General features: G+C 49.8%; 6 protein-coding genes and 2 pseudogenes across 12 annotated transcripts; 5 read left to right on the forward strand and 3 right to left on the reverse strand.

Moving 5' to 3' along the window:
- Positions 1–52,649: 52,649 nt before the first annotated feature.
- CAPZB (capping actin protein of muscle Z-line subunit beta) lies at positions 52,650–189,013 on the forward strand. 2 transcript variants are annotated; one of them, XM_030876473.3, is made up of 10 exons: positions 52,650–53,032; positions 114,211–114,300; positions 147,309–147,430; positions 153,876–153,989; positions 169,863–170,004; positions 170,375–170,491; positions 183,021–183,086; positions 183,753–183,829; positions 185,238–185,350; positions 188,160–189,013. In XM_030876473.3, exons 1-9 carry the CDS (start codon positions 53,030–53,032, stop codon positions 185,338–185,340), a joined length of 834 nt encoding a protein of 277 aa, XP_030732333.1. In that variant the 5' UTR covers positions 52,650–53,029; the 3' UTR covers positions 185,341–185,350; positions 188,160–189,013. The 2 variants fall into 2 exon arrangements, with proteins under 2 accessions (XP_030732333.1, XP_030732341.1); XM_030876481.2 differs by lacking the exon at positions 185,238–185,350 and having other exon boundaries at positions 52,824–53,032.
- LOC115863571 (small ribosomal subunit protein eS24-like) lies at positions 136,871–141,199 on the forward strand. Its single transcript, XM_060289795.1, has 2 exons — positions 136,871–136,984; positions 140,699–141,199. The coding sequence occupies exons 1-2, from the start codon at positions 136,871–136,873 to the stop codon at positions 141,197–141,199; spliced, it is 615 nt and encodes a 204-aa protein (XP_060145778.1).
- Positions 189,014–193,634: 4,621 nt separating the features above from the next.
- Positions 193,635–208,804, reverse strand: SLC66A1 (solute carrier family 66 member 1). 3 transcript variants are annotated; one of them, XM_060310301.1, is made up of 8 exons: positions 208,732–208,804; positions 203,675–203,886; positions 198,897–199,026; positions 198,151–198,238; positions 197,188–197,330; positions 196,925–197,017; positions 196,154–196,339; positions 193,635–194,608 (listed from the first exon to the last, which is right to left on the reverse strand). In XM_060310301.1, the coding sequence occupies exons 2-8, from the start codon at positions 203,836–203,838 to the stop codon at positions 194,549–194,551; spliced, it is 864 nt and encodes a 287-aa protein (XP_060166284.1). In that variant the 5' UTR covers positions 203,839–203,886; positions 208,732–208,804; the 3' UTR covers positions 193,635–194,548. The 3 variants fall into 3 exon arrangements, with proteins under 3 accessions (XP_060166284.1, XP_030732369.1, XP_060166292.1); XM_030876509.2 differs by having other exon boundaries at positions 193,635–194,620; XM_060310309.1 differs by lacking the exon at positions 208,732–208,804 and having other exon boundaries at positions 193,635–194,620; positions 198,897–199,066; positions 203,675–203,814.
- An 85-nt stretch (positions 208,805–208,889) lies between these two features.
- LOC115863592 (aflatoxin B1 aldehyde reductase member 2) lies at positions 208,890–215,886 on the forward strand. Its single transcript, XM_030876541.2, has 7 exons — positions 208,890–209,317; positions 212,259–212,446; positions 212,623–212,727; positions 213,458–213,554; positions 213,802–213,901; positions 214,490–214,619; positions 215,457–215,886. The coding sequence occupies exons 1-7, from the start codon at positions 208,990–208,992 to the stop codon at positions 215,616–215,618; spliced, it is 1,110 nt and encodes a 369-aa protein (XP_030732401.2). The 5' UTR covers positions 208,890–208,989; the 3' UTR covers positions 215,619–215,886.
- A 10,195-nt stretch (positions 215,887–226,081) lies between these two features.
- LOC115867082 (aflatoxin B1 aldehyde reductase member 4-like) lies at positions 226,082–237,649 on the forward strand (annotated as a pseudogene).
- Positions 237,650–238,127: 478 nt separating this feature from the next.
- MRTO4 (MRT4 homolog, ribosome maturation factor) lies at positions 238,128–244,026 on the reverse strand. 3 transcript variants are annotated; one of them, XM_030876549.3, is made up of 8 exons: positions 243,734–244,026; positions 241,789–241,847; positions 240,791–240,894; positions 240,232–240,313; positions 239,891–239,958; positions 239,502–239,653; positions 239,049–239,125; positions 238,128–238,942 (listed from the first exon to the last, which is right to left on the reverse strand). In XM_030876549.3, the coding sequence occupies exons 1-8, from the start codon at positions 243,759–243,761 to the stop codon at positions 238,793–238,795; spliced, it is 720 nt and encodes a 239-aa protein (XP_030732409.1). In that variant the 5' UTR covers positions 243,762–244,026; the 3' UTR covers positions 238,128–238,792. The 3 variants fall into 3 exon arrangements, with proteins under 3 accessions (XP_030732409.1, XP_030732419.1, XP_060166333.1); XM_030876559.3 differs by having other exon boundaries at positions 238,129–238,942; positions 240,791–240,916; positions 243,734–244,024; XM_060310350.2 differs by having other exon boundaries at positions 238,129–238,942; positions 243,676–243,746.
- A 39-nt stretch (positions 244,027–244,065) lies between these two features.
- On the forward strand, positions 244,066–268,315 carry EMC1 (ER membrane protein complex subunit 1). 2 transcript variants are annotated; one of them, XM_060310338.1, is made up of 24 exons: positions 244,066–244,174; positions 246,714–246,838; positions 247,527–247,592; positions 247,831–247,924; positions 248,786–248,914; positions 249,891–250,017; positions 250,569–250,718; positions 251,016–251,183; positions 251,691–251,762; positions 252,125–252,187; positions 252,833–252,955; positions 253,650–253,746; positions 254,060–254,182; positions 254,811–254,819; positions 255,860–256,059; positions 256,208–256,357; positions 257,680–257,841; positions 258,179–258,298; positions 261,377–261,514; positions 263,377–263,550; positions 264,063–264,273; positions 265,180–265,264; positions 266,613–266,742; positions 266,924–268,315. In XM_060310338.1, the coding sequence occupies exons 1-24, from the start codon at positions 244,083–244,085 to the stop codon at positions 267,101–267,103; spliced, it is 2,988 nt and encodes a 995-aa protein (XP_060166321.1). In that variant the 5' UTR covers positions 244,066–244,082; the 3' UTR covers positions 267,104–268,315. The 2 variants fall into 2 exon arrangements, with proteins under 2 accessions (XP_060166321.1, XP_030732392.2); XM_030876532.2 differs by lacking the exon at positions 254,811–254,819.
- Positions 261,082–261,199, reverse strand: LOC115867275 (small nucleolar RNA SNORA70; annotated as a pseudogene).
- Positions 268,316–274,410: the final 6,095 nt, after the last annotated feature.

Genomic DNA, 274,410 nt, shown 5'->3' on the forward strand with positions numbered 1-274,410 from the left:
GGCCAGGAGCCCAAGGAGTGTGGGGCTGGCAGACAACAGAGATGCAGAGGGGTTCCAGGCAGTTCCGGAAAGCACCCCTGCTCTCCATCCCAGGTGAAGAAAATGCCACACTTACACGACACCTCACTTCTCGCCCTTGCTGCGTGCCAGGCTCTGTGCTGGATGGTGATGGAAAGTCTTGGTCCCTGGTCATTATGGGGGCTCGTCTTTTAGATGAAGAGATTGATGGTTGCAACATATTTATGATAGGAGCTTGATGGGGGAAGATACAAGGTTCGAGGTGGCGCTGCTAAACCTAGCCCAGAAGGATCCAGAGAGACTCCAACTATGAAACCTGAAGAATGAGTGGGAGTTAGCAAAGCCCAGCCAGAGAGGACTATGGGTAAGAGAGGGGTGTGGTGGGGTGGGGACAAGAAGACAGAGGCTTTGAAGACAGACAGATTGGACTTCTAGTTCTCTTCCTCCCCTGACAAGCTATGCCATTTAAGCAAATGCGCCTCTGCCTTCTCTGTACTTCATTCTCCTCATCTGTAAAACTGGGGATAATCTGAATCCTTTACTTAGAAAAGCTAACATTTACTAAGCCTGTACTGGGTGCCAGGCACTCTTCGAAGCATCTTACATATATTAACTCATGATAATTTTGAAAAAAAATAAAAATTTGACTCTCATATGGGTATGAAATGAACCCATAGCAAAGATTTTATGGAATCTGTTAAGTAATGAGGGAACCAGAAAGACGTTATGAATAGTTCAAAGGAGAAATCAAAGTACCCCGACAATTATAGTGAGATAAGGAACAATGAAATTAATTTATAAATAGTTACAAAACTGGCAAAGTTGGTCAATATCCACTAGAGAATAAATAATAAATTGCATTCCACTGGACACAACTGCATTTCTATAGACAAGAATCATTCACATTACTGCCAGTTTCCTATAACTTACAGAGCTATAAAGTAGTTCAAAGGTAATGAAAGGGAGAGATAACCTTTCACTGACAGCCAGTCAGGACACCCAATATATTTCAGGGTCTTTCCGATTCATCCGTATGGTCTCCCCAAACCCCTTATTGTCGTAATAATCTCAAAAATTATTCTTGATCACAAAATAAAGCTGGTCTCATTAAATTTGTACTAATTGTTTACACAAGTGCAGTGAAAGTATTAATTTGTCATACAAGTCTGGTAAATTTGCTTTGCAAAATTGAAAGCCATACAGTTTGGGTTTTTTTTAGATTATTAGCGGTTCTTTATTTTTTTTAACATCTTTGTTGGAGTATAATTGCTTTACAATGATGTGTTAGTTTCTGCTGTATCACGAAGTGAATCAGCTATACATATACATATGTTCCCATATCTCCTCCCTCTTGCGTCTCCCTCCCACCCTCCCTATCCCACCCCTCTAGGTGGTCACAAAGCACCAAGCTGATCTCCCTGTGCTATGCGGCTGCTTCCCACTAGCTGTCTATTTTACATTTGGTAGTGTATATATGTCCATGCCACTCTCTCACTTCGTCCCAGCTTACCCATCCCCCTCCCCGTGTCCTCAAGTCCATTCTCTACATCTGCATCTTTACTCCTATCCTGCCCCTAGGTTCTTCAGAACCAATTTTTTTTTTTTTTTAGATTCCATATATATGTGTTAGCATACGGTATTTGTTTTTCTCTTTCTGACTTACTTCACTCTGTATGACAGACTCTAGGTCCATCCAGCTCACTACAAATAACTCAATTTCATTTCTTTTTATGGCTGAGTAATATTCCATTGTATATATGTGCCACATCTTCTTTATCCATTCATCGATGATGGACACTTAGGTTACTTCCATGTCCTGGCTATTGTAAATAGAGCTGCAATGAACATTGTGGTACATGACTCTTTTTGAATTATGGTTCTCTCAGGGTATATGCCCAGTAGTGGGATTGCTGGGTCGTATGGTAGTTCTATTTTTTAGTTTTTTAAGGAACCTCCATACTGTTCTCCATAGTGGCTGTATCAATTTACATTCCCACCAACAGTGCAAGAGGATTCCCTTTTCTCCACACCCTCTCCAGCATTTATTGTTTGTAGATTTTTTGATGATGGCCATTCTGACCGGTGTGAGGTGATACCTCATTGTAGTTTTGATTTGCATTTCTCTAATTATTAATGATGTTGAGCATCCTTTCATGTGTTCGTTGGCGATCTGTATATCTTCTTTGGAGAAATGCCTATTTAGGTCTTTTGCCCATTTTTGGATTGGGTTGTTTGTTTTTTTGATATTGAGCTGCATGAGCTGCTTGTATATTTTGGAGATTAATCCTTTGTCAGTTGCTTCATTTACAAATATTTTCTCCCATTCTGAGGGTTGTCTTTTCGTCTTGTTTATGGTTTCCTTTGCTGTGCAAAAGCTTTTAAGTCTCATTAGGTCCCATTTGTTTATTTTTATTTCCATTTCTCTAGGAGGTGGGTCAAAAAGGATCTTGCTGAGATTTATGTCATAGAGAGTTCTGCCTATGTTTTCCTCTAAGAGTTTTATAGTGTCTGGCCTTACATTTAGGTCTTTAATCCATTTTGAGTTTATTTTTGTGTATAGTTTTAGGGAGTGTTCTAATTTCATTCTTTTACATGTAGCTGTCCTGTATTCCCAGCACCACTTATTGAAGAGACTGTCTTTTCTCCATTGTATATTCTTGCCTCCTTTACCAAAGATAAGGTGACCACATGTGTGTGGGTGACCATATGTGTGTGGGTTTATCTCTGGGCTTTCTATACTGTTCCATTGATCTATATTTCTGTTTTTGTGCCAGTACCATACTGACTTGATTACTGTAGTTTTGTAGTATAGTCTGAAGTCCAGGAGCCTGATTCCTCCAGTTCTGTTTTTCTTTCTCAAGATTGCTTTGGCTATTTGTGGTCTTTTGTGTTTCCATACAAATTGTGAAATATTTTGTTCTAGTTCTCTGAAAAATGCCACTGGTAGTTTGATAGGGATTGCATTGAATCTGTAAATTGCTTTGGGTAGTATAGTCATTTTCACAATGTTGATTCTTCCAGTCCAAGAACATGGTATATCTCTCCATCTGTTTGTATCATCTTTAATTTCTTTCATCAGTGTCTTATAGTTTTCTGTATACAGGTCTTTTGTCTCCTTACGTAGGTTTATTCCTAGGTATTTTATTCTTTTTGTTGCTGTGGTAAATGGGAGTGTTTCCTTAATTTCAGCCATACAGTTTTAAACAATTACAAATTAACTTTTGTCTGGAGATTTTTATAAGGGATCTCCACTTGGAATTTTTAAAGGCTCTATTATATGTTATTCATAGGTTAAGAAACCCAGTCCAAGAAACTTTTTTCACCAGATTTCTCTCATCTGTTGTACCTATAAATTTGGTTGAATTCCTCCTTTTGAGGTCTCCCAAATATCCCAAATATCATTCCTTAGTACCTGTAAACCAGGTGCCGGACCAGTTTTCTTGGAGAGCTCTGTAGGGATTAATTCTGTAAATACAGCCAAATTTGAAAGCAAGTCCCCTAAAACCAAGTTACCCAGCAGAGTTTATGATTAACCTCTCTACCCAAAACTTTATTCCCTTTCTTGTCCAGCCCTTGCTCTCCTCAGGATTGAGGAGTATCAAAGAAAAGGGGGTATTGAAAAGAAGCGGGACTCTGCAGGGCCCTCCCAGGTACAAAAGGCCCTCCATGTCTACTGGTTCTTGTTTGTAGAAAAAAGGCTGCAGTCTCCTAGGCCTTCCAAAGAGCAGACTCAAGCAGTTACTAATTAGAGACGTGATGGGATGCAGAAACAAAAGAAAAGCAAGAAAAATAATAATCCCTTAAACAATAGTTCAGTGATAAAACAGAGTGCCAGTTCCTCCTCAAGGGAGAGACATAACGATCTGACACATACCTTTGAGTTGTTCTGCAGAAACTAAGACCCCCCACCCAGGTGGAGGATGGTGACTAAATGCTGACCACAAGCATGTAGACCTCAGATTGATTGGAACCAGAAGGTTGATGATTAAGATTCCTGAAACATCACCCTGCTACCTCACCACCAACCAATCAGAAAAAAGTCCATGAGCTGATCACACACCCTGCAACCCTCACCCCTAATTTTTCCTTTAAAATTCCTTCCCTGAAAGTCTTCAGGGAGTTTGGTCTTTTGGGCATGAGCTGCCCATTCTCCTTGCCTGGCCCATCAATAAATGCCATACGTTCTTTCACCACAGCACAGTGTCACTAGATTGGCTTTGCTGCCCATGGGCAAGCAGACACAAGTTCAGTTCAGTGTCAAATTTTATTCCCTAAAATGTCTTATTATACCTGATTTGAGGAGCATCATTCTCAAATATGACACTCCTTGGTGTACAATCAATTTATCCTGGCAAGGAGGAGGGAATATTCTTATTAAAACTATGCAGATAATTCTTGCCATGAAAAGTAGGGGTACATTAAGAGTGTCTAAATTCTGCAAGGTCAGTGAATGTTTAGTTCCACTTACAAAAGCAGAATCTACTAAGTTGTTATGGGTTACAGATGGCTTAAGAAGAAAGACAAAGAGCTTCCTTGTAAATCTAGAAAATAGAACACTAAAACAATATCAACAATATTCCAAACAAATAACTACAATAAACTTTCCCTTGTCAGTCGATTCAGTCCTATGTAATTAATTCTAGTTCTGCTGACTCTTGAGGTAGTGTCTTAGGAAGCCTTCTGCTTGACTATAGCGTCCTGGAAATGCTGACTCACGCCACTGGCAGAGCCTAAAAGTTGTCTGAGCCGGGTCAGCTCAGCTTTGAGTGTCAATAGTTTGAAGTATCTGGTACAGCCCTTCTCCGTGAAGCTCTGAAACTCTCCTTTTTTGTTGAGAACACAGACTCTGGTCTGTGGCTTACAGCAGGGTCTTCAGGCAAGCCTCAGGGATATCGTAGATGGTAATGACCAAAATGGATATGGTCAATTGATTACTGATAATTTTCCAATGTGAAAGTTCTGATGAGAGTGCATAATAGGAATCATGAAACTGACAAGGAAATTTCGTTGTTTCTGGCACGTAAAACAAAGATAATCAAACATTCAGAAAAGAATAAAATTTAGGCAAACTATCTCTAAAGATAATGATTAAGCCTGTTTTCAAAGAAGTCGGTCAATGTTACATCTGATTCATAAAAATGAATAAACATAATTTGTAGAGAGGAAAAAATCTTGAGAGATAACGTATAATAATCCTGAGACTTTTTTTTGTACCAGGAGTATCTGTAGATGCCTACAGGTCTCTATTCTGTAAGTCTGATGTGCATTCCACTGGTCTAGACCATGCTAGATTCAAATTAAAGAAAGAAGCCTTGGGAATTCACTGGCGGTCCAGTGGTTAGGACTTGGCGCTTTCACTGCCAGGGGCCTGGTTCGATCCCTGGTCCCTCATGCCACACGATGCCGCCAAAAAAAAAAAAAGAAAGAAAGAAAAAATAAAAGAAGGAAGCCTTACCCAAGTATTGTAGCAGAGAGTAAACATTTTAAAAAATATCTGAGCTCATGACTGATACACTATACTACTGTTGCCAATATCAGGCAAAGCACTGATAGGACTCTGATGAAAGTAGGAAAACTCAACAAAGCTATTTCACAATTGTTCTAGTTCTTAAGAGAACTGGTTCATAACAGTGCTTTCCTTGAGGGTAAGAACATACCATGGAGAGCAAAGACATTGTTCCAGGGACTTCTCATAAAGGATACAATTTTAAAATATTTGTATAAATAACATTTTTCCTAGACATATTTAACCTAGAGAGAGCTGAGCATTTCTTCTGATTTGACGGCTCTTTCCATGCAACTCTTCAAGCAAATCTAATTATTTCTAGCATCTTTTTTTATAAAGTGAAAGAACAAGGGATCTCCCTGGTGGGGCAGCAGTTAGGACTCCGAGCTCCCGATGCTGGGGGCCTGGGTTCAATCCCTGGTCAAGTAACTAGATCCCACATGCATGCCACAACGAAGGAGTCGGCAAGTCGCAACTAAGGAGCCCTCGAGCCCCAACTAAAACTCAACACAACCAAAATAAATAAATAAATATTTGTTTAAGAATAAATAAAGAATAAAGTGAAAGAACAAATCTTTGTGATTTTTCCAAAGATCCTATGGGAAAGCTCAAAGATCATTTTAGACGTAGCTAATATCTTGAAATTTTATTTTACTTTTTTTCGATCCAGTCTGGGAAGGCAAAAATTCAAAAAAGTTATCAGTGACGATTTGGACATTCAATTAAGAGAGGATCATGAGTGTCTATCATTGTGATAATAAAGCATTTAAAAATAAACATAGACGGTAACAAGATGGTAAAGAAGATTCGCTTTTTCGTAAGTGAGGAATCATGGTTCTTCTTTTTTCCCCCTTAAATAATCGATACAATAAAATCAGAATAAATCACAGAAACTTATTAAGACATGGAAAGTTTGCTATATAGACAATTATACAGAAAGTAAAGAATAACCTTTCATAAGCAGGTGAAAGCACTTATCAGTAAAGCAAGGAAGCAAGTCTGTCAAGATTGAGCAAACTTTCCCATAATTTTAACATATTTCATAGTTTCTTTTCAGACTCAGGTGTCACAAACCAAAGCAAGTAAAATTTATTTATATATATAAATGCTCTTTTATATTCTGAATCAAACTGACACTTTACCTTAGCACAGTGTTTCTCTTTCAGTGGACCCACAAGGCCAGAACAATTTTCATATTAATGCTAAGATGATATTTATGTTAACAAGCAATGAGTACACCTTTTTTTTTTTTTTTTTGGCTGCATTGGGTATTCGTTGCTGCATGCGGGCTTTCTCTAGTTGCGGCAAGTGGGGGCTTCTCATTGCAGTGGCTTTTCTTGTTGCAGAGCACAGGCTCTAGGTGCGTGGGCTTCAGCAGCTGCAGCACACGGACTCAGTAGTTGCAGCTCGCGGGCTCTGGAGCGCAGGCTCAGTAGTTGTGGCGCACGGGCTTAGTTGCTCCGCCGCACATGCTATCTTCCGGGACCAGGGATCAAACCCGTGTCGCCTGCACTGGCAGGTGGATTCTTAACCACTGCGCCACCAGGGAAGTCCTGAGTACATCATTTTTACCTTCAAATGAATCAATATATTACATTTTAAGATTTGTTAAAAATTTTTCCCAGCCTCAAATTCCAATATGGTAAATATTAACAGTTAAAATTTGCATAAACAAAATAAAAAAATTATATATAAAAAATAAAATCTATATATTTAAAAAAATTGCATAAACAAAAGCTGTTTGGAGTCCTCAATAAATCTGAAGAATATAAGGAGATCAAGAGGCTCCCCCCAAAAAGCCTGAGAACACCTGCTCACATACATGTTATAGTTCTCTGTTACCGCTGCTCTTAGTGTCATCTCAACCACTCATAGAATTTTTACTTTTAACCAAAGTTTTACTTTTCACCAAAGTAACTAACTTCTATGTCAAAGATAACAATAGGGTGTGGGGTAAGTTAAGGAAAACCTGTCCGCTTTACCCAAGTATTGCAGTGGACAAGCAGAGCTTACAGTGCAACTTTCTACAGTCACAGGTATCTCTTTTACATGTTTTAAAAATGCTCATTAATGAAACCCAGAACATAACCTTTATATAGCATATATGCAGAATATATAAACTTAAAATCATGCTTAGTTAACAATGTTTCAGTGTTCTATCTTAGAAATTATTTAGGTATCAATGATTATTCATTAAATAACTCAATTTAATATCAGTGCAAGGTTTTCAGTCATCTGAAGATCTTGGATTAGCTAACATACTATAAGACATGATCGCTGTTAAAATAAGATTTGTCAGAATAATGATTCAATGCAGTTGAATACAAATTTACCTTTCTTCATTTTGTAAATGCTACACAGGAGTAACGTTAGCTGCATTGGGTCTTCATTGCTGCACATGGGCTTTCTCTAGGTGCGGCGAGCGAGGGCCACTCTTTGCTGTGGTGCACGAGCTTTTCACTGTGGTGGCTTCTCTTATTGTGGAGCATGGGCTCTAGGTGCGCGGGCTTCAGTAGATGCAGCACTCGAGTTCAGTACTTGTGGCTTGCGGGCTCCAGAGTGCAGGCTCAGTAGTTGTGGCACATAGGCCTAGTTGCGGCTCCGCGGCATGTGAGATCCTCCCAGACCAGGGCTCGAACCCGTGTCACCTGCATTGGCAGGTGGACTCCCAACCACTGCTCCACCAGGGAAGTCCCAAAGAAAAATTATTAAGCTAGCCTTATTTGCCAAAGATTTATCTTAATTAAGTGCATTTGAGTTTTGAAAACACTTCTGAGTTTCCATAAGAATAATTTTTTTTACTTATCACACAATTTCAGTATTAGAAATTCAATTTCCTCATTTCATTCAAATTTTAAGAATATTTATAATCTTTTTTTTATCTCTGTAAGAGCTTCAGAAGAGCTCCTTTTCTTTGAGTCTTCATAATCTCATTTATTAAGATCCTCTACAGATATGAAAACTTTACACGCTTACACAACAAGAGATAAGGGCCTTTCAGTATTACACATATACAAACTTACAGAGCTTTAGATCTACAATTTTGCCAAGAATCAACAATAAACTCAAAAATACATGAAACTGATTGGTCAAAATCTTAATTGATTTGAGCTCAAATAAACAAACAAAAAGACTAACAAGCTAGATTCTCTGCCTCTTTCTCCAGAGAATAGATTTCTATAATCATTAACCCTTTCACAGAGATCAGTAAATGTGCTGACCATAAAAATCAAAATCCCAGGGCTTCCCTGGTGGCGCAGTGGTTGAGAGTCCGCCTGCCGATGCAGGGGACGTGGGTTCGTGCCCCGGTCTGGGAAGATCCCACATGCCGCGGAGCGGCTGGGCCCGTGAGCCATGGCCGCTGAGCCTGTGCGTCCTGTGCCTGCGCTCCGCAACGGGAGAGGCTGCAGCGGTGAGAGGCCCGCGTACCGCAAAAAAAAAAAAAAAATCAAAATCCCAATTGTTGCTGCCACTAAAGGGGAATAATTTATTGACTGTAAACAAACCAAAATAAAAAACAAAACACAAACTTAGTAGAAAGAATATATAGAAACAGAGACTTAGCAAAGTTAAATTTCTATTGCTAGGTGGGATCTATCTCTGAGAGCCAAGAAAAGATGTGCCTGTACTTAAAGCACCCACGAGGTACTTTGGTAAAGGCAGCTTACCTGGCTCTGTCAGGTGGATCTGTTGGATGTCTCAGTGGAACATTCAAGGCTTATTTTCAAAAAAGATTAAATCATGACTCTTATACAGACACAAATGAACATTGACCAAGACTTTATTTCTTTTTTAATATTTATGTATTTATGTATTTGCCTGCCATGGGTCTTAGTTGCGGCACGCAGGATCTTTTGTTGCAGCGCATGGGCTTCTCTCTTGTTGTGGCGTGGGCTCCAGAGCGGGTGGGCTCAGTAGTTGCCCTGCGGCATGTGGGATCTTAGTTCCCTGACCAGGGATCAAACCCGTGTCCCCGGCATTGGAAGGCGGATTCTTAACCACTGGACCACCAGGGAAGTCCCTGACTGAGACTTTACTGAACTCATTACACAATGAGGGAACCACTAAGAGGTTACAAGTGATTAAAAGCAAAATTCAAAGTATTACATTTATAGTCAGAAAAGGAATGCTGAAATGACTTTACAAACAGATGCAAACTGACAAAACTTGTCAATATCCTCTGGACAAAATTTCACTTCACCAGACACAATTTGCATTTCTACTAGCAATAATTATTGCATTACTATCAGTTTGCTACAACTTAGAGAGTTGTAAAATAACTCAAAGACAATGGAATGTGGCCTCCCCTGGTGGCGCAGTGGTTAAGAATCCGCCTGTCAATGCAGGGGACACGGGTTCGAGACCTGGTCCAGGAAGATCCCACGTGCCGCGGAGCAACTAAGCCTGTGCACCACAACTACTGAGCCTGCGCTCTAAAGCCCGTGAGCCACAACTGCTGAGCCCACGTGCCATAACTACTGAAGCCTGTGGGCCTAGAGCCTGTGCTCTGCAACAAGAGAAGCCACCGCAATGAGAAGCCTGCACACCGCAACGAAGAGTAGCCCCCACTCGCCGCAACTAGAAAAAGCCGCGCACAGCAACAAAGACCCAATGCAGCCAAAAATAAATAATAAATTTATAAAAAAAAGATAATGGAACGTGCCAAGAACCTTGATGTGTGAGTTAATCCCTCTAATGTTTTTTCTACTTTCTCTCTCGCTTTCTTTCCCCCCCATTTCAAAGTCTTTCACAATTTTTCTCTACATCTTTTAAGTAGGCATTTAAAAAATTTTATTTATTTTTGGTTGCGCTGGGTCTGCGGCAAGCAGGGGCTACCCTTCATTGTGGTGCAGGAGCTTCTCATTGTGGTGGCTTCTCTTGTTGTGGAGCACGGGCTCTAGGCGCTCAGGCTTCAGTAGTTGTGGCACGCAGGCTCAGTAGTTGTGGTGTATGGGCTTAGCTGCTCCGCGGCATGTGGGATCTTCCCGGACCAGGGCTCGAACCTGTGTCACCTGCATTGGCAGGCGGATTCTTAACCACTGTGTCACCAGGGAAGTCCCTAAGTAGACATTATTATTATCCCTATTTTAGATAAAGAGAATTCAAGAGAGAGATTGAGCCCAAGGTCACACACCTGGTAAGAGGCTGAGCTGTTGTGAAATGTACCTAAGATTTTATTTTAATCAGGTATGGCAAGATGACAGACATGGAGACAACTGCCTTTGAAAGAAGAATGTATTACAATTCTCAGGGGGAGTGGGGCGTGACAGCTACACAGGGCTGTGTGGGAAAGCAACAGGGTCAGTAAGACAGAAATAAAAGCATGGTCAAAAGTTTTTATTGTGATTTTCATGGGAAGGAAGGAGAGAGGCAAGGTAAATCAGGAATGGCTAGTTTGAATAATTTCAGCAGGCTCCAGGCTATGGGGTGGTCCCTAGTTACCTGGTATCCAGCCCTGGGGTGATTGACAGCTGGGGCAACATTGGCTCGGCTGTGAGAGTTGATAAAGGATATAGTCAGGTGTTTGGTTTTGGATTGATTGGTTTGCATGTGAAAGGCGGGTTTTTAGGCAAGTTGTTTACTATCTCTAGGAATTAGCTAGCCCTGGGAGGGGCAGTCTCTCCGGGATTAGCAAGGCCCTAAAATGTCAAAGCATCATAAAAACAAAATAAAAACATGATTAATACATGAGCCTGAAACTGAACTTCCAGCAGACTGTCTCTGGAGTGTGTTTCTACCTTGCACACTCTACTGCCTTTCACAGGGTTACTGTGAGTACTCAAATGGGGTGTAAAGTACACATATAATACTTAGCACATTGCCTGGCACTTAGTAAGTTCTTTATAAATCACCAGGACTATTATGCAAAGGCCAAGAAGTGGGAGAGAGAACAGGGTGTATTCAGACAACTAAGCAATTCAGCATGACTTTATTAAGGAATGCTAGGGTTTAGGGGTGTGAGGGGATACTGGGGAGAAATCTAGCTGGTGTGGTAGGAGAGGCCAGCCAAGTCTTGGAGGCCTTGTTAAGGAGGATGGAGTTTACCCTGAGGGCAAGGAAGGACCACTGAAGAGTTGTAAACAGGCTCAGATTTGTTCTTTTTAGAGAACATCTTTCTGGCTGCAGTATGGAGAATGAGTTTACACCAGGATGACAGTGGAGTCAGTAGTGCCCAGCAGAACTGGAGGAAGGTTTGATCTCCCCAGCAACCATTCAGCACTCCCAGATTTTCATTAGGGCCTCTGCCTTTCCCCTATTCTCAGTTCCTTTGGTGGTGGGGTGGGGTGGGGTGGGGAGTGGTTCTATCTCCCCCAGGGGTGGAGAACTTGACCACCCCGGGCCCAAGTGAATCAACTGAGCCCATTCCTTGGGCCACTATGATTGGGTCCATGAGAGGTCCAATAAGAGCAACTATCAGGACTTTGACTCAGACTATTGGGAAACAAACTTGTTTTTGAGTGCAGAGCTTGAATCTGAGAGGATATGAGGGCTGGAGCTGCTGCAACCACCTTGCCACTAAAAGGAGAGAGCCTCGAGCTACAGGGGGCCATGGCCTAGAATAGAATAAGGCCAACCCAGTGGGAAACAGAAAATGAGCTCCAATGTCATCATTTGAGCCCTGAATCCAGCCATGCCTGAAGCCACTTACCTCACTGTTCACTCCATTTTTTGCCAAGCCAAATTGAGTTTGGTTTCTGGCTGATAGAATGAAAGTAAGTGAAAGCAAATGGCTCATTGCCATTCATTCCCTAATACTGACTAATCAAGAAAAAAGAAAAAAAAGTGCAGTCCTACTTCCATAGACTGAATGTTTGTGTTCCCCCCAAATTCGTATATTGAAATCTAATCCCCAGTGTGATGGTATTTGGAGGGGGGGGCCTTTGGGAAATAATTAAGTCATGGGGGTAGAGCCTTCAAGAATGAGATTAGTGCCCTTATAAAAGAGACCCCAGAGAGCTTCCTTGTCCCTTCCAACATGTGAGGACAGCAAAAAGATGGGGGTATATAAACTAGGAAACATGCTCTCACCAGATACCAAATCTACCAGCATCTTGCTCTTGGACTTGCAGCCTTCAGAACTTGGAGAAATAAATTTCTGTTAAGCCACACTTTAGAAAGAATCCAAATGTCCATCAAAAAGAAAATGGAAAAATAAATTATGTAATTTCTATACAGTCAAAGCTATTCTATACAATGGCAACTCAAATAACATATATAGCCCTGCACACAATGAAATATGACACAAACTTTTAAAAGATTGTCATAGCTCTGTATAAAGACGTGGTGACTTGTCCAAGATATATGAAAGAAAAAAAAGTCACAAACAATATGTATGGTATAATCCATTTGTGTCTAAGAACTTTATGTTTTAGTACATACTAGAATATCTACCAAACTGTCAATCGTGGTCATCTCTAGACAGTCAGCTCATGGGGAAATTTACATATCCTCCTTTATATATTCCTGTAATGTTTTATTTTCCTAAGACATTTATTACTTGAATTTAAAAACTGATTAAGGTTGAATATTTTTTAAAGTAATGAAGTTACAGTCTATATATGTGTCTGCATTCTTTTAACATTATAAATGAAAAATGGCTCAAAGTGTTCTAAAAACAATGACATCATTTTAATAGATAAAGGGAAGTTGTGCAAATAGCTCAGCAAATGTCTTCAGGGTCCTTCTCTCCCAATTCTGCACATTTGTAAGACTTCAGTCAAAGGAGAAGTTTACATTTCTAAGGGGAGCATGAGAATTAGGCTCTTTGGCCTTAACAGAGCTCCAGTACTAGCAGATCAAAAGCTAGAAGTTCTGTCTTCACGTTGACAACATCCAAATGTTTAGAAACATGAGGAAAATGGACTGACCTTTCCTCCTCTTGATGCAATTGTTTTGGCTTTGAGCAGGAAGTACTTTTGCATCCTATTTCAGGGTTTAATGTCTGACCTAGAGATACAGCTCCTACTAACAGAAGAGGAGTTAGAGGAAATGAATGAACAATTAGTTGGGAGGGAAGAGTGAATAAAAAAGTAAAGACCCCTTGGTGGCAAGTAACAGAAAATCCTACTCAAACTGGCTTAGGCCACTTGTATCTGACAAGTCCACTAGCTTCAGGTATGGCTGGATCCAGGGGTTCAAAAGTATCAAGATTAATCTCTCTATATCTCTTTATTGTGGAACTTTATATAGGAATGGTCCTCCTATGTTGTGGCACCTTCACCAGCAGCTCCAGTATTACATCCTATTCTCTCTTAAAACCAGCCGGAGCATGATGTTCCATTTCCTTAGCAGTCCCATTGACTTGAATGGTCTCAATTCTCTTTTGTCTGAATGGGGTCATGTTCAAAGCTATCACTGTGAGCAGAGGGATAAAGTAGACTGACAAGTGTAGGCCTGGTCAACGTGCCCATTCCTGGAACTGGGGTGAGAGTTATGCCAATCAAGTCATATGGACCGAGAGTGGGGGAAGGGTGGTGTCCTCAAAGGAAAATCAGAAGAAGGAGAAGGTTTCAGAAAGAACAGATACAAAATACAGGAATAGTCAAGTGGCTAGACGGGGCTTCCGCTCCATTTCAAATAGTGGCAAGTGCTATGAAGAAAAATAGAGTAGGGTAATGGGGACAAGAAAAAGAAAATCTTGCCTCCTTGCTCTGCAACTAGTACACTTTCCCTGCTCTTGAGGCATTTTGGGGTTTAATAGGTCAATGCCGTCAGCTTTTAGTTTTATACTCTGGAGATTCCTTGGGTGTGAAGTGAGGGAATTCGGCATCAATATTCCAGGGGTGGGGAAAGAGGTTCATTTTCACACGATAGGGGGCTCCAGGGTCCTGAGCTTCCCAGGAACTTCAGTGAAGCAGTGCCCTGGGTCAGGATTCTTTCATTTCACATCATCCCTCCAGTGCCTCTCCAGCTTCAGGCAGAGCTCACGGTGATACTGCAGCCCTCACAGAGTTGACTCGATACGATGAGGCACAGATAAGGAACAAGTCAACAGACATATAGAACATGTTTGGTGGTGAGAAACTCTATGACAAAAGATAAAGTAGGGTGAGGGAGAGAGGGTCACAGCGTGGTCAAGGGAGTGCTCTCTATTGAGAAGACATTTGAGCAGAGACTGAAGGACTTGAGGGATGGAGCTGAAACCTTGTACCTCAGGTTGGGACTTGAACCCATGAGGCCAGGACTCGAACCCAGCCAAAACCCTGATTGGGATTTGAACCCACGTGGCTAGGACTCGAACCCAGCCAAAATCCATAGTGTTCCAGCTGAGATCACACACCTGGTTTCAAGACTTAATGAAGCTCAGTTTCTTGATGTCTCATCACAGAAAGAATTCAGTGAGAGACAAAGTGATGGTAAGAAGTGGATTTATTTAGAGAGAAACACACTCCACAGACAGAGTGTGGGCCATCTCGGAAGATGAGAAAGGCACCAGAGTATGGGGTTGTCAGTTTTTATAGGGGTGGGTAATTTCATAGGCTAAGGAGTGGGGGGAGTATTCCAGCTATCTCAGGAAGGGGCGGGGATTTCCAGGAATTGGGCCACCGCCCAATTTTTGATCCTATTGTCGGTCTTGGAACTGTCATTTAGCTTGCTGATGTGTTACAGTGAGCATATACTGAGGCTCAAGGTCTAGTGGAAGTCGACTTGTCTGCCACCTTGGACCCATTTGGTTCTAATCAGTTTATGTCATGTCCTCAGGCTACGTCATTCTTTCAAAGGTTGTGTCCTGCCCCCTTCCCTCCTGTTTCAGAGGCATGCAACTCTCTGGGGGAGCAGAGTTCTGGACGGAGGGAAGGGCAAGATCAAAGACCTTGAGGCCAGAGGATGTCGGTGTTGTTGGAAGAACAGTGCAGAGGCTGGTGTGGCTGGAACAGAGTGAGTGAAGGGAAGAATGGTAGGAGGGAAGATCAGAGAGACAATGGGAGGACAGATCATGCCCTGGTAGGCCATGGTGACAACTTTAGCTTCTACCCTGAGTTAGACAGGAAGCTGTTGGACAGAGTGAGCAGAGGTGTAGCATGATCTGACTTTGGGGTTTTGGGGGGGGGTTTTTTGTTGTTTTTTTTTTGACCATGCTGTACAGCATATGGGATCTTAGTTCCCCGACCAGGGATCAAACCCGTGCCCCCAGCAATGGAAGCACGGAGGCTTAACCACTGGACCTCCAGGGAAGTCCCTGAGTTTGGGTTTTAAAGAATCATCCCACCCACCAACCAACCGACCAACAGCAGAAGGAATACTCTGGCAGCTGTGTGGAGAACAGACTGCAGTAAGCAAGGCTGGAAGCAGAGAGGTAGGTCAGGCATCTGTTGCAATAATGCAAGGAAGAGATAACGTTGGCCTGGACTAAGGTGGCCACGTGCTAATAGTGAAAAAAAAGTGGCCTGGGTCTGGATGTGGGGCAAGACAATGAAGGAACCAACCAGGTGTACCTTGAGGGTCATATGACAATGATGGGGATATTTGTAATTATTCATAAGGACATCCGCAGACTTTTGGCCAAAGGGCATCAAACTCCCACCTTCCTCCTATTAATACACCAAGCCCCCTCTGTTGGGACTTACTTAGAGTCTTACAGGACAGGCTATTCCTGACACCCTTACTCACACTTATAAATGGAGCTGAGAGGGCCAGATCCTTCCACCCTCTGTCCCTTAGGGATGGGCCTGTTACATAAGCTCAGCCAGTGGACTCTCCAAAGACAAAGAGAATGGAAAAGGGGTTGGGAACCCCAGATTCATCACAGAGACAGCACTTGAACATGAGTAGCATAACCTTAGCTATGGTTTCTGCTGCCCAGCCTTCCTCAGACAAGGCTACCAGTGCACTGCACAACTCCAATGGGGCACCATTTCATGCTATCCTATCTTAGTCTAGGGCAGGGGTCAGCAAACTTTCTCTGTCAGTATTTTAGGCTTTGCGAGCCATATGATCTCTGTCACAGCTACTCAACTCTGCTGTTACAGTGCAACGAGGGCCATAGACAACATGTAAAGTGATATGCATTCTGGGTGCAGTTGTTGTTCTCTGCAGCCCTGATGGAAGAAACCAGCAATGTTGTAAGAAAGAGGTAGTTCCAATAAAACTTTATTTGTAAAAACATGTGGTAGGCTAGAATTGGCTGGTAGATCATAGCTTGCTAATTCCTGGTCTATGGGAAGAGTGTCTTCTGTTACAGGAATTGTACAAACATGACTGCCAGGCCTTGGAGGTCCCTTTATTCCTGCTGGTTTTCTAAGCTTCCTCTTGATTCTGTGAATCCCCATATCATTTGTCTTAGTCAACTCAGGCTGCCATAACAAAATGTCATAGATTGGATGGCTTAAACACTAAGATTTATTTTCTCACCATTCTGGAGGCTGGAAAATCCAACATCAAGGTGCTATCAAGGCAGGTTCATTCTGACACCTCTCCTCTTGGTTTGTAGGTAGCCTCCATGTCACTGTGTGCTCCCATGACTTCTGTTTTGTGTGTGTGGAGGGTGAGGGGAGAGAGAGCTAGCCCCCTGGTGCCTCCTCTTATAAGGGCACTAGTCCCATTGTGAGGGCCCCACCCTCATGACTCATCCTATCCTAATTACCTCCCAAAGGCCCATCTCCAAATACTACCACATCAGGGGATACGGCTTCAACATGTGAATTTGGGAGGGGCATAAACACACAGTCCATAACAGCCTTCTAATGAATTTTGGTTTTGCTTAAGGTAGAGTCAGTTTCTGTGGCTTGCAACCAGGAAGCTTAATTGATGCAGCACTTAATTTCATTTAATTCTGTGTGGCTCTTAGGAAAGAAAACAAGAAGGGAGAGTGAGGGTAGCTCAAAGTCCCTCATTCCCACTGCTGGAGAAACAGCCTAAAGCAGATTACAACTAACAGAAGTCATTAGTGTCATCTTGATTTATGATACATCCGTGTGTTTAAGAGTTTCCTCACTGCATAGTTTTAACTTCCTACCTCTTTCTTAGAAGGTTCAATCAGGCCTGCAGTGAACGATAACTGCCCCTAGAGCTAGTTCATTCATGGTCGCAGCCTTCCTCCCCACATCCTCCCCTCATCAGCTGCTTGGCTGTTAGAGCTGTGTATTTCCTGTTTACAAAGAGATATGAAATATATTAGTTGAAGAGTCCACCCCTAGTGTTTCACTGCTTCCTTCTGCCTCACAAGATGAATTTCACTTGGCCCTGGAGTTTTATTTGACTTTGGAAGTAATGGATTTGATGATGTTTAGAAATTCATGACTATAGAAGACCATATCTGTAAGGTGCTCATTCATGTTATTCATTTGTGTTTTATTTATTTATATAATCCACCCTGTTCCCAAGAGGGTTGACTAAATGCATGCTGTGTAAAAGATTTTTTAAAAAAATAGGGCTTCCATGTTGGTGCAATGGTTAAGAATCCGCCTGCCAATGCAGGGGGCACAGGTTCAAGCCCTGGTCTGGGAAGATCCCACACACCACGGAGCAACTAAGCAAGTTTACTACAACTACTGAGCCTACGCTCTAGAGCCCACAAGCTACAACTACTGAGCCCACATCTACTGAAGCCCCCCATGCTCTAGAGCCAGTGCTCTGCAGCAAGAGAAGCCACAGAAATGAGAAGCCTGCGCGCCACAACAAAGAGCAGCCCCCGCTCGCTGCAACTAGAGAAAACTCGCACGCAGAAACGAAGACCCAATGCAGCCAAAAATAATAAATAAAATAAATAAAGTAAGCGATGAAGCTGGGACTAAGCAAAAATTAGGGGAGGGAATATATCAGATGAATTAAGAGGCAAATGAGAACACAAAGTTGCCTTAACACATAATGTCTACAGTTCTGTGCAGATCTTAGAGATGTACTACAAATCTTGTTCTGAGCTTCCTGGCTGGCAAAGCAAATGGGGAAACGCTTTGGTGTATAATTGATAATGCCTTTAAGATTGAAACAAACTAAATTGTTCAGATAATATGGCTGGTTCTAATTTTTTACTTACACAGTAATTGGTAGTTGAATAGGTACATTTTGTTTGGGCTCAGAAAACCAAACTTTTTTAATCCCAGGAAATGCTATATACTTTTAAAAAATTATTTATTTATTTATTTGGTCACACAGGGTCTTAGTTTTGGCTGGCCAGCTCCTTAATTGTGGCATGTGTGCTCCTTAGTTGCGGCTCACCAGCTACTTAGTTGTGGCATGCATGTGACATCTAGTTCCGTGACCAGGCCCCCTGCATTGGAAGCTCAGAGTCTTAACCACTGCACCACCAGGGAAGTCCAATGCTATATACTTTTTTTAAAGAAACAATTGGAATTTCATACTTTTTAAAAATTTTATTTATTTTTGGCTGCACTGGGTCTTCGTTGCTGCACACGGGCGTTCTCTAGCTGCGGCGAGCGAGGGCTACTCTTCGTTGCAGTGCGCAGGCTTCGGTGACTTCTCTTGTTGCAGAGCACAGGCTCTAGGCACGTGGGCTTCAGTAGTTGCAGCACTGCATGCTCAGTAGTTGTGGCTCACTGGCTCTAGAGCACATTCTCAGTAGTTGTGGCACACAAGCTTAGCTGCTCCGCGGCTTGCGGCATCTTCCCGAGCCAGGGCTCGAACCGTGTCCCCTACGTTGGCAGGCAGATTCTTAACCACTGCGCCACCAGGAAAGCCCCCAGTGCTATATACTTTTGATGCCCTTAAGAGAACTCAAGAAAAAAAACTTAACTTTTCATATCTGATAAATTAGATTTGCCCACTCTCACTGCAAAATAATCATTTCTTTTACAAAGAGCCTCTTTAAAACACTTAAAAGATTTAAAATTTAAATAGTAATACTGTTGCATGTTTAAGTATATGCTTACAGCTAGATTTCTAGCAGGGTCTCGTGGGACCTGAAAAGCCTTCTTGTTCATCCCTCCAGTCTAATAAGGAAAGATCATTAGCTTTTTAAAAATTGTAGTGAAAAACACATAATATAAAATGTATCTTCTTGGGACTTCCCTGGTGGTCCAGTGGTTAAGACTCCCTACTCCTAATGCAGGGGGCCTGGGTTCGATCCCTGGTCAGGGAACTAGATTCCACATGCCGCAACTAAAAAAAAACAAACAGAACCCGCGTACCGCAACGAAGATCCCACGTGTTGTATCCTCTTAATCATTTTAAAGTGTATAGTTCAGTAGTGTCTAGTATATTCACATTGTTGGGCAACAAAGCTCTAGAACTTTTTAATCTTGCAAAACCAAAACTCTATACTCATTAAACGACACTCCCCATTTCCCCCACCCCCCCAGTTCCTGGTAACTACCACTCTACTTTCTGTTTCTATGAATTTGACTACTCTGGGTACCTCATATAAGGAGACTCATACAGTATTTGTCTTTCTTTGACTGGCTTATTTTACTCAGCATAGTGTCCTCAAGATTCACCCTTGTTGGGACTTCCCCGGTGGCACAGTGGTTAAGAATCGGCCTGCCAACGCAGGGGGCACGGGTTCGAACCCTGATTGGGGAAGATCCCACATGCTGTGGAGCAACGAAGCCTGTGCACCACAACTACTGAAGCCTGCGTTCTAGAGCCTGTGCTCTGCAACAAGAAAAGCCATCGCAATGAGAAGCCCGCACACCACAACGAAGAGTAGCCCCTACTGGCCTCAACTAGAGAAAGCCCGCGAACAGCAACGAAGACCAACGCAGCCAAAAATAAATAAATTTATTTTTTAAAAAAACCACAATGTGATACAACCATACTGCTCATCTATTAAAATGGCTAAAATCCAAAACACTGGTAACACCAAATTCTGGCAAGGATGTGGAACAACAGGAAGTCCCATTCATTACAGGCGGGAATTCAAAATGGTACAGCCACTTTGGAAGACAATTTGGTAGTTTTTTTTTTTTTTTTTGAACAAAGCTGAACATAATCTTACTGTAAGATTCAGCAATTGCATCCCCACAAAGGTATTTGTATTCATCCAAAGGAGTTGAAAAATTATGTCCATGCAAAACCCAGCACATGAATATTTATAGCAGCTTTATTTATAATTGCCAAAAATTAGAAGCAGGGCTTCCCTGGTGGCACAGCGGTTGAGAGTCCGCCTGCCGATGCAGGGGACATGGGTTCGTGCCCCGGTCCGGGAAGATCCCGCATGCCTTGGAGCGGCTGCGCCCTTGAGCCATGGCCGCTGAGCCTGCGCGTCCGGAGCCTGTGCTCCGCCACGGGAGAGGCCACAACAGTGAGAGGCCCGCGTACAGACAAAAAAAAAAAAAAATTAGAAGCAGCCAAGGTGTTCTTCAGTAGGCTGGATGGATAAACATACAGTGATACATCCAGACAATGGAATATTATTCAGTGCTTAAAGGAAATGAGCTCTCAAGCCATGAAAAGACATGGAGGACACTTAAAACGCATATTGCTAAATGAAAGACGCCATTCTGAAAAGGCTGATTACTGTATGATTCCAACTCTATAACATTCTGGAAAAAGCAAAACTATAGAGACAGTAAGAAGATCAGGGGTTCAAGGAGCATGGGTGTTGGAGGGGATGAATGGGCGGAGCACTGGGGATACTTAAGGCAGTAATAATATTCTATATGATACTATAATTGTGGATACATGATATTATGCATTTCTTAAAATCCAAAGAATTGTTTAACAAAGAGTGAACCCTATGTAAACTATGGATTAATAGTAATGTATCAATATTGGGTCATCAATTTTAATAAATGTTCCACACCAATGCAAGATATTAAAAATAGAGGAAATTGTTATGTGTGGTGGAGTGAAATGGGATATGTGAAAATTCTCCATACTTTCTGTCCAATTTTTCTGTCAACCTAAAACTGCTCTAAATAATAAAGTCTATGAATTTTTAAAAATGTAAATGGGGGGAATTCTCTGGTGGCACAGTGGTTAACAATCCGCCTGCCAATACAGGGACACGGGTTCGAGCCCTGGTCCAGGAAGATCCCACATGTCACAGAGCAACTAAACCCCTGCGCCACAACTACTGAGCCTGCGCTCTAGAGCCCCCGAGCCACAACTGCTGAAGCCCGTGCGCCTAGAGCCCATGCTCTGCAATGAGAAGCCCTCACTAGCCACAACTAGAGAAAGCCCGCGCACAGCAACAAAGACCCAACTCAGCCAAAAATAAATAAATAAATTTATTTTTTTTTAAATGTAAATGGTATTGTGGTTAAGACAATGCTATGTATCTTCCTGAGAAGATCACATTTACCAACTCTCTTAGAGTTATTTATGTTGGACCCAAGTGACTGAGGTCTGGGGAGTGGAATGTGGGTGCAAGCCATGTCAGCCATCTCCAGGCCTGGCCCTTCAAACTGTGCCAGCTCACCATCCAGTTTTTTCTTCCTTTTGCAATGACCTTGATCAGATGATGGGAAAACAAGACTAAAGAGGGCTGCCCAACCCACACTGGATTCTGTATGAATGAGGGGGAAAAAACAAACCCACAAAAAACTGTTATTTTGCTAAGCCACTGAGAGTTTCAGGATTTATTTGTTACCGCAGCGTAACATGATATAGCCTGACCAAAACAAGTACAGACAGGCTTGTAACAAAAACAAACAATGAGAAGAATGCAGTTCCCCTACTTGACCTCTCCTCACTTTCCAGTCTTATTCCCCAGCTGCTGCTTAGCAGGTCCTTTGGGCTTTGATGGCCATGTTTCTACATATGATTTTGCTTCTAATTTTTTATGTCTCTGTTTTAGACATTATCTCTTACCTTCCCATTATGGCAGATGATTTTTTGAGCATCCTTAAATCATCAGGTACCCTGACTCTCTGCTTTGCATCTTCACCAGGTGATAAATATGAAAGGTGGGGGATTAAATCCACGTTCAGTTTTGATGTTATTCAGAATATGCAAATGTAGAACGCTGATGAGCCAGATAGTGTACTATCGTGTTTCCTTTCTGAACAGTTCTTATTTTATTTTTATCTGTATTTCTACTTGTCTTATATTTGGTTTCATTTGCTTAGTTTTTGTGTTGTTTTGTTTTGTTTTAGTCTATGTAGTAGGAATTCTTCCTATACTTCGATAGCAGATATTTGTCATTCTTCCTGGCTGCCCAGATTTAAACCCTTCCTGCATTTGGGGAATTCCCCCTTAGGAGACTTGTGGGAAGCAGAACTTCTTTCATAGACGTGGAAGATTCTAGATGCTTACTTTCCCAGCCTCTTGCAACTTAGGGCATGGCCACTTGGCTTGGGCTCCACCCATCAGATGCACACATTTCTTTTTCTTTTTTTCTTGTTTTTTTCTTTTCTTTTCCTTTTTGGCCACACCACACGGCATGCGGAGCTTCCCTGACCAGGGACAGAACCCATGCCCCTTACAGAGGAAGCGCTGCGTCTTAACCACTGGACCACCAGGGAAGTCCCATAATGCACGCATTTCTGACTTTGAATAGATAGCTAATGACTGGAGAAGCAGAAAATACAAGAAACCTTTTTTGGGGTAGAAGAAGTTGCAGCAGGGCAGCAGTGCGAGACAATGACATTGTACCATCCCCAGGGACCCAGCAGTATCAGATCTGCAAGCTACAGTGCCTAGTACTTGGGGACAGTGGTGGCATCACCTTCAGTGTACCAGTTTACAGACTGCTTTAAGGAGTTTCCTCTAGTAGGTAGCTATGATGAGCGTTCTCTAACCCTCTTGGGATTTTATGGACCACCTGATATTCTTTGAATAAATTCCCTTTCTCCATAAGTCAACTAGAGTTTGTTTCTCTTAGCTTGCAGATGGGGACGGCTATTGCTATAGTTTTCTTTCTTTCTTTTTTAAATATTTATTTATTTGGTTGCACTGGGTCTTAGTTGCAGCAGGCAGACTCCTTACTTGCGGCTCACTGGCTCCTTAGTTGCGGTATGAGAACACTTGGTTGCAGCATGCATGTAGGATCTACTTCCCTGGCCAGGGATCAAACCCGGGCCCTTTGCATTGAGAGTGCAGAGTCTTAACCACTGCGCCCACCAGGGAAGTCCCCCGCTATAGTTTTCCACATGGTCACATGCAAGGCCGACTTCCTGTACATATGACCCCTGCAGTTCCACAGGGCCCCATTCTCAGAAGAGCCCATGCAGTTTTTGTTTCTGTTTTTTTATTTTATTTATTTATTATTTATTTATTTATTTTGGCTGTGCCGGGTCGTAGTTGCAGCATGCAGGATCTAGTTCCCCAACCAGGGAGGGAAACTGGGCCCCCTGCACTGGGAGCATGGAGTCTTACCCACTGAACCATCAGAGAAGTCCCCCACCCAGTTTTTTTAACGCCCTGCTTTTACCATCTTGAAATTCTTAAATTCTTGAAATTCTTAAATTCTTGAAATTCTTAATAAGTTTACCAAATTACCATCAAATTACCATCTTGAAATTCTTAATAAGTTTCAAGCCAGAGACCTTGCCTCTTTAGTTTCATTTTGCACTGGGTCCTGTAAATGACGGAGGCAATCCTGGTTGCATGGAGTGGATGATGTGTGAATTTCCCTATTTTTCAGGAGACCTCAACCCCGGAGCCCTCTGCCTTCCTATACCCATCTAACCTGAGCTGTCTGCACAGCTGTCATGCTGTCTTCCTTTTGCCATCAACTTGGGAGTTTCCCTCGCTTTGGGCCTGGGTTGGAGCCACTGTCTCCTGGATACTCGTCTTTGTCTTGTGTTTTCCTCTCATATGGGTGGAGTACATCATCAATCGCTTTCTGAGAAAAAGTGCATAGGAGGTAAAATTTTTGAGAGTTTCTAACCCTTCAAACCCTATTGAAAACATCCCTGGTTATCCTGAATAAACATAATCTGCAATTATGTTTGTTCTACCTCACATGTGATTGATAGATTGGCTAGGCGTAGAATTCTATCTTAACATTTTTCACTTACTGTTTTGAAGGCTTTGTTCCTTTGCTTTCTAGCTTCTATGTAATTTATTATTTAGAAGTTCAAGGCCATTCTAATTTCCAAGTCCATACATGTGGCATGTTTTTGGTTTTTCTTTTCTCAGTCTCTCTCTCTCTCTCTCTGAAAGCTTTTCGACCTCCAGGCCAATGCCCACAAGTTTCCTGGGGATGTTCCTCCAATGTCAAAATGTATTTCTTCATACTCCGTAGGGTTCAAACTAGGAATAATAATTACAGAATCTCCCTCTTCCATTCAACAAACGATTTATTGAACACTCACTGAGTGCTGGACAGACTGCTAAGCCCTGGGTTTGCAATGGTCAATAGGGCAGATAGGTCTTTTGCTCTCAGTGGAGTTTGTGCTATGGTAAACAGAGAAGTATGTGTAATTAGATCAAACAATTGCATATTTTGGTACTTACTATGAAGAAAAGATAGTGTTGTAACAGTGAGGGATGAGGGTGATCAAGGAAAGTCTCTCTGAGTTCTGAAAGATGGGAAAGAGGCAGCATGTGAAGAGCCAGGGTGGAATGTTCCAGGAGGTTTCTACATATACCAAAGTTCTTGTGCCAGCCTGTCAGACTCACCTGATTAAGATTCCTATTACTTCTTTTTTTTTTTTTTGTGGTACGCAGGCCTCTCACTGTTGTGGCCTCTCCCGTCGTGGAGCACAGGCTCCAGACGCGCAGGCTCAGCGGCCATGGCTCACGGGCCCAGCCGCTTCGTGGCATGTGGGATCTTCCCGGACCGGGGCACGAACCCGTGTCCCCTGCATTGGCAGGCGGACTCTCAACAACTGCGCCACCAGGGAAGCCCCCTGTTACTTCTTGAATCTCATCTCTAACTCTCTTCCAGCCCCTCTGGCCACCTCACTGTTCCTTGAACATACTGGACATGCCCCAATCTCAGGGCCTTTGCACCGAATACTGTTTCTTCTGAGAATACTCTGCCCCCACGTGTCTGCCTGGCCTGTTCCCTCACCACCTTCAAGTCTCAAATGTCACCTGCTCGTTGAGACCATCCCTGGTTACCCTGTTGAAAATTGCAAATCCACTCCTCAGCACCTCTGATACCGTCCCTCAGCTTTATTTCTTTTCCCTTCGTCCTGATTCTCATCCAACATACTGTTTATTGATGTGTCTTGTTCACAGTCTGTGTCCCCTCACTAAAATGTAAGCTTCCCCAGGGCAAGGATTTCTGCACATTTTGTTCCCTGCTGTATCCTCAGTGCCAAGGACAATGTCTGGCACATAGAAGGTGCTTGATAAACATGTTTCGAGTGAGTGGATGGCTCTGAGTGTGAAAAAGCTTGGTATATTTGGGCAACAGAAGTCCAGTGCATGAGACAGGGTGAGCAGACGGGGGAGGACAGGAGAGGAGATTGGAGAGGTGGGCAGAAGGCAGACACATGGGCCTGGTGGGGCATAGAAAGGTGGGTGGATTTTATCCAAAGCATAATAGAAGGCCTTCCAAGGGTTTTAAACAGAGAAGAGACATTATCCAACCTGAAAATTTTATTTATTTTTTAAAATTTTTATTTATTTATTTTTACAGCTTTTTTTTTTTTTTGCCTTCGCCCTGAGGCTTGTGGGATCTTAGTTCCCTGACCAGGGATTGAACCCGTGCCCCCTGAAAAATTCCCTGAAAATTTTAAAGGATCACTGTAGCTGCCATGAGGGCCTGGACTTAGGATAGGGAGTAGAAATGGGGACATGAGTTAGGTGGCTACTGCAAAGTCCAAGCATGATGGCAATGCAGATGGTCAAAGTAAACAGATTCCAGATTTGATAGAAATCTGCACTCAACCCTTGTCTCAGGATCCTTGCTAAAATCCAGGTGTAAGTTTACTTTTACCTCTGTTTAGGAGATCTTCCTTTAAATTTCAAGTTTGGTTTCATGGTTAATGATCCAGTTAGACTCTAAGAGAGATCGAAAGGGGATAAATTAAATCCTGCCAACCCTCAGAAGTTAAGACCAAGAAGTCAGAGGAATCCTTGCCCTAGCCTTCAAAGTCCTTAACATAAGATTTTCTCCCCTCTACTTGGCCCATGGCTGATCATACTTCCTTGGTATTCCTTGAATCTGTCCTGACCTCTCCATTTCCAAGAAGCGAACCCTTCCTTGCCTCTCCTGCTCCCAGTTCACCTGGTATGTAGATCAACCTCTGCTTACTGCTCTGCGTTGAAATTATTCACTGGTTTGCCTGTCTTCCCAACTAGACCGTGAATTCTTTGAGGGCAAGGACCTTGTCTACTCCTCTTTGTGTCCTGGTCTTGTCTACAGTGAGTGGCACATAGCAGTTGCTCAGTAAAAGACTGTTGAACTTGACTGCCATCGCCACACTGACCATGACCTCAGGGCAGCTCTACTGCTAACATCCTCATTGTGAGATAAGAAGAGCTGGCTTGTCTTTATCAGCCCTGAGCCCTCAACCTGATCAGTCACAGACACTCTTTCCAGGATCTTTTCCACATTAGGCAGAGACTTCCCAGATGCAAAGGCCTCTGACAGTTCTCTCCAGCAAGTGCCGAGACTTGGCTAGCCAGGGAAGGGATTCTGAAGTTGTCTACAAACAAGGTGAAAGGATTAGCTGCTGTTAAATCAGCATGGGAGCTATCAGTAAGGAAATAGTCTCTCTGAGATGGACCCTCCTGAAATTGAGAACGTGATGCTGAGCTACTGACAGGGCAGAAGCCTGCTTATCACTGAGTCTGACTCTTCCTTCCCAGCCAGGGATCCAGTGGCGCCCATCCCACCGAGGGCTGGTGCACAACAGATGTCAGGATGCAGCCCACTTGAGATCCCAGGCAGGGAAGGGTCCTTCAGTAGTTAACAGGCATGGTCTAGTAATAGTAATGTCACAAGAAAAGTGTGGGTTCAGGCTTTCTGAATAGTGTTAAACCACTATGTAGAATGAACAGTCAGAAGTCTCCATGGGCCAAGTATTAATAGAAAAGCCTTTGTTTCAAACTTTTATCAAGAATATTCATACAAAGTATATTATTATCTGTTGCTTTGTAACAAATTATCCCCAAACATAGCCACTTAAAATGACACTTACTGGGACTTCCCTGGTGGTCCAGTGGCTAGGACTCTGTGCTCCCAATGCAGGGGGCCCGGGTTTGATCCCTGGTCAGGGAACTAGATCCCTCATGTCGCAACTAAGAGTTCACACGCCACAACTAAAGATCCAGCACGCCACAGTGAAGATCCCGTGTGCTGCAACTAAGACCCGATGCAGCCAAATAAATAAATATATTTTTTAAAAAACCCCAGCACTTATTATCTCATGGTTTTTCTGGGTCAGGAAATTGGAAGAGGCTCAGGTGGGTGGTCCTTGCTCAGAGTCTCTGATGGGGATGCAGTCAAATCTTTGACTGGGGCTGCATCATCTGAAGGCTCGACTGGGGCCGGGGGATCTGCTTCCATGATGGCTCACCCACATGGCTGTTGGCAAGAGGCCTCAGTTCCTTGTCACATGTACCCCTCCACAGAGCTGCTTGAACACACTTATGACACGGCAGCTGTCTTCCCCCAGAGCAAGCAATCCAAGAGGGAGACCAAGATGAAGCCTCCATGATGTTTATGATCTGGTCTTAAAAATTGCACACTGTCACTTCTACTTTATTCTATTTGTTAGAAGCAAGGCACTAAGTTCAGTTCATAGTCAAGGAGGGGAATTAGGGTCCACCTTCTGAAGGGAGTGTAAGAGTTGCAGACATACTTTAAACTGCCTCATCCAGTCAAGAAAAAACAAGAAGACTGAAAGTCTTGAAGCTGCTAAAATTTCTATTGCATTTAGGTCAAAGGGGGTTAGGCATGAAGAACAGTCCCAGACCAAAAGTGATGGCGAGTTTGTTCATTCGTCCATCCATTCATTCATCTATTCATTCCACAGCTACCCATTAACACCTACTGTGTGCAGTTGGGAATCTGGACTATATGTTATAGGGCTCATGAAGAGGCACAATTATAATTAAAGTGACAGCTGCTGACCTTTATAGAGCACTTACAGTGTGCCCTTGCTGCAGAAAACTTTAGATCTAATTATCTCATTTAATCCTCCCAATAACCCTTTGAGGTGAGTACTATTATTGTTCCCCATTTCACAAATGAGAAACTTAGACTTGGAGTGAAGTCAGGTACCATCAAGAGGTAGAAACCATGATTTGACCCAAAGGACTCTGATCCCAAAGCCCTTATGCTTCTACTACTAATAGTGGTCACAAGTATTATTCCTGCTTTAATTGTCTGTTCCTGTTATGTGACTGAGGCTGAGAGGTGGAGTGACTTGTCCAAACTTGTTTTGGCAGAGCTGGGCTGCAAAGCCAGTTCCTGAGAGTTCCAAGTCTGTGCTCTCTCTCCACTTGCATCAAACCAAGTCCTTTCTGTCCTGCTTCCAGAAACAGCTAAGATGGGAAAGGGCCCAGGGGAGCGGGGAGGGGTGTGGGAAGGGGAGAAATTATCGCCGAGGCCTGGAAGCTTTTATAAGTGTGGCTTTCCCCTGGTTGGTGGAAGAACTCATCAGCATCTCTCCCAAGGCTGCTGTGGAGATGCCGTGGAATTCCTGGTGGGCCTGATGAGGTGTTGCTCTGCCCAGGCTGTCAGCCAGCTGGCCTCTCAGAGAAGCCCCTGTGGGGTGTGGACACTCCAGACCCTGAGCTGCAATGAGAAATGATGTCAGATGTGGCTAAATCATTACGGAGCCCTCGCTGAGCATCAGGCATGTAGCTAAGGTGTCGTGTGTTGTGCACGTACACTCAGGGCATCCTCACAGCTGTAGACGAGTCTGCACTAGCTATGATTCCCATTTTACAGAGGAGGAAGCTGTGGCACAGAAAGGGTGACTTGTCTGTGTCCACACAGACATCCAGGCTTGAAGTGGGTTAACTAGGGTTCGGAGAGGGGGTGAGCCATGAATAGTTTAAGTACAGGGGCCGAGAGTGAGGGGGTCTGGAGGCACTCCTGCCTTTGTGGGCCTTTCCTTCCGTAAAAAATATTTAAAATCATATTTTAGGACTATGTTGGAATAAGGATGAATCAAATCCAGACTAAATTCATTATATATTTATTATCATTATATTCATTTTTTTCTCTCGATTTTAAAATAAAAAATTGGGAATTCCCTGGCAGTCCGGCGGTTAGGACTCCACACGTTCACAGCCAAGGGCCTGGGTTCAATCCTGCAAGCTGCCGGCATGGCCAAATAAATAAATTTTAAAAATAAAATAAAATAAACAAAAATTAAAACGATGTGTGGGCCCCTAAAAATATCATGGACCTCATGCAATGTGCCTCTTATGTCTAATGGAGAAGTCGGCCCGGTCTGGTGTCCTGATTCCCTTGCTCACTGACCCTGTGGCCTTGGCAGAGTTACTTGACCTCTCTGTGCCTCACTTTCCCTCCCTGGAATATGGGAATAAATGGCAGAATATATTATAAACGGTGATAATGAGGATGACACGAAGTAATACATGTGAAATGCTCAGCAAAATGCCTGCCATAATTGAAAATGCCCACGCTGAAGATTTGGGACTCACCGTCCTCCATAACTGTGAGGCTCAATTCCTTATAAACAGACAAACAAATAAATCAATCCATCCTATTGGTTCTCTTTCTGTGGAGAAACCTGAATAATATAATACACTGTCATGATAAATTTTTGAATAAAATGTTTTCTCCTACAAAATAAAAATAATACTTGCATATTAAAGAAAATATTCCAAGACAACCTCTGCTAACATTTAGGTATGTTTCCCTCCACATTTTCAAAACAAAATTTTAACACAGTTGAGCTCTCTATAATTTTGTTTTTTTGCTCTTAAAATTGAACATTATAACAAATTACATTTCCTCATGTTATTACAAACCTTGAAAACATAGTCTTTTCTGATTTAAAATAAAAATAATACATGCTTATTGTAGAACATTTGAAAAATACAGAAGAGTGTAAAGAATAAATGAAAAGTCTCCTGTGATTCCACCACACACTAGTATGTTTTTGTAATACATTCTAGTCTGTTTTCTTTTCATGGATATAATATAATAATAGATTTATTCTACTTTTTTGTATTATAATCTCATTAAATATTCTTCAAAATCTTATTTTTAGATGGCTTCACAGTTATTATATGAATATACCATGAGTTTTTTAGAATACATATCACCCCATTGTGTTTTTTTGTTTGTTTGTTTTGCGGTACGTGGGCCTCTCACTGTTGTGACCTCTCCCGTTGTGGAGCACAGGCTCTGGACGCTCAGGCTCAGCGGTTGTGGCTCACGGGCCTAGCTGCTCTGCGGCATGTGGGATCCTCCCGGACTGGGGCACGAACCCGCGTCCCCTGCATCGGCAGGCGGACTCTCAACCACTGTGCCACCAGGGAAGCCCTGTTTTTTATATCACTCTATTTTTTACATAAATTTACTTATTTTATTTATTTATTTTTGGCTGCATTGGGTCTTCGTTGCTGCGCACAGGCTTTCTCTAGCTGCGGCGAGCAGGGGCTGCTCTTCGTTGCGGTGCGCAGGTTTCTTATTGCAGTGGCTTCTGTTGTTGTGGAGCACGGGCTCTAGGCGCGCGGGCTTCAGTAGTTGCAGCACGCGAGCTCAGTAGTTGTGGCGCATGGGCTTAGATGCTCCATGGCATGTGGGATCTTCCCTGACCAGGGCTCGAACCCGTGTCCCCTGCATTAGCAGGAGGATTCTTAACCATTGCGCCACCAGGGAAGTCCAATATATCACTCTATTTTTGAACTGTAAAATGTAATTTTAAACTGTAAGTATATAATATAAGCAGAGGCTCCATAAATCACTCCACCATTCCCCTCTGTTTGGACATTTAAGAAGACGCAGTAAATATTAAAAATACCAGATGATTTCTCCTCCCCACCAGTGTCCTGCAAAACTGGTCCATTTGTCCAATTTACCCCCAACCTCTTTCCTTCTGATCCCACACTCCATACTTGCTTAGCTACACTTGTCTTTGTGTATGGGATGAATGAATGATCATAGTGGGCAATAAACTGAATGCCTGCCGGAGGATCACAGATCTTAGACTTTATAGGCAACGAGGAATGAGCAAAGACTTTTTAATAACAGAGGGCCTTAAGCAGATCAGATTTGTTTTCCAGAAAGATCAGTCTGGTAGGAAATGAACAGTAGGTGTAGAAGGGAAATGAAAAAGGCAGGAAGTCTAGGTAAGAAGTTTTTCAATTGAGAGGTGAGAGCAGTGGAAATAGAAATGAGGAGAAAAATGAGAGAAAGACATTCCAGATAAAGAAGAGACAAGGCTTGGTAATCAAAAAGGAGGGAGGAACGTGGTAGAGAGGCCACTAATAATTGAGGATGATGAAGCCATTGAAGTAAACCCCTGCCCTTATGCCCACCGACCCCTGGAAGGGCAAGCAGGTGGAGTTCACTCCCAGGAAGTTCCCCAGCCAATCACAAACATCCTCAACATCAAGACGATGATGTAAAACATCTTTGCTATTCCTATGCTCTCTGCATTGGTACCTTCTCTCCCACTTTGCCTCCTCTTTCATCTTCTACCCCTGGCCCCCCCGCCCCCCCAGGGCCTCTGGCTCCATCGAGCCACAACCCCTTGTGATTGAGGCTAAAGAGACTTATTTCTGTCTTACCAATATTAATAGGTTCTTGTAGATCTTTGCGGCATTATTATGATAAAAGATCTCCCTTCTCATCTCCTTCCAGGGTTGAGAATGGAAAGGAGCAGAGAGAGTGCAGGGCCCAGGGAAACCTATCCTGCCACACAAGCAAGAGAGGAAACACAAAAAGGACCAGGTTAGAAATTCATGACGCCAATTTCCACTCGATGCATTGCTCTTTTGGTAGCACAGGCCTTGCCTGCCACAGTCAAGAGGGAGGTTCTGTTGGGCAGAGGGTGACGTTTTCTTGGCAGATGACGTCAACTGTGGTGACTGGAGCAATGCTTTTGGGTCTCGGTTTTTCTACCTATAATGTGGCCTGAGTATTACCAGTGTTCTTGCAACTATGCCTGAAGGTAAACTTTCTCTTCAAGATCAAGTTCTGCTTCCTGATTCAAGCAGTGGTCATCTTCTCTGCCAAGAGGCTGTGTCTGGGGTTCCTTGACCAGGTCCTCGCTTTGCCCTTATTCTTCATCAACGTGTCTTTTGGTGTGAACCCCCTTTTCTCTGGCTTCAAGTTTCCATGAGGCAGGAGGTCCATCACAGTAACATGTCAGCGGCTTTTGGTTCCTTCTCTTACTGTTGTCCACAGGAGGAGGAGTAATGATCTGATTGGCAGGTTTGGGAGAAGGAACTGGACATGCTCAGCTCAGTGCCTTCTTCCTTTCTTCTCTCTAGCAACACACATCTTCTTCTGCTCCTCCAAGCCTTAAGTCCAACAGGAGCAGGCTCTACCCCTGAGGCACAGGTCTGTGACAGTCCACTGCCATCTCAAACTGGGTGGCTAAGTCTGCCTAATTCTGGGGTGAAGCATTAGAAGGCCCCTTAGACACCAAAAGCCAACGTTTTCATTATGAGCTTTATTGGTAATAAAATTTCTTTCATCTCTACCTACTTGATTCCTGTCTTCCCTTCATTTTGTTCCAAATTCAAGCAGGAAAAAGTGGCATGTTATTTACTGGGCTTTCCCCAAACCCTAACAGTCCCAGTAGAGACACATCTAAGATGCTTATAATAAAATTAGAGAATTGGATCTCCTAATAAATAGAAATAACACACGTTCATTTTAAGTCTAACAACAGAGACGACATATAATTCATTATAAGCCTAGCAACAAAGTGATGGGATTTCCAAAAAAAAGTTGTGTTCTTCCAATCTGTAGCTAAAATATTTACATGGGGCCCTGGTGATACGCAGGCAGTGGTTTACAGAGCACAGCCTGTTCAAACCAAACAGTTGCTCTATTCCCGATTTTGGAAACTCGTCAAGGAATCAGTGTTTACTTAGACAACTTGGGCCCCAAGCAGCTCTTGTGTAGGCTGGATTCAATCCAAGGAGAAGCCATGGCTCGGGAACATTCCTCCTTCTCCCCTGACCATTAAATCACAGACCTCTCAGCTCTCCAGGGCCCTCTAGAGGGCATCCAGTCCAGCCTCTGGTCAACTGTCCAGTCCCCAGGCTGGGCTACGTAGACTAAGTTCTGGTTTAGAACTGGCCCCTTGGCGCCCAACCTAACGAGTAATCCTGTGTGTGAATGCCTTATTCACTTAACTCCCAAAGAGAGAGTATAGGCTTGAGGGCAAAGGATTTGATGTTTAATACGTAGATGACTTGAATTAGTCTGGAGCATAATGCAAGGGGTGGGCCAGCTGTGGGAAACAGACAATGGAGAACCCAGGAAGGTCAAGTCTGAGTGTCCAGGAAACAAGATCTGCTATTTCTACCCAAAGTAAGAAAACAAGCCCAACATTATCGAAGAACAACAAGCACAAGCATGAAGATCAAGAATAACGCACAGGGCTTCCCTGGTGGCGCAGTGGTTGAGAGTCCGCCTGCCGATGCAGGGGGACACGGGTTCGTGCCCCGGTCTGGGAAGATTCCACATGCCGCGGAGTGGCTGGGCCCGTGAGCCATGGCTGCTGAGCCTGCACGTCCGGAGCCTGTGCTCCGCAGCGGGAGAGGCCACAACAGTGAGAGGCCCGTGTACCGCAAAAAACAACAGCAACGACAAGAATGCACAGAAAAAGCACATGCCACTGTACCTTGGCTCTCAATAAGAGATAGTAGTTATTGTTATTACTGTTCTCACTGAGATGATTTTGAAAAATAATGAGATTAGCGTGTGGGTAGGCCCAGTGCAAATAACAGTGATGGAGTTAAAGTAGTGAATGCCATTGTTTCTGTGTGCTCCATCCTTTTCTCTATTTGGCGACTGCCTTTTCTTTATCTTACATGGTTCTCATAGAACCATCAGCCACTGCCCCTGTTGGTACAGGGGTGGACAGTGACTTAGGCGTGGCCAATCTTTTCTTCCAATGTGATTGGTCCTGGGATAGGCTGGTTACCCAAGCAGGCCAATCAGATCCTTCTATGAGATTTGGAACCTCCCCACCATGAGCCATGTTGGTGTAATAGAAAGAGCATGAGCTTTGGTGTCTGAAGGCGTGGATCCTGTCATGAAGTCAGGCAAGTTTCTCTACTTTTTTGAGCCCAAATATCTTCATCTTTGTATATGATGGAAGAAAACTGACCTCACAGGGTTGTGACGATTAACGGAGATAAAATGCACACAGTGCTTGGCACACAGTGGACATCAATAAATGGCTCCCGTTGCTAACATTCATGGTAAAAACAAGACTCTAATTAACCTTCTCCATTCACCCACCCTGCCTAATCAGTCTATGCACTCCGTGAAGCACTTTGAATTAACTGTAATTGGGAGGTCCTACCTTTTAGTCGGGAGGCATCGTCTTTAATTTTCCCTGACCCTTGAGTTCCCTGGAGTGTAGAAATGGGATGAGAGAGTAAAATCTTAGGATGGAAAAGTCATTGTCTTGTCAATCCACTGATAACAAGTGGCTGGGAAATCTTTCTCCTAGAGTTCAAGAAATGGTCTTCAGGGGCTTCCCTGGTGGCGCAGTGGTTAAGAATCCGCCTGCCAATGCAGGGGACATGGGTTCGAGCCCTGGTCCGGGAAGATCCCACATGTCACAGAGCAACTAAGCCCATGTGCCACAACTACTGAGCCTGCGCTCTAGAGCCTGCATGACACAACTACTGAAGCCCACGTGCTACCACTCCTAAAGCACGCACACCTAGAGCCCATGCTCTGCAACAAGAGAAGCCACTGCAATGAGCAATGAGAAGCTCGTGCACCGCAGCGAAGCGTAGCCCCCTCTTGCTGCAATTAGAGAAAGTCCACCCGCAGCAATGAAGACTCATGCAGCCAAAAATAAATTAATTAATTAATTTTAAAAAAAAGAAATGGTCTTCAGTCTAGATGCTGGAGCAGTGCTGTCTAATAGAACTTTCTGCTATGATAGGAACATTCTATATCTGTGCTGTCCATTACAATAACCACTAGCTGCAGGCGGCTATTGACCACTTGGAATATGGTCAGTGAGACTGAAGAGCTCAATTATGTATTTATTTAATTAATTTAAATTTAAATATCCACATGTGGCAATGGCTACTACATTGAACAGAGCAGCTCTAGACCAAAGCACGGCATTGGCAAACACAGATGTGGGTGAGGATAATACCCAGTGCCTTCTTGGCCAGGAACATGTGCAGGAAGAGCTACAATTTATAAGTGGCAGGGGACAGGGGGACTCCAGGATTGCAGCAGTTGGTAAAGGAAAGTCATCTCTCTAGTTAGCAATTTAAAACAATGTATTCTGAAACCTAGAGATTATCAAACCAAGTGAAGTAAGTCAGAGAAAGACAAATATCACATGATATCACTTATATGTAGAATCTAAAAAAAAAAGATACAAAGGAACTTATTTACAAAACAGAAATAGACTAACAGACATAGACAACAAATTTATGATTACCAAAGGGGAAAGGAGGGGAAGGGATAAGTTAAGGATTTGGGATTAACAGACACATACTTCTATACATAAAATAAATAAACAACAAGGACCTACTATACAGCACAGGGAACTATATTCAATATCTTGTAATAACCTATAATGGAAAAGAATATAAAAAAGAATATATATGTATACATATATATATATATATATATATAACTGAATCACTTTGCTGTACATCTGAAACATTGAAAATCAAGTATAGTTCAATGAAAAAAAGAACAATGCATGCTGGTGTGTGTGCTCTATTGCAAAGCTACAGAACTTCAGAGAAGACTGTCTTAGAATATTTTTTTAATTTGTACATTGCAAAGTAATTTAACCACATTACAGAAAGATTAGTAACCAGAGGGGGGAAATCCCTCTAAATTCTACCCCACAGTTGTGATTATATTTATATATTTCCTTTCAGTCTTTTGCACATGCTTGTTTATACTTCACATGCTCATTTATGTAGTGGACAAACATTTAGAATTAAAACCTCCATGGATATACATTTTGTATCCTACATTTTCCATTTATCACAAGTATTTTTCTGTGTCATCATATTGTGTGTGTAATTTTCAATAACTGAAAAATATTCTACAGGTTACACCCACTCTATATAATTCATATAACCATCCACTGATTTTTGTATTTTTTAGGATGTTTCCAATTTTCTTCAGAGGGTTGGTGGGACAGGTGTCCTAAGGCACATTAACTCCCCGCCCCTGCATATTTTGTGGAGCAGGGACATGAGCTTTGAAGGCAGGCAGACCTGGGTTTAAATCCTGGGCCTCCATCACTTAGTAGCTACATGACCTCTGAGAAGATTATTCATCTCCCTGAGCCTCAACATTTTCATCTATAAAATGGGAATAATAATACCTGCCTTTCAGGTTGTTGTCCGGTATTTGTAAGTTGCCTCCCACACTGCCCGGAATCTAGGAGATGCTCATGAATTATAGCACTATTATAAATATTTTTAGATTATAATTTTTTTTAGAAAGTTCAATTACTAGTAGTGTTTATAATCTAGTCAGTGTTCTGAGGACCTCTCAATTGCAAGAAATTTCCTGATTTATGCTAATGAGTCTCATGGCCCATCCCACCTGCTTGGACCAGAATCCCTGTCAACTTAGACGCTGGGATGTGGAGGGTCCCTAAGGCTTAGAGAAATGCGGGCTACGGGGAGACTCAGGGGAGGCACTGGGGGAAGCTGCAGAATGCGCTGGAGAGGTGCGCAGGAGGGGGATTCGCCTTTCACCTACTAACCAAATGCACAAGCTTCCCCTTTGGCTTTTGCTTCTCTCCAAAGCTCTTCTTTTCCCACAGCGATGGGTGACGTGCTGAAAATGGGGAACATCGAAATGAGGGCGGAGGAGGAAATAAGAGGATTTACGAGATGTGCTTTCCTGCCAGAGCTGGCCGCCCCGGGGTGACAGGTAAGGCACTATATTTGGAATTCTGTCCCTCTCAGGACTTCTAGTCCTGCCTGAGCTACCGTGAGCAAATTCCTAAGCCTCTGCGAGTTGGGCTTTCCTTGTTGATTAAATGGGGATGAGAATAATAATGTCCACACGGAACTGAGATGTTCCAATAAGAAAGAAACAATAGTGCCCAGTCCTCAAGCATGGAGCACCTGCAAAGTACCAGGTGCCAGGTGGGGCGATTCATACCCATCACTTCTTTCACCAGTCACAAAAGTCCCCAAAGGCCGGTGTTGTTATTTCCACTTTACAAGGAGGAAATCAGGGCTCTGAAAGGTGAAGGCCCACGCTCACCCCAGTGCACCTCCCTGCTTTGTAAACTGTAAGGCCCTGGACGGTTGTAATCTGTTGTTATGACCCTCTAGAGGTCTTCTTAGCTCATTCCCTGGAGAGTTTTGCTAGAAAGTTCTTCTAGAGGATTGCAGAGTACATTGAAGAAACTGATTTGACATGTATATGTTGAGCGCCTACTGTGTGTTAGGCATTGTTGTGGAGACTCAGCAGTGAATGCCACGGATAAATTATTCTCCAAGAGCATACATTTTTGTGTGAGAAGGCTGATGGATTAAAAAACAAACACGTTAACACACCATTGTAAAGCAATTATACTCCAATAAAGATGTTAAAAAAAAAAAAAAAAACAAGTAGGGAATTCCCTGGTTGTCCAGTGGTTAGGGTCCTGCGCTTCCACTGCAGGGGCACCGGTTCGATCCCTGGTCGGGGAACTAAGATCCCGCATGCCGCGTGTCACAGCCAAACAAACAAACAAGTGTATAATATGCCCTGTGATGATAAGTTCTGGGAAGAAAAATAAAACAGAAGGGTGATTTTATGTCCAATGGTCAGAGAAGGCTCTGTGATGACAGCTGTGTTCACCACTCAGATATTAGCATCTACAGGGTGTCATCTCCATAAGGACAGAGCCCTGGGATCTTGTTTGTCCCTGTAGCCCCAGTTCCCAGAAGAAGTCCTGGTTCCCCATAGGTGGTGAATAAATATTGATTGAATGAGTGAATAAACAAACAGCCATCATCTCAGACCTGCTGGAGAAATGTCCACGGCAGGGTAGGCGCGGGGTTTTGGATTCAGTTCCTATCAGCTGACGCTTATGGAGAAGCTTCTGTGTGCCAGGCATTGTTCCAGCCTCCGTGGCGACAGAACAACCCTTTCCTTTGAAGATCTTCGCTAGAGATGCTGGGGGAGCTTGCGATCTAGGAGTCTAGAAGAGAAGGAAGTGAAAAGAATAAGGGGAGAGCAAGGGGTTAAGTGCAAAGAGTAAGAGTTTCAGGGTCAGGAAGGAGTTCAGCAAGTGTATTGACTGACTTCTTTTTTTTTAGTGCAAAAAATAGCTAGTTCTGCTTTTCGGACTGAGGCTGGCTGAGTCAGGGGTTCAAAGAAAAGAGCATGAGGATGGGAGTGGCAGTTGTCATCTGCAGCAGATGGTAATGCCCCAGAGACAGATTTGTGGACTTGAAGATGCTTCCCTCCACCCGCTCTGGCCCAGGGATCAAGGTCAGGGGCAGACAACCAAGCTCAGCTCCCTGGGGTCCCCATCCCAGCCTCTCAACCAGGCCAGCCCTTCCCGAGAACATCACCCTTGCTCCACCCTTGGACTCTACATCAGGCTCAGCAGAGTCTCAGAGGCCAAGGGTGTGAGAAGAATCATCCCAGCATCTGTTATGAACCATTATTTCCATTCCTTTGGCTGTGCTTTCCCCTGAGCCCCGAAGACACTAGGTCAGTGCTGCTTTCAGCCCAAACGTCTGACATGCCAGGCCTTTGTTCAGCCTCACAAAAGAAGGGGATGATTATTAAAAGAACAGACTTTGCATTCCATATTTACCCCAGATGACATTGCCTTGATCCCTAAAATAACTCCAGATCGCCTGGGTGGAACTTGCTCGTCCTTTTTCATCTTGCTATTTTGCAACTGTTTATGGAGACCATCACCATAGTGATATTATCAGAGCGGGTCAAATGAAACTCCAAACCCTTGAGCTGTTTTGGTTTTCCTTTGTACCTTGGAACATGACTTTTTCCCCCTAGAGCAGCTCTTTCATTTCTTTTAAGCACTTTTCTTGGCTCCAGGTCAGCAGCAGCGCTTTCTAACTGATTCCCATCAGTTAAAACCACAGAGGTGGTCCACGCTGAGATGAGAGATGGAAGTACTTGGGCTGAGTTTCCAAACTGGAAACCATATTTACCAGAAATCTCCTTTCTGTCAGATAAAACTTGGGTCAAAGTTTCAGAGTGTTGAAAGAGGCACTAAATAAACTAAAAGTCTAAAGAACCTTCAGTGTTTGGTCCAAGGAACACGGCTATAGAGTTCAACAAATAAACACAGCTGGCGTGGGGAGAGCCTTTAGCAAATACTTATCTTCTTGATTATTTTTTTCATAACCATCATCTTGGCCAACAGCCTTTACTGTAGCATTCTCATACACTGCTGGTGGGAGTGTGAATTTGTAGGACTTTTCTAATAGAAAACTTGGCAATGGTTAGGAAAAGCCTGGATAGTGTGCTTTTTCTGTGAAGCAAACTTCTACTTGTGGGTTCTAAGAAAATAATTAGGGATGTGAGCAGAGGAATACATATGAAGACATTTGTTGCTAATAATGGTGGAAGAATGGAAATAACCAAACTGTACAATACAAAGGGATTGCTTTAAAAAAATCACCATCTATCCATACGATGGATACTAAACTAGAATTACAAATTGTGCCACAGGAGAATCTTTATTACGTGTAAAACATTCATGACATGTTCTCAGATAGGAAAAAAGCAGATAACAAAAATGTGCATGCAGTATGATCCCATTTTTGTAAAACATGTATGTATATGGAAAGGAAAAAGATTAGAAGGATAGGTTCTAAAAAGATGGCAGTGATTATTCCTTGGATAATTTTCTGGTTTTGGTGTTGTATCTATAATTTTTACAATGAGCATGTATTTCCGTAGTCAGATGTTTAAAAAGCTATTTTAAAGAAGAATAAGCCACGGGTGCCTTTAAAATCACCTCTGGGGACTTCCCTCGTGCTCCAGTGGTTAAAACTCCGTACTCCCAATGCAGGGGGCCTGGGTTCCATCCCTGGTCGGGGAACTAGATCCTGCAGGCGGCAATGAAGATCCCGCGTGCCGCAACGAAGACCCGGCACAGCCAAATAAATAAATAAATAAATATTTACATATTTCAAATCACCTCTGATGGCTTTTGTGGGCAGAAACAGACTCCTATTCCAGGAGCCCCCCTACATAAAGCTCGTAAGATAGAAAGTGCTCAATGATCTCTTATTGTGGTTGAAGATAACGAATGAATTGTATGGTACCTGGGACCGATAAATATTTAGCAACCATGGGTTTTCTGCCTATTTAGAGTTTAAGGTCAAAAATATACAAGGCTGACATAACCAGGCATAAAACACACACACAATGTAGTAAGACCGGCAAATGCATTTACAAAATACCAAGAATCGTCTGGTGCTCCGTAATAGCAGTGAGGATTGTTGGGGGCAGGGGAGGGGACCATCCATAAAATCAAAGAGCACACGATATGCCACCAATTTATTGCCTGTCTTATTTAAACCTCATGACAATTGTACGTGGTAGGTATCATACACCCATTTTACAGATGTGGAAACTAGAATATGGAGGTTCAGTCACCTGCTCTCTCACCATTGCAGAGAGATAGAAGATGCAATTATTCAGCTAGAAGAGATGTGGAGCCCAGCTTATGACTGGAATGGTTGGGACAGGAAGGAAGGAGGAAAAGGAGAAGGAAGACCTATATACCTCTATGGCATGGTCCCCAAAGTCTTTTACCAGACTGGTAAACATTTAGGTTGCAGGCTGGAGAAAATAATAATTTTAGCTACCCTCCTTTAAGTACCTGGGCACGATGTCAATATACAAATGAGGATTACAGGATGTCATTGTATCCAACCTCACTGGCCTGTGGGAAGTGGTAGACGTGCTGCAGGATATGTAGCACAAATATGCCAGGGAGCAAATTACACAGAATCCTAGAGTCTGTCATCATTATGACCATCACTCAAAACATCTAAACACCTCTTTGTTCGGGGTAATGTGAAGAAGTGAAAAAAGGACAGGCTTTTTGCATCAGACAGAACGCCATTCAAATCCTGGCTCACCTTTCTGTAGTGATGTGACCTTTGTCCATCTTCACTGGCTCTACCTTGAGGCACCTGTGGAACCTTAACACATTTATGGAAATCCTGCTTAAACATTATCATCCCAATCATTTCCTGCTATGTTGGAAGCTATCATGGGTTGCTTTTTAGACTTGTACTAGTCAGGGGGAGTGCTAGCTGCTGAAACAAACTTCAGTGCTTAGTGGCTTACAGCAAAGGTTTATTTTCCCCCTAAGACACAGTCTGACTGGATGTTTTCAGTAGACTCTCCTGAATGGAATACAGGCTTCCTCCATCTTGGAGCCTCTGCATTCGGCTGGCTGATGAACAAAGAGAGAGGGAGAGTACGGCGTAAGTCCCAAGGGGCATTTGATGGTCATACCTGAAGGTGGCCCATTTCACTTCCTCCCACATTCCATTCGTCAAAGCCCCGTCACATGACCACAACCTAACTCAAGGGAGGCTAGGAAATGTAGACCGTGCTTGTGCCCAGGAAGAGGAAATGGAAAAGGTGACCCTGTAGCCTGGCAGTGCTACATGCCTGTAGCCATCACGAGTAGTGTGGGGCAGAGAACAAAAGGTCATCAAGATAAAGCCTAACAGAGCTGCCATGCCAGTTGTCCAGGCAATGGTGCCTGACAGAGAGATATCTTTGGTGATCAGAGTTTTCTCATATAGGTTTTAAACTGGGCCAGACCTTACAGGATCTTAGACCAAGTATGTCTGATCCTATCTGGCAGTTTTAAGCTATAAAGAAGGTAGCACAATGAATATTAGAAATGGGTCCCATCACCACTGGCATTGCTGAATCACCCTGTCCCACCATGCCCTGCACTTTTCCACTTTGCATTTGGCTCTCAGTGTGCTTACCTTTAGACTTGGTGGTTCATTTTCTCCACTTAGTCACTTTACCTACCAGACTGAACACTTGCCATCACTTCTCTGCCTTTGGCCTTTGCTTTCCTTTCTGGCCAAAATATGGAGCCTTTCTGACTACAGGGGCATTGATTGCCTTAGATAAATAGGTCACCATGTCTAGCCTGGTCTGAGGCATTAACAACCTCAACAAGGTCCTCGTATGTTCTGCACTCCAATGGTTCACTTGAACAAAAAATAAAGCTGAATGAAAATAAAAACAAAAATAAACAAATGGGTATTTCTCCAAAGAAGACACACAGATGGCCAAAAAGCACATGAAAACATGCTCAACATCACCAATTAGAGAAACGTCAATCAAAACTACAATGAGGTATCACCTCACACAGGTCAGAATGGCCATGATTAAAAAACCTACAAACAGTAAATGCTGGAGAGGGTGTGGAGAAAAGGGAACCCTCCTACACTGTTGGTGGGAATGTAAATTGGTACAGCCAGTATGGAGAACAGTATGGAAAAAACTAAAAATAGAGCTACCATATAACCCAGCAATCCCACTACTGGGCATATACCCAGAGAAAACCATAATTCAAAAAGACACATGCACCCCAATGTTCACTGCAGCACTATTTACAATAGCCAGGACATGGAAGCAACCTAAATGCCCATTGACAGACGAATGGATAAAGAAGATGTGGTACATATATACAATGGAATATTACTCAGCCATAAAAAGAACGAAATTGGGTCATTTGTAGAGACGTGGATGGATCTAGAGACTGTCATACAGAGTGAAGTAAGTCAGAGAAAAACAAATATCATATATTAACACACATATGTGGAACCTAGAAAAATGTACAGATGAACCGGTTTGCAGGGCAGAAATAGAGACACAGATGCAGAGAACAATGGGCTTCATTCATAGGGTACCATATTCCAGCTCTGTTCTAACTGCTTGTGATATGACTCATGGTCCCTGCCTCAAGGAGCCCAGAGAGCAGTAGGGGCAAATTACAAGTGAAGAGGTGTACCTAGTACAGCATTTCCACGGGAACACAAAGAAAGACGCCCCAAACTCAGCTTTTGAGGGGACAGGCAGAAAATACTGCATGAAGGAGGAGGTGACCATTCTTCTGAGTCTGAAGGGTTAGCTTTAGATGCATTGTAGAGGTCTTCCCAAGCCTAGTGGGCAGCTGACCGGCCAGCTTAATAAATTAAATATGAATTCTCCCAAATACGCATATTAAAGCTCCAACAGCTGGCCCACATTTGAGAAGCTTTTCTCTAACTCTGAGCAAGACCTCGCAGATGGTCAGGATACAAATACTTCTAGTCCAGCAGAAGGCAGCTGTGAGTTCTCCCAGGTACCTATTAGAAAAGCAAAAACAGGACTTCCCTGGTGGTGCAGTCGTTAAGAATCCATCTGCCAATGCAAGGGACATGGATTTGAACCTTGGTCTGGGAAGATCCCACATGCCACGGAGCAACTAAGCCCGTGTGCCACAACTACTGAGCCTGCGCTCTAGAGCCTGCGAGCCACAACGACTGAAGCCCACGCGCCTAGAGCCCGCGCTCCGCAACAAGAGAATCCACCGCAATGAGAAGCCCGCGCACCGCAACGAAGAGTAGCCCCCACTCGCCGCAACTAGAGATAGCCCGTGCACAGCAACGAAGACCCAATGCAACCAAAACTAAAAATAATTAAAAAAAAAAAAAAGCAAAAACAAAAGCCCCGAGAGGATGATGTCTAACCTCAGACAAAGCATCCCCTTGGCACTGATGACTTTGGAGTGTGTTTTTGTTTGTTTTTTGAATTTTATTTATTTTATACAGCAGGTTCTTATTAATTATCCATTTTATACATATTAGTGTATATATGTCAATCCCAATCTCCCAATTCATCACGCCACCGCCCTGCCACTTTCCCCTCTTGGTGTCCATACGTTTGTTCTCTACATACGTGTCTCTATGGGGTATGTTTAAAAGAAGTGGAGTGCTAGTGGTCTGATTCTCTCCACCTTCTTGCTACGTGTTCTTTCAGGATGCTGCGGGTGGGAAAAGTTGATCTTAGTGGTCTAGCTGAGGCTGCCTCCTTTGTAAACCACACAGTGTTCTGTCTACAGAGGAAATCAGCATTTTGTGTGCCTGTACTCAGTCCTGCTTAGGGTTCTAATGATGAGAAATTTCTGAGACCCAAAAGGAGCCTGTTTTGATCATTTGCATGAGCTTACCCAGAATGCATGCTTGTAGTGACCATCTGGGTTTTTTTCCTGCTCTTCAGCATCCCTCTCTCCTTCTTTTGTGAATAGTACCTTGATTCCCCTCCCCATTACGTGGGAAACAGTTCCCCTCCCCCATTACAGGGTCCCCATACCTGCGAGCTCCAGGGGTGGGGACGTGACTGAGGCCTGCTGGTAACTGAGGCCGTGAGCATGGATGAGATTGTCTAAGGAGAAGCTGCAAAGTCAGAGGAGGAGAGAACCCCATCATTTAGGGGTTGCGTAGAAGAGGATGAGTCTGCAAAGAACGGAGAAGGAGCAGTCAGAGAGGTAGGACTGAGACCAGGAGAGTCATGCAACGTCATGGAAGCCTGTGAACCAGAGTGCTTTAAGGAGGAAGAAGTGACCAATAGTGTCAAGTACTCCTGGGGAGTCAAAGGAGCTGAGGATTGAAACACGTCCATGCTCTTTTCGACATGGAGGTAGGGGTGACCTGAGGGTCATTTCTGTGGAGGAGGGATGGAACAGAAGGGGAAGTAGAAGTGGAGAGAGGAAATACTGACAATTCTGTAGCTGAGAAAGACAGGAGATAGGGTGGTGGGCTAGAAGGATCCATGTAGGCTTTTTCCTTCTTTCTCTTTCTTCCTTTTTTTTTTTTTTTAACATATGAGACACTTATGCATGTTTAAAACCACAGTAATCATCTAGTTGAGAGGGAGTAATTCAACAATCTGGGGAGAGATGGGATAATTGAGGTGCTTGAAAAAAACAGAATCCCCGAGCGGGAATATTGTTTACTGCATTTCCCACATTTACCTGATGGACCATCCCTCTTCAGGCAGAGTTTAATTAGTATTCTGCAGGGAGCACTGTGGCCCAAATTAGGTCAAGGGCCTATCCTCAAACCCAGGCCACAGTTTGGCTTCAGTCAATCAGGATCCTGTCCTCAGAAGCTGGGGGTGGGCTCAACTCCACGCAAACTAAACATCTGAGAATGAGGAAGGGTTAAGTTGTAGAAAAGACCACTAACCTGGCTGAAGATGGGGAAGATGGGGAAGACGGAATTACCAGGCGACGTATCTTCCCTCCCGATACTCCTCCTAATGCAGATCCTTACATTGAATCCCACTAAAACTTTAGTATATGGAGGTAGAATGTTCAAGGGATATGGTCAATAAAATTAAAAAATGAAAAAAAGTAAACCAACTATACTTCAATAAAATTTTAAAAAACAGATATGGTTTAAACCCCTTGTCTGTAGAAGTCAGTGTAGTGAGGGGTCAAAAGTTGGCGAATTCTAGAGTTCTTTCCTATCTCCAGAGACACAGTGAAACATCTAAAACCACTGTTAGTAATCCGAGAAGATCCCCACCTCAGCGAGCACGCTCTGGCCTGTTAACATCAGAGGCGATTTAGGAGCTAAACAAGCCCCAGCCCCCTGGAATGACCATGCATTTATTAAGCCAACATTTCCAGCTGTGGAGACTTAATTGAAGGAGGAAAGATGGAAACCATGTTGGGCAAATGTCTGGGTAATGCCCACTTTACGTGTCTTATATTAGCTGATGAGCATCACAAAAGATTCAGCATATGGTGGAAGGTTGATTGGAGCCTCCGAGGTCCTCAAGATTGCTTCTTCCTTCCTCGGGTGATGGTACTATTTGGTGCGGGACTTCTTCCCGCCCTGCCTCAATTCAGAAAACGCTCATGGGCACCTACTATGTGCAAGTTGCCATGCTGTGTGCTGCTATGTACTGTAGTAACATCGTCTTTTGCTGTTTACAAAGCACTTTCCTACATATGATCTCAATTTAGTGATTCTGAGAACTGACTTTGAGTCAGAAAGACCAAAGTGAGGATGGGTTCATCCACTTATGTTTTTTTAAAGGTTTTTATTTTTATTTTTTTGGCTGAGCCATGAAGCTTGCAGGATCTTAGTTCCCTGACCAGGGATTGAACCCACGCCCTCGGCAGTGAAAGCACCCAGTCCTAACCACTGGACCACCAGGGAATTCCCTGTCCACTTATTATCTGTGTGACCTTAGGCAAGTCATTTATTTAAGCTTCAACTTCCTCTTCTACAGAATGGTAATAATAGGAATTCCTAGTGCAAAGAACTGTTGGGAAGACTCAGTGAGATAATACAAGAAAAGAGCTTAGCACAGAGTAAGCACTCAATTAAAAGTTGCCATTACCTTATTATTCATTCTTGGTCCACTTATTCACACAATAATCCTATGATGCAGATGCTATTATCTTATTTCACAGACCTTCACTGAACACCTATTATGTTCCAGGAGCTGAAGACCCACAGTGACTAAAACAGCATTTAGATACAGAAAAGAAGGGACCCCAGAACTGAGTCCTCAGCAAAGGAAGCGGAGGCATCGAAGGGGACTCAGAGGAACCCTGAGTGCCAAGAGAGGTGTAACAAGGAGGAGAGCGGCCAACTGCAATAATGTCAAGAGGCCAGGGATTTACCTGGTGGTCAAGTGGCTAAGACTCCGTGCTCCCAGTGCAGGGGGCCCGGGTTCGATACCTGGTCGTCTAAGATCCTGCATGCACAATTAAAGATCCCGCATGCGGCAATGAAGATCCCACATGCCACAACTAAGACCTGGCACAGCCAAATAAATATTAAAAAAATAATAATAGCAAGAGGTCAGCAGTAAGACAAGGCCCCAAAGTGACCACTGGCTTCTGCAACATGGAGTTTCCAAATCAACAAGTGGAGGCAGAAACTCGAGCCAGACTGATTTAAGGAGAAACTGGAGTTGATGTGGAAACAGCCACTGCAGAGAACTCACGAGGTTTTGATGCTAAGGGGAGCAAATAAATGGGGAAGGTGGCTGGAGGGAGATGTGGGATCAAAAAGCTTTTTGTTGTTAAAAACATTTTTTTAGAATATTGGGGCTTTTTTTCTTTTTTTTTTTTTTTGTGGTATGCGGGCCTCTCACTGTTGTGGTCTCTCCCGTTGCGGAGCACAGGCTCTGGACACGCAGCCTCAGCGGCCATGGCTCACGGGCCCAGCGGCTCTGCGGCATGTGGGATCTTCCCGGACCGGGGCACGAACCCGTGTCCCCTGCATCGGCAGGCGGACTCTCAACCACTGCGCCACCAGGGAAGCCCTGGGGCATTTTTTAAAGCAGGTGGGAATGATCCAGGATAGGGGGAGAAATGAGTGACTAAGGAAGGGAATCCAGAGTAAGGAACTAGAAGTATATTCAATAGCCTGTGATGAACCATAATGGAAAAGAATGTATATGTATGTACAATGAAGTCACTTTGCTGTACAGCAGAAATTAACACAACATTGAAAACCACCCATATGTAAATAAAATAAAATTTTAAAAAAGCACAGGGAAGTATATTCAGTATCTTATAATAACCTATAATGGAAAAGGATTGAAAAAAGGCATATATATACGTATAAGTGAATCACTTTGCTGTACATCTGAAACTAACACAATATTGTAAACCAACGATACTTCAATTCAAAAAAAGCAAGCAGGGAAGGCAGAAAACCTGGGCAAGATGCAGATATTTGGTAGAGGAGAGGGTTCCTGTCTGACTCTATCATGTCTGTGAAGTATGAGGCAAGCTCATCTGCTTAGAGTGAAGGATGAGAAGGGGACAAAGGAAGAAGACTGAAAAATCATCCTTGTAGGGTGTGGGGAATTGAATACAGCAGGAAAATACAGTAGGAAGGCTAGGCAGGACTGGGGATTCAGCTGAAATTCATGGACATCAACTTAAAGTGACATCTGCCAGTTTTAATTTTCCAGCAATATTCAGATATTCTGATACAGGTAAAGAGTAGGGGAAGAGCTGGGTTTAACTAGAGCTGGGCAAGCTAGAAGGAGAGAGAGGGGCAAAGGGGTTATGGGGTTTTGCAAGGAAGTGAGTATATTGATTATGACTGAGTGGGTGAGGAGGGAAGTGAGTACCAGTGGGAAAATAAATGCAAAAATCTGGCAGACTCAAAAGGTTTGCAGGTCTGGATGAGGTTGAAGAAATGCTTGTGTGTGATACTGCAGTAAAGATGTTAAAGTCAGATTTGAGATTTTGTGATTGTGTTTTCTGAGATAGTGCAATTCCTGGTGAGAATGAGTCTGCTTTAAGACCATGGGAGTGGGTATTTGGGGGCGGGGGAACTCAATGGTGGGGAAGAAATCGGTGAGACGTCAATAAGATTTCTCATGAAAGGGAACCCTCCTACACTGTTGGTGGTAATGTAAATTGGTGCAGCCATTATGGAAAAAAGTACGGAGGTTCCTTCAAAAACTAAAACTAGAATTACCACATGATCCAGCCATCACACTCCTGGGCATATATCCAAAGAAAACTGTGATTTGAAAAGACACATGTACCCCAATGTTCATAGCAGCACTATTCACAAAAGCCAAGACATGGAAGCAACATAAATGTCCATCGACAGATGAATGGATAAAGAAGATCTGGTACACACACACACACACACACAGGAGTATTATTCAGCCATCAAAAAGAACAAGGGACTTCCCAGGCAGTCCAGTGGTTAAGACTCTGCACTTCCACTGCAGGGGATGCGGGTTCGATCCCTGGTCGGGGAACTAAGATCTCACATGCTGTTGTGGTGCGGCCAAAAAAAGAGAACAAAATAATGTCATTTGCAGCAGCATGGACGGACCTAGAGATTATCCTACTAAGTGAAGTAAGTCAGACAGAGGAAGACAAATGCCATATGATGTCACTTGTATGTGGAATCTAAAATATGATACAAATGAACTTATTTACAATAGAAATAGACTCACAGAGAAAACAAACTCATGGTTACCAAAAGGGAAAGGGGTGCAGAGATAAACTAGGAGTTTGGGGTTAGCAGATAAAAACTACTATATATAAAATAAACAAAAAGGTCCTACTGTATAGCACAGGGAACTACATTCAATATCTTGTAATAAACTCTAATGAAAAAGAATACCTATGTGTATAACTAAATCACTTTGACGTGTATAACTAAATCACTTTGCTGTATACCAGAAACTAACACAACATTGTAAATCAACTATACTTCAATTAAAAATAAAGAAAAAAATAAGATATCTCATGGATTATGCTTACGGATGCTCAAGTCATAAAGTAAGGTGCAGGAGGTGAGGTGGAGGTCAGTTCATGAGAAAAAGGAGGGGTGGCAGGTTGAAAAATATGATAGTATGAACTTCAAGGAGATTAGGTTTTGGAAAGAGGAAAGAAGAAACAGTACTAAAAATATTAATGGCGTTTGCCTCCTACCCACAGGCTCTCAAAGGCAGCTGTGTTTAATGCCACATGCCCCCATGTTCACAGCAACAGTTGACTGGTCAAGGGGTGGGATCTGACCTGTGGGCAGCCAAGCTGTGGGCTGGCCAGTGACCTGTCCAATGAGATGTCATCATTAAAGATGAGATAACTGGATTCTGTCTTGGGACTTGAACTATGAAACGCAAAAGAATCTGCCAGTTAATAGAATAAGCTGCTGCAGAGAATAAAGGAGGGACAAAGGTCACCAGGATGAATCCCATGCAGGCTGAAATGTTGAGGGAATAGGGCTATAAGCAAGCTGAGGATGCCAGACAGTCAAGAATGCAGCAGATGCATCAAAAGCAGCAGAAATGGGGATGTGTGAGAGAGATGGAGTAACCTGTCTCTGAGTTCTGGGTTGGCTCCTGAGCCCGCTTATTATGTGGGAACTTAATTTTTAAAGGTTTTTGAGGAGGGGAGCGACATAATCAGACCTGGGGTTATGAGTGTGGGTTCTGGTCCCAGACTGCCTGGCTTTGAAAAAAATTAGCTGTGTGATCTCAGGCAGGTTACTTAACCTCTCTGTGCCTCAGTTTCCTCATCTGTAAAATAGAAATAACAGCACTGCCCTCATAGGGGTATAAGGAGGATTAAATGAGAAAATACAGGTAATACATTTTGAATAGCAAGGCTTCCTTTCAATCTTATTTTCTTCAATTAAACAGTTCAAATGTCACTTCTTTCACAAAACTTTCCTTCATGCTTTTATCTCTTAGCTTCCAGGAGGGACACCACCTTCTCGTGGTCTTCTTCCCTCCTCCTAGGTCACTATTCCTTCTCAGGCTCCTTGCTGGTTCCTCTTTCTCTTCTTGACCTCTTCTCTCTACGTTGATCTCCCAAGTGAGCTCACCTAGGTGTCTCGTGCTTTTAAGTACCTCAAAATATCATTTATTAGCTGACAGTTCTCATAAATTATCACCAACTCCAAACTTTCATATCTGATTACTTGACATCTCTATTTAAAAATCTCCAAAAGACATCTCAAACATAACTTGCCCCAAACTGTTACCAGCTCCTGCCCCTACAATCTTCCACAGATCGATAAATGGCAAATCCTTCCAGTGCTGATGACGCTAAAATTCTTAGCATCATCCGACTCCTTTCTTCTTCTCATGCCCACTAAGCATCTGCATCTCTCTGCTGTGTGACCTTGGTTTTACCTCCCTGGGCCTCTGAGGATTAAACGAGTTATTATTTGTAAAGTGCATAACAACATCCATCACATAGAAAGCCTCATATAAGTGCTTTTGAAATAGATAAAAAATGCCTTCAATACAGAAAGAGCTTCCTAACGGCCCTAGTCCCCCTACAGTCCATTCAGAACACAGCAATCTCCTGATCCTTTGAAAGGCCAGGCCAGATACTGTCACTGCTCTGCACCTCTTTGACCTCAGCTCCTGGGGCTCTCCCCTTGCTCAGTCTGGGCCAGCCACCTCTGTGCCTCCTTGTGCCACCAACACACCAGGGACTGTCCCCATCGGATCTTTGCCCCTGTTGTTCCTTGTGCCTCCCTCTGATCAAATGTTAGTTCTCTGCTGGCCCCACTTTGCTAATCTGCCTGCCCGTTCCCTCACTCTGATTTTTCCTCCCCATCTCTATTTTTACTTAGTAGCTGGTTGTCTCCCCTCCCCGGGTTCAAACTCTGCAACAACACGGATGGTCTTGTTCATTGCTCTATCCCTAGAGCCTAGAACAGTGCTTGGTACACAGTAGATGCTCAATAAATACTTACCAAGTGAAAATTCCAAAGTGCCACGCCCTTTTCTGAATTCCCGTAATACAGGTCTGAATCATTCTTGTGGTACTTACCTGTATCGTTTTTTATGCAGTTTACAATTTTATACAGTTTACAATCTTTATACAGTTTTTTTAATACAGTTTACAATCTTTATACAGTTTACAATCTTTATACAGTTTACAATCCCCTCACGGGTGACCCGATTTGAATCTCACAAAAGAGAGAGAGAGAGAGCAAACTAGGGAAGGCAGTTATTATTAGCAGGGCCTCCTGCCTTCTAGACCCAGCTTAACAAATATTTGTTGAATGAAGAGAAAAAAAATTTCTGAGTCACTCTGTGGAATGAGGCAGCCCCACTCGGCAAATGGGAGGGTTCTCTGTAGCACATGTAAAAATACTCTTAATATCTAACATTTATTGCGCCGGGTTTTCTCATTTCTACCTGTGTGGTCCTCACAGCATTCCCGTAGCAGGTAGCTGTGAGAGCATCTTTATGTCCTGTCCTGTTCACCTCTGTTATCTTTGGTGCCTCAAACAAGGCCTGGTATGTGGTAGGTGCTCAGTGAGTGATGTGGGCCGAGGCTCCTTTTTTGGAGATCGGGCCCAGGTGCAGCGACTTGCTCCAGGTCCCACACGGAGCAAGTGGCAGCGCTGGGATTCCATCTCAGGTTCGCTCACTACTCTCTCTCTCTGGGATGGGCCTGCCCCGCGGGCCGCACCAGTTCCGGGTGCGCCGCAGGAGCGAGCGCGTGCACCGGGTGGGGCGGGCAGGGACTGACCCCTCCCAGCCCCAGCGCCTTCCGCATCCCCGCCCGGAGGCCGACGGGCACCGTCCCTGTGTCGCCCCGCGCTGCTGCACCCACAGGGCCGGGCGTTGGGTCTAGCTGCGGGTAGAAGGTACTCCCCCGGCCCGGACTCCTGCCTCCACCACTCAACCCAACCCCGCGCCCCGAGCCCTGTGGCGGCCCACCCATCCTGCGGCCGCCCACCCATCCTGCGGCCACCGCGCCCCGCCCCGCTCCGCCCGCAGTCCCCGCCCCTCACTTCCCCGTTCGGCGCTCCTCCCCCCGTGCCGCGCTCCATACTTGGCGATCGCTGCGGCCCTGCGTGCTCATTGGCCGAGAGCCGGCTGCGTGGGGGGCGGGCCCGGGCCGGGCCGGGGCGGGGAAGGAAGGTGGCGGCGGCCCGGCGCGGGAGGAGGGAGGTGCTGACCCGGATGTTCACTCCTGGGCACCCGGGGAAGTGGAAGCGCCGGGCCCTGCTGCGGGGGGGAGAGCCACAGACGCCGGGACCGGGACCGCCGCTGCCGCCGCCACAATGGTAAAGGCCCGACGTCCCCCTCCCCCAGGTCCGGGGGCCCCGCCGGAGCTCGCGTCCGCCTTCCCCCACCCACCCCCGGCCCGCGAAGGGTGGGTTCCCCCGGGTGGGGGAGGGGCGGGGTCCCGGAGCCCAGGTAGACACCATCCCTGCCCGCTCCGGAGGGGGCGGCCGGCCTGGGCGGCTTGGGTGGGCAGCGACCCTGCCTCCCGTTCCCACCCCCCGCCCTTGGCTCAAGCTGGGCTCCCACACTCCCCCTCTGGGGCCAGACTAGTCTCCCGCGTAGCCCAGGCTAGACCCTCCTGGACCGGTAGTCCAGGCCAGGCACCCCCTCCGGGGACCCAGGCGTAGTCCCCCTTTCTCCTCCCCATGGCCCGGGCTAGGTCCCCAGCCCCAGCCCCTACGGCCCAGGCTAGGCCGTCGTTTCTTCCTCCCAGGGTCCAGGCTAGGCCTCTGTCCCCCACCTACCCCCTTCTCCATGGCCTCAGTCCGGACCCCCGTTAGCCCCTTATCCATGGCTTCAATCTGCATTTGTTCCCCTGTCCTCCATGGTTTCAGCCTGAATCTTTTCTTCTGTCCATGGTTTTAAGTCTGGACCCCCCCCCCCCCCCTCCGCCCCTGGCCCCCGCCTGGACGTCACTCCCTTCCCCCCACTCCCTGGTCCGTTTCCCAGGACTTCTCACCACTCTCGGCGTAGCCTGCGTCAGCCTCACTCTGTCCGGGGCTTTACCCTTCCTCCAGGGCCCGGCTCCCTGCCCTGCCCCTGACCCAGGTGGTCCCCTCCGCTCTACCTAGGGCGAACCTTCTTTGCCGCCCCTGGGAAGTGAGAGTAGCTCTCCAGCCCGGGTGGGGATGGGGGTCCCGAGGCTGTGCCTTCTCAAGTTGGAGCGGTGCCCCTTCTGGAAGGCCGTCTGGGAGCGAGCGAGGGCAGGGCGGGCATCTGTATGCCGGGAAGGCAGCGCGGCGCTCTGCGGGCGCTTCCCGCGGCCGCCGCCTGGGTGCCGCGGGGTGCGGTGCTGGCGGAGCGTCCTGCTGGGACCCGCGGCGCCGGGGCGTGTGCGAGAGCCGAGGGATGAGGATGGGGGAGCCGCGGGACGGGGATGAACGCACAATCGCCCTTTTGAGGCCGCTGCCGTTGGGAGGCCCCCGGGCCCCGAGGCCAACAGACGGCCCGGACACAATGTACCCCAGCAGGCGCAGCCTCCCTTTCCCCCTCAGCTGTCAGCTCGTGAGGGTTGGAACTGCTGATAATGGAGGTGCCTCGGATCAGGTGAGCCAGACTCCGAGGGAGAGCTCGCTCCACTCGTGCTGTTTGTTTTGGTAATGAAGGCAGGTACTCTGGCGGCGCTCTGACCGGCCCGAGGTTTCACCTAGGCCCCGACCAGTGAGTCCGCCCTCCCTCCACTTTGGAACCTTCTGCAGGGCAGGCCCAGCACCCAGGTTGGAAGAGCCCCAGGGCTTCTGCCTCACGTGGCCAAGGCATCTTTGAAGGGTGGACTGAGATTAAGGGTGGCCACCTGCTCCTCTGGCCCGTTGCTGGCAGGTGTTTGCATGTGGACTTTGGGCCCCAAAGAGTTTTGGGGCTCTAGGTTCCTTGTTTAAGCAAGGGATGTTGCTTCTGAACTAGGCTGACTAATTCAGAGTGGCTGAGTTTTTTCTTCATGCCTTCCTGTATGTTGATGAAAAGCGTGGTCATTGTTATTGGACTTCTCCGATAGCAGTCCCAGGCCTGGGTGGGGAAGGACTTCTCCAGGACAGTTTTGGGTGAGGACTTGGAGTGAGGTTTGCTGTCAGGACAAAAGCAGGGGAGGATGGTTGGGATGGCCAGGTGGGGCTGCTCAAGGCAGCATCTCTGGCAGTGGGGGGGGGGGGGGAGGGGGGGAGCATCTTGCCTTGGCCCTCAGTGCCTGAGTTTCCAGACCTGATGGGAAAATGCCTGTAATGACCCAGAAGGAACAGGATGATACATGAGGCTTCTCAGGAGTCCTGTATTTGGGTCTTACCTGGATAATCTGTAAGGACTGTGGAAGGGGTGGAGAAAAAAGGCTAACTTTTCTGTGGGGAGTGGGAGCGGGGCGGGGGGCTACTAGGTGCCAGACACTGTGCTCTGTGCTCCACTTACTTAATCCACACAGAACCCTTTGAGGGATGCCGTGTATTACCATTTTACAGGTGAAGAAGCTGAGGCTCAGGGCATGGAGGAACTTCCTCAAGATGTTGCTTAGTTGACGGGAGCACATCTGATAGGCTCTAAACTGCATCCTTTCCGTTGTCCCAGGCTGCTTATGTGTTCCTGGTGATGCAGGCTTATTTAACGTGAGGTCTTTGAGGGCAGCGGTTTTTGTCTTTTGTTTTGCATGTCTGTATCCCTGGGGCCTAGAACAGTACCTGGCACTGAAGGAAATAGCTTGGGGTGTGTCTTGAACTTAGCCACTTGGATTTCATACTCATTCTCTCAGTAACTCGTTCTTAGTATCCCCTAGGCTTGTAGGTAATTTCTGACTGCTTATTGTTCAGTTTGTCCCCTACTTGAATATTCTGTCTGAGAAACCAGTGTAGACAGTTGGAGTAGGACAGAAGTGGTGGTGTGGGGTTGCATAATAGGTAAATGTATTAAAACCACTGTGGTTTTATTTTCAGTAGGGTTGATGGTAGAGAAACCAGCTAGATCTCAGTTATCCATCGAGGGAAACAGCAGTTTGAGGGTCTAAAGTGCGCTGGACTTTGGAGAAAACTCCGTGATTTCTGTTGGCATCAGTTACGAATGCATAAGCAAATGGAATTTACTTGCATTCTCTTAGCAGGTAATGATCTCCCACTATCTGTAAGTGCTTTATAGTTTCAAAGCACTTTTCCTTACCCAGCTCTAGCATCTAATTTAGGAATTATTGTCCTAATTTAGAGTTATGATTCTGATGCTGGATGGTGGGGCTGTAGCATGCAGGGATGGGCCAGGCCCCCCTCATGAGTTGTCCCTCCAGCTCCCAGATGGTTTGGCCTGACAAGAGATGATAGGAGAAGCCTGTTATATTGTTACAAGGTGGAACAATACAGTTGGTGTCTTGGCTGGTCTGGTGTAGACCTCCTGGTGTAGGTCTAGACCTCCTGGTGTAGGTCTAGCTCCACTCAGACCCCACATGTATATGCAGCCTTGTTTATTTAAACCCAACTGGCTGCTCTTTGGTGGAATGCTTGAAAAAAGTAGCCAACGATCCATAGCTTGAGATTAAAGAGATGCTAAATCATGTTTGTTTTAATAAATTTATTTATTTTAGTTTTGGCTGCTTTGCGTCTTTTGATGCTGTGCACTGGCTTTTTCTCTAGTTGCAGCAAGCAGGGGCTACTCTTTGTTGGGGTGCACGAGCTTCTCTTGTTGCGGAGCACGGGCTCTAGGCGCAGGGACTTCAGTAGTTGTGGCACGCGGGCTCAGTAGTTGTGGCTCGCGGGCTCTAGCGCGCAGGCTCCGTAGTTGTGGCGCACAGGCTTAGTTGCGGCGTGCGCGGCGTGTGGGATCTTCCCGGACCAGGGCTCGAACCCGTGTCCCCTGCATTGGCAGGAGGATTCTTAACCACTGGGCCACCAGGGAAGCCCTAAATCGTATGTTTGAAAGCAGATATTCCTATTTATAACTCAGAAGTCCTGTTCTTCTTTTACATTCCTTGGGGGAGGGGAGAGGACAGATGACTGACAGCACAGGGAAATGGTGGCTGCGCAGGTACTTTGAACCTTGAGACTCCTGCTTCCCAGGCTGCGAAACTCTTGGCATTAGGCAAAGACAGTGGTGTGTTAGGAGTTGCTTGAAGCTCATGGGTGTATTTATGAAGTGCCTTCTCTGTGCTGCCCTGTGTGCTCAGGACAAGGAAGCCTGGTAAACAAGGCAAACGGGTCCACGCCTTCACAGCTTATGTTGTTCGGCAGGGAGGCGTGTCACTCTTACCTACAGTTTAAGGAAGCAGAGCCTTGTTTAATGTAACTGCAAGCACACTTGGATGAGATAACGCAGGAGACTTCAGAGAAAGTTGGGGCTTGTGCCTGGCTTCAGCCCCGGCCTTGAGGAGCACGCCTGCCCTTGTTTGGCCGCCACCACCGAGGTGAATGGCACTGCACACGCGGTCTGTCCCCTGCAGACCAGAAGCTCTCCCAGCCGGGAAGGTTTGTGCCACGGAAGTCCTGTCCTTCTCACCTGGGTAGCTACCATTGATTGAGGATCTACCGTCATCCAGAAACCTGAGGTAGGACTTAGGTCCTACCCCACCCCATGATGGATGCTCGAAAGCTTGAGTGGCTGGTGTGAGAGGCGGGCCTGGGACTTGGCTCTGGGTCCCCCCGACTCCTGTGCCGGAGGCTCACTCTGTTTCTCAGAAACAGTGAGAAGTAGGGCTCACAGTACAGGCTCTTGTCCCATTTCTCCTGGAGGCAGATCCCACCAGTGAGAGTGGGGTGTGGAAGTCCAAAGGGTACAAGATCACCCGCGTTAAGACCAGCGAGAGTATTGCCATTTCCAAACTAAGGCTTTTAGAGATCAACGCTCTGGTGTGAGGACGTGGAGCCTTGCCTGCTGCCACGAGCCCCGGCATCGCGTGCGAAGTTAGGACTTAGGAGCCAGACAGCCTTGGGCTAATAACAGTACCTCCTCATAAGGCTGTTATGAGGATTAAATGAGATAATACTTGTCAAGTGCTTTGAACAGCATCTGGCACATAATCATATGTGTAGTGACTATTATTATCACCATTTACAGATGAGGTTCAAAGGGTAAGTGGATAGTCCCTTTATAGCTACTAAGTGGAGGAACTGGGTTTTCTGACTTCAGAGGTAGACCCGTTTTCTCCACTGCTTACTGCCTGCTGAAGGGATATTTGGAGTTTGCTTGGCTTTGGGCTGTGTCTTGAATGAAGAAAGTCCCTGATAGAGCCAGAGGCTCTACTCCACCACAGAAGACAAGGCTCCCTGTGCTGCTGTAGCCTGGTGCTGTATCTCAGGCTCTGGGTGCCTCGTCTGTGCCCGGTGGAGCCCCTTTTGAACTGAGTCCTTGCCCTCTTCCGGGCTTGGAAGAAGAGGGACAGAGCCTGTGAGTTCCGTGAGAGCAGGGACCTTGTCTGGTTCCCACCAAACACCCAGCACCTTGCGCGGGCCGCCTGGCGCTTGGTAAGCGCCTCATAGACGCTGAATGAGGGAGTGGTGAGCACTTTTGTCTTCTGCCTGTGCCACAGAACGTGGGCTTTGGGGTTGGGCTGATCTGGCTTGGAGTCCTGTCTCTGCGACTCAGTGTGTGACCTGCAGTGAGGATCTTACTCTCCCTTGGCCTCGGTTTCTTGATGGGTAACGTGAGGATGGCATTTTATAGGGATACTGGGAGAAAGAAGTGAAAATTGTAATGTGCTTAACCCAGTGCTTGGCGCACAGCAAGTGGTAGCCAGGGTTATCGTTTGTCTTATTCTGCATGCTACAGAGTAAGGACACAAAGAGAAGCCGTAATCCCTGTCCTCTAATCTGGAAGGGGAGGCGAGGTGCACCCAGAAAATGAAGTGCAGCAGGGAGGGAGGGGGGACGGGAAAGCCTTCAGAAGGGCCACTCGTCTGCCCATCCCTGCAGGCTCGCCCGCAGGCAGCCTTGGTGGGGGCTGGGTGTGAACCCGGGGAGACCTTGCCCAGGCGGAGAGGATGGGGTGGGTGCAGGGGCCTGGAACAAGAGCAGAGGTTGGGGTGATGGTCGGCCTTGTGAGTTTGGGGACCATCCGCAGAGTGGACGGCCAGTGGGGGCGCCTCGGTCTCAGGAGGGAGTTGTGGAGAGCCTGAGTTGCTAAGCTAGAGAGTTTGCGTTTGATCCGGGACAGCGTGGAGCCAGTTAGAGTTTTGACAGGGCAGGTAGAAATCTGAGGAGACTGGCAGGGTCGTGGTATTTTAGGAAGAGTCATCTGGCGGTGGTGTGCAGCCGGGAGGGCCCTGGAGGGAGACATTCACAGGCGTTAAGCCTGCGAGGTTCTAAGGGTCCTGGCCGCAGTGGGGATGGATGGGTGAGAAAGATAAAGATAGGAAGGCAGAGCCAGCCGTAGTGATTTACCGCCTCTGGGCTGAGGGGGAAGCTTCTGCCCCCAGAGCTGCCCTGTTCAGGCATCTGGAGAGGATGCTTTATCATTGACCCAGCAACTATTTTTGGGCAGTTTAAATCCCAGATAGTGGTGCCTGCAAAGCCTTGATATGCTACTAATGCCTGAAGGGGGATTTCAGTCTGGTTAGCCCAGTGTCCCAGCCGCCCAGCCCTCCCGCGTGGGCAGGTGGCCCCGAGTCCCGCTCAGCCTGCGCGGCCTTCACGTCGCCCTCATCACGCAGGCCCGCCTGCCTCCGGAGCCCGAGCTCAGGACGCTGGGCGCCTCTGCCGCTCACGTTTGTTCCATCAGGTCATTCATTCCGTGGACGCTCACGCAGCAGCCAGACCTATGAGAACACGGGTCTTCAAGTTAAATGGAGGAGGCAGATGGCAACGGGCAGGTCTGAGATCCTGCCCGACCTGGGCATCAGTGCAGGGGCAGCAACACGTCGCTTCCCCCGGCTTCCTCCTGTTCCCGCTCCGCGGCTTTCGGACAGCTCTGGATACCAGTGAGAGAAGCCTTCGTCTGCAACTTTCTAGGGATACATTTCCAGTCTGGTAGTCCTATTTCTTCTAAGGTAGCAACCCTGGCGTTTACACCCACCTGCCCCAGGGGGTTTATTGTGAGGATTGAGTGAGTTTGCATGTGGCAAGTGTAGACAGTGCCTGGTACTTCCGCTGGTGCAGCAGGAGTGATTATTTTATTAACATGGATGGTTGATAGATGGTGTTGGATTTAACCTCCCAGGCAGCCTGGATGCAAGTGGTAGTGGCCCCCAGTTCTGCTGAGACCCCGAGAGGCAGAGTCCCCGGGCCACGGCTGGCGATCTGAAGGGCTTCCAGCCCAGTGCTTTCTGGCCGCGAAGCTGTTACCACACTGCAGCTTGCAAGCGGTCGTTTCCACTGGCTCAGACCCCTAACTTCTCCACCCACTGCTTAAACTGCTCCGCGAAGCTTCCTCTTCTAGCACTGAACTCAGCAGGACCTTTCTGAGTTAAAATCATGGTTATTTAGCGGGATTTGGGCTTATTGCCTCAAAAGTTTCCATGAGATTTGGGCAGAGGACTCATTACGGTTACCACGTGAAATATCTTTAGTTTAAAATGTTAGGGTTATGTAAAGATGGTTTTGCACATACTGTTTCTGCTGGGGTCAGTGACGAGCAGCCTCCCACCAAGTGCCCTCTTCCCTTGTCAGTTGCAGCCCTGAGAGGCAGACAGACAGTTCAGGTCTGGCTTGCTCACATGTCATGCTGCTTCTTGAGGCTTCTTCATTACGAGGCTTTGACCCTGAAGGGGTATGTCGGAGTTCACATGGGTGGGCTTCCTGCATGCAGTTTTATGCTCAGAAACTGAGAGGAGGAGCGCTTTATCCACTGCACACTCCTGGTGAAAAGTGAGTTAAGGTACTGTGGCCACTGAAAGACCTGCTCTTGAATTTGTCTACGTGGCTTTGTTTTTTATCAGTCCTTTGCTTCTCTGCTGAGCGCAGCTTGGTCAGTGCGTGGTCCCTGGGGCTGGATGTGGACCCAACACAGCAGTGCAGGCTGGGCCACTTCAGGTTCTTGGCTCTGTGAGAGTTTCTTTCTTTCTTTTCTTTTTTTTTTTTTTTTTTGCCACACCACGCGGCATGTGGGATTTTAGTTCCCCGACCAGGGATTGAACCCACGTCCCCAGCATTAGAAGTGCAGAGTCTTAACTGCTGGACCACCAGGGAATTTCTTCTGTGAGAGTTTCTGATGTGTACTGTCCTTGCTTTCTTCTGTTTCCTCTTCCAGACAGCTCCTGTCTCGAGATCTCTTTCAGCCATAGTGGGTGTGGAGCCCTGGTTGTCCTGGGATTTGAGGCCTCTGACTTGGTCTTTTTTTTTTTTTAAGCACAAACATCATTTATTTTTACTTTTTTAAAATGTATTTATTTTATTTATTTATCTTTGGCTGCGTTGGGTCTTTGTTGCTGTGCGCAGGTATTCTCTGGTTGTGGCGAGCAGGGGCTACTCTTCGTTGCGGTGTGCAGGCTTGTCACTGCAGTGGCTTCTCTTGTTGTGGAGCACGGGCTCTAGGTGTGCGGGCTTCAGACGGGCTCAGTAGTTGTGGCTCGTGGGCTCTAGAGCGCAGGCTCAGTAGTTGTGGCGCATGGGCTTAGTTGCTCTGGGATCTTCCTGGACCAGGGCTCGAATCCATATCCCCTGCATTGGCAGGCGGATTCTTAACCACTGTGCCACCAGGGAAGCCCTCGGACTTGGTCTTGAGGAATAGGAATTGGAGGTGCCCTGAGACGACAGTCTTCCTCCCATAGGTTATCGGGTCTCTCTCCTGGACTCTGTACAGTACCACCTCCCTTCTGCCTGTGTTCCTGCCGGATGCACAGTCACTCTCTAATTCTCTCAACCCCAGCTCTGTGAGGCCTGTTTCCTCATCGTGCAAATAAGGAAACTGCAGCTCAGAAAGGTTTAGTAACTTGCCTAAGGGCCCTGGCTAGTTAGTGGCAGAGTCAGCATTCTGATCCAGGTCCATCCGCTCATGCCTGTTGAACTCTGCTGTCCTGTTCCTCTCACGCATGGACCCACCAGGAGGCTTATTTTACAGACGAGGAAACTGAGGTCGAGAGGTTCACCTATAGGTCCAGCCACGGAGGCTGAAGAAGTGTGGGTGTAGCTTAGAAGTTCGGAGGGTTTTTTGGTTCAGGTTGTTGAAAAGGAAAGCAGCTGGAACCTTCGGTCTGTTTCTAGAAAGACACCTGCTAAACCGTAGGGATGCACCTTGGCTTTCTGGGCAGCACCGTTGTTCTTGGCATACGTGCTAGTCATTGTGACAGGCCCTCATTGACGACACCATACAGGGTGCCCTGGACTTTTTGCTGTGAAGCCTGTCCCAGCCTGGGCACCACAGACAGCGTCAGGTTGCCCAGGAAGCTGAGGGGAAAGACCATACTGGCCGTTATAATAGTCGTATGACCTTGAGCAGCGTGAGCTGGTTACCCTCACGATGCCTAATACGTTCTGTCTCTCGTCCTCGGAGGGAAGACAGATGCTACATCCCCTGCTCAGAGCTGTGAGTACTGTCGCCGTGTTCCACTGTTCCTGGCCCGTGGGCCAGGGCTCCATGGTGTTGGATTGATGAAGGTCTAGTAGGTCCTTACTGAAGGTAAGTGCCCTCCCTGCCACTGGGTTGAACCACATGAACTTGCTGTTTCCTTGGTCAAAAATGGCTGAATATCAGCATTTCATGTGGTTCAGCCTAATACAGACCAAACTCTAGGGCAGGGCGATGCCGGAGTGAAGCTTTCTAGCAAATGTCCAGATCTCCTTTGGGACATGAGCCCTTGGCCACACCTCGCTTCTCAGGACATCAGTGTTGGGCTCCTAGGAGGTCTGTGTCACTTGAGGTGGGTGTAACGGGAGTGGAAGGAGCTGAGTGTGGGGTCTGCCCTGGGGTTGGTCGGTGCTCTCCCTCTGGTCCGGCCACTCCTGGCGCTGAAGGCTGTCGGAGGGTCTGGCGGTGGCGGGACCAGGGCCTGGCGGGAACGGGGACCCTAGCTGCGCCGGCATTCACTGCAGCTCCGCCACGTGGCGGGCGCTGAGCAGTTGGCCCACAGTCACACACCTGGCCGTCCTTGGAGTTGAAGGCAGTCTTGATTCTAGAGTCCAGGGCAGTGAAGGGCAGGTTTTGGAGCCTGACCGCCTGGGTCGCGGTCCGAACCTGCAGCCTTGGAGCTTCCGTCACTCTCTGCCTCAGTTTCCTTGTCTCACAGTGAAGTGGTGGGAATAAGAGGATCTATTTCTGATGGACTTAATGAGGATTAAATGAGTTACTACATGTAAAGCCAGACACAGGAGGACATTAACTACTTTTATTAATAGTACTGTGTTATTACCAGCAACATGGACTCTTGGCATGTTATTAGAGCCGAAAGAGACTTGAAATGTGTAAACTCCCTCTGCTTTGTGTTGGAAAGAGTTGGGACTTCGCATCTGTGTCCATCTCCCAGAGGAGGCGTCTCTCCTCACTGGAAACACACCCTGTTAGTACAGGCCTTGCCGAGCACGCACCTGCCTCTCCATGAACGGGTTGCTTGAAATGGTGCTTTTGTTCTGGGTTATAATAAAAGTCACTCTTTGGAAAATGGCTTAATTTTTTTTTTCTTTCTTGGCATGAGTGGCCAACCCTGGAGTGCCAGTTACATATGGTGCCCAGTGCCTCTGAGGGGAGCAGGGCAGGGTGCTAATCAGTGAGTCTCATCCCCCCTCTCCCCCGCACCTGCCCTGGATGTTCTGATCCATTTTCTCCTTTTCTGAAGGTGACATGTTTTCCCAGGGGCTCTCAGCTGCTGCTAACCAGGGTTGCATTTGTGAACTGCTACAGACCCGCCAGAGTTCACTGCCTCAGGGGTTTCATGTTTTATTTTTAAGAACATGTGTTTAATTTTAAGGTATGTAGAGTGTTGGGGTTTAGGGGTATAAGAAAGAGGCAGGATACAGTGGGGGGAAAAACGATTGTTGGAAGGCAGCCTGGTATAGTATAGTGGAGGAGACCCCTGGACCTGGCTGCTTAGGGACTGTGTGAGCTTGAACTACCTACTTAATCTCTCTGAGCCTCAACTTCCTCATCAGTGAAATGGACGTAATATCCTCCTCTTCACAGAGGATTAAATACGCGTAACATACGTGAAATGCTGTAGCTCAGGCCTCATATGATGGCGCCTCATTATCTACAGCAATTTCATCATTTGTCTTGCGAATTAGCACCATTCCATAGGGAAGAGAATTGGATTGACTAAAAATCCCTGTATTAAGGAATACTGTAAATCTGAAATGCGGGTGTCATGACGACACTAAGGAGAGGCCCTGACCACCAGCTTCCCAGGAGCTTGCTCTCGGGCCGCTCCCTCACACAGAGCAGGCCTCTGCACGTTGGCTTAGAGGAGTTATCACGCAAGGGGACTTGCGTGGCGTCAGCCTCTCTATGCTGAACCTTACAAGTGCCGTCTCATGTTATCTTTCTCATTGCCCTGGTCATGCCCCCATTTTGCAGTTGTGAAAATGGAGGCCAAAGAGGTTAAAGTGAATCTTGTAGAGGATCACACTGTTAGTAAGGGGCAGGGGTGGCCTTTAAACTCGATCCTTCTGATTCCAAAATCCAGCCCTCAGTACACACTGGAGGCTGGTCCAAGGGTGCATTTTCACGTACAGAGGAAAGTATGAGTACTTTCCTCTGAACATCTAACAAATGTTCTTTAGTACTTTTTAAATTCTTTGCCACTCAAAGCAGACTGTTAGGTGACTGCTCCTAGTTTGGCTTAGATGCCTTGGAGCCCATCTTAAGATGCGGGAGAGTAAGCATGCAGTAGTTGCAGTTCTTCGTTTACAAGGAAGCCTCATGTCCCGCATAGAAACTTCTAACCCACGTCAGGTGTGGAATTGCTTTTGAGGCCTCGGGCACTGTTATAGTCTTTATTCCTCCCTGCACCATCTCCTCTGCTCTGTGCACATCCAGGCGGACTCTGAAATAATGTAGCTGTCAGGGAGCAAGCTAGCATTTGAACTCGGGACCAGCTCCATGCCCTGGCTGTGTCACACTGCAGCTGGGGCCAGAAATGAGCAGTGAGGCAGTGGTTGCCGCTCTCCTAGATAACTAGTGGTTAAGTGATTATTCCAACCCGAAGAGGTAAAACCATACAGAGGTACTGAACAAGGTTCCTGTCCTCAGAGGGGTTAGAGTGCCGGGCTGTGGGTGTCAGCATCTGTCCACAAGATGGGTAGGGTCTCCACGTCCTTGGGTCAGGGCAGCCTCTATTACTTGTCATCTCGTTTGGCACTAGGTAATGTTCCTGGGAAATAGGTCCAATCTTCCCAATTCCTTAACTACCTTGATTTCTTCATTCTTTCCTTTAAATAACCTCCTCCAGAGGCATTTATCTAACTGCTAGCTAGAATTCCCTTGTCCTTTTGCCTCCGATAAGGCTGGCTTTATAGGGCTTTTGTGTTGATGGACTATTGGTTTATTTCGTTTTTTTTTTTTCATTGAAGTATAATTGACAACACTGTATTAGTTTCAAGTGTACGACATAATGATTCAACATTTGCATATGATGGACTGTGGTTTCTGAGCTTGCTAAATTCCAGATGGAGAGCACACAAAAGCATCTTGGGAATTTTCCCCCAGATCCTGGTTTTATTTTGATTCCGTGGGATCTGTTTGGTACATATTGATTGTCGAGGAAGCATTTCTTGAAACACCAGACAAGAACTGGTTGCTGTGGTCCCCAAGGATGGGCCCTCCCATCATGTGCCTAATTGGCAGAACATGGACTTATAAATAGTGTTGGACCTTTGTGAGCTCAGAGTGCTCTGTGAGGCTTCAGTCTTACTCCAGCATCCTTGTGTGGCATTGGATTAACCGCTACAATTCTGTGAGCTGAATTCCATTACATGCCAGAGTCTCTTAAGGAAAGGAAAAAAAAATGATTTCTAAGTCTCAGGTGATGGGCTGTGTATTGGAACAAGTACAGCCAGATTCCAAATCAGCTGAAGCATTCAGCACGCCCTCCGAGTCAATAAGGAGAGGGTGGCGGTACATCTGTTACTACATACTTTACTTAGCACTTTACATGCATTACCCTATATTTAGTTTCCAGAATTCTCCTAAGAATGAGGTCTTATGAATTTAGGACGTATGTAAATTTGAAGATTTTACGAAGATTGCTAATAAGTGGCAGAGCCAGGACTTGAACCCAACTGTTCTGACGTTATAGCCTTTGCCCTTCACCTCTGCTGTGTCATGGAATTTCACCACTCACACGGGGCTTGTGGTTTGTCCGGATCCCACAGTGAATCACCAGGCAGCTGGGACTAGGGTCCTCTGTCTAACACTCTAGAATCTGGACGCCACACTCTGGAGTAGGCCGTTGTCTTTTCTGCCACATAAACTCAGGCCCATCTTTATTTTGTTTTATTTTATTTTATCTTTATTTATTTATTTTTTTGCCACACTTCGAGGCTTGCGAGATCTTAGTTCCCCAACCAGGGATTGAACCCAGGTCCTCAGCAGTGAAAGCACGGAGTCCTAACCACTGGACCACCAGGGAATTCCCTGAAAACTCATCTTTGAATGTGCTTCTCCAGTAACGCATTAGAAAGACCACGCTTTCCAGCATGACCTGGTGAGGGTGCTTCATGGCGGCTGGGTTGACCAGTGCAGAAAGCCAGTACCCTGAGTTAAAGAAGAAATCTGGGGACAGGTCCAGATTCAAACCCAGGTCCTTTTGGGAGTTCTTGCAGTGTACACGGGAGACATGAATGGCAGTGACAGAATGCTGAGCAAAGTGGATGTTCAACAGGAGGTTGAAACGGCGGTGTGTCTGTTCAGTGGGATGTGATGCAGCTGTTCAGATGTGAAATAGCACGGTGTAGCGGTGTGGGAGAGGTGTGGGAGGGTGCGGAGTGGTGCGGGACGCTGCTTAGTCTCTCCTGTCCTCAGACTCTGTAAAATGTTCATGTCAGAAAACCTACCTCATGGGATTGTTGTGAGGATGCAAAAGTGAACCATTTGTAAGCCCTTCCCTGTGCTCTCTGTTCCTTGCAGTGGATATCTGTCTATATCTTTATCTGCACGCGCGCGCGCACACACACACACACACACGTGTGTTTTATGTATTTGTCTCCCCTCCTTTTGAGTCACTTCCTTAAGATACCTCCTCAGGAGTGGGGTTGTGGGGCTAAAGAGAACAAGTGTTTTTCTCTCCACACATTCTTCCCGTCACTTTGCTCTAACAAGTGCTGTAGCCTGTACCTCACCCGTGTCCCCCAGGGCCCTGTGATGTGACCTCACTCTCCCTGCCTGGCAAACTTCTCTTCTTCAGTCTGGCTCACTGTTCTGACCAAGTCGAGAGAGCTCCTTGCTTTCCTGCAAAAATGTCCTAAGAGAGAAACTTTGTCATTACCACAAGCAGAAAACCAATATTAATTGCCATGAGTAGAAAGTACACATTGAAATAAACTTAGGTAACTGTTGATAATAAAAGATGCTCGTCTGTGGACCACCTGAGACCATCTGGTGACCCCTCGGTGTCTGGCTCGTTTCTGTCTCTGGGCCTCAAAAGAACCTGGGGAAGGGAAGATGATGGCTGTAAGGGGTGTGTGCAGGTGCCTTGAAGAAGGGGTCTGGCTGAGGAGAGTCAAGGCAGGGACCCCAAGGGAGAGGTGTTTTGTTGGAGCCAAGATGAGAGGATGCCTTTGCCAGGAGGACAAGGGGCGGGTATAGACATGGCAGTAGAGAGAACAGCATGTGCCAGACGCAGACGCCACGTTCGGGGCAACCAACAATAATTTAAACTTGTGGGAGCCGGAAGAGTGGGAGAGCGCGATGTGACTGCAGGGAGACAGGGCCGCCTTGCAAAGCAAGTCCCACGCCAGGGTGGAGGCTCCGATTTCGATTTTGCCCTTGTCCGTCTCAGCACCCTCTCCATGGCTCGAGCAGACTGACAACACAGCCTTTACCCAGGCAGCCCAGCAGTTGGCTTTCTTTCCTTGGGTATTATTTGCTGTCAGTTCACTGTGCGTCCCCGTCTCCCATACCCGCCCCCCCCTTTCTTTGTCATTATTTGCTGAGTGTCTCTTGTGTGCCATGCTCTGTGCCAGGTCCTGCGACGCTGGCCTGAAGAAAAGGCGGTCCCTGCCTCAAGCTGCTCACAGCCTAGGGGAGGAGGTGCGTGGCCTTCTAGTTGGGCGTGAGCACCAGTGGCAGGGACCCGGGGAAGCTTCCTGACCTCGTTCCCTGATATAAGGGATCCCTTTGGAATCTGACGTTATTAAAAGAAAGTTTGCAGTGTTTTCTCTTTGTTATAGAAGTAATGTATTCGGGGACTCACTGCCTTGGGCCCGGGTTTAATTCCTGGTCGGTGAACTAAGGTCCCGCAAGCCGCATGGCGCGGCCAGTAAATAAATAAATGAGTAATGTGTTCATTATAGAAAAGCTGGAAAATACAGGAAAGAAGAAGAAAAAATTGCCCATAATCTTACCCTGCCAGCAGGTACTGTTTACTTTTTGGTATATTGCTTCAGCAGCTTTCTGTCTATATAGTTTAAACGTTTTTCATGTGATTGAGTTCATATTGCCTATGCTATTTTTTTTGCGGTACACGGGCCTCTCACTGTTGTGCCCTCTCCCGTTGCGGAGCACAGGCTCCGGACGCACAGGCTCAGCGGCCATGGCTCACGGGCCCAGCCGCTCTGCGGCATGTGGGATCTTCCCGGACCGGGGCACGAACCCGTGTCGCCTGCATCGGCAGGCGGACTCTCAACCACTGCGCCACCGGGGAAGCCCTTGCCTATGCTATTTTTATATCCTGGTTTTTTTCACAAGAATTTTCTTGTTATAAACCCTTCAAGAACATTTTAAATGACTAATACGTCAACTGGTTGATACTGTTACTTACCATTCCCCTGAAGTTGGACAAGTAGAGGTTTCTAATTTTTCTCTGTATGTTCTGAGGGTCTTTGTACAGCACTTTTTGTTCCTTTTCCTACTCTTATTGATTGTTACGATGGCTCCTGTAGCTTGTATCTGGAGGTGTGAACCTGCTCTCCCTGCCTGTGTGTATACAGTCTGTTCTTGTTGCTCTGGGTTGTCATTCTGTAAAGTCACCACGAACACTGAGTTAGCAAATCCTGAACCATTATTCCTAGGGGAACATGGTAAGGTTCCTGGGATGCTCTGGTGACAACATTTTTATCATCTGATTAATACATAACCGGAAAAGACAAATACTGCATAGTATCACTTATATGTGGAATCTTTAAAAAAAAAAGTCAAACTCATAGAAACAGAGTAGAAAATTGGTTGCCATGGGTCAGGAAATTAGGGAGAGGTTGGTAAAAGTATGTGAATTTTCAGCTCTAAGATGAATAAGATCTGAGGATCTAATGTGAAACATTAGGGGAAAAAAAGACATTGTTTTATGTGTGTTTCTGCTTAAGGACACCTTACTTCATACATATTGTTGACTCATCAGCCATGGCCGACAGCTCTGTAACTCAAGTCTGAACACAGCTTGTCCAGCACGTGTTTTCTCCGTAAGTGCATCACAGCCCTCTGCTGCTTGGGACTCTGGGCAGCACTGCGCTGGGGGCTGTTTTTAAACAGCAGAATCAACAGCAAGGTGAAAAGTGTGGCACTAAATAGACTGTGAGAAGGGCTCTGTTTACAGCTCGAGAGCTGAAACAAGAAGGCAGAGATCGCCTCATTCACCCGCAGCTGGGTCGCGCACGTCCAGCGACCCAGCTTCTTCACCACTCTGCGCGTGTCTGGATGACCGTGCAAGTGCCCTGAGTATTGATCTGGGGGTTACACATACACCTTAGCAAGCGGGCAAATTTGCAGAACGGAATATGCAAATGAAGAGAATCGGCTCTTCACGCCAGGTGCCCACCAAGCCTGGTTTGTGGCCCATGTTGTACGTACCTCGTGAGGTAGAGGTAGTTACAGTGAGGCTGCTTTAAAAATAAGATTTTAATAGCATTCTTCCACAAATTTGGGGGGTTTTTTTGTAGGAGGGTGCTGTGGAGGAAAAGTATAATCCCTATGAGTATTTGATACCTAGTTTTCTAGTAAGCCAGTGAGTCTTTCTCAAAATCTAAGAAGGCTTGAGTGTTTGCGAATCACTTTTTTTCTGTCCTAAAACGTGTGTGCTCCTGTCTCTTGGAGGGGGTCCAACTACAGCTTGATGATAAGGCCCTTGGTGTCCCTGGCGATTTTAGATGAGCATCCCATTCTTAGGACCCACAGGGGTGGGACAGGCACAGCTCTGGAGAGTCCGGCTACCCTGCAGTGTTTTCCGGCTATACTTCCCGGCATCTGATGTTGGTGTGGAAACGTGTGAACCCAGATTGTCCTTTAAACCAAGGCAGCCTTGGTAATTAGCATTCTTGTGAGCTGGGAGGCTTTGAGGGGAGCTCTTGGCCCCCCTGCCCTGGAATTTCGAAAGAAGCGTGCAGCAAAAGAGAAAGGAGAGTCACTGAGGCAAGGAACTGGGTTAAACACTGACAGCTGGCTCAAGTATAGGGAACAGAGGGAGGTCACCTTGACAGTAGTCTTGGAGTGGGGACTACTTAGGACTCAGGACATTTACTCTCCCTCACTGGGCTCATGTGTGACGTTTGGACCTTAGCGTGTTTGGGGTGGGAAGACTGTAGCGTAGGCTGGGTCAGCTTGGCGGGGGTGGGAGCGAGGAGCGAGGCACTTTGATGTCCTGAGCTGCAGGGTACTCAGTCCCTGTGCAAGAGCTGAGTCACCTGCGGGGACCAAGGCGGAACTCCACACCTCTATTGTTCCCCTGGCTTCCTCCATTCTCCCTTCTTTCGTTTCATCCTTTCCTTTTACTCTTTCTTGCTTTAGCCTGCTGCCAGAGTGAGCCCAGGATGGTGTAGGACATGTTCCCCTACTTGGCCATCTACCAGCACAGTTTATTATTATTTATTTAATGTTTTTCTTTAAATTGTCTTGAGCCTAACACCTCAGTCTACCCTAAGTAGAAAACATCTGTAAAATTACACGTTTGATGTGGTAGTTATATTTTTTCTATGCATATTAAAAATAGGTAACCACTAGGGCTTCCCTGGTGGCGCAGTGGTTAAGAATCCGCCTGCCAGTGCCGGGGACACAGGTTCGAGCCCTGGTCCAGGAAGATCCCACATGCCATGGAGCAACTAAGCCCATGCGCCACAATTACTGAACCTACGGTCTAGAGCCTTCGAGCCACAACTACTGAGCCCGCGCGCCTAGAGCCCGGCTCCGCAACAAAGTGAAGCCACTGCAATGAGAAGCCCACACACCGCAACAAAGAGTAGCCCCTGCTCACCGCAACTAGAGAAAGCCCGCGTGTGACAATGAAGGCCCGAACGCAGCCATAAATAAATAAATTTTAAAAAATTAGGTAACCACTAAATTGCATTCGTCCATATCCCTTCTAACACCTCTCTCGAACCCTGGTGATCTGCATACCACACTCTGGAAAATGCTGGAGGGGCAGAAAGAGCAGTCGCTCCAGGAGTCTGGAACCCTGAATGCAGGCCACATCTTGGCCCCTGACCTGCTGTGTGATGTTGAACTATTCCCCTCCTGCCTCCTGGCCTCATTTTCCTCATATTGGGCTGATGAATATCGGCTCTCTCCATGCTGAAGAGGAGTTGCAGGATGCTGTTCAAGCGGTACCTCCGTGGTTCCTGGCTTCTCCGACAGCAGCTCAGGACTCTGACCTGGACATGTGATTCATTTGCCTGAAGAAATAGAGACTTACAATTTTGGAGCTCAGGAACATTTTGTCTTCAAACATGCTTCTTACTTACATTTGGGTTTCAGCTCTCACTGCTTGTTAGCCAAGGAAGCAGCTTGATGGAGTAAGGGTTTTGGAGCCCGGCAGCATCGTGACTCTCTCCATCCTTCTGGCTCCTTCTCTCTGATGTGAGAATGGGAGACCCTCCTGGCAGGGCTCTTGTGCTGCAGAGGAGGCCAGGCGCACAGATCCAGGTGGTGTCTGATGTGGGTTCCCTCCCCAGCCCCAGCCTGCATGGGTGTAGAAGTTACTGTTGCCTCTGTCCCAAGAACAGAGTTGTTCTTGGACAGAGATGTAAAGCTTGGCTTCTGGAGCCAGGCCGCCTGGGTTTAAATTCTCACTCTTCCACTTTCAGCTACATAGCTTGGGGCTTCATTTAACTCTGTGGGACTGGTTCCTCATCACAGAGCCTATTTGAGGAAAATAGTTAAATAAAGCAGGTAAAATGCCCGCTGTCGTACCTGGCACGCAGTGAGGGCTCCATCCGTGTTGTTGATTCATCATAATGAATGAGGTGCTATATGCCACGTGTGTAGTAGCATCTGGGATATAGTAAGTGCTCAGTAAATGGTAGCTATTGTTTTTCTAACATGTGACAGGAGGCCCCAGAGTGCTGGCTTCGGGGCCTAGAGGACAGGGCTGGTCTTCTACCTGCGACTCTGGTTGGATCAGACTTTTCATCCTCCCCACCCCCACCCCCTTTAAGCCTTTCATGCCTGGAACCCACCCACAGGAACCCGCCATTGGACCACACTGGCCCAGCTGAGCCCGTGCACGAAGCCCTCCTCTGCGTTTGGCTTTGAAAGAATTGTAACTCAGTTTTGGAAAAGGCAATACAGTCACAACTTTCAGAGGTGAAAATACGTGCATAAAACTGTGTGCAATGAAAAATCTCCCTCCTGTGCTTGTCCTCATTTGCCCAGTCTCCTCCAGCTTGCCTCTCCCTCCCTAAACCCTTAAGCCCTGGGTAACCACTGTTAGTGTTTCTAGGGTCTCTCTTTGTTTTATTTATTAAGGCATTATTTACATACACTGAAACTCACCAGTTTTAAAGAGGACAGTTTAATGAGTTTGGGTAATAATCCTGTAACCTCTACCACAGTCAAGTTGTAGAATAGTTCCCTCACCCCAAATAGTTTTCTCGTGCCCCTTTGTACTCCCTCCCCTCTTCCCTCACCCACTTCCCTAGGCAACCACTGGTCTGCTTTGTCACTGTGGTTCTGCCTTTTCTGTAATTTCATAGAAATAGAATCACAGTACATAGATTTTTGTGCTTGACTGATTTCACTTAGCATGGTTTTTTCTGGAGATTCATCCATGTTGTTGCATGTATTGCTATTTTGTTCCTTTTTAGTGCCGTATGGGACTCTGTAGTATTCCATGGCATGGGTATACCACAGTTTGTCCATTCACCAGTTGATGGACATTTGGGGTTACTTCCAGATTTTGGATGTTACGAATAATTTTGCTACGGATCTTCACTGGTGAGTTTTTGTGTAGACATTTTCTTTTCTGCCCTCATTTCTTTAGATACAACAAACAAATACAAATAAATTCTGTTTCTCCCCCCTTCTTTACATAAAGGGTGAAATATTATAAAAACGCTTCTGGCACCCTGTGTTTTTTGAAAGGGCCTCAACATCATATGAGAAGATCATAGCCAGTCTCTAATTTGGTCTTGTGTCCTAGCATCCTAGGAACTAAGGGTGCCAGGTGGTCTTCCTGGCTCCTGGAGGGAGTGCCAGCCTTCTGGGACCTCGGAGAAGGTGATGGAGGTGGGCATGGCTGCAGAGAGGTTTGCTCTCTGGGTCTTGTTCCATCTAATAGGACTTCTGGCTCTGTGGATCATCGAGAAGGGCAAGTGTGAGGCTGTGCTGGGCTTAGATGGGGTCACGTGAGTATTTTGGCATCAGAATTGTAAAGGAAATTAGCTTATGCACCACCAATCACATCCTGTTGCAAAACCACAGATTCTTAGCAGAGGTGAATACCCGCCCTTTTACGGCCCTTCTGTGTGAGTGAGGCTGGGTGGGTGGGTTGCTGACCTGTTTTGAAGAATGTTCGGTTCACTGATGTGGAGGACAATGGTGCAGACTCTGTGTTTGCTCAGAGCACATTTTGTTAAAGGTCATACTTTTACCTGTCCCCAGTCCCCATTGCCTTCTAGACCCCAATATCCCTCTGCCCCCCAAGGTTATACTGTTTTGAACTTTTCAAGGGAAATTAGGCTTGATAGAATATGCAGATTTGAATTAAAAAAGGAAGGCTAAGGAAGGCTATTGAGGTCTTTACCCTCTTTTCTTTTGGTAGTGCTGTTAGCAGACAGTAGGATTTAGGAAACCACATCCACCGTTTAAGTAAATAAAGGATACATTACTTAAGGGTGTCTTCTCCTGGGGCTGTACTGTCCACTAGAACTTGCCGTGATGCTGGAAATGCCCTCTATCTGTGTGCTGTCCTGTAATTACTAGCCACATGTGTCTCTTGAGCCCTTGAAATATGTGTAGTGTGATTGAGGAACTGAATATTTAGTTTTACTTAAGTAGCTTAAACGTCAGTAATCACATGTGGCTACTGTGTTGGACAGTGTGGGTCCAGATGAATGTTGACTCCCATTGAGAATTTTTCTTTAATTAGAAAAATTATTCTAGGGACTTCCCTGGTGGTCGGTCCAGTGGTTAAAACTCTGAGCTTCCACTGCAGGGGGCACGGGTTCAGTCCCTGGTCTGGGAACTGACATCCCACATGCTGCACTGTGCGGCCAAAGAAAAAGGAAGAAAAAAAATTATTCCAGATAGAAACCATAGGGAATAAATACCCTTACACTGGCCCTGTTTTAAGTGATTTTTAAGCAGATTAGGTGAGTATGTTCTTTCATATGGGGTATTATTAAACAGCATGTTTACTGGGTGCCCACTGTTTATAAGGCCCATGGTAAGTGCTCTATTGGATAATCAGAAGTTGTCGAAGTTACTTACCCTCCTTGGGTAAGCAAGGTGTCCTCATCTGTAATGAGAGTATTGGACAACATGGGCTTTTTGAAGTCCTTTCTTGTGCATTTTTATGGTCTTGTCTTTAATAGCAATAGCATTTATTTATTGAACACCCCTGTGTTCCAGGAATCGTATCCAGGACACTAAGTAAATGCATTGTCTCATTTAAATGTAATGATTTAATCTTCATTTGGTCCCAGTGAAACTAGGTGTTATCCTAGTTTCATAGATGAGGACATTGAGGCTTGGTGAGGTTCAGTAGTTTATCTGTCGTTACGTTGCCAGTTAACTGTACAGTTCAGATTCCCACTCGGGTCTGCCTCATTCTGAGCTCATTTTCAGTTAAATCTTTGTTTATGCAATGGCTGTTTTAAAAAGAGATCTGTTTCGTTAAACATTTACAGTTCTTGTTTTAAGTAATAATTGAATCAGTTTTTTTTTTTTTTAAATAGACTTTACAGTTATGCTTAAGTCGGGGGTTTAGGAGTGAGGTGAGCAGGTGGCGTGGGTGGAGGCCAGCTCACCTGGCAAGGCTCGTGTTCCCCTCCACGCATACCATGAAAGGCCTGCTTTGAACACGCTTCTGCTGGAATGCCCTCTGGATGCCTAGGCTGGGCAAAGCTCGGCTCCTGCCAGGAGCTGCAGGCAGTGGCGGTGGCCTGGGAGAGGGGGGAAGAGGTAGAGCTTGGACCTGAAACATTCTCTTGCTCCCAAGTGCCACCAAGCAAGGGAGGCCCACAGAAGGGCTCATGGGTTTGGAGCCTGACGTCGACTCTGCCTGCCACCTGCTTTACTGGCTGGGCGACCTTGTGCAAATCACTCCACCTCTCTGAGGCTGGGTGGCTTCACTCCCACATCCACCAGCAGTACTTCTGGAGACTCCCATGAGCCACACACCGTTCTGGGTGCTGGGAGCCCAGCAGCGAGTAAGAGAAGCTGTGCCTTCGTGGCGCTTCATTCTGATTGTTCCTTTTCCCGTCCTTGGTATAGGGACGGGGACCTGCCTCATGGCATTGTTTGGAAGAGTAATGAGATACCGATTAACCCAGCTTCCGGTGCCCTTCCCCAGAGCTAGCTGGGTTGGTTCCTCAAGGCTAGTACCCTGTGTCAGTTAGTGCATCTTTGGCTGGAGTCCTTGGCTGCCCAGTTGGGCTGCTCTCGTAGCTGTTCCGAAGGGGCTGGATGCTCCAGCTCAGCAGAAGGGCAAATGGTGCGGCGGAAGCACCTAGCACGGTGCCCAGCCGTGGCGGTCTCCGGTACGAGGTGTTTCTTTCTCCAACCCCTTTTTTTCCCTTTTTCTGGATAAAGAAATTCTACCATGTGGGAACTGTGTAGTAGGGGCTGAGAAGCTGAGCGAGGAGTGGTAGGAAGTTTAAAAAAGAGGTCAGTCAAAGCAGATCTCCCATTCTCTCTTATTTCCTTAGTGTTTTTCTGACTACAGAAGCAATGCTTATTCTATTTGAATGAACAACGTAGAAATGTGTAACTTGCAAAGTGAAAGCACTCCTTAATTCCACCCCCAGAGATATTGCTAAGAGTTTGATATACATATTTGTCTAGATATTTTCTACACATGTGCTTATACTGTAAAAAAAAAAAAAAAATAGTCCCATCTCTATAGACGGATATTCAGTCTGCCTCTTTCACAGAGTGACTTCCTGTCCTTCAGATCCTGTTTTCTGGGCACAAGGAATCAGGGTACTTTGCTGAATAAAATCAGCCTTGTCCTGAGGGCCAGAAAAGGGAAGTAAACATCCTCTAAGCAGCTGGCCTGGAGAAGTGGGTCCTGGTTGAAGATGAAGGAGGCCTTTGGAAGGGCAGGCAGAAGTGAGAGGGGAAATCCAGCAGGGACAGAACTTTCCCCCCATCACACCCTCCTACAAAGAATCGCTCGTGTTTGACTTTGCATCCTGACTTTCCTGACCCGGCGAAGGCTTTCTGCAAACTGTTTGAATTTATAGCATAGAAGTACCATCATGATAGTGGGTGGAGAACCTGCCTGCATCTTTCAGAATTGGGCTTAAATATGGTGAAACCTTCATTAGGTGTGTTTTTCTATCAGCTATTTCACATCCTTTTAGAAGGATTTCTTTACTTTTTTGGATTATAAAATTCTAAAGGTTGGCTTTTAGACCGAGCAGCTCGTTTGCCCACGTGCGTGGAAATGTTTCTTTATATTAAAGAGTGGGTGGTGGTATAGAATAAAGATAAATGCTATGAATGTCTGAAGTTATTAAAACTTCTTTTAATTATAAAACTATTAGATTGAACCATATGAAATTGCCATTTTTGTAGGCCAGAAGTGGGTGACCATTGGCCATTTCATACGGTTCAACCTAATAAGCTTCATTGGGGGAAGTTTGGATCATAGAAGGAAAAATCACTTGTAACGGTTTTAAAAAAATTTTTTATAAGTCCTTTCTTTTTGCATAAACGTGATTTTTGACTAGTTATAGTCATAGGCTACATATTTTTTTTATCTTCCTTTTTCAAAATATGACCAAACACTGAGATACCACCTCACACCTGTTAGAATGACCAAAATCCAGAACACTGATACTACCAAATGCTGACGAGGACGTGAGCAACAGGAGCTCGCATTCACTGCCAGTGGGGATGCCAAATGGTGCAACCGCTTAGAAGACAGCCTGATGGTGTCTTACGAAGCTAAACCTACGGTTAACTAAGCATGTAATCCAGCATTTGTGCCCCTTGGTATTTACCCAAAGGAGTTGAAAACTTAGGTCCACGCAAAAATCTTGCACACGGATGTTTATAAAGCAGCTTTACACTCCAAGACTGCATGTCCAAAACTACAACTCTATACGTCCGAAAACTCTACACTGCCAAAACTTGGAAGCAACCAAGATGTCCTTGACCAGGTTGAATGGATAAGCAAACTGTGGTCCATGTAGACAATGGAATATTATTTAGCACTAGAAAGAAATGAGTTACCAAGCCATGAAAAGACATGGAGGAACCTTCAATGCATATCACTAAGTGAAAGCAGCCGGTCTGAAAAGGCTACATACTGTGTGATTCCAACTATATGACATTCTGGAAAAGACAAAACAATGGAGGAAGTAAAAAAGATCAGTGGTTGCCAAAGTTTAGGGGAGAAGGAGAGAGAGGAATAGGCAGAGCACAGAGCATTTTTAGGGCAGTGAAACTAATCTGTATGATACTCTGTAGGGTGGATGCATGTCACTGTACATTTGTCCAAACCCATAGACTGTAACCAAGAATGAACCTGGAACCAGGAAATGTAAACTGTGGGCTTTGGGTGATTGATAATGGTGTTGCCCATGTAGGTTCATCAGTTATAACCCGGGTACCACTCAGAGTGGTGGGGGGTGTTGATTAATGGGGGAGGTTATGCCCGAGTCAGAGGAGAGCTGCATGGGAACTCTACCTTTTGCTAAATTTTGCTGTGAACCTAAAACATCTATAATAAGTCTATTAAAAAAATTAATATTTCTTTTGCCTTTTTCCACATTACTAGGAAGTCTTCATAACCATGATTCCTTAGTGGCTGCCCAGTACTCCTTAGAGAAGAGAAGATAGAGACAGCAGTAACTTCCCTGATACTCCACCTTTAGGTCACTTCCAGGGTTTTGCATTATAAACAGTGTTACAGTGACTGTGGTCCTTGATGCAGTTTTCTTTGTATTTGGATTCTTTTGTAGGATGGACCCAGGAGTAACATTATTGTGTCACCGTATGAACACTTTCACAGCTCTTGATAAATACAGCCAAATTGTTTTCCAGAAAGTGTCATGCCAAGTCATAAGGCCACCAGCAGTACGACTGTCATTTTATTGCTTCCTTGTCAACCTTGGGTGTTTTTCTCCCTTGATTTTTAATTTAATAAGTAATAAATAGTAGCTTATTTTTCATTTGTAGGTTAACAAGTTTGAATGTTTTTGTCCACATACGTGCTTGCTAGTTGCATTCAATGTTGTTTCTCCCCACCTTCGAGCCTTATGTGTGTATATGCTTGACCCAAGTTAGGGAGTTATCAGTAAGTAGTACTGTAAGAACAGAGCTCCCCAAGTGTATACGGTGGATTACACAGCCGCCCCGTGAGCCATTGTTTGGGGAGTGAGAGGTGCCTGATTAGTGTGGATCAAGGCTGGAAGCAAGCGCTGTGGGCCTTGTCTGCAGTCTCTGGGGCCCAGTGGTGGTTTCTGTGCTGCCTTCCACCTTTGGCTGTTTCGTGAACCCAGCTGAAATTTGATCACGTTACAGTATGTCTGAAGGGCCTTATTAGCCGTAAACCTCAGGAAATTCGAAATTAAAGAGTCCATTAATCCCAAGGCCCCTCCCTTTGTGAACAGCTCTAATTCCCCTTTGGTCTGCTTTATTTTCCTGCTGTGCTTTAGTTCAAACAAGACTTGGATAGAATGACAGCCTATTTGCTGGAACTTCCTGCCTTTCTGGGGTTAAATGTAACCCTTCAAGGCCTCCCCTCTCGCCTCCCCCCCACCCATTGAGCTAATCTCTGATTAATAGTCTGGAATGCTGGTCATTATTCCATTTCCTGGATGAAAATCCTCGAGTGCCTTAAGGTGTCTATAATGACCCTTAATGGGGCCCCTTACCATCCTGTGACCTGGAGGGACAGAGATGACCTGTGCGGTGGCACCTCTTGCTGCAGTCGTGGTCGAGATTAAGCATCCCTGTTTCTTCTCCCTTTAAAATGCTAGCGGTCTTGTGCTGGGCTTTGGATTCCTGTGGCCTGAACAAGAATCATAGAGCAGTCAGACCGCTGCGTTCTCCCTTCCCAGGTAGACCACAGGGGCAGCTCACGTGAAGTACAGTCTGTTTGAGGATGCCACATGGTCAGATGGGCTGATACTGAAAGACAGGCTGGGCCTGGGAGTTGTGGTATGCCTTTCTGTACAGCGCAGTCGTGCCTGGATGGGAGCAGCTCTGCATTCCTCCTAAGGCAGTGTATTTGTGAATTAAGGGTACCTACATGTAAGGGAACTCAAGACTGGGATTTTGAGGCTGGTGGTGTTGGAAAGATATTCCTGTACGCCAGCCTCTGTGAAACTAGAGATCTGTCGCGTGCGTGCGTGCGTGCGTGCGTGTGTGTGCGTGCGTGTGTGTGTGTGTGTACGTACTAGCTTCTTACAGAATATCTGACCCTGCCTTGGATTTGCAGCGGACCCTCTTCTGAGAAGTTTTATTAGCATTCAAACATTATTTTTGTATTTCTTTCATCTACTTCTCGAAGCTCTCACTTCTCTCTCTAACTCGTTCGTTTCACCGTATCTGTTGCTCTTTTGAAAATTACGAACGTTGCATGTAGGAACCCTATAAAATGCTGGAAAATAGGTCTTTATTTTTCTTGCATAAATAACTGGCTCTGATGTCGTGACCTCTTCACAGCTTGGAAACGACGTGTCTGGTAGTCCCTATGGTGCTAGACTTGGCCGTGGCTGTGGACCTCTGCGTCTGCCAGCCCTTTGGGAAGGATTTAAGATGAGCAGCACATTCGGGCCTTGGGGCTGATGTCTTCTCTCTCTGTAGCTCCTCGGCGACTTTTGGATTGCAAGTCCAAAGGGCCATCGTGGCAAGTAGATGATATCAGTGAACTGACCTGGCTGAAGAGACCCAGTAAGTGGCAGGGCCGTGACAGACAGAAGGACTCATAGCATGGATGTCCTGCTTGTCCTAAACCACCAGTGTGTTACAGGATAAATTAAACTGTGTGAAAAACTAATGGGCCCAAGCCATAACGTGAGGATCAGGGAGGGATTCCTGCTCATCTGGGCCTCTCATCAGGTGGGTGTGCAGAGGCCCTCTTGAATTGGCTTCTTTTTAAATTTTTTTTCTCGGTTTTACATTTTTCTTATAACTGCAGGTTTGTACCTGTTGTCTACCCTTGTCTAATTCCACCTTCCCTCACCCCCGCCTCTGGTAGCCACAAATCTGATCTCTTTTTCCATGAGTGAGATTGTTTTTGAAGTATAGCTGACCTACAACACTCTTGTTAGTTCCTGGTGCACAAAACAGTGAATTGATATTTCTGTAAATTTCAAAATGATCACCATGATAGTGATAAGTCCAGTTGTCATCTGTCACCATGCTATATTGACTATATTCTCCACGCTGTTACATTTCCTACCTCTGACTCTTTTTTTCTTTTTTACTATAGGATTTTTAAAAATTGAAGTATAGTTAATTTACATTGTTGCGTTAGTTTCAGTGACTCATTTATTTTGTAACTGAAAGTTTGCACCTCTTAATCTCCCTCACCTCTGTTTCTCCTCCTCCCACCCCACATTGGCCTCTTTTAGAAAATAAAGTTTATTTATTGAGTTAAAAAATAGAAATGGGGAGAGACTGTCATCAGACTCTTGCATGCTCTTGGTTGGCAGTGTTGGTGTTCAGTGCTCTCCTGACACGCTCCACTTGCTTGGTCTGCAGTTTGGCTTCCTCTTTGCAGGACGGTTCCTTGAATTGAATTCACAGTTTGAACTCACCTTCTCAGGCCCTCCTCCTTCTCTTTACCAGGAGTCTATCCCTGCTAACACCCGAGGTTTCTTGCCTGGGGAGCTCTAAGCTGCGATGGGGCGCTCACAGCCGTCACTTAGAAGAGCCGGGCTTCACTCAAAGGTGGTTTGCCTGGGCCTTCCAGCCTCAAAGCTCTGCTACTTGAATGCGTACTTTCAAGTCATCTGGAGAAAACTGGGACACGTTTCTGAAATGCATTCTCGAAGCTTTTGGCTCTTACGGTAAAGAACGAAAGTTTGCAGTCCGACAGCCTGGATTTCCCGGCCCCCCTGCAGTGTGGCCTGGGCCAGGTTCCCTCCAGTCACTGAGCCTTCCTGGTGGGTTGGGATGATCGTGTGAGCCTCGCAGGGTTCTAAGGATCGAAGGAAGATGGTGTGTAGATGTGTAACATGTAGAAGACAATTAATAGTAGTTGTTAGTAATCGTGTGTAACTTTCCAAGGTAAAAGCAGTAGGAAACCCCTTCCAAATGTCATTTGCTTGGAAAGCGAATGTCCATTTTCTGTGGAAAAGAGTTTTTAAAGACCAGAGTGTAGCTATTTTAGGGTGAAACAGGTGGCCTTACAGGACAGACTTGCTCTTTGGAGGGTCCGTCGTAGCGGCTGGTACCTCGTTCCTTGTGGCCCCCAAGGGCTGCCGCCTCCTCGCAGGTGTGGGTGAGAGGGAGCTGCGCTGCTGGCCTTGCCTGTCCTTTGTGTGGCTTCCCCCATCCCTCGGTTATTTCTAAGCTTTTATCCAGGACCTCCTATGAGAGGGCCGGGCCCTGGGGAGCAGGTGCCGTTGACACAAGGTGCCCGCCCTCCAGGAGCCCCCGTCTCTGCAGGAGACAGAGCTGTGATCCCGGAATGCACGAGAGGCAGCGCCCGGCGTGGTGGCGGCCAGCAGCGCGGTGCTGGAGCTGGCTGCCTGGGTGTGAGTCCCGCGTGTCCTTTGTTCCTCACTCTCCTCATCTGTAAAAGGGGAGTAGGGTTGTTGTTTGGGGGGTGAGCGAATACATTTCTAGGGCTTCTTTCACTGCCTGGTCCCCAAGAGGGACTTGGGAATTGTTTGCTGTAAGCGTCATGAGAGGCAGCATTCACCGGCAGGGTGAGCAAGACCAAGGCCCCGCTTTCCTAGCAGGAGGATGGACGGTCATGAGGACTGTGAAGAAACAGAGCAGGGCATGTGCTAGGACCTTGGAGGAGGGGCGGGCCGGGAGGGCAGGGAAGGCCCCATCCCTGGGCAGCTGAGCGGGGGCTGCTGAGCGGGAGCCAGCCACGAGGGCATCTGAGGAGGGGCAGCTGGGGTCAGGGCAGTGGGTGGAGGAGAAGGGTCAGCTAGTGAGCAGGGCAGCAGGTCGGGTTGCCAGGTCAGCAGGGCTGGATCACACAGGGCCTCGTGCACTAGGCTTTCTTTTAGTGGTAACAAGGAGCCACGGGGTTTTAAGCAGCAGAACACTGTGGTCTTATTATGTTAAAATAGGTTATTCTGACTGCCGTGCAGGTAAAGGATGATGAGAGGCCAGGGTAGACGCAGAGGGAGAGCAGTTAGGATGTCCAGTGAGAGAGAGGGTGGTGTAGTGGAGGCGGACAGAATTGGGGTTTGCTTGGAATCATAGGACTTGGAGGTGGACGTTGATTCCAATTAGGAGGTGCCTGGGGTTTGTCTGGGTTGAGGGACGGACACCTGCGGGTACTGTCGCCATGAGGCCTCCCGAGTTGCACGTGCAGACTCCACATGTAGTGTTCTTCCCGCGCCTCCCCGCTGCGTCCACGTGGTGGAAGGCCCGCCAGGACCCGGAGTCAGCTTGCAGCCCCTCCCCTTCTCGGTGCTCAAGCAGATAGCAGAGTCATTGATTTGTCCCACGAATATTTATTCACTGCCCGTGAGTTAAACGCTGTGCCGGGCCCAGGTGATACAGAGGTGGCTGAGAAGGACAGCCCCCTCGTTCTCCTGAGCCTGTAGCCTGGTGGGGGAGATGGACGCCAGCCAGATAGTGGCCGTGCCCAGAGGGAGGCACGCTGCTGTGGGACAGAGGGACGGGCCAGGAGGGCTAGGCTTGAGCTGAGGGAATAGCAGCGGGCAGAAGGAACAGCACGTGCAAAGCCCCGAGGCAGGAAGGAGCGTAGTGAGTGTGAGGGCCCAAAACAAGAACGAAGAGATGGGCGGGTCTGTCTTTATCTTGGGGGCCCTTGAAGGGTGTAAGCAGTGAGGGATGAGTTTGAGTTTGAGTCTGGAAAAGCTTTCTCTGAACCAGGTGTGGAGAAGGGAGGGGGCTGGCACAGGTGTGGGTCCGTCAGGGGACGACAGGTAGAGCGGGTGAGACCTGATGTTGGCTTGGTATTGGGGATGGAGAGAAATAATAGTAAAAGAATAATTATAGTAAATAATAAGTTAAAATGCATCATGTTATTACTGACACATAGTGAAATGCTCAGTAAATGTTTGCTGTTATTTATATGATAATTACAGGTTTTGGTAGAGGAAAACCCTGAGGTTCGCTTTACATAAATCGAGGCTGAGGCACTTTTGAGTCATCCACAGAAGTGGATGTAACAGTAATTGGATGACTGAGCGAGCATCACTCGCTAGTATTTCCAAACTGTCCTGTGCAAGAAGTGCTCACTTGTAGCCGCAGCCTTGTCACTCAGCAGCTTTGTGACACTGGGAGCACTGACACCACTAGAGCCTCTGCCCCCTTTTCTGTAAGCGGGGCTGGTGTTACCTACCTTACAGCTTTGTTTGAGGGTCCAGGAACTTAGCTGGGAGCGCTCTGCAGGCTCTTCGGTGCTATGCACATGCTGGGTGGGATATTATTTTGTCTGGTATCATGTGGTCCTCTCCATCCTTCCACCACGTATTAGTTGGGAGTTGGAAAAGAAGGCTTTTATAGTTACCATTCATAGGTTTGTTCACTTCCGCTCTTCAAGGCTTCTTGTGTGCCTTCTGGGTCAGGAAGTTCTTTTCCTCTCACCCGTGGTCTTCGTTTCCCTGTTCCTTTCCTGTTTCTGCCTCTGCCCCCACCACTCTCCTTCCTTGATCCCTCCCCTGCCAAGAACCAGCGCCCAGAACCCGTGGTGGGTTCTTCTTGGGAACTCGTGCTGACTCTGTGGGCATTTCTGAGCAGTTCACCTGCTGAGGTTGATGCGCTCTCGGATGAAAGTGTTGTTAAGGTCTTCGAGTAAAATGGGAACAGCTGGTCATGATGAGAGGCACAGTGACAGTTCCTCCACATGGCTGATTTGCTGTGTATCGGTTTGCACTGCAGTGTGACACCAATAGGACAGTGATAACTTTTACAAGCTTTATAATTCAGCAGTCTCTGCATGGCAGCAGATGAGAGCGTTCCTGGCATGCAGGAATGAGTCATGTAGCAGCAAAGATAATTCTTACAAATAATAAACATCCCTTACTATTATTCCAAAGACAGGCATTTGGTGGTGGTGTCGGTGCGGTTTTTCATAACCTCTTGTGGACTCCTGACTGGTCTTTTCCAAAACAAACATGGCGAGTGTCTGCATTTTAGGTACTTTCCCTCCCTGGCCCCTTTATCCTTCAGATGTGCAAGATTTCCCAACACAAGCCTACATATCAGCTGATACTGCAAAAGTGTAAAAGGATAGTCTTTAAGGGTTTTTGCTTCCAAGGGGTCTTGGGCCAGCTTCCCTGTTGTTGGATTCAGTGTTCTTGTTTGTGAAATGACAGGGTGAACTTTGAGCATCTCCAAGTGCTCTCCCTCCTCCTGCTTCAAGGTGGATGATCCTGTCGGGTGGCCTTTGCTCTTAGACTGTAGAAACACTCCAGAAGTATATAGTCAGTAACGTTGACTTTTGTATATCAGACAAACCCTAAGGGTCAATATAATGAACTTAAAAAAATTTTTTTAAGAAGAAAAATTCTTCTGCCACATGTGGTCAGCCCTGGTAGGAGGTCTGTTGGGGAGGTTGGGGGAAGGACTAGAATGCCCATCGGTTTGGTTTCCTAAAGCAGGCCCCCCCTCCCCCCTTCCCCCTCCCCCCTTCCCCCTCCCCCCCCCCACACCAACGGGTCAGGAAGCAGCAGCAGAGCGTGGTCCTGCTGTGGCCTGGTTTACTATCAGCCTCTGAGGGCGCCTCTTGGGAAGTGCTCCATTGTACAGTTTTGCAAATGGGCACATGTTCTCCACTGGTCCAGACCGTAATCCACAGTGATGTCGTCACTGTTACCCATCTGAGCCTCCTGAGGTTGAACTTCTTGTCCTGATTGGGAGACCTGGGTAGGGCCAGTGTCCGTGGGCCAGGTGCATATTAAAAGACCACCACAGGACTTCCCTGGTGGTCCAGTGGTTAAGACTCTGCGCTTCCACTGCAGGGGATGCGGGTTCGATCCCTGGTTGAGGAACTAAGTTCCCACAAGCTGCACAGTGTGGCCAAAAAAAAAAAAAAAATCACCACACCACTCTGATCTGGAGTGTACCAAGATGGCAACCAAGTCTTCCTTCCTGAATTCAGTGCTGAAAAATAGACTGCTCCTAGGTACGGCTTTAAGAAGCGAGGGCCAAAGCTCGCTCCCAAGACCATCAGCATCAACCTGTCCGTGAACTTGGACTGAGTTAAGGACAGCTGGGGGATAATGGAACCAGGGGGATTAGGTTTCGAGTGTGAACAAAGATACTGAGAACTGCGTTGTAATCATTTCAACATGAGGTGTGCACTCTCTTCCCTGGACCCTAAGGAGTCTGAAATCGTTGAAAAGAAAGGGAGCAGCCCAGAGAAGAGGGTGGTGATGAGAAGCCCCAAGATTGTGGTAGCCTGTCCGTCTCCACCTGGAACTTGCCCTGGAAGGGGTGTGGGCCCTGAAGGTGGGCACACATGACCTGAATCTTGGTCAGCCTCTTCCAGGCACCATAGCTCTGGGCAAGCTCCTGAACCTCATTTTCTTCCCTTCATCCACCAGGGAGTTAGGAAAAGTTGACTCGAGGTTTGTTACATGCCTAGTGGGGCGGCCATCAAGAAGTGGTAGCTGTTCTTATTGTGAATAACGTTTTGGGCCCCCTGGAAAGGATGTAATGCTATTATGCCGGGTTCTGTGCCAGGAGTTCTACCTGTGCTCTGATTTCATCCGAACAAGTCTCTGAGGTTGGGAGTGGTCCTCCCATTTCACAAGTTAAGAAACTTGTGCACTGGTGGGGTGGGTGGTTAAGTAACCATGTGAGGATTTCATTAGACTTGCTGGCACGGATTACTGACAATCCCTAGTGCCGGCACACTGAGTATCTTTTTTTTTTTTTTTTTTTGCGGTACACGGGCCTCTCACTGTTGTGGCCTCTCCCATTGCGGAGCACAGGCTCCGGACGCGCAGGCTCAGCGGCCATGGCTCACGGGCCCAGCCGCTCCGCGGCATGTGGGATCTTCCCGGACCGGGGCACGAACCCATGTCCCCTGCATCGGCAGGCGGACTCTCAACTACTGTGCCACCAGGGAAGCCCCCCTTCTTTTTTTTTAAAGAACATATAAATGATAATAGTTATGGTCTCCTTCTGATTTTGTAAATTGTAGGAAATTAGAAAAACAGCAAAGTACAAAATAAAATCACTTTAATCCCATTACTTAGACAAAACATTTGTTATTTTGGAGTATTTCTCTCTGGTCTTTTATTATAATTTAATTTTTTGGAGGGTATATACATGGTTACTACTATGTCTGTATTATATTGTGAGTGGCAGTATTGCATGTACTCAGACACATGGCTTCTGGAGCCATGCCCTACCACTTACTAGCTTTGTGATCTTTCACAAGTTCTTGACCTCTCTGTTCCTCAGTCCTCTCATCTATGAGATAGAATTAATAACAGAAGCTGTCTTATAGGCATGTTTGTGAGAACTGAATGAGTTAACACATGGAAATAAAGCACTTAGAACAGGGTGCCACCCACAGAAAACCCTTGGGCAGTGTAACTTGTAATCACCATTTTTGTAGATCATCACCTTTTCTTTTTAAGCCTGATTTTAGCTGTTTCGTAACATCACATTGTGTAGATATGTCACAATTAACATTGAAGACGTGTTTATTCCTTCGTTCTCTTGGGCGTGTGGGAAAAATGGCCCCAAGACAAGGTCCGATTTCCTAGCATCTTCAGTGTGAGACACAGTGGGGCCGTTTTGAAATCCTCTCCCTGTGTCCACAGCTCCAGGGCCAGACTTTGAGTCACCTCTTGTCACACCAGTGCATTTCTTTTTCTTGGCTGTCAAGCACCTAGACCCCACTTTGTTCTTTTACCCCGGGTTCCGGCCTTGGGACGTGCGGCCTTCCAGTCCCACTTGGTGATACACAGGTGCACTTCGTGCCTGTCAGCTTTACGTGCCTGTCAGCTTTACGGCCACTCGAGGGTCGGGGCTTGTGGCCGCGGACCTGCTGGGACTTCATCTGCAAATGAAAACCGCCTGGCCAGCTGCTTGGGCCAGACGGAAGCCAGATGGAGAAGTCAGGAGGGACACCGGGCCGGGGCCTGGAGCAGCGTCCTGTGTCCTGTCATCCTTCCGCTGCCCCAGCCTCTCCAGCTGCAGATGGTGGCTTGTAACCGTCATCTCCTCCAGAGCCCAGATGATTCCAGGATACGGGGCTCTCCCATCCGGGCCCTGGCCAGCCCAGAAGATGTGACCCAGAACCTAGAAAAGTGTCAGATCTGATGAAAGAAGAGGAGCAACAGGTGGCTGAGTGGCCATGAGGGTGGAAACTTTCACCGTTGTGGTGAAGGGAGACGGCAGGGAAAGTAAACAGCAGAGTTACTGGAATCCACACGGCACACAGGAGAGATTTTTGGATGTGAGCAAGGCCAAACTGGCAGACCCTGAAAACAATCGTCCCACGCCCCCGCCCTCACCCGCCCCCCATGTGTTGGCTGACAACAGCTGTTGCAGACTAGGGAGTAAAGTTGGTCAGGCCGCCAGGCAACTCCTAATGTGAATCATTTGCAGTTGAATGAAGGATAGAAAGCATAGGTAAGAGAAGGTGAGACACTTTGCATCTTTCTTTGGTCCACATTGTCACAACTGCCCCAGGTTTTGTTTTGTTTTGTTTTTGTTTTTGTTTTCTGTGGTACGCACCACCGCGGCCCCTCCCGTTGCGGAGCACAGGCTCCGGACACGCAGGCTCAGCGGCCATGGCTCACGGGCCCAGCCGCTCCGCGACATGTGGGATCTTCCCGGACTGTGGCACAAACCCGTGTCCCCTGCATCGATCAGCAGGCGGACTCTCAACCGCTGCGCCACCAGGGAAGCCCTGCCCCAGGTTTTGATTTGTGGTTCAGAGAGGAAAAGTTTAGGAGTTTTTACCTCTGGGCTTTGTGGATTAATGAGGTTGCTGGAGTGGGAACTAACTATTTCAGTCTCTAAATGCTCTTCAAAATAGTGGGCATATTTCTGCATAAATGTGAGTGATTTCTTAGGTTAGATTCCTAAGAGGGTATGAATAGTATAAAAGCTTTGCATACATAGTCGCCAGTTAACTTTCTAAGAGAATCGTCCTCTCCTGCAACCTTTCAGGCATCCCAGTTGCTTTTCTGGTCTGTAGTCCTTGTGCCTTTTATGTAATGAATGATCTTCCACTTACCTCTTGCAGACGGCTTATTGTCATATTACTCATTTTTAACTTTGGCCCATTTCTTTTCACCTTTGAGGACTTCCAGGGAGTGACATCCTGTCGGGGGCGGCTTTAAAGTTTCTGTTGAATGAGAGTAGTGTTCTCAGTTTTCCTGCACAGCGGCATCCTGCGCTCCGTGAGGCATTTGGGCCAGTGCTCTGTCTCCCTGGCCACTTGTCTTTGAGGCGAGCGTGGCAGCTCAGCCTGAGCCTTGTGCATGGCTTTTCAGGACCGTGCTTTTCTGCGTTCTAGGTACACTGGAACTGACCTTCTCCCTCCTGCCCCCTCCCCCGCCCCCCCATTATCTGCTGAGCCTCTCCATGTAGGCTGTCTGTCCAGTGATTCTGAGAGGCTGCCAGCTTCCTCTCTTCCTACCACATGGTCTTGCCATGTGCTCTTGAGAGAAGCAGGGAACAGAGCCGCGGGCGGAGGTGCGGCAGCCAGCACTGCCAGCTCCTCCAGAACTGGCGCTGTGTGTGGTGTTTGGGTTTTTTTTTTCCAACTGCTTTGTAGAGGTGTGACTTAACATATCATAAAACTCCCTGTTTTTAAGTATGTGTTTCAATTTTATGGTTTTTTTTTTTTAGTAAATTTAGAGTTGTGGCGCCATCCCCACCATCTAGTTTGACAACACCTTTATCGCCCCAAAAAGATCCCTCCCACCCTTGTGCGGTTACTCCCGGTTCCCACCCCTGCAACCACAAATCTTTCTTTCTGGACATTTCATACATATGGCGTCACATGGATTTTTTTTTTTAATTATTTATTTATCTTTGGCTGCGTTAGATCTTCGCTGCGGTGCACGGGCTTCTCATTGCGGTGGCTTCTCTTGTTGTAGAGCACAGGCTCTAGGCATGCGGGCTTCAGTAATTGTGGCTCGTGGGCTCTAGAGCGCAGGCTCAGTAGTTGTAGCGCACGGGCTTAGGTGCTCCGCGGCATGTGGGATCTTTCCGGGCCAGGGCTTGAACCCATGTCCCCTCTATTGGCAGGCGGATTCTTAACCACTGCGCCACCAGGGAAGCCCTGGATTGTTGTTTTTTGGTGGTTGTTTTTTTTTTTTAAGGAAATTATTTGATTGTAAAAATAATGCTTGTTGGAAAACATCTGGAAGAGCAGAAGCCAAATTATCATTAGTAGTTACCTTTGGGGAGTAATTACCTCTAGGTGGTGGGATTATAGGAGGACCTTTTATTTTCTGTAATGCTTGAATTTTTTACAGCAAGCCAGTATTATATTTACAGTCGGGAAAAGGTGTATGTTTCATTTGTGGACAGTGCCAAAAAGTATAAAGAGGATGAAAAAATAAGAGTCACTCAAAATTCCCCCTATCCTGGATAAAACCACTTTTACTTTTTTGTGTTTTTCTTTTTCAGTCTTCTGAGCATATTTTTAAAATATAGCTTTCATATTTAAAATTTTGCATCCTGATTTTTCTCATTGGCATCACAGAAGTCTTTTCCCCACCTAACTTAAAACATCTTTGCAAACTTCCTGTTAATGATTTTAAGTGGTTTGTCTTTTTTTTTGGCTGCTTTGCATGGCGTGCAGGATCTTAGTTCACTGACCAGGGATGGAACCTGCGCCCCCTGCAGTGGAAGTGCGGAGTCTTAACCACTTAACCACTGGACAGCCAGGGAAGTCCCTTTTAAGTGGTTCATCTTAATGGTTGCACCATAATTTACTTACACTGGGCATTAAGGTTGTTTTCACTTTTTGCTACTATAAAAAGTGCTGAAATGAATGTCTTTGTAAAAGCTTTGTGTAAGACCTCTGCAGAATTCTGGGCCAGGGGGTTTGTACCTGAAGAAAAATTTTTTTCTCCCAGTTTGGAACTGTTTTTGCAAAATCGCTTTCTAGAATTCTTCTCTGAATTTCTACTCCTTGAAATGACTTATTTTGACCCCAGGATTTCCTGGAGATGGCTCCTTCATGTCAGGTTGCAGTACAGGGCGGAAATGGCAGGAAGATAAGTGAAGAGCCAAACCAGGGCTCCTGAAGATGGCGGTGCCCTTAGGAGCCAGGACGTCCTTTATCTCAACAAAATCTTGCAGTCTGGACAGTGTTTAGGCATGCTGTGTTTTCTGTAAATAGTCCTTTTTTGTTGATCCTTGGTTTTCAGCGAATGTTTTGGTTGTTTTAAGAGGGTCCAAAGAGATTTTTGATCAGATTCAAGCCAGAGTTGCCGAGGGGTGGGGAGGTGGCAGCACGGAAACAGAAGGGACCGGAATTCCCTGGCGGTCCAGTGGTTAGGACTCTGCACTTTCACTGCAAGGGCCCAGGTTCAATCCCTGGGAACTAAGATCCAAAAAAACAAAACAACAACAACAAAAAACCCAGAAGGGGCAGCCTCAGGGGACACACAACTAAAGGAGGGGGAGGTCGAGGCCAGTATACATTCCCCACGCCCTATCCTCCCCCCCCCACGCCCCACCCCCTTGCTCGCAGAAGTTCTTCAGAATCTGAACAGAGGTTTTAAACCTGGGGTGTTTGGGGCATGAGAGGGACCTGTGAATCCACCAGATATCTTATTCAAACTTCTGTATGTATGTGCATTTCTCTGGGGAGAGGGTCTGTAACTTTCATCACCTTCCCTCTGGCCTCACAGAGGGTAAGAAGCATGAACTGCCTTGGAGGTTTGGTGTCTTCCTTAACAGGGAACACCGTGTCTGGTGCACACCCAACGCTGTGGGCACCACACATCCGCTGTGTGGTCTTGGTCAGGTGACCTAGCCTCTCTGCGCTTCAGTTTCCTCATTTGTGAAGTGCTGGGCACATAGGAGGCACTCATATTCCCATCAAAATTATTACTTGAATTTTTGGCTCACGAAGGTTTTAAAGGCAGCCATGGACCAGAAATTGACCTGGGTAACCTTCTTTTTTTTTTTTTTTTAAATATGTATTTATTTGGTTGCACTGGGTCTTAGTTGTGGCAGGCGGGCTCCTTAGTTGTGGCAGACGGGTTCCTTAGTTGCAGCATGAGAACTCTTAGTTGCGGCATGCATGTGGGATGTAGTTCCCTGACCAGGGAACGAACCTGGGCCCCCTGCATTGGGAGAGCGTAGTCTTATCCACTGCGCCACCATGGAAGTCCCAACCTGTGGGTAACCTTCTATCTCTCACAGCTGGGCCCTGAGTTGGGCGATGGTTGTGTGGTTCTGTTATACAGTATCTTGTTTATTTTAAAATAAGGAATGGATTTTTAAAAATCCTTTGATAAAAGTAAGACATGCTCATTGTATAGGAGGGTATAATTATTATTTTTAAGTGTTTGGGAGGGGGAAGGTATGAAATCAAAGCACTGCTAGGTGGCTGCGTGTTCACCCATCTGAACACCGACGGGGTGGGTGAATGCAAATGACGAAGCCTTCTTTTAGTGCAGTTGGTGTAGAGTTAGTTACCCCAGCACGAAGGAGCTGTATTTTTATGGCAGCCAAACTAAAGCCAGAAGCAATGGAACTTTCCTGAAAACAAACCAGAGTTGAAGATTCTGGAGTGTCTGGTGGCATCTTTACAGAAAACCTGTGAAAACACAGCTTTCCAAGTTGAAGGGGTTGTGGTGATTTTTGAGGACCCTTTGGTGTTTTTGGTCCTTGAAGCACCTGTTCTGTTGCAAACCTTCATCTAGGGTTTCCTTTTGCTCCTCCTTTAGGAGGGCTTCCCTGGACCAAGTGCAAGCAAGAGGCAGTTGCCTAATGTCTGGCAACCATTAGACTCAAACAGGCCTTGAAGTCTGCAAGAGCCTGGCTTAGGTGGCACCTGGGACTTCACGCAAGGGAGTGGTGCCCGATTTAAATTTTTAAAAAACTTTTTATTATGGACAATTTCAAGCATATAATATAATGAACCCCATTTACCTGTTGCCATGGCCAGTCTTGTTTCATCTATACCCACCCACTGTACCCTCTCCCAGCTTAAATTAGTTTGAATCAGATCGTCTGGCTTTATTGTAATGAGCAGTCTGGGCCTCTCCATTCTGAGAACAGAATTCTCCTACACACTGTACCAAGGTCTCATCGACCAGAGTGATCACTGACTTTTGTTTTTTGAAAGTTGTCAGTTTGTATACTTTTCAGCCCTTTTTATGATTAAAAAAGTAACGCATGCCCATTACAATTGGAAATCACAGACAAAGCTTAAAGGTATATGAAGCCCTCTGTAATTCCACCATCTGGAGACACCCATAGTGATGATTCTGAAGGGGCCCTTTGGATGCCTCAGGGCTGCGGCTGTCTGTACCTTCTGCTCTGGCCACCCCCCCCCCCCCGCCCAGAATCATCATCGTTGCCTCTGCCTCTTTGGAGCCTGGTGAGGGTCTGATGTGGTCCTCTGCCGTTTGAGTGAGTTGGTGACACACTGGGTGCCAGTTGTACAGAAGGGTTGAGCACGCCCATCACCACCCTCCGTCAGTGGCTCGTTCTTTATATCCGTGGTCGGTGCTCAGGGGATGAAGTTAAATGGATGTGCTGTACCCCACTCCCACTGGGCCGACAGGGCCTTCTGTTTCTGCCTTGAAACCCTTCTCTCCCTGAGTTGGGCGGGTAACAAAGCTGAGTCCCAGAGAGAAATGTAGCGCTCCCAAGTATACCTCCTGCACTCACTCCACTTCCAAGGAAAGTCCTCAAGCAGATTAACTCCTGGTATGCTGAGGCCACCCATGTGCCACGTGTCCCCACCCTCTGAAGGCAGTGAAGGGGTAGACCCCAGGCTTAGCACAAGTGCACAGCCAAGAAATGCACAACAAACTAACTGGGATTCACTCTTTCAGAGTTTTCAGCCCTGAGTATCATTATGTGTATTTTCTAATTTCATTATTCTTTGAAAGCATGGTTTTAATGTAATAGTCTGTCTTAAGGATGAACTAGAGTAAATGAGTAGAGTTGGATGCAGTGATAGCTATCCAGACACTAATTCTGAGTCACTCTGCTTGGGGGACCTCAGCTTGGGTGTCTGCAGACCTTTCCTCCTTACCTTGTTCACTGGGGTACAATCCACACGTCCCAGCAGCGTGGCTTCGCATCCAGTGGTTGCCATCCAGAGCAGTCGGCCTTAGGCTAGACCGAGATTTACCCTTTCACTGTGAGGAAAGGTTGGACTGAGCTGCCAGGGTTGCATTTCAGGAGAAATGCTTAACCTGTGTAAGAGCAAATTGTTGTTCCATCACCTTTCCCAGCATCATTTCTAACAATATTCATTACAAATGAATCTTGTATTAAAGTGTTTTCTGAATGATTATACCTCGAAGTGCCTTCTGAGCAGTTTACTGGGTGTGATAGTAACGTGTGTGTGTGTTTTACCTCAGCTGTTGGAACGTTTGGTAGCCACCCCTGCCTGGTTGTGCTCCGGCCCTGTCCTGCTTTCTCATGCCTGGGCAATGGGTGTAACGGCAGCCGGAGAAACTGCCGAAGTACTAGATGTTAGGACCTTGATTCCATCAAAAACAAAACAAAAACAAAAAACCCAACAAACCCCAGGGGCTGAATCTCACAGGAATAAGATCTAAGATGAGTGGCGTGCGGTAAAACACTCAGCGAGTCAGTGGAATCAACCCCAGGGACACCCGATGGTGAGGGGTCCCAGAACTGTGTCACATGCAGGGCACAGGCAGACCCAGGAGTGTGTGGCCAGGTGAGGAAGGGTGTGATGATTTGCTTCAGGGATTTGAGGGGATGTTGCTTGGCCAAGAACTTGTACATCTTTGGATGGCCCTAGAGGACAGAAGGATGGACAGCGGGTGAGTTGCAGATGTTCATCCAGTGCCGCGTGGAAACAGGCTGCCTTGGAACGTGGGGAGTTTTCCCCCTCTGGTGACGGTCAAGCAGAGGCGAAGAGACCCAGTCCTTTAGGGATTTCCTAAGGGGCAAGTGGGCCTCTGAGGTCACTAACACTCTGAAATAATGGATTCTTTTAGAACAAAAGACCTTTAACTCAAAGACTTTACTCGTTGATACCGTCTTTTCCCATGTTAATGCGAACGTGTGTGGTTACGTTCTACAGGGAGGAGGTGGTGGTTAAGACTTGTATTTCTGTAACGTAGAACATTTACGTGAAGCGGGCGTTTTCGTACTTTATCTCGCCTTTCCACTGTGGGAGCTTTGCGAATACTTCCAAGGGGCATGTTGTTTCCTGTCTCTCTGATGGGCTCGCCTCTCATCCAGCGTGTGCCACCACGCTTCGTACCTCCTTGGACTTCTGTGGTCTTGGGTGGAACCCACTGATTTTTACATCCTGCAAGAAAGAATCCTGGCCGATGAGGAAATCTGTTTTCCATCACTGATTGGAAATGGATTCCTACCCCTGCCCCCTTGCTCTGGATTTAATCTTCCTATGAGAATCAGCTAAGCCGTTTCCCCCCATCACAGGACATCCCAGCGCTGACCAGCGGCCTGCTGTTGGTTACAAGGGAAGCCAGAAGGAGGGTGGGCAGCCCTTGCTGGTGACCTTGAAGGCTGCTCAGGGCCTGTCAGCCTCTGGTGGGGACCTGTCTGTGTACTGACTTCTTTGAACAGCTCAGTGTGTCTGAGAGCTGAGATCCTATCCTGGGCTCTCCCCGGCCCCCTTGCTCCTGTGCTGAGGCTCACTAGGGAAGCCGCACAGGGAAACGGAAGAGGTAGGGCAGATCTGGTCTGGGTTCTAGTTCCGCGTGTTAAGCTTGGACGGGGCCCCGGATTCTGCAGAGGGCGCGGGAAGCCTCTGGGATCATCTCCCAGAGCACCTCAGTGCTGAGACCTTGGGAAAACCTCCTCTTTCACTCAGCATGCTCTGGGTTTCCATAAGTTTCCTTCCTGATTGAATTTTCTCATTAAAACCCGCATTCCCTAAGCTGTCGGGCAGCAGTACACTTTTGAGGTGGAGGAAGAGTGGCCGGCTCTCTTGTTTCTTTTCTTTTCTCCCCCACCTTTCCTGAGGTCTCACTGAAGCACTCTCAGCGGCACGTACGTAAAGTGTGCACAATTTGATCGTTTCTAGTTGTTTTATGATAACATGTAACATCTGCCTCCCTGCACTCCCCTTCCTCCTGCGTCTGGTCCTGCACTCCCTAGCTTTCCAGGCTCTTAAGAAGCAGCGATCCAGCTGGCAGAGCTGGAACAAGTGTTTCCATAAGCATTCCCACGATCCTTGAAGTGAGGAGCGTGACCTCGGAACCATGTGCCGGGTCCCCTCCCCTGATGGAGGAGGAGGTGGGAGGTAAGAACAATACTTGGATGGATGGATCCCTGTCTGGGGCACAGCCGGAAAGCTGAGCATTCGTAGGCCATCCAACCACTGGCGTTCTCCTGGGATTCAAGGGTTAGAGGGGAAAGTGAATTGATTTCTACCTTCACGTGAGAGGCAGGAGCCAACAAAACAGCCCCCTTTGCTTTTGTAAAAAGCTCTGCAACGGTGCCTCCCATTCGTTTTGGTCACAGAACTTATGAGCTAAGTATAAGAAAATTGGCAAAGTACAGCAAAGATGTTTTCTCTTTGTGTCATGAAGCTCTCCCGTTGCTGAGTTGAGGCTTACTTTGCTGAGGTCCCTGGTAAACAGTTTATTCGGTTTCCCTGGGCTGGTGGGGACACGGGGAGAATGCCTTCCTAGCTTTGGAAACCTAGGAGGGTGTCTTGCTGTGACAGGACCGGGGACGAGTTTCACTGCCCATTGTGTTTTGTTTCTAAATCGCTTTTCCAGTTGCAGATTCTCCATTTCATATCAGGCCTTTCAGACTGTGCAGAAGGGGTGTGAGCGTATTAGGCCGGCTGACTTTGCAGTCTGTGTTTATTCCTGTGACCCAGAGACAGGAAGTAATTGATGTCACCATTTATTTCCTTCATTGGAAATTAGCAAGCATCCCACTCAAAAGCTTACTTAGGAAAGTATGTCTCCTGGGGCTCAGTGGCGTGCTGTGTGGTTCTGAGTGCAGTTTTCCTCTGTAGGTGAGGAATGTCCGAGCTGGAGGTGATTAGGGTAATAACATCCCAGCCCTTGAGCCGTTCAGCACCTTGTCCTCAGATTTCTCCCCATCCTGCCCTCAGAACACATTGAGAGGGCCTCTGGCCTGAGGCAGAGGGACATTTCTTATATTCATGGAAGACCCTATTACTCAGGGAAGGTTCCAAATTACAAGACTGCTTTTTAAATTTATTTATTTATTTATTTTTAGCTGCGTTGGGTCTTTGTTGCTGTGCGCACTTTCTCTAGTTGCGGTGAGCGGGGGCTACTCTTTGTTGCGGTGCGTGGGCTTCTCATTGTGGGGGCTTCTCTTGCCGCAGAGCACGGCCTCTAGGCACGCGGGCTCGGTAGTTGTGGCTCGCGGGCTCTAGAGTGCAGGCTCAGTGGTTGTGGCGCACGGGCTTAGTTGCTCCGTGGAATGTGGGATCTTCCCGGACCAGGGCTCGAACCTGTGTCCCCTGCATTGGCAGGCGGATTCCTAACCACTGCGCCACCAGGGAAGTCCCAAGATTGCTTTTAATGAAAGCAGTCAGTCAGTGGATTTCTGTATCTGGATGAGGTTACAGTTTTGTCTCCTATGGAACAGAAAAACACTATTCTGAGAAATTGAGTGTCCAGATTCATAAAGAATTATCATGTAAGCCATCCTTGAACTTTGGCTCTGTAGACGTGCATGTGGAAGTAGACTCAGCCCAAATCACCGAGCCTGGTCTAGCCCTCCTTTGATCAAACCACCAACCCGTCAGGCTCTGTGGGCCCAAGAACTTGCTGGTGCCGTGCCTGGATGCACACAGCCCAGCCCTGTTTTCTAGAGTTTGGCAGAAGGCCAGAGAAGCCTTTATTTTGAAATTTTAGGTTATATCCTTCTACCTTTTTCCCCTTCCTCTTCTCTGTTGACTTAACATGTAAAATGTATGCAGTGACTATGTCCCAGGTATGTGCTAAGTGCTCTATGAGCATGAACCCCACTTGATCTTTAAAATAACGCTATGAAGCATGTGCTGTTTAATTACCCTTTTTTTTGTTGTTTTGTTTTGTTTTTTTGCGGTACACGGGCCTCTCACTGTTGTGGCCTCTCCCGTCGCGAGCACAGGCTCCGGACGTGCAGACTCAGCGGCCATGGCTCACGGGCCCAGCCGCTCCACGGCATGTGGGATCTTCCTGGACCGGGGCACGAACCCGTGTCCCCTGCATTGGCAGGCGGACTCTCAACCACTGCGCCACCAGGGAAGCGCTAATTACCCTTGTTTTACAGATGGGGAGACCTGAGGCTCAGAAGAGGTTAGTCACTTGTCCAGGGTCACACTGCTAGAACCTGGCAGAGTCAGGATTTGAATGCAGACCTCGCTCTCAAACCTGTACTGTTAACTAGAGAGCTGTCCCTCCCTTGCTGCTCAGCTGTGCAAAAATGTATGTTAAGTTCCTCTTCTTTTGGAGCCTCGAAAACAAAGAGGTGGCTTCTGTGCTCCTTAGGATGAGAAGGGAGCATGGTGGCAGCAGGTGGCCTGGCTGCCGGCAGTACGGGGTAGGCTTTGGGGTCAGACCTGCCTTTGAAGCCCAGCCCCACTGCCATTACCTGTGGAACCTCACGGTGTTGCAGTTTCCGCATCTGAGAATAACACTAGGACTTACCTCCTGGGACTGTGTTTGTAAGATGAGGTGAGACAGTGGCATATAAAGCACTTAGAGCAGTGTTTTAATACGTTTTAGCTATTGTTTTTATTAATGCCTTCTGAGCCCTTAAGTCCGAGCCTGCCATGGAGTAACCGCCCAGCGACAGGCGTTGTTGGCCGTGGTCGTAGTGTTGCTGGCAGGGCCTGCTTTGGATGGTAGAGGGAAAGGTGGTCCTCGTAGTGCTGTGCAGTGTTTGAGCTTAGTCTCTGGTTTTCAGAAAGATATCTTGGGATTGGAACTGTTGCTTCCCTTTCTTTAATTATTTTTGCTCACTGAAGGACTTTAAGCTCCTTACTCAGCCACCAACTTTCTTGAGACGTAGCACTCAACGTTTAGTTAAGGATGGAAGGAAAGAAGGTTTTGAGCTTGTGAAAAATGTCTTGTTGGCAAGATGTTCTCTAAGGAAACTTGTCTGTTGAGAGAGGAATGGTGTTTTCACTCATAAAGATCGGTTTCCTCTGGCTCAAAAGAGCGAAAAAGGAGCGGCCGTGCCCAGTTTGATTTTTCAGGCTCTTGTTCCGTGGCTACCCACTTGCATGCCTTCAGGTGATGTTAACCACAGAAGTGGGGGGAGGGGTGTGTGTGTGTGTGTGTGTGTGTGTGTGTGTTAATGCCATGTGGAAATGTTAGAGTCCTGTGCCCTCTGAAACTAAACTCTGTGGAAGAGGATGTCTGATAGTACCTATTGTTTAATTGAGCACTTAATATGTTTCAGAAACTCTACTAGTTTCTTCACACATACTTTATGATATTGTCCTGAAAACAACGCTGCAAAATAGGTATTATTGTTAGTTTCATTTAACAGATGAGGGAAATGAGGCTCTGGAAAGTGAAGGACTTTTCCAGACCTCCATTGCTAGGAGGTGGCAGTGAAGGATTTAAACCCTTGTCTGTCTGACTTCCAAGGTCCTTTTTGCCACTCACAGCCCAGCAAGGGGGTCTGTCTTAGGTCTTAGATATCGAGGCCGGAAGGACCTCGCTTTTAGGCATCTCCCTGCCTGGTGGGTCCTGACACCTGGAAGTTTTGTAACAGGTCTTAGGTTAAATTTACAAATTTATCACAGACTGGTAAAATGTTGCCTTGTCCTTCACTGTCACCAAAGGCTATGAAGGCTTTGGGGATGTATTTGGAGGTGCCAGAGGGTCCAGCATTGTTGCGGGAATTCCCTTGTACTGTGATGTGCTGTGCCCGTGGTTGATAGTGTAGAGTGTGACCCTGTAAGAAGGAGCTGCCCTTGAGCTGGGTAGGGCAGGCAGGGATTTGGGGGGTTTCCACGTTGATTCGCACTGGCATCTGATATAAGAGCTCAGGAACCCAGGGAAGAAATGGGCCAGCTGCTTTGGTTGACGCGTAAACACTGTGTTCTTCTTTTCCTCAAACCTCCCTTTGGATATAAGTTAAAAGGCAGGGGCTTCCCTTGGTGGCGCAGTGGTTGAGAGTCCGCCTGCCGATGCAGGGGACACGGGTTCGTGCCCCGGTCTGGGAAGATCCCACATGCCACGGAGACTAGGCCTGTGAGCCATGGCCGCTGAGCCTGTGCGTCCGGAGCCTGTGCTCCGCAACGGGAGAGGCCACAACAGTGAGAGGCCTGCGTACCGCAAAAAAAAAAAAAAGAAGAAAAAAAGAAAGAAAGGCAGCACTGCCCTCTTGCAGATGAAATACTTAGGTTGATGGAGGCTTTGTCTCCTCCAAATCCCTTAAATCTTGCTGCTTTCCCATCATGACTTGTCCATTTGTGCTGTTTGCAGTTTGGACCCAGGCTCTCCCCCACACCTCTGGAAGCCATGTGCATCGTGTTATTGGCGGAAACCCGTGGCCAAACGTTACGGATTTCATCCAGGCCATCTTATAACTCAGCTTGGGGGAAGGTTTACGTGAATTGGCTGCTTCTGCTCTGAGAAAGGGAGGATACTTTTCTCAGCCTTCGTCAATGAACATGTGGATGATGTTTTTTCCAAAAAAAAAAAAAATTCTTTAACTCTTCTTTGGAATATAGGGACACTCTGCTTTAATCATCTTTGACTTTGGTGAAAGGCTTCTTGAATTTCTTGTGCCATTGAGGTAGAAGTGGCATGCACGACGTCCATTGAAGACGTCTCAGGATCTCCCCTACTTCTGTGTACAAAGTGGACGGATTAGTCTCTTTTTACATGAAGCCAGCCAGGGTCCTGCAGAGGCAGCAGCTATAGACATCTGTGAAACATCGATGATCAGACAATAGGTAATGGCACCTTGCAGATCTTCTGAAGGGGTCCAGGAAACCATCAACCAGAGAAACTCTCTGAAAAAGCCTCTGCTGTTTTTGAGAGATCCACCCGTCAGTCATAGTGTTTGTGAGAATAGAGTCTGTGATGCAGGGGGACAGGAGATTTCAGAATTTGGTAGGAGGTAGAACTGTCCATAATTTGCCCAACCTGGAAGAAGAGACTTCCCGACCCTGTCTGATTTTGTGAGCTAGCAAGTTGTTCTTCAAGTCATTTGAAATTACTTTTCTTTTAGTTTGGGTTGGTTAACATTCTCTAGAGATTGTTTGGTCACAGGAAGCAAAACATGTTTTGTTCTGTGTCCTTCTCTGTTACTCGGTGCCCAGGATCTAGGACAAGTCACTTAACCTTCTGAGCCTTGGTTTATTTATCTGTAAAGCTGGGATAATAGTGCCCATCTCAAGGAGCTGTTGTGATGCTTGCCCAAAAGCCACACATGCAGTGTCTGGTCCACAGTCGGCCCAGAAAGTAAGCTAGAGAAAAGAAAATGTTATTAAGAAAATCGTAAGGAAAAGAAAATACACTTACAGTACAAAATATGTATTTATTGAAAAAAATCTGTGTATAAGTGGACTCACACAGTTCAAACCCATATCGTTCACGGGTCAACTGTGTAAGTATTCTTAATGATGCCATTGTTAATTCTAATATACAGTTTTATTTTAAATTGTATTTTTTAAAAAAGTAAATCCAGTCCCATTCTTCACTTTTGACTTACAGTTAACCTGTAAGCAGATGGAAAGCGCTAAACTGTATAATAAATAGATTTGTTTTCTGGTCCTGGCTCATGTTTAGTTATATGGTAAGTTTTAATTAGTTATGGATAAGTCTGGGCCTCAGTTTTCCTCATTAAAGAAAAAAAAAAGAGGACTTCCTTGGTGGCGCAGTGGTTAAGAATCCACCTGTCAATGCAGGGGACACGGGTTTGAGCCCTGGTCCGGGAAGATCCCACATGCTGCGGAGCAACTAAGCCCACGAGCCGCAACTACTGAGCCCACACGCTGCAACTACTGAAGCCCGTATGCCTAGAGCCCGCGCACCGCAACAAAGAATAGCCCCCGCTCGCTGCAACTAGAGAAAGCCCTCACGCAGCAACGAAGACCCAATGCAACCAAAATAAATAAGCAAATTTTTTTTTAAAAGTTGCCAATTAGATGGTTTCTAAGATCCCCTTCAGCTTAACATTTCTGTGATTCTGTTTTAAAATCTGGAGAGGTAGAGAGGAGCACACCCAAGATAAAATGCTCCAGTTCACCCAGCTGGCCTGTTAGCAGAGCCAGGAAGAGTACGTGAGAAATCTGGCAGACGGAGATCCATCCGGAGCCGTGGGTGTGTCCGCTGTCATCTCACCTGGGGTGTTTCCCCGGGTAGACTCATCACCGCTGCTTTGTATGGCAGAGTCATAAAGAGCAGGCGGCGCTTGCCTTCAGATTGGTGCTGATTGGGAACCGAGTTTCCATGCATAGAACGGGTCATCAAGCTTTCTGAGGTACTGGCGGGGCTCGATAGAGGTGGAGGATGCCGGAGGGAAGGGGCATCTCTCTGCTCCCAGGGGAGGTAGAAGACCCCAAAATACACTGCTCACCTTGCTCCGAGCAGTGACTGCTTGAGCGGTTAGAATGTGCTTGCACCGTTGTGCCTCCTCCGGGACCCCGGTTGGCTCACTCCTCGTTGAGCGTTTTCGCCGTTCCACCAAACTCACCAGGTAAACTTTGTCCCTGCAGAGAAGCCATTCCCGGTTCTGCAGTTACAGATTTGGGGAATGTAAACATTGAATCAGTTATCTGAAACCGTTTTTCGTCCTCAGCCCGTAGCAGAGCTAGAGCTCCACCTCCTGAGTGATTCATTTTGGATCCTCCACTCCCTGAAGGGACGTGTAAGGGAAAAATCGGCGGATGGCTTTTGTAGGGTTGACACGGAGCCTGAATGTAGGTTGCTAAGTTTTGCTCCAGAATAAATATATCTTGGAAATTCTCATTGCTTGATGGGGAGTCAAGGTAATTTTGGGGTCTCTGCTAGGACTGTCCCATTTGTACGTTTCTGATGGCCTCAGCTGGGCTTGGGAACACCGGTAACTAGGGAGAAGGCGAAATGGCGGGAATATTTCTTGGTGCCATTCCGGACTGGAGAGATGGGTCAGAGGACTTTGGAGAGAAGACCAAACAAGGAGAGGATAGTACAGAACAGAAAAACAGCGGGCAGAGGATCTTTTGTGGGTGAATGTGGACTTTGGGCAGCTCTTACTACTGTTTTCTGCCCAGGAGTTCTGTCCCTTCTCCCACTCTGGTTGTAGGGGAACCGTGCACTTCTCGTAAACAGGGCGCGGTTGCTGTGAGTGGGGGAGAGTTGTGGCGTCTGCTCTCCTTTGCTGGTGCTTTAATGACTTGGAAACTGAAATAACACTCCGCCAGCCTTTCTAGAGACTCCTGGCAGCCTAAATGGAAAACTTGTGTAAAATGAGCAAAAAATCAGGGAGGAAAGGGCCCTCGAGCACCCAAAAACTATTATGTTAAAGTCCTAGCAGATACGCCATGTGCTTCACATCCTGGGAGAGTTCCTAGCGCTTGTAGAGGACGCACCGTGGGGATGCCCTCGAGGGTCAGAAGCTGCGCCACACACATCACCTCATTCCCAGCGGCCCCGCAGGGTGGAGCATTGTTAGGCCCATGTTTTAAGGTTTGAAAAACTGAAGCTCCAGGGGATTAAGTGATGACTTGCTTACTTCCACCCTGCAGGCTAAGTGGAAGCATAGGAACTTTTATTATTGGATCACGTCTGTGCCTTTACAGGCTTATACTTCTTTGAGAAAAGGACGAAAGCTGTGGGCCCTTAACCTTGACACACACACACACACACACACACACACACACACACACACACACACACACACACACACACACACACACACACACACACACACACACACACACACCCATACACTGTCAAGGTGCTCACAAACTGTGGGACTATGACTCTGGACCCCAATTTATGAATCTGTGATTTATTCCTTCTCTCAAAGTTGGGGTTTTTCCCATATTCTTTTGTTTCTTTTTGTTTTTAACAAATAGGCTTCTAATTTCCTAACCCATAGCAGATTAGATGAGGGAGTGTAGCTGATGGCCTGCCCAAGAGGTAGAAAAATTTAAAACACAGACACAGGGCCATGTTCCAGGAATGGGCACTCCTAACGGTGTCCTTGGCCAGTGAAAAGTGGTATGACTGTGTTCATTGCATTGTCCTCTGTGTAAAAACATGGACCTTATAATACATTTAAGAGGGAGTCCCATCTTTTAGGATTAATAGAAAGTTGGTACATTTGTGCCTCAGTATATCCACGGGGGATTGGTTCCAGGACCCTCTGCAGAGACCAAAATCCAAGGACACTCAAGTCCCTTATATAAAATGTCATAGAACAATGATTACAGTCGACCCTCTGTATCCGAGGGTTTCGCATCCCTGGAGACAGAGGGCCAGCTGTGCTTTGCTTATCTGGAAGAGGTCACTGGGAGGAGTGCCCCGTGCCTCTGTGATAATGGGATAGCTCTAAATATAGAGTAGGAGGGTGCAGTCCTTCTTTCTTGCATCTTTTTCAGGCTGTCTTCTTCCCTGGGTCACGAGCTCCTGGAGGGCAGGGACCACGTCTCAGTAGTTCAGCTCTGTGTGCCCAGTGCCTCCATGTCACCCAGCAGTTGACTGAATCAAGTGGAAAGATGGCATGGGTGTAGTAGCAACCTCTCATCATGATACAGGGTCAAGTGCTGATTCTGCCACTGACTGTGTGACCCTGCACAACTTTCTCTGAACCTCATTAGCTGTCTGTAAAATGATGGGGCAGGGCTTCGATAAACTTGAAAAGTATATCCAGACCTAAATTTCTGTGATCTGGCAGATTTTTTTTTTTTTTGACCCAGAATTTTATTGTGCCAACAACCTGGTTTTCTTTTCTTTCCTTCTTTCTTTTTTTTTTTTTTTTTTTGGCCATGCCATGCAGCTTGCAGGATCTTAGTTCCCCGACCAGGGATTGAATCAGGGCCCGTGGCGGTGAAAATGCTGAGTCCTAACCACTGGACAGCCAGGGAACTCCCCTGGCAGAATTTTTGTTTTAAAGCAGAGACTCGTAAAGTGATTGTTTTCACAGTGCTCAAAACCACATTAACCCAAGGCACTGAATTAATTCACCTTGAAATGGTTAATTTTATGTTGAAGATGACCTTGGCCCAGCTGTGATGATATACAGTGGACCCCAAAAGGTAAAAGGAGGCTTGATCTGCCAACTGGGCTTTCACTGTGGTTTTGATTAACTTGGTATAGGGTTTTGGATTTTCCCATGGGAAGGAAAGTCATCCCAAGGGAACGCTTGTGTTTGTGTTTGGTGAGCCATCAGCCTCCATGTGCTGCTGTCATCGCTGTGTCCCTTCCAGAAGATTCAACCAGAGGGCACTCAGTCAGTGGAAGAAGCACTTATCTTTTTATTCATCCAAACTGTGCAGTTTTCCAGAGCGACCTACAGATGAGTGGTTGGCTGGGCTGGCCTGTGAATCTTCCCCACGTGGCCCCCAGGACAAGCTTTTCCTGAGCCACATGGCAGAAAACAGATTCTACTATTAAACAAAGTTGCTTGTTGGGTCCCAGATTATACAAGACAAACCATGGTTAGATTAGACTCCAGAAATTTGTGATAAATCAGCCTGGGCTCCAGTGAAGTTTACCTTTGTGTTGTCTGTGAAGTATTTTCTAAGCCTCTTGGGAATGTAAACGAGTGAAGGTCTTGATGAATTTAAGAACAAACTGTGAAGGCCTTGAAGCTTTGGTTGGTTGTTTATGTATAGACAGATGCTATGATCTGGGGACTTCCCTGGTGGCTAAGAATCTGCCTGCCAATGCAGAGGACACGGGTTCGAGCCCTGGTCCGGGAAGATCCCACATGCTGCGGAGCAGCTAAGCCCGTGCGCCACAACTACTGAGCCTGCGCTCTAGAGTCCGTGTGCCTAGAGCCCGTGCTCTGCAACAAGAGAAGCCACCGCAATGAGAAGCCCGCACACCGCAACAAAGAGTAGCACCGGCTCGCCGCAACTAGAGAAAGCCCACGCGCAGCAACACGAAGACCCAACACAGCCAAAAATATAAATAAATAAATAAATAAAATTTTTTTTAAAAAGTACTGATCTGCCTCAGCCAGTCACTAGAGCAGGCCACGTAGGACTTATGCTCGGAAAGCCAAGCGGTTTGAGTTACTGCTTGTCCTTGAAATTACAAACATACACACACCAGCGAGGCTGTAGCATCATCTTCAGCAGGTGGTCCCCACTGGAAAACTTAGTCATGTCAGACTTCTCGCTTCTAGTAGGTACCCTTGGCGTGTCTGTCCTGCCTCTTAGAGTCTTTGACCCTCCCGTCCTCTCCAGCCCTACAGCCAGAGCCCTGGGTGCTTTGGAGGCCCCTCTTCTGACCCTCTTGCCCCCAGTCCCGTCTCTGGTCAGACTGCGTCCCCACAGTCACCAGAGGCATCCTTCTGTATCTATTGCATCTAACAAAGTCACTCCAAAACCTAGTGACTTAAAATAACAGTAATCCTCACATTATGCATCTCCAGTGGTTTTGGGGGCCAGAAACTCAGGAGAGCCTTGGCTGGGTGGTTCTGGCCTGGGGTCCCGTGCTGTTGCAGTCAGACAGCTGAGGCTGGAGCACGGGGCTGGCCGGGCGGCTCACTTGAGAGTCACAGGGTCTCTTCACGTGGCTTTTCTACCTGGGCTCCGTAGCTCTTCCTTACAGCAAGGCCGCCTCAGGGCAGTTGTTGCGCTGTTTACATCGCCGCTTGGGGCTTCAGGCGTGGGTGTTCACCAAGCAAGGTGGAAGATGATGCTCTTTTCTGGCTCAGAAGTGACAGAGGTGAATCCTGCTATTCTGTTTTGATAAAAGCAGTCACAAAACTCTCCCCATTCCAAGGGGAGGGGACGCGGACTCCATCTCTCAGTGGAGGAATGACAGTCACATTATAACGGGGCGAGGGGGTGAGAGCTTGCTAAGGCCGTTTTTGGGAACTGTAATCCGCTTCACCTTCGACGACATGACAGTATTCCTCGCAGTCCTCTGTGGGAAAATCTTCCGGGGCTCCTAATCCCTTCTGGAGAAGCACATTTTAAAGTTTTAAAGGCCACACAAGCTGTACCTATAAAGTCGACAAACGCAAGACGGCTGGGAGCACCGAGGTTTTGTCCCCAGGCCTTGGAGCTCCGCGGAGCCCGGAGCCTGCTGAGGACACCACTGCCCTCAGAGGGAGGGTTTGGCTGTAACCTAGCCCTGCTGTGGGCCCTGGACCAGGGCCACACCCCACTGCGTTGCCTTCCTCCAAGCGTGCCTCGGCTCTCCTGGCCTCTGCTCGTCTCACTGCGCCTGCTGCCTCCGTGTCTGCCCGGGGCACCCCTGCTTAGCCCGTGATAACCGGTGCGTGTACCCCCTCTTCTGAGGCATCTTTTGCAGTTCCCTGTACCACTCATATGGACCTTTGTGAAACGTTTTTCATTTTTGTGGATTGGTGTGTTTATTGTATTAAGCTTTTTTGAGTTTATTGCAGGTTGGGACATGTCCTGTTCTCTGCATCCCCACCTGGGGACTGAATAGCTGTTGTTAGGTGATGATTTCCAAATTAGTCTCTGCCTTTTTAGTTCATTGAGTAGGCCAAGTTTCACAGTTCTGCAAATTGCTGGCAACACTACCCAGTGTCTGAAAATTCCTTAGTAGATTTTTTAAGCTGTAGTGTTTTATTTGATTTCTTATTCTGAAAAATTGTTCTAGTCTGTATTAACAGTTGTTTTACTTGTTGTGATTTTTAAGCAGTTTGTGTGTTTCTTCCAGTCATGTGTAAAAGGAGCAGAAAGTGAAACATTCCCCAGCTCAGTTTATATTCTGAAAAAACACAACCAAAAATCTAAACCGACACCTTGAAGCCTCGCCAGCTTAAAGCAGGGGAGCTGTCCCCTCCGTATTCTGACATCCTAACAAGGACTCATCTTCTGTCTTTTTCTGTATAGATTTTGACTACACCATAAGTTCCTGGAGACAGGGACTTCGTTATGTTAACCATTCAGCGTCAAAAACAGTGCTTGTTACCTAGGAAACCCTCAAATAATTATTGAATGACTAATTGAATGGGCAAAGAATTATGGAGAGTGAAGTGAAATGGTCATTCTTTTCTTCCCCTAAATTTTATTTATTTATTTGGCTTCATCGAATCTTAGTTGTGGCAGGTGGGATCTTTCGTTGCAGTACCTGGGCTCTTCGTTGCAGTGTGCGGGCTTCTCTCTGATTGTGGCGTGCGAGCTCCAGAGCGCATGGGTTCAGTAGTTGCAGCATGCGAGCTCTCTAGTTGAGGCACGTGAGCTCAGTAGTTGTGGCGCGACGGCTTAGTTGCCCCGCGGCATGTGGGATCTTAGTTCCCTGACCAAGGATTGAACCCTCGTCCCCTACATTGGGAGGTGGATTCTTAACCACTGGACCACCAGGGAAGTACATCATTCTTTTACTATTTACCTTTCAACCTGGAAAACGCCACCCATGGAAGGTGGAACTGGGAAAGCTCGTTTTATGAGGGAAGTGTCTAGGATCAGTTAGGGTTTCAAAGGAGCCATCACGTGGAGAGCCCTTGGTCATGGGGTGGCAGTATACAAAATAATGGAAAGCCGGGAAATCCTAGGAATGTAATTGATACATGAAGAAGTGCACATCAGTGTATGGTGAGCTATGCCTCGTCTCTGCAGCTTCTATGTCCCATTGCTCTAGACATCACACTTGCCTCATATGATCATATGCCTCACATGATAGGCTCTTTTGTGGATGGTTCCTTGAGGGTCAGGACTAGGTTTCATTCACTGGGCCTGATTCAGGGCCTGGCCAGTGGCCGGCACTCAAGGCTTGGTTGTTGAATTGAAACCTAGTTGTTGGCCTGCAGGGGGCTGTTGAAGGGCATGGTGGGTGTGGTGGGTGCGTCTGCGCTTAGACTGGGATACAGTGCACAGCCCACTAGAAGGACTCTTAGAGGCCCTCTCCCCAAATCCCAGACCATGAGGTTAAGTGAGCAGACTAGCTTGCACAGACATCCAGTGGCAGGGCAGACTTTGGACTCTGAGCTCCTAATTCCCAGTTTCTGTCCTTGTTTGCTCTTGTTTGTATTTTTTTCTATTACCTTTAAAAAATATTAAGTGAAGTGAAACTGTCACAGTGAAACAGATAGCTCAGAAATAAACCCATGCATATATGATCAATTAATTTACGACAGAGGAGGCAAGAATATACAATGGGGAAAGGACAGTCTCCTCAATAAATGGTGTTGGGAAAATTGGACAGCTACATGCAAAAGAATGAAACTGGACCCCAGTCTTACACAATACACAAATATCAACTCAAAAATATTTAGATCCTTGATAACTGTAAAGGAACATATTAACATATATGTAAGTTTAAGCAACATGATATTATGAACATCCTTGAATCCATTATTCTGTGCAAGACTTAGATGAATAGCAACTTTCGTCTTCCCCTAGTGGCTTCTTGCCTTATAACTATTCTTCTCACTCTTCTGAATTTTGTATTTAACATTCTCTTGTCTTAGCTAATAAGAAAGAAAGCCTTGCTATATTGGTTTAAAATACAGACATACATGCACACTGTGTGTGTGTGTGTGTGTGTGTGTGTGTGTGTGTGTGTATATCTAAATAACAGTTCAGGATTGCTGGGTTTTGAGCATCCTAGGTAGTCCCCTTGGACTTGCTTCCCCTCCCCCACCATCATTCTATTTCTGGGACCACTCATGTTGTACGTAGCTGTGGACCAACCATGTTTTCTTCATTCTCTTGTGCTATTTCCCGTTTGGGACCCTCAGGATTTGGGATGACCCCACCCCCACCCCCCAAGCCAAGGGCTCCAGTTAACTCTAATTTTAACTTTTTACAAGCTGTCATTAAGCTTTCCCATGTTGCGTGGCTTATGGGAAGCTTTTAGTCATTTTCTAATTTAATGCTAGTTAGACATCCTTAGCCTTAGAAATTTGTAGTGAGTATTTCCTATTAAGATTGTTGGGATTAATGCAAAATATAAGTTAGACCATTTTGCAGTAGTATTTTAGTGCTTTCAACTCAATCCAGTCAGAGGACTGTCCAGAAGGAAGCCTTCATGCTACCGGCACCCTTGGAGGGTGCAGCCGTGGTCAGCGTATTGGGGTTGGGGGCATGTGAACAGGCTCCTTGGAAGGGTTAAAATAGTGTCTTTTCATGTTGATCTTCTCTGGTCAAGTTACGACTTTTCTTTTCCTAGATAATACACTACTCAGTTTCTGGTTGATCCCTTCTGAACATCCCACTGTGTTCTGGATTAAAGATTCAGTGTAGAATTACTTTACTGCTGGTGGGAATGGAAGATGGGACTGCCATCATGTATGCCTCCATATCTTTTTCCATGGTGGCGACACCAATTTACCTTCCCACCAAAAGTGTAGGCGAGTCCCTTTTTCTCTACATCTTCACCAACATTTCTTGTTTCTGATCTCTTTGGTGATGACCATTCTGACATGTGTGGGGTGTTGTATCATTGTGGTTTTGATTTTCGTTTCTCTGATGGTTGGCGGTGTTGAGCATCTTTTCATGTGCCTGTTGGCTATCTGTGTATCTTCTTGGGGGACTGTCTCTTTTTTTTTTTTTTTTGATATTGAGTTGTAAAGCTAATTATATATTTTGAAGATTAAAAAATGATTCAGTGTAGCTAGGCTTATATCTAAAATTTTTTTCTAGTTCTCAGGAGTATTGTTAATATCCAGTTGAGACAATTTCCAAAGACCAGCCGTTTTTAGGGTTACAGGTAGTCTGTGAGTTAGAATTGTATGTAAAATGTTCTGTGCCGTTTTCTGGGGCCTTAGCTTTGACCAGAGTTTGGGAGTCTGTAGTCCCCAAAACAATCCTTTTAAACCAAGGTTTCTTCAACTTGGCTCTACTGACATTTGGGGCCAGGTTGTTGGGGTCTGTCCTATACATCGCAGATGTTTTGAAGCATCCCTGACACCTACCCATTAGATGCCAGTAGCTGCCTTTCCAGACAGTGATGACAACCGAAAACGTCCTCATACATTCCACATGTTCCTGCGGGTTGGTGGGGAGGGCGAAATCAATCCCAGTTGAGAAACACTAATTCACACCTTTGAAAAAAAGAAAAATGACTTGATTTTTTTTAAAGCAGTTTTAGGTTCAAAGCAAAATTGAGCAGAAGGTACAGAGATTTCCCATATACTCTGTGCCCCCCACACATGCATAGTCTCTCCCACTATCAGCATCCCCTACGAGAGTTACAATTGATGAACCTACATTGACATGTCATAATCACTCAAAATCCATAGTTTTCATGAGGGTTCACTCTTGGTGTTGTACATTCTGTGGGTTTGGACAAATTTAAAATGACACATACCCACCATTATATATAGTATTACATAGTGTAGTTTCACTGCCCTGAAAATCCTCTGTGCTGTGCCTACTCTCATCCCTCTCTCCCTTCCATCCCCTGGCAACCACTGATTTTGTTGCTGTCTCTATAGTTTTGTCTTTTCCAGAATGTCATATAGCTGGATTCATATAGAGTATGTAGCCTTTTCAGATTGGCTTCTCTCACTTAGTGGTAGACATTTAAGTTTCCTCCACATCTTTTCATGGTTTGATAACATTCCCTTGTCTGGATGCACCACTGTTTCTTTATCCATTCACCTACTGAAGGCATCTTGACTGTTTCCAAGTTTTGGCAGTTATGAATAAAGCTGCCATAAGCTGTTGTGGGCAGGTTTTTGTGTGGACATTAGTTTTCCTCCTTCCTCCCTCCCTCCCTCCCTCCCTCCCTCCCATCCTTCATTCCTCTGCACCAGGTCTTAATTGCGGCATGCGAACTCTTAGTTACGGCATGTGGGATCTAGGCATGTGGGATCTAGTTCCCTGACCAGGGATCGAACCCAGACGCCCTGCATTGGGAGCGTGGAATCTTAGCCACTGGCCACCAGGGAAGTTCCTGGACGTTAGTTTTCAACTACTCTGGGTAAACACCAAGGAGCGTGATTGCTGGATTGTGTGGTAGGAGTATGCTTCGTTTTGTAAGAAACTGCCTACCCGTCTTTGGAAGCGGCCGTGCCGTTTTGCGTCTCACCAGAGTTACTGTTGCACCACCTGCCTTTCAGCTTTTGGCGATAACAATTCTGGATTTCATTCATTCTAATAGATGTGTAACGGCATCTCATTTTAATTTGTATTTCTCTCGTGGTGTAATGTTGAGTGTCTTTTCATGTGTTTATTTGCCATCTGTATATCTTCTTTGGTGAGATGTCTGTTAAGGTCTTTGGCCCATTAGTTTACACCTTTTAAGTAGTTTGACTTGAATCATTTAGGGTTTTCTCTTCTTGCACTGCTAAGGGAGCACATAGCTGTTTATGGAGTTTGAATACCTAGCTCCGGATGAGAGCAACAGGAAAGATTTCTGGGTTGGGTTGAGTGGGGCAAATGTTATAAAATACTTACATTTTAAAAATTAAAACACGTGTTTGCACACATACACAGAAAACACTCCCAGTCCAATGTGTACTACTGCGTGTTAAACAATTCACAGTTACTAGTCAGATCATTCCAACAACCCTGTGAAGTAGATACTATTCCCATTTTATGGATTATTGACCTTAAAAATAAAACAGCCAGTTATTTTACCAGTAAAATGGATTTATTCAGGAATTGCAGAGAATTGCAATTCAGGGATGGAATAGCAAAGACTATAGGCAAGTTCAGAAAACAAAGGAGAGGAACATTATAGAGAAAAATGAAGTTGGGGTGGGGGGGTTACTTAGAAGGAATGTCCATCAGAGGAAGGCGAGCGTTCAGGGTGGTGGTGGCTTCCCATTGCCTGGGCTCGCTGCTGGATAAGGAGAGATCTTCTTTCCTCCGGCTGGCAATACAAGGTCCCTCTCTTCCTGTTGGGGTGTGTAATTGATGCCTAGTGCTGGTGCTCGAGAGCTCCCCCTTCTGGCCTCCTGACTCCATTTTAAATGTGGTTTCCTTTATTCGGTTTCACAGGATAAATAGAGGTTCCTGGAGGTTAAGAAATTTGCCCAAGGTCCTAAGTTAATGAATGGCAGAACAGAGCACTGAATATAAGTCTCTCTAGTGTCAAATCAGTTTATCTGTGTTCTTGACCCTAGAAGTGATGTTAAAATGTCTTCCCATGTCAGCTGGCCACACCCATGTCTCCGTGGCCTTGGCTGGCATAGAAGGCACGGCACAAGTAGGGAATACCTGGTTGCTAGAACGTTTCACTAAGGAAAACAAGTGCTCTAAGGTTTCTGGAGTGTGTGTGTGTTTCTTTGCAGGGTATGGCCAGTTTGTTGTGTGTCCCAGAATAAGCTGTCACTGATAACCATCTTGAGCAGGGGACAGGTTTTTTGTTTTTGTTTTCTTTTCCAGAAACAGCCTGCTGTATATACCACATCGATTACCTGGGAGTGAAACTGCTTCCAGTTAACTTATGTGTGATGTGTCAACGTCTCTGGTGTATACAAAGTGGGTCCTTGCGTCCCACAGCCTGTTTGTGGTTGATGTACCTTGAAGTGCAGATGGTTGGATTCAAAGGTTATATTTCATTACCGCCAAAGGTGGCCTTTCCAGGATTACCTTGTATACTTTATAAAGATTCTTAAGCGTGTTGATGTAGGGCTTTCAGAAATCCTGAGATTGGTCTGAGCAGAGCAGATTCAGGATACAAAATCAGGTAGTGCCTCTGGTTAGTTGTGTTGGGGGCTCCATGCGCCTTACTTGCACTTCTTAGCGTTGCGTGCAGTGGTCTTCATCATTTTCCTGGGCCCACCTTTCCCACCTTATTTCTGGTTGCTCCTCTCGAGCCTCTGGCCTTCCTTCTATGTTACAGCCCACTGTGCACTGAATCAATACTCTGCACCCTACCAGACGCTCTACCGGTCTCACCCCCGCTCAGTTCCTTCCTTCCTCTCTCCATTACTTATTGCATGTTTACGGTGACTGGCACGTGGTGGCTCTCAGTAAATATCTGCAGCATGAATATCAAATGAAGAGATTATCCTGAGAACGAGGGCAGTCTTTATCCTCCCGCGCCCCTGCGGCAGCACCGACCCCGATTTACACACTTGTTGTTCACTTTGCCAGCGAGCGCGAGCTCTCAGCTGTAGATGTTTCAGGTCTTGGTCTGTTTTGCCGGGGCCTGGCACCTGGGAAGATGGGCCCAGCCTCAGTAGAATGACTGAAGCACTTAAACGTTTGTACGCATCTTGCCGCTTTTTCTTTGCCTGGCTTTGTCCCTGGCTTGGAGCTCATCAGGGAACCTGGTCAGGTGACATTTCCTGACATTCATGTCCCGGTTACAGCAAAGAACAGTGCCTAACCTGCTGCTCGAGCCTGATCACTGCAGGACCAGTTGGGAGTTAATACGTTTGCCGGTCTGGAGAGCTGCTGAAGGAAGTTGATGAGGCTTTGAGACGTGGACTGAGCAAGGCAGCTTTCCAGACTCTCCAGCCCACTTCCACATGCTGAACTGTTTTTTGGATGCCTCCACTTGAGACAGACACTGCCATCCGGGAGGGACTGGCTAGTCTCCCGCCAGGAGCTGTGCCAGAGGGCCCACTGCAGACCTCTTCGGTCTTAGGGTACCTGGGCAAGCTGCAGCTGCCAGAATGCTTTTGAAAGGGGGGTTTTGGTGTTTCTACTGGCAAAGTGACCCAGACACTCCTGTTTCTCCTTTGACAGAGTGATCAGCAGCTGGACTGTGCCTTGGACTTGATGAGGCGCCTGCCTCCACAGCAGATCGAGAAAAACCTCAGCGACCTGATAGACCTGGTATGTGCCTTGTTCGTATGGTTTTCTTTGGGGCTGGGGCTCGTACTAGATTGCTTTTGTGTACCCTTTTCCACACACAATTCAGATCACACAAGAAACCTCCTCTGTCTCCAACTAGACACCACCACTGGGTTATGAGATTCCTCCAGAGAGGAGATGGCTTTCCTATGATTGTCATTCTTTCAGTGCCACCTATGTAAATCGAGCCCAAGACAGGAGCTCTAAAGTGGATACTGCCTGTCCCTTTCCCCCAGCTGCCTTCTTTTCACTCTTAGAAGCTTACCTTTAGGCCTAGGGAAGAAGAGGCCCCACAAATCCAGCAGGTGTTCAGCAGTGCCTGGTTCCAGGCTTTACTAGTCTCTCTGCCATTGTGGAAGTTTCTCCAGCCAAAGCAGTACAAAAATCTAGCCTCTCAAATGCTTTGGTGGCTTCACTTCTATTTTGAAATGGCATAAAACACAAAAATGGGCTTTTAAAGAGCTCATCACATCTACTTTTTAAAATATTTATTTGTTTATTCATGCATATGTATGGAATGATTGGTCTCAAAATGATGCCAGAGATTAACTGGCACCATAATATTACTTGAAAATGTTCAGAGTATTCAAAAACACCTATAAAGCTATGGTAAATAATGAAAAGAAGTAAAATAAAATCAGGCCCCAAGAGCCAGCCGAGTTAGTAGATCATTTGGCCGGTGAGTTCTGGCTCCAGGTCAGAACCTGAGCCCTCCCAGGTCGTCCTCTGTTCTTTTCACTGTGTTCCCCTTCTTCTTGGATGTCATTATCAATTGCCAACCATTGCTCATCAACTAGATGTCTTTTAAAATAGTAGCTTGAAAACTTGTTCATATGCTGTAGTGATATATTTAGTTCCATTGTATGCATTCAGAACAGTTTTACTAGGGGAAAACGTTACTGCAGGAGACTCATGTCATTCACAGATAAGATTCTCCGCAGCAGTCTGCAAGGTTCGTTGTGCAACTATTTGTGTGTTTATAGAGACACAGACTCCCAATGAGAGGCAGCTCTTTGAACAGAGTCGAGCCTGTGGATGGAGTTGTCAGCTTGCTTGCTTTTCCATGTAACAATTCAGGCAATGAGGTGGAGGAGGTTTCTCAAGGTACATAGCCCTGATGAGAAAGCCAGCTACAGGTGCTTGTGATGGAAGCACCAAAGCTACCTGCCCAGCCGTTTTAGATGACTGTTAAAGAACAGAATGCTGAATTGTGATGCGAGCGAACCCACCATATGCTCCGAATGGTGTGTGTGTTGGGGGGAAATGCCACACCCAGAGCCCCGGGGCAATGGGGGGGGCGATGTAGATGGCTGAAGTGGCCTTGATGTAAAGAAGAGGTCTGGCTGGCAGGCGCTTTGCTCCTGTCGCTTCTTGCCCTGTGGGGTCTGATGCTCTGTGGCTCGTTCTCAGATTTTTCTGGGGTGCCGTACGTACATTTGGAGCTTTATGTGAAAGATCCTAATTTTTAAACATTGGCTCAAACATTGGATGGTCGTGTGAAATGTGAGTCAGAGAAACGGTCTCTGTTGGGAAATGATGGAGTATAAAGTTGGATGGGTAGGAGGTATCCTTGGAAGTCGGCAGGAGGGCTTGGATTTGATGTGGAATTGCTGCCGTCAGCCCACATCCTGCACTCTGGACACGGTGTGTTGTGCTAAGCGTTTTCCTCGCGTGGCCTCATTTAACTCTCAGCAATCCTGTCAGGTAGCACCGCAAGACGCAGCCTGGGAAGTGCGGTGTGGCTTGTTTTTCTTGGTTGGAGAGTTTTGGTTGAGCAAATGCGGAAGTGGGTGGGCAGAAGCCGTGGGTAGGATCAGGTCCCTAACCTGGTCAGCTGCAGAGGCTGATGCTGCGTTTCCACTGAGCATGACAGTGTGCCCGGCTGCGTTTAAATTTAGTTTGCCAATTCAGTTATTACTGTATTTTAGAAATAGACCAAGAATAGAAGTAAGAGATGAGCAAATTCTTCTCAGTAGAGTCTTCTTGGTGTTTCACAGGCTATTTTGTTCTTATGGCAACTGAAGTGTTTTCCTATAGCCGTGTCGCTTCTCTGTGACTCGCTCGTCACTGTTGCAGAGATGTGTGTGTAGCTACTTCTGTGGAAACCTGGTCAGCTGGTATACCAATTGCTGTCTATACCAATTTTACTTGGGCTCAGCAGGGAAATTACAGCATTGATGGTGAATGAAAGAGCCGTGTCAAGAGCCGTCCTTCACCTTGGCCAGATAATACTGGGTGAGAGAATCGTCCTGAGGGTTTAGTTTGCAGGAGGACACTTGGACCCAGGTTGACATCCCACACTGTATCTGTTCCTGATGTGCGATGTGTAGTATGTGACGTCCCAGAGATGACTGTCAGAGTGCACTGTTTTCCCACGTGTAACATTGTCATCCGTAGAATGTGGCTGGAGAGGGGGTGGAGGCAGATGTAGGTTGTGGGGTCGGCAGCTGCCGTTTGTTGAACACCTGCTGTGTTCTCTGGACTGAGCTGGACGCTGCTGTTGTGTTATTTCTCATTTCATCTAGTTTTCACAGCACCCCTCTAAGGCACATAAGACCGCTGCACCTTTATTGGATGATGTAGACTCTGAGGAAGAAGCAGGGTGGTACTCTGGCCAACCAAGCAGCACCGGGAATCCTCCTGCCGGGATAACTGCTGGGTACCTTTAGGTCGAATCACTTACACTCAGAGCAGCAGATTAAATATGGTGTGTCTCCCTCATCTGTCTGTCTTTCCTGTTTGGGGGGAAAATGTTAAATAATTTAATTCATTTCTAATCTGAAATATTTTAAACATAGATGTATTATGGAAAATAATTTAAAGTTCACATAATTAAAAGAAAACCAGAGACTTGAAAGACGTTCCCTACTTTGAGCCGGGCCACTCAGACTGCGCAGTTCGCTCTGGTCCGCTGCTTCCTGGAGAGCCTGGAAGGCACCGACTTGCCCTCGCCAGGTTGTGCAGGACCCGCCTTGAGCCCCATCTACCTCCAAAGGCTGAGCAAGAGGCCATGATGGATTCCCATCATCCAGGATGGGCCGGGGAGTTGGTATTCTCATTAATTTTTTAATTTGAAGTATGATGAGTTTCGAAATGGAAGTGGAGCCTGACTTTTCACTGAATTAGGGTCTGGTAAGGCATGGCCTCGTTAAAGCTATATTGACATGCTTCAAAAGCCGTTTGAGGCCCCTGCTATGCACTGTAATGCATAAGGAGCATTTGGGTTGGTTTTGTAGTCCTGGAAATTACTCCTTTGAATGTTTTTCTTTCATCACTGCTATTTTTCTTCCATTTTCCCTGGGAATGACTGGTTTTCGTTTTGTTCTGTTTTTTTGCTGTTGTTTCTTTTCAACTGGATTTGCAAAATTCTTTCTTTCCTGTAAGAGTCCATTCGTGCTGAGTGTACTGCTGTGGCTCTGAAGTTCACTTGTAGTTTTAGTTCCTTCCCAAAGCTGTAATTTTAGAAAACTCGCCCTGTCACGGGTCTCCTAGAAGCAGTGCATCCGGGCCTTTGTTCCGTGTAATCTGGGATCAGTCAGACGTTTTCAGAGCGGCTAACGCCCTGGCCCCGGTGCACAGCACTGCAGTCACTCCTCCCGTGCTCACCTGCCGCAAGTAATGACGGGGAGGTGGAGGTTGTATTCTAAGACTGACGAGAATGTCCGGATTTGCCAGCAAACCCCATGAAGGGAACGGCCTCGCTTGGATGTCGGCGCCAGAGAAAATGTGGGGAACTTATCCGGTCCACCAGTGGTCCAATTACAAGAGAAATGTGGCGTATGCTTGACAGCTAGGCCGAGGCAGCCCGATTTATCAGGCCAGATCGGTTTTCTTTTCTCTTCTTTCCACTGTCAGAGCTTTTGCTGCTTGGAATTATGATGCCTGCTCTGATTGGTGGGAATGACCTTCCTTTGCAAGATGGCCAAAACATCATTTTATTACATATTAATCCCATTGTGCTAGAGTGAAGCCAGCCGAAATCCGTTGTTAAGCTGTTTCAGAAATACCCACAGGTCCATGTGGGCCAAGAATCATATGACGTTAAGATGCTCCCTCGGCTTCCTAAACTTTGACCTTCTATGGCTTTACTCTGCACACTGGCAGCAAGAGCCAGAACTTCTCCGCTGGGGTGTATTTTGAGCCCTGAGCTGAGGAAGGAGTTTGTTTCTGCAAATTGGCACCCAGCAGGCCGCCGTCCTTTGCCTTTTTAAGAGCAAACCAAAAATAGACCTAAATCTTTTTAACCAAGTGGAAGAGTCTTTGCTTGCAAATGTTGGTCACTTCTTTTTTTTTTTTTTTACTATCTTAACCTGAGTTTTGGCAACTCAGGTTAAGTTTTTTTGTTTGTTTGTTTGTTTGTTTAATTTTGGCTGTGTTGGGTCTTCGTTTCTGTGCGAAGGCTTTCTCCAGTTGCGGCAAGCAGGGGCCACTCTTCATCGCGGTGCGCGGGCCTCTCACTGTCATGGCCTCTATTGTTGCGGAGCACAGGCTCCAGAGCGCAGGCTCAGTAGTTGTGGCTCACGGGCCTAGTTGCTCCGCGGCATGTGGGATCCTCCCAGACCAGGGCTCGAACCCGTGTCCCCTGCATTGGCAGGCAGATTCTCAACCACTGCGCCACCAGGGAAGCCCTCGGTCACTTCATTTTTTAATTCCTTCTCGCTACTTTGCTTATAGCCACCCGAAGATCCAGCTCTTGGGTGTCCCCCAACGAGAGGGAAAGCACCCAGGCCATCCCGCCAGGCCTGTGGGTTAGAGGTGGAAGAGCCATTCTGATGCTCTGACCAGGGAGTTGAGAACTTGATCGGTTTTCATTTCAGCATAGTTCTTTTTAGCAAGCAGAATTGCCCTCCAGAAATAGAAAGGGCAGCCTCAGCAGTGCCTGTGCTTTGAACAGCTCACAGAAGCTGTCCGCCTGTAGGTACTGCAAGGTCCGCAGGGAGATTACCACTTGACAGACTAGAAGGCTGGCGTGCACGGGGCGCACCTAGATGTGGGGGATCCTGAACCAGTGAGTGGAGACCTCCAGCTGGTGCTGCCAAGACCTGCTCTCCGTGCGGGAATTAGCCCGTGGAGCCAGGCTCACACTCCTTTGTGACTGAAATTGAGGCTGATGTTATTATTTAACAGTCATTAATATCATTGATTATCTGTCTCATCTCTGCTAAGCATTGTTAGTTTCCAGTCCCTAATAGCTGAACCTAGGAAATCTGGAACTGATTTTCCCAGTGATAGCTGTGTGGGTTAAAACTCACAACTCAAACTCAGCTCTGTCCCCAGAGGTTGAAGATGTGCCGGGCCCGGGGACCTTAAGGCCAGATGTGATCTGGTTCATCTGTGGTCAAGAGGGACCAGGCCCGTATTTTCTTCTTGCCTGGCTTCCCAGTTACCGTCACTGTTTAAAATAGTCTCGTACCAGCATGTTTTCCTCCTTTGTTTCAAAGACAGCATTTAAAATGTCTTCTTTCTGAAGAGATCTTAGACTAAATAGGCGAAAAGTGAGTGGATTCAGTCAACACTTACTGAGCACCTCCTATGAATCCGACACGGTGCTCGACCCGGGAAGAAGTGCAGCCTTTCTTCCTCGTCTTCTCTTCCACGGGGAAAAAAAATGCTGGGATCCTAGAGCTTGATCCGTGATAAAAATGACCTTGGCCGGATCCTCTCAGCCCTTGGGTCTGGACCAGCTAATCAGCTCTGAGGACAACTGTCAGGAGTTGCAGAACTGAGTTATTCTTCCTACAAGCATTTAACATCTCCCTGTGCCAGACACCATTCTGGGTGCCGGGGGTACGAGATGAAAGGCCTCGCTCCGCAGAGCTGATGTTTAATGCGGAGTTCAGGCAAGATTTTCTGGAAGGCGGGAGGCTTGGCCACGCCAGCTTTGCACGCTGTATCTCCCTCACAGATCACAGCAGGCATGATTATTTGTCTTCACTTCTGCATAGAAGTAGTCTCGGCTCTCCGGTGAGTTTCGCCCTCCCTTCTGCCTCCTTGCTGGCCACCTTCCGCCTGGCCTCTTACTGTTTCTCAGATTCTTTTCCCAAAGCATTCCTGACAAAGTGTTCCTGACAAGAGCAAACACTTACCTTTGGAGTTTTGAGGGCAAAGCCAAAAGTGGCTGCCTCCAGCAGAGAATTTTATGTTTTGTCTTTTTAAAAAAGAATTGCACCCCAGTTCATAACATGCCCACATGCAAGACATTTTAACATAAAAAGAACACTTTCTTCACCGAAGCCTCGAGTTCAGTTGGCGCTCCAGGAAGTAGGGCACTCCATCCCAATGCCCTGGTGCTCTGGGGCCTTGTTGGAGATGCTCAGCCGGGCTTTGTGACCGGGCCTGCCCACAGTGTTTCGTTTCCCTGCTGTCGGCCCCTGGGAGCCGAGGGGAGAGGGGCTCCCGACCCTGGTGCCAGGGCTCAGTAGGCCCGCCAGGCCCAGGCGAGTACCTGGGCAAGTTGCCTGTGGGTTTCTGTTGGAGGTGGGAGCACTTGGCTTCCACTCTTGCATCTGTGGTGGGGTCTACAGGGAACTGTTCTCCCCCAGGCCAGATGTTGTCTCTGGAGCAGGCGCAAGGGAATGGATGGAATAGTCGGTAATTATGCAGGGACCCCTGAAAACAGTCTGTCGCACTGATATTTCTGAGCTCGTTCTGAGCTTTCCTACAGGCAACTGTGCTGCAGTTTCGGTTTTACAGGGCGGAAAAAGCATTCCAGCCAAAGGACCCCAGCAGTATTTTAATGAACTCCATCCCTTGGAAAGTTGTGGTGAGCCTTTTCATGCAAACGTTTTGCTCTTTGAATGGACTGCAGCTGTAGTGACTAAAGCAAGGCCGAGGGAGAAAGCAGGCCCCGGACTCAGGGTGCTGGACCGGCCCTCTGTTCCCCACCCAGGGTGTCTCTGCTGAGGGAGGTGGCCTTTCACGACCCCAGCCTGTTGCTGAGGCGAGGACTCTGCCACCTGAGGGTGATTTATGTCAAGGTGGAGCTAGGCAGCCCTTCTAAACTAGGACTAAATGTCGTGATTTGCTTAGAAAGAGGAAATGGGGCTTCCTGGGGGGCCCTCACCTGACCCCCGCCCCATAGATATGGCCGGAAGTTATTTGAAATTCTGATGAGTTCTGTTATATGCAGAATAATAGACCCTCATTTGATCCAGTTAAGGAGGACGTGAATTGCCTCCTGAACATGCAGTCCAGACCTGTTAAAACTTGAAACAGAATGAATAAAGGAGAAGAGTACAGGGTCATTTGCTTTCTTGTGTGTGTGTGTTCCTCAGGGAGCAGGGGCGGCTTTGCTCCCGGAGGCTCTCCTGAGCATTCTAGAACAGTCGCAGCAGATTTCCCACTATGGCCGCGGGCTTGAAATTCTCCAGAGCTAGGTAATTGGAAAGTTAGTTGTCTCCTATCCCCTTTAATGTCAGCCACCCAGTGGTATGCTTTTGTTATTTTTCATAGGATATTATAGAGTTCAAAATAAAAATTATTTTTTGTTGGGTCTCAGATTTAGAATTTGCTTCTCCCCTCTTTTCATTCTTCATAAAATCTTTTTCAGTGGATGACATAGGAAAATAAATTGCTTTTCATGGAGATCCATCAGATGTCAGAAGCACTGATATATATGGTCCTCGTTATTAATACATTTCATCCATTACTTGTTTAATCTCCACGGCTGCTCTGTGAAGCGAGTGGCGGGGGTGGGGTGGGTCCCCTTTTATAGATGAAACTGAGAATGCCCCAGCACCCGATGAGTCCCATACCTGCTCCGTGACCGAGAGGAGAGTCTTGTCTGTTGAATTGCTGTCTTTAAAAGTGAAAACGTTACAGTATGTCATTTCTCATAGGTCCTGCTAGGGCCAGACTGTCTTCTAAGGTGAAACTATAAAAGATGTTTGTGATGGGGCAGGGTAGGCACCGTGGAACTTGTTAGGTACCTCAGGAAAAAAGACGTGTAGAATCTCTCTTCTGTCTCTCCTGGTATGAAGCCCCTTCAGAGTTTGATGAGCAAAGAAACTGATGCCGATTCTGCCTGGCCTGGCTGTCGGAGCAGTTGTGCCGAGGTGACTACCTCCACCCCCAAAACACACACACACACACACACACACACACGGTGTGCACTGTGTGTGTTGGGGGGTGGCGTGCTCCTTACAAAAGCATGTTGTGCAAACCCAAGTAGTATGTCCCTATCTCTTCTTCCAGTTGATTAAGCCAGTCTAAAAATTTTAGGAAAAGCGAGTTCTTGCACTGCAGGATCTAAAGGGATGGGTCCGGAAAGTGACTGCTTTTAAATCGAATGTACCAAAGTCAGCATAAACCGGTTAGAATATATACGGTGCCAGGGGATGGGAGGGCAAAATCCCACTTGTAACAGCAGAACAACATGCCACCTAGGAATAGGCTTCCCACAAGGCAGGTCGGCCGTGCGTGAAGAGCTGCACAGGTCGGAAGTAAGGGCAGAGCGGATGCGGTCCGAGAGCTCAGAAACAGGCCCCGGGATGTAAGAACTTAGGGTGTGTTACAAGTGACAGTCACCGTTCAATGCGAGAAAAGAATTGATTCTTCAGTAAAATTGCTGGGACAGCTAATAGTTTTGAAGGAAAACAAGCTGAATATCTATTGCACGGCATGTACTCATACTCCTGATGGATTAAGGAACTAATATTAAACGAACATGAAAGAATCAGAGGGAAAACGTCAATGACGTTTGATGTTGAGGTGGGGGGGAGCCTTTATAAGGCATAGAAGCTAATGCCAACGTGGTGGCTTTGAAATATGCAAATTTAGCTTAAAAGTTTAATTAAAAAAAAAACCTTAAAAGGCAAAGAACAAACTCTGAAAAATAGTTGTAGCCTCTGGCAAAGACCGTATCTCCTTAAATCTTCAGAAAACACCTTCTGAGGTTGTTGCTGTCATCCGTCCCTACTAGGCGGAAGCAACAGCAGGGCCTTCGGCAGCTTGTCCAGGGTCACCAGGTAGTGGTGAAGGAGCCAAGCTGTGAACCCAAGCAGCCCAGGGCCCTCAGCCGCTGTGCACCGTTGCCTCCACTAATGAGAAAAGTAGGAATACTGTGGGGGGCAGAGCCAAGATGTACGGGGGGGGCCGTGCAAAGGCCTAATCCACAAACGAAACAAGATGGGCTGGCTGGGAGAGTCTCCTTCACTGCTGACCCCTGTTTCTGCTCAGTGGATGGATTCTATTTCCTCCTGGATGCAACTTACACTTTTCCCGACTTTCATGAAATTGGTCAGCTCACCTTGGTGTTGAGTCTCTTGAGGAACAAGGACAGCGAACAATTGAGGAAACATGGCGCATTCTAATTACCTTCTAGGAGCTTCTCCTCCAGATTGTCATGTTAAAGGTTCTGAGAAGTCCTACAGTTAGCAAAGGAAAAGGGAGAAAAGAACCCATTTTCCTTTAACTCAGCATTTCTCTAACTCACTTTCATGCAATCCACTTTGGAAAACACTGGTTTCCTGGAAAGGTTCATAACCTACACGTCAGATGACCTGGATTCTAGATCCTTTCGGGCAGTGGTCCTAAGTGTGATGTTTAAATTTTCATAACTGTTTGGTAAAGTGTCATGGAAAGAAACAGCTTTTCTTGTTGCTTTTTTCAAATAGAGAACTAATTCCTTCAATAGGAGAGAGAAAGCGCTGCGTACATTAAGCAAGTCTTATTGGAAGCCAGGAGGCCTGGGTTGTGGCTTTGGGTGCCACCAGCTTGCTCTGTGACCAGCAGGTCTCTCTGGGTCTCCGGCTCCTCCTCTGTGAAGTGAGGGCCAGATGGTCTCAGGCCCAGGATCTGAGTTCTGCTGCCCAGCACTAAAAGAACATCACCATGGATACCCTGTGTCAATGTCACTACTTTCAGGGTCCCCTTTTGCTGGCAGAAGAGGCATCGATTTCTCTCAGGTCTCTGAGAACATAACCTGCCCCGAAGGGTAACTCTGGGGAGAAAGGCGAGCAGGTGGGGCCCCTGGCACCCCCCCTCCCCACCCCTCCGGTCAGGCAGAGCGAGGCAGACCCAGCTTGAATCCTTCCTCGGCCGCCTTCCAGCTTTGAGAGGCAGATCACCTCACCTCCCAGAGTTGCCTCCAGTACCCAAGATTGGCATAAGAAACCCGCGTTCCCGGGGCAGTGAGGGCTCGGGAGTGTGTATGAAGGCTAACGTGTGCAGGAAAGACAGGTGCTTAAAAAAATGCTCACTGATGCTTTTACTACCTCCACTGGCTTCCTAGGACCTGTTGGCTTAACCCCCGGGTTCTGCCTGCCTAGGGGCTGTGCCCTGACGTTCCAAGCAGCCTTCCTGGCTGTTTTCACAGGTGGACACAGCCCCAGCTTTGACTTGCGTGGGGGTGGGGTGTTATGACCCAGCTTACGATTGTAAGGACTTGATTGGTTTCACCTGGAAGGGAGGCGGTGCCGAGGCCCTCCATTGTAGGTGGGCTTGAACACCCACCGCTCCCTCACCCGCCACCTCTCCTGAGTTCTCAAGTTGGGATCCCCGCACGGAAAGCTGGGAAACGCCGTTGCCCGCCTCCCCAGAGCCGTTGGAAGGGGCCAGAGTCAGACTGTGGCTGACGGGCTTCGTGACTAGTAATAAGGCCTGTCATTCCACAGAGGCGGGGGTAATCTGAGAGCACACTTCTTGGTCTGCCCTGGCGGGGCGTGGGTCTCTTCCACTCCCCTTGCTCATTGATTGGGCGGCCACTCTTCTCACTGCTCCAGGTACTTGGATGGTCTTACGAGGTGGAGAGGGGCTTTAAGGTTGATCTCACTGTCCAAGGACAAGCCAGCTGGCATTGTCACCTGCCAGGTCATTTGACCTCATGACCTTCACTCCAGCCATCCAGGGGTGCCACCCAGGTACCCCCCTGTATATCATCCAGTACAGGCCAGCTGCGAGCTCTGAGTCCCCAGGATCCCTTTCTCTATTATCCAGTGTCGTGCTTTCTCACGCCTTCACTTGCATTCACTTTACACTTGCACCTTATCAAGACTGCTCATTTCTTGTCCCTGGCTTGAACCCCCGTCTCTAGTTTTTATCCTCCTTCTTCCTGCTGCCAGTGTAACCCCCAGGCACCCCTTTTCTCCAGCTGGAGAACCCCCAAGTCCATACCTGAGGGTCTTTCATAGGCAAGCGGCAGTGATCCTCTATTCCATGGTTTCTGTCCCCTCTTGAGCCTCTCCTGAGTCTGCTTCTCGTGCTGGGGAAGCTGTTTTAGCATCTCACCTGCTCTTGCCTGTTCATACCCCCGGCGCGTGTGCCGCCAGCCAAGGAGTGGAAGTTTGGGGCGTGGGCTGGAAGCAGAGTGCCCGGTTATTTTGCACTCTCCTTCGAAACAGATTGGTTATTTAATGGTTCCCTTCTCCCCGTCCCCCACCTCTCCCCCTTACCCCGCCATTTGCCACGTTAAAGCAGCCTATTTTCGTATACTTGGAGATCAAGCTTCTGTAAAATTCTTGGTTAGGTGTTTTTAGGGCAACTCTTAGTCTGAGACCGGATGGCCGACATGTCTGCTAAGGAGCAGTGGGATGTGATTCAGTTGAACGCCTTGCAGTCTGAAGCCCCAGCCAAACTCTGCTCTCATCTTCATCACGTCTTAGCTGTGTGTCCTCGGAGCCTTGACTTGCCCGTCTAGGAGGTGGGCCTGACGACCCTGACCTCGAGAACTAGAGATCGTGTGTGTGAAGCTTTAGGATAGTACCTGGCTTAGAGGGGCTGCACGGGGTTCTGAGGTCACATCAGATTTGCACGAGTGCAGTGTGGTCAGTGTGCAAATGATAATAAAAACCGTGCTGGTCTCCTGGCTTGAATTGATAACCATCAGATGCCAGAGACCGTTCTAGATGCTTTACACATTTACCACAAGGTTAGTCTTCTGTAGCCCCATTTTACAGAGGAAGAAACTGAGAAACTTAATGAGTCGGTCAGAGCCTCACAGCTGATTAGTAAGCAGCAGCGTCAGGGTCCGCAGGCCCGTCCAGTCAGAATCCTGCCCTTCTCCTGCCTGCTGGCTCTGCCCGCAGCTCCCCTTCTTCCCCAAGGAGAAAGAACAGCTTTCTCCTTGTCACTGCAGGTCACCAGCGGACAGCTGCCTCTGAATGCAGATATTGTCACAGTAATTAGCACCAGCAAGACGCTGTTCAGTCTTTACAATAGAGTGTAGCTTTCCCCTTCCCACATTGACAGGGCGTCCTGTTCGGGTGTCTGTGGTTTAAGCCGAGATCCTGACGGAGACGGAAGCGTCCACGGTAATGCTCACGTGGACCCCACCTCCAGGCAGCGGCTGCCACCACCACCCAGCGGCACCGCCGTCCCTGTTTTGTTGTTGTTGTTGGGGGATTGGAGGCGGGGGAGGCTTCCCATTGCTCGCATAAAGGAGTAAGAGCTTCAGAAAGGGTGCAGGGGTGAGGGATGATTCCGCCCTCCTCCATTTTTGGGTCAGTGGCCCTCATCAGGCCGGACACTTTTTATTCATTAGTCGGACGGTTCACGGTTGCCCCTTTGCCACATCTGTTGCTGCCTTCCTGGGCCCGTCTCACTCACAATTAAGGTTCATTAGAGACCCTGTCAATCACAACATGCACAGAACCTGCCTAAGAGAGGCCTCACGCAGGGGCCGTCCAGCCTGTGGCCCCCCTTTGCACATGATTACCGACCAAACTCTGGACGTGTGGTGAGCAGGAGAAGAGGTATGAATGGCACTTGTGACACTCCAGACTTTTGGGTCCTAGCGGGCCTGTTACCTTCTATGTAATTGAAACCTTCAAGCTAAGAGCAGAATTGATGTTAGAGATGGTGGTGGTAGGAGTTATGTCAGATGGAGGCTTTGGAACAAGTATTTGACAGCAGGCTACTCAGAGGAGAGATTCGAAGCCAAATAACAGAAGAGATTTAATTATCGTTAATCTCCCTGTCCCCTCTTTCTGGAATGTACAGGCACACTTAATTACTGTTGACTGGAAGCTTAAGTAACACTCTGGGTTCAGAACAGAACCCTTTAGGAGATTTGCCCCAGGCTGAAAACGATTATCCTTCACTCCAGTGGGTTTTCCTCTCTTTCTGACTGTGTGTCAAAAACAGTTGGGAGTAGGGATGTGCACCAGGCAATGTAAGTTGCTCACCTACTGCTGCCTCCCCAGCATTTTCCTCCCTGTTTCACTGAGCTTCCTGTTTCTCAGCACTGTGTGTTAGGGAAGCCACATCTCCAAGTTGTGTCACGCAGCAGGGGTTGGCTTAGAGCACTTCCTGTTGATGGTGTGCTGTAATTTTGTACTATTAGCACCCAAGGGCCCTCTGGATTGGAAGCACCTGTGGGATGTAACTGTGCACGTCCGTATCTCCAGACCCTGCGCAGTGCCTGGCCATGTCTTCGATGCTAAATAAATATTAGTTAACCATCCAATAAACCCGCCCATCCCCGAACTCTGCGAGTGGAGGAGGCATATTATGCTTCCTATGCTGCGTCATCTGAGGCGGAGAGATGCAGGGAGACAGAGATGCTGTGAAGCTGAGACGTAACACGGGAGACCTCAGCCCCGCGTGCCCAGGGCCGGTGGCCCTGGCAGGTGCCAGTACTCGGAAAGGCGGTAAATCATCTTGAGTGTTTAAGACCACGGGAGCCTGAGCTCGCGGCCTCTGGGTGTGCCCTCAGTTATCCAGCTGACCTTGAGTAGGCGACTTCAGTTCTCTGTGCCTCAGTTTCCTCGTTTATACAAGGAAGCGAATGATGAGTTTACCTCAGTCTCAAAGAGGGCAGCTGTGAGGACTGAGAAGCGTGGCTCAGGGGCTTGGGGTGGTGTCGGGTTGCAAGTGAGCGCTCAGTATCAGTGCTAACTGCTGTGACAATGAGAAAGAAGATGCTGGCCAGCTCTCCTTGTGGCCGTGATGACAGCAGGTAGTGAGTGGAGGAGGAGTTCAGTGACACAGCAGCTTGAATCCTTGGCCTTGCCCGGTAGAGTTCAGCTGTCCTTTTAAGGTGGAGTATGCCCCTTGCCGGAGTGCTCTGCTTCTCCCAGGGGGCCCGGCCCGTGGGTGAGTGCTTCCTGATCAGGCTCTAGGAGATGCTGCCGGCTCCCCGCCGGGAAGCGGGCAGTGAGGCGGTCTCAGGCCTCCTCAGTCTTGACGCCAGCACCTCTAGTACTTAACCTCGTGGGACTCGACAGTGAAGGCCTTAGTAAGCAGGCGTGTGACGGCTGGGGGTCCAGGAGAGAGGCAGGCCCCAGCGGCATTGGGTGCGGCTCAGACAGTTGGAGACCAGTGGAGTGCCCAAAGTGGTCACTTGGAAAGAGCGCTGCCCACCCCCGTCCAGCCTGTCGGCTGAAGGTGTGTTTATCCTCATGTTAGAGCAGTCCAGTGAACACTCTTGCTGCTACCCCGCCCTAGATCACCGGCTGCCCCTGCCAGCCTCTGGACCTCCGTGCCTATAGCCCCCCACCTGCCCCAGCTCGCTTTCTGCAGCCAGAGTAGCCATTCCACACGTGGTGCCGGTCATGACCCTCCGCGGCCCTTCACGGCTCCGCAGTGCCATCAGGGCCGAGCCCAGACAGCGGTCTGGGTTTGAGAACCCTTGAAGGGGCCCCATCCACCCCTCCTGCCTTCCCCACAGCCCCTCTGCTCCAGCCATACTGACCTGCTCTAGGGTCTCCCAGAGGCCCCGTGGCCTGTCTTGTTGGGGCTTTGTCTGTGCCGTCCCCTTTACTGGGAACACGTCTCACACCCACGCTGCTTGTCTGGCAGCCTGCCGCTTGGGCCCCACCCCTTCCCACCTCATCACCCGGCCACGCTCACCTTTACTCTCGGTGGCAATGGCTTAATTATAGGAATCTGCCGCTGCCCACTCAGCTCTCTGAGGGCAGGGATCTCATGTCTGCTCTGTTCACCTTTGTAGCCCCAGTGTGTGGCACGTGATGGACACTCAGGGAAGGCTTGTTGGAGCCCCTGCTGAGTGCTAGGGCCTGAGCCGAAGCCCTGGGGTCAGAGCGATAAGTGCAGTGAGGTTTGTCTTCAGAGCTCGCAGGGTCATGGGGCGGGAGGGGGAGCAGATACCCAGGTGGATCCACTACAAGGATTCCCACGAGAGGAGCATAGAGTTCTGCGGAAGCACCGCCGAGGGGCACCAGGCCCACCCTTGGTGGGTGGCTTTCAGGGAAGGCTCCTCGGCGTAGGTGGAGCCTGAGACAGCCTAACGGGGCGCTAGGAAGGGAACCAGCCAGGCCGAGACTGAGCAGGGGCAGTGTATTTCCGTCCCGATCACAGCCCATGAACCGATGCCCGATGAGCCGTGGGCACCGGCTCAGGCCTTGTGGATCGCTTGCCAAAAGCAGGTGATGGGCACACATGCCAGTTTTGCTGAGGATCAGCTGTCGGTTGCTCCTCAGACTTTCCAGGTGGATGAGGGAAGGGACGGAGATCAATTGACTTCAAGATTAGGGCTGGGAAATGGGCCTTTTTCTTAGGTTACTCCACGTGCCCGTCTGCCTCTGGAAAAGCCCACATCAGCCCTCCCCTGGGAAGCAGTGAGCCTGCTGGCCAAGTGCTTTATGGAGCTGCCAGTGCCACCCGCCTTTATCTTGTCTGATCTCACAGAGACCTGGGACTTTCTGAATCCGATCAGTCAGGCGTTGTGTCAAGTCCGGGCGCCTCCTTTGCAGCTCTGGTCAGTACCAGCTGCTGCCCCTGAGGGGACGCAAAGTAAACTCGTGACTTTCCGCTTTTCCTGAACTCTTAGATTTTGGTGGTGGAGCGGGCTGCAGAGTCCATGCCTTTGTTTCTGATCCTTGTTGCCCTTACAACTTAAGATGTGGTAGCTCTTCTTGTGACTGCAGGGAATGCTCACACAGGGTGTCCTCCAACGTGGAGTTGAATTACCTGTGCCCAGTGCTGCACTGAATGTCACCATGTCCCAGAAGAAGAGTATCAGCATGGGTGTCGGCTGTTTGGGGAAAACCATTGCTTCTGCTCCCGCCCCTTGGGAGTCCAAGTGGTCCATTTGGATGGAGCAGGGGATATCATTTTTGCATTTTATTACAGATCATTTGCCCAAGTGCAGGATATTTAAGTCCACTGGAAATACTGGTGAGAATGCTATATAATAACGTGCAGAAATACAGTCCCTAGGTCTGGGCGGGGGGGTGCCCAGGGGTTAGTTTTCCCTTGAATCATGTTTTTGCCTTAAAACTCCTTGACAGAAGAGCTTTCCTGTGTGCTGTCTGTGGGAAGCACCCTTAGGAAGGAGAAAATCCAGCCTGTCTTCTCCCACAGCCCGGTGGTCCTCTTCTGTTGCTTTAAGGGATCACCGGGACCACTGAAAGGTGGCAAGGGGACAAGACCACGTGCTTCCTTCTGGGTGAGAGTGTCAAGCAAATTGGAGCTTGTTGATTACCCCATTGCTTTCCACATTCTTTCCATTCCGGAGACCACGGGGAGATTTGCCGATGCTCCACAGGCTTTGCAAATCTTTCCCTAATTAAAGGGCCTCCCAGCTGCGTGCATAGCTCTTCTGCCTCAAATCTCTGCCCTTTGGTGTTTGTGTTTAAAATTCCATCTTTCCGAAATGTTTGCCACTCAGCAAGTCTCCTTGAAAGCCCCCACTCTTGTCTGAGGGAAGTTTTTTTCCTTTTTGGCTTTCATTCTGCCTCTGTACAATTTAAGTCCCTTTGGAGTTGCGTGCACGGATGCTCTTTGGTTATTTGTCGCTGTTAACCTCGTTGTCTGTATCTCACCACGGCACTGGGAGGTGGCAGCGGGTGCTGCTGGTGGCCATGCTGTTGTAACTTCTAGGTGGATGAGGACAAAAGAGCTTCGTCCTCCAGTGCTTCTGTTTAGTGGGAGCCGTGCTGCAAGGCCAGGGAAGTACCTTAGAAGGAATCTGACCTAGGGAAGGATCGGGATGTGTTAGCAGGAGGCTAAGCTCTCCCCAGGTGAAGAAGATACCTGGCCCTTGTCAGCTGGAGCCGGAGGCACAATTCATCAGAAATGCACAAAGACCCCTTCCTTGGCCTCGCCCTAACAGAATTCTCCAGTAGAAGGTCTGTCTAGCACCTGCCTTTCAGGAACTGTATGGCATCCTGTTGCTGGGGGGTGCTCAGAGAGCAGAGTTTTGTGAAATGCTCGGAGAGCTTCCGTGAAGAGGTCTGAAGAGTCTCTCTCTAAGTTAGATCCTGCCCTCTGGTTGATGAGAAATAACGATACAAGTGAGTTGGAGAGAGACTCCACTTCCCAGGACCAGAAGAGGCAGAAAGCGTTTCCTTTCTGAGGGCCGTCAGGAAGCCCTGCGAAGGCTGGCAGGCACTGGCCCTGGAGTGGGAGTGCCCAGGTCACGCCCTTAGAGCATGTCTAGTTTGGGAGAGAGATTTAAACCCTTGAGCAGAGCGTGGCACACTCAGCCCGCTTTCCCCAGCCTTGGAAGTCGGCCAAGAACAGGGTCAGTGAGGAGCAGCTGCGGGTCCTGCCGGCTCTGGGTTGAGGCCACCCGGCAGGAGCCTCAGATCAGTGAAGGGGACACTCAAGTTGATAAAGGTCTGTGCCATGGGGAGCAGGAAATCTGGGCTTCCCTTTAGGGAATCGAACTGGGGCAGGGGCCTCTGGGTGCAGGAGAGCACTCCTGGAAGAGAGAAGGAGGGGTGGTAATTTGGCTTTTACAAATAGAGAACTTTCCTAAGAATTTTAAATTTGAACTGGAATTCAGGAGCGAAGCGCATGCAGTCACAAGCATTCTTCTTCTTCCCCTGTCGTGGGTCATTCACGTGTGTGCACCTTGGAGACAGGCCCAGGGCTTAGTCAGTTTGAGGTCTCACCAGGTACCTTGCTCAGTAGACATTTTGTTTTAGGAAGAACGTCACAAACTTTTTTTTTAGAACGTCACGAACTTTTGATGAGTTCATACAGCCATATCCTGGATGGTCGTAGAGATGATAAGTAAATAAACGAAGTCTTGCGCTATGAAACTTCGTAGGATCTTAACACTGAAATGAACCTTACTGGTCATCTAGTCTAGTGGTTTTCAGACATTTTAAAAATTAGTGGAGCCCTCTTTTCAAACTAAATCTTTTTTTTAATAAAGTTTTTTTGGGGGACTGCGTTGGGTCTTCGTTGCTGCGTGCGGGCTTTCTCTAGTTATGGTGAGCGGGGGCTACTCTTTGTTGCAGTACGTGAGCTTCTCACTGCAGTGGCTTCTCTTGTTGCAGAGCACAGGCTTTAGGCACGTGGGCTCAGTAGTTGTGGCTCGCGGGCTCTAGAGCGTAGGCTCAGTAGTTGTGGCACACGGGCTTAATTGCTCCGCGGCATGTGGGATCTTCCCGGACCAGGGCTCGAACCTGTGTCCCCTGCATTGTCAGGTGGGTTCTTAACCACTGCGCCACCAGGGAAGCCTCAAATTAAATCTTACAGCAAACTTGAATGGATCATGTTGGGCCCAGACTTCCCCTCTTACTCTTTTACCACCTTGAGCCCCACCAAGTGCCTCTCCTCAGCCTTGGAGAACCATGACATCCATCTTGTTCAGTTTGGGTCCATTTTATTTATTTTTTTTTTTAAAGATTTTTTTGTTGTGGACCATTTTTTTTAAATAGATCTTTATTGGAGTATAATTGCTTCACAGTACTGTTAGTTTCTGTTGCACAACAAAATGAATCAGCCATATGCATACTCATGTCCCCATATCCCCTCCTTCTTGAGCCTCCCTCCCCTCCTCCCTATCCCACCCCTCTAGGTCATTGCAAAGCACGGAGCTGATCTCCCTGTGCTATGCGGCTGCTTCCCACCAGCCAAGTATTTTACATTCGGTAATGTATTTACGTCGATGCTACTCTCACTTCGCCCCAGCTTCTCCCTCCCACCCCGTTTCCTCAAGTCCATTTTCTGTGTCTCCTTCTTTATTCCTGCCCTGCAACTAGGTTCATCAGTACCATTTTGTTGGGTTTTTTTTTTTGATTCCATATATATGCGTTAGCATACGGTATTTGTTTTTCTCTTTCTGACTTACTTCACTCTGTATGACAGACTCTAGGTCCATCCACCTCACTGCTAATAACTCAATTTCGTTTCTTTTTATGGCTGAGTAAATATTCCATTGTATATATGTGCCACATCTTTTTTTTTTTTTTTTTTTTTTTGCGGTACTCGGGCCTCTCACTGTTGTGGCCACTCCCGTTGCGGAGCACAGGCTCCGGACGCGCAGGCTCAGCGGCCATGGCTCACGGGCCCAGCCGCTCCGCGGCATGTGGGATCTTCCCGGACCGGGGCACGAACCCGGGACAGGGCACGTGTCCCCTGCATCGACAGGCGGACTCTCAACCACTGCGCCACCAGGGAAGCCCTATGTGCCACATCTTTATCCATTCATCTGTTGATGGACATTTACGTTGGTTCCATGTCCTGGCTATAGTAAATAGTGCTGCAGTGAACATTGTGGTACGTGTCTCTTTTTTTCTTTTTTTTTTTTTTTAACATCTTTATTGGGGTACAATTGCTTTACAATGGTGTGTTAGTTTCTGCTTTATAACAAAGTGAATCAGTTATACATATACATATGTTCCCATATCTCTTCCCTCTTGCGTCTCCCTCCCTCCCACCCTCCCTATCCCACCCCTCCAGGCTGTCACAAAGCACCGAGCCAATCGTGTCTCTTTTTGAATTATGGTTTTCTCAAGGTATATGCCCAGTAGTGGGATTGCTGGGTCATATGGTAGTTCTATTTTTAGTTTTTTAAGGAACCTCCATACTGTTTTCCATAGTGGTTGTATCAGTTTACATTCTGCTGTGGACCATTTTTAAAGTCTTTATTGAATTCGTTACAATAATTGCTTCTGTTTTGTGTTTTGTTTTTTTGGCCCCGAGGCATGTGGGATCTTAGCTCCCTGACCAAGGACCGAACCCACGCCTCGTGCATTGGAAGGCTAAGTCTTAACCACTGGACCGCCGGGGAAGTCCCTGGTCCATTTTAGAGATGAGGAAACTGAGGACCAGGGCAGCTATGGCTCATCTGGTGATCTAGCCCCACTTCACTGAAGACCCACCTCTGGCTTCCAGGCTGGTGATGCATCCCTACCATGTGCTGCATTAATTTATTCTCATGTAGAAAGCTCTGGGTTGTAAGGTCATTAGCCAGAGAGATACAAGAGTGAAGAGAAAGATAACCCTGCCCCTGGTTCCTGATGCCCGGAGTCACTTTTTAGTAACCTGAAACTTAGGTCATGTAACATATTCTTATCTGCTGGAAACCCCAATTAATTTTTTTGTATTTGCATTGAACTTACAGTTCCCTGGAATATGCCTGTGCTCTCTGCCTGGAATATTCTCTCAATTCACCTTTTTTTTTTTTTTTTTTTAAACGAGATAAAATTGTGATTATGTAGATACAATTCACATACTATAAAATTCACCCTTTTAAAGCGTGCAGGGGCTTTTCAGCATCTTCACAGAGTTGTGTGGCCATCAGTGTTCGGCGTTCCATGCTGCACTCCTTTGACCAGATGGGCACTCCTGCCTCTCAGTCCCGCCGGCTTCTCTGTGACCTCTTCTGCCACATACGTGCTTCAGTTTTTATAACTGAGCTCAGGTGTTAGCGCCTCAAGACATGTACCCCGGCCTCCCCTGCTCCTCTTCCCCTCCAGAGAAGCTCTGGGCAACCCCCCTCGTTTCCATAGCATCCAGTACTTCCCCGGTCCAGGGCACAGAGCACGCTGGGGCTTCACTTGTGCCCCGCTCTCTCCTATTAGACTTTGAGGATGGGGACACTGTATTTAATCCTTCATACGTTAGGTAGGTTTTCTCTGGAGGGTTTGGGTTTTACTTCCTAATGAGCCGAAGTGGAGAAACAGAGGAGCTCTTGATCCAGGAAGACACAGACAACGAAGGGGAGACATCCATTACTCCTGAGCGAATCTGACTGTTTCCCCAATAGGAAGAGTTGCAGATTTTTCTTTGGCCGTGAGTGGTCGTTTTCTCTGGCTGACTTTGTGAAATTAAAACAAAACCTTGATGAGACATCCATCCAGTGGAAGGAATCCAGTGTGAAACGTGGCCAGCCAGCCAGGATGATTTTTGTGCTAAGGGGGGAAGAAAAGCCACCACCGACTTGTTCTGGGTGTCCCTCACGTTAACGTGGCACATCAGTGCTGGCCCCCACCCCCGCTCAGACTCACGTGCCACACACGTGCTCGCACGGCATGAACGGTTCCACTTGAAAGGGGCCAGCAGCATCACTGGGATTTTGGTGGACTGTTGCACCGTCTGGGTTGTTTAGAAGTCTGTGGTCTTGAGAGTTTGGAGAGACTATATGGTGGAAAGACCCAGGACTGTGGCATGTGACTCAGTGGTTGCGTGGCTCTGAGCCTCGGCTGCTGCCTCACGAGGCCCTTGGCCTCCCCAGGTGGCTCTGAGGAGTCCTGGGGTGGAATTGCATGGGTTTCCTTGAATTCTGGCTCTGCCACCTGCGAACTGTGTGACCTTAGCCAAGTTATTATACTTAACCTCTCTGTGCCTCAGTGTCGTCATCTATAAATTATGAGAACTTGGCATAAATTGGGATAACAGTAGCACCACTGCTTCGTACAGGGTTGCCACGATGATAAAATGAGGATGTGTGTTCCGTGCTTAGAAGAGTGTCTCATGCATAGCAGGCACTTTAAAAAAAAAAAAAAAAAGGTTTGCTGTTGTTAGGATAATTGCTTTAATAATACTAATAACACTAAAACGGTAATACTAAAACAGATGGACCCTCTGTCCGGCCCATGAAGTTACACTGTCTTTGCAAAAAGACCATGTGATAAACAAGTTGTTTTAATGTATTTTTCCCTGGTCTTTTTCCCAGAAAGATTTGAGGTGATTTGTAAGAATGCACCCAATGCAATAATGCTTTTAACACAGCCTGAGAAAGCAGGACCGCAGGCCATTCGGGAAGAGATCTCCACTCTGTCCACGCGTGCCTTCCTCGCATAGGGGAGGCTATAGGCCCAGCTTCAGGAGGCGCCTGCGTGGAGTGTGAGGGGCAAGGGCCGGCCCCACAGGTCCTCGCAAGGTGGTGGTCCACACCCCAGGGAAGGTGCAGGAGCTCGAGTCTGCATCTGCCTTGGGAGGCCCTTGGTCACAGTGATGCGGTGCCGCCCCAGGCCATCACCCTCTCACTCTCACCCCCACCCACCCAGCTGGTCCCTAGTCCAGCTCTCGGAGAGGCGCTGAAGAACATTGGGGGGGTGCTTCCCACTGAGACAGACATGGGCTTCAAAAGGTCAGAGCTCCACCTGAGTGGCCCTCCTTTTCCACAATTCAACCACGGTCCCACCGGCATTTAGGAAGCCCTGCCAGCCTTACGCTAGGCCCAGGGCCGTCCAGACATCTTATCCCTGCCCTGAGGAAAGACACCCCATCCCGAATCCATGCGGCCTGGGGCCCAGTCTTACATAGAGCGGCAGGGGCGTAGCCCGTAGATGAGGGGCATTGCCTTCGCTAAGGAAGCTTTGGGCATGCGTAGAAGAGGACCTTGAAGGATAACTGGGGGTCACTAGGTAGCACCAGGAGAAGGGCAGGCGATCCTGGTGGAGAGACTGTCAGGATGTCGGCTGGAGGGGTGACTGAGGGGATCGTGGGAGAGCCGCAGGGCTGCGGTGGAGGCTGGGCCCAGGCCGGGTCGGGGAGCTTCCCCCCCGCGGCCGTCCAGGCCGAGGCAGTTGGCTGCCCCGTGTGCAGCAGCTCCTGAAAGCGGCCTGGTGGTTGCGCGAAGCCCTCAGGAGCCAGTGCACATGACTTAGACCCAGTGAGTTTTCTGCCTCTGGCTTCTTAAAGGTGCTTGTGTATCGTGCCCTATCCCTCGGGGACCAGCCCTTCCTTCATTAAGAGGAGCGGGTGGCTTAGAAAGACCCCAGCTTCTCTCAGCGCAGACACAGGTGATGCGGTCGCTCCTGGCCAGGGAACAGTTAATTTAATTAGGCTCCAAGCACCTGGTTCGTCCCCTTCGGGAAGCGTAGGGTTACATGTGGACAACAGGAGCCTTGTGTGTGCCCCTGGATGACCCACATGTAGTGATTTCAATTTCCCCTTTCAGTTTGTCTTCTCTTTGTCCTGCCCCCTCCTGACCCTTCTTTAGAAAAGGCTTCTGGCTTCTTACTCCAGCCTGCAAGCTTCTAGAAGGCAAAGCTTTGGGGTATGAATGGCTGAAACCCAGCCCAGGAAGTTTGCCTTTGTTTATTATTTATCTCTGGGGTGGTTTGGGGCACCTGCCTCAGAAAAGAGCGGCGGGAGGCTTATTGTTTCTTGAGAAAGCTCTTTGTTGTTAATGGCACATGAAAAATTGATTTCTAAGCAGAATAGAACATGTGTTGGTCAGAAACGCTTTCCTAATGTTGGCAGCTTCCCATGTGTTAGACCCTCAGTGATGAGACCCGGCTGGCAGTATGTGACCTTCAGGAGCCCGTGCCGGTGGCCCGAATCTGAGGGGCACGGTTCGCACACGTTATGGTGTTGCCAAAATTGGGAGATTGCTTCCTACACTTGTCATGTACATTTAACCATGTTCTCCTTAAAAGCGCATTTTATAATTCGCAGTCTTCAAGTGAAGAAAACGGTCTGAACTTGTACTTAAAGTATACTGTTCTCAGAGTCCAGTGATAGCTTAATTAGAAGAGAGCCCGGATCTGAAACACGAGGAGGGCCGGCGGCCCTGGGGTCAGGCTGTGCTAGGTGGTGGCGCTGGCAGTGTCACGGGTCCCTGCCCACAGCGCAGGAGTCGGAGTGGGCGGGCAGGGACCGTGCAGCCCCCGAGTTCCCCCCGATTCTCTTCCTTCTCCACCCCCTCTCCTCGGAGCCCCACTGGAAGGGGGTGTGGGAGCGGAAGCCGCTCGCCTTGCCAGCCCAGCGGGGCCTGTGCTCTGGAATCGCTGGGTCAGAGTCTGGAACTCAGAGTCCAGTTCTGCCCTGCCCCCACCTTGCCACCTGTGTGAGGCGCTTCCCTGCACTTGGGTTTTCCCATCCACATGGTGGGGAGGGTGGGGTCCTGGAGGGTGAGCAAGGTCCCCTGGGCTCCCCCTCCGCTTCCTCAGGCAAACCCTCTGAGTGGGTTTACAGGACGGGGTGAGGTGTCCCCAGTGCGGGGCACGCACACTCGGAGAGGCGTTACATCAGTTCACTTGGAAACTCTGCTTCCAGGGCCCAAGGTGTTTCTGGTGACAAGTAAGGTCCTGGTAACAAAGCTTCCGCTGGGCTGGGACTTCCCTGGTGGTCCACTGGCTAAGACTTCGCGCTCCCAATGCAGGGGGCCCAGGTTCCATCCCTGGTCAGGAAACTAGATCCCACATGCCACAACTAAAGATCCCGCATGCTGCAACCAAAGATCGTGCACGCTGCAACTAAGACCCAGCACATCCAAATAAACAAATATTTAAAACAACAACAACAAAAAAGCTGCTGCTGGGCAGTCGTCGGGAGGACTTTGTTTCCTCCACCCCGATCGGGGGGGGGGGTGGGCTGGGGGGGATCCCTCATCTCCCATAGGCTCCAGAGGCCGCCTGGGCCCACGTTCACGGATGGGTCTTCAAGTGCATCCTTCTTAAACCTGGGAGTCTGGGGAGGAGGTGGGAGGGAGGCTTTAAGAAGTTTTATGAACAACAGTGTGCTGGGGCTTGCCATCACATTTAAAGGGGCCCACAGGCACTGCTCCACCTGGCCGAGGATTGCAGCACACAGATGCTTCTCTCTTCTACTCTCCTCGGGGTAGGGGCGGGGGGAGCCTGGGGCCGGCTCTTCAGTCCCATCACAGTGCCTCTCCTTTCCTCCACTCACGTGTCGGCTCCGTCCACCTCCTAGACCACCGAATCCCTGCAGTCCCCCTGCCATCCCCATCAGGTCCACGTCACAGCCCTCACCACTCTCAGGATGGCTCCTCGTGCCTTGTCTGTTTCCAGCAGCTGGAGCGTGCTTTGGGAGAGCAGGGCCGTGCCCGTCCATCTCGTCTGCCACTGAATCCATGGCACCTGATGGGTGCCTGGGGGTGGGCAGTCAGGATCTACTGAGGTAGGTGTTGTAGCCCCCAGTTCTGAGGTTTAGGAAGGTTACACTCAGCCAGGAAGTGGCAGACCAAGGATTCGAACTCGTGTTTGATTTTGAGTTTGGTGTTTTCCAGAATGCCACCCTGTAGGTTGTGTTTCTGACACAGGCATGTGTGTCACTGAAAGCACTCTCCTTATTTTCTTTTTTAATTTTTATTAGAGAAAAGCAGGGAAGGTTTGGGGCCTTGGAAAAAATAAAGGGAACGGATTGTAAGCAGAGACCTCTGCTGGTCACGGGGAGGGAGCCCGGCATCCTGATACTTTGCTGTCTGCCGGGGAGTGAGGCCAGCCAGCACCCTGCCCAGCCATGGTTTCAGCAACGTTACTCATCTGAGTGTGCGACCCAGCGAACACGGTCTGTTTTCGATTCTTATCTCTCTGGTGGCGGGCTCTCAGCCAGCGGGCAGATCAAAAGACGGAATGTGTTCGTTTGGCCATTTTTTTAAAAAACCGAGGTACAAGGGTGCATTTCTTAAAGACGAGGGCGCCGTGGATTAGATTATCCATGGAGTTGAACTGGTCTGGCTTTTGTGCTTTTTTAAGGGTTCATCTCAAGTTTCTTTTTCTGGTTGAACAATTTTTTTCAACATTAATAACTAATGGAGAAGGGGAAGAGGCAAAGTAGAACCATATGGTGGCCCAAACACAAACCTCACTTGTGGCCGGAAACTTCTGATTTGTATCTCTTTTCATGTGATCAGCTGTTGGGCTAGATAGTAGAAAAGGATTCAGTTTGAGGCAACAGTAAGAGTGAATGTAATTTTTATTTAGTTATTTTTTATAGCTTTTTAAAAAAATTATCTGGCTGTGTCGGGTCTTCGTTGCGGCGTGTGGGATCTTTAGTTGCAGCGTGCGGGACCTTTAGTTGTGGCATACGAACTCTTAGCTGCGGCATGCAGGATCTAGTTCCCCGACCAGGGATCGAACCCGGGCCCCCTGCATTGGGAATGCAGAGTCTTAGCCACTGGACCACCAGGGAAGTGGAAGTCCCTGTAATTTTTATTTTTTTAACCCAGATATACTGTATGTCACATGTCTTTTCTTAGACATTGGCTAGTAGCTGTGTGACTTGGGGCAAGTTACTTCTCTAAGGCCCTGCTTTGTCACCCCCTCCCCCTTTATTTATTTGGCTGCTGCATTGCGGCATGTGGGATCTTAGTTCCCTGACCAGGGATCGAACGCGTGTCCCCTGCAGTGGAAGCGCGGAGCCCTAACCACTGGACCACCGGGGAATTCCCTCGCCCTTCTTTAAAATAGGGCCAGTAACCATATCTATATGCAGGGCTGTTTTGAGGATTAAAGGAGGTGATGCAGGCCCTTTTCTTCCTGGCTGCTTGAAGATCAGCCGCCGTCATGCCATCACGAGCAACGCAGTAACTGTCCGGACCAGGAAGTTCATGACCACCCGACTACTTCAGCGGGAACAAATGGGCACTGCTGTCCTTCGTCCTGGGAAGGCAACAGTACCTAAGACAGAAATTTGGGGAAAACTAGCCAAAATGTACAAGACCACACCAGATGTCACCTTTGTGTTTGGGCTCAGAAGCCATGCTGGTGATGGCAAGACAACTGGCCTTGGCATGATTTACGATCCCTTGGGTCACGCGAAGCAGGATGAGCCCAAACACAGGCTTGCAAGACATGGCCTGTACGAGAAGACCTCAAGAAAGCAGCGAAAGGAGCGCACGAGCAGAATGAAGACGGTCGTGGGGACTGCAGAGGCCAGTTTGGTGCTGACAAAAAGAAGTCAGCTGGAGATGGGACAGCAGACGAGTAAAGATTCTGCGGTGGGTGTGCAGGTTTGTCGTGAGAGAATTAATAAAGTAAGACCTTTTACGTGAAAAAAATTATCAAAAAATCAAGGCGGCGACGCACGTAGAGCTTACGCAGTGCAGTGCCTGGCACCCCCGCCCCCTCCTGGTGACCTTCTCTTTATTCTCGTTATCGTTAAAGGGTCACCTGAGGCAGTAGCTCGTGGCATGCTAGCCCCTCTCCTGCCTCTGCCTTCTGGGTTTTTTCCTCTCCCTGCCCTACTTCACTTTATTCCTGTTTCACCCGATCTTTCCTGTGGCCCTGTGGCCCCATGGGCACTCGTGAGCCAGCTGGTGGTGCTGGTGGTGAAGGGCGAGGCGGTCCCTGCTCCCTGGGGTGTGGCCGCAGAGGGACAGTGGAGAGACCGATGGAGGCGTGAACTTCACCACCAGAACAACGGCGGGAACGCTATCTTGGCCAGTGCAACGTTGTTTAGTATGCCACGTCACTTGGAATTAGGTTTAAATTCCCCCAACAGCTTGGATTGGTCTGACACCTTTGGTGTTATATGAACATTCCTTACAAAGGCTGTTAAGCAGGTCAGATGGGCAGTTTGGACAGAAATTGTCCAGCCCTTGGATGGTCGACACCAAGCACATGTTCTCGCCAGAGGCCCTCCTTGGGTCCCGAGGCAGCGGAGCCTATGACACTCACATCCCGGAGTGAACTCCCGGCTTTGTTTGGACCTGTCCTTTCATTTAAATTGCTGTGCAAACTTGTGATCCATGAGACTTAACGTGATTTCTTCCACTGTTCTAAGCATTTGACATGACTAGGAGGTGGGGCGAGGTTGGGTCTGTACTGTGACCCTACATCATAGGATTGATGCCCGCTTCCACCAGCACGCCAGAGCACCCACCAGTGTGTGCGTCACTGGCCCAGGTCTGGAGGACCGGCCTCTGCGGGCACCCACCGAGTCAGCGCTCAGTGAAGAATGTTAAGTCTTAAGGAAGGAGTAACCTGATAGTTGAGGCCAGTGTTAGAACAGCCGTCCCCAGAGCATTTAGGATTCAGTTGATATCATCGTCACTGCAGGAATTCCAAAGAGTGGGGGCATCTTGATAAGGAAGTTGGAGTTTGGTCTGGGCCCTGAAGGGTGGTAGGATTTAAGACTATATGGGGATCGGTTGCCAGTTTTTTTGTGTGTTTTTGTTGTTGTTGTTGTTACTTGTTGTTGTTGTTTTTGCGATACGCAGGCCTCTCACTGTCGTGGCCTCTCCCGTTGCGGAGCACAGGCTCCGGACGCGCAGGCTTAGCGGCCACGGCTCACGGGCCCAGCCACTCCGTGGCATGTGGGATCTTCCCGGACCAGGGCACGAACCCATGTCCCCTGCATCGGCAGGCGGACTCTCAACCACTGCGCCACCAGGGAAGCCCAGGTTGCCAGTTTTAACAACCAATATATGTCATGTGTAAACTGGAGACATACTAAAACATTATTCATTATGTATCTGAAATACAAATTTAACTGGCCAAATGCATTGTTTTATCCAGCAACCCTAAATGGGGAGGATTTTTAAGTGGAAGAACGCATGTGCAAACTCGCATGTCTAGAAGCACTGAGTAGGACAGTGTGGTGGGTTGAGAGGGTTCAGGCAGAAGTGCAGGGGTGGGAAGGGGGTGGGAGCGAGACGGATTGGCGGTGGTGCCAGATCATGACTAACGCGCCCATGGCAGCTGCTCTGGTGCGGATCCGCGAGCACACTGTGTAGTCCACACCTCTCGTTCCACATGACGACAATAATGTTATTTTTACAGAGCATTTTATCTTTGATCAAAGAAACAGGAGTGGTGGAGGGAAACAATACAAGGATATGGCCCAACTTGGGAGTTTATCCAAAAGGCGAAAATTGTACCTGCTGGGGTGGAGAATCATCCAGCCGTATCACAACCAGGTGCTTTTCGTGGTGGGGCAGGTCATCCATCATCCATGAACTCTCTGTGTTTTTCTGTGCACAGCCGGAGCTTTGTGAGTTACAGTTCAGATGTATGTTTTCCTTAGGTTGGTTAGAACCTGGCCATAGATTTTGCAGAGTCCAGGCACAGGTCTTCAAGGGTGGCTGGATCTGGGTGCTCAGGTACTATCTCCACAGCCCTGCAGTGCTCAGAAACACAGGGAGGTACTCTCCCGCTGCCTGCTGCAGCCCAGGCCCTGCACCCCCATCCCAGCTGCCCTGGCAGAAAGGAGGTGAGCCGTGTATCCCTCCATCGCCCCTGGAGAAGACTCTTCCCTGCATATGCCAGGGGCTGAGTGAGGCCCTCTCGTTGCCCATGCGTGGTGGTGGAGTAGAGATCAGCCTTGCCCAACCATATGCTGTGAGGACCTTTGTGACCAGAAGAATAGGAAAGGAGGCTGGGCAGGCAACAGGAGTGGCCATTGATGACAGCTGGTACCACGGATCGGCCCCTTGCGCCGCTGCCTTAATCTGCGTTGTCTGTGCTTCGAAGGACGTGAGTTACAAAGTGGGGAGTGGAGTCCCTCCTGGTCCTTTATGCTGGCCTTGAAAGTACCCAGATCTGCTTGGACAGGTAGGGAGGGCTGGATCCCATTTTCTAGAAAAGTGGCTGCCACATTTTTTGATTTCACAGGCCAGAGACATTTAAAAGTGAAGAGAAGGAATAGGTCATTGGTTGTGAACCTTTAGAACAAAAACAAGACCTATCGTTTCATCAAGTTACGGACACCTTAACACCAAAAAAAGAAAAAAAAAGGGCATTCTCAAAGGATGAATACGTTTAACCATATGAAGAACCTAATAGTGTCTTGATTAGAGGCTTTCTTTACCTGAATTATTTGCGCTGAAGCAGTGAGGCTCTTACAGTGGCCCAGCAGCCATCTGTGTCTGATGCAGCTCACCTGCTGTGTTTGCCAAATGAACAACCTCGGGCCCAGCCCAGGTCTCCATGGCTAGTTAACAGCTGAGCAGGGGCTCGAACCCAGCGCTCTCAGTTCTCAGTCTCGCACTGCGCTGTGCTCCTTGGGGTCGTATAGTAACACGGACACCAGGACTTTCACTAAAACTCCCGCTCTCTCTGCTGCTGTGGAACCACATCACAGGTCATATTCCTGGTTGGAGCCACAGTGAAATTGTCATTGGTATCCATCAAAGTTTAGTTCTTGACTATACACTCTTTGGGTGAAGATCCTTGCTACACACCAATTTATTAATTTAAAAATAAAGCCGAGGGCTTCCCTGGTGGCGCAGTGGTTGAGAGTCCGCCTGCCGATGCAGGGGACACGGGTTCGTGCCCCGGTCGGGGAAGATCCCACGTGCCGTGGAGCGGCTGGGCCCGTGAGCCATGGCCGCTGAGCCTGCGCGTCCGGAGCCTGTGCTCCGCAACGGGAGAGGCCACACAGTGAGAGGCCCGCGTACCGAAAAAAAAATAAAAATAAAAGTAAAGCCGATTGGCATTTAGGAGGCTCCGTATTGTAAAACTCCTCCCTTCCTCCTTCCCACATACGTCAAGCACTTGCTCTGTGTCAGGCACTGCCCTGGGCACTGAGGATTCAGCGGTGAACAGGATCAAAGCCCTCGCCCTGGTAAAACCTACATTCTAGGGAGAGAGACATGACCACAAATCAATTTAAAAAATCATTTCAGTTAGTGTAAGTGCTGGGAAGAAATTATTGAAATGCTTTCGGTCCATGAATTAGCCTCTTGGATAGGGGTGAAGTCAAGCCTGTTTATACCAAATCCCATTATCTTGTAAGCTTCTTCTGTTGGGGGACTTAGCCACCCGCAGCAGGACTGGCGGGAAAGGGTCAGCATGGCTCTGGGCAGAACTGGATCCCAATGGTGCATTTTCATCCAGTGCCTGGGGCAGTACAGCAAATTCAGGCGCAGTCTAGGCTGGGGCTGCTGTCTAGGCCGGAGCTGCCGTTCAGACCGGGGATGCCGTCCAGGTTGGAGCTGCAGGCTGAGAATGACAGGCAGCAGTGGTGTTGGGGGCCGAGGGGGAGCAGGGGCATCAGTCCGTCGGTTCCTGATGTGCACGCGTTGCCCTGCGCTGGATGCTACGCTGGGTACTGAACGCGTCATCATCACATGCAGTCCCCAGCCGGGTTGGTTTTTCTTATCCCCACTCTACAGGTGAGGAAGTGCACCTTGGTAGAGAAGTCAAGTGACTTGCCCCAGGCCAGGCGGCCAGTGAGTCGTAGAGTCAAGAAGTCTAGCTTCAGAGCGTGTTTGCTTGGTCTTTACGTAATACTCCAGGATAAATTAGGCCAGTAGTGTCAGGGCCCCAGCCAGTTAGAATGGGGTTCTAGGCAAAAGTCAGGGCCCAACAAGTAAGGCAAGGAATCAGCCCAACAGAATAGTGATGCCAGGGAAAGGCTGTAAAGTGATAGGCGGGCACAGAGGTGCCCAGGGTCCTTGCACTTGGCCAACGACAGGAAAGCAAGGCCACTTCAAATCCGAGCTGCCTTGGGTGGAAGCTGTTACAATCTTCCTTGCCTTGATCTGGCCTTTTTTTTCCAGGTGAAGGGCGCCATAGCTGAGCAGGGGCTGGGTGGGAGGGGGTCGTTTCCCAGCAGACCGTGCCTTTGGCCTGTGCTCTTCTTCCTCTTAGCTGTCCGCTAAACCAGAGTTCCAGTCAGAGGGGGAGACACCTCTCTACTGCTTTCTTCTTGTGTGGGCCTTGGGCAACCTCACGACTCCGGGCCTCAATTCTCTAATCTGTAAAACGGGGATAATGACTTCTTCACAGGATGAGTTTCCGATAGTTTCCATCTGTAAAGGGCCCAGCATAGTGCATGACGCGTGGCAGACGCTTGGTATTCTCAGCACCAGGACTAACTGAACACAGCCCCATTTTTGTTTGTATGTCTTTCTGCTTGGGGAGGTGGGTACACAGATGGGTGTTGCAACCAGAAGGAGCTCTGAAATAAGCACGTTGTCGACAGGGGTTAATGATGTGTGTGTCTCGTGTCGGGCGGCTGGCTGCCCGGTGCTGCTCGGTGTATGAGAAATGGCTGTGAGTCACCAGGCAGGGTCACCATCTCACAGGTGTGCCAGACAGCGCCTTCCAGGCTGAGTCCGGAGGCACCCCCCCATCAGCAGAGATGCCTCGAGAAGCCCACGGAAGCTGGTGGTCTCCGAGGTGACCGTGTCCCCATCCGTGCCTCTCTGGTGGTGGCGGGGGCCTTCTGGGGGAGCACGGGAACTGCTGTGACTGGCCACCCCTCTGCCGAGCTGCTCTTCGGGTGTCTTTGCCACATGATTTAACTTTTCCATTTGGAAGGGTTATTGGTGCAGTTGGCAGCCACTCGTCGGGTAAACGATACGGTGGGGCCTCCGTAAACCCGGGCCCATGAAATGAATAAGTCAGCACATTGAAAATATAGCATGGAAGTGACTCAAGCCTGAAGGAATACATTTTGGAGAGCGCTGCCCTCCCTTCCTGGAATATTTCGGTGGAAATTGATGTTTGAGTTGGGAGGAGGAGGCCGGAGGCCTGGTTCCTAGCAGGGCTCTGTGTCCGATTCAGCAGCATTTGCCCTGAGATTCAGCCCTGCCTGCCCCCCACGCGAGGGCCCCCCTCCTCTGTGAGGGGCCCAGGAGGGTGAGCCTGAGCACAGCAGCTGGAGCTCGGCACTGTGGGAAGCTGGCGGGAAGCTACCTTTGCAGCAGGTAGGGTTGACTCCGTAAGCCAGCCTGGTAACGCTTGGCTGGGGTCCTGGAAAGTACTGGAAACTCCACCCAGCAAGGGAGCCTGTGGGAGCTCTCGGCACGGACTGGCTCTTCTTCTCAGAGCTCTCTGGACTCCTGTGTGTTTCAAGTGTTTACCTTCTTCTCGGGGCTTCAGCTTATGCTTTGCCCACCAGAGACCAATACCAAGCACGTTCGTACGTTACTAGACCACCCTGGTGACCAGGTAATTAAAGCTGCACGCAGTTTGGAAGGAAGGCTGTATTGGAAATCACGCTCCACTGTAATTCAAGAACAGGTTTCTTTATAGGGGACACAGTTGGTGTCAGACACATGTGGAAAAGAAAAGAACAGGCCCATAATTCTGGCAGGCTACCAAGGGCCAGATGTTAAATATGCTGACCACGGTATGGCTACAGATGCCGTTAGCCAACCTGGGTTTGATGTGTTATTTTAACCTCTGTTCTGACCTTTCCTCTCTCTCTGCCAGGTCCCCAGTCTATGTGAAGATCTCCTGTCTTCTGTTGACCAGCCACTGAAAATCGCCAGAGACAAGGTGGTGGGAAAGGATTACCTTTTATGTGACTACAACAGAGATGGGGACTCCTATAGGTGAGCTCCTGCCCCACGAATGCAGCAGGCGTGCCGCGCCCGCCACAGCTGCTCACCACTGCTGCAGCAGCTCGAGGACTACTGAGCTTTGACATCTGACAGCCCATCAGCCTTCTTTCTGCTTGTGCTTCTGCTAGGCTTTCCTCCTTCCCTCCCTCCCTCCGTCCCTCCCTCCCTTCTATCCATCATTCCATCCAGTTGACCGGAAGATGTCTGTGGAGTACCCCCACTGGGCATTGGAGATGCAGCAGTGAACAAGAAGCCCCTGCCCTGGTGGGGCTTACAGTCTAATAGGAGGGGGATGTTGGTAAAAAAACAAACAAAAAAAAACCAGGAACTTCCCTGGTGGCGCAGTGGTTGAGAGTCCACCTGCCAGTGCAGGGGACATGGGTTCGAGCCCTGGTCCGGGAAGATCCCACATGCTGCAGGGCAACTAAACCCGTGCACCACAACTACTGAGCCTGTGCTCTAGAGCCTGTACTCTAGAGCCTGCGTGCCACAAGTACTGAAGCCCGCGTGCCTAGAGACTGTGCTCCACGATAAAGAGAAGCCACTGCAATGAGAGGCCTGCGCACCACAACGAAGAGTAGCCCCCAGTCGCCGCAACTAGAGAAAGCCCGCACGCAGCAACAAAGACCCAATACAGCCAAAGATTAATTAATTAATTTTAAAAAAAAAAAGAAAAGAAAGAACCCCCAGCAAGCTGCTTCATTAAAATTGCATCAAATCCTGCAAAGGAGAAGGTCCAGGATGTGCCCATGACAGGAATCCCGAGCTCAGGGAGGGCATGTGAATGAATCTCGTCAGACAGATGTGCAGCTGTCCTTTCTCTCTCCATCACCCTGTCCAGGGCTGCGAATAACTAAGTCGACTTGCGTCCCTGCCCTGGGTGATCCGTGGTCTAGAACAGGAGACACACCCAGGAGCTGATTACTGTGTGACGTGATTCCTGCAGCCAGGGCCAAGCTTATTGCATAGAGAAGGTAGCATAGAGAAGGCCGAGGTTGATTCCAGGAAGACTTCCTGGAGGAGATGTCCGAGCTAGGTTTTTAAGGGTGCCTAGGAGTTCTTAATATTAAAAAAGACTGGGAATCTCTACACGCATCCAGTATTCCTGTGGTGGATGGCTGTAGTCAGTACCTTGGAGAATGGTGGAGGAATGCCGTAGGCTATAGGCTTTTTTTAGAAGCCGCAGATCCTGGGCTGGGTCTTAACGCTTTGGCCTCATGCTCTTTTGGGGGAGGGGTTGGGGCCTGAAGAATGAAAGTAGGAGAAATTCGCTGGAGGTAGCCGACATGGGCTCCAAACCAGCACTGCCCCCTTGAGCAGACGGGAACTTTGACAAATTACTTATTGTCTCTGGACTCTAGTTCTCTCATGTATTAAGTGGAGGGTGATAGTGTTCATTCTTCTAACAGGTGCTCAGTGACATGTTTCTGTGAGCAGGCACTCGTGTGTCAGACACTGAGTCTCTCTTCTGTGGAGCTTGTGTCCTAGTGAGGAATCCAGAGAGTAAGCAGCTGCATAAACAGTATATATTGTTGAAGAGCAAATAAAGAAAATAATGGAAGACCAGGGGAGGGAGAGACGGAGGGGTAAACAGGGAAGGCTCTGGCGTTGGTGGTCAAGTGTGAAATGAGACTTAAGGATGAGAAGGTTCAGTCCCGCGCAGGTCTGGGAGAAGAGTGTCCCCTTTAAAGGCCCTGGGTGGGGTGATCTGTCAGGGTTGAGCCTGGCAGGGAGGCCCGAGTGGGAGACAGCAGTGAAGGGGGTGGGCAGGGGTAGGAGGTGAGGCCAGAGGCCTTGAAGGCCAGGGCCATAGGGCTTGGCTCGGGGCACTTGGGGGTTGAAAGAAATAACACATGTGAAGGGCTGAACAGCACCGAACTTGGGGGAAATTACAAAGAATTCATACTATTTAAACAAGACTAGACGACTATCACGTGATCACATCCCTTTCCTAGTTTCAAATGGAGGTCAGGTAAAGAATGTATTTTGGTCTAACCTAGACTGGAGACTAGAGTTGGAGATGGGGAGAGGTAGTCGGGTTTGAGGTACATTTTAAAAGTAGAGCCAGCGGGCTTCCCTGGTGGCGCAGTGGTTGAGAGTCAGCCTGCCGATGCAAGGGACACAGGTTCGTGCCCCGGTCCGGGAAGATCCCACATGCCGTGGGGCGGCTGGGCCCATGAGCCATGGCCGCTGAGCCTGCGCGTCCGGAGCACAGGCTCCGCAACGGGAGAGGCCACAACGGTGAGAGGCCCGCGTACCACAAAATAAAAAAACAGTAGAGCCAGCAGTGTTTGCAGGTGCGGGGGTGGGGCAGATGAGCAGCTGGAAGGTGGGGTCACTGACTCTCCAGGTGAGGAAGGCTCTGGGAGGGACTGATTGGAGGCATTTTAAACTTCAGATGCCCATCGGGTGGACGTGGAGAGTCGGCTAGGCTGTGGGTAGTCTTGAGTTCCCGGAGGTCTGTGTGGAGATGGAGGTGCAGAGGTGGGCGTCCAGCTCCCAGGTGGTGAGACAAGCCCTGAGGCAGATCAGGCTCAGCCTTGGAGCGCCAGCCACCGTCCGGGTTGTGGGCATAGGGCCAGGTCTAGTTCACCAAGGGAGAGGTCCCTTAGGGTGCTAAGTGGGCTGACAGGCCAGGGAGCCCATGGCCAAAGGATGAGCAGCTTCACCAGGCATGGGGTTCAGGGGACACACCCTGGAAGAGGGGGGCCTGGAGCTGAGTCTTGCTTCTTCAACATCATCGTCGTATTTTTGTTCCACCTGAAAATTTGGGCTTGCTGTGTGAGGCAGCTGTTGCCCAGCAGCCTGTGGAAGGCTGGAATCATTTCCAGTCCATGCCCAGGCCAGGCTTTCCCAGGATGTGGTACCTCCAGGTCGCCCTGCTGGCTCCCACCTGCATTCCTGGGGCTCCGTAGGGGGCCTGGGGGTCTTCAGCTGAAGAGGAGTCCCGGGTGTCAGGGCACAGGGCTTTCCTTTTTTTTCTCTTCTCGGTATAAAACTTCAAGGTCTTCTGAGTTTCTCCACACATTTCTGTCCTGTGTCTGATCGTTTGCTTAAATAAGATCCTTATGGTGTGACGGTTTGCCAGCAGCACTGTTTGAAACCTGTTAGCTGAAACAAAAAGCATTCTCTGAGGGAAATGAAAGGCCTGACTTTTGAAATCTAAGCGTTCCTGTCCATCTGTCTTTTTTCAAATGGCCTCCATTTAAGCTCTTAAAATGTGTTCTGAGTGCCCCTTCCACTCAGGATATTCTGGGTAATGTTATGATCTTTCCCCCAGCTACAATTACCCCGGCTCCAGGACTAACGGCTTGAAACGCTGTCATCTGTGAGCAGGGAGAGATGTGTCTTGAAAATTCCAGACCCCCAGTCTTCAAGAGAGATTGGCTCTTATGTCTAATCAGGTCGCCTTTAAATGAAAGCCAGTAGGGGTGGGACTTCCAGGCCCCCAGGACAGCAATGGCCGTGTAACCGTGGAAACGGAAGTTAGAGACCTCAGAGTGTGCTGAGGAGAGTCTTGGGGACTTGAGGAGCCGCAGGGCAGGTGGGGAGTTTAGATTCTCCCGCTCAGATTCCTCTGCACTCCTCTCGGTGAGTGGAGGTGAGGTACCAAGCGTAGTTTACAAATAAACTGGTGGTGACAGCACTCTGCAACCTCATCTTTGTCTCTGGATCTGGTAAGAGGTCTTCGTTGATTTTCTTTTTTTTCCTTTCTTTTTTTTTTTTAAATGCTTAGGTGTCCCTCAGCAGAGAAAGCAGAAAGTTGCCCCACCTCTGTTGGTTTGGAGGAGCACCTGCAGGGGTGCCGCGTGTCCTTTCCTCCCCACCCCGCGCCAGAAGGCTTCCGCCCATGAGCTGTGTGTTGGGTGCCGGGGTGCTGTTGGTTTGGAGGAGCACCTGCAGGGGTGCCGCGTGTCCTTTCCTCCCCACCCCGCGCCAGAAGGCTTCCGCCCATGAGCTGTGTGTTGGGTGCCGGGGTGCTGTTGGTTTGGAGGAGCACCTGCAGGGGTGCCGCGTGTCCTTTCCTCCCCACCCTGCGCCGGAAGGCTTCCGCCCACCAGCTGTGTGTTGGGTGCCGGGGTGCGAGGGCAGACTGCACACGCTTCTGCCTGGAGCGCTCTCGTTGTCAAGGATGGGGATGTGACCGCTGCAGGAACCGACATCTGTGTGGGAGTGAGGGGACAGGCGGGGGCAGTGGTTACTTCTGCTTTGTGTCGGGTGTGAGATCATTCACTCATTCCTCTGCCTTTTTTTTTCTCATGAGCATGTGGTTGAGCACCAGGCAGTGTTCCAGGTGCTGAGCAGACAGTGGAGAGCAAGACAGACGCAACTCTTTCCCTCTGGGAGCTAAGGTTCTAAAGTTGACCGTCTAAATGATTTCAAGTTCAGTAAAATTTAAAATTCGGTTCCTCAGTCACACAAGTACTCCAGAGCCATGTGAAGCTAGTGGCTACCGTTTGGGACAGCGCAGATACAGAACATTTCTGTTGTCGGGGAAAGTTCTGTCGGGCAGCACTGTTGTGAGGGGTGAACACAGCGATGATGGACGTGTCAGCCCTGCCCAGGGAGGGAGAGGCCTCGGGGAGCGTGAGAGGGTGCCCGGCGTCGGCTTCTCGCCTCCTTTTCGAGCCAGGTGGGGTCCTGGCTTGTCCAACAGCCCTTTGTTTGCTGTGGCCTGTGCGCAACACAGTGTGACCACAAGAGCTGGCTGCTGGTCACGGGGCAGTGGGGAGCGTTTCAGCCCATTGCTGCACAGTCTCTCCCGACACTGGTGAGTGAGGTCAGGGGCTGGTGTGCGAAGGAGGGTTTCCAAGCACCTCCTGCTTTGAGGTGGCCTGAGCAGCTGCTGCATGAGGCCCTTTTGGGACACCAAGCACAGCAACTCTTCCCCCGCTTACGTTTGTGGACCAGCAGCCAAGAAAGCTGGGACCCCTGCCTGAGGGTGGCTGGGAGAAGAGGTCGCCCAGCTGACTTGACATGGTCTGCTAAGGTAGGTGCCAGGCATCAGTTACCACGAAGAAAGATGTTTGTGCACAGAACTAGGTAAAGCTGGGCTTCGGGAGGCAGTGAGGCCTTTCTTCCCTTACCAACAATCCTAAATCAGAAGGTTCTTTTCAGTCCTCAGTGATGTGAAGTGGTGTCGTCGGGGGGGAGACGGGAGAGGCAGCGGGGTTTCTTACCGTGGACGTGTCAAGGTGTTTGTGCCCCAGAACGTGAAGGACTTTGCCCGAATTCCATGTTGTCCTCTCCTCCTTTCTTTTACCCTCTCACCTTGGTTTTTTTTTGGCCGTGTTGGGCCTTTGTTGCTGCGCGCGGGCTATCTCTAGTTGCAGCGAGCGGGGGCTGCTCTTCGTTGCGGTGCGCGGGCTTCTCATTGCGGCGGCTTCTCTTGTTCCAGAGCACGGACTCTAGGCACACGGGCTCAGTAGTCGTGGCACGCGGGCTCAGTAGTTGTGGCGAGCGGGCTTAGTTGCTCTGCGGCATGTGGGATCTTCCCGGACCAGGGCTCGAACCCGTGTCCCCTGCATTGGCAGGCGGATTCTTAACCACTGAGCCACCAGGCAGGCCCCCCCCCACCCCTCACCTTTTTAATTCTCTTTCTTTGAACCCCCAGCTCTGTGAACTCCACCTGCGGGAATTAATGAGTGGCTATTTCCCTTATAACCCCCCTTCCAGCACTCTCTGTGATTAAATGCTTTCCTGATGTGGCAAAACACATTTTAAAAAATGCAGCAAGACTTTGGACTGGAAAAAGTGAGGCTGGTTCTCATTACTTCACAGTCTTCTTTGTGTGCACAGCCCTTGGAGGCTGGAAGGCCGTCCTCTGTTCACGGGGAGAACTCTGTCCCTCAGGTTTTCTTACGTGTGGTCAGCCTTTCCCCATGGGGCTGGCTCTCTTGTTGCTTCCATAACTGACAGCTCTCTTCTTAATCCTTAATCGTGTAAGAAGATCTTTGAGGAGTAGGAGTTTCTCCAGAGCTGCCAGCAGGCCAGGGAGGAGAGAGGGGCCTCTATTGATCAAAACAGTGGTGAGAACAAAGGAAAATTTTTAAAAGGGTGAGAAAGAAGTCCCATTTGTTGAGCACTTACTATATGCCCGTCTCTAATTTAGGCACTTGATGTATCAATATTTTTCTCCTGTGCTCCTCAAAGCAGCCCTGTGGATAAATAGTAGCCTCAGTTTGCACATAAGGAAAGGGAGGCTCAGAGAAGTCAAGACACCTGTTGGAAATGCACAGCTGGTGAGAGTTGGAGCCTGGGGTTCATACCCAGGTCAGATGGAATCTGAGCCGTTGCTCTGCAAACCTTGAGAAAGCCGTGTCTATGCCCAGGGCCTGTGGATAATGGCTTTTCCTCTGACATTTCAGAAGCTGGGGCTTGGGCCGATGGCTCACTGGAATGATTCATGTGATCTCCTTCTCCTTCTCCCCTCCAGGTCACCGTGGAGTAACAAGTATGACCCCCCTTTGGAAGATGGGGCCATGCCTTCTGCTCGGCTGAGGAAGCTGGAGGTGGAAGCCAACAATGCCTTTGACCAGTACCGAGACCTGTGAGTTACGGACTCCCTTTGCCACGCAGCTCTTTCGATAGGTAGTTCATAGATGAAACGCGAGGCCAGGTCGTCTCCCTTAGACCTGCCACCTGGCTGGCCTAAACAGTAGAAGTTCTGAGCTCCCGCAGCAGGGCGCTGGGCCCGAGCGTGGTCATCGGGCCAGTCGTGAGAGGCTGCTGCTACCTTGCCCGGGCAGTGCTCTGCATCGTGCCTCTCAGGGACAGCACCTCCCTTGTGCAAGACCCAGTGCCAGATATCTCATACACGTCATCTTAAATCCTTAAATCCTCACAAATGTGGTCACTGTTTTAGTCCCTGTTTCCCAGATGAAGAAATCAAAGTTCAGAAAGATTAAGGTGTTTGTCCAAAAGGCAAGAGGCAGAGTGAGGAATCAAACCCGGCTCCGTCTGTCTCCAAAGGCCCCTCTGGTTTTCACTGCACTGCCTGCCCTGACTCTGTTCTCACCTGGAGCTCAGGGCACCTGCTTCCAGACCAGTCACCAGGGCGGGAGGAGTCGAGGTCCTTAAACAGTGGGCCTTGGGCAACCACCTCTGAGCCAGCATTTTGCTGACTCCCGAGTTTTGGGGGCCTCAGCCTGCACTTTGGGAAGTGTTTTCGCTGCACCTGCTTTCTGCTTCCATCCAGTCCCTCCACACCACCAAAAAGGGTGACCACTTAATTAATCCGCCTTGCAAGGAAAGTCTCCAAAGCAGGTTATCCTCTGAAGCGTTTTTTCTTAATCTGTAGAATCTCATTTTTAATTCAGTTCTGTATTGAAAATGTAACAACACTGGAATACATGCAATGCTACCTCAGTACAGATTCAGTCATTTGGGGAGGGCGTGGCATACACTCTGCAAAGGGCCAGATAGTAAACATTTTAGGCTTTACAGGCTACACAGTCTCTATCCCTTTTTCTTTGTTCTTTCTTTTTTATGTATATTTTATCCTTTAAAAATGTAAAACCGTCTTCTTGAGGCTTGAGGTAGGTGGGAATTGGCCTTCGGTCTACAGGGTGCCCTCCCTGACCTGACCTAGGATATAGGCAAGAAAATGGAAATGAGAGAAACGAAGCATCTGAACGGCGGAAACCACTGTCTGAAAGCTGGTGTTGTTACACTTCAAGGAGTCTCAGGTCTCCATCTTGCAGACAGTTGGCGTGGTTTTCCAGTTTTTAGCAGATTTGATGTAACGCATATAAAAAAGAATTTACTTTACAAGCTGGTCTGGGAGGAAAAGTGACACTTTTCAGTCTGACACACGGACAGACAAAAAGACCCACAACACACAAGCAGAAGCTCTGAGGAAGCCATGAACAAATGGCCCTGAACGTTTCGGTAGCTCCCGAACGGCACTGTGTGACCCAGCTTTATCTGGGGTGTCTGTCATGTGCCAGTATCGTATATACGTTATCTTTAATCCTTTCAAGAACCTCTGGGGGAGATGATTTTCCCTTTTTTATATACAGATGAGGAGATTGAGGTTCCCAGGGGCTAAATGACTCACCACAGGACACAGAGGCGAAGAGCTAGGACTTGAGTCCATATTTGCCTGAAGTTTCCACAACTTATTGATTTTCACCATTAGAGTGAATTCACTGATTAAAGCGTTCTTATGTCTAGAAATGTGCCCTGTGGTAGAATAGCTCCTCTTCCAGTGATGCTGAGCGATGTCCTCGTTGCTGTCACCTCTGGTTTATTTGTAGTTGGTCTTACCTGGCCATTTGGCAAGAAGCCTATCCAGCTGCTAAATAAGAATTCCCAAGTGGAATCAGCTTCATGGGGTCATGATAATATTGATAATAAGAGAGCAGTGGTAATAACAGCAGTTACCAGCCAGTGGCTGGGCGAGCACAGTGTTCACTGCCTCTCAGTCTCATTTGATCTTCACATCAACCTGTGCAAGAGGATTGTCCCCATTTTACAAATGAGTTGACAGGTTTAGGGAGGTGAAGTCACTTGCCCAACTTCACACAGCCAGTAACGTATTTCGCATGTTATGGTCCAGTATGAAACCGTCCTTATCCAACTCCAGAGCCCAACAGTTATCCATCTACCTGACTGACGTTTGAGTGTTTGCTTGCCAAGCCCTGGGGCACTGGCCTTGAATATGGAGGGCCACGTCCCTGTCTGTGCGGTGCGTCCACTGTGGGAGGACGAACAATAGAGTGACGCCCGGGCCGGAAAGGAGTGGTCTGGGCAGAGGGCTGCCTGTGCCAGCGGCTCCAAGGATCAGCACGAGGCTGGTTCTGATTTCTTAGAGGCTAAACATTTGGGCTGTGATTTCCCGAATAAAGCAATGCAGACGTGTTGGTGCCCTGTGCTGCCGTTTGGGCCCAGGCCCAGGGAAGAGGCTGGTGTCGTCTCTGACTCCTTTCTCCCTCCTGTCTCGCTGGTTCACGTGTATAATGACACGTGGTCAGTCTTAGACGTGTGCCTTCTGTGGGGTCTTGACTGGCCTAACATCGTAAGCCTTTCCCCATCACCATTAAAAAGTCTTCACTGTGATCCCCCAATCCTTACAGCAACTCTGTAGGGTAAGTGGGAGTTACCTCATTTAACAGACGATGAAACCGATGCTCAGAGAAGTCCTCCAGTGGTTAATCTGCTAGGAAACGGCAGGAGCTGGGCTCGTACCCTCGGTCTGACTCTCTGCGCCGCCTCCTGAGAAGGCTTCCCTGCCTGGGCGAGCGTCCACTTTGAAGGTGGCGTTAAGCCTTAATGACCCGTATTTCTCTGGGGCTGTGCATGGGCCTGCACTCTCCTGTAAAGGTGAGCGGGGCTGCGGGGGCTTGGGGAGGGGGTGAAAGGACAGCTTCCTCCACCCAGTGGCGGATCTAACAGGACAAGCCAGCCCCGGAGGTTCTGGGATGGTCTGTGGAGGTGGAATCCTGGCCCAGAGAATGCCGTCTGTCCCCAGCAGCATCAGTGTGCTTTTCCGTGGGGGAGGAGAGAGTACAAGGCCTGCGGGTGGCACCCACAGAGGAGGGCAGGAGGCCCTTCATGCCCTTGTATGTGAGGGGAGGCCCGGTTCTCCCTGTCTCAGCAACCTCAGGCCACCGGGCTGGCTAGAGCTGTCATTGGGCAACCAGAGTCAGCAGTTTCAAAGCACCCTGTGTTATCAGTGTCCTGAGGACGCCCTCTCCTGAGGCCTTACGTGAGGACGAATGCAAGTCTCCTTTTTCTTTCTTTCCTTCCTTTCCCTTTCTCCTTCCCTGCCCCCTCCCTCCCAGTACCTTGCTCACCTCTGGAAGTCCCCGTCGTCAGAGTGCCCTGTGACTTGTTAGTGGCCATGTCAGTGACCTGGGCAGGGCCAGAGCCTGAGCTCTTCCCCCTGTGGTTCTGGAGCAGACGGAGATGAGCGAGGGGCTCGGAGGCCTTGAGCAGCACAGGCCAGTGGTCGCTCCAGGTTTTCTAGGGACCTGGACCAGATCGTTCCAAGGGAGGCAGGGGCAGTAGGTCATGCCTTCCTCTTTATGCTTCATCCCTGCCCCTCCGCAGTCTAGACCTCTTCCTGCAGGAAGGAAGACTCCTTTGCTGTCACCCAGTGAAGGAAGCCACAGCGCTCCTCCGTGGATTCTTCCACCTGCCTGCCTTTCACGTGGACACGTGGACGCAGGCAGCAGTTCCTCTGAGGGGAGGCTCCCCGACACTGCCTCACGTCTGCTGGCTCTGGTTGCCGAGTTGCTGCCTGAGCAGCCGGCAGGATGGCCCATGTCCTGGGCTTGCCGAGGGGTGCCGGAGCCTCGGGCAGACCCAGCCCTGCCAGAAGGAAGAGAGGGTGATTGGAAGGACGCCGCCAGGAGAGGACGGGCACACCATCGCTCCTAGGAGGGCTGGATGCGGACAGCTGCCGCTCCAGGGTGCCCTGCTCCAAAGTGGGGCTTGGCCTGTGCCCCCCGGGGGCTGAGCAGGCCCATCCCCTGTACTAGGCCCGACTTTAACTCCTCCTGACCCCCCAGTGTGTGTGAATGCTGGGGCCCTGCTGGATTGCAGAGTTACGACCGAGTTTGGCTTGTGCTCCGGCCTCTCGACCAGTCCCCACCTCAAATGACTGAAAGCTGCCAGACTGGCCCTCGGGCTTAGAATTAGAACCCCCTTGTTGCGGGAGCAGCTGTGCTGTAAGGAGCCTTCGGGGGCTCCTTGTTCCGCGACTCCTGGCAGGAAGGACCCTCGCCCTACGCTGGGAAGGCCGCGCTGAGCTCAGCTCACAGAGATTTGTTGGCTTCTGAAGGGCTGCAGGTTTGACAGAAGAAAAATGGGGAAGAAGTCCCTGGCAGTCCAGTGGTTAGGTCTCTGCGCTCTCACTGCTGAGGGCCAGGCTTCAACCCCCTGGTTGGGGAACTAAAATCTCACAAGCTGTGTGGCACAGGGAAAAAAGGAAAAGAAAAAAACAAAGAGGCCTAAGGTGCTCTTTCCTGCCACGTCCTCCTCCGGCGTGGACCTCTCCCCCTCCCCAACTGTTGGCTGTGCCTTAAGACTGAACCTGCGGCCACGGTAGTGAAGACGGCTTCCTGGTTCCGCTTCCTCCTGTGCTGGTCCTGGCCCGTCAACCTTTTTCTTCCTCCTGATGTTCTCCTTAACACGATGAGTGGAAGGAGACCTCGGGGAGCGTGGAGCCAGCTGAGATGCGATCCAGGCCGGGCGAAGGGGGCTTCTCTCTGCCGTGAGAGAGAAAAGCTTCTTCCCCAGCACCCCGAGGGAAAGCCTTGGCTTCTGTCCTCGGGCTCTGGACTTTGATCCCTGGGGCTGTAAAGGTTTTGACTTTGTAGGGAATTGGGATGTGGAACTGGTGTGGTCCGAGTGAGGGGCCAGGCCAGGGACACACTGACGAACAGGCCCTCTGGCTTGCAGCTCCGGTGGGGATGTGGCCCCCCTCTCTCCTGCCTGTGCACAGCATTTCTCCATATAGCTTAAAAGTGCCAGCAGTTTGGAGCACAACTCCTTTCCCAAGGTGGGCCAGTGGCGCGTAGGGGCCCAGGGAGGTGAGCTGTGTGTTCTGCATGATTCCTTTGAAGCCCCCCAGTTCTGGCTTCCCCCCTGCTCCTCCCAGGTCCCTGCCACGTTCTCACCATCCCACCCTCCCGTCCCTCCAACATTTACTGATTTCCTTCTTTGCCGTCACCAGTGACAGAAAGGGATTGTGGTGGTAACTTTTCCCCAAGAAAATAACTGTTAAGCAACCATTGATAGCACGGCTCTGATCTTAGATTTAAAATAGTCCATTTGCCGAAAATGCTCAGGAGATGACAGGCAGGTTTTGCTGGAGTGCTGGCGCTGGGGGAAGTCCTGATCAACTCTCCAGTCATCTGGAACGTCATCACTTCTCTCCCCGCAAGCCCTCCCACCTTGGTCGCCGACATCCAGGCTACTCTCATTCTCTGCCAAGCCCCAGGATGGTTTCCTGACTCTAATTCATGGGCTGGCTCAGTTAGCCCCTGGGGAAGAGGGAGAGGTCGTAGAAAGGGCCTCCTCTCGGGTGGCTGGCTCACAGGGTCACTGCTGTCTTGGCAGAGTTGTCTCTGCCTTCTCAGGCCTTAAGCCTGGGGTAGCTCGTCGGTCACAGAACCTCATCACGTGACCTAAGTGAGCCATCTTTCTTGGGAGAGACTTAGTAGAGGGTCAGCACTTGCAGCTGCCAGAGAAACATCTTATTTGTGGTGTGAGCCACCAGTTGGCTGCTACGAACCCCACGATCAGTGCTTTGCGTTTTCAGGTTCCCAGAGAAGATGGGAAACCTTCCCCACTCTGGCTTTCACCCTGGGTCCTCTGTCGGCCCAGGTTCTGTTGAGACCAGATGTTCTGACCGAAGGGGCTGGCACTGCTTTCTTTCAGAGATGATTGCTCCCATCTGTGCCAGGCATCTTGCCCCGCGCTCTGCGGTCCTTGGCTCTTGGCTTGCAGCAGATAATACCTTCAAACATGCGGTTGCAATTTATTGGCCTTATAAGTTAATTTTAGTGGGTGTGCAATTGATTGAAATCAAAGCTTAACGAAGGCCAGAGTCTAGGGGGTGGGGGAGCGGGGCGGGAAGGCATTTTGTGTTCTTCTTTTGCTTCAGGTCTGAGATAATCTTCAAAAGCCTTAATTAGGTTTCCTAATCAGCCCTTCTTGTCTGGAAGACGTTTACAGAGTGAAACAAGGCTGGCGTCCCTGTGGCAGCCCCAGAGCCTGCGAGCCTCTCCGGCAGCGGCCGGGCGCTGGCAGATGGGCCTTCCCGCGGCTCCCCGCCTCCTCTCCCCCGCTGGGACCGGGTCACAGTTGTGGCTGCTTCCGCTCCTTCCTTCCCTTCTCTGCGCCTCTGTCACGTGACGTTTGAGCGACACCAGCCCAGCGAAGGCAGGGCATCCGTGTTCCTGTGCAGAGAAAGTTTGTTGCCTTGGTTTCTTGGGTCCTTGAAACTCCATGTTCCCAGCTGCCGTCTCAGACCTCTCACCCTGGGCTCCCCGGGGCTGCCCCTTCCTGGGATGTGAGCATTGGGCCTGGAGAGTTTCAGTGTTTCAGTCCTGATGGGAATCGTAGGTGGCAGCGGGAGGCTTTCTGATGAAATGGAGGTAGCAGAAGTATGGGAAGCAGGTAACTGGTGGTCGGTGGGGACACCTGGCAGCAGGCACAGACACCTCCCAGCAGAAGTCACTGTGTCCGCGTCAGGCTGCAGAGTGGGGGAGGGCCTGGGCTTTGAAAGAGACTTGGCCTTGATTCGCTGGTCTGCCCTTACTCACTGACTTGGGGCGAGTGGTCCGCTTTCTGGCCTCTGTTTCCTTATCTGTCAGCAAGGTGCCACTGCCCATCTTGGGGGGTGGGGGGTGGGGGTGGGTGAGGGCAGTCAGTGAGGCGCTGTTCCCAAGGCTCACCTTGCACTCATGGTGTCCACTCACACCTTCAAGTGTGACAGAATTATCCTCGCCTTGCAGCAGTGACCTGTGTGGCTGGGAGGTGGTTTTGGTGCAGACATGGCGAGGCAGCAGGCCGCGTTAGGAGGCTTCGGGTCCTGGTGGGGCTTTGCCGTAGACCGCAGCAAGACCTTGAGTAAATCTGTTGCAGAAATGGAGTGAGGTAGCTCCCGTCCGCGGTGACGGGAGAGAGCACTTAGCACGGAGCCACAGATACCTCCCGAGAGCCTGCCGTGCTCTGAGCACTGCAGGTGCCGTGGGGGTGGGTCAGGCAGGCCCCTTGGGCCCAGCAGGGGTGAGGAGGTACACAGGGGAAGAAGTGAACAAACGAACGAAGGACTCGCACCCTTTGGTAAGTGCTGAGAAGGACCAAAAACTGGGCGCTGCATCTATAGCAGTGGCCGAGGAGGGGCCGTGGGGTGACTGGAGCGGGCGTCCCTGTCGCAGAGGAGCATCACCAGAGCAGGCCTGGCTGGCATCTGGGACCTTGGATCTGGGAGGTTTTGTTCCATTCCCTGATAGGAGCAGTCATGACGTGGAAACTGTCGCGCAAACGCTATGGTTTGCGCAGAACTGCAGCCTCCGTGCTGGAGCCTGGAGCTGCGGTGTGTGCCAGGCAGAGGAGCTCAGCAGTAAGAGCCCTGGGCACCGAGGCTCGGGGCGGGGCGGGGTGGGGCTCCCCGGGGACAGCACTTCACACACCGTCCCGGCCCGTCGTCGCTGGGGAATTAGGCGCACCTCGTGTGACTCCGCGGGGCGGGGTGGGGGCAGCCTTGGAAGCCTGGACCCGGTTCCCTCCCTCGGCGGCTGTGCCCTGTCTCCTTGGAATAACTCCCGGCTGCGAGCACGACTCTTCTGAGTCCTGTGAGTCCTCCTAGCAAATCGTGGAAGCTCGGGTGGTCGTGGGGAGCCATGCTCAGCCGTGTGACCTGGTGGGGAGGGGCTCACTGGTGTGGCCAGGGCACAGGGGCCATGCGGAGAGGTGCACGGGCCCTCGTCCAGCACAGGCCTGGGGTGTAGTCCTCAGCACCCGGGGCAGGGTCTGGAGGGTCCCGGGATGCGTGGGACAGCTCTGGCTGTGCGTCCTGAGAGATCCCTCCAGAAGTTGTTTGGGGGCTGGGGTGCGAGACCCTGACTCGGACTCCTCTTACTCTGGCTGCTCGGTCCTCACCGCTCCCCCGCTAGTCTGGCTGAGCGACACCTGTGGGTTGAGGTTACCCTGTGTTTCCCACCACCAGAAACAGCCAGGCCCGGTTACCTTTGGTCTCCAGAGTCAGAACCCAGCCGGGAGATGGGTGGAAGCACTGAGCAGAGTAAGCGTGAGGTGATGGAATCGTTCAGGAAAGTTCTGGGGCAGGTGAGACCTGGACCATCGGGACTGGCCATTGGCCTGGCTGCCTGCCCCTTCACACAGGTCTGGGTGGCCCCCGCCGCGTGAACCTTTTCCCCCTTGCCCGGAGGTGGAGGGCCTCTCCCGGGTCTGAAGGTCTCCCGAGGGACCCTGCCACAGTGCCGCTTGCTACACATCCTGTGCCCCAGGGACCGCGTGGTAAAGGTGGGGAAGTCATGCCTGGCTCTCAGCTTGTCGGCAGCATAATTAGTGTGTTTGGGTTTCCACCTACATTATTTGTATCTTCCATGCATTTGGAGGGCCTCTGGGAACCCGCCCTGCCTGCTGTGGGCCTCCGGCTGCCAGTCGGGCCGGTGTGAGAGTGCTGGAGGCAGCTAAGGGGGAAGCCAAGGTCGCCTCAGCTGCGCTGTTTTGATGGAGTGGGAGACGCGTGGAGAGACGCCCTGTCTGCTTTGGGGTGAGTTGGGTCGAGTCGCTTCCTGCTCTCGTGGTGTAAGTTTCAGCTGCTCTGAGCCCTGCTCTGAAGCAGGGGCGTTTCCTGCGGTTCCCAGAGCCCGTGCACGCAGGGTCCAGACAGGCCACTCTTTGCCCCCCAGCCTGGAGGCCAGTGATGGTGCGTCCACGTGGGTCCCCTTCGCCAGGCTCCTGAGGCCGTGCCCAGGGTCTGCTTGCCTTGGCACGCGCTGTCTGCTTTTCATCTGCTGGAAGAAAGTTAAATGGAAAACAGGAGCATGCAGAAGACAAGCTCATTTACAAACATGATCCCCGACTCAGCATCAAGGACTCTGGTTCCTCCAGGATTCCTGGGTTCTGTCACCGCACGGCAGCCAGTCACGCTTCGGGTTATGTGGCTGCACGTGTTGGGGTGAAGCGAGGACCGGCTTCCTCCGGTGGCGGTGCTCCCTGGTGCTGCCGGGCACCCTGTGCTGCCAGGGAAGCTGCTTCGTGCGAGTATCGAGGGTGGGTGGTCTTCCAGCCGTTCAGCCAGCAGGCCTCTGCTGCCACCTTGAAGTGGAGGGCCCTCCTTCCAGAACTCCCAGTGCAGGGTTCTCGGTGTTGCACAGACTCCTGGCCACTTGGTGTACCCCTTCCTTCCTTCCCTGACTTTCTCCTGCACTTGAGGCAGCATTGTTTACAGCAGCGTGTGTGTGTGTGCGTGTGTGTGTGTGTGTGTGAGAGAGAGAGAGAGAGAGAGAGAGAGAGAGAGAGAGAGAGAGAGAGAATTTACCTAAGTCCAGCCCCACAGGCTAAACCAGGGCCATGAGAACAGGACGTGGCTCTGGGGCAGCCAGCTCCCCAGTTCTCAGCTGTGTGACTTGGGTGCATTCCTTTCGCTCTCTGGGTTTCCACCATCTTAACTGTAGAATAATGTATGCAAAGCCCCTGACACAGAATGGGTTCTCAAAAACGGCAGCTCTTGGGTGATGGTGATGGCAACTCCAGAAGGCCTTGACCGTCCACATCCTCCCGGGTGGGCAGTGTGTTCACGGGTAGCCCGAGAGGCAGAGGATGCTCACGGGTGGCATGCAGTGCGGACGGTGTGGTCAGGTGCCAGGCCAGCTCGGCGGCCCCTGCAGCAGAACCATTGTTTCCAGAGAGGCCTTCATTATTCCTCTTTAAGTAAAAAAATAAAAACCTCGTAAAGCGAGGCTGTAAAGCGCCGCAGCCACGGTCCAGATGTGCACGTCTGAGTGCAACTGGCATTGAAGTCGCGCCTGCCTAAGCCGATCGGCATGTTTGCTATGGGGACTGTTGCACCTGTGTGTGCTGGAAGGAGTGTCTGCAGAATACCTGTCCCGTGTCCGTGGGCAGATTCTGGGACGCGTTCCAAAAACCATGGTGGAAACGGCTGTCACTGGAGGTGTGTAAGCAAAGTTTTGGTCAACTTAAGATGTTGGGAATCTGCACTGTGGCGCTCAGAGTCTGCCTCACACCGGCCCTCATGCGGCCACCTGATCCTGGAGTGTCAGAGCTGGGAGAGACCCCAGTGAACCTCGGGTCCAATGTTTTCATCTTGCAAATGAGAAAACCACATTGGTGCCGCACACATATCCGTTGCCTTCCTCTTGGCTTTGTTTAATGAAGCCGGCTGCAGAAGCTCACGCTCCAGCACCTAAGGGTGTGGCCTTGTGCTGGCCCCCCACCCCCCACCGACTTGTCTGGGTTTGGGGGTGACTGCCTGTCCTCCGAATCGCAGGTGTCATCGCGCTGCCAGAGATCCACGTCCGCTCCGGCCTCCTGCCCAGTCCCGGGAAGGCTGCCCAGCCCACTTTCGGCTAAAGGAGCACGTCTGAATGAACCCTGCTCCCAGCAGATCTGTGCTGGCTGTGGTTCTTTTGTGGGGGTCATGGCATGTGACTCATTACCTGTTGGGGCCTCTGTATCAGAGCCACAAGTCCAGCTATTCTCCCAGGAGGCGATTTGATGGGAAAGAGGGAGGGCCAGCCTCCAAGCCGATTCCAGTCCCGGCTTCCCTGTTACATGCGCAGCCCCACGTTGGCCAAGCCTGGTTACAGCCCAGATTCCTGAAACAAGTTTCCATCCTGGTCTCCACGCACACCTCAGCCTCAAACACTCCATAAAGCTTTAGGAGCCCAACTAGGTTTGGGGTTTTTTGTTTTTTTTTTTTCCTTTTGTGAAGTAGGTCATTTTGAGTATGAAGTATTATGTTTTCCCTTTTGTCTCCTCCTCCCCAGCAGTCCTGAGGTTGGAGAGTTATGGTCATAGAATCTGTATGCATGACGCTGACTTTGGTCAAGTGGAGGAGTGCATTTCAGGGGGAAACGACATAGCTCTCTGGGAAAAAGAGAGTCACTGACACCCCAGGCTTTTCGCTGATCCAGGTTCAGGGTCTAACTCGCCCAGGCGCTTCAGTGTGATTGGCTGTGTGGGGCAATAGCCAACCCACCTGAGGGGCTTGCCTGTGGCTCCTGGCTTATCCAGCGCAGTGCCCTGGTGACCTGGTCTTTTGAAGTTGATGAAACCTGGTTGTGGTCAACATGCTGTTTTTCAGATAGTGGGACTTAACGGAGCCAATCCAGGTGCCCCCATCTCCTTAATGCCAGCTGTCTGAATTCTCTGCAGTTCCATTTGCCTTAAAAAAATATTAATCTGCTGGGAAGCTCTTGAAAGCCACCAACCGTGGAGCCGATGGCGCTTGGTTGAAAGAGTTCACTCTTGGGTGGACGTCAGAGCAGCGTTTTCCTCTCGTTCCCGGGTTGGTCTGGGTCGGTCTATCGGTTCCCCTACTGATGCTCCTGGAACTCTGAAAGGCCCCACTGTTGCCTGGTTCGACTTTCCAAGCCGGCTTCTCTGCAGCGTCCCCACAGACTGTCCCTGTGTCCCTGTGGCTAACAGGTCATTCACCGTCCTCACCGTGTGTGTGGATTTCAGCCCTCACTCCCTGAAGGTACCAGGGCTAATAAAAGCCCAGGGGTTTCGTCTTTGGGCGTCCACGTTTTAAAGATGTTCCCCGAGCTGCCCCCTTGACCAGAGACCTCTGGGCCTCCCCTTTTGTGCCCAGCGCGGCTGGGCCATGGCAGTGGTCCTGGGACCGTCCTCCCTCCCTGCCCTGTGGAGGAGGGGCAGAGCACAGGCCGGCCGGGTGAACCCCTCAGCCGCCTGCTTGCAGCGCCAGGCCACTCTTGATGCCTCGTTCATGCTGCCGTGCGCAGCCCGAGAGCGAGTCGCCAGGGATGGCAGAGCCCCCTTATTGAAATAGCATGTTAGCATTTAAACAATATTAATACTATTTGACTCATTAAATATACAAAGGCCAGCTAAAGTGCTTCCATGTGTGTGCTGTTAGTTCTGGCGGGCGACTCCTCAGATGGCTTTATGTGGTTTCAGACAACATTTTAGCACATTCTTAAAATACCCACAAAAGCCTTTATGTAAAAACTCATAAATGTGAACCACATAAAAATTATTTTTTTTCCCGTTTCATGTCATTATGATCAAAGTACAGTAGGTAAGAATAAATTTCCAAAAACTTGTTGAGGTCCCTCTTTAATTAACGCTTCACGCGCAGAGCAGGGCCATAAACCGTGGGACGGGGTCTGTCAGTGCCCCGTGGCTACTCTGCCACACAGGCTGGCCTTCTGGGCGATTCTGAGCCGGCCCTTTCTAATCACGCGTCCTCCAGTCCCTTTGTCCTGGAACATCGGGTTGAGACTCGCAGCCGTGCGCGTCCCTAGAGGCCCCTTTAGGTGAATGGAATGTGGGTCCGCTCTGGCGCTGCTGCCCTCGTCTCTTTACTGAAGGTCCGATCGCCTGTAAGTTAGGGGAGTACCCAACGGGACACTCTCCCAGCTATGAAACCAATTACGGAGCTCACGTGGCTCCGTGGAAGGGTGCTCATGATCCCGGCCAAGTGAGGAGAGCCGAGCCCAGCCCCGTACCCTTGCTGTGCCTACAGTTACATAAAAGTAAGCGTCTGGACAGAGACCGGAGGGGAATTTGGAAAAATGAGATTTATGGGATAAGCTGATTTATGGTGTTGTGGGCTAAATTGTAAACTTCCTTTTTTTAAAATAATGTTCTTCTAATAATTTTTTTAATTTGGGGGAAGAATAGTAACCCACGTGAGCATCAGAGTCGAGCTTGCATTTTTACCTCCTTTGTCTCCAACATTTTGTAACGTTGGACCTGGTCAGTGTGGCCCACAAGGGAAGCTGAGGATGCCAGGGAGGAGCTGCCCGGAGCGGAGCCGGGCCCTGAGGTGGGACTTTGGAGTGGAAATGGCCAGTTCCGCCCCGCAAAACGGTAATGCTGTTGTTTTATTCTTCTGGAAGAAAACAGAAATCTAAGGGAGGGGACTGAGAGGGCTCAACCACAGGCCACCTGGTGCTTTTGAACTGGCTGCCAGGTGGTGTCGAGGAGGGTTGTCAAGCCACCAGGCCCTCTGCTGGTTCCCTCCCAGGGCAGCCTGACCTGCCCTCCCCCGAGTCCCAGCACAGAGACAAGAACAACACTCTGGCCTGGAAGGCGCCTGAGGCGGGGGGCCTCGGGCTTCGAGGGGCAGAAGGATGAACACGCCCTCTGGGCTTCGCGCCTTCGCTCCAGGAAAGAAGGAATTAGCGGCCCACTTCTGCCAGCACAAGAAAAGCCACATTTTTAAAAGTTGTTTTTTCCCTTTTGATGTGGGGCTGCTCTCCCGACAAGCAGGCGGAAAGGGAAAACCATGCGATGGAACCCAGCCATCTGTCACCGAAAGGACGGGTGTTGGCGGGTCTGCCCTGGGCTGCCCTTCCCGCCCGCCATAGTGCAGCTCTGCTTCCCGGGGAATTCGGGGAGGGGGCACCAAAACCCCGGAGCCCATGCCGCCCGCTCACCTGAGTGAGGGGTCTGGTCCCAAGGTGACCACGTTCCAGGGTGGCCCGACGTGTGACCAGCTCTCTGCAGGGCTGGGCCGGGTCAGGGTGGCCCTGTGGAGGGAAGTTGGGGGCGCCTCAGGCTCTACGCCAGAACACTTACCTACTTGGGGTCTGGGGAGAGATCTAGAACAAGGGAAAGCGCCTTCCCGAGTGGGGTCCCCGAGTGCCCAGCGTTGGCCAGGTTCCCGGAGTTGCCCTGGGCTGGCACTGAGCTCGGGCCCGCAGGTGTGTCTCTCCATTCTCCCGTGCTTTCCCCTCACGGTTCTACGCTCTGCTGCCCTGGTCGGAAGCCAGAGTCCTCAATCCCTCGATCTTTCCTTTCCCTCAGTCCCTCAACCTCAGTCCCTCAATCTTTTGACCAACATCTAGCCCCGGGGCTCAATCGCAATGGGTAGCGCGGGATGGAGCAGTCGGGACAGTCTCCCTGAGGAATGCTGGCGGGGAGGGCGCGAGGGGAACAGACCTAGGTGTGGGCCCTCATGCGCCACGCCCAGTGGGCCTGCGGTGGGTCAGAGCCAGAGACAAAGCAGCCGCGGGGCCCTGCAGCTCGCCAGCATGAAGAGGGACTACCTCTTCCGTCTGTCTCTCAGTTACACTCGTGTATATCACATACTGGCCTTTGTACGAAAACTTTTTAGTTTGAAAGAGTTTGATTTACAGCAAAATTATCCAAAAAAGAGTATAAAGAATTCTTAGAATACCCATCGCTTACATTGTCTAAATATTAGCATTTACCATGTATATTTTTTATCATGTAACAGCGTTATCGAGGTGTAATTCATATACATGTTTATTTCTATTACTTGTTTTTGTTATGAAAATAATAATCTTTGGTCAGGTATCTACTTTCCTGTATTGTTTTTGTCTTTCAACAGTCCTAGAAAGTAGATACCATCCCTGTTTGTTTGGTTTTTTTAATATTTATTTATTTGGCTGTGCCGGGTCTTGAGTTGCGGCGTGTGGGATCTTTTAGTCGTGGCATGCGGGATCTAGTTCCCTGACCAGGGATCAAACCCGGGCCCCCCGCGTTGGGAACGTGGAGCCTTAACCTTAGCTGGACTGCCAGGGAAGTCCCAATACTGTCCCTGCTTTATAAAGAAACTAAGGCCCAGTTCGCAGAGCCGGTAGCTGGTAGCTCTTGATAAGTAGTCATCGGGCGGATAAGCGTGTGACGTAACTGGTGACTGGCGGGGCGGGCATGGGGACATGTGCCTGCCTGACTCCCCAGCCCGTGCGTCTCGGTGCCTGCCTGCTGCTCACATCCGAGGCCGCGGCCCCGGGCCTCCTGGAGAGTTCCGGAGTGCACCTTCCGCACCACTGATGCAGGGTTAAATGGGGTCAGAGAGGCCACAGACTTTCTGGTAAAGAGTGTGCTATTAGCCACCAGAGACTCCATCGTTCCAGAGTTGTAGTTGGTCGTCAGCAGAATTTGAGGTGCTGCCATGTCAGCTGGTGGTCCGCCTTTGCTTTCTGAGCTCCTCGGACCTGTACGGACAGCCGCTGCCTTGGTGCCCTTGAATTTGGGATCCTTGCCTGATTTCCTTTGCTCCTCTGGCCTTTTCTTTCCCTCCTGCGTTTGATCTGAATTAGGAATTTTTCAGTATTGCCTCAGACTTGCGGAGGAAGCTCGGTCCCAACCTTAGCCCTTCGTTTCAGGCTATACAGTTGCAGCAGGTTGCTCTGAAAAACCCACAGAAGCCCCAGCGTGTGCAGGCCCTGGAGCGTTCCGGGGGGAACAGAGCTCTGTCTGCTCTCAGTGGGACAAGTCTGGACTGTTGTTGCTCTGTTTTTCATGTTTTTCGCCTGTAAAGTAGGCATCCCAAAAGATAGGAGTATCTCACGGTAATGATTACTCAATGGGAATGACCCCCATTGAGGGTCTGTTACATGTTACACACGTTCTGGATCCTTCTTCTGGAAGGAATGTGAAGCCCAGAGAAGTGGAGTCAGTTTGCCAAAGGCCACAAAGCTAGAGGAAGGGCAGCTCAGACTCAGACTCATCTTTTGGACTCCTAATTCCGTGTTCTTTCTGTGAGCCCCCCACCCGAAAGGATGCTGCATCCCCTCCCCTGACCAACGAATGAGCAGGACACATGCAAGAACCAACCCGGGAACCACCGTAGGGAGGGTCGTTAATCCCAGAGAGACATTTAGATGAATCTTTGCCAAATGACCACCCCTGGGACCTGGGGTGATGATCTGTAATTTGACGGGCTTAACATCTCATGGACACGTGGGCCTGCTTCCTGCAGGTATTTTGAAGGCGGCGTCTCATCTGTCTACCTCTGGGATCTGGATCATGGTTTTGCTGGAGTGATCCTCATAAAGAAGGCTGGAGATGGATCAAAGAAGATCAAAGGCTGCTGGGACTCCATCCACGTGGTGGAAGTGCAGGTACAGCTCCCACCCCCACCCCCCGCCTGCAGCTGGCAGCCCAAACGGTGCGGCCTGTTCCCTAGCAGGTGCTTCTTGATGGGGATATGTTGTGATGTATAAACCCCTGCTGATTCCTAAAAGTGCCCACAGCCATGTGGATAAAGATAAGTCAGGATCACAGTAGTCATTGATGAAAAAGATCCCCAAAGAACTTGGATACAGTGACCGCAGGTTCGGCCCCTTTAAAAACCATTTGGGATTCTGTAAGGTCATGTCATGGTGACGTGTTAGGAAGGGACGTGTTAGAGTGACCTGAATTCAGGGGCCATTCGGGCTCTCCTCAGCTCAGGGTTGTGCCCAAGGCTCTGATGTCTGTCTCTTCCTACAGGAGAAGTCCAGCGGTCGCACCGCCCATTACAAGCTGACCTCCACGGTGATGCTGTGGCTGCAGACCAACAAATCCGGCTCTGGCACCATGAACCTCGGCGGCAGCCTTACTAGACAGGTAGAGTGGTCAGTGCCCCCAGCTGCAGCCCCAGGGCTGGCCATGTGTGGAGATGAGTGAGCAGCTGCCCCACAGAGGGTCCTGGGGCAGCCCCTGCGCCTGACGTGATCTCCCCACAGGCCTGTCCGTGTTTCCCGACATTCAGTCACAGGAGGTTTTACTTGGGATCAAGGTGTTTATGTTAAGATGCTCCCGTGACGTTTAGGGCGTTACCGCTGGTAACATTTTAGAATGGATTACTTTCTCAGTTGTGGCTTAGATGATGTATTAGGGCTCTTGGTTGCAGATGACGGAAGTAAAACTCTCACTGACTTAAGTGAAAATGGAAATGAGTCAGCTCACCTAAGTGTGACGTTCCGACATCGTTCAGCCCGCCCGGGTCTGAGACACGAACGATGTGGGCAGGACTCTGGATCTCCATGCGGGGGCTCCTGGCAGCCTCTGGCCATCCTGGGGGAGAGCCTCTCTCGCAGAGCAGGTCTGCCGTGTAACCCCAGGAACGTCTCACTGGCGGGTCGGGTTACTTGTCCCGGACAGAATCACTTCCTGACGCTAGGGTCATGTGACTACCCATGGTCGAGGAGACGAACAGGGGTGTGGGTGTTGATTTCCTAGAGTGAAATCAGGCAGCTTTCTCACAGTCGAGAGAGGGCTGGGTGTGGGCAGCCGGCAGCCACTGGACAATGGAGAGGTGCTTTCTGCAGCGAGAACGGATGGCTGTGATCTGTGGATGGGGGTGGGCAGTGAGGAGTGACGGCAGCCGGGGGGTCAGCCTAGGGGCTTGGCAGCAGGCTGCTGGGGGATAGTAGCCAGGGTCCCCAAAAGGAGAGAAAGGACTGAAAAAGAAGCTACAGGGACCCAGAAGAGGGAGAGCCTGTTAAGCCTCCGAGCGGGCTTACCGGCCTCCCCAGGCAGGTGTCCTGTGGTACACACCTGCTCTCTGCTCAGCTCTGGCCCCCGCAGCAGTGCTCCAGGGATGCAGGGGTGCAACGGAATGATAGTCACTGGCATCCTCTACTATGCACCCCAGCAGGGCACTTTTCAAAACTCAGCATATTCGTTCACCTCATACAGAAAAAATGGGTATGTCTGGTCAAAGCAGTCCAAAGACTGCTTGAGTCACAGGGTCTTGACGTGGGAAGAGTTCAGAGGTCATCTCCCAACCTGACAGGACAGTTTGTGCCGCTCTGCTCGGGTGGGACCAGGGAGCTCGCTGCCTTGGGGGACAGCCCGTTCCTTTTACATCAGTCTCCATAAAAAGAGGCATCCAGCATGGGCCGCGCGCCGCTCTGCAGGCACCGCACAGGCGTGCAGGCTACACGGCCCCCCACTGGCTCCCCACCCCACCTCTTTTCCCACGAGCTGTTGACGGTCCAGGGATTTCCCCTTCTGTTCTTGTGCAGTCGATCTTTCTTAAAATGAGGTTTTACATGTGAACTCACGTTTTGGTTTTTGTCCATTCTGCCAGGGACAGATAATGTCGAATCTCGGTTTTGGTCATCCAGGTGTTAGCTGTTCCTTCCGGCTTTCTTCCTTGCACGTTAACTAAGATGACTCTGTCTTCGTCTTAGTTCAAGGCCAAGTTTGGAGCCCTCCAGCCTGGCTACCAAAGACTTCCATAGCGGGGAGGCATCAGTCTGATAACCGTCTTTCTAGGGCACTGGTCTTCCGGGCGAGCTTGTCCAGCTCTGATTCACCGCCTAAGCAGGGCTTCACATTTCCAGATAGATGCCATTTGAGCCACCTGTGGTTGAACACGGCCTGCTGTTTCCCAGCCGGCTCCCTGCCCTGCAGGACCAGGTGACTGCAGGCTTGGCCGTGGCGTCTCTCTCCTCGCCCTCAGGGCTCAGTGTGTCTCTGCACTTCAGGCTCCTCTGATATGGCGAGAAGCATTGCTTTGCTCTGTTTCCCACCTCTCTGGTCCTGAACGGCCCGGCCAGGCAGGAGGGCTCTCTTGAGAGCCTCTGCTCTGCAGGTGGAGGGAACCTTCCTGCCCACAGTCTAGTCCAGGAGGGACCAGCGTCAGCACCGCGGAAGAGCTTGTCAGAAATGCAGAGAGCTTGGGGCCCTACCCAGACCCACCAAATCAGGATCTAAAGTTCACAAAATTCTCCAGGTAATTTATGTGCACATTAAAACTTGACGAGTGCTACTCTTTGGGGTTTTGTACCTAGTTCCATCTTGGGGGGCGACTCCCCATGCCACCAGCAAGCAGTACTCCAGACACCAGCAGGGTGTCCTACAATTCACCTACAAGCCTGACACTCTACCCGGAGATAGCATCAGATCCCACAGGTTCAGGGCTCAGTCCCACAAGACTGCCTGCCCTCCTCCCTCCCCTGAGACACACCTTCCAATGCTAGTGGCATGTCCAGGTTGTCCCCTGTGCTTCTGGCCTACTGGCTACAAATCAGAGGTTCCCATGACCCCCTACTTGGGTTCGATTAATTTGCTAGAGCTGCTCACAGAACTCAGGAAACCCGTTTACTCATTAGTTTGCAGATTTATTCCAAGGGACATTTAAAGGTTACGAATCAACAGCCAGATGGAGAGATCCACGGGGCGAGGTCTCAAACAAGGGAGCTTCGTTCTCGTGGAGTTTTGGGGCCCCTGGAAGCATTTTGGTTCCCCAGCCTGGAAGCTGATTCCCGTCTTCCGTGGGGTTTTGTGGAGACTTCATTACATAGGCGTGATGATTAACTCACTAGCAGTCGGTGATTGATTCAGCCTCCAGCCCTTCTCCCCTGCCTGGAAATAGAGATAGGACTAAAAGTTCCACCCCTCTATTTATGGTTGGTTCCCCTGGCAACCAGCCCCCATGCTTAGGTACTTTCCAAAAGTCACCTCATTAACGTAAACCCAGTTGTGGTGGAAAGGGGCTTGTTATGAGTGACAAGGCACCCATTTCACCTTTATGGCCCTGAAGCGATTGATTTCAGGAACTGAGGACAAGAGACCAAATATAACAAAAGATGCTCCCATTGCTCTTATCGCCCAGGAAATTCCAAGGGTTTGGGAGCTGTGAGCCCGGAACCATGGATAAAGAGCAGATGTACGTGAGAAATGTATTTTGGTCATCCGAATGACCAAACTGTGTATTTCTTATAAATCACAGTATCACAGCTGCTGTGTGCCTTTCTCTTGCCCATCTTTGGCTTAGGTGTCATGAGCAGCCCATCTTCAAGGTGTCCCTTCCAGGTGTGTGAGGTGAGCTGGGAGCTTGGACTGGAAGGTGCCGCCTCCCCTGGAGCAGACTTGTCTTCACTTCTGCTTCACATGCTGCTTGAAGCTTCTGAGCAGGTTGAAGCCCCTCGTTTAAGAGTCCTGTTTAGGACTTTTAACAGCCCCACCCCAAGGGAAGGCCTTAACCCTGTGCTGGTGCAGGGCAGTGGTGTCTTCGTGTGACAGGAAGAGGAAGCACAGACAGGTGGCTTGGCCTGAGTCTCCTGTGAGACTTGGCCTCAGAGAAGCCGGTGCTGGCTGCAGTGCAGCATCCTCAGAAGGGCCTCAGGAGGGAGCCTTCCTTGGCAGAGGTGACCGTTGCCATCCTCATCCTGGGAGTGCCTGACTGCATGAGGGTTCCTTTTAATATCAAAATGGCTTTTTCAGTAAGATAATAATTACGCTTTTCATAACCATTAATTTTTTAGTAGCTCTTTTAAGTGCAGTCACAGAAGCATCTCCGTGCACTTGAACAGTAGAAGTGCAAGGCAGGTGCCTGGGCCGCGTGTCGGAGCCTCACACTCTCCGTGCAGAACCTGCACCACCTCTGCCGTGTCACGGGGCCTGGAGCCGCAGGGGATCTCGGGGGTCCCCTTCTCTGGCCTCTGGGCAGAGCTGTCCCCACACCGTCCCAGAGGCTAGTGCTCACTGGGCAGAGACCATCCTTTTGCATGGAAATGGGCCCTCGTCTTCCAGGAACCACTGACCAGGGAGGGGCCGCCGGACCCCAGGCAGCTGGCTCCCTCGCAGCCGTCCTCCCCGACACCCTGCCACCTGGGGAGTGGTGGAAAGTCCTAAACCCGTATCCGGAAACTGTTTCCTGCATCACTTACCGCTCCGAACTGTTTATAATTCCACCCAGTTTACAGTGACCTGGACAAATATTTAATCCTCAGCCTTCCAAAGAGTTTAGATCAGAGCTGCCAGCCCACGGCCAGGGTCTGGGCTTGCTGTGAGCAGCGCCCGCTGCCAAGCCAAACGCGGGCCTGTGGAGCGGCCGTCCTCAGCGCAGCGCGCGGGCCGCGGGCCTGTTGGGATCGCCTGTGCTCTTGGGCTTTCATGAGGAAATTGATGCTTCTGTCATCATCCTCGTGGCCGGTCGCATAACTCATCTGAGGTGCATTAAATCTGGGGCTGGTTTCCAAAGTAAGTAACTGCAAAAGGAGGGGCAGGGAAGCAATGAGGGTGACAAATCTAAGTTAATGATGTGTAGCTTCTGCGCATACAGGGGGAATGAGGGTTGCGGGTTTAGCTGTTTGTCCCAGATGAGCCTTGGGAAAACATCTCTTGTTCTCTTGGATGGGAGGCGAAGGGGTTCCAGGAAAGCTTAGCAGATCAGCGATCCAGAGTGAACACGTGTGGTAATGTGGGCTGTCTCTGTTGATTGGGTTGTCAACAGCATAGTGATCGCTCCCATTTAGCAGGTGAGCAAACTGAGGTTCAGGCTATTAAGTAATTTGCTGTGGTGACTTACCTAAGTAGCAGGCAGAGCTGGGATGTGAACCCAGATTTGTCTGCCTGGAAGAAAAGAAAGCTGCATTCTGCCGCACTGCATTTTTTTGGTCTTAATCTGTCCCGTATCTGTAGGCCTGGCATTTAAGAGATGCTCAGTAAGCGTTTGCACAGAAATGCGTTGAGCAGTCAGGACACTGCCCTGCGGGCGCCCAGGAGCATTCCCTTGGCAGCCCCTCGAGCAGCGTGGGCAGCAGCAGTGGGCCAGTGGCCCCAGGAACAGGCCCTGTGGCGAGTGGGGCCAGAACCACAGAGTCCAGTGGAGGCGCCAGGCCTCCCTGGAGTGTGCTCAGCAGCGCCACATTTTGGGTGCCTCTTGCCGGAACCCAAGTGACCACATGAGACGCCTTCACCACCAGAGGTAGTGCGGAGGGTTTTAAGATTTTTTAAGTAGTCAACTGATCTGATCAGATTTGTGACTTCAAAGGATGGCCCCAGCGGTGGCTGCAGTGACCAGCCCGTGGCCGGGTGGTCAGTGAAGGAGCCTCAAGGCAGGAAATAACGAGGAAGGGCAGAGGCAGGAGGAGTAGAGGAGGGACGGGTTGGAGACGTCTTGGGGTGACCCCAGGGTGTGAGTGCTGGGCTCAGGTGGGTCTTCCTCGCTCGAGTTCCTCCAGTAAGCGGTATTTGCTGTGACCCAGGCGTAATGGCAGCTCCACACTCACTTGCACACTCACACCTTCCCACGTGTGTCAGGAGGGAAGGGGCCATCTCACCAGGCCCACAGTGCCAGGCCCCGACCCTGGCAGCCATCCTAGCCAGCGGTCAGGAGCGCCCAGCCAGGCCGAGGACTCCCAGCTCTCCCGTTTCCATCCAGCTCATACTGGCCACCCCGCAGCTGCACAGGCCGGGGCCACCCCTCCCTGGCACGATGCCCAGGGCTCCCCCACTTTCCTGCTTCCTGTGCCTGTCCTGGGAAGGGCCATGGCTTGGGCTTGGCGGAATTTCCCTCCAGGAGTCCCTTTTCCTGGCTCCCCAGGCTTTGCCTCCATCTTCTCCTCTCTCAAGGCCCCCTCACCGCCTTTTTTTTTTTTTTTTAATTTTATTTTTGGCTGTGTTGGGTCTTCGTTGCTGCACGTGGGCTTTCTCTAGGTGCGGCGAGCGGGACTACTCTTCGTTGCGGTGTGCGGGCTTCTCATTGCGGTGGCTTCTCTTGTTGCGGAGCACGGGCTCTAGGCACGCGGGCTTCAGTAGCTGTGGCTCGCAGGCTCTAGAGCGCAGGCTCAGTAGTTGTGGCACATGGGCTTCATTGCTCCGCAGCATGTGGGATCTTCCTGGACCAGGGATCGAGCCCGTGTCCCCTGCATTGGCAGGCGGATTCTTAACCACTGCACCACCAGGGAAGCCTCTCTCACTGACTTTCTTACCGCTCTCAGTAAATGTACTGGAGCTACATTTCACACCTCATTGTGACCTGGGCTGTGGAGATGCCCCAGGGGCTCAGACCAAGGCTCCCTCACCCATCTCCTCCACTCTGGCCTTTTGTCCACCCACACCCCCCCCCCCGCCCCCCGCCAAAAGACGTCTCTTCGGGACGTCCCTGGAAAGCAAGCAGAGAAAGTGTTTTGGCAGATCCCTGCAGCTGTGGGAGGCAAGGTGAGTGCCGTCTTCGCAGAGGCTCATCACGGCCAATCCTTGAGGGCAGGAGGGCAGCAGCTGCCACCTGGGCCCCGGGGGGAAGGCTGCTTTCCGCAGGCCAAGTACCAACGCGCTGAAAAGGAAGTTGCACTGAGAGGTCACTTCTGTGTGACAGCTGGAGGCGTGGGAAAGAGGCAAGACTGCGAATCTCGGGAAGGAGATCCAAGGTTTCCAGTCTGGGGCCGGGCGCTGCAGATGTTCATTTGACATTTTTTTCCGACTAAATATTTAGAAGCAGAGGTGGAATGTCCTGTGGAGCTGGGATGTGAGGGCGGACACTCGGAAGGCGAGCTCTCCCCCCGGCTCAGCACCGGGCTCCCTGTGATGTATCTTCGAGCAGTGAGACTCCAGCTGAGGCACCTGCCCGCGTGTTAATGCAGGGAAATCCTCTTTGACTCGCGCTTGGCAGTCAGGCAAGGCGGCATGTTGCAGGGGGAAGAGCCCATGGCCTTCCCTCCAGATGTGGGGAACAGAGGGGTCCGGGCCAAACTGGGGGTGGCTCAGGGAGGACTTTCTTACCCAGGGAGGCCCAGCTCCAGGTGCTCCCTTGTTCCCTGAGGTTCCTGGGTTCAGGGGTGGAGAGGCTTGAGTGGCGTGGCTTCTAGGGATGCTTTGGTGTACGTCCGGTGACCTGGGGCGGAATGACCCAGCCTGTTCGAGAGAGAGAGCTGGTGTGAGGCTGCCTCCCTGTGCCCATCCCCCGCTAGGAAGGTCGGGCAGGCGAGGAACAAGGAACAGAGCAGACATCCGAAAAAGGGAAGGGTTGGGGGAAGGCAGGCGGGTGAGGCAGGGATGAAACTGCTCGGAATTTCTGAGCCCTGGACTGCGGTTTGTTCTTGAGTTTTCCGGTAAAGAACGTGGGTGAAGTTGAGAAAATGGAGCAGTCTCCTGGAAGAAAACAGGTTTTGGAATCCTCCAGACCTTGGTTCAGATCCTAGCCCAGTCTCTTTCCAGCTGTGCGACCTGGACGAACCACTTCCCTTCTCTGAAATTCAGCACTTTCACCATCGAGCTTAATAATGCCCATTTGGAAAGATGGTTGTAGAGCAGAAATAAAAAAACATTTTGACACACGGGTTATGCCCAATAAATAATAGCTGTTAACTGCTACTACCACCTGTCACGCAAGCAGAGACTTTTCCATCTTCTAGAATGTATACAGTTTTAGGCTCAGTTAAATTTTTCCTAAACTGGGCAAACCAAACCTTCCTTGAGAGGCTGTCTGACCACTGTCTTCTGGCTTGACAGCGTGTTACATCCTGGCCTCACAGCTGCGCTCTGACCCGGAGCCCAGCCCAGTTACTAGGAGGAGCCAGGCCGGGGAGAGTCCCGGGAGCGGAGCTGCCGTTTAGCAGGCGCCATTCTGGGCCTGGTGCACGTATTAGGTTCTCCGGTGCAGGGCAGAGGCAAGGAAGGCCCTCGCCCCCCAGGGCTCCAGAGCAGCAGCCGTTAGACGGGGCTGGCTTCCTGCAGGTCCCCACCCTCCGGGCTCTGCTCACGTTTTCCCTTTTGAGGAAAATGACCTGCTCTCTACACACTCACCCGTGTCCTCCACGTCGCCGGGCCACGGAGAGGAGCGGAGGTGCTTGATGGGGACAGGCGGGCTGCGCTCTGACTCCAGACTCTGTTGGAACCACCTTGTGGAACATCTGTGCAACCACAGCACATGAAAATGTTCTCCTCTGGCATCCCCTCTATAAGGATGTAATAATACCTGCGGTGCAAAAATAGTTCTACTTTTGGCAGACCAGCTTTGCCAGCGAGCTGACCCTGACCAGGTGTGAAGGGAGTCGGCAGGGTGCGGGCAGGGGGGCCGTGGAGGCATGTCTGTGTGCCGGGCCTCTGCCCCAACCCCGGCCCACCCTCTTCCTTCCCTTCCCCTGGCCCTGCTGGGCGTTTGCCTTGGGCTCAGATTCCCTGCCTCAAGCTTCGTGGCCCCTTGTGTCCTCCCTGGGAGTCGGTCTGCTCCTGGGGGAGGCTCACCCGCCCTGGCCCCCATGCCCAGACCTCCTTTATCTTTGAGCGCCCAGCATTTCCAGCCTTTTCCTTTGTTGGAGGATGGCTCTTGATTCTGAAGCAGAGATCATACCCCAGAGGTCGGATATCTGATGTGACTTTGCTTCCCTGATGGCCCTGAGCCCTTTGCCGCCAGTTCTGGCCTCAACTTTGCGTGGTTGGTGCGCGTTTAAAATGGGGCCCTCACTGAGCTTCAGAGCCTCACTGCTTCCCTGGGGTTGCCAGGAGTCTGCCGTCTGCGTGGAGCTGGGGAGGCAGAGAGGCCAGTTTGTGGAAGGACATAATTCATTTGGGTCAGACCCCCCCCCCCCGCAGGCCTCTCCTTGCCCGGAAGAGCAGCCCTGAGCTGCCGTCTGGCCGGGCACAGAAACCTCTTCCACGTGGGAGGAGAGGACACTCAGTGCCAGCGTGTCGGTGTCCAAAAATGCCTTTTAAGAATGGGTAGGCAGGGCTTCCCTGGTGGCGCAGTGGTTGAGAGTCCGCCTGCCGATGCAGGGGACACGGGTTCGTGCCCCGGTCCGGGAAGATCCCACATGCCGTGGAGGGGCTGGGTCCGTGAGCCATGGCCGCTGAGCCTGCACGTCCGGAGCCTGTGCTCCGCAACGGGAAAGGCCACAGCAGTGAGAGGCCCGCGTACCAAAAAAAAAAAATGGGTAGGCAAGCGCCGTCCTTGCTCAGGGCGGAGCGCGGTCCCAGCCCCTGTGCAACGTGCACACGCTCCAGTCGTCGTGGCCGCAGGGTTTTGCTCAGGGCCCAGCATGTCCCACAAACGCCACGGCGCTGCCCAGGGTGGGGTGCTCATCCACCTGAAACGGTGGGGTGTGACTTCACTTGGAAGTTGGTGGGCACGCTCACCTCCTGTTTTGTGTCAACCCCTGAGCGAGACTCCCCAGGATCACTGGCCAGAGTGCCCGGGGTGGCTCAGGGCCCGGTGTTGGGGGCAGAGCAGCCGATCATTTTAGCATCTCACTCAGTCTCTCCTGTTTGGCCAGCCCTCAGCCAAACGGTCTTGCCAGAACCAGGCGTCTTCACTCTCAGACTTAGTCTCCTGACTTTGAAAGGGCCTTGCAAGGCTGTGGGTTCCAGACCATCTCTCTACTCCAGATCCCCCTCTTGTAGCATCTTGACAAATGGCCACCCCGTTTCTCCCCAGACACCTGCAGGGACCCAGGGCTCATTGCTCTGTGAGCAGATGCAGATATAATAACAGAGAGCTCCGTCGCCCCTTGGCAATGACATGGATTGCCGGACATGCCCCTGCTGGACAGCCGGGCCCTCAGAGCATGGCCAGGACCTCCCGAGTCTTTCCCCTCCCGGCCTGAGATATCCAAATTCTTTCCCATTTCTTGGGGTCAGGGTGTTCAGACCTTTTAAGCAGAAGGACTCCAGTTTGCCCACGGCTCTCTGAAAACCCAGACTGCATCCAGCCCTGTGGACGTGGCTGGGCTGGGACGGAATGGGGGGCCCTCCCTCAGCAAGTGACGCAGCCTCGCCCCTGCAGCTTTGTTGCGTGATGGGGGGCGCGCCGCCCCTGAGCTGGGCTCCAGTAATATAGTTTCCTTTTGGTCCCGTCACATTCTTGTCAAGCTTGAAATCACCTGAAACCCACAAGTCTCTTCACTGGGCTTGTTCCTCATTTTGTTCTCGGTGAGGTTAGTGTTTGAGCCAAAGCAGGTGATTTGCGTTTGCCCTGGTGAAGGCAGTCAGCACGCTGGGGCTGGAGGAGCAGAGCTGCAGGGTCAGGCGGGGCTGTCACCTGGGCAGAGCACCTGACACCTTTAAGCTTTGGCTTCCTCAGCTTTAAAGTGGTTCTTAGGAGGACCAGGTGGAGTGAGGTCGCTGCCGCCAGGGAGTGCTGTGCTCTGCAGCTGACCCGTGTCTCGGGGTCTCATCACCTCCACCCTTGATGCTGGCAGTAGGATCCCATGAACCCTCTGCGCTGTGCCTTTCTTTAAGTCCTGGACAAACAGGTAGACCCAGGGCCAGGTAGAGAATCGTGCGAGATGCCCTGGAGGCCACCCTGGGAACATGAGCGGGCTGTCGTCCAGCCTCGGCCACAGGATCTTGGATGGGAACCTGCCACAGTGATGTGATCTTAGAGGAGCCCTCTGTTCTTCAGCCCAGCGTCCCCATCTCAGTAGGAAATTGGAGAGGCTCGCAGCAGATCGTGTTCCTAGCGAGCCCGTGCTGGCTCCTGGAGTATCTGATGTGAAAGTGCGCCAGCAGATGATTTTTTTTAACGGTCCCATCAGAAATTGTTGTCTGGGTCAGTGTCAAGCCAGTGTTTAATCTCCAACTCCACCCTTCCTTCTGTTACGGAAGTGGGGTCAGCCTCTGCCCTCCGCCAGTGTTCTGGCACCTCTGAAGTGTGCCGTAACTTCTCAGGGATGTCTCTGTCACAGAATCGGATTTTTCTGACCCTGAAACTTAATCATTTAAAGCGACTTGGTTCTCTCCTCCCATCTGCGGCTTTGTCTCCCTCCTAACTGGGTCTTTTCTACCTTTCCCAGCCTGGAAGTCACTCTCCCTAATGGGTAAGAGAAGTAAAAGCAGGTGAGACTGGGCAGAGGCCTTTAGCCTCCGAACAGACGCACCCCAAGCATCTGCCCCGTTCTTCCGGTGCTGAAGGTAGTTAACCTTCCACCTTTGCCCTGCTGTTTTCACTGGTCTGAATTCACCTTGAGCTCTCGCCTTCCTGATCCAGTTCCTGCCTTCTCATGCTGTTTCTTGGTTGCCTATTTCAGCTTCCAGATTTTTTTGTGTTTTTTTAAACTTTGTATTTTATATTGGAGTATAGCTGATTAACAGCGTTGTGATAGTTCCAGGTGCACAGCAAAGCAACTCAACCATACGTATACATGTATCCATTCTCCCCCAGACTGCCTCAGCTTCCAGATTTTATTTCAGTAACAGTGGTGAGGGACTTCCCTGGTGGTCCAGTGGTAAAGAATCCGCTTTACAATGCAGGGGACGCGGGTTCAATCCCCGGTCAGGGAACTAAGATCCCACATGCCGTGGGGCATCTAAGCCCGCACGTTGCAACTACTGAGCTCACGCACCTCAACTAGAGAGCCTGCGTGCCGCTAACTACAGAGCCCACCCACCCTGGAGCCTGCTCACACCACAACTAGAGAGAAGCCCGCATGCTGCAACGAAGAGCCCCCGTGCTACAACTGAGACCCGATGCAGCCAAAAATAAATTAATGAATTAATAATAAATAAATCTTTCTAAATAAATAAATAACAGTGGTGACCGTAGCTACACTTCCACTCGGTTTAAACAGCGTTTATGCACTTAGCACTCTGCTAGGCACCTGTGAAGTGTAAAACAGGTACATACATCTGCCCTTAAGGAATGTATAATCTTGTGAGGGAAGTAAGCCTTAAACATAGGGTGGAAGTTGGGGGAGAGCTGCGCGTGCGTCATGACTCAGCGCTCGTGTCAGGGTCATCAGTGCCTTCTCCCCTCCCTGCCCCCTTTCCTTTTAATACTCAGAGTACTGATCACTGGGCCGGAACTGGCTCGCTGGGTCCCACCTCCTCTTAAACCCCCTCTGTCGTAACCAGGGATGCGGATTGAGATTCTCTTGTTCAAGTTCCACACGGTCACTCGGCCGGCCCTGCAGCCTCACACAGTAGAAGGAATGTAGGCTTGGAAGTAAGCATGGCTTTGACCCAGGCTCTGCTGTCACTCCCTGTGTGACCTTGGGCAGGTCACCCCATCTGTCTGAGCCTCGGAGTCTCCTGACACCCGGGTTGCCGGTCCCTCCCTCCGTAGCTGCCACACAGGCACGGCAGCGGCACGGCACTTTGGGGGCTCATCTGCGACATCAGGCCCCAAGCTGAGCCTGTGCCTGGCAGGGGTGGTCACCTGCGCCCTCCCTGCTGTGGGCTGTGGAGGTGGAGGTGGGGTGTGCTCCACAAGGGCGGAGCGAGACTCTCCCCTGGAAGCGGGGCCTCGGGGCTTCTGCGGGCCGGACTGTCTGCGACCTGAAACTTGGGTTGCTTTGTGCTGGGGCTCCCTCACTGGAAAAGTGGCCTTCAACCCCCGCCAGCCGGCCCCGGGCCTGCCAGCAGGGAGAACGGGCCCTGGGCCCTCACCCGGCTCTCTGACCTAGAGGAACATTCTGTCTCTTTGCAGATGGAGAAGGATGAAACCGTGAGCGACTGCTCCCCGCACATAGCCAACATCGGGCGCCTGGTCGAGGTGAGTGGGCCTCCTGCTGCCGCGGTTCGCCTCCACCGCATGGGACGTTCGCCCCTGGAGCCCGGCTGCCGGGCTCCCGTGCTGCTCCCTCGCAGCTCCACAGCAGCCAGCAGCGCATTTCTCATGTTTTGCCCTGGCCTCGTGTTTCCTGAGCCTTCTGATTTGGATGCAAGCAGGGCCCAGCTCCAGAGGCACCCCCTCTACTGTCCCCCAAATACATGCACCCTGAAGACTCAGCTCGGGAGGCCCTAAGTCCTGCTCCCCCCGTCCAGTGGGTGCGAGCGGAGACCTGAGCTCAGACGGGAAGCAGATCCGGGAACACCAGTGGGCTCTGGAGGGGGAGCTTGAACTACACCTCAGCTCCCCCTTCCCCACGCCACCTGGAAGAAGGGGGTGCTCTCCACGCCACCTGGAAGAAGGGGGTGCACGGGGTTGTTCACAGAGCTGGGGGGAGGGCTGGCGGGTGGTTGAGTGGGGTGGGCCAGCTCCCAGTGAGGGTCAGCCTGGGACACCGGGACTTGGTACTGGCGTCCTGGGCGCCAGGATGGGGAGGCGCTCAGGGCACACACTCACGTGCCTCCACCCTGCGGTCACAGCGGGGACTGCAGGGGCGCGGGCGGGAGGAGGGAGGGCGTTCCCGTCAGTCTCACCGGCCTCCTTTTCCAGGACATGGAAAATAAAATCAGAAGTACGCTGAATGAGATCTACTTTGGAAAAACAAAGGACATCGTTAATGGGCTAAGGTAATGTACCCCAAAGCACGGGCTTTGGGACCAAAAAGATGTGGATTTGAATCCTAGGTCACTGCTTAAGAGCTCTATGGCCTTGGGCCTCTGTTTCCTCCTTTGTAAGCCAGGGCTGAGGTATCTATCCTCCTTATACGGTTGTTAATGCAGGTTTTGCAAGGGTAGAGCCCGGCATACAGAGTGTGTACTCAGGATAGATGTGGGAATCAGAGTAGACTTGCACCATTTCTGTTTCCTGGGGCCCATTCACCCTAACAACATCGGTGCCCTTGTCCCTGGAGTCACCTCTCGGTCCCTCAGGCTGAGTCCCACCTAAAGAATCTGCCCGGCCCCTTTGGCTCCTGGGCCTGAGGATACCTCCAGATCAGACCCTAAGACGCAGGAGGGCATGACACCACCGGCCTCTGGTTGGCTGGTTTCCAGGGCAGCAGAGTGTCCCACAGAAAGAGCCCCCCGACCTGCTGCTTTCTGGAGAGGGACCCGCCACCCTGGGGTGCTCTCAGGGCTGTTGGCTGCCCCTCCCCACACGTCTTGTGCCCTCGGTTCTTCAGCGTCGGCCCCAGTGAAGGCCAAAGGGGGCTCAGGGGCTCGCTGGGTCCTCAAGGTCATGGTGGGCAGGGTAGGAGGCCAGAGCCCCTTTGGGGGGGACGGGTAGTGGAGGCCGCTGTGGAGCGAGACGGGCCTTGGAGTTGGGAGGCCGGGATCTCATGCAGCCTCTGTCAGCCAGAGCCGTGTGACCTTCGACCAGGGATGACTCCCAGTGGCCCTCCGGCCATCCAGGAGCAGGACTGCCGAAGGGAGGGGGTGGGATGGAGGCCGGTGTGCGGCCCTACACCACCACACGGGTCCAGGGGCTAACGCTCTGCCCGTGGTTTCCTGTAATCCCCCACTGTGGACAGATCTCCTTTGGGAACAAGGAGAGGCAGGAAGCAGCTCTGGTTTGTGAATCTGTCCAGGAGACAAATGTTTTAGTCTTTCACTCATAGGGTTTTAAAAGATGGGGCCCACTTTGGACTCATCATCTTTCTGATTTCCTCCCTGCCTGTGGGGAACGTGGTCTGGCCCCCAGTGGGTTTTATTCCACCCCCAGAGCATTGCTGTCCTCTGGCTGTTGAGCCTGGGGCCCCTGAGCCAGCCACACAGCCGCCTGGCCTGCAGGGTCCCCGGGCGTTGGCTGACAAATCGGAGAAGGCCGCGAAGAGCCTGCGGGGTGTGGCCTGAGCCCCTGAAAGCCGCGACCGCCGCCCGCAGGAGCCCCGCGGCAGAGCCTCCCCACCACAGCCCCGAGCGGCAGCGGCCTCTCTCTGCCTGTGTGTGCCCAGCACGTCCTCTCAGCTGTCGCCCCTCGTGCTCCTGGGTCTCGTCCTCCCCTGCCGCTGCACTCACCTCTGCACACTCTCTGTAGATCTGTTGACGTTATCCCCGACAACCCCAAGTTCCTGCAGCTGCAGAGGGAGCTTTCCCAAGTGCTGACGCAGCGCCAGATCCACATCCAGCCTGATAATTAAGCCGCTCCAGGTACCCTGCCTGAGAGGCCTGAGCGCCGCCCCACTAAACGGGACTCACCAGCCGCCGGGCCCCGCCGGACCCTTAAACACCACTAACCCCGTGTCCGCGGCTGGGAGCAGCCCCCTTAACGTGCACACTCACCCCGCCCCGCGTTACACGGACCTCAATCACGTGTGCGGTGTGTGTGCTTTGCACTCTGGGCGGGGCCGCGTGTGAGGGCGGGCCGTCTGGGCTTCTGCCCCTGAGCAGGCCGGGCATCGCCGGGCATCACCGTCGCCTCTCCGGCAGGAGCCGCTCGCCTGCGCCGCTCCCAGTGGCCTCCCGCTTGGCCGGTGGCTTTGGCGGCCTCTGCTGTGTGTGCAGCCGGGGCTTCGCCAGCTGTCCACCAAGGATCCCAGAAGCCAGATGAGCCCCCTTCTCTGTGGGAGATTGACTGGGGCTAGCCGACCTAAAAGGGGGCGGTGTATCGCCCTGAGTCTGAGGATGGAACACAGAGTGCGGCTGTAACCCCCGGGCCGGGCCTGGTACCCCCAAGACCGGGTGCCGCTGGAGCCGCCGGGACCGGCATAACCCTCTGCCCCTGGCGAGCTGCAGCTGTCCTCCTAAATGCCTTACGCCGATGGAGGGGCAGCAGTCTGGCTGTAGACGATGGCCAAGGACCATGACTTGAGCTAGTGACAGATACAGATGTGTGAAAGCAGTCAGCATCCCCGGAGAGGAGCAGGGAAACTGGTTTTAATAAGAGGCGTTTGGAAACCCAGCTGGGCAGGGCTGTAGGGCCTGGGCTTAGGGGCTTCTTCCCAGGCCCAGGGGCTGGACTCGGAGACCCTGACCCGGAAGAGGCCCAGTGGGGGGGACAGAGGTGGGGCGCCTGTGCAGCCAGGCGGAGCGGCTCTTCTGCAGCCGTGGGACCGCAGCACAGTCTGGTGTGTGTGTGTGCGTCAGGCCTGGGGCGTCTGTCAGCCTCCAGCCTCACGCTCGGACCGTTACACTCCCATCAGAGCATTAAGAAAGCCCCTTTTAAGGCGTTCCATATGGTGCAGTTTCCTTTCCAGCCCCTCAGCTTTTAGGGTGGGTCTAGAATCTTCTGGATCCCTCACCTCGGCTAGTCCTGTGGCCACCCACTGGAGGCTTTCTGACATAGATCCCCTGCAGCAGTGGGCAGCCTGGCACCTTCTGTCCAGGACAGGCCCTCCTTCCCACCTCCAGGCATTGGTTCCGAGCTGCTTGGCAGTGACCTTCCCGAGCTCCTTTCCCTAAACGAGGGTCCTGCTCCTTGCACCTCCAGCCGTTCCAAGCCTGACCTCCTGTTCCTTACCTGGTTCTAACTCTGGAAATTTCTCCTTTGGGGCGGTAGCGGGGGGCTGGGTACAGCCCAGGCCTGGCGTGCTCCTTCCCAGAAGAGCCAGCACCCAGTCGGGCCGGGGTGCCGTGGGAGCCACCACTCCGCCCACCGCATCCTCCCGCTGGGCAAGTTAGCCTCCCACTGGGAGCTTTCCAGAAGCCCGTGGTGGGCTGGCTGAGGTTTGCAGCCCGAGGGCCACCAGGGCCGGTGCCTGAGCCTTCCTTCGGCCGTCGCAGAGCAGAGCAAACGCTCAGAAAAGTGTATTCAGCGGCATCAACCAAAAATGTCAGCGTTTCTCGTGGGAATTTTTGTAGCTGCGCATAGACTCTTTCAAAGCCTCGTCTCTGCCTCCTCCTTCACCGTCTCGAGGGCACTTCCCATGACGTCTCCAGGACTCAGTAGCCAGAATTCCACGTGGGATGCTCCTGGGTCCTGCTTCATTGCATTTCACCCATATTCGGTGGGGGGGGGGATTATTTTTTGGTCTCTCCTTCCCATTCTGTTTCACGGCCAGTGCGTGTCAAGCGTGACATTCCCGTGGCTCCACAGCATTCCTGCAAGGTAGCCTTCCACTCTTTCCTTCCACTGCTTTGAAACTGTTGGGAAGTTTATAAATAGTTTAGTAAGTTCCTGGTTAGCCCACACATCGAGGAAATCTGACAAAGTGATCATTAAGGTCATTGCCAGGAGCATTTCTCTGAGCCTCAGTTTCCTCATCTGTAAATTGGGAATAATGCTCAGACCCCTCCAGAATGCTTGTGAGAGTGAAGTGTGCCTGAGAAGCACTCTAAACTGTACAACCTCTACAAAGGTTAGCTGTCGTTCGCTCAGTCTAACCTGTGCGTAAGTGCACTCCCGTGAACATTTCCCCACAAATTCAGGATTTGACAGCAGCGACCCAGGGCCACTTACCTGTCCCCTCCTGCCTCTTGAAGTTCAGGCTGAGGGATTTTCTTGGCCAAGTTAACAGCTGATGGTGCCTTGCAGCCGAAGCCTAAAAGTGCCTGCCCGCAGGTGCTGCCCAGGCAGTGGGCTCAGACGTCCGAGGTGCCGGTTCCTAATGCTCGCCGGGTGGCCAGCCCTGCACCCTGTGCTTTGTAACGGGGTCCTTATCTCTCGACCTCTGGCCTGAGTCCACAGCTGGGCTGAAGCACAGACGGTCTCTGCTGTGGCGTGCTTGGAGGCCCACTTCTGCTTCAGGCTGACACTGGGATCTGTGCCCCAGAGTCCGGGTCATGCCCAGCCTGGTGCAGAGGTGGGCCGTGGCCTCCCCCGCGGGGCCGGCCTCGGGCTCTGGGCCCCTCTGCCCCCTCCGCACAGCTTGCAGCTCGCACTCCCAGAGGATGGGGAAGGGGGCATCCAGCCCAGTGACCCGGCCCCTCGCCCTGGATGCACCGGCAGGGCAGCCCTCGGCCCCTCGCCGCTGCACTCTTCCTGTTCAGCCTGCTAATGACAATTCTTCTCCCCGGACAGGTCTGTGCAGACTTTTGCAGACAAATCAAAACAAGAAGCTCTTAAGAACGACCTGGTGGAGGCTTTGAAGAGAAAGCAGCAGTGTTAAGCCTCTTCTTCCCAACTAACCGGACACGCTGCCGTGCGCTCACTAGATTCCTTTCTTAGAAACTCGTTTTCTGCTCCCTCCCTCGTCCCTTCCCTCCCCCCCCCAGGTCACACAACAACTTGCATCACCACTGCACAGCGCCATCTCTCCCTGAGAATAAACCCTATAAACACCCTTCTTGTCTCTGAGGCCTACTTCCCACCACATTTTGCTATCAAAACTCAGTATTTCCATAGAAACCATGTTTTCTGTTTGCCCCAGCCCCCCCGTCTCTCCACCACCACCCATTTATAGGCATAAAATACACTGTCTGTCTGCCTCCCTTCCCTCCCACCCTTTTGTTACATTGGTGTAAAAAATGTAAAACAAAAAAATTTTATGAAATAACTGTGGTGTGTGAAAGATAGAAGAAAAACTGGAAATCTGATTCCACGTGTGTTTGGGAGTTGCCTGGGGTTGGGGGTTGGCGGGGACAGGGGACAGCTCTGGGAGAAAGGAGAGGTGGCCCTCAGCGTCGTCCCGCACGCCTGGCCCCTGTCCCGCGGAGACCACACGGTGGGGGGCGGGGACCTGCGGACCGTCCTGCTCTTCTGGCCAGGTGCTTTTCTGTCAATTTTTATGGAATGCAAAAGGAGTTTTTGTTTTATTTTGTTTTTTTGTAAAGCTTAAAAAAAAATCTACATCTTATACTTGAGCTTCCATACTTAAAAAAAAAAAAGGAAAAAAAGAACAAAAAAATAAATAAAAAGAAACTGGGATGCAGTTAGCACTGGCCTTGTGTTCTTTCTTGCCTCCCTTGCTGTCCAAGCATGTGTGAGCTCGGCTGGGAGGGCTGACCCCAGTGGGGGCGTGGGGCCCACGTGGTGAGCGAGCAGGGGGTCCTTGCAGATCTCCAGTGGCTTCTCTGGGCCCCCGCTCCGCGCAGACCCTGCCCCACCTGTCCTGAACAGCTGGGGCCATCCCATCATCAGGTGTGATGGGATGGGGGCTCTCCCCCCCCTTTCATTTCAGCAAACACCTGCTCTGCGCAGGCATGTCCACACTCGTCCCACGCCATCTTCACGGCCCTGGGTGACATGGGCAAACAGGTTGGGGTTAACGTGCCCAAGGTCCCTCCGAGCTGTAGTCCGTGCTCTCCCGGCTGACACCAGGGCAGCTTGGCAGGGCAGTAGGGCCCACACCCCGGCGAAGCCCCTCTGGTTTGAGGTACCTGGGTCCCTGACACGCCTGTCCCCGAATCCTTGGGCCCAGCTCCTCTCTGCATGGTCTGATGAGAAAGTTCCCAGATGTGGCACATCTTTACTGAGTGCAGAGTACCACTGAGATAGAGGTGGGGAACAGGAGAGACACCTGCGTGCAGTTCCTTTCAAGGACCTTCAGGTGGAGATGAGGGAGGCGGACAGGTGAAGGCCGGAGCTCTGTCAGTGGACCCAGAGCCCTTCTCCAATGGAAATGACATCCTCGTGGTAGAGTGCTTGGCACAGATAAATGAGTTCATGTTTATCAGGTGTTCGATCACGTGACCAAAATAACAATTGGAAGCCAGAAATTGTGACTGTGATGTATGCCAGGACTGATCTTACTCTTCTAAAATCTTCCATCACTGGAAGAGCCATCACTGCTGTCTTTTGCTGCTAAGTCAGGCCAGTGAGCTTAGGGACACTGGGCCTTGAGACCGGGTTTCCTCAGTGAGGGGCAGCCAGACCCAAGTGGCAGAAGAGGAGTGTGTGCCCCTGGCTCGGGGCCACCTCCCAGCTGGTCCTTTCCCTGCTCTGTGGGACCCTACCCGCCCGAGGGGTGGCGTAGGCCTTGTGGACCTGTTCATGGCCCCTCTTGCTTCTCTGGTGCCACCCCCTCCCCGCAGCCTCGGTGCAGTGTGGCCGTGGCGTTCCCTCATCCCCACCGGGTGACCCACAATAGGCCAGTTACGATGCTCTCTCTGGAGAGACTGATGCTGAAACAGTGCCATTTCATTCCCACCAGGAATGATTCCTGGAGCTGTAGTGCCTGTCCTGTCCTTCCAGACACCGATGGCTCACCTCTTAACCTTCCCTCCTGTGAGCCCACAGCCGGCCAAGAGCCTCTGCTGCTTGCTTAGCAAGTGGGCTTCTGCTCCTGGGAACCAGTGAGCCCTAAAGAGGCTGGAAGAAAAAGGGCACCTGTGTCCAGCATCTGCTGAGCCAGTCACTGGGCCTGGGGGCGGCCTTTGCTCTGAAGCCTCAGAACAAGCAGAGGCAGACAGCCTGCTCCCACTGGGCTATGCGGCCTGGAACTAAGATCACACATGCCATGAGTGGCAAAAAAAAAAAAAAAAAAAATCCCAGGTTCGCTAAGTAACCAAGGGGACCCTGGGCTGGGAGGGCCTGGGGCCGGGCACTGAGGCTGGGTCTGTGGGCTAGTCCTTCTTTGTAGATGCCACCTGCCTGCCCCCCACCTTGAGGTTTGGGGTGCCCCAGGCATTCTCATAGATGGCATCTCATTCAATAGCTAACACGTAAATACCATATGCTATCACTCACATGTGGAATCTAACTTTTAAAAAGATGCAAATGAACTTATTTACAAAACAAAGATATCGAAAACAAACTTAACAGTTACCAAAGGGGAGGAATAAATCAGGAGCTTGGGGTGAACATACACATACTACTATACATAAGACAGATAACCAACAAGGACCTACTGTATAACACAGGGAACTCTATTCAGTGTTCTGTGATAACCTATATGAGAAAAGAATCTAAAAAAAGAATGTACATGTATAACAATCACTTTGCTGTACCCCTGAAACTAACACAACATTGTAAACCAACTATACTCCAATAAAATTAAAATTTTTTTTTAAAAAAGTAGCTAAGGGACTTCCCTGGTGGCACAGTGGTTAGGAATCCGCCTGCCAATGCAGAGGACACGGGTTCAAGCCCTGGTCCAGGAAGATCCCACGTGCCGCGGAGCAACTAAGCCCGTGCGCCACAACTACTGAACCTGTGCTCTAGAGCCCGCGAGTCACAACTGCTGAGCCCACGTGCCACAACTACTGAAGCCCACACACCCAGAGCCCGTGCTCTTCAACAAGAGAGGCCACCGCAATGAGAAGCCCACACACCACAACGAAGAACAGCCCCCGTTCACCACAACTAGAGAAAAGCCCACGTGCAGCAACAAAGACCCAACACAGCCAAATAAATAAATTAACTAAAAAATAAAAATAGCTGACATGTAAAGCCGCCAAGGCAGGGATCTTTGGGGGTGACTGGCCCAGCCTCCTGCTCCCCGTGTGGGTCCCCAGGGAGAAATCCTCCTGGACCAGTTACCAGGGCAACTGGTAAGTGCAGAGCCTGGGCCTGAAACCAAAATGCTAGGTCCACACTTCAGGCGGGAGGAAGGTTCTCATCCCTTCAGGCCACACCTAGAGGTGAAGGCCCTACCAACGCTTGCCTGCAGCCAGGGGAGAAAGGCAGTCCACCCAGGACCTTGTACCTCAGGGACCCCACCAGCCGGTAAGCACGGCCCAGTCCGGACAGTGGAATTGACTGATGGTCACACTGGCCCTTCTGCTCTATGGGAGGAACACGGGGAGGGTCCCAGTACTGGTGGACACGCTGATGAGCCTTCACCCGGCACGACAGGCTTGAGAGCCTGTCCCGTTTACCCACTGCCACGACGTCCTCCATCAGGCAGGGCGTGCCAGTGTCTCCCCCATCGGACTGGGGCTTTCATGAGGAGGAAGGAACCACAGCTCTCGGCAGACTGGGTGGCGCCTGCCAGCAAGAGCCATCACCCCATCACCCCCACCAGGGCAGGGGCTGTGACAGCTCGTTCTTTCTTCCCCACCCAGCTCGAGCCCAGGCCCACACCTGGGTTCACACTGCCAAGCTGAGCCCCCAGGTCCTCAGGCCGGGAGGGCACTCAGCCAGGTCACGGCCCTGGGTAGAGCCAGATCCTGGCTGCAAAGGGCACTGAGCCAGCTGGGGCAGGCGTGGGCCCTGGGGGTGGGAGGCACCATTCGGAACAGTGGGGAGGGGGCCCCCGAGGACAAGGGTGAGGCTGGACGGCACCCGGCCTGAAGCCCTGGACCCCCCGCCAAGGGTGGAGGCAGGGATGGGACTCCGAGGGCCAGGTGTGGGATGGCCCCCGCAGCTGAGGGACCTCATGTGGATAGAACAGCTGCCACTCATAGCTGGGGGACCTTGGGGAAGCTGCTTAGTTCCTCAGAGCCTGTTTTCCCATCTGTCATGTGGCTGTGATGACTGCACCTGCGCCACCTACCACAGTGGGGGTTGTGGGGACCAAGCGAGGGTACAGCCCAGCCCCGCCCCGCACACAGGAAGTGCTCAATAAACGTCAACTGCAGGCCAGGTGACACCCAGGGTTCTGCAGGCCCGCCCAGGACAGGGCTGAGGCGCTGCACCCCACTCGCCCCACTGCCCAACTGAACCTCAGAGGCGCCCCCCTCCCTGGCCTCCCCAGACCCCCATTCCCTCCTCCTCTTCCCCCAACCAAACCAGGTCACCTGCTGTGAGCGCTGGTGGCTGGCCCTGCCCCCACCATCCTGTCCTCACTCCAGCCCCACCTTGGGAGCAGCCCTGACTCCCATCTCCAGGCCTTTGCACACATCCTTCCCTCTCTCTCAAGATTCCGCTCCCAGGCCACTCCTCCACGAAGCCTTCCCAGGTTGAGTCGTCTCATCCCTATGGCACTTTGTACCTTCTGGTTACAGTCCTTCCCTCTAGGGCCCGGCACCTGTCTCCCCTCCTTGAGGGCAGGGACCAGAGCTGGTTCACCCCCATCCCAGACGCCCAGCACAGCGTGGGCCAGGGTGGAGAGGAGCGCTGCGCTTGGCACCAAACCGGGGCAGGCGTCCCCTCGCTGCCGAGGCTACAGCCCTGTGGCCGGGCTCCTTCCTTTCTCCACGGTTGGAAGGGGAAGATTCTAACAGAGAGGCTCACGCTGAGCCCCAGCTCCTCCCTACCAGCCTTAGCCGCACCTGGCACCACCCACCCTGATGGCTCCTGGGACTGGCTGTGGGGGGGGGGGGGGCGGGGGGGGAGGTGAGACAGCAGGCCAGCAGGGAGGGGAGCTGGCCCCTCTGTCCTCAGGCATGCATGGGGTTGTGGCCAAGAAGAAAGTGGACTCAGGTTGGGGTCTGGGAGGCAAACTAAAGTTGGGGCACAGGAACTAGAGCTCGGGGCTAAGCCCTTCCCTCCTCTCCACCCTTCCCGCCTGCAACACTGGCACCTTCCCCGTTTAGCTTCTGACTGTCCTGCCATGTCACCTCTTCCAGGAAGGTCTCCCTGATTTCCAGGGAAATCCGGTTGTCCTTCTCCTCCAACTAAAAATGATCAAAGCTAACCTTCAATGAGCTCCTTCTGCACGCCAGACTTCAGGGCTAACATCCATAAGCACACCATTTTATTTAAACCCTAGAAGGACGTATAAAGTGGTAATACTGTCATCCCATTGCACAGATGAGGTAACTGTGGCACAGAGAAGTTGAGATGCAGAACCAAAGTCTGAACCTTAACTATTCCGCTTCTTGCTGAGCACCGCGGAGCAGGGATCCTGTTGGAGGAGTGTCTTTCTCACTGCTGTGTCCCCACCACCAGGTGTGGAGCCTGTCACAGAGAAGCAGGTTGAAGAAACTGGAGGCCCAAGAGACTGGGCAGGGGCGGGCCAGCAGACACAGTCCCCTCTGGCCTGGCTCTCCCACATCCTGACCCCTTAGGCCCCCACTGGGGCCTGTAGGTGGGACCCCGATCGCCATCCAACACTGTGCCCAGAGCAGCGCAGAGCCCGGCACCGGGAAAGGAGCACCAGGACGGGCCTCACAGGGAGCACCGTTCACTAGGCCATCTGCAGTCCACGGTACAGTCCAGGGTGCACCAGGCTGAGCTGGGCTCCTCCCCAGGCGGTTGGGTGGGGGGAGCAGGCAGAATGAGGTAGGTGAGCTGAGGGGCAGCTGCACTGTCTTCTGAGAGGCGAGGTCTCGGCTGCAGGCCCTCCCTTCAGGCTCCAGGGACAGTTGCCTCAGACCCTGGCGGTGAATCCCAAGGCGGGGTGGGCTGGCCCTGGGGGCTGACCTGCTCCTGGAAGAGTCCGTCAGTCAGGGCTTCTGGAAGGGTCAGCTCACGAGGTTTTGGAGGTGTTGGGGGTAGGCGGTCGGGCTGGGAGTTCTAGGCACCCCCAGCTTCCTCCACGGCCCAGCCCAGGGTCAGCAGCACCGTCACTGCCCATACTTCTCCCTTCCTGAGTGGGGCATCTGCAGGTCCCTGTCATCCTGGGTTGGCCTGGGTCTGGGTCCTGCTCAGCTGGGGAGGAGTGGCTGGCGCTCTGATGAGGTGGCGGCATCCCTGTATATCAGGAACTGTATGGAGATCCGAAGGAGTCAACGTCAAGGCCAAACGGAGCACAGCCTGCGTTGGACCTGCCCCAGGGTGGCCTGTGGCCCTATCCAGAACTGCTGCCCTCTTCCCTCCCTGCAACTCGGCCAGGTGGGCAGGGTCAGCCATGGCCTCCTGGCCTCTGCTCTTGCTGCCTTCCCACCCCTCAACCGGCCAAACCCCATTTATCTGCCAAGTCCAGCACTTGGGTCTTCCTCTCCAGGCAGCCTCCCCTGACCCCAGCCCCAGAATCTTGCCCTCCTCTCACCCTACAGCATCCTGGGGGTTTCAGCAAGTGGCAGGGGCCATTTTGGGGCACTAGAGCTTAACTTTCTTCATCTCTCATTGCACCCACCAGGAACTCCGTAAACGTCGAAACAAGGGCCCCGTTTACCTCCTCCCAAAGGAGATGCAAATAATGCCCTGCTCAGCCATCCAGCAAACATTTACTGAGCACTCACTGTGTGCTGGGTCCGCTGCTGGGTATTTCCAGACACCTTAGCTTATGTAATTGCCCCATGACCTTGGTGAGACAGCAAGATGAAGACATGGAAGCACAGAGAGGCTAACGGTTTGCTCTGTGTCACACAGGACACCGGGGAGCCACGATTTGAACTCAAGTTTTTCCATCTCTAATTCACGTGTGTGTGTCTCCACATTGCAGCTTTCCTTCCTCCTGCCTGGATGGGCTGATTTATGCCCTGTTCCCCAGACCCTCTGCACAAGCTGTGCCAGGAACATCCCTCCCTCTCCTGTGCCTAACTTCTCGTTCAGGGCACCGTTTCAATGGCACTAGTGGAGGCCTCTGCTGAGCCTCTAAACCAGGACAGACAGGCCCCTGGTCACACACTCTTGCAGTTTTTCTGTGTGCTACTCAGTAGCACCACAATGAAGTAATTATTTATGATTACGCATATCCTGTCTGCCTCCCCACTGAACTGTGAGCTTCTTGAAGGAAGGACCATTCTGTTCTTACTCACAAATAGATCCGGTACCTGGAGGGGTGCCCAGCACATGGGAGGTTTGGCTCTTGGATGTACGGATGGATGGATGGATGGGTGGATGGGTGGATGGGTGGATGGGTGGATGGAAGGATGGATGGATGGATGGATGGATAGAAGAATGGATGGATGGATGGATGGATGGATGGATGGATGGATGGATGGAAGGATGGAAGGATGGAAGGATGGATGGAAGGATGGATGGAAGGATGGATGGATGGATGGACGGACAGACGGATGGACAGAAGGATGGATGGATGGATGGACTGGATGGAAGGATGGATGGATGGAAGGATGGATAGAAGGATGGGTGGATGGATGGATAGATGGATGGATGGATGGATGATGGATGGACTGGATGGATGGATGGATGGATGGATAGAAGGATGGATGGATGGATGGATGGATGGATGGATGGATGGATGGATGGAAGGAAGGATGGATAGATGGATGGATGCTGAAGCCACGTGCAGGCGGAGGCTGCTGTGGCCCCCCCGACCCCACCCACCCTCACACCCTGAAGGATACGATGGTGTCGAGCAGCAGGACGCCCAGGCTGCCCACGAGCCAGGGCAGGTGGTGCAGCACATAGCTGCCCTCGCTCTGGCCCACTTCAGGGTTTTTGAGCAGCACGCTTAGCCCGTACAGCGTGTTCCCCAGCATCACCAAGGCGAACAGCGAGTAGGAGATCCCCTGGGTCGACTTCCGCAGGAACTGGAAGCGAGGGGTGTAGGGTCAGAGACCTCAAACGGGCCTCTTGTCTCTCTGGACTGTAACTGTCCATGTGTCCGTCTGCCCTGTCACACGCACATGCTCCGAGCAGACTGCACACGGTGTGACCAGTGTCGACACGGGCCTGCTGCCCAGATCAGCCCTTTCCAGGGCCTGACTCCTCATCCCCGTTCCAACGTCATCTTCCAGGCCACCCTGCCCAGGTCGCAAGAGACTAGGGCTGCCCCACCCTGCTCGCCCCAAGGCGCCTGCTCCCCAGCCCTACTCTGACTCACTGCCCAGCAAGGCTCCCCCATCTCTGGTTCCCCACCTTCTCCTCTGCTCTCAGCCCCTCGCTCTCACCTGACCTCCGACCTCCCCGGGACACATGCAGGTCACATGTACCCCTGGATGGCAGGCATCTCATGCCCATTTCCAGAGGCAGAAACTGAGGCTTGGAGAAGTGGATTCAGTCACCCAAGCCAACAGTGAGTGTGGACCAGACCTGCTGCTACTCCCTAACCCAGGGGCCCGAGCTGCCAGCCGGCTCCTCTTCCCGTGGCCCCAGTGCCCCTGCCCACAGCTCACATTGGTGCGGATCTGAGGCAGCCGGGAGAGCAGGTACAGCATGCTGGACACGGAGCCGATTACGAAGCCAATGATTTCCTGCTGCGTGAAGGGCTGAGAGGGCAGAGTGGAGTGCTCAGTGCTCAGCAGGGGCTGGGGTGCAGCCTGAGAGCCCCAACTCCCTCCTCGAGGGCAATTCCCCTGACCTCGTGGTCATGCAGGGGCGGGCCCTCGGGGTGAGCCAGACCCCCACCCTGCTCTACTCTCACGTGCCCACACCTCACCTTATTGCCCGGCTCCACAGACAAGAGCGTCCGCCCCCGGAAGACCTCCCTGGGGGCAGCCACCAAGCCAGCGCTGCTCAGCAGTGGGGCGGTACACGCCACCCCCAAGATGAACAACAGCACAGAATTGATGGGGGCAGACCCTGGACATGAGGCAGGAGGGAAGCTGAGATTAGGGATCTGAGTGGCAGCAGACAGACTGGGCTTTGAGTCCTGGCCTTGTCCCTCAGTGGCTGTGTGACCTTGGGCAAGTGACCTAACCTCTCTGAGCTTTTATTCCTCATCTGTAGAATGGGTATAATGAGAGTACCCTTCTCCTAAGGTTGTAAAGGTAAACTGATGAGGGCAGTGGGGGCAGGAAGGGAATTATGGAGCATGGAAATGCTGAGACAGCCCCACCCCCAGGTGCCTGGATCATTTCTTGTACAGCCCTGGATCCGCCCCTTCTGAATCCTGTGTGCCGTGTCCTTGTTTCCTCAGCTCCAAGCCCAGGGCCCGGCACTGAGGAGCAGCTGAAGCCATGTTTGCTGAATGAGAGAACTTAAGTGAAGGGGACTCCCTGTGGTCCTGCCCGGATGTGCTCACTGCCCTCTATCTCGGCTCATCAGGTGATCAGGGCCCCAGCTTTCAGATAAGGCCCCGAGGAAGCCCTTTTTTTTTTTTTTTTGCGGCACGTGGGCCTCTTACTGCTGTGGCCTCTCCCGTTGCGGAGCACAGGCTCCGGACGCGTAGGCTCAGCGGCCATGGCTCACGGACCCAGCCGCTCCGTGGCATGTGGGATCTTCCCGGACCGGGGCACGAACCCGTGTCCCCTGCATCGGCAGGCGGACTCTCAACCACTGCGCCACCAGGGAAGCCCCCGAGGAAGCCTTTTTGAGGTTTGGTTTATCACCAGCAATGGGAAACCTTCCTCCTCCCAAGCTTCCAGGCCTCCTGGCTGCCCTCAGGGATCCCCGTACTCACACAGAGAGGGGCGTTTCTTAAACTTGTAATGAAAGTACAGCGACAGCATCAGCACGTCGGCTAAGACGTAATACACGGCTGTGTAGGTCTGCAAGAGAAGAGGGAGCCCAGGGCGCTGGCTGCAGTCCCCGGCTCGGGGACCACACCCCAGCACCCGGGCAGCTCTGCCCCATCCCAGCTGGGTGACCCTGAGCAAGTTGCTTCACCTCCTGGAGCTTCTGTTTGCTCATCTGGAAGGGAGGGGATCACAGTTCCCACCTGGCAGAGCTAGAAAGCAGGTAGGCAAGGGCCTGGCAGGTGCCCGCCTGGGCAGACAGAGGAAACGGTGGCTAGCATGACCAGGCAGGACAAAATGGGACTCAGAGGTTAAGTGGAGGCTACCATTTGGCCTGATACAGGGGCGATTTACAGCCCCCCTTGGGAAGACAATAGAGTCCTGATTTTGAGTCCCAGCTCCACCCAGCCACAGAAGAATGATAGCACCTGGGCCTCCCAAGGGAAAACCTTCCTCCTCCAGGGCCCCATGCCCTGAAAGCTCAGTCAGGATCTTAGCACCTCAGAGGTCAAAGACCCCAGCCATCCTGTGGTTTGATGTGCTCATTTTGTAGATGGGGGAACTGAGGCCCACAGCCCATTGTCACACTGTGCGGCAGGCAGAGGGCTCTCTCTATAGCATGGGGCCCTCGCAAGATGGAAGCCTCTGCAGACTGTCCCTGGCAGCCCACCCAGCCTGGGGACCAGCCCACCTGCAGGGGCAGCTGGTCAGCAAGGAAGGAGCCAATGAGATTGCAGGAGTCTCCGCCGATCCAGCCCAGGAGGAACCACAGGGACAGGGCCTGGTCCATGTTGCCCATCTTGCAGGCCTTGATGTACTGGCTGTGGCGGAGGAGGGAGACGTGTGCTCAGGGGCCGACGGCTGTGATACCGCGTGGAGGGTAAACATGGGAAGAGCCAACACGGAATAGCGGGGCCGGGGCGGCGTCTGCACAGGGGGTCGCCTGGGAGCTGATCCTTCCCGCAGGTGGGATCCTCATGGGCCTTTCTTTGCCCTTTGGGGATTCTTACCAGGGGATCCCTTCCAAGCCAGGAGCTCTATGGGACATGCATCTTTCCAGAGAGGGCCATTGCACGATAGATTCTCCTCCACAGCAGCCTCTTGGTGGGGACCTGGGGCCTTTACAGGGCCCTGATGTTTTGCGTCAGACCCTGAGAACCACTTCATAGGGACCCTGGGTTCTCTCTTCTATGGAGGAGCGGGAGGGGGGTTGGTGTTTGGAAGGAAGGAGGATGGTGGTTGCCCTACAGCCGAGGCCTGGGCAATGCCCTATCTCCAGGGGAGATGGATGATAATACGGGCCTGTTATCTTCAAAGGGCAACAGAGAAGCCTCGGGCTGTGGCTCCCAGAGCTCTGATTACAAGCCATGGGGTCAAGTCTCGATGGGCTTCTTTGGGGATGGAAAAGTCAGGGAACCAGGATTCACACTCAGACCCTGAGGTTCCAGGCTTGCTCTGAGTCGTTCCACAACGGCCATCTGCTGCTTACATTTCTCTTTAATCATCTGCATGTATTTAAATTAGTAAAAGGTAACTAAACAGCACCTCACCCCACCTTCCACCCAAGATAGAAGCTAGGAAAGCTAGGCCTGGCCCTGGTTCTTCACGGTCATCCTTCCACCTCCATCTCCTGCTGACCCCGCCCCCAGCTCTTTAGGTCTCCCACCCAAGCCTGTGTTCCTTGTTTCCAACTCCCTCCTCCGACAGGGGACACTCCGACCCCCACCACCTCTTCACCAGGACTGCCTTCTCTTCCTCCAAACTCTGCCTCAGCAGATGGCTCACCCAGTCCCTCCTCTGTATCTTTCAGGAAATATCAGTTCCTCCTCAGGGCCTTCCTAGAAGGGAGCTCTGCCAGCATTGGTCAGTACCTCCTGGACTCAAGCTTCCTGAGGGAAGGGACAGTGCCCAGCATGGGGCTGGCCTGGAGAGGCCCTTAAGGTTTACCCCGTGGCCCTGCCCTTCCAGGATACTGTGACTTGAAGAGTCTCCATAAACTTCAGGGAAAGTGATTTTGTCACACTCAGGAAAGGCCGAGTCCTAAGGAGAAGCAGGAAGGTGGCTGCCCTCCCTGCCATCACCTGGGGCTCCTCCCAGACCTCTGACACCCCCTCCCTGGTTAATCAGCCAGGCTCCGGCAGGGCTGGCACTATGCCCTGGTGGAAAGGGGAGGCCTCAGCCAGCTCCACCAGCTCCTCGTGCTTCTGGGGGAGCTCTCACCCCAAGATGGGGAGTCTCTCTCCCTTGGCCTCCACCCATCACCCAAACCTGTCTGCTTTGCCTGCTAAGGGCCACCCATCCAATCCCCCAGACATCATTGCTTGCTGGATGCCTTACACAGCCTCCCTGCCTCCAGTCTCTCCCCCGTCCCTCCAGTTCTCCTTCCCTAACAGAAGGTCTACAAAGGCAAGGATGGGGTCGGTTTTGCTTACTTCTGCCACATCTAGTATGGCAGCTGGGACAAGGTGAGTCAGTAAAAATGTCAAGCCCTAGGCAGCATGTTGGGACAACTTGATGAGATAAGGGTAGTCTTTTTTTTTTTTTTTTTTTTGGCCGCTGCACGGCTTGTGGGATCTTAGTTCCCCGACCAGGGATTGAACCTGGGCCCTCAGCAGTGACAGCACAGAGTCCTAACCATAGGACTGCCAGGGAATTCCCAATGGTAGTCTTTTTAACACATGGTACTGGGACAACCGGGCACCACATGCAAAAGAACGAGGTTGGATCCCTACCTCACACCGTATACAAAATACAACCCAAGCTGAGTCAAAGCTCTACATGTAAGAGCTAATTTGTGATACTGTGATTTACAATAAGAAATATATATATTTGGTCTTCTTCCCTGTTCCCTGCACAGAGCTCTCCTAAGAATGTCCTAAGGGGTGAGAGAGAGAAAGAGAGAAAAAAAGGTACCTTTTGTAATGTTAATAAGGTGACTTTTGGAAAGCCCTTAGGTCACCTGACGATAAGGACTCACTGCCAGGGGAACCAACAGCAAGATTAGAAGGTTGGGACATTTGGTGTCAGGGGCCCCTGTCCCACCCCCCTCACCCACCTCAGGGGAGGAGAGAGGCTCGAGATTGAGCCCAATCGCTAATGGCCAATGACTGTGCAATAAAGCCTCCATAAACATCATTCCTCTGAGTTCTGGGAGCTGCTCTAGCAAACTAATCAAACCTGAGGAGGGGTCGGAGGAATCGCCATCTACAGCTGGAGGTCAGAAGCACAAATGACAACCTGGACCTGTGACTGGTCTCAAAAGTGGGGAGGAGGGAGCACTCTTGTGGGACTTGTAGGACTGGGCCCCTAACCTGTGGGATCTGAGGCTGTCTCAGGTGTAGACAGTGTAAGAATTGAGTTGATTGCTTGATGGTGTGGCAAAAAAACACATCAGAATTGGTGTCAGACTTGGATACATCTATATAAAACTCTTAGAAGATAAGGGTGAATCTTTGTTACCTGGATTAAGCTATCCTTTCTAGACATGATAGCAAAAGCACAAGTAACAAAAGGAAAAAACACGTAAATTGGACATCATCAAGGGACTTCCCTGGCGGTCCAGTGGTTAAGACTCCGAGCTCCCATGCAGGGGGCTCAGGTTCGATCCCTGCTCGGGGAACTAAGATCCCACATGCTGCACGGAGCGGCCAAAAAAAAAAAAATTGGACATCAACAAATTTTTGAATTTTTGTGCTTCAAGCGACACCATCGAGAAAGTGAAAAGACAACCCACTGAATGGGAGAAAATATTTGCAAAATATATCTAGAATATATAAAGAACTCTTATAACTCAACAGCAAAAAGACAAATAATCCAATTGAAAAATGGGCAAAGAACCTAAATAGACCTTTTTCCAAAGAGAATATAATTTGGCCAATAAGCACGTGGAAAGCTACTTAATATCACCAGCCAACAAGGAAATACAAATGAGAACTATGAGATACCACTTCACACTCACTAGGATGGTATAATAAAAAAGACAGAAAATAACAAGTGTTGATGGGGATTTAGAGAAATTGGAACCTTCATGCGCTGCTGGTGGGAATATAAAATGGTCCAACCGCTTTGGAAAACAGTCTGGCAGTTCCTCAAAAGATTAAACACAGAGTTACCATGTGACCCGGCAATTCCACCCCTTAGGTATATACCCAAGAGAAGTAAACACACATGTCCCCACTAAAACTTGTACACGAACATACATAGCAGCCTTAATCACACTGGCCAAAAGGTAGAAACCACCCAAATGTCCATCAATGAACGAATGAATAAACAAAAGGTATACACATGCAACGAAAACTACTATTCGGATGTAAAAAAAGAATGAAGTATTGACACTAGCTACGTGTGACGTGGATGAACCTTGAAGATGTTATGCTAAGTGAAAGAAGCCAGTCACAGAAGGCCACATACTGTATGATCCATTGATATGAAATGTCCAAAACAGGCAAATCTACAGACAGAAAGCAGATTGGTGGTTGGGGCCGGGAGATTTAGAGGGAAACGAGGAACGACTCATTTCTTTCTGAGTTTCTTTTTAGGGTGACAAAAATGTTCTAAAACTGATTGCGCCAATGCTTACACAACTCTGTGCATATACCAAAACCTTGGACTTGTACATTTAAATGGGCTAACTCAGTGGTATATGAATTATCTCTCAATTAAACTGTTATCTTTCTCCCTCAGGAGAAACAGCATAAGATTTCCTAACAGTGGAGAATGCCCTTACATTACAGGGCCCTGGATGACCTCTTTGACCTCACCTCTCCTCTTCGGCGCCCCCTCTGCCCAGCCATGGGACTGAGCGTACGGTGTGTAAAGGCCATCCTCATAGCAACCCTGTGAGGTAGGGAACAACATTCCCATTTTACAGATGAGTAAACTGAGGCGCAGAGCAGTGAAGGGACTTGCCCAGGTCACAGTGTGTCCACGTTCCCTAATCACAGCAGTGGCCCTGCTGTTTTGTAATCACTGCTTGTCCTCCACCAGACTGTCACAGAACAAAGGCCAAGTTCGATGCACCCCAGCCCTCCCACTCCTCCGCCTCCTCTCTGACTAGCTGTGCAATTCACAGCAAGTTAGTTAACCTCTCTGGGTTTCTATTTCCTCGTAAAGAAGCGATACAGATTGTATCTATTTCACAGGGTGGCTATGAGGATTAAATAGGGTAAAGACATGTCAAGTGCTTAGAAATGAGCTAGGTACACAGTGGGCACTCACTGAACAGGTGTTATTATTATTACCTGTGTGTCAGCATGGTCCAGCTCAAGGCGGGGCCTAGAGTGAGGTTCGCTGTAGGGCCCTCCAGGGTGGGCTGGAAGTCAGTCAGTGGGGGTGGGAGAGGGAGCACACTTGGCCTTGAGTCTGGAGAGGCCCAACGCCAGCCAGCGAGCCCCTCTTCGGTGCAGCCCCAGGAGCACTTGCCCCACCCGTGCAACCCAGCCCTGGTCCCACCACCCTGATGCTACTCACGGGAGGGTGGACGCAGCAAAGCAGAGAATGGAGATCAAGCCCAGGCCCACGCTGGCCTTGTCCCAGACATCCCAGGCACACTCGCCAAACACGTCCCATATCCACTGGCTGGAGCCATTGGGGCAGCTGGAGAAGTTGCTGGAGCCCAGCTTCCTCCAGACCATGGCTTCGGAGGGAGGGAGGGAGCCGGTGTGCTGAGGCAGGCGACAGCTCTACAGGGAACAAGACAGGGGCCTTCAGCCTTGGGAGGTCTGGGTCCTAGTCATGGTCCCGCCACTTTGAGCCCATTCCAGCCTTATCACCCAGCATGGACTGAGCCCCTGAACCAGAGAACACGATCAGTACAGAGATCAAAGTAACCACATATGCAGGGAGGGCACTGGATGTGTGGTCAGAGACAGGTGCGTTCGAATCCCCACTCTGCCTGTTAACGCCTCGACTTTGGGCAAGTGACTCAGCCTTGCTGTGCCTCAGTCTCCTCATCGGCAAGACGGGGCGATAACAGTGCCTCCCCCATACAGCTGTGAGGGTTCAACGAGTTCATCAATCTAGTGTAGAGAACTGAGCCCTCAAACCATGCCACCCTTGTTCCAACTCCTGAACATTTCGATTGTTTCCCATCTTTTCTTCTTGCAAATCACGCTGTGAGGGTCTGCTGAGACCAGGCCCACTAAGTACATCCTCTCATTTAAACTACGGCTGTCCTGGGAATCCCCTGGTGGTCCAGTGGTTAGGACTCAGCACTTTCACTGCTGGGGCCTGGGTTCAATCCCTGGTCAGGGAACTAAGATCTCACAAGCTGCACCACTCGGCCAAAAAAAAAAAAAAAAGTACGGCTGTCCCCTAGTACATTGGTCAGATGAGGCAAGCGGTGAAGAAGGAGCAGGTGAGTTGCACACATGGCTGGGATTCAAGCTTGGCGTGCTCAAGCCGCATTCTCCCAGCAGCTCGCGTGTGTAGGACGCCTGCTGGCAAAGAGTCCGGAGCCACCTCCCCATTCTCACCCAACAAAGCCAGGAGCTGGCTGGTTGCGGGGCAGGCAGCCAAGTCCCCACCTGGTGTCCTAGAGCAGTCACAGCCTGTGTGACAGTCCGAGAGGAGGAAGAGGAAGTGGGGTTGCTGGGCAGAACCATCACAGCCCCTGAGAGCTGAGCACTTTGCCAGCTCTGTGCTGAGCACCTTACGTAGGCCTTTCTGCATTTTGCCGCGCATCAACTCTATGAAGTGGGGGCTGCTGACATGTCTGCGTGGACCCGGGGAGGTGACTTTCCAGGGCCACCCAAGCAGGAGGCACTCAGAGCCACCATGCTTCTGCCCCTGGGAACGGCGGCACCTTCCTGTGGTCTGCAGGGCTGCCCAGGGTCTCATGCAGCCAGAAGACAGGCTTCCCCTTTTCTCACTGCGCTCAGAGGGGCTTTCCTCACCTGGGATGAGGCTCTCTCCAGCCACCTTCAGTTTCTGCTTGTGTCAAAAGACCCAGGATCCTCGTAAAGCAATGCCCCACAGACAATGCCATAGACCAAACGTTTATGTCCCTCCTGTCCTGTTGAATCTAACCCCCAATGTGATGGTATTTTTGAGGTGGGGCCTTTGGGGAGTATTTAGGTCATGAAGGCAGAGCCCTCATGAATGGGATTAGTGCCCTTATAGAAAAGACCCCAGAGAGCTCCCTCGCCCCTTCTGCCAGGTGAGGACATATCGAGAAGACAGCCATCTATGAACTAGGAAGTGGACCCTCACCAGACGTTGAATCTACTAGCACCCTGAACTTGGACTTCCCAGCCTCCAGAACTGTGAGAAATCAATGTTTGTTTCTAAGCCATCCAGACAAATGGTATTTTGTTACATTGGCCCGAATGGGCTGAGACACCCTGGCTGGACCCTTGGAACTGCTGAGGCCACAGCGACCTGGGAGCGTCAGGCAGGGAAAGGAAGCGAGTCAGCTCCTTTTCTTAGGAAGCTCTAGGCTCTCAGCTCTAACATGACTCAACAGCGAGCCCCAGAGCTGGGGGCAACGGCACTCCAGGTCACTGCCTGCCTGGTTCACTGCAGTCCCTCCGGGGCCCTGCAAAGGGGGGCTGAAGGTCTCTTCCTGTACCTTGGTGACCACCCCCCCTTGACCTTCAGCACAGCTGATGTTGGAGCCATTTATCTGCTGTCCTGCCACCAGCAGCTGCAAGGCCACCCCAGGTTACCACGCAGTCCAGGTAGGAGCTGGGTTTTTGTGGTGCCTCAGGCATTTCAAATCAAGTCCTTTTGTTCCCCAGCCACCCCTCCGGTGGACCGCTTCCCCACGCCTCCTCTTGTAGAGCCTGAACACACCACGGCAGGTCATCACAGTAGTATACTTCCATCCTCATTAACTTCTCTGTGAGGGGAACACTGTCCGCTCCCTCCTTGGGGTTGTTGTATAGATAAAATGCACATAAAGCTCTTAGCCCAGGGCCTGACACAATGGTAGTGACTAAGAATGAGAGACCAGTATCTCAAGCACCCTGAGGTCACTCTCACTTCCTCTCTTCACCAGGCTAGGGAAGAAAGAAAGTGGACACACGCCCAGTGAAGGAGGGATGGGTGTCTTGGGGGATGTACCATGGCTCACAGGGCCCAGGGCGCAGGGCCCTGGGTGGGTGGTCCCCTGTCCATGCACGGGGTCCATGTGCAGCTCGGGGCTCAGGATATTTGAGACACGCCTGAGCCCTGAACAGAAGACACTTTCCTCTGAGGGTCACTGTGCACAGAGCCTGTCACCCGTGGGTTCTGACCCAAGTAGGAAGCCAGCCTGGGCCCAGGCCTGGCTTCTGAGACCAGGCCCACCTCCTAGTCCAACAGCACTGAGCAAATGGATGGCCAGGGTTGCAACAAAGGTTGACCAGGTCTGTAGGTGTGACAAGGACCACAACAGGGGTGCCTTGTGGTTTTTGTTTTTTTTAATTGAAGTCTATAGTTGATTCAGGGGTGCCTTGTTATCATGGAGGGCACATGTTTGAAATTCAGGATCAGTGTGTCAGAGCTGGGGATCAAGGACCTTGGGTTTAAGAAGCTCCCCCAGTGTATTCTGACCACATGTATTCTGTGCACATGAGCACACTTTAAGAAAGGCGGAGGGGGCTTCCCTGGTGGCGCAGTGGTTGAAAGTCCACCTGCCGATGCAGGGGACAGGGGTTCGTGCCCCGGTCCGGGAAGATCCCACATGGCGCAGAACGGCTGGGCCCGTGAGCCATGGCCGCTGGGCCTGCGCGTCCGGAGCCTGTGCTCCGCAGCGGGAGAGGCCACAACAGTGAGAGGCCCGCGTACCGCAAAAAAAAAAGAAAGGCGGAGGGACTTCCCTGGTGGTCCAGTGGCTAAGACTCCACATTCCCAATGCAAGGGGCCCGGGTTCGATCCCTGATCAGGGAACTAGATCCTGCATGCCACAACTTAGAGCCCACATGCCGCAACGAAGACCTGATGCAGCCAAATAAATAAATAAATATTAAAAAAGAAAGGAAAAGAAAAGAAAGGCAGCCCTGGAAATGGCATCCACTGCCACTGCCATGTAACTCGTCCAGATCCCAAGCTGAGTCACAGAGATGCTCCCCACTGAAGCTGCTCACGTGGCCACCTTTATCTCCCAGGTAAGTCCAAATGCCTTGAGACTGAGCCCCAGGGTACTCCAAGAACTGCCCTCCCCCCATCTCCTGTCCCTCCCTCTAGGCCTTCAGACGGTCATTCCCAGGTCTCCTGACTTCTGTCCATGCCATCTCTTCCCCTAGGCTGGGCCTTTTCATCCTAGACGGCATAGTAAAGAGAAACTAAGACCCAGTTCTAAATTGCCGTCCCAGTTTAGAGGGTCCTCACAGGAGCTGGCGGGAAAACACCTGTCCCCTCTTCCCTTGCCTCCTCCACAAACCCGAAGAATGTTCATCACACTCCTCAGCCACTGCTGCCCTTTAAGCCCACTCCTCTCCCTTCACCCTAGTTGTAAACTTATTCTTAGGCCCCGGACACACCAGGTGCACAGTAAAGGTTCAAAAAACAGCAAGACAGACACGGAGGTGGGGGAGAGGGAGAGAGAAAGGAAGGAAAAGAAGGTAGGGAGGGAGAGAGAGAGAGAAACAAAGAAAGGAAGGGAGAATGGGAGACCTAATTGTGAGCTTGGATGGCCTAGGGTTGAGGAGAAAGCACTCTGGAACTGACCTGCCTAATGCCTACTAGTAATGAATTCTCGGTCAAGTGCCTGAGCCTCAGAGTTCCACCCTGTAAAACGAGGGAATGATGCAAGTAACCACCTGCTAGGCTAACGGCAGAGTTAAATGAGAGAATCCAGGCTGAGGGATTAGAATGGTGCCTGGCACAGGTTAAACCCTCAGTAGAATAACCGGGAACGGCTATTATTCTGTTCTGTCTAGAGCTCTCTCCCCTGCCCCCACAGGGTTCCCGGCAAACAGCAGGCTTCAGGAAGCCTTGAAAAGACAAGACTGCGTCAGTCCTCATACTTCCAAACACAGACTCCCCAGGTACACACTTGGAAACCTGTCCTAGGCATGGAGTGGGAGGGGACAATCTGGGCTCCCTGCAGAATTGGGGAGCACCTGAGGGGAGAAGCATCCCGCCTTGGGGCTACCACCCACTCCAGCCCTCCAGGTCCTCGGTCACAACTCCCTCCTAGTGACTCAGCCGAGCACCGGCCGCCTGTTAGGCGGGGATAATAACAGGGCAGCCGCTGGGGTCGGCGCTCATTCGCCGCGAAGCCCCCCTCTGGCCCGCCCTGGGGAAAACAAAGTCGTCAGAAACGCAGGGGCCCGTCGGCCGGGAACAAGAGGTGAAAAAGGAACCCAGACCCCAGGCCCTAGGTCAGAGCGGCCCGAGGGGTCATGCTGGTCGCCCTTGAGGAGGGGGCCCTGGGCCGCCGAGGGCCTCCCAATCCCAGCCCAGAGCCTCGCTCCAAGATCTCGCGCCCCGAGGTGGGGGCAGTAGCCCCAGGACCATCCAGGGGCTGGAGGAGGGTGTTGGAAAGATGTAGCAGGGAAGGCCCAGAGTCCCGAACCGCAGCCCGAGCCTCAAATTCGGCTTACCAAGTCTAGAGCCTCCCCGCCGCCCGGCTTCTGGGTTCTCCAGCTCCTGCCTTCATCAGCTGACCAGAAACCCCGCCCCGCCCCGCCCCGCCCCGCCCCGCCCCGGAGCTGCGCGGCTCCGCCTCTTGCGCCGCGCACTTGGCGGAAGGTCCCGGGAGTCGTGGCGAGCGAGCGTATCTTGCGTGAGGGGGCGCCGCGCTTCTCCCCATCGGCAGGGAGGCGGGGCCCGAGGCGCCCCAGCGCGCAGGCGCCGACCTCATGCTGAGCAGCTTGTCTCGCGCGGTAGCCCGCGCCGCCGTCCGCTGCGCTCGTACCCCCCGGCCACCCGAGGCTCGCACCGCCGCCACCGCAGCCGCCATGTCCCGGGGCCCGCGGGCCACCTCAGGCTCCCCTGTCCGGCCCGCCACCGTGCTGGGCACCATGGAGATGGGGCGCCGCATGGACGCGCCCGCCAGCGCCGCGGCAGTGTGCGCCTTTCTGGAGCGCGGCCACACTGAGCTGGACACGGCCTTCATGTACAGCGACGGCCAGTCCGAGAGCATCCTGGGCGGCCTGGGGCTCGGGCTGGGCGGCGGCGACTGCAAAGGTAACTTCTGGCGCCCGCGCACCGACCACCTGTCCTCTCCCTGCACCGTGCAGTGCAGACCCGTCCCGCAGGACGCTGACCCGACCCCAGCCACGCGCCCGCCGCGGTCAGGGCCGACAGCTTCGCCCCGCCCCTGGGGCGCCCACCTCCCCTGGCCATCCCGCAGCTCTGTGAACACTCCGCACCTCAAGTCCCTTGCACATCCAGCCCCGACAGCTGAACAGCGTTTTCTCCTGACCACCTTCCCCTCCGCTTCTTCGTCTGGGGATTGCAACTCGGTAACCCCCGAGCCTGATCTAGTCCTTGGCTTCCTACCCCAGTTGCTTTCTTAGTGCACCTCTCTGCGGCACTGGTCTCCAGAGTTATGCTGTACCCCCCTCCAACCCTGACAGGTGCCCATAACTGGTCCCCAGGCGCTCTGCCTATGCCCCTCTCCCCATTGTCCTCAACGCCCATGCGCTCCCCGAGAGCCCTTTTCTCATCCAGGTCTTTCATCAGTCCCCAGACTTTGTTCTGTTCAGTTGGCAGTACTCCTGGCTCTCTCAGGGAGAGCTGTAGCATTGCCATAGACCCGGCTGGGGGAGCAGGGGTGGTGGGTTAAAGAGTGGGGAGGCGTGAGAGACAGGGTAAGGCTTTTCTGTCCACTCCTGTAGCCCTATGCCAGCTTCTTATGGAGCTATAGGAGGGAAAGTGTCTCTAACCCACCCGCAGGGAGCTCAGAGTCTAGTGGGGAAGATTGAAGCAAATAATTGCAGAGGAGCGTAGAAGAGGAAGCACTTTTAGGGAAGGCATGATGGGGCCAGGCAGAGGCCCTAGGGAAGGCTCAGAGAACACTGAGGCTGGGCCTTCAAGGAACAATAGTAGTTTGCTGGGCAGAGCATGAGTCAAAGTGTTATGAGACGCTGAGAGCATAGCTGTGCCAAGACTGGTGTGTGGGTGGCCAGGAGGCAGGTGTGCTTGAGTGGAGGATGTGTGTGTGGAGGGACGGTCCCTCATCAGCCTGATGCCACTGGAAGTGCCTAGGAGGGTGCCTGGCACATGGTGGGACCCAGTGAAGTCAGCTGATACTATTACTGCCACACTCTGCCTCCTCTTTTCCATGCTGAGACTCTTTCTTCCCAGCCCTTGTGTCAGGGGTGTCCTCCTCTGGGTCCTCCTTAGATTCATAGCTTGGTGGATCTGGAGGAACAGACTTGGGAATGTGCATCTCAGACCCACACTCTCTAGTTCACCTGGGTGCCTCTCGTGACTAAGGAAGATTTTATTCCTGAATTGGTTTCTCCCCCTCCAGTCCTTCCCTGCTTCCTTCTTTGAGGCCAGGCACTCACAGAGTCAAAGTCCTCAGGTCAGACCCGAGGCAAGGTTCACACCAAGAATGCAGGGAGATTGAGAAATGTGGGGAATGGAAAAAATCTGGACGAGAAGCTGAGAGACTTGGTCTCTCCAACATCCAAGTGGTCTGATGACTCCCTCCCCTCTGGATTACTGAGTAGCGTTTGCCAGATATGGAAAGTGCAGGATCCAGAGAGCCAGCGTTCTTTTTTTTAATATATAAATTTATTTATTTGTTTATTTTTGGCTGTGTTGGGTCTTCATTGCTGTGCGCGGGCTTTCTCTAGTTGCAGAGAGCGGGAGCTACTCTTCGTTGCGGTGCGCGGGCTTCTCATTGTGGTGGCTTCTCTTGTTGAGGAGCGCGAGCTCTAGGCACGCAGGCTTCAGTAGTTGTGGTGGGCTCAGTAGTTGTGGCTCGCGGGCTTAGACACTCTGCAGCATGTGGAATCTTCCCCGGCCAGGGCTCGAACCTGTGTCCCTTTGATTGGCAGGCAGATTCTTAACCACTGCGCCACCAGGGAATCCCCCAGAGAGCCAGCATTCTTTATAGCACTTCCAAGCTGCTTGCATGGCAGAACACTCTTGTTCTCATGGGGAGTGTATCTCTACAGTGGGTATGCGGATGTGCACGCTTCCAGGAGTCTGGAAGGAGAGGGGGGAAACTGTCACTGCCTTCTGCTCATTTCGCCTTCTACCTCTCTCTCAAATGGATCTGCCAGTGGTTATGTTCAGCAGCTGCATCTCTTTCCTGAATTCCTGCAGCAGCCTCTTTACTTGTCCCCCTGTCTTCAGACCTGCCCCCTCGACGTCTCTATTTGGCAACCAGAGCGAACACAGCTGACCAGTTCACTCATAAAACCTTTGAATGATGGTATTTGAGAAAACCCGTTGGGATTAGGTCTGGACCCCCTTCTCTTGTCTCACATACCACTGCTCCCTGCCTGGAGTTTATAACTCAGAGTTGCACGTATGGCCTTCACGTACCGTGCTTTCTTGCCTTTGTGACTTTGTCCAAGTTCCCATCCTTCGGAATGTGCTTCCCACCCTTCCTTGTTGGCTGGGACTCTTCTTTTTTTTTTTTGGCCGTGCTGTGCAGCATGCAGGATCTTAGTTCCCCAAACAGGGATTGAACCCATGCCCCCTGCAGTGGAAGTGCAGAGTCTTAACCACTGGACCACCAGGGAAGTCCCAGGATGCTTTTTTGGAGACTCGTGGGGTCAGGAAGCCCTTCCTGGAATTCCCAGGTTGGCCACATACGTCTCCTCTGGGCTCTACTGCACTTACATATTGTAACGTCACCTTCTAGCTTGTGACCTCCTTGAGGGCAGAAATTGAGTGTTTAGTTCATCTCTGTGCGCTTGGCCTCTACTACAAGGCTTGACACAGCTAGCAGTTTGGTGACTAATATAGCAGCAGTGAACATTGGGAACTCACACATGAGACATTATTGAATCCTCATGCTCTCCCTGTGAAGACAGTTCCATTGTTATCATCCCCATTTTATAGATTAGAGAATTGAAACTCAGAGAACTTAAGTAATTTAGCCAGGGTCACATGGCTAGTAAGTGGTTACAATAAGTTTCTTAACCATTACATTCTTCCCACAAAGTGAAAATCGCTACCAAGGCCAATCCCTGGGAAGGGAAGTCGCTGAAGCCTGATAGCCTCCGGTCCCAGCTGGAGACGTCACTGAAGCGGCTGCAGTGTCCGCACGTTGACCTCTTCTATCTACATGCACCGGACCACGGCACCCCCGTGGAAGAGACACTGCGTGCCTGCCACCAGCTGCACCAGGAGGTGAGGGCAGCCCCCCAGCTCCTCTGCTTGGCCTGTCGTTGCCCAGGAGAGTGGAGGCTCCAGGGCTGTCCCAGAGCAGAGCTGGGGACAGACCCCACTCCCAGGGTCCCCAGCCAGTCTCTCCTTCCTGGTGTTCTGGGCTGCAGTGGGTTCTGACCTTGGCCTCTCCCCCGCAGGGCAAGTTTGTGGAGCTTGGCCTCTCCAACTATGCCGCCTGGGAAGTGGCCGAGATCTGTACCCTGTGCAAGAGCAACAACTGGATCCTGCCCACCGTGTACCAGGTGAGGCCGGGGCTGCAGAGGCCTCTGTCTCCTGGGTGCCTGCTGATCCCGGGTCCTCGCGGCCCCTCCCCCTCCCCCCCAATGTCCCCGCCCACCCCATGCCCTCTGCATAGCAGCCACCTCCCTGCCTCCCCTGCTCACAGCCTGTAGATGGCTCCCGGGTACCCTCAGCCCAGCCATTAGGCGCCTGCTCTCTCCGGCCCAGGCTCCCCTTCCTGCCTGCTTCTCGCTCTGCAGTCAGCCTGGAACACTCCTCCCTGCTTCTCGTGGGAACGAGTGCCCAGGTCTCGCTTAGATGCCTCTTCCTCTGGAAGCCTTTCCCAACAGCCCAGTGGGGCCTCCCATCTCCAAACCCTATCTTCATACATTGAGCAAGTATTTGGGAGAATCTGCTATGATCACCGAACCCACCTTTATGTGATCACCTGACCTCTGTCTTTGTTTTTAACTTGACTCTAACGTCTCTTGGAAGCAGAGACCTTGCTAGATACGCTGGTGTTTGGGAACTCAGTGTCCAGCATACAACCGGCGCCTACAGATATGTGGGGAATGACATATCCCGTCCACTGTCCCTTCCTGGGGCCCAGCACCATCTCCCCTTCACCCAGCCACCACTGGTGATGTTGGAAATCATTGCTTAAGTCCTGGGCAGGTTTTGACTGAAGGTTTTTGAAGAAGACTGGGGTTCCCTGACCCGTGCACCCTCTCCAGCTGCCCCTTCTGCCCGCAGGGCATGTACAACGCCACCACCCGGCAGGTGGAGACAGAGCTCTTCCCCTGCATCAGGCACTTCGGACTGAGGTTCTACGCCTACAACCCTTTGGCTGGTATGGGATATGGGCTGCTGTGGGGACGGGCTCCCCTCCCAGGTCCCGGGGGGTATTTCTGGTCCTGTTTCTCCCTATTCCTGACCCTGGGGATACCCGGCCCCAGACCTGGGAAGCAGGGAAGGGTTTGACAGGAGGCTGGGCTGGGTCCTCCATCCCTCCTGGGTCCCCCACCATCACCCCCACTTCCGGTCCAGAGCAGCCTCTGGGAGCAGTGCCAGGGGATCTGATTACAACCTTCCCTCAGGGGGCCTGCTGACCGGCAAGTACAAGTATGAGGACAAGGACAGGAAGCAACCTGTGGGCCGCTTCTTTGGGACCAATTGGGCAGAGATCTACAGGAATCGGTGAGCTGGGGATGGGCTGCGTCAGGGTGGGAGGAGTGGGAGGGGGTCCCCTTTATCTGAAATGGAGGAGTTCTAGGCCGCTTTCCTGGGTCTCCAAGCCGCCCCTTGCTGCCTGGACCTACCTCTTTTGATTCCTAGAGGAATTATGAAGCCCTCTATAGGGTTTCTTCTTGTTTTCTTGGGACCTCCGTGAGGAATGAGGATCCCTGGACCTTATGCCAGGTCTTCCAATGCATCGCTCCGCCCCGAGGAGTGCTCGTCACCTGCAGATGGGGAAGGAGAGGGCCCTGGCTGGAGGCTTAGCAGTCCTGGGGCCGAGCCACACCCCTGTACTTCCTGCCTGTTTCCCTAGGTAAAGTAAGGGCAGGCTTTGAGTCCTCAGGGGTAAAGATGTCATTGAGGTCTCTGGTGAGGGACCCAGCATCCTGGGTGTTTCAATAAAGCAGGAGACCCATTGCTAGAGGGGATACCAGCCCCTCCATGCTGCAGGGTTGGGGTGAGCGCAGCTGTCCTGTTTGACTCTTTGGCGGTGGCCCCCAGTGTGACCCCATGGTCCTGACCCCTGTGCTACCCTCCCCACCTGCTCAGCTTCTGGAAGGAACACCACTTCAAGGCCATTGCCCTGGTGGAGAAGGCCCTGCAGGCTGCGTATGGCCCCAGTGCCCCCAGCATGACCTTGGCCGCCCTCCGGTGGATGTACCACCATTCACAGCTCCAGGTAACCCCTCGTTGCTGGAAGCCCCACTTCTTCTCCCTTCGGGAAGCCAGCATTACCTTCAGGTGATTTCTAAGTAGTTTTTCCCTCTGAAATTTCTCTTTGTTCCAGTTTTCATGGCAGCCTTCCTGTTGTTCTGAGTAGCTGTCCAAGTGCCAGGCCCTATAATGAGGGCTTTCCTAACATGGATTGAATTATTACTTAGGCCTGATGAAGTGTGATTATTCCAGTTTTACTGATAAGCAAACTGGGGTTCATACAGCTGTGAAAGGGATAGAAAATTATCACAGATTTGACTGTAAACCCCCTGGTCTGGCTCCTCTGGGGGGAGGTGGGGTTTCCCTCTGTCCTTGGTGTCCCCTGTCTTCCTGGCTAAAATTTTTCCCCAGCATCAGCCTTACATAGTTGCATCGTCTCTGACATGTATATAGTAGGTTTTCAATAAGTGGGAGCTCAATGCTTTGCATAATTTCTCATTCCCATAGCCACGCTGAAAATTGAGAAGATTTGAGTCTCAGGGGGGTTAAATAGCTAAACCTAGTTTACACAGCTGCTGAGTGGCAGAACTGGGCTCTGAACTTCGGTCTGAATGAGGATGAGCAGTGTGGCAGCAGGAGGAAAGAAGACGGGGTTTGTGGGGTCACATAGTTACAGCTGTTGAAGGTACCTTAAGTGCTTTCTAGAGTATATGTACTCTAGAAACTATGTAGAGTATAAAGTTAAAAAACCAGGTCCCAAGTTTTGGCGGGGGCAAGGCTGTGGGTGGAGTGTGGGAAGCGTGTGTGACCGGGGTCACTGTGGTGCGCTAGTGTGTTGACGTCTGGCCGTCTCCCCTTGCAGGGTGCCCACGGGGACGCGGTCATCCTGGGCATGTCCAGCCTGGAGCAGCTGGAACAGAACTTGGTGGCCACTGAAGAAGGGCCCCTAGAGCCAGCCATCGTGCAGGCCTTTGATCAGGCCTGGCACCTGGTTGCCCATGAATGTCCCAGCTACTTCCGCTAGGCCCCAACACAGCTCAAGCTGCCCAAGGTTTCTTCCTTTTCTGTCACCTCTTCTACTCTCTCCCCCTGGCCGGTCTTTGCCTTAAGCTGATTTAGCATGGTCTTTCTCCATTGTCTGGATCCATGCATTATTTTTCTAGATCCCTGCCTCACTCCCAGTTGCCTTCACAATGTGTAAAGGCTGGGGCTGAGCCCCATTCATGCATTTCCCGTCTGAATAAAGCAGGCACTTGACCTGGCTGTAGCCCAGGCCCGGAGTGAAGCCCACAGATTTGTCTCCTCAACTGCTTATGACTTGTTTCCACCCTGCCTGGGGGCTTCCTGCCAAAGGGGTAGAACCATGAGCTGGAGTCGTCTAAAGGCAGAGGCAGTGGGAGGGTCTTCCCAGCCTCCTGCCTTGAACCCAGCCTAACCCCTCAACAGCCAGGCTGCAGGTGGCCCTCACGCTTCTACACGCGACAGAAGAAAAGAGGGTCATATGCCCTGAGGTAGATTTTCTCTCATTCAGAATTACCTCATTAAATACTTAGAAATGGAATAATTTGGGCAAAAACCTACCGTTAGCGTCACCATGAAGAAGAATAAAACCTTCCAGGATGCTGTGGGACATTTTAACACACACTCATTTCAGCAGCGGCTTTACTCTTAGCTAAAGCCTCCTTTCTTCTGGTCTTCCACAGATTCTCAGCTCTGCTGCTGGGCCTCCTTTTGGTGGGAGTGGGCGTGGGCAGCCAGGACCCCCATTTCCCTCAGCAAATCCCTACCCCAAGTAAGGGCACCCAAGTCTGGAGAAGAAATGAAATCCCAGGTCCAGTGATTGCTGTTTGAACATTCCCAGGACAGAAAAATCACACCCTGGGCGAGAGGTAGGGTGTGGGCCAGGCAGCAGCAGTAGGCAGCATTTGGACCAGTCTCTTCAAGTGATGAAAGGGGCTCAACCTGGAAATGCAGACAACCACCAATCAAAGACTGTTCAAAGGAAAGTCCTACTTGCCTTCTAGAAGGAGACACCTTTCAGATGAAGTTTTATTATTTGGAGTGAAGACACCCTCCTTTGTCTTCACCCATAATAAAATGGATGCTTCCGCAAGTGGGGTAATATCAGTTATTACCCCACTCATGTTAATAATAGTATCAGTTATTGTACAACAAGCCACCCCAAAATTGAGTTGCTTAAGATAACAAAATCTGAAATTGACCTAATAAGATTCAGTTCAAGCCCTATCAAAACCCCAGCTGGATTTTTTTTTTTTTTACAGAAATTGGCAAAATTTTTAAAAAATTCATATGGAAATTCAAGGGATACAGAATAGCCAAAACAAATTTAAGCAAGAACAAAGTCCTCCAATTCCTGATTTCAAAGCTTACTACAAAGCTACAGAATAAAAGCAGTATGGGACTGGCACAAGGGTAGACATATAGATCGATGGAACAGAATTGAGAGTCCAGGGCTTCCCTGGTGGCGCAGTGGTTAAGAATCTGCCTGCTAATGCAGGGGACACGGGTTCAAGCCCTGGTCTGGGAGGATCCCACATGCCGCAGAGCAACTAGGCCCGTGAGCCACAACTACTGAGCCTGTGCGTCTGGAGCCTGTGCTCCGCAACAAGAGAGGCCACGATAGTGAGAGGCCCGCACACCGCGATGAAGAGTGGCCCCCGCTTGCCATAACTAGAGAAAGCCCTCGCACAGAAACGAAGACCCAACACAGCAAAAATAAATTAATTAATAAACTCCTACCCCCAACATCTTCTTAAAAAAAAAATAAAAATAAATTTAAAAAAAAAAAAAAAGAATTGAGAGTCGAGAAGTAAGTCCATAAGAGCTAAAAAATAGAGACAGCCCAAATGTCCATCAGCTGATGAATGGATAAATAAAAAGTGGTATATCCATACCATGGACTATTATTTGGCGATAGAAATGAAGTAATGAAACATCTACAATGTGGATGAACCTTGAAGATGTTATCCCAAGTGAAAGATGACAGTTCCAAAAGGCCTCATATTGTGTGATCTGATTTGCGTGAAATGTCTGAAATAGGCAAATCTATTAGAGACAGAAAGTAGATTAGTGGTTGCCTAAGGCTGAGGGGGGGGGTTGGGAGGAAATGGAGATTAACTGATAATGAGTACAGGTTTCTTTGGGGGGTGATGAAAATGCTCTAAAGTTGATTGTGGTGGTTGTACAATGCTGAATACACTAAGAAAAAAAAAAACATTGAATTGTACACTTTAAATGGGTGTATAGAGACTTCCCTGGTGGTGCAGTGGTTAAGAAATCACCTGCCCATGCAGGGGACACAGGCTTGATCCCTGATTCAGGAAGATCCCACATGCCGTGGAGCAGTTAAGCCCATGTGCCACAACTACTGAGCCTGCACTCTAGAGCCCGTGAGCCACAACTGCTGAGCCCACGTGCCACAACTACTGAAGCCTGCGCGCCTAGAGTCTGTGCTCCACAACAGGAGAAGCCACCACAATGAGAAGCCCGTGCACCACAACGAAGAGTAGACCCTGCTCGCCGCAACTAGAGAAACCCCATGCGCAACAACGAAGACTCAATGCAGCCAAAAATAAAAATAAATACATAAAATAAGTGGGTGTATAATAATGTGGATTATGTCTCTATAAAGCTGTTTTTTTAAAAACACACACACACACACACACACACACACACAGTCATTTAGCTCAGAAGTCTGCTGTTTGGCAGGGCTCAGTGGGGAATACTCATCTGTTCCCCTGTGTCTGAGAAGTGCCATTACAGCTGGAGGCTAAAATCACCTGCAGGCTAATTCACATGTCTTAACAATTAATGCTGATTGTCAGCTGTTGTCATCACTTACATGTGACCCCTCCATGTGGCCTGGGCTTCCCCACAGCATGTGCTGCTGGCTTCCAAGGGCAGGCATCCCTCTTGCCTCATGGAGGAGTGTCTGAGTTATGTTGTAAAAAGAGGATGTGAGAGAAACAGATGGTCATCTCTGGAAGATAAACTCTTTCTCAGGGAGCAATGGTCCTATGTGGTCAAGTCAAGAAGATGAGCCACTTGACTGGTCAGGAGACCTTTAGTCCCGAGTGTCTCCATCAGGGATGTGTCATCTGTTAGGTCATTTCCCATCTGTTAGATCCTTTTGGGGAGGGTATCTCATACATATTTGATGGTCACTTGAATTCAGCCATTTCGTTACTAAAGAGCTTTTTCTTTTTTCTTTTTTAATATTATTTATTTATTTATTTTGGTTGCATTGGGTCTTAGTTGCAGCGCGCAAGATCTTTAGTTGTGGCATGTGGACTTCTTAGTTGTGGCATACAGACTTAGTTGCAGCATGAATGCAAGATCTAGTTCCCCAACCAGAGATCGAACCCAGGCTCCCTGCATTGGGAGCATGGAGTCTTACCCACTGGGCCACCAGGGAAGTCCCTACTAAAAAACTTTTTCAAAAGACAAAGGAACAGAGTTGGATCTGGAAAGTGACAAACATACTTAACCAACCTCAAAAACTAGAGACTTGTGTACCATATAGAAGACCAGAAAAATGAGTTGGTATAGATTTTGTATACTCGAATCAATGTGACAGAAAGGGGACTCCTGAAGTTAAAGGCTCGAGGGAGGGCATCTGGCTGACCTATGTGCTTCCTCTGCATTCTGGCCTGCTTGTTACTAGTGGTTGTGATGGTTAATTCACCAGTGTCTCAAATTTGCATTCTGAATACATTTTAGAAGCAGTAAGGAAGGTCGGAATGTCAAGATCCTTAATTGCTTATGAGAAAATACATTTCTCCTCCATATGTTTTTATTTTTTAATTTTTTTTAACACCCCTTCTGCCTCAGCACTCTTCTAGGTATCATAAAACAACCCTGACTTTCCCAACTTTCACACAAGAAGCTTTTTGAAAATCTTTATTGCTTCCCAAGAATCTTTCCAATTCCATATTGGAGAGACTTGTACTTAATAACAAATGCTCTTACTAGGAACATTAATAGTAATAGTAAATACCAGTTGTTAAAGAATTTTCTTGTGGTTGTTATCAAAGTGGAAAATGGCATTGTAGGAGTAGAGAATGATCAATGAATATACGAGTAAGTCAATATTCTGTAGTCTCATGATAATATAAGGAAAACTTAATTCCACTGTGGTCTGTATCAGAGGTCAGCAATCTTTTCTGTAAAGGGCCAGGTAGTATTTTATATTTTGTGGGTGTCAGTCCATTTGGGGTGCTAAAACAAAATACAACAGATTGAGTAGCTTATAAACAGTAGACATTTCTCAGTTTTGGAGGCTAGAAGTGTAAGATGAAGGCATCAGCAGGTTTGGTGTCTGGTGAGAACCTGCTTTCTGGTTCATAGGCAGCCATCTTCTTGCTGTGTTCTCATTTGGCAGAAGGGGTAAGGGAGCTCTGTGGGGTTTCTTTTATAAGGGCACTAATCCCACTCATGAGGGCTCCACCCTCATAACCTAAGAATTTCCCAAAGGCCCCACCTCCTGATACCATCACTTTGGTGATTAGATCAACATGTGAATTTGTATAGTGACTATTATAAGTGCCACCCAACCAATTAGTGGATTAGCCCTAAACTAACCCACAAACATTCAGTCCATATCAGCAGGCCATATGTTCTCTGTTGCAGTGATTCAACTGCCTTTGTAGTGAGGAAGCAGCCACAGGTGATAAGTAAATAGATACGGCTTTTTTCCAAATTTCCAATAAAACTTTATTTGTGAAAACTGGCAGTGAGTCAGATTTGGCCCATGGGCAATAGTTTGCAGACTCCTGGTCTATACTGTATGAATTGAATTACATAGTGATAGAGAGCTTCTAACAGTGAAATTGTAAGCCAGTTGCTCTCAAAATGTGGTCTCAGGGCCGGCAGCATCAGCATCAGCATCCTTGGGGAACTTGTTAGAAATGCAAATTACTGTGCCTCATGCTTGACCTACTAAATCAGAAACTCTAGTGGGTGGGGCCCTGCAATTTGTTTTAAGCAGCCCTTCAGGTAATTCTGATGCACACTTGTTTGAGAACCACTGTTGGTTTTTAATTTAATAAGATTATTTTTAACAAACACTGTGATGCACGAAGATTTGTAAGTATATATATGGCCATTGCAAAAACATGTTTATCTTCATTGTTGAACTTTATAACAGAATTTAAAATACCATTCACAGTAGTGTCACCTTCAACAAAAAGAACTTCTAAAAGCTTTACTTTGATTCCATGAATTGGGTGGAAAATTTTTAATTATTATTGGAATTGACTGATTTTCTGTTTGAAGTATCTGACACTGATACAAAACTGGCATTATTTTCTATTTGTTAAGTATTTCTATTCTTTTTTTTTTTTTTTTTTTTTTTTTTTTTGCAGTACGTGGGCCTCTCACTGTTGTGGCCTCTCCCGTTGCGGAGCACAGGCTCCGGACGCGCAGGCTCAGCGGCCATGGCTCACGGGCCCAGCTGCTCCGTGGCACGTGGGATCTTCCCGGACCGGGGCACGAACCCGCGTCCCCTGCGTCGGCAGGCAGACTCTCAACCACTGCGCCACCAGGGAAGCCCAGTATTTCTGTTCTTGATACCACACATCAGCAGCTGCTGCTTTACTCCTCTGACATGCATAAGAAACCGTAGAATGAAAAATGAGCGAATTTAATTGAGAAGAATAATTGTATAATCTAGATCAAAAGTTATACGTGAGGACTTCCCTGTTGGCACAGTGGTTAAGAATCCGCCTGCCAATGCAGAGGACACAGGTTCATGCCCTGGTCTGGGAAGATCCCATATGCCACGGAGCAACTAAGCCCGTGCGCCACAACTACTGAGCCCGCACGCCACAACTACTGAAGCCCACGTGCCTAGAGCCCATGCTCCGCAGCAAGAGAAGCAAGCCACCGCAATGAGAAGCCCGCGCACCACAACGAAGGGTAGCCCCCACTCGCTGCAACTAGAGAAAGCCCGCACGCAGGAACGAAGACCCAACGCAGACAAAAAAAAAAAAAAGTTATACATGATAAGAAAATGGACTTCCTACATTGTACAAGATAAATCATCATCTTTCACAACTAAAGATCCCTCATGCCGCAACTAAAGATCCCGCATGCTGCAATGAAGATCCACGTGCCGCAACTAAGACCCAGCGCAGCCAAATAAATATTTTTTCAAAAAAGATAAATCATCATCTTCTGACACAATCTTCTACTTTAAAAATTAGCAGTTATTTTGAGATGCTCATGCCACTTGTCTTAGTCTGTTTGGGCTGCTATAACAAAATAACATAGACTGGGTGGCTTAAAAAACATTTATTTCTTACAGTTTTGGGGGCTGGAAGGTCCCAGATGGAGGTGCCGGCATATTCGGAGTCTGTGAGGGCCTCTTCCTGGTTGGACAGCCTCTTTTTGCTGTGTCTTCACATGGCTAAGGAAGAGATCTCTAGTCTCTTCCCCTTCTTCTGAGGACACTAATTCCATCACAGGGGTGCCACTCTCACACCTGATCTAAACCTAGTCACATCCCCAAGGCCCCACCTCCCAACACCATCACTTTAGGGTTAGGGTCTCAACATATGAATTTGGGGGGGGATACAGACATTTAGTCTGTAACAGCAGTTCAAGTTTGTGTTTTCTGCTTTTCATGTGGCCGGTGGTGTTGTTACATTCCCCATGGTAGATGGTAAATGTTAACGGATATACTACAAGCAAATGATACGTTTATTATCAACTTTCTTGAGAAATGGAAATCTAGTATTTAATATTTGATTAGCTAGGCATCTGGCCTTTCCGAACTGACAATTGCTTTGGCTCTGATCCTTTGGCTAACCCTGTTAGAATAATAGCTGTTCTGTGCTGATGCGCAAAGCCTGAGAAAAAAGCCTAGGTTTATGCTGAGGTTGAGGGAAAAAAGGATTCTCCCTAGAGGTTCCCCTCATGTAAAGTTATATTGCTATGGCTTGTTGTTAAAGGGATTGGTACTATGGCCTGAAACTGAACTTAATATGAGAGCTTTTGAGTATTTTTTCTGGCATACAGTGGTGATTCCCTTACTGAACTGCCTTGTTGATTAGTGCGTTTAGAATTATTTCCGCAAGGTGCAAATGCTTTGATGTGCTGGTTAGAAGCATTCATGATCCCTATGGAATTGCCTCCATAAATTCAGCAGAAAGCGTTAAAGGGGATTGCCTGTATTCCAAAGTCTTTACAAGTCAAAGAATTGTAACAGTACAACATACAGGAGAGAAAAAAGTACCCTCCTCATTCAAGGATTGCTACAATGCTGTCTCTCAGTTTAATAGCCTTATCTCTGAAAAGAGACAGTTGTGCTTGGCAAATCATTGTGGACAAATGGGGTTTAAGTAAAAAGTGGCCACTCTTGCTCCATCAGCAGTGAACATTGGTGATTGAATTGTTTCCACTACTGGCACTTGGTATGTGACCCTGGATTTTGCTGAAGTCTTCTTTTCTTTCACCTGGCAGTGTATGCAGTACACATTCTCTTCCTTTCACTGGGTTATTTAAAATTCACCTGTATTATTTCATTAATTGGGCAAAAAACCACTTGTACAATAATATATGCTAATAGATGTCCAAACATCCCATTACAATAATGAAATTAAGCAGTATATTCCGATAGTGACCCCCTCATTGCATGCTATCCAAACACAGCTGGATAAAAATGAACAGGTCTCAAATGAGGACAAATCCAAGCCATATCCTTTAAGTAATCTTTATGTGGGGCTATTTAAGTAGCTTCCAAAGGCATTTCACAGCTTGTGTAAGACAAATTATTACCTCATGGCCCCCAAACATGAAGGATAAAGCCTAACATTGCGATACCTGAGGACAGCACATTCTAACCTGGAAATTCTATTAAACCTTCTGTATCAAGGTATCAGATAAACATCTGAATGTGAAAGGAGCCTCCTAAAGTAAAAAAGCTTTGGAAGTGTTCTAGATGGCAGCAAATCAAGCTCTTCTTTTTATCCCATTCAAACCCCAAAGAATTATAGGTATTTATAATAATCACATCACTGCTTAGAGGCTTTGGCATTTAGACACTGCTGGTATTTGTTGTCCCCTGAACTTTGAACTTGATCCTTCTGGTGCACAGTGCATACCCTTTGAGCTAATCTATTACTAGAGGCTAATAAAGAAATTGTCTTATTTAAAAGGAAGCTCTGAGGACTTCCCTGGTGGCGCAGTGGTTAAGAATCCACCTGCCAATGCAGGGGACATGGGTTCAACCCCTGGTCCGGGAAGATCCCCCGTGCTGCGGAGCAACTAAGTCCGTGTGCCACAGCTACTGAGCCTACGTTCTAGAGCCCACGAGCCTCAACTACTGAGCCCACGTGCCACAACTACTGAAGCCCACGTGCCTAGAGCCTGTGCTCCGCAACAAAGAGAAGTCACGGCAATGAGAAGCCCGTGCATCACAACGAAGAGTAGCCCCTGCTCTCAGAAACTAGAGGAAGACCGCGGGCAGCGACGGAGACCCAACGCAACCCAGAATAAATAAATAAATCTATTTAAAAAAAAAAAAAAAAGGAAGCTCTACCCGCTGTATAAAATAAATAAATAAAAGGAAGCTCTAATTCTCCAATTCAACATTCTCATCCTTAATAAGTTCTTTCTGAATCAAAACCATGTAAGTTGGGTCATGTCCAAAAAAGAATTATTGTGATGTATTAGAAGATCCAGTCAAGGACAAAGCCTGGTCCTTAGGTATTTTCATGAATACGCAGTTGTCCACCCTATAGAGACAGAGAATATCTCAACTTCTGCTTTACCCAGATGAATGGCGCTATGGATCCTTAGGTACAAGACTTGTCCAGTGATAAGAAAGCACGATTCAGACAGTGGAGGAATGTAGCCTCCAACCATGATGGTAAACTAATTGGTTTTTAAAGTTATTTTAGTTTTACCTATTCTCATGGGGAATGTATCTCATTGTGGTTTTAATTTGTGTTTAGGAATAATGTAAATCTTTAACAACCAGGTTTATCGAGGTATAACTTACATACAATAAAAGTCACCAATTTTAAGTGTGTAGTTGGTCCCTTATGCCACTTTGTAGTCAGTTACATCCCTCAAACTCTGCTCCTAGAAACCACTACTCTGCTTTCTGTCACTATTAATTTGCCTTTTCTAGAATTTTATAAAAGTGGAATCATGTAATACATAGTCTTTTGTGTCTGGATTCTTTCACTTAGCATGATTTTTTTTTTCCCTGCCACGTGGCATGTGGGATCTTAGTTCCCCGACCAGGGATCAAACCTGTGCCCCCTGCAGTGGAAGTGTGGAGTCCTAACCAGTGGACCGCCAGGGAAGTCCCATAGCATGATATTTCTGAGATTCATCCATGTTGTTGTGTATACCAGTAGTTCATTCCTTTTTATTGCTGATTATATCATATTCCATTGTATGGGTATACCACAAGTTAATTGGTTGTTTCCGGTTTGGGGCTCTTGTGAATGAGCTTACATAAACATTTGTGTGTAAGTATTTAAATGTATGATTTTATTTTTCTTCGGTACACATCTAGAAGTGGGAGTGCTAAATCATATGTAAAGTGTATTTGTAACTTTATTTTTTTTTTTTTTTTGCGGTACGTGGGCCTCTCACTGCCGCGGCCTCTCCCGCCGCGGAGCACAGGCTCCGGACGCGCAGGCTCAGTGCCCATGGCTCACGGGCCCAGCCGCTCCGCGGCACGCGGGATCCTCCCGGACCGGGGCACGAACCCGCATCCCCTGCATCGGCAGGCGGACCCTCAACCACTGCGCCACCAGGGAAGCCCTGTAACTTTATTTTTTAACATGCCAAAATGAGCTCTGCTTACAGGAAGATGAAATAGACATACTTTTCCTTATTCCTCCTACTAAGTACAAATAAAAACCCTGGACACCATGCATAACACAAACATGAGAAGACTCTGAAAGGCAGAAAGGAGAACCCAGACTAGCTAGGGACCTCAGTACCCAAGGAATGACAGAGGTGAGTTTCCTAAGTTTTCTTTTTCCTTATATATCCCAAACTCAGAGCTGACAAAGCCAGCAACCTGGAAATGCTGACTGACATAGACAGAAAAAGCCCCAACAAAAGCCTGCTTTCTCTAGCCAAAGAACTAGGAAAGGGGCATCCTGGCAAGACAGAAAAGTGTACTCCAGCCAAACGTCGTAGAATAAAAACTGTGGCCTCCCTTACTATCACTCATGCCAGCAAATACTGAGAAAAGAAGGAAGTGGTGCAACAATTTTTCAAGTGCTGAAAGAAAAGAATCATCAACCCAGAATCCTATACCCAGCAAATATGTTCTTCTGGAATGAAGCGGGAATCAAGACATTCTCAGATGAAGAAAAACTACAACTTTGTTGTCAGCAGATCCACACTAAGTGAATAGCTAAAGGAAGTTCTCTAAACAAACAAACAAACAAATAGAAAATGAGGAAAGAGGGAATCTTGGAGCATCAGGAAGGAAGAAAAAACATGGTAGCAGAATACAGGTAAATAAAATAGGTCTTCCTTCCCTTAAGTTTTCGAAATTACATTTGATGGTTGAAGCAAAAATTGTAACACTGATGTGGTTCTAAATGCATGTAGAAGAAATATTTAAGACTACTATAAACAGAGGAGAGTGAAGGAATGGAAAGGGAGTTAAGGTTTCTACACTTAAACTTGTAAAATGATGCCACCAGTTGATTGTTGCTCTAGAGCAATCTTAAAGAGCAATACAGGTACTTCCCTGGTGGCGCAGTGGTTAAGAATCCATCTGCCAATGCAGGGGACATGGGTTTGATCCCTGGTCCGGGAAGATCCCACATGCCATGAAGCAACTAAGCCCATGTACCACAACTACTGGGCCCGAGTTCCACAACTACTGAGCCTGCGTGCCTAGAGCCTGCGAGCCACAACTACTGAAGCCCACATGCCTAGAGCCCATGCTCTGCAACAGGAGAAGCCACCACAGTGAGGAGCCTGTGCACCACAACGAAGAGTAGCCCCCGCTCGCCGCAACTAGAGAAAGCCCGCGCACAGCAACAAAGACCCAACACAGCCAAAAATAAATAAATAAAATAAATAAATTTATATTTAAAAAATCTATACAAAGAGAAATACTCAAAAACACTGTAATTAAATCAGAATATAATTCTTTAAAAAATGTTCAGTTAACCTACAGGAAAGCATAAAAAAAAAAAAAGAAACAAACATAAAACTGAGACTAAGGAATTCCCTGGTGGTCCAGTGATTAAGACTCCATGCTTCCACTGCAGGGTGCCTGGGTTCGATCCTGGTCGGGGAACTAAAGCCATGTGGTGTGGGGGGAAAAAAAAAAGAGAATAAAACAAAACCAAAAATAAAATGTCAGACTTAAGCCCTAACTTGTAAATAATTACATTAATGGTAAGTGGCCTAAATATATCATTTCAAAGACAGAGCTTAGTAGAGTGGGTTTTAAAAAATGACCTTACGGGCTTCCCTGGTGGCGCAGTGGTTGAGAGTCCGCCTGCCGATGCAGGGGACACGGGTTCGTGCCCCGGTCTGGGAAGGTCCCACATGCCGCGGAGCGGCTGGGACTGTGAGCCGTGGCTGCTGAGCCTGCGCGTCCGGAGCCTGTGCTCCGCAACGGGAGAGGCCACAGCAGTGGGGGGCCCGCGTACCGCAAAAAAAAAAAAAAAAAATTGTTATTGGAGAATTCAACACCCGTCTCTTAACAACAGGTAGAACAACTACCAGAAAATCAGCAAGGATATAGAAGAACTCAAAGGAGTCATCAACCAGCAGATCTAATCAACATTTATAGGACACTCCACCTAACAAAAATAGTATCTTGCAAGATGTTGCTACTGAGGGAAACTGGGAAAAGGGAACAAGGTATCTCTTTGTATTATTTGTTACAATGGTATATGAATCTAAAATTTTCTCAAAAATTAAAAAGTTTAATTAAAAAAAGGAATACGTGGGCTTCCCTGGTGGCACAGTGGTTGAGAGTCCGCCTGCCGTTGCAGGGGACACGGGTTTGTGCCCCGGTCCGGGAAGATCCCACATGCTGCGGAGCGGCTGGGCCCGTGAGCCATGGCTGCTGAGCCTGCGCGTCTGGAGCCTGTGCTCCACAACGGGAGAGGCCACAACAGTGAGAGGCCCGCGTACCGCAAAAAAAAAAAAAGGAATACTTGTACTTTTCTTCTCATTTAAACGTACAGCTGACCCTGAACAACGTGGAGGTTAGGGGTGCTGACCCTCCTCACAGTCGAAAATCTGCATATAACTTGTAATCAGCCCTCTGCATATGAGGATCCTCTGTATCCATGGTTCCCTCTTCTGCACCAGAGATTCTACATCCTCAGATTCAACAAACCTTGGATTGTGCAGTATTGTAATATTTACCATTGAAAAAAATCTACGTATAAGTGGACCTGCATAGTTCAAACCTATGTTGTTCAAGGGCCAACTGTAGTCAGAAGGTTATACATATTAACCTTATACTCAAGAGATCTGTATTTAGGATGTACACAACGTAATCTGAGACTTAAAAAATTCTATCTTGATTGATTCAGGCAAAGGTCATCAATAGAGGAAACCATAAGATGAAAGACCCATGGGAACTTTACAGCGGGGGGAACAGGTTGACACCACATGAACCCACTGCTTGCTCTCAGCATTATTAGGAGTGAGTCAACCATGCTGTCTGTGTCTCCCTGATGTGATGCATCAGGAAGTACACAGTACCATTGATGCAGCATTCTTACAAAAAATTTAAAAAAGGTGCGCTAGAATATAATCTAGCCATTAGCACTACCTTCCATTTGACAGAAAGTATGAGGAACAAGTTAAATGAAACTATGACTATGCAAAAAGAATGTGGGACATGCTATAGCACAACTAATAGGTCTCTTCCATAAGCAAATGCATAAAAAGGGGTGAGACTGAAGTTTAAAATAGACTTTTGCAATATAACAACCAAATGTAATGTGTAAACCATGTTTGATCCTAATTCAAGCCAACTGAAACTTTTTTAAAAAACAGGGATATTTGAATATGGATGTGGTATTAAGTGACACAAAAGAATTGTTCATTTTTTTTAGTGTGACAATGGCATTGTAGTTATGTAAGAAATTGCCTGTTATAACACACGCACGCTGAAATATGTTGGCATAAATAGTATCTCCAGCACAACATTGAAGAAAAGGGGTAAGAGCAGATATCATTGACTGGTTACCAATCTTAGGGGGAAAGTTTTTTCACTATTAAATATAATGTCAGCTATATGTTTTTTGTATATGCCCTTTATCAGTTTGGGGAAACTCCCTTTTCTTCTTAGTTTTTTTCTTTTTTTCCCCCCTTCTTTCTTCATGAATAGGTATTGAATTTTGTTAAATGCTTTTTTGGCATCAAAAACCCATGATATGGGTTTTCTTTTTTGGTCAGTATAGTAAACTATATTGATTGATTTTCAAATATAAAGCCCACTGTATTCATGGGATGAAATTCACTGAGAAGTGATGTATTATCCTTTTTATATATCACTGTATTCGCTTGGTCAAAGGTTTTTATATGTAGGTTCATGAAGATTAATGGGGTTTTTGCTGAGTCATACAGTAATTGTATATTTAACTTTATAAAAACTCAGTTATCTGTTTAAAAGTTATCTGTATTGTCTGTCTCAGATAATTGTTTCAGGTGTAAAGTATTCTTTGAGTTTCCATTTTGAATGTGTTTGGACTAAACAAACAATAAACTACTGATATCTGCAGTAAAAATAATAATAATAATAATACTTTCCACCTGAAACTCACTTATCTGACAAAGTCTTTTATATTCATCCTCGCGTTTACCATTTCCAGCACTCTTCACTTTTTGTGTGTGTAAATCCAACTTTTCTTCCGTCTAAAGAATTTTTTAAAATATCTTCTATAGTGAAAGCTGGCTACTATGAATTCTCCCCAACCTTTGTCTGAACGAAGTCTTTGCTTTCCTTTTTGAAAGGTGTTTTCGCTTGGGTATAGGATTCGAGGCTGACAGCTCTTTTCTTTCAATACTTAAATACTGACGCGGGCTGGAGCCTTTGGCAAGTCCTGACGGGAGGACCACAGAGCCGACTTCTGGGGCCGGCAAGGTGGCGGGACACCCCTGAGGGCACCACCCCTGGGCCAAGACATCATTTTAGGACCTTTAGCCCTTAGGAAAGCCCCCTCTGGAAGAACACGTGGACCCCAGGACAGCTCAGGAGGCAAGTCGAGGGAGGTGGGGAGCCGCAGGCGGGAGAGGCGGGGGCGCCGTGCAACCTTTCGCCGTACTTCCCTTGCCCCGCCCCTCCGCGCGCTCCGCCCCCAACGCCGGTGGGCGGGGCCCGACCCCCTCCTTAAAGCGGTGGCCCACCTCGTCGGGGGGCTAGTGCTACGGTCGGCTGCGTTCCAGCGGGCTATCGCAGGCCCCCCGCCGCCGCAGTGTCCCGGCTGCTGTCGCCCCCGCAGGCAGCCTCTGGTCCCCCGGGCCGCCCAGGCACCGTGCTGGGCGCCATGGACATGGGGCGGCCGTGCCCCTCTTCCGGGAGCGCGGCCACACCGATATAGACACGGCCCTAGCGTACGTCCGAGAGCATCCTGGGCGGCCTGGGGCTCCGGCTGGGCGGTGGCGACTGCAGAGGTAATTCCTGGCACCCAGACTCCGTCCCCCTTACCTCCCCCGAGCCATGCACCGGCCGAGGTCAGGACCGACAGCTTCGCCCTCCTGCCGGGGCGCCGACCTCCACTGGCCACCCCGCAACTCTGTGAACACCCCGCTCCTCAGGCCCCGTGCACATCTAGCCCCGGACAGCCGGACAGTGCTTTGTCTTGACTCTTTTCCTCTCCTTTTCCCTCCCCTCAGCAACGTCCCAACCCTGGTCTAGCCTGGAACGACTTGGCTAGCCCCTCTCGGGGGGACTGAAAACCGAGTCTGGCGCTGTGCAGCCCCTGCCTCCTTCTCCTTCCCCGCAGGTGCCGGGTGCGGTCCTGATCTGCAGGAATCCTGCCCTTATGGCCCTGGCACTTCCTGGCATAGGCCCAGATCAGGCTTCGGAACCGGCGGGGATCTGCTTCCTCGTTGCTCTGGGCTGTAGACTGCTGCGTGGAGCTCGGGGTGCGCCGTTCAGTTGGCAGTGCCTCCCGCTTCACCAGGGTGGCCGCGCCTGGGAACCGCAGGAGCTATAGGCAGTAGCTGGGATGGGAGAGTGGGGGTAGTATGGTGTCTAACTGCCCTCTCTGTGCCAGCCTCCGTCCAAGGCCATAGAAGGGAAACTGACACTAACCCACTCCAGGGAAATCAGAGTCTAGAGATGGGAGGGGACACTGAAGAACACTAGGAAAACGGAACGTCAGACCTTGAAGAACTGCTAGTTTTCCAGGGGGAGTAAGAGGAGAAAGGGCATTCCCGGCTGCGCGGGTGGGCAGTGAGTGTGCAAAGGCAATGAGATTTGGCAGTGCTGAGGGTTTTGGAACAGGCAGACCTAGCTAAGTGGAGGGTTTGTGTATGGGGGTAGGGGGACATCTGTCATCAGTCTGATGCCATCTGAAATGTTTATAACGTGCCTCACAGGGACATAGTGAGGGCTCAGCAATGTTAGCTGTTACTGTTAGTAGTAGTAGTAGTAGTAGTAGTAGTATCATTTGCACCATGTACCATCTTTTACTTTGAGGTCCTCGGAGTGAAATGATTCACAGCACAGATCTGAAACAAAACAAGAATGTGCATGCATCTCATATGCTATCTAGATCACCTGACTGCCTGTGACAACTCTGGTCTTCTTTTTTTTTTTTTTAATTTAAATTTTTATTGAAGTCTAGTTGATTTACAATGTTGTGTTAGTTTCAGGTGTACAGCAGTGATTTAGTTATATATGTATAACTAAATATGTATATACATATTCTTTTTCAGATTCCTTTCCATTATAGGTTATTACAAGATACTGAGTATAGTTCCCTGTGCTATACAGTAGGTCCTTGCTGGTTATCTATTTTATATATATTAGTGTGTATATGTTAATCTGAAACTCCTAATTTATCCCAACCCCTTCCCCCTTTGGTAACCATAAGTTTGTTTTCGGTCTGCGAGTCTATTTCTGTTTTTTTTTTTTTTTTTGCGGTACGCGGGCCTCTCACTGTTGTGGCCTCTTCCGTTGCGGAGCACAGGCTCCGGACGTGCGGGCTCAGCGGCCATGGCTCACGGGCCCAGCCACTCAGCGGCATGTGCGATCTTCCCAGACCGGGGCACAAACCCGTGTCCCCTGCATCGGCAGGTGGACTCTCAACCACTGCGCCACCAGGGAAGCCCCGGGCTTTCTCTAGTTGCGGAGAGCGGGGGCTACTCGTCGTCGCGGTGCGCGGGCTTCTCATTGCAGTGGCTTCTCTTGTTGCAGAGCTCGGGCTCTAGGTGCGCAGGCTTCAGTAGTTGTGGCATGTGGGTTCAGTAGTTGTGGCACGTGGGCTCAGCAGTTGTGACTCACGGGCTCTAGAGCACAGGCTCAGTAGTTGTGGCACACGGGCTTAGTTGCTCCACAGCATGTGGGATCATCCCAGACCAGGGCTTGAACCCGTGTCCCCTGCATTGGCAGGTGGCTTCTTAACCACTGCTCCACCAGGGAAGCCCCCACCTGGGATTCTTAATGGGGGTGGGGAGAAAAGTATTTGATTAACTCACTCCTGACTCACACAGGTGGCACAACACCAGCCTTTTCTCAATGGGTTATTTCTCTAATGGAAATATCTTGCCTTTCCTTCCCTGGGGCCCCAGTTGAGGCCTCTTGCTCTCTTTCCTGAATTCCTGCCGCAGCCTCGCCATTTGCCCTGTTTCCAGACCTGTCCCTGAGGTTTTTGTGTGTGCTTCATTCAGCGTCATCTTTCAAAACTGCAAAGCTGACAACTTAGCTCGCTGGCTGAAAAGTGTTCAGAGTCTCCCTGTGGCCCCCTGAAGTCAGATTCTAAGGGGTGCACTCAGGGCCCTTTGTATCCATCTGGTCTGTGGTGGCCCCTTCTCTTGCCTTGTGTGCCCCGTGGACCTGGTGTTCTAGATCCATGGGGTCGCAGGCATGGCTCCTCACACGCCACGTTCTTGCCTCTGGGCGGCCTCTGACTGGCCCCGGAGATTCAGATTCTAAGAAAGCCTTCCCTGAACTCCAGGACTCCTCTCCCACCTTGTGCTTATCCCGGCCTCACTTACTCTATAGTGGCCCCTTAGACTGTGCGTCCTTGATGGCAGGGACCCACTGCTGGCCTTCCTCATCCAGCCCTTAGCGCCAGGCGTGGCACACCCAGTTGTCTGGTAAATAGTCATCGTAATAACATTAGCAGCTCATAATGAGCAAATCTATCAAAGTTCTGATCAATCCTTGGGGCCTCCTGACAAGATATCACTCAATTTACAGCTGAGGGGATTGAGGCTCAGAGAGTTTAAATAACTTGGTTAGGGTCACAGAGCTCGAATTGGCAGAGCTGGGGTGTGAACCCAGGTCTGTCTCTTAACCGTTACACTAGATCCTCTCCAGCGTTTGGTAAACTGACTTGGACTTCCATTTCTCTCCTCCCAAAGTGAAAATCACCACCAAGGCCAATCCGGTGGGTGAAAAGTCTCTGAAACCTGACAGCCTCTGGTCCCAGCTGGAGACGTCACTGAAGTGGATGCAGTGCCCCCGAGTGGACCTCTTTTACCTGCACCTGCCGGACCACGGCACCCCCATGGAAGAGACACTGCGTGCCTGCCACCAGCTGCGCCAGGAGGTGAGGGCGGCCCCCCCAGCTCCTCTCCTTGACCTGTCGTTGCCCAGGAGAGTGGAGGCTCCAGGGCTGTCCCAGAGCAGAGCTGGGGACAGACCCCACTCCCAGGGTCCCCAGCCAGTCTCTCCTTCCTGGTGTTCTGGGCTGCAGTGGGTTCTGACCTTGGCCTCTCCCCCGCAGGGCAAGTTTGTGGAGCTTGGCCTCTCCAACTATGCCGCCTGGGAAGTGGCCGAGATCTGTACCCTGTGCAAGAGCAACAACTGGATCCTGCCCGCCGTGTACCAGGTGAGGCCGGGGCTGCAGAGGCCTCTGTCTCCTGGGTGCCTGCTGATCCCGGGTCCTCGCGGCCCCTCCCACTCCCCCCCAATGTCCCCGCCCACCCCATGCCCTCTGCATAGCAGCCACCTCCCTGCCTCCCCTGCTCACAGCCTGTAGATGGCTCCCAGGTACCCTCAGCCTGGCAAACAGGCGCCTGCTCTCTCCGGCTCTGGCTCCCCTTCCTGCCTGCTTCTCGCTCTGCAGTCAGCCTGGAACACTCCTCCCTGCTCTCCCTGGAAGGAGTGCCCAGGTCTCGCTTAGATGCCTCTTCCTCTGGAAGCCTTTCCTGACAGCCCAGAGGAGCCTGAGATCTCAGGTCCTCCTTTTCTCCTCCTCATTCATTCGGCAAATGTTTGTGCTGCCAGGCAGTGGTCACAGAACTTACTAGTGTGTTACGATTGTCTCTTTGGTTGGTTGAATGTTTGCTAACACTCTACCTCACTATTAAATCTCTGAGCGCAGCCGCTTTGTCCTTTGGCTTGTGGATGGAAATCCAGTATCCAGGCCGTAGGTGGTGCTCAGAAATGTTGGCTGAAGGGATGAATTTTCCTTGGGCGTGAGCCCTCTCCACCAGCGCCATTAAGTATCTGCCTGATTGTTAAGGTCTGAACTTAGGTTCTCCACAGGAAAATTTGGGGTCCCATGCGCCCTCTCCAGCTGGCCCTTCTGCCTGCAGGGCATGTACAACGCCACCACCCAGCAAGTGGAGACAGAGCTCTTCCCCTGCCTCAGGACTGAGGTTCTACGCCTAAAACCCTTTGGCTGGTATGGGGTGTGGGCTGCTGTGGGGACGGGCTCACCCCGGGTGAACGGGTCTTCCTGGCCGTGTTTCTGCTTGTTCCTGACCCTGGGGATGCCTGGTCCCAGACCTGGGAAGCAGGGAGGGGTTTGACAGGAGGCTGGGCTGGGTCCTCCATCCCTCCGGGGTCCCCCACCATCACCCCCACTTCCAGTCCAGAGCAGCCTCTGGGAGCAGTGCCAGGGGATCTGATTACAGCCTTCCCGCAGGGGGCCTGCTGACCGGCAAGTACAAGGATGGGGACAAGGATGGGTAACAACCTGTGGGCCGTTTCTTTGGGACCAATTGGGCAGAGATCTACAGGAATCGGTGAGCTGGGCATGGGCTGCGTCAGGGTGGGAGGTGGCGTGGGTCCCCTTAGTCTGCAATGGGGAGTCCCTGGGGCTGCTTTCTTGGTGGCCAGGACCTCCCTCTGTGCTCAGACCTTTGCCCCTAGATCCCTACCAGCTTTACTGAGAAATTTACCCCTAAAATTTTGCCAGTGTCTCTGGGGAGTGATTGGGGGCCTGGATTGGGAATGTGTAGAGCTCTGGACCTTCCACCAGGCCTGTGAGGCTATGTCTTTTCCCTGGGAAGAGCCTACTCCCTGCCCACAGAGGGAGAAGAAACCTTGGATTGGAACTTGGGATTCCTGGGGCTTGATGCTGGCCTGTCACCTGGGGCAACTGAGTCTAAGTTTTGTAAACTCTTGGCAATAACACTGTCATCAATGTCTAAAGTTATAGTTGAACATCTGTTGGGACTAGCCTTCTTCCCTTTTTTTCATTTTTGCAAGTTTGAAAAAGTTATCAAAGTAATACATGCCCACAGTTAGAAGCAAGCCCTCTTCAAGTCGCACTCCTCCAAGGTGATGCTTTTTAATTCCTACAGTTTTCCTTCCCTCTGGCATTTACTGTGAGATCTCTGATGCATACACTTTACTGCTATTCCTTAATTTATCAAATTTAGACATTATCTGTGGACTGCTGGAAAGTTCCTAACCTTTCAAGATTTATAGAAGCTGAGTCTCCAAGGCTTCAATGCTAGTTTTGTTGAAATGGCCCAGGACTTTTTAAAATTAATTAGTTAATTTATTTTTGACTGCGGTGGGTCTTCGTTGCTGCACGTGGGCTTTCTCTAGTTGTGGCGAGTGGGGGCTACTCTTTGTTGCGGTGCACAGGCTTATCATTGCGGTGGCTTCTCTTGTTGCGGAGCACCGGCTCTAGGTGCACAGGCTCAGTAGTTGTGGCTCACGGGCTCAGTAGTTGTGGCACGTGGGCTCAGTAGTTGTGGCTCATAGGCTCTGGAGTGCAGGCTCAGTAGTTGTGGCACACGGGCTTAGTTGCTCCGCAGCATGAGGGATCTTCCTAGACCAGGGATCGAACCTGTGTCCCCTGCATTGGCAGGCAGATTCTTAACCACCGCACCACCAGGGAAGCCCCCTACCAGGGTTTCTGATTGTCTGGCCAGGTTTAGGAGCCATCGCTCTAAGCAGTGTCTCTCAAGGAGCTCGTCACACCACGAGCGAGCGCTTAGGCCTCACCCCTGGAGGCTCCTGGTTGATAGTTTTCACCTTCTCTGCTCTACTTAGTTGACAGAGCACTGCAGGTCCATCATCTCCTTTACATTTTGCACTCACCACATGGGGCTGGCTCGGGGTGTTTCCTCACTGAGCAGATAAGTGAAGGCAGGTGACTGAGCCAAGGCCAGAGCTGGGACTGGAGCCAGGACTTGTCCTGTCTGTGACCCGGGGCACAAAGGTGTGGTGCTGTGGACACTCCTGGTTCCCAACTTGGGGAGTTGTGTCGTTCGCATCCAGTGAGCATGTTCAATGCAAGGATCCTTGCCCACTGCATCCCCGCTGCTCCTACCACTGGGTTGAAATCACCCCGGGTGAGGGGCCCAGAAATCCACATGCATTCTGCTGCTCAGGGAAACAAAACCTCCATTTGAGATGGTCCCTCAGTGCCTCAGGGACCAGTGACCTGCAGGAATCCCAGTGTCCTGACCCGTGCCACCCTCTCCACTCACCCAGCTTCTGGAAGCACTACTTCGAGGCTGTTGCCTTGGTGGGGAAGGCCTGCAGGCTGCGTATGGCCCCAGTGCCCCCAGCATGACCTCGGCCGCCCTCTGGTGGAGGTACCACCACTCCCAGCTCCAGGTAGGAAGGAGGAAGTGAGAGAGGGCTGCCTGATTATTTCATGATTTCTGGATTATTCCTTTTCCTTTTCTGAAATGTCTCCATGGCCCAGGTCTTTTGGGTGGTATTCCTGTTCTTAGAGAAGTTTATTAAGTGTCACATTACAAACACTACTGGCCCTAGTAAGTATAATTATCCCAACTTTACGTATGAGTAAACTGGCTCAGAGGCCACTTCACCTAACTGTGGGTACATGAGATAGGGCAGAAGCTATGTGTGATGCTGAAACCTACATTTTTTCAGCATTAGCATTTATCTGCCTCTGGCTGCCTGCTCTGCAGAGGCCAACTCCATGTCCCTGGCAGGGCTGCCCTCTCCCTGCCATCCCACTTTCCCAACAACTTCCTCCAACTTGGGCATCACATACTAATGGTGCCTCTTTCTTGAGCCCCTGTTAAGTGCTAGGCCTGAAACAAACTTTATGAAATTTTAGGGAATTCCCTGGCGGTCCAGTGGTTAGGACTCTGCGTTTCCACTGCAGGGGGCATGGATTCGATCCCTGGTTAGGGAACCAAGATCCAGCATGCTGCAAGGCACGGCCAAAAAAAAAACCTCCCACAACCACCCTGCAAAGTAAAGGAAGCCTGAAGCTTAGGGAGGTCACACGACTAACCCAAGCCCTCCAAGCTGCCGAGCAGCAGAGGGGAACTCGGGTCTGCCTGCGTGCGTCTAGGGAAGCAGGGCCGTAGAGCTGTTCGAAGGCAATGTAAGTTCGTGCGGAATAATATAGGGTGTAGACATCGGATTGCAGGTCTTGGCAGGGGCAGGGTGGGAGTGGGTGTGTGTGACTGGAGTCACTGTGGCGCGCTCGTGTGTTGATATCTGGCCGTCTCCCCTTGCAGGGCGTTCAGGGGGACGCAGTCATCCTGGGCATGTCCAGCATGAAGCAGCTAGAACAGAACTTGGTGGCTGCTGAGGGAGAGCCCCTGGAGCCGGCCGTCATGCAGGCCTTTGATCAGGCCTGGCACCTGTCTGCCCATGAATGTCCTAACTACCTCCACCAAGCCTAGTCCTGACTTGGGGTGGCAGAGGACACACTCCACCTATCACCTCTTTTATTCTCTCAACCAGTCAGTTCTGACTTTAAGCTGCTTTACGTAGCTAGTTCTTTCCTCACAGTCCCAGTTCACAAACTGTTTGTTTGTCTCCTATGTTCTTCTTAATACTCCCAGTTGCCTTCATCATGTAAAAAGCCCAGGGCCTCAGGCATTTCCTGTCTGAGTAAAGAGGCACTAACCTGGCGGGAGCCAGGCCCACAGTGAATCTGGTGAATCTGTTTCCTCTGCAGCCTGCAGGCTGTTTCTCGTCCTCCCACAGGCTTGGTGAGAAGGGGGCAGGAGTAGGGATTAGTTTTCAAAGGGCAGAGGCGGTGGGAGGGTCTCCCAGCCTCCTGCCCTGAACCCAGTGTGACCTCTCAACATCGGGGCTGCAGGTGGCCCTCATGCTTCTACACGCGACAGAAAAGAAGAGGGCCATACACCCTGAGGTAGATTTTCTCCCGTTCAGAATTACCTCATTAAATACTTATAAACAGAACAATCTGGGCAAAAACCTACCACCTGAAGCCACCACCCAGAAGCCTAAAACCTCCCAGGATGCAGTGGAATGTTTTTTACATCCATTCAGTTTCGGCAGTGGCTTTATTTTTGCTTTAGCCAACACGTCCTGTCTCCTGGTCATCCACAAGTTTCTCGGCCCTGGTTTTGGGGGTTGCGGGTGGGAAAGAGAATAGAGAGTAGGGGTAGGAGGGCGGCAGGCAGGGTGCCTGTTTTCCTCAAACAAATCCCAGTTTCAAGCCAGGGGCGCCGAGGGCCAGAGGAAAGGAGAAGGCGGTTCCTCTTGTGCTCCCAGGGCCGCCCGGCCAGTGGTCACACAGGAGCCAGTGCTGGAAACTGGCTTGAGGTGAACTAAGAATCCTGGGGGTCCAAACCAAAGCCCAAACCCAAGAGTTTTTTCCTAGAAAAGTCCCTTTTGGAGGAGACACCCTGCTGCCAAAGTTTCATTATTTATAGGATAGCCTGTCCCTGTCACCCTCCCTTGTGTGCATCCACAGCAAAACACACGGCAGCTCCCCCGAGAGGGCTGCAGCAGTCTCACGCCGTCCAGTCCAGACAAGGCTGGAGCAGGCCCGGAGGTCACGTCCCAAGTGCACGTCAGCTGTCATCGTCTTCCTCTGATTCTACTTCCGACTCGGGCGCGCTCTCTGGCAAGTCATCTCCCATCTGCTGGAACCTTCCGGACTCCGCGTCCCACACGTACTTGATGGTCACCTTGAATTCGGCCATTTCATACCTGAAAAGCTTCTGCCAGAGGTGAAGGGACCCAAAGGTCAGGAGGAGCGAGTGGGGTCAGAGGAGTCTGCGGCCCCTCCCGCCGCAGCTGTGGACGCCCGGGGTGGAGGGAACTCACCAGGACACGGGCCTGCTCCGGGGTCAGCACATCACCCTCCTTGCACACCTCGTAGTCGGACAGCAGGGTCACCACACCTACAGAGAAGGGGGCCCCCAGGCAGTTACTCTGGCACAGAGGCCTGTGCAGGGCCAGAGGAACTGGGCCGGCCCCCTGCCCCCAGGCTTCCAGCAGCACCGGGGCAGGGGTTCATCAGTGAGCATTCAGCCGCCCAGGAGGGTTTTTGGGGGGCAGTGACTCCTCCTTCCTTCCTTGCCCTGTAACTGCTGTATTCTAGCTGTAACTTACTGTCCACATTCACCCCAGCTGTCAGGCGGGCGCTGTTAGTCCTGTTTTCACATGAGAAAATGGAGGCCGGTAGAAATTGGGGGTGAGGGGGGAGTTGTCTGGCTTGGAAACCTGCGCTCTCGGCCGCTCGGCTGTGACCTTTCTGCTCTGGGGACGCCCCTGTACCTTTCTTGAGGGCCGTGGGCAGGCCGAGCTGCCTCAGCTGTGGCTCCATGGAGTGCGGGAACTGCTCCAGGGGCCCCGGGTCCAGGCTCACGGTGAAAGTGGCTTTGTTCCCAGCTCGGGCGTAGTCCATCTCCGTGTATTTCGTGAACCACCTGAGGGGAAAGAGAAGTGGCAGGAGGGCAGGTTTCCGCCTGGGCCTCGCCTCACCGCCCTTCCTCCTCGGCTCAGCCTGGAGATGCGAGCCCGGGAGAACAGAGACTCCGTAACGGGATTCCAGGAACCAGGAACCAGGTTTTACTCAGTGCCTCTACTGTACAAAGTCCTGGGCTATTCCCTCCCCGGAGACCTCGCCAACCTTTCCCTTCCCACCGCTCCTCCAGGGCACTTACTCGTTCACTTCCTCCTTAGTGCGATTGGTGAAAAGGAGACCAACTTCACCCCTCAACTTCTTGCTGACCTACAGAACCAAAGTGGGGTGGGGTCGGTCACATTAGAGCAGCGGTTCTCAACTGGGGACCATTTTGCCGGCCCCGCCCCCTCATCTGGCAACACGTGGACATTTTTGGTCACAGCTGGAGGGGGGCAGCACTACTCCCTGGGTCTGGAGGTTAAAGGAGAACCGAGCTTTAAGCCCACCCCGGGCCGCCAGATGGCTGCAGCGTGCATCATGTGACAGCAGCGGAGAAGGCAGCCTGGCCTCCGCCCCTCCCTGTGAGGGCCAGAGACTCACCTGATGCAGATTGTCTTTGTACTCGTCAGATGGGCTTCGACCCAGGGCCACCATCATCACTTTGTTTTTGCCAAAGAACATCCTACAGAGAAAAAGAGGGGTCTGTGAAGGAAGCGCCCCACCCTGCCCTCACTTCAGTGCAAACCAGCTTCAGTCCCCGGAGCCCGAGCCAAGGCCCAGGCTGTTTTGTAGCAGAAGGTGTGGCCAGAGGCTCCACTCTTCCACACAGCCCTGCTCACTTTGTCGCCAGCCCAGGGTCCCTCTCATTATTTTCCTGCACAGACCCTGAAACTCACATTCTGTCTCAGCCCACTGTGAGTGCGTCTGGATATGTGGAAGGGGCCTGTTTAATGGTCTGAACCAGAACGGGTGGGACGTTCCTTAAGGGACCAGACCCCAGGGTTCAGGGACAGTTAAAAAGCGCCCTTCAGCGGGGATGGGGGCGTGGCACTTTGTCCTTATTAAGGCGCCTCCTGTGACGGAGGTCACTGACCGCCCCTGTGCTTTGCAAGCAGCCTGGCCCCTCCGCACTCGGGCCCTTCTCCCACTGCCCGCTCACCGGCTGTGCTTCCAGGCACTGCGGACATCCTTCAGCTTGCTGTTCCTCATGTTGGCCACGGAGAAGACGAAGAGGTACTTGTATGTGTCCACACATTTCCGAAGCTGCAGGACAATTCATGGGGCTCTGGAGTCCAAGGGGCAGCAGGGGTTGGGCAGTACTCTGGCCTCAGGTGGGAAAGAGACTGCTCCAGGTCTCTTACAACTGAGGATGTTTAGCGCCTCTAACCTGGTTGTTTCCTCCTTGCCTCTGCTACTGAAGCCAGGATACTAAGTACAGGGGCTGCCCTGACGCAAAGCAGTTGTGATGGCAAAGTGCGGGGGAGGCTGAGCCACGGGTCAAGAGCCCACCGTCTCCCCAGGTTTCCGACTTACGGTGGCCACCACTGCAACTGACCACTTCTCTTTGTCCAGTAATTGCTGGCGATCTAGAAACCTAGCTACACTAGGAAGTCTCCTGCTTTATGGAAACATGTAAAGTCTTGTCATTTAGTCATAAGGGGAGGCTGCTCATCAGCCCTGCGGCGCCCACGTTGCTGGCTGCAGCCACGATGAAGTGGTCTCAAGGAAAATGGCATCTTCGTGCTGGAGGAAACTCCGCTCTCACCCAGCCTGCAGCCTGATGCAGTGCAGACACTGGCTTGGTGCATTTACCCACACTTGGTAACTCCCTGGCTTTTTTTTACATCGGGCAGACTAACAAATCTCTGCAAGCTTCAGTTACCAGACCGCAAAACAGCGATAACTTCCCCTCGCATCTACCTCACGGGGGTGCTTCACACGTGAAACAGCGCCGTGCAGGGCACAGTAAGGGCTCAATCAAGCTGGAAACCATCACTATGGGAGTTTTTATTGGTGCTGCTGCTGGAGGAGAAAGGGCTGGATCAGCACCTTTTTTTTTTTTCCCCCCAAACAGTATGTTTCCCTGACAAACAGCCCTACACACACGTTTATAAACCAAATACAAGGTCTGGAAAAATAAAAAGAACACGCTCTTACCTCTTCTATCAAGTTCTGTTTCAGTTCTAAGCCTTTCTTGGCGGTTTTGGTGAGGGAGACTAATACAAAGAAGAAAAGGAGGAGATGATGAGAGGCAAATCTGGACGTCGCGGAGACTCTTTCTTCCCCCCTTTGGTAGCCCAGCTGGACCAAGCCAATCTGAGAAAAGGTAGCAAGGCTTTTGTGGACACCACTTCTGGCATGCAAGGCTACTCCCAGGGTCCCCAGAGTGCCTGCTCGCTACTGTTCCCGAGCCTGAAGGTCCCTTCCCACCTTTCCTGTTACTCAGACAAACTAGGTATTCCTTAGCTCCCCTGAGGTGAAGCGAAAACTCCCTACTGAGGTGTGGAGGCTCTGGGGGCCCTGCCAGTGGCTGAGCTAGCTGCTGGCTGAGGCGCGTCCCTGTGCTGCTGTGGTACACAGAGACCATCTGTGGCTGCTCTGGGCTGGGGACTGTATCTCCTCTGCTACACCCTGTCTTGCAGTTTGGACCCATAGATGCAGCAACGCGTCTTTGGGGAAGGACAAGCACCTCTTCTCCAACAACAGCTGGGGCCCAATTTGCCCCTTAACCAGAAGGGTTTGACATTTGCCAGATCTGACCAGGGCTCCCTCCACAGAACCCAATCATTCCACAAACGCTTAACAGAGCATCAAATGCAAAGCCCTGGGTCCTAGGAGGAGGCCGCTTCTTATTCATCCTGCTGGCACTCAGTCAGTCCCTCTTCACGAAGCACACATCTAGAAAGGTAATCACGCCATTCAGAGGCAAGTGCAGCACAGGAGGACAAACAAAATACAGTTGTCCATTTTCCAGTATTTCCACTGCTACAACTGTGGACCTAGCCAGCACCATGCTCTCTTGGATTACTGCTAGTCTCGCTGCTTCCACCCCTGCACACTGCCCCCACCTTCCCTGTCTATTCTCAACAAAGCAATTACGGTGATCTTTTTAAAAGTAAAGTTGAACCCCATCATTCCTCTGCTCGAGCTCTCTCCTCCCGTTTCACCTGCGTGTGAAAGCCAGTTCCTTGCAAAGGTCTTTCAAGCCCCGCACACTCTGCCCAATTCCCTCTCCCTCCTTTTTGCTCACTCTGCCCTGGCCACGCTGGCCTCTTGCCCCAGAACATGTCAAACATGCTCCCGCTTCAGGGCCTTTGCCCTTCGTGTTCCCTCTCCTGGGACCACCACCCTTCCAGGTAACTCCATGGGTTGCTTATTTACTTTCAAGTTCCTGCTCATTTGTCATCTCAACAGAGACCTTCTCTGGCCACACTGCACAAAAGAACATCAACTTCTCTTTCTCTCTTACTCCACGGGACTTACCACTATCTGAATTTACTGATTCGATTTTCGGTACCTTGGGAGGATATACTTCCCATAACTAAAATATTAAGCTTGATGAGGGCTCTAGGCCTTCCTTGTTGTAACTGCTGAATCCTTCGACGCCTAGAGAGTGCCAGGTCCCTCTCTAATTTGTTGAGTGAATGTGCTAGAGAGCCGGAGTGAGAGAGACTCACCATAGTAGAGACAGTCAGGAATACTCTCCTAGGAGGTATCCTACGAACTGCCAACTGAGAAAGAGCCAGCCATACAAAGACCGGGGCACAAGCATGCCAGACAGAAGCAACTTCAAGTACATACTTAGGGATAAACCTGGGTTGACGGGAAGGCGGTAGGGTGGGGGGAGCGCGGAGAGCTAAGACAGATGGGCTGAGGTAGGAAAAGGTGGGCCAAGGCGAGATCGGGCGCGGCCTGGGTGTCCAGAGGCTGTTCCCCGACCAGCCGGCCTTGGACAAACTCTGGAGGCCTGGCAAAGCAGTCTCCGCTCCCTGACCCGACCCGGCTCCAGCCCCCACCCCCGTGCTTCCCCCGCGAAGCCCCTACCGCAGGTGACAGCCAGCCCGCGAATTCCTCACCGGGTCCCAAGACCCCCTTTGCCCACCTTTCTTGTCGCGCTTGGATTTGGGCATCGCGCTGCAGCCACGTGCGGCGGAAGACGGTGCTGCCTATTAGGACCTCGGCGGCGCTGGGGCCTCTGGGACGGCCCTCGGGGGCTGCCCTTGCGCGTGCCTGACCCAATCTGCGCTGAGGCCCGCCTCTCCCTGCCCCGCCGCCGCCTGCGCTCTCCCTCGAGTCTCCAGAGCGACTTCCTGCGCGGGCGGGGGATCCCAGAGTCCTGGACGCCCCACCGAGAGCTCCGCGTGCGGTTCCCAACTCTATGGTTCCGCGGAGGCGGAGCCTGCGGCCCGGTGCATGCCGGGCCGGCGGCGGGCCGAGCCCGGGCTCCCATCATGGCGGCGGTGGCTTCCGGAATTTGGCTCTGGGCTGTCCTGCTCATTCCTGCGGCCGCGGTCTACGAAGACCAAGTGGGCAAGTTTGATTGGTGCGTACGTGGGGGACCTATTCGGGGAGTATTTTCCCAGTACTTGTCTTCTGTCTAAAAGGATGGGGGGTGGTTACCATGCAGCACGGCCGGCTGCATAACGTGCGGGGCCCAGGGGAAAATGAAATGTGAGACCCCTTGTTCAAAAGTTAAGAGTTTTAAGGTGGCGACGGCAGAGCATTAAACCGAGAGTTGGAGGCCCTTCTGAGCCAGTCCCAGTGCGGCTGTACAGGTCGCAAGCCCGTGAAGCGGGCTCTGCCAATCCGGGCATGCCTGAGGTTCTGGTCAGAGGTCACTCTTCTCCTCCATCAGGCCCCATTTCTGTGACTGTCAGGTTTCTTATCTACTGGGTGTCAGACGTCAACAGCCCTCAGTGAACGCCGTCTTTCCCCACCCCTCTAGCCCAACCCTTACATGGGCTCAGAACAGGACCACCCAAGACTCACATCAGCCTTGAGGTGCCCTCACTCACTGGCTCACTCACTCACTCTTCTTTCATTCACTCACTTCCATTCATTCATTTACTCTTCATTCAGTCTCTCATTCAATCACTCATTCACACATTCAGTCGCTCATTCACTCATTCATTCATTCACTCATTCATTCACTCACCCACCCCTTCCTTAAGGCCATGGAGTTGGCTCACTTTTGCTTGAATGTCACTTTGCCACTTAAGCATTGTGTGGTCTTGGGAAAATGACTTAACCACTCTGTGCCTTGGTTTCTTTATCTGTAAAATGGGTTTACTAGTAGTCCATTACCTCTTTCAGTAGTTGTAAGGATGAATAAGACAATTCTTTTAAATTACTCAACACAGTGCCTGGCTCACTGAGTACAATCAGTTTGTTACCAATAATTACTATTGAGGGAACACTTTATCCTTCCGAGCCCAGCTCCTCGCTGAAGTCTTTTCTGTATCAGACAAATTAATTCGCATGTTTGTTGAGTGCCTGTTGTGGGTCAACAATCATTCTAGGTGCTGTGGACACAGAGATGGAAAGGAGCTCAGTCTAGGGGGGCAGATATATAAGTTATGTGATATAAGACAGTGTGACAAATGCAACATGAGTCACATTTTTAATGATGTGGGCAGATGCTCACAATATAATATGTACAGCTGACTCTTGAACAACGCAGGGGCTGAGGGTGCTGACCTTCCCTGCGGTCAAAAATTGAGCATAACCTATGGTAAGCCCTCTGTATCTGCAGTTCCACATCCGCAGATTCAACCAACTGCAGACCGTGTAGTTCTGTAGTATTTACTGTAGAAGACAACCAGTGTATAAGTGGACTTGCGCAGTTCAAACCTGTGTTATACAAGGATTAACTATATATTACATATGTACAGCATGTGATTCCAATTTAGCAGAATCCTAGGTATATGCAATTTATAAATTGAAAAGTAAACAGAAGGAAATACACCAAAATGTTGAAAAGTTTATGGTTGAAGAAAAAAAGTTCATGGATGGTGGTATTTTAGGCATTTTTTGTTTTCTTTTTTATACCTTTATGTTTTCTACAAGAAGCAGGCATTACTTTTGTAGTCCAGATAAAAGATAACAGCATTTTAAAAAAAAGCATGGGGTTTAGACTAAGAAGTTCTTAATTTTGCATTCTAGTTCTGATAGTAATTTGTTGACCTCAACGGACTTTGGTTTACTCACCTGTAAAACGAGAGTGATAATATTTGTCCTATGTACTTCGTAAAGTGTTTAGTGACTACAGTGAGATTAAAGTATGTGGAAATACAGATAGAAACTGTCAATTGTCATGTAAACCTGTCTCTCTATACTAGTGTAGTTTCTTCTTTTTTAAAAAAAATTAGACCAAACAACATAACAAGGGAAATTCAGTGTAAATGTCAGGTGTTTAATTTGCTAGAGGTTGTAATTCATGAACAGCAATATGCAACACACCTCCTCTGTACTTGGTAGTATGCCTCAGGAAGCTAAGTACTTTCACTTTATGCTTAGATAAGAGTGTTGAAAGTGATGGGGTATGTTCCAAGGAAAGTATGAGTAATGAGTCAGATGGATCCTGACCATAGTGTGGGCTAGAACAGGCTGCAGAGAACAAAGGCCTGACCCTGATCTATCAAGTTTTGTAAGAATATTTGCATAATTTTTCTCCAAAGGTCAATGAAAATAGAAGGAAAAGTTGGATTGTATGGTCTTCTCTCATGTGTAATGTGAGTGTCTAGTCTCACTATTAATGGGTACAGAGAGGACTGCAGTTTTGTTCTAGGGGGATTTAGGCCAGGTGCTCTTTTGGCTGTTCCTTATCTTGAGATAAACAAGTGCTTGCATTTAGAAGGAAGACTGTTGTATTTCTCATCGATTAGGGTGCATTCTCTCTTCTTCTTCCCATTGCCTAGAAATCTTGCTTTTGGTCAGATCTCTTCGTTAACAAACATTTCTCATGCAACCTGAGATAGTTATGATGGTGATACCCTCATGTATTTGTGCAGTTGTCTTTTTCCAGAGCGTTTTGTGCAGTGATGGTTTTGGCCCCTTCCATTTCCCTGTACTCTTTCCTTTAGGAGACAGCAGTATGTCGGGAAACTCAAGTTTGCCTCCTTGGAATTTTCCCCTGGATCCAAGAAGTTGGTTGTGGCCACAGAGAAGAATGTGATTGCAGCATTGAATTCTCGAACTGGGGAGATCTGTGAGTGAACTGTGTAGAGGGATAGCTGGGGATGGCATGGCTGCCTGTAGTGGATCCAGGATGCCCTGTGGCTTGTGAAGGCCACGTGGCTGATTCCCCGCTTGGGGACAAGTTGGCCAAAGGTTGCATCTCTTATTGGATCCTGATCATTTTATTTTGTTCTTTTTGTTTTTTTGGTCTTGTCAGTTTTGAATATTTAATGTATTTCTATAACTGGCCTTTGAGTTTATTTCCTCAGCCCAAGTCCTGACTGTTCTTAAATAAGATATTGCTGCAAAAAACACATTATTCTATGTCGCACTAAAGCTTTGGATGTGCCCCTCCCCCCCAATCATTTATATTGCTTTTATGGATGTTTGTTGGCATTAAAATCATGGAAACGTAATTTACAGTCACTACTTTTCTTGTGAGTCGTATGGATTTTGTGAATTTTGTCATTGTCCGTTTATATGTTTGACGGGGTGCTGGTGGGAATGGGAAGTGCGGAGACCTCACATTGGGACAATAGTCGCTCCCCTCATTAACCAGTGAGTGGGAGTGGGTCATTGCCAGTTAGCTGTAATCCTTCCCTCCCTTGAAGTAAAATTGGGCACTTCTGTGCAAACGAAGGCCTCTTCGGTCCTCTCTTGCCTCGCTTCTTGGATGCCTTGCTGTGGTTCATAGTAACGTCGACTCTCCTGTCTCTCAGTGTGGCGCCATGTTGACAAGGGCACAGCAGAAGGGGCAGTGGATGCCATGCTGCTCTGTGGGCAGGGTAGGTAGAGTCCTGCTTTGTCCCTATGATGGCGTCGGTTCCCTCTCCTCTTTGCTTGGTTCCTTCCTTTGTTCAGGGTCTGGTAGCAAATGGAGTAGGGGTGTTCCCAACAGGAAAGGACAGGCCGTTTCTGTTTGCACTTATACATTAGAGGTGAGGCCACTGCTCACAGACCCTAGGAGGCTACAGACAGAGCATCAATTTGGGAGATGATCTCACGTGGTTTTTTCTCTTCCAGATGCAATCACTGTGTCCAATGGAGGCCGGATCATGCGCTCCTGGGAGACTAACATCGGGGGCCTGAACTGGGAGATTACCTTAGACAGTGGCAGGTAGAGGGGAAGAAGCTGTATTTCATCTTGGTTTGGTTAAAGGCTTTGCTGGAACACAGATCTGCATAGATGGCAACTCTGGGCCTTCTGGCTTTTTTCCCAGGGGAAGAAACCACTGAAGAGCCAGAGAGCATCAGACACCCAGTTTTTGATGTTCTTGAGGTTATGGGACACATGTGCTTACTCAGCCAGCATTTATTGAGCACCTGTCAGATGCAGAGCTCTGTGCTGGGTGCAGTGTTCATTCTCATGTTGACTGCTTTTCCTAATCTTACCATGACACAAGAGCTTTGCAATGTTCTAGATATAAGGATGTGATATAACACATCTAGTGTTTTAATTTTATGTTGAAGAACAGTTGGAGCTATTGTTACATCTTTGCTAAAGTTGTTTAACTTATAGGGTTTACTTGCATTAGCTTATACATCTTCTGGTAGTAATTCACTTGGTAAGTACTTGGGGAGCCCCCAGGCAGTGGGAACCCATTTGTGAATGTGAGATAGTTTCCATCATCAAGGAACCCATCACCAGTTGGGTGAGGCGGGCGTGCAGCCCACTAATGACAGAACTGTCTGATGGCTGCCGCGGAAGAGGGTAGGCCTGGTTGCTGTGAGGTCCCAGGGGAAGGAGGGAACGACCCTTAGGAGATTCACAGGGGTTTCAGGGAAACAGTACAGCCAAGTGGCTGAAAGTACAGTCTCTCAAGTCAGCTAGTGGAAAGCAGAGCCAAGATTAGGATCCAGATGCATTTGACCCCAAAACCTGTTTCATTACCTACCGAGCTATGGTGGTTGTGTTCCGGATTGTCCAGCCTGAGGCCCAGGAGGCTCTGGGCAGCGCTCACCCCGGCCCTGTGCTCAGTTTCCAGGCACTTGGGCTGGTAGGCCTGCAGGAGTCGGTGAGGTACATTGCTGTCCTGAAGAAGACCACTCTCGCCCTCCATCACCTCTCCAGTGGGCACCTAAAGTGGGTGGAACATCTCCCGGAAAGGTAAGGCTGCCTTCTCCCCAGGTGACGGCTACCTCCTGCTCTCTACAAGCCCGCCTTTCTCCTTGGGGCTTGAAGCGTTTGCTTTGACTCAGGCTTACCTTAAGTTGGCATCCTGTGTAGCGTGTTGGGCTCACTAGCTCTAGGCCTGAATTCCAAGACTGTGGCTGCCTCTGGAGTTTCCTTTGCAGTGAGGAGAAAACTCTCCATCTGGGCATGAGAGCCAGTCAAGTAAGGGGAGTGGCTCCTTCGCTCACTCACTTTGGCAGGGACCCAAAACTCAAATTCCTATGGGGGGGCTTCCCTGGTGGCACATTGGTTAAGAATGTGCCTGCCAATGCAGGGGACACGGGTTCGTGCCCTGCTCCGGGAAGATCCCACATGCCGCGGAGCAGCTAAGCCCGTGCGCCACAACTGCTGAGCCTGCGCTCTAGAGCCCATGAGCCACAACTACTGAAGCCCACGCGCCTAGAGCCCGTGCTCTGCAAGAGAAGCCACCACAATGAGAAGCCTGTGCACCACAACAAAGAGTAACCCCCGCTCACCGCAGCTAGAGAAAGCCTAGCGCAGCAATGAAGACCCAATGCAGCCAAAAAAAAAAAAATTTACTATGGGGCCAGGTGTATAGCAATCATGAGCAAAGCAGGCCCTGTGGGGATTATGGGGAGCTGCAGTGTGCCTGACCTACCTCAAGGGGACAGCCTTACTCAGCTGATTGGTGCCCTGTAGGAACATAAGTAGGCCTAGTGTTACTATGTCTCACCTTTTAAGAAAAAACTAGAAATCTTGTTCTTACATGTTAAATCTCAGGTCTAAATGTTGACAATGAATTCAAATTAAAAAATAAAAGCTGTGAGCCAAACAAAACCTATTTGGGACTGTTTGTGACATCCTGGTGGCCTGGTTTCGGAAGACCCCTGAGGATACCCCTGTCCTGTGGCTAAAGCTGTTTCTCCCTGCTTTTCCTTCCCTCTCCCAGTGACAGCATCCATTACCAGATGGTGTATTCCTACGGCTCTGGGGTCGTGTGGGCCCTCGGAGTTGTTCCCTTCAGCCATGTGAACATTGTCAAGTTTAACGTGGAAGATGGAGAGATTGTTCAGCAGGTCTGGTCTGGCTCGAGGAGCCTCGTGAATTGTGGAGGGGAATAGAGTCCTTCTTTGCCCTGGGGACCAGGGAACTCGGCTGCGCGGATGCAAAAGCCATTCATGGTCCCTGATTCTGGGCACTTGGAGGCTGCATTCTGCTCATCAAGCATTTATTTAAAGCCCTCACATTTGCACATGGTGCTATCCTGGGGTGGCTAAAAAAATCGTGTATATCTATTCATTGCCTGCAAGTGTCTTATAAGATAATACTGTAGGGTAATAATAGGGAGCCACGTATGGCAACTATAGCAGAGAAACGCTTATCTGAAATGTCAAGTATTAAAAAGGATCTGGTATATTTTTCAAATGACCAGAAAGCCAATCCTGATTGTGTCCAGCTTCGGAGCTCTTGGGAGGCTGGGTGGGATGGGGAGAACTCCTTCGGAACCCACCAGGAAGAACCTCTGAGCTTAGGCCCCCCAGTGGGATCCAGTGCTGACGTAGCTTATGAGCTGAGAGGGAAATGTGAAAATCCCCATGAGCCTCCTGTTCTGATGTCTCTCCTGCAGGTCAGGGTGTCGACTCCCTGGCTGCAGAGTCTCACCAGAGCCTGCGGTGTGGTGGATGAGGCTGTCTTGGTATGCCCTGACCCGAGCTCACGGTCCCTCCAGACCTTGGCCCTGGAGACGGAGTGGGAGTTGAGGCAGATCCCGCTGCAGGTGAGAGGACGCGTCCCCTGGTGCGAGGCCTTGCTTTTGCTGCTTAGAAGAGCCTTTCTCCCAGTGTCACTGCTCACTTCCTGAGGCTTGGCAGCCCTTGGGAGCTCAGGCCTCTGGCTGAACTGGTATGAGAGGAAATGGGCCACTCTCCTCTTTGGAGAACCTGAATGGGAGCTTCCGGAGCCACATGCCGTGGCCCCGTTACCCTCGCTGGCAAAGTGGGGCAGCGGCTACCAGCCTGGGATAATCAGTGACTTGTCTGCTCTGGCCCTTAGCCTTTTTCTTCTTGTCTCCCAGTCTCTTGACCTAGAATTTGCAAGTGAATTCCAACCCCGGGTCCTACCTACACAGCCCAACCCAGTGGATCCTACTCGGCCCCAGTTCTTCCTGCAGCTGTCTCCAAGCCACTATGCGCTGCTGCACTACCACCACGGCGTCCTGAGTCTGCTCAAGAACTTCCCACAGGTAACGGGAGGCAGCGTGTTCGCTAGGATTCAGGGGGATCTAGCTGAGATATGGATGCTGGAAATCCCTGCCTTTGAATCTGGAGATATTTGCTCAAGCAAGAAGACATCCTTCCATGAGTGGTTTGAGAGGGGTTAGCCTTAGAGCAGAAGTGGAATTTTTTCTTTTTTTTTTTCTGAGAATTACAGAAGATTCTTAGAGTAGAACTGGCACCTTCCTAAGGCCACAGGAGAGTGGGCATGTTAATCAGAGCTTCCCTATAGATACCAAGAGCAGCGTGGGATGCAGGATTCACCAGTGCCTGTGTTGGAGGTTGGCGAGAGGGCTGTGTTCAGCGGTGGCTTCAATGGGGCCTCCCCCTGCTCTCAAATGCCCAGGCCATTATGCTCCAAAGTTGGGAGCATTTTCAACTCCAAGGCCAAGGGTCCTACCTGTGGAGGTGACTTAGAGAAGGCTGCTGGCTAGGACAGGCCCTATTTAGGAGTTGACACCTTGCTTTATCCCCAGACTGCCCTAGTGAGCTTTGCCACCACCGGGGAGAAGACGGTGGCTGCAGTCATGACCTGTCGGAATGAGGCGGTGAGTATTGGGGATAACAGCACGTGGGGTTTTCCTTCCTTATCTTTGCTAGGAGCCCTGAGAACCAAAAGTCTGGGCATATTCACCTAGTCAGTTTGAACCCGGGGGCAGGAGGCTGTTGAGCAATAATATCTCACCTCATCTGTAGGGCTTTCTGTATACCTTCTTTGTCCCCAGGAATGGGACGACCTCATGTTCATCTGGGACTGTTCAGGGTTGTGTAGGCTTTGTGAGCAGAAATGGGAAATGGGATTTGCCTTTTTCCAAGGGCTGAGAAGACATCGAAGTGAAAGCTTCATTTTGGTGACCAGGAAGTGACCCTTTGGCTGAATTTTCTCCTTTTTTCCTTCTCTTTTCCCTAGCAGAAGCCTAGCAGTTCTGAAGATGGATCAACGGGGAGCTTTTCGGAGAAGTCTGGTCCACAGGTAGGGTGTGGCGTTGGGCAGCGTGCCAGACCAGAGACACAGGAGGCCCCCGGTGAAGCTGGGGGAGCAGCCAGGGCTGTGAGCAGGTCTCCTGAGTTCTCAGCCTCCAGTGGGCTTTGCTAAGTTCAGCAAATTAAACCATGTTTCTCTTGATCGTTTTTAGTTGGGAGATTAGAGAGTAGAATCCCTAGAATCTGTTCTTAACTACTTTCTCCTCTGGGCCTCCGTCTCTCCATGTCTTGTGGGGTCTGGCTGGTGGAGTTGAGTGGTAGTCTGAGCAGTTGCACTGAAGCAGAGTGTGGGACCCTGGCCAGAGTCTCCAGTTTCTGCTGTGGTTTCCATCTCCTAAGTGTTTCCCAAGGGGGTTGTGATTTCCCTGCCTACAGTCTTATTAATTCTTTGGGAAGTCTCTGCTACACTGTACTGGCTTCCTTGTGGAGCAAGTATGTATAGCGGTTACAATTTTTAAAATTTACTCGACACCTTATTTCTGCCTTAGGACTTAGCTTTTCTATTTTATGTCCCTTTGCATATGTTTCCTCTTCTGGCCTGGGTCCTTCTCCAGGGTATTTGCTCTCCCCGCCCAGATTCTTGGACTTCCTTTGGGGGGATCCCCATAGTTGCCCCTTGCTGTCTGTACCCTAGGACTCGCTGGCTTGCTTCAACCAGACCTACACCATTAACCTCTACTTAATGGAGACAGGCCGGCGGCTGCTCGACACCACGATCACCTTTAGCCTGGAACAGAACGGCACTCGGCCCGAGCGCGTGAGTCGGGGCTTGTGGGCTTCTCAGCCCGGGGCTTTCTTTCGTTGGGGTCACTTCACAGCCATGGGTCCCAGAGTAGGATTCTCTGGACGTGGGCTCTAGCTCTACCTGAGCCGCTGACTGTGAATAACAGTAAAAGCAGGTACCATGTAAGCCAAGTCGTCGGTGCGCCAGGCTCCGCGCTACGCTTTTTTACTTACGCGCTGCTTGATTTAACCCTCTTAACAGCCATGTGGTTATTACCGCGCTCATTTTATAAGCGAGGAAACGGCCTCGTGAGATTCAGGACCCTATCCCGAGCCGCTGCCCGACATTGCCTCTGCGCACGTTCAGTGGTGTTCCTCAGCCTCTCTGGGCTGTGGCTTCTTCGCCTCTAAAACGGAAAGTCTAATCCGGGCCTCCTGCTCGCTTTGTGGGGTGTTGTCGGTGCAAGATGAATGATGTGGTGGCCGAGAAGCGCTCAGGTTCCTTCATGGAGGGGGCTGAGCTAGCGCCTAGCACGGTTGCTGTGTCAGCCCCTAAGAATACGTGATATCTGATTGGAGTCCAGGTTAAAGCTGTATTGTTTGGACATCCAGCAATGCCGTGACCTAGACTTCGGACAACTCCTCATGCTTTGAATCTTGGGGTCTGGTGCTCTGAGAGGCATCTGGATTCTTGCTGACTACAGTGGACTTGACGGTTTGGTTTATAGATGTACATCCAGGTCTTCCTGAAGAAGGACGACTCCGTGGGCTACCGGGCCTTGGTACAGACGGAGGATCACCTGCTACTTTTCCTGCAGCAGCTGGGTGAGTGGACCTCATCAACCCATTTTTTTTTAGGCCTGCCCATGAGTTCCATTCAGACTCTTTATTTGGGGCTGTGGACAGGCTTCTGAGAAAGATTCAAGTGGAGTGTATCCTGAATATTTTTTTCCAGAGCCATATGTTACCTGCCTTTGAAAAATTCCTTAGCATTCTTGGGAGACAGAACTTCCCTCACTTGACCTCCTGCCATTTCTCTTTTTGGCACAAGAGGTGTGGTGGTCCCTGAGTCACCGAGAAGAGTCCCTTTGGGGGACGAGGGAGGTGGGCCTGACTTTTGTAACCTTGGTTTCTGCAGCAGGGAGGGTGGTGTTGTGGAGCCGCGAGGAGTCCCTGGCAGAGGTGGTGTGCCTGCAGATGGTGGACCTCCCCCTGACGGGGGCGCAGGCCGAGCTGGAAGGGGAATTTGGCAAGAAGGCAGGTATGAACTGAGGGGGCTGGGAGGCAGAGCTGCCGGTGCGGGTGCTCTGGGACTGGGCTTGGTAGTTGCACCACAGGGGAGGCTGTCTCACGTGTCCCTGGCTTCCTGGATGCACCTGTTCTGCCAGTCTGTTCTGAACTAGCTCTGTGACCAGTTTCTGGTGTGTTTGTGGCCCTATGGTTTATGTAACCATTCTTCTATCTGAAAGGAGTGACCTGTGACTCCCTCTAGGGAAGGATCCTGATGAAAAAGAATCTTAGCTTAGTGTAGTAATAGCTACCCTTGTGTGGGTACCTAAGATCTGCCAGGCACCATGGCTGGCACTATATACCCATTGTCCCCAAAGCAACAGTTACACCTTTCCAGAGAGCATGACCGGGCTAGTCAGTTACTGTGGTGATAGGCCAGTGCCCTCTGAGACCAGCCATGGTCCCAGCACCCAGGATGAACTCGGTTCACTCTCCTCTGATTGAGTCCCGTCCCCTCCTCCCTCCATCCGTTCGTCTAGCTAGCCAGGTGATGTTTACTGAGGGCCTGCTCTGGGCCAGGCACCCTGCTAGGCACTGCAGATTTTCTTAAACCGAGGATTAATTTGACTTTACTATTTATTTCCGCTGCCTGGATCCAGCCATTCAAGGTAAAACCTGCTTCCTGCTGCCTTTTTGCTCATTGCCTGCCCACATGGCTAGCTTTTGGTATTATTTATTTTCCCTGACTTGCATGAATGAGGTATATACCATGTGTGTGTGGACTGCTATGCCTGTGACTCGTCCTGTTTGCCTCTCACTTCCCTTCTTGAGCTGAGGTTAATGGAAAAGCGGATAAGCAAAGACACCGCTCCTTTTCAGTGAGCACTTACCCTGTACCCCACCCCTTGGGAAATCCTGTGTGTACATCATGTTGTCTAATCTTCGCAACAGCCCTGTGGATTACTTGCCATTTTACCGATGAGGAGCCAGAGGCTAAAAGGTTAAGTACATTTCTCCAGGTCATCCAGGTGGTAAGAAGTGGAGCTGGGATTTTAATCCAGGTCTGCCAGACTCCAGGGGCCATGCTTTTTACCATGCTACCTTGCTCTGGGGACCAGTCTAGTCTCTGGAGGAGACTTGAGGGTGGTAGCCTCATGGATGGAGGAAGGGGTGGAGTGAAAGAGAGCCCTGGGAATGGGTTGAAAATAGGTTAGATGGGTGCAGACTAAACCGTTGACAGCGTAGGCCTAAAGCAGCGAGAAATGGAAGTGCCTGTCCGTGACACAACACACCCCTGCACCCTGGTACCCCCGCACCCCGCCCTCTTCCGGCTTTGTCATGGCGCCCGGAAGCCTCCCTCTGGCCGTTCTAGATGTGGGGTTGTGGTGGAGTCATTCACAGCATGGCTGCATCCTGCATGGCTGATCCCTGCCCTCTTAGTCTCCTATTCCAAGATTTCAGGCAGTTGAAGTGCTGAGAGCCAGGTGAGTAGGTTTTTGGAGTTCCTGCACGGCTGTGTCTAAGTGTGAGACTGTTGGCGTCAGCCACAGGACTGCCCCTTGGGCTTGTGGCCTGGGGTGTGGATGACGCGAGTGCTCCACAAGAGAGGGAGAGAGCCCTCCTTAGGAAGAGGAGGTGCCCCCTCGCTGGAAACACCTAGTCTGATGGGGAGTGAGCCTCAGCTGCGTTACCTTTTCCTTGACACCAGACGGCTTATTGGGCATGTTCCTGAAACGCCTCTCGTCCCAGCTCATCCTGCTACAGGCATGGACCTCCCACCTCTGGAAAATGTTTTACGATGCTCGGAAGCCCCGGAGTCAGATTAAGAATGAGATCAACATTGACACCCTGGCCAGGGATGAATTCAACCTGCAGAAGATGATGGTGATGGTGACGGCCTCAGGCAAGGTGAGAGGGGCTTAATCCAAACCTCCTGAGGTTCTGGGAGTGGGGAACAAAAAGCCTTTGGAAGGGGATCGCGCCGGCTCTAGTTTTTAAGGATAGAACTAGTTTGGGGTTTGCCTCTCCGGTAGTGAGCCAGGTATTTATTTTGCAGCTTTTTGGCATTGAGAGCAGCTCTGGCACCATTCTGTGGAAACAGTATCTCCCCAGCGTCAAGCCAGACTCCTCCTTTAAACTGATGGTCCAGAGGACTACTGCCCATTTCCCCCACCCCCCGCAGTGCACCCTCCTGGTGAAGGACAAGGTGAGGCCGCTACCTCTCATCTGAGCCAACGTGGGTGTGGGTTTTGGTGTTTTGTAACTTAAGTTCCTCCTAGGCCTTTGGAATTCTCTGAGAGTTAAAGGCAGGGAGTCAGGGCTTAGAGCTCTGTTTCTTCCAGTTTTTTGCCTGAGTGGAGGACCGTCCGGGGCCCATGTGGAAGTGACTGTAGGGTAGGTGTGACATCACTAGGTCCCTAGTAAGCCAGCTCCACTTCTTCCCAGGCACGGGCGGCTGTTGGTACCTGAATGGCTGTTTGCTCTTCTCCAGGTGTTGGAGGGCAGGACACAAAACTGTTTATGTCTCTGACTCCCGGGAGCAGGTGGCTTTTTGTAGATTCATTCTGCCATCATCAGAAAGGGGACTTGGGGGGAGGGTGGGATGAATTGGGAGATTGGGACTGACATATATACACTGTTGATACTATGTATAAAATAGATAACTAATGAGAACCTACTGTACAGCACGGGGAACTCTGCTCAGTGCTCTGTGGTGACCTAAATGGGGAGGAATCCAAAAAAGGGGATATATGTATACGTATAGCCGACTCACTTTGCCGTACAGTAGAAACTAACACAACATTGTAAAGCAACTATACTCCAATAAAAATTAAAAAAGAAAAAAAAGAGAGGGGACTTGGTAGATAGTCTCTGGAATGGCTGCCATGGGGCTACTGAGTTGGTCCTTGACTTTTTTGTTTATTCCTCAGTATGACCCGTTCTTGCTTAGCTTTGGGGCTAGAGGCAGTTAAACTTTTTTTTTTTTTAAATTAATTTTTTTGGCTGTATTGGGTCTTCGTTGCTGCACACGGGCTTTCTCCAGTTGTGGCAAGCGGGGGCTACTCTTCGTTGTGGTGCGCGGGCTTCTCACTGCAGTGGCTTCTCTTGTCATAGGGCACGGGCTCTAGGCACACAGGCTTCAGTAGTTATGACACACGGGCTCTAGAGCACAGGCTCAGTAGTGTGGCACACGGGCTTTGTTGCTCCGTGGCGTGTGGAATCTTCCCAGACCAGGGCTCGAACTCGTGTCCCCTGCATCGGCAGGCTGATTCTTTTTTTTTTTTTTTTCAGGCTGATTCTTAACCACTGCGCCACCAGGGAAGTCCCAGAGGCTGTTAAACTTTTACCCTTTTGACACATCAGCCTTCAGACACTTTCACCTTTAGCCAAGACTTTATTTTCCACAAGGAGGGCAAAGACTAGGGAATCTGCCATAGCTGAGCTCAAGTCCCAGCGTTCCGGGTTTACCCCTAGGATTTGCATTCTTTTCACGTTGCTGGAGGCTGACCGTTCGCTTGCCTATTTCAGGAGACGGGAATGAGTTCGCTCTATGTCTTCAATCCCATTTTTGGGAAGTGGAGTCAGGTGGCCCCCCCAGTGCTGAAGCGCCCCATCTTGCAATCTTTGCTCCTCCCCATCATGGATCAAGACTATGCCAAGGTGCTGCTGTTGATAGATGATGAGTACAAGGTATGCCGTCTGCAGACTGGCTGCAGAACTGCCCAGCCAATCAGTGTGGGAGCGGGTGCTCAGACAGCGGCTCGAGGGCCCCCGATGGGAGCCGTCTGCCGTCAGCACTCATTTGGGCTTGAAGGGTGTCTCTAAGCGACTCGATTGCTCTTTCTGCCCTTGTGAAAGCTCGGACTCTTAACTCAATTTAAGCCCTGATTGAGTTTAATAGACTTTAATTCTTTAAAGATTTGGTGTTTTTTTTCTTAAGGCCCTCTTTGACAGGAAACAGTAATGAGTCTGGAGAAACTGTGCTTAGAGATTCCTTTTCCCTTAACTCTTTTCTGGGGTTTTCAAGGTCACAGCTTTCCCGGCCACTCGGAATGTCCTGCGACAGCTCCATGAGCTCGCCCCTTCCATCTTCTTCTATTTGGTGGACGCGGAACAGGGACGGCTGTGTGGCTATCGACTTCGAAAGGTAGGAGGGGGCATCCTGGCACGCCCCTTTGTGGGAGGGTAGTAGGTGTTTCCTCCTTATTTGGCTAAGGAGTGAATTATGCTATTCATTGTGTTGTAAACTTAGAGAGCATAATCCTGATGTCAGAGGCAGTCATTTTCATCTATTCCATGGCAGGCGCGGTTCTAGCTGCCGTGGAAGGAGCAGTGCACAACAGTCTCTGCCCCTGTGGAGCTTTCATTCCTCATTCCTCTTCTATAGCAGGGAGAAGGGGCGTTTTCTCCATTCCTAGAAAGACGGGAGGTAGGAATGGTGATTGAACAATAGTACTTTCTGTATGAAGATGGTGTTATTGATCCACTCTTTTTCTTTTTCTTTCATTTTTCTTTATTTTAATTTTTGGCTGTGTTCGGTCTTCGTTGCTGTGTGCGGGCTTTCCCAAGTTGAGGCGAGCAGCGGCTACTCTTTGTTGCGGTGCGCGGACTTCTCACTGCGGTGGCTTCTCTCGTTGCGGAGCATAGGCTCTAGGTGGCGTGGGCTTCAGTAATTGTGGCACGTGGGCTCAGTAGTTGTGGCACGTGGGCTCTAGAGCGCAGGCTCAGTAGTTGTGGCGCACGGGCTTAGTTGCTCCATGGCATGTGGGATCTTCCCAGACCAGGGCTTGAACCCGTGTCCCCTACACTGGCAGGCGGATTCTTAACCACTGTGCCACCAGGGAAGTCCCTATTGATCCACTCTTGATTGAACGTGCGCTTTGAATTTTATTTCTAGAAATGGGATCGACTTACTCCGATCCTGACACACTTGAGTCCAGTGCTTGCAAACAGTGTTTCACACTGGCTCTGAAGTCCAGCTCTGAGCTTCACAAGGGCTGGCCTTGGCTCCGATAGCAGGGCTGTGTAGAGGGGTAATTTGTGGCGTACTCCCCAGAGGGCCCGCCCATCCTGTCTGTAAGGCCTTTGGAGGGACACCACAGCACAGAGGTTAAGAGCTTGGACCTGGCTGCTTGTGCGGGAAACCTAGTTTTATTTATCACTTACTCATTTTGTGTCCTTGGGTAGATGCCTTCTCTCTGATCCTGTTTTCTCGTCTGTAAAACAAAATGGTAATAGTACTATATCAGAGAGTTGTTGTGAGGAGTTGGAGAGTTAATACGTGTAAGTCACGTAAAGCAGTGCCTGCTGCACAGTAAATGCCGTCCAAGTTTTACCTGCTGCTGCTTAAAAAATGCAGCGTTCTTCCCTGACATTCTCTAACGGCTAATCTTTAGCGTAAATAGCATAGTCTGTCCAGAAAACGTGCTCTTTACCCTGTGGGTGAAAAAATACCATCCTTCTGAGTTGATGAAAAGGGGACCTTGAAAGAGACAGTTCTTTGTGGATAGAAGGACATGACCTGGAGTGTGGGTGTCATCGTAAAGATGGTGGGGGGACGGCAAAGGAGGTGGAGCTCACATGGGAAATCAGCCATGTGAGGGGTGGTCTTCCAGTCTCTGACCTCCAGTGGACTCACCGGTGACCTTGTTCTCTGGGAAGGTTTTAGTGAATTCTGATGTTTTCACAGGTGTCCTTGGTAATGGAGCCTTATATGTTCTCAATAAAAATTTGTATTATTTCAAAAACATTTAAATTTCAAAAATTTTACACATGAATACATTCTCATAGTGTAAGATTAAACTGATACAGAGGTACAGGAGCAAGATGTGAATGGGCCCTTTCAGAGCCATTGCCAGCTGCCTCCCTGGATGGAATGCCTTTCAGTGGTCTGCACGCCTTCCCCTGTCCTGTCTCTTGCCTCTGTGTCTGTAGTGCTGGATAAACAGCTTCCAGACCACACAGACATGTGCTTTATATTCTTTCTTACCTGAAATGGAATTGACCTATATTTAACTAATAGGAAATCTGCTCTTTTCACTTTATGTGTCTTCTGCCTCATTATATTGTTAAATCCATATCTTATTAAAATATAATACTGAGAAAAGCACAAAATCCCGAGGTTACTACTCAGTGGCCCTTCACAGAAGGAACACACTTGTGTACACGGCAGTCACATCAGGAAGCAGTTTAGCACCAGCGCCCTGGGAAGCCCTTGTGCCCCTTTCCAGTCACTACTCCCCCCCTCACCCCCCAGGGCTCTGTGTAATTCCACAGTGTGGATGTATGATAATGCATTTAACCACACAGTTTTATCGGTTTCTTTTGACTGTAAAGAACGTTTCCTGTAATATTTTGAGGTCCCCGCCAGCTTAGTAATTCACTGCTGGCTCAGTGTACAGGGAACTTAGATTTTAGTAATAAGTGGTAAATTTTCTTTGCATTATTCTTACTCAGATAAACAATGGGATACTATTAAATATTCCTCTCCTTTCTCACTGGCTTTAGTATCTTTCCGTTTTTTGACAAGAAGTAGGGTTTATTGATGACGTGAGTGAGGAGGGGCAGCTCCAAGGCTCCCGTGAGTGCGGGGCCCGCCATGCGTACAGGGCGCTACAGATTAGGGGTGTATTTGACCGCACAGTCATCCGGGAGGAGCTGCTTTTCAGCCACCAAGTCTTCGAATTCATCTCTATTACACTTAGTAAAGATACGCTTCTTGGAGATGTGGATCTTCTGGCAGCCAGGGAACTTGAACTTGGCTCCATGTCGGGCCTCAGTCACATGCTCCTTGTTCTGCAGCTTGGTGCAGATGGATATGATGACCTGGCTGGCCACTGGGCCCTGGGGCTTTCCAAAGGCACCTCGCAGGGCTGTCTGGAGCCTAGACTGGGGACAGCATGAGGTCAGACATGAATGTCCACTGGAGAGGACCGTCTCCCAGGTCCCCTCGGGCAGCCCAGACAAGCACCTGGTGCCTCCACTGCCCAGGAGGCTGCTCTTTGCAGCCAAAGCACACTGGGCTTTACTAGTTTTCTTACTTGAACTGAGAGTTCCAAACTTCTTCCCAAACTAGATCCGTATTGCTGCTTCTCTGGGAGCCCTGATCCCTGTTCCCTCCCGCACAGAGGCCCCAGCTGAACTGCAGGACGTGTCTAGCCACAGCTCTCGCGGGTCTAAGGGTACCTTCCTGATGACCAGTGCTGGCTCTTTTGCCCCACCCCAGGATCTCACCACTGAGCTGAGCTGGGAGCTAACCATTCCCCCGGAGGTGCAGCGCATCGTCCAGGTGAAGGGGAAGCGCAGCAGTGAGCACGTTCACTCGCAGGGCCGAGTGATGGGGGACCGAAGCGTGCTCTACAAGGTACGGCCAGCCGTCTGGCGTAGTGCACAGCAGCACGGGGTGTGATTCTGGCTCTGGGATTTGGTGGCTGTGGGTCCTTGAGTGAGTCATTTAATCCCTTTGAGCCTTAATTTACTGTCTGTGAAATGGGCATGATATGCCCTTCTCCTGGGATTATCGTGATGATCACACGAGGCACTCGCGCTTCGCATAGGGCCAGGCATGCATGGCCACTACCCAGTAGATGTTAGCTGTTATTTTTAGCGGTAGTGCAGATAGACCTTTCTGGGGTTAAACCTTAGTCGATCCATCAGAAACTCCATCTCTGTGATCCAACACTCTAGTTAGTGGTGAGGGCAGGGAGACGGAGAGGTGACTAGTCGGTTGCAGAGCTATCCTATGAGGGAATGTAATCACTGTGGTGAAGAACATGAATTACAGCCTCTGGCAGAGGAGAGACTATGAGTTGGAGGAGGAGGCGTAGTAGAACAGGGCAACACGACCAAGGAACTCAACAGGGCAGCTGCTTCACTAAGCGTGAGGCAGAGCGCAAGCCTCCAGTTGGACAGTCCAGGTTCAGACTTGCTGTTCATCGTGGGTAACTTGCTTAGGCTTCTTGAACTTCCCTTTTTTTTAAATTTGGCCACGCCACGCAGCTTGCGGGATCTTAGTTCCCTGACCAGGGATTGAACCTGCGCCCTCGGCAGTGAAAGCGCGGAGTCTTAACCAGTGGACCACCAGGGAATTCCCAGGAGTAGGGCTTTTTGGATTCATATTTGTTCTGGAGATTTTTTGCCTGCTTTGCTGAGACTAGACTATAGAGGGCCGAGGAGGGGAGCAGGCAGACAGGCCACTGTGATAATCCAGGTGAGGTGATGGTGGCTTCAGCTGGGTTGGTTGGAGGAGGTGAGATGGGATCAGATTCTGGATACTTTTGAAGGTAGAACCCATAGGATATGCTGATGGATGGGGTGTTGGTGTCTGTGTTAGAGAGAAAGGAGTGAAAGACGACTCAGAGGTCCCAGGTATAAGACACTGACACTCGGGAGGCCTTGTGGGGAGCAGGTTTTATCAGGGGTAGAACAGGAGTTCAGTTTGGGGCATGTCAAGTTTGAGATGAGACACCTAAGAAGTGATACTGATATGGTGGTCCGTTAATCAAGTCTGGAGTTCAGGGAGAGGTCTGGCTTGGATATGTAAACTCAGGCGATGCCAGCACCTGTAGATGGTGTGAAAGCCACGAGATTGGGTGAGATCACCATGAGAGTGAGTGTAGACAGAAACGTCCAGAGACTGGGGAGTGGAGGAGGGACCCACAGAGGGGGCTGAGAACGAGTGGCCGAGACAGGCAGAAGGAAAACCAGGGCACGGTGTCCTGGATGCCAGGTAGAGAAGGTGTCTCAAGAAGGGAGTGATCACCTGTGTCACCTGGTACTAGTTGCTCAAGTCAGATGAGAACTGAGACCCAGCCATTGGTGTGGTGGTAGGAGGGCACTGGTGGAGAGTCATCGTGTTGCTGGACACACGTCCTTCCATCACCGAGTGGGTCGGCCCGGGTTGTATCTTGAGTTACCGTTGCTTGCCTGTGACTTGAGCAAGTTGCTTAACTACTTCAAGACATTTCATCTGTGAAACGTGGATAGTGACAGCTCTTTGCAGGGTTGTTTACGGGATTCAGTGAAATGATGGAGGCAAAGTCCCTGGCATGGCCCCCGGCCTCCAGCAGACACTGAATGAGTGCAGCGATGAGGCCCTCTAAACAGAAAGCTCTTCCCACCAGAAAACCCTCTTCCTCTGTCAGCCGGAGAGCTGTGGGCCTGCCTCCCCGCCGCTCAGGATACGCCGCTGTGGTCCTGAAGGAGCTTTCCTCTTCGTCTCCCCAGAGCCTGAACCCCAACCTGCTGGCCGTGGTGACAGAGAGCACAGATGTTCACCACGAGCGCACCTTCATCGGCACCTTCCTTGTGGACGGTGTCACCGGGCGCATCATCCACTCCTCCGTGCAGAGGAAGGCCAAGGGCCCCGTCCACATCGTGCACTCGGAGAACTGGGTGGTGGTAAGGCGTGGCGCGTGAGCTCAGGGCACCCCCAGGGGCCTGACGTAGCGTAAGAGTATGTGGCTGGTCTCCCTGCAGCCTAAATCCTTTCCTTGCCTATTGTTCCAGAAACCAGTTGCTACTTTGCGTTTTCATAGAATTCAAAACTCCTGGCTGGCAGCAGTACAACCTTGAACTAGTTACTTAAGCTTTCTGTGTTGTAATATATATAAAATAGGGGTAACAACAGTCATCTCTATTTGAGTTTAGAACAATGCCTGACGTGTAGTAAGCGCTCAGATGTTAACTATTATTCTTCTGACTTCTAAGAATCTTGAGAATTCCTTTGTCTTGTAGTGAACTTGGATAGTCTAGGTACAGCTACCCTGAAAGGTTAGTAAACTAGGTAGCTGGAAGGAAGCTAGGGTGCTGGTTGTTTCTTTCCTTCCTGGATGTGCCTTTGCATGTACATTCCCCTTTCCAGCTGAACCAGCAGCTGAGCCCCAAGCAGCCCCCTCCTCTTCTCTCCGCAGTACCAGTACTGGAACACCAAGGCCCGGCGCAACGAGTTCACCGCGCTGGAGCTCTATGAGGGCACCGAGCAGTACAACGCCACGGCCTTCAGCTCCCTGGACCGCCCGCAGCTGCCCCAGGTCCTCCAGCAGTCCTACATCTTCCCCTCCGCCATCAGCGCCATGGAGGCCACCATCACCGAGAGGGGCATCACCAGCCGACACCTGCTCAGTGAGTGACCGGGTCCCTTCAGGCAGCCGCACGGAAGGACGGGGCCGGGATCAGTGAGGAGGGCTAGGGAGAAAGTTCCCTAGTCTGGCTTTGCCGTCCATAAAAGAGCTGACACATCCCTCCTCGTCCTTGTTTCTGACGAACCACTTTCATGTCTCTGTTCTGTTTTCACCTCGTTTGGAAAGTTGAGCCCTGATACCATACCCAACAGGTAGCCTGTGCAGATGGGCTGCAGAAACTGGCAAGGTGTAGGGTCTCATCTTCATGTAGTTCAAGTTCAGGACTCAACTAGACAGGTCTCTCTGTCTAGTTGATTTTACCAAAGACGTTTGGGACTCTCAGATTTGACAGGCACTTGGTATTACTATTTTACCCTCAAATATGAGGAAGACAGACTGCTTGGTAATTTCCCGAGTTTAATTCCCACCATTCCTGAAACCGCTGGGATCTCATGTTGCCCAGTCCTCCTGCTGCCCTCCCCCCACCCCCATCCCCCACCAGCGTCACTGCTTCAGCCAACCGTAGGCTCCTGTTTGGCTCACAGTGAGGAGACCTGCTTAGCTGGGGCCGGCATTGCTGGAGGAAAGGAGGAGGATGAAGAGATCCAAGTGGGCTTCCATGCTCTTCTCTGCCATCATTACCCAGTTCTTGAGTCTAGCTCTTTATTTTCTGATGTCTCAGGATGATATGTGAAGAAACTAGTATCTTCAAAAGTGGGAACCTTCATTCAGACCCAGGTGTATTGGATTATTGTTTTTGGCCATTTAAGGGAGCCTCAGTGACCCATTTTTTTGGTTTTAAACTCTATTTCAGTTTCTGTGATAAGGACATTTTTGTAAGTATCCCTAATTGGGGATCAGGTCAGTGTGAACACTCACTTCTGTTGACTTGTTTCTGTGTATGTAGTTGGGCTGCCTTCCGGAGCAATTCTTTCCCTTCCTAAGGCCTTGCTGGATCCCCGCCGGCCCGAGATCCCAACAGAACAGAGCAGGTGAGACCCTTGTGGGTAGTGCTGAAGGCTGTGACCTTAAGGAACTTAGCATCTTGATTACATTTGGTCCTTGGTCTGCTGTGCACTGTCCTGCTCCGCTGGGGATGTGGCAGTGAACACATCTGCCCTCATGGAGCTTGCATTCCGGTGGGGGCGACGAGGTGGATAATAAATAAGATAAACAAGTGAAATAATTCTGTATTAGGGTGCTTGTAAATGGCAAGGAGAAAAAAACTAAGAAGGGGTGGGGTCTAGGAAGGGTGTGGAGGGGTGCAACTTGAGAGGGTGGCCTGGGAAAGCCCCTCAGAAAAGGTGACTTTTGAGAAAAGACTTGAAGGAGGCGAGAAGCTGGCCTTGTGGATGTCGAAGGAGAATGTTCTAGGCAGAGGGAACAGCTGTCACAAGTGCCCTGAGATCATGCCTGGTAAGTTATAGGGAGGGCTGGAGGCCACTGTGACTGGAGCAGCCAATGGTGGGGACACTGGGAAATGAGGTGAGGGTGGTGCTGGGGCCTGGGTCACATGGGAAGCCAATTGCTGTTGGTGTTAGTTTTCTTTTCTTTCTTTTTTTTCTTTTTTTCTTTTTTTTTGGCTGCATTGGGTCTTTGTTGCTGTGCGTGAGCTTTCTCTAGTTGCGGCGAGTGGGGGTTACTCTTCATTACGGTGCGTGGGCTTCTCTTGTTGCGGAGCACAGGCTCTAAGCGCGCGGGCTCTAGAGCGCAGGCTTAGCAGTTGTGGCGCACGGACTTAGTTGCTCCGCGGCATGTGGGATCTTCCCGGACCAGGGCTTGAACCTGTGTCCCCTGCATTGGCAGGTGGGTTCTTAACCACTGCGCCACCAGGGAAGTCCTAATTTTCATTTTTGTGTTTCCAGCCATCATCTCTGCGTATTTTCTTGCCTCCATCCCGAACTCTCTTCCCTGAGGGGTGTGAGGAGCTGTGGGCAGGGTGAGGAGGCAGTAGATGTGTCTTTGCACGCAGCGAAGGGAGGACGGTTTGGAGCGGGCGGAGGTTAAAGCTGGTGGACTGAGGCACTCTGGAGTGAAGAGCAGGAACTGGCCTAGTGGCTTGATGTTTTGGTTTTAAAATGGCCCTTTCTTCCTCTAATGTGAAGTACTGGTCGTCTGTGGTTTCGTTTTTTTAGATTCAGAACAAGGTAGGAATCCAGATCTGTCTTACTCTCCATACAGCTTTCTTTGTTGCAGCCCTTCCTAACATTCCCTGATGCACATAGACCTTGGAAGAAGATATGTGGCTGATACGTGGCCTGGAAACCTCCCAGGGCTCAGGGCAGCCAGGAGATCCCCTTACAGCAGTTTTGAATGCCGGTCCTGGTTGATGTTTTGCAGAGAGGAGAACCTGATCCCGTATTCTCCAGACGTACAGATCCACGCAGAGCGGTTCATCAACTATAACCAGACAGTTTCTCGAATGCGAGGTATCTATACAGCTCCCTCGGGCCTGGAGTCCACTTGTTTGGTGAGTAGAGCCCCAGCTCAGCCTGTGCCACCTTGTCCACAGGCACCCTGTGCGACACCTGTTGTTTCTTTCACCCTTGGGAAAACAGCTGAGGAGTCTGTTTCCTTTGTGACCAGAGTTTGTGGTTGTGGCGGATCACTGGTGCCTTTCTCACGGATTTCTCATTCCCTCTGCCTTCCAGGTTGTGGCCTACGGTTTGGACATTTACCAAACTCGAGTCTACCCGTCCAAACAGTTTGATGTCCTGAAGGACGACTATGACTATGTGCTAATCAGCAGCGTCCTCTTTGGTCTGGTCTTTGCCACTATGATCACTAAGAGACTGGCACAGGTGAAACTCCTGAATCGTGCCTGGCGGTAAAGACCTGAGACCCACTGCCGGAGAGCAGAGAGCCAAGGGGAGTGAGGGGCAGACAAGAAGCTGCAGCTGCAGTTTGACAGGTCAGAGGAGGATGTGTGTTGGACACTCATCTCAGTTAAGAGCTCTTTGGAAGAAGATGGGCTCTCGTGGAGACTCCTTTTGGGATACGTCTGATGCGGAGTCATTGGTGGTGGATGGAGGCTGAACTCACTCTCTGAGCCGAGATCTCAAAGCATCTTGCTGGACTTTCCCACGGAGTCCCAAGGCCATCGCCGTTTCCCTTCTGTGCCCATCCATGAATGTTGTGTTTTTTAAGACCTGCAACAGATTTTTCTCTTTTGTGAGGCCTGTTTAAATTGACGTTCGTTTGCCTTCTGTTTCCCGGGTGTATCTGGAAGGCCTTCTGATTGTTCCCCTGCTCCTTGCTTCAAAGTCGGAAGGGAACTCTTATTGACAACTCCACCTTATAGGTGCATTTGCTCTTTTACACTGGGGAGAAAGAAGAGCCATCCTTAGCTGAAGTTTGAGGACTGATGCAGCCTCTCATGGCTTCTCTCCAAAGTAACTTTGGGTCGAGGAGTCTATGTGTGTGTCGAAACTTGCCTCTCGTTTCATGCTCCCATTCATCAATGGGCCACCCAGTCTTAGATTCAGTTTATTGAAAGCCAGGTGCATAATACTGCCTTGGTTTGTTGGTCATCGTCATCCAAGCTTTTCGCCTCAGATATGTCAGAGCTGAGGCCTTTTCAATCTACTGAATTGTCTGAACCTTGAAGAGATTTCAAGGGAGGAAGGCAAATCTGCCTGTTTCACAGTCCCTCATAATCTCTCATTTCGCCCACAAGCTGGTCTAGTCATCTTAGAACCTAGATAGAGAAAGTTGTTCTTTTTTAAGAACCTCATTATTTTTAGTTATAAATTGTGTGGATTACTATACTTCTCTTAAAATGAGCAGATTTTAAATCTTATCTTTAAAAAAGGAAGAGAGAAAAGGGTAGGGGTAGGAAACTGGCATCTTGTGGGTAGCATTGTTGATTGGCTGGGCTGTTGTCTCTGCTACAAACTAAAGATGTCCTAAAAATTTTCCCTTGTTCATGGATTTGGGGAATGATGGCGTTTTTCTTTACTGTGAAGAATGAAATGTACAGAGAGCCCTGTTGGGAGAGAGATGCGTTTGTTTAAGTGTTTGAATAAAGTGAATGACGAACGACATTGTTCAAGTCCTTTTTTGTGGCTTTGGAACATCATATTGAGGCTACTTCTGCATTGGAGGGGGACAGAAAGCTGTGCAGAAATGGAGTGAGTGCAGTATTTTAATTGGGAAACATGCCAATTTAATCATTTAAGAGTTGTGTTATTTAAAAAACAAAATTTTTTCTTTCTGTGGTCATATGCTGATGGTAGAGAAGGAAGAGAAGTGAGAATAATTTTACTTTAAAATAAAACTGTGAAATTGATTTTAATGAATGAACATCTGAGTATCTCCAGAAAAAAATAGGCATCTATTCATCCTGACTCAAGGCATACATATTTTGTTTAAAGTGATCTGAGAGATGGGAATAAGTACAACTTAAAAAAATTCTGCCCTGGTTTTGAGAAAGCCTGGCTGGAATTTTGCCTGTCCTAAATAAGTGTGTGCGGGCTGCGTCATTAACTATTGCTTTGCTGCCTGCTCTGCTTACACGGCCCAATACGTCTGCTCGATTCTAGTTTACATTTACCCATGTACGTGCCAGAATCTGAAAGGACAACCTGATGGGGGGGAAGTTATCTGCCTTTTCATAAAATTCCCTCTATTTCAGCTTTAATCATAACTATTTTACTGAAAGTTACCTCAAAGCAGGCAGTTAACATAGCTAATGCTAACGACATGGTCAAATCTAAGTCTTCTAAGTTCTCAACCTTTCTTAATCTCAAAGCAGCACTTGCTTCTGACCAGCCATGCTCAGCCTCTACCCATGGCCTTTGAAACTGCTTCCTCTCAGATCTCTGATGTGTTTTCTTTCCTTCTTTTTTTGGCCTTTTTTTTTTTCTTTTTCTTGGCCATGCTGCCTGCAGTGGAAGCGAGAAGTCCTAACCACTGGACTGCCAGGAATTCCTGTCTGATGTGTTTTCTTGTCCTCCTCTTTTGCTGTGTGTATCCCTAGAGCCATGTGTTTTCCCCTGCCTTCATAAAATAGGTTAATTTGGGCGCCCCCTGGAGTGTTTCACTTAGAGAAGTAAGTTCTTCAGTATTTTTTATGTCATTTTTTTATTAGTTTGGTCAGCATACAAGATCTTTTGGTGTAAAATTTTGCCACTGAATAGTATTTAATGATTCTTAGTCCCTGTTGGGAATAATGTGGAATGCTCTGTGGCTATTGCTATAATTTCTCCTTAGCGTTTGACTCTGGACGGTAATCAGTGATTTAAATCCAGAATTGCGGTTAGAATGTCCGGGATCAGTAAGGGCCTTTTTAAATTTTGATAATTTTTTTGGAAGAGGGGTTTAAAAAATAATGTGTTATGCCCCACTGATCCTCTTAAAATTATTACCTGTTGATTTAACACCACTTTAAAAGTGGTGATACCTGCTCCTCTTCTCCCAGCAAAGAAATTCGGTGAGCAGGCTAATGTGCAGTTAATACAGTTTTATATATATTCCATCTTTTCTCCAAGCTTCTCTCAAGTCAATCCCTAGATGAAGCCAGACCAGCAGAGAACTAGCTGTGCATCTAGGTTGAACTTGAGGGGACAGTATTTTGTCATAGCCTATCCTTAGGAATGGACTTTAGAACTTGATGCTGCATTTATTCTGTTAAGGACATTGTTTATCATATTATGTAGAGCACCAAATAGAAATTTCCCTCTTGTCTTGGTATCAGGAATAGTTTATCTCTTAAGTCACTTTAAAAAATCTTCTTTTCCTTGACTTTAAATAGAACATGTAGGGCTTCCCTGGTGGCGCAGTGGTTGAGAGTCCACCTGCCGATGCAGGGGACACGGGTTCGTGCCCCGGTCCAGGAAGATCCCACATGGCGCAGAGCAGCTGGGCTCGTGAACCATGGCCACTGAGCCTGCGCATCCGGAGCCTGTGCTCCGCAACGGGAGAGGCCACAACAGTGAGAGGCCCGCGTACCGAAAAGAAAAAGAACATGTACATTATTAAAAAAAAAAAGTTAAAATTCAAAAATTAATATGGACTAGTTCTAATATTGATTACCCATAAGGGCACTGATAGTCCAATTTTAATGTTCTTGTATACATACTCTCTCTTTTTTTTTTTAATTTTTATTTTTTGGTCGTGCCACATGGCTTGCGGGATCTTAGTTCTCTGACCAGGGATAGAAACCAGGCCATGGCAGTGAAAGCCCAGAGTCCTAACCATTGGACTTCCAGGGAATTCCCTATACATACTCTTTCTTATTTTTTTTTTACATACTCTTTCTTAATGGCATCATGCTATTTAATTCTGCTACTTGTTTTTTCAACTGATGCATCTTAAACATCATGTATTTGTAGAGATTCCCTAAATCCTTTCTGGAACAAAGTATGACAGAAAAAAATACTCAAGTCCTAACATATGTATTAGAGACTTCAATGCAAGTCACCTAACCTCTCTGAGTGTGTTTTACCATTTGTGTGAGGGCATAGATTACATGGTCTGTAAGGTCTTTCAGCTCGGAAATTTCAGATTTGTAATTTCACTTCCTTTATAAATTGCCTTTTCTGGTAAGAGTGTATTACATAAACTACAATTATCAGGATTATCCCAAGACTTATTTACAGATTTCTGTTCATTTAAATTTTGTTTTAAAGTCATGAATCTATCTTTCTCTATATTCTTTACTTGGAATGCTTTCTTCCCTTCTCAAAATCTGGTTTGTCTGAAATCTAAACTCCATAAAGCCTTCCCTGTTGATTTTGGCTACCAAGGACCTCCGAGTTTCCTGGCTACCAACCACACAATTTCCTGAATGATGTATCCTAGCATTTTATTATTTCAGTCATTTTGTGTCTCCCAAGGATTGTCAGACTGTTTTCTCAATTCTCCACAATCTTAAACATGAAGCTGCTGCTTGACAAATAGTTCCCCAAATGGTTATACCTTCTTCACAGAAGCCTTAGGACATCTGTCCCTAGTTCCTTAAGTTTCTACAGTGCCTTTGGTGACTTAGTAAGGAATTTTTATATTGACTGAAATGCCAAGAGATAGTCCTACCCACCTTTCCCTGGTGTGCCTGGAGCTCTGACAAACCCTGCTTTGCCACTTAAAAGAAATGCTCATAAGATCAATATGGGAAATGAGCTTCGTGGTACCGTAATTTCCATTTTAAAAAGGAAAGGTATCTTTTTGGTATTATATTTATATGTACTTATATAAACAAACAAAAAAAACTTTGATTACTCAGACTCAAAGTCCAAATAGGTTTTGGAAAACACTATTCTTTATAACAACTGCCTTAACATTCAAAAATTGACAATTATTCCATAATTAAAGCAAGGTAGACAACATTGTGCACTTTTATTTTTGTAAAATGTAAACTGAGAAGTACCATCTACCTTTCAATAATGGAGATACTGGTACTTTGTATGCATGAACTGCTTCCATTTTTGCTGCTAAATTCTTTATTTTAAAAGATTATAGAAGTTAAAAAAAATTAAACAATGCCGAAGAAATTAAGGTGAGTCTCCTCTTCAAAACCTTCCCCAACCCTCTATTCCCCGGAGGTAAGCACTGAACAATTTGTTTTGCATCTCTCCAGACCACATAATGTTCTGCAACTTGATTTTATCATGCCACATATCATGGAGAGCTTTCCATATTAGGAATATAGATCTCCCACACCCTTTTTTTAGTGGCCACAGGGTTGAAATTCTTTTTTTAAATTTTTATTGGAGTATAGTTGATTTACAATGTCATGTTAGTATCAGGTGTACAGCAAAGTGAATCAGTTATACATATATATATATATATATATATATATATATATATATATATCTCCACTCTTTTTTAGATTCTTTTCCCATATAGGCCATTACAGAGTACTGAGTAGAGTTCCCTGTGTTATACAGTAGGTCCTTATCAGTAATTTATTTTACATATATTAGTGTATATATGTCAATCCCAATCTCCCAGTTTATTCCTCCCCAACCCCCCCTTACTTCCTGGTAACTGTAGGTTTGTTTTCTACATCTGTGTCTCTATTTCTGTTTTGTAAATAAGTTCACTTGTGCCTTTTCTTTTAGATTTCACATATAAATGACATCATATGATATTTGTCTTTCTCTGACTTACTTCACTCAGTATGACAATCTCTAGGTCCATCCATGTTGCTGCAAATGGCATTATTTTGTTCTTTTTTATGGCTGGGTAATATTCCATTGTATATATGTACCATATCTTCTTTATCCATTCCTCTGTTGACGGACATTTAGGTTGCTTCCATGTCCTGGCTATTGTAAATAGTGCTGCAATGAACATTGTGGTGCGTGTGTATTTTCGAATTATGGTTTTCTCCGGATGTATGCCCAGGAGTGGGATTGCTGGATCATATGGTAGCTCTATTTTTAGTTTTTAAGGAACCTCCATACTGTTCTCCATAGTGGCTGTACCAATTTACATTCCCAGCAACAGTATAGGAGGGTTCCCTTTTCTCCACACCCTCTCCAGCATTTATTGTTTGTAGTTTTTTGATGATGGCCATTCTGACAAGTGTGAGGTGATACCTCATTGTATTTTTGATTTGCATTTCTCGAATAATTAGTGATGTTGAGCATCTTTTTATGTGCTTTTTGGCCATCCATACGTCTTCTTTGGAGAAATGTCTATTTATATCTTCAGCCCATTGTGTTTGTTTGTTTGTTTGTTTGTTTTTCTTGCCCATTGTTTTTTTTGTTTGTTTGTTTTTGGTTGTGCTTGCCCCGTGGCTTGCCAAATCTTAGTTCCCCAACTAGGGATTGAACCCGCAACCTTAGCAGTGAAAGCATGGAGCCCTAACCACTGAAATGCCAGGGAATTCTGTTCTGCCCATTTTTTGATTGGGTTGTTTGTTTTTCTGATATTGAGCTGCATGAGCTGTTTGTATATTTTGGAGATTAATCCCTTGTCGGTTGCTTCGTTTCCAAATATTTTCTCCCGTTCTGAGGGCTGTCTTTTCATTTTGTTTGTTTTCCTTTGCTGTGCAAAACCTTTTAAGTTTAATTAGGTCCCATTTGTTTATTTTGTTTTAATTTTCATTACTCTAGGAGGTGTATTGAAAAACATCTTGCTGTGATTTCTGTCACAGCGTTGTGCCTATGTTTTCCTCTAAGAGTTTTATAGTATCCAGCCTTATATTTAGGTCTTTAATCCATTTTAAGTTTATTTTTGTCTATGGTGTTAGGGAGTGTTCTAATTTCATTCGTTTACCTGTAGCTGTCCAGTTTTCATAGCACCACTTACTGAAGAGACTGGCTTTTCTCTGAAATTCTTAAGTGTTATTCCATTAGGGATTTATTTTTTTAATAAATTTATTTTATTTATTTATTTTTTTGGCTGCTTTGGGTCTTTGTTGCTGTGAGCAGGGGATACTCTTTGTTGCGGTGCGCGGGCTTCTGATTGTGGTGGCTTCTCTTCTTGCGGAGCACGGGCTCTAGGCATGCAGGCTTCAGTAGTTGTGGCACACGGGCTCAGGAGTTGTGGCTCATGGGCTCTAGCGTGCAGGCTCAGTAGTTGTGGCGCACAGGCTCAGCAGTTGTGGCTCATGGGCTCTAGCGTGCAGGCTCAGTAGTTGTGGCGCACGGGCTCAGCAGTTGTGGCTCATGGGCTTGAGCGTGCAGGCTCAGTAGTTCTGGCGCATGGGCTTTGTTGCTTCACGGCATGTGGGATCTTCCCGGATCAGGGCTCGAACCCGTGTCCCCTGCATTGGCCAGTCTGCGCCACCAGTCCCACCATTAGGGACTTTTATGAGATCAATTGAATACTCTTTCAGTTAAGTCTCTCTTGTATTATTTAGACCATCCTTCCAGTAAGGGTTTATAATAACATAAAGAATGTGTACACCCACCTCCTCATTTTTTAAGGAGTTTGGGTGTGATGTCAGTTGAGACTGACCTTCAACCAAGAAGCCATTTTCCTACCAGTCCTGAGACTTATCTAAATTTCTGATCGCTGATACTGGGAATGTGCCTATTCCGGGAGAGACTGAGCTCATTTAGGAAGGTGTCTTTATAAAATAACCACAGAGGGCTTCCCTGGTGGCGCAGTGGTTGGGAGTCCGCCTGATGATGTAGGGGACTCGGGTTCGTGCCCCGGTCCGGGAAGATCCCACGTGCCGCGGAGTGGC

Source organism: Globicephala melas, chromosome 1, assembly GCF_963455315.2.
Source record: "Globicephala melas chromosome 1, mGloMel1.2, whole genome shotgun sequence".
NCBI classification, from domain to species: Eukaryota; Metazoa; Chordata; class Mammalia; order Artiodactyla; family Delphinidae; genus Globicephala; species Globicephala melas.

Bases quoted from the DNA above. Each gene is read 5' to 3' on its own strand.
- MRTO4 (XM_030876549.3), bottom strand. From the start codon at position 243,761: ATGCCCAAATCCAAGCGCGACAAGAAAG. The intron at 241,848-243,733 runs GTGGGCAAAGGG...TCTTTGTATTAG, and splicing joins ATCCAAGCGCGACAAGAAAG to TCTCCCTCACCAAAACCGCC. The intron at 239,126-239,501 runs GTACAGGGGCGT...CCTTCTCTGTAG, and splicing joins GCCCACGGCCCTCAAGAAAG to GTGTGGTGACCCTGCTGTCC.
- LOC115863571 (XM_060289795.1), top strand. From the start codon at position 136,871: ATGTCGGCTGGAGGGGTGACTGAGGGGATCGTGGGAGAGCCGCAGGGC. The intron at 136,985-140,698 runs GTTGGCTGCCCC...GGCTGCTTGAAG, and splicing joins CGGCCGTCCAGGCCGAGGCA to ATCAGCCGCCGTCATGCCAT.
- CAPZB (XM_030876473.3), top strand. The intron at 147,431-153,875 runs GTGAGCTCCTGC...TCTCCCCTCCAG, and splicing joins AGAGATGGGGACTCCTATAG to GTCACCGTGGAGTAACAAGT. The intron at 183,830-185,237 runs GTAATGTACCCC...CACTCTCTGTAG, and splicing joins GACATCGTTAATGGGCTAAG to ATCTGTTGACGTTATCCCCG.
- LOC115863592 (XM_030876541.2), top strand. From the start codon at position 208,990: ATGCTGAGCAGCTTGTCTCGCGCGGTAGCCCGCGCCGCCGTCCGCTGC. The intron at 212,728-213,457 runs GTGAGGCCGGGG...TTCTGCCCGCAG, and splicing joins TCCTGCCCACCGTGTACCAG to GGCATGTACAACGCCACCAC. The intron at 213,902-214,489 runs GTGAGCTGGGGA...CCACCTGCTCAG, and splicing joins GCAGAGATCTACAGGAATCG to CTTCTGGAAGGAACACCACT.
- EMC1 (XM_060310338.1), top strand. From the start codon at position 244,083: ATGGCGGCGGTGGCTTCCGGAATTTGGCTCTGGGCTGTCCTGCTCATT. The intron at 252,956-253,649 runs GTGAGTCGGGGC...TTTGGTTTATAG, and splicing joins ACGGCACTCGGCCCGAGCGC to ATGTACATCCAGGTCTTCCT. The intron at 265,265-266,612 runs GTGAGACCCTTG...GATGTTTTGCAG, and splicing joins ATCCCAACAGAACAGAGCAG to AGAGGAGAACCTGATCCCGT.
- SLC66A1 (XM_030876509.2), bottom strand. From the start codon at position 203,838: ATGGTCTGGAGGAAGCTGGGCTCCAGCAACTTCTCCAGCTGCCCCAAT. The intron at 197,331-198,150 runs GTGAGTACGGGG...CCTCATGTCCAG, and splicing joins TAAGAAACGCCCCTCTCTGT to GGTCTGCCCCCATCAATTCT. The intron at 194,621-196,153 runs GTATCCTTCAGG...TGACTCCTTCGG, and splicing joins TCCTGCTGCTCGACACCATC to ATCTCCATACAGTTCCTGAT.